Source organism: Bactrocera tryoni, chromosome 4 (assembly GCF_016617805.1).
Source record: "Bactrocera tryoni isolate S06 chromosome 4, CSIRO_BtryS06_freeze2, whole genome shotgun sequence".
Lineage (NCBI taxonomy): Eukaryota > Metazoa > Arthropoda > Insecta > Diptera > Tephritidae > Bactrocera > Bactrocera tryoni.
In genome coordinates this window covers 2,253,933-2,542,290 of record NC_052502.1, presented here as the reverse complement: position 1 = coordinate 2,542,290, position 288,358 = coordinate 2,253,933, and the positions used below count along the sequence as shown (strand labels likewise).

General features: G+C 39.8%; 14 protein-coding genes across 26 annotated transcripts; 9 read left to right on the top strand and 5 right to left on the bottom strand.

The window, feature by feature from the left end:
- Positions 1–126,324: 126,324 nt before the first annotated feature.
- On the top strand, positions 126,325–139,832 carry LOC120774124 (serine/threonine-protein kinase CST20-like). 2 transcript variants are annotated; one of them, XM_040103493.1, is made up of 9 exons: positions 126,325–126,382; positions 127,517–131,737; positions 135,564–135,700; positions 135,769–135,942; positions 138,156–138,310; positions 138,369–138,516; positions 138,587–138,766; positions 138,828–138,968; positions 139,031–139,832. In XM_040103493.1, exons 2-9 carry the CDS (start codon positions 127,822–127,824, stop codon positions 139,178–139,180), a joined length of 5,001 nt encoding a protein of 1,666 aa, XP_039959427.1. In that variant the 5' UTR covers positions 126,325–126,382; positions 127,517–127,821; the 3' UTR covers positions 139,181–139,832. The 2 variants fall into 2 exon arrangements, with proteins under 2 accessions (XP_039959427.1, XP_039959428.1); XM_040103494.1 differs by lacking the exon at positions 126,325–126,382 and having other exon boundaries at positions 127,499–131,737.
- A 1,578-nt stretch (positions 139,833–141,410) lies between these two features.
- LOC120773575 (glycine-rich cell wall structural protein) lies at positions 141,411–142,728 on the top strand. Its single transcript, XM_040102559.1, has 2 exons — positions 141,411–141,416; positions 141,475–142,728. The coding sequence occupies exons 1-2, from the start codon at positions 141,411–141,413 to the stop codon at positions 142,726–142,728; spliced, it is 1,260 nt and encodes a 419-aa protein (XP_039958493.1).
- Positions 142,729–144,366: 1,638 nt separating this feature from the next.
- On the top strand, positions 144,367–145,421 carry LOC120773574. Its single transcript, XM_040102558.1, has 2 exons — positions 144,367–144,437; positions 144,501–145,421. The coding sequence occupies exons 1-2, from the start codon at positions 144,432–144,434 to the stop codon at positions 145,419–145,421; spliced, it is 927 nt and encodes a 308-aa protein (XP_039958492.1). The 5' UTR covers positions 144,367–144,431.
- Positions 145,422–151,505: 6,084 nt separating this feature from the next.
- Positions 151,506–163,995, bottom strand: LOC120773366 (katanin p80 WD40 repeat-containing subunit B1). 2 transcript variants are annotated; one of them, XM_040102191.1, is made up of 11 exons: positions 163,540–163,995; positions 163,314–163,441; positions 163,040–163,257; positions 154,279–154,629; positions 154,083–154,218; positions 152,884–154,020; positions 152,783–152,824; positions 152,530–152,717; positions 152,374–152,463; positions 152,230–152,304; positions 151,506–152,151 (listed from the first exon to the last, which is right to left on the bottom strand). In XM_040102191.1, the coding sequence occupies exons 1-11, from the start codon at positions 163,571–163,573 to the stop codon at positions 151,917–151,919; spliced, it is 2,634 nt and encodes an 877-aa protein (XP_039958125.1). In that variant the 5' UTR covers positions 163,574–163,995; the 3' UTR covers positions 151,506–151,916. The 2 variants fall into 2 exon arrangements, with proteins under 2 accessions (XP_039958125.1, XP_039958126.1); XM_040102192.1 differs by lacking the exon at positions 152,783–152,824.
- Positions 159,296–161,657, top strand: LOC120773367 (peroxisomal multifunctional enzyme type 2). The gene is made up of 3 exons (XM_040102193.1): positions 159,296–159,436; positions 159,634–160,403; positions 160,464–161,657. The coding sequence occupies exons 2-3, from the start codon at positions 159,704–159,706 to the stop codon at positions 161,549–161,551; spliced, it is 1,788 nt and encodes a 595-aa protein (XP_039958127.1). The 5' UTR covers positions 159,296–159,436; positions 159,634–159,703; the 3' UTR covers positions 161,552–161,657.
- A 392-nt stretch (positions 163,996–164,387) lies between the features above and the next one.
- LOC120774021 (proteasome subunit alpha type-7-B) lies at positions 164,388–165,507 on the top strand. Its single transcript, XM_040103309.1, has 3 exons — positions 164,388–164,594; positions 164,677–164,906; positions 164,974–165,507. Exons 1-3 carry the CDS (start codon positions 164,493–164,495, stop codon positions 165,401–165,403), a joined length of 762 nt encoding a protein of 253 aa, XP_039959243.1. The 5' UTR covers positions 164,388–164,492; the 3' UTR covers positions 165,404–165,507.
- On the bottom strand, positions 165,484–168,567 carry LOC120774019. 3 transcript variants are annotated; one of them, XM_040103302.1, is made up of 11 exons: positions 168,460–168,567; positions 168,226–168,371; positions 168,067–168,155; positions 167,536–168,009; positions 166,862–167,478; positions 166,688–166,794; positions 166,499–166,618; positions 166,358–166,435; positions 166,230–166,267; positions 165,985–166,171; positions 165,484–165,931 (listed from the first exon to the last, which is right to left on the bottom strand). In XM_040103302.1, exons 1-11 carry the CDS (start codon positions 168,552–168,554, stop codon positions 165,579–165,581), a joined length of 2,304 nt encoding a protein of 767 aa, XP_039959236.1. In that variant the 5' UTR covers positions 168,555–168,567; the 3' UTR covers positions 165,484–165,578. The 3 variants fall into 3 exon arrangements, with proteins under 3 accessions (XP_039959236.1, XP_039959235.1, XP_039959238.1); XM_040103301.1 differs by having other exon boundaries at positions 166,230–166,435; XM_040103304.1 differs by having other exon boundaries at positions 166,230–166,435; positions 168,226–168,351; positions 168,460–168,546.
- A 65-nt stretch (positions 168,568–168,632) lies between these two features.
- LOC120774020 (myrosinase 1-like) lies at positions 168,633–173,674 on the bottom strand. 5 transcript variants are annotated; one of them, XM_040103307.1, is made up of 8 exons: positions 173,553–173,674; positions 173,189–173,483; positions 172,591–173,127; positions 172,183–172,517; positions 172,007–172,109; positions 169,447–169,550; positions 169,216–169,354; positions 168,633–168,651 (listed from the first exon to the last, which is right to left on the bottom strand). In XM_040103307.1, exons 1-7 carry the CDS (start codon positions 173,579–173,581, stop codon positions 169,243–169,245), a joined length of 1,515 nt encoding a protein of 504 aa, XP_039959241.1. In that variant the 5' UTR covers positions 173,582–173,674; the 3' UTR covers positions 168,633–168,651; positions 169,216–169,242. The 5 variants fall into 5 exon arrangements, 4 of the variants coding, with proteins under 4 accessions (XP_039959241.1, XP_039959240.1, XP_039959242.1 ...); XM_040103306.1 differs by lacking the exon at positions 168,633–168,651 and adding an exon at positions 169,001–169,065; XR_005705213.1 differs by lacking the exon at positions 168,633–168,651 and adding an exon at positions 169,018–169,080 and having other exon boundaries at positions 169,190–169,354.
- A 3,983-nt stretch (positions 173,675–177,657) lies between these two features.
- LOC120773573 (myrosinase 1-like) lies at positions 177,658–180,097 on the bottom strand (the record flags this gene model as incomplete). The annotated part of the gene is made up of 6 exons (XM_040102557.1): positions 177,658–177,897; positions 177,991–178,094; positions 178,668–178,770; positions 178,851–179,185; positions 179,259–179,795; positions 179,855–180,097. Coding segments are annotated over 6 exons (1,452 nt in total), but the record flags the coding sequence as incomplete, so codon positions are not given.
- Positions 180,098–181,790: 1,693 nt separating this feature from the next.
- Positions 181,791–184,293, bottom strand: LOC120775194 (myrosinase 1-like). The gene is made up of 7 exons (XM_040105249.1): positions 184,161–184,293; positions 183,796–184,090; positions 183,205–183,741; positions 182,798–183,132; positions 182,622–182,724; positions 182,220–182,323; positions 181,791–182,105 (listed from the first exon to the last, which is right to left on the bottom strand). The coding sequence occupies exons 1-7, from the start codon at positions 184,187–184,189 to the stop codon at positions 181,994–181,996; spliced, it is 1,515 nt and encodes a 504-aa protein (XP_039961183.1). The 5' UTR covers positions 184,190–184,293; the 3' UTR covers positions 181,791–181,993.
- A 3,080-nt stretch (positions 184,294–187,373) lies between these two features.
- Positions 187,374–191,585, top strand: LOC120773958 (endoplasmic reticulum membrane-associated RNA degradation protein-like). Of its 3 annotated transcripts, XM_040103189.1 has the most exons (4): positions 187,375–187,605; positions 187,677–188,005; positions 188,059–189,230; positions 189,700–191,585. In XM_040103189.1, exons 1-4 carry the CDS (start codon positions 187,434–187,436, stop codon positions 189,839–189,841), a joined length of 1,815 nt encoding a protein of 604 aa, XP_039959123.1. In that variant the 5' UTR covers positions 187,375–187,433; the 3' UTR covers positions 189,842–191,585. The 3 variants fall into 3 exon arrangements, with proteins under 3 accessions (XP_039959124.1, XP_039959125.1, XP_039959123.1); XM_040103190.1 differs by lacking the exon at positions 189,700–191,585 and having other exon boundaries at positions 187,374–187,605; positions 188,144–188,266; XM_040103191.1 differs by lacking the exon at positions 189,700–191,585 and having other exon boundaries at positions 187,374–187,605; positions 187,677–187,995; positions 188,059–188,164.
- On the top strand, positions 189,783–282,179 carry LOC120773959 (protein disconnected). Of its 3 annotated transcripts, none has more exons than XM_040103193.1 (2): positions 189,783–189,860; positions 279,978–282,179. In XM_040103193.1, exon 2 carries the CDS (start codon positions 280,002–280,004, stop codon positions 281,556–281,558), a length of 1,557 nt encoding a protein of 518 aa, XP_039959127.1. In that variant the 5' UTR covers positions 189,783–189,860; positions 279,978–280,001; the 3' UTR covers positions 281,559–282,179. The 3 variants fall into 3 exon arrangements, with proteins under 3 accessions (XP_039959127.1, XP_039959126.1, XP_039959128.1); XM_040103192.1 differs by lacking the exon at positions 189,783–189,860 and adding an exon at positions 274,288–275,084; XM_040103194.1 differs by lacking the exon at positions 189,783–189,860 and adding an exon at positions 275,390–275,449.
- Positions 191,255–193,220, top strand: LOC120773960. Its single transcript, XM_040103195.1, has 3 exons — positions 191,255–191,551; positions 191,617–192,383; positions 192,455–193,220. Exons 2-3 carry the CDS (start codon positions 191,641–191,643, stop codon positions 192,987–192,989), a joined length of 1,278 nt encoding a protein of 425 aa, XP_039959129.1. The 5' UTR covers positions 191,255–191,551; positions 191,617–191,640; the 3' UTR covers positions 192,990–193,220.
- LOC120773961 lies at positions 209,724–210,563 on the top strand. The gene has a single exon (XM_040103196.1). It carries the CDS (start codon positions 209,809–209,811, stop codon positions 210,406–210,408), a length of 600 nt encoding a protein of 199 aa, XP_039959130.1. The 5' UTR covers positions 209,724–209,808; the 3' UTR covers positions 210,409–210,563.
- Positions 282,180–288,358: the final 6,179 nt, after the last annotated feature.

The window sequence follows — 288,358 nt, the reverse complement described above, 5'->3', positions numbered from 1 at the left end:
TTCCATTTAAATTAAACCTCGCCACCCTTCGTGGAATTGAATACGTGCAACGCATGCCGCAGAGGTCGAAGGCAACCGCCGGCCAAACTGAAATCAAGTTGATTGTATTTAGCGCCAAATAACCCGTAATTATTGTTAATAAATTTCCATTCGAATTATTGGGAATTGTTGCGGCGACGACTTCAGAGCGCCAACAAATGCGCAAATATGCTTTGTGACTTTTTCTGCCACACTCGCACCGACGCCGTAATGCAGCGATCTGCCCATCTGCTTTTGACTCCTGGGCGGACGGGCAACCGTTCGATTCGCATGCGGGCCTTTAGCCGGTGCAGCGACTGGCGGCAGGCTGCGGTTGCCGGCTTATGATGGCCATTTGTTTACAAATCAACGCACATGCAAACACACACAGGCCCGCACCAGCAGCCGCAAGCACCTGCCAGCCCGAGCGCATCAATACTTTTCTGAGTGTGTGTTGCTCTGTGCAAAAAGTGAAATATCTATTACTAATTGTTGTTAATTAAAGTGATTTTGCATGGGCGGGCTGGTATTCCGCTCGCCACCCACAACAACAAACAACAGCAGCAGCCACGCCACCGACGTCGTGTTGTAAGTACAAACAAGCTGCCAATTGAGCATCGGCGAACGTGAATGCGAATTTTGATTGCTGATAATTATTTTCGCTATTCGAGTTTTACTTTTTATCGCTTTAGTTTCGACCTGGCTGAGCCGAGCCGAGCCGCCCCGCGCGCCATTGCCGCTCGGCGTCTGTCCCTGCTTGCGTGTGTGTTTGTGTTGCCACGTAAATATTTGTGCACATGAAGCTCTATTTTCCGATTATTGGATGCATGCACACGCATGTTTGCTTGATTGGAAACATTTGATTTGCATTTGTGATTCGAGCAAATTTATAATAAACATTTTGACGTTAATGTTGTGCATAAATTAACTCAACCAATAATGGCGTCACCGTCCAGGCAGATGCGCTGCCTCCAACATATACATCAAACGAACATTCAACCGCTCTTTGGCATCAGCTTTCACCAAACACAGGTACCGGCTCTTGTAAGTGTTGGACCAAGCGAAAAGCGTGGCATGGAAGGGTCAGCTTAACTACTTTCTCACTCTCAACGAGACTCGTTACTGCACTTGCACCCCGTTCCTTATATCCTGAATTCTAATTGGTCTCCCAAGCGCAATAATAGTTTTTCAACCCCTAGACTACGACAGAGGAACAATGAAGGACTTGAATTTACGGAATCAAGTACACATTTTTAAATTGTAATGGCAACCATATAATGAGCTACATATATACATATGTATATGTAAGTACGGATTTTAGAATAATAAATTTATTTAAGAGCTTGAGTAAGGATTCCGCAAGCGGCTAACACGTGGCTCGTTTCCAAAGCGTCTTATCTCGACTCCGGCAGAGACGCCACAGGCAATAGTGCGCTGAATTCTAGCGTAAGCGAATTTAGAATTATGTTGGCGCGCATGAGCAGGCGGCTGGCCGTAGCATGACTGCGCAGCACTGTGCCACTCACATTAATTACCGCGCGGCTGATATCAAAGCATATTTTGCGGCGCGCTCGCTGCTAATAAACCATAAGTGCTATCGGAACATAACTGTACAAACAAAAACAATAAATAGTTGCCGCAGAACATCAATTACATGATATGCGGCAAACATTTCTGACCTCGACTGGGTGGGAAAAAGAATGCCTTGGTTGCCTCATATTATTTATGGATGGAAAGCATTCCGCATAGAACTCTCTATGAATATGGATGGGCCAGCAGTTGTTGTTGGCCAAATCGCTGATGGCCAACATCGCGCGCATTAATAATGCAGCTTTTATTCGATTTGCAAGAATCAGTTCACTGCTCGCCGTAAAAGTTGCGCATACGCCCCGTGGCCTCAATGACGTGGCGGGACTTTTTGCACAGCAATCGCTCAGCAATTCTATATATCTATAATATTTCCATGCCAGCGCCTGCATATGCTAAGTGCTGGCCGCTTTTTAGCTCTACGCGCATTTGCCACTTAAACGCATTGCAACTGGCAAAAAGCTGTGGCCAATTTACTGACACAAAGCTATCGAGAATCAGTCACTCACAGAGATAATACGCACTCACGCTCGACTACGCGCCCGCCAGGCCTCCGCCGCGAGTGCGTGAGTGTGTGCTGCCTTCGCATATTTAAGCACCCACAACCGCAACTACACAAATACGCGCGCGCTGCCTTCGTGTAAACACTGCAGCTGGTTATTACTTCCTGCGGTTTGCACACACACACACATGCGCTCGTCCTGCTAATGTGTATTTATGCTGCTGTGTGCGAGTGTGGGGTCCGCAGCTACGCATGCGATGTGAAAAAACAATAATTATTTCCATTTGTATGGCGCTGGTGCCGCTTGTTGTGCACTCGGTCGCTTTTTCAGCACTTCGGCTGGCTGTAAATCGCGTTTTCAATTATATTTTCGTTTAGTTTTAATTAAAAAATCCTTATGCAAATAAATACGATCGAAGAACAGCTGGGCGGCAGAGCCGGCTAACAAAAGGACAAGCAAATAGACGAGTGTCCAACGGGAAGGGCCAATCATTCAGCGTTGCATGGCGGCTCAAAGCTGCGATGTGCCGGCGCAATATGCCGCCATAAAATATTCCATTCGCACTTGCCACGCACTAAAATCCATATGCGTCTCCACGCTCGCGTCCATCGCCACTGCTTGCTGTTTGCTGCATGTGCTCCCATGTGTGTATGTGGTGTATGTGGGCCGGTGCAGTGTGTGTTTATTTATGACATAATTTCAATTTTTCCTATGAAATAAAAAGTAATTTTAATTAAATCACGAAATCAATTAAACCGTTGGCTTGTTTTTATATTCACACTTGGCGTTGTTGTTTTGCTTCGGATGCAGTTCCACTCTAGATTTACGCCGCTCAGAGTCAAACACTTAAATTGGAAAATTGATCCCTGTTATTAAGGATAAACTAATTTGGTGCGTTTCGCCTAAATTCTATACAAAGCTCATCCAATGAATGAACTGCATTCAGCGTGCGAGCTGAGGGAATAATTGGGGTGTTTGCGAGTTAGCTGGTAAAGGCACCGTTAATTGTACTGACAACGAATTCTAGCTCAGGAAGCAACAATTTTGCATTGAAGTGTTACCACCGAACATTGGGTACGGCCATCTGTATCAATCAGTTCGAAGTGCCCTTCATTCAATCTCTGTGGATGTCAAAAATAGTGAAAATTACGAAATGGACGATTTTCATCGGCTGAGAGAGAAGTCGAACTTTAAGGGAGAAGTTTAAAAATTTTGCGCAAGTACTTAAGGGTCAACCTGGGTCCCTTATTTAACTCCACAAACGATCATTGGAGGTAGAAACGTTGCAATGTCTTCGGAGTGTTAAGTTATGAGTTCAATAGACGAGCGGGCCACAAGAAGTGCTAAACTCGAGACGGCTGACCAACTAGACTGAACTCCAAGAGCGAAAGGAGTGACAATACCGCATGTAATAACAATGATTGTTTGACTTAACAAGTACAAAAACTAAGTTTTCCCACTCCCACGACAGTTGAATTCAAGTAATCGGAACGGACCCACACTTTTATTCGGCCAAGGACTGTCAATCCTTTCTCCATTCCTCGAAATTACTTCTGGAATGTTTTCTGCCGCTACAACAACCAAAAAATATTTTTTCTGTCAACGTTGACTTCCTCCATTTACCCGGTTGAAAGGTAAAAGAGAAAAAAAAACCCAGTAGAGGCATAAATACACTGAATTTCGGTTTCCACAGGAAATCTAAAGGTATTGGGGATTAACTGACAACTAACTTCCAATAAGGTTTCTTCGCAATATAATTCTTTATTTGTATCGGTGATATTTGCACAACTAGGGAATACGGTAACCTAGGTATGACTAGTCCGTCTTATTCACTTCAAGATATGCCGGGAAAGGAGGCTCTGGCATGTAATAAAATACGTTCTAAATGAAACGGAAAAGGGATGGGATTACTGACTACATTACAGGAGAGCGCACATAGCCCTAGAACAATTTTGGCAAAAAGATCTGATATACAACGCTATACACTAATGAATTAAATATTTCCGTGACCTCATTTTCCCGGAGTCGAGGAGCAAACTATAACTACAACTCTTATGTGTAGACTGATGGACTTTAGGCTTCTACAGCTACAACAACAACACAGTATTTGGAAATTTGTTAAATTAGCCTCACATTAAAGGCACAAAATGCAAAAAGAGCAGAAAGACTAGGGATAATTGCCACAATATGCATGTAAGCCCGTGTATGTGAGTGTGTGTGGGTGTGTATATCCGAACTGCCGCTTGCTGCGAACGCGGATAAACAAGTCCAGGTAAACAATAGCAAAAACCACCTATACATGCATCAAGTGTTTGTTAACAAACATTGACAGTCATCGATGTGGCAGCGCAACACACACTCACACTCACCGGCGAGTCGCAAATGTGTAAATTAAACAGAGAGATTGCAAACAAATGAGTCGGACATTTTTCCATTCGACATGTTTGACAGTCCGCCACCTCGACGCCAATAATGCGCGCAACGGCGAGCAGCGGGAGCGGAACGCCGGTGGCTCTTGTCGGGTTATCAGCGCGCGTTGCATGCTGCACATATTGTTACACGGCTAATTTATGTGCAACAGTGCGCAGATATGATTTCGTTGTCTCTCTTTTCGCCACATTTCCCACGCAAACGCTTGTATCCACCGTTTCCATGGGCGACCGCCCCAGCAACCCCATTCCCCCCGACCGCGGCGCCGCCACTTGACTTGCATCGCTCGCCCCGCCGCAGGCGCCAACACTCACGCTCACTGCAGTGTTGCAGTGTTGCACGAGCAGCGGCTCGCTTGATTGCAATTGATATTATTTATGATTTAAAATATTAACACGTGACTGCCTTGTGTGAATTGGTAATTTATTTAATTTTTGTCATTTTATATCATTAAACAAAAACACTGAAACTGAAAAGCACACAACTGCCGCGGCAAATGATACTGCGACTGCGACTGCGACTGCAGCTACAGCTCTTTCAGCTGTTGTAGTTGTGGCAAACATCAGGAAAACAAACACAACAACTGCTCCCGGCAAATGCAAAAGGCATTACGCCATAAATTTCAAACCGAAATCATGAAAAAGCGTAAATTGTCATTTAATTTAAATAATTAATTGTTAATTGCTGCAGAGTGGCGTTACGCTGTGCGGAGGTGTTGTTGTCTATTATGCCACACTTGTCTTTGTTTTTGTTTTTTTCGCTTTTTTTGCTTTTTTTGCTTTTTTGAATAATTTTGAGTGCATTTATCGGAGTTTCGAAGTCACAAACAGCAGACGCCGCGAGTTCATCTAAATTATTTTCGAGTTTCCACGCACTGAGCAAAATCACATTTGCTTTTGTTGCACGCAATTATAAATTCAAACAAACTATTCATAAATAGACATAATAACAGCAACACAATAGGCGACATATTTTAGCAGCAAAACAAATATGCGCAAATGAACAGCGGGGCTTAAATAAAAGAGCAAAGGCTGGATGGTCAACAGTTCAAAACTAAGTGGGTCATTGTGGCGTGCATATCATGGGGAGCCCAGCCGAGCCCCTAATTTCAACGCGTCCACATACAAACCTTTTTATTTCGGAGAAGCCTTCAAGAGTTGAGAGCGACCGCGTCGGGTTCGAAATCCTTCTAGCAGCAGTAAAAGCACTAGGCTGGTCCACAAGGTGGTTGAAAGCTCCCTCAACGAAGGGTGATCGGAATTAGTCCGCCAGAGTCCTTTCTGAAAACGTAAGTAAGGGCTTACCCCTCGTGCAAAATAAAATAAAAATTAAAAAAAATATTATTTTCTAATTTCGGGGAGCTGAAGAAAATAGATTTCGATACTGCGGTCGGTTTCCAGCTCATATCTGTGTAATTCTCAGGCTTTCGAACCGCCAAATCGAGAATTGTAATTGGCACTTCATTGCTCCGATAATTGAGCAAGAACTAATAGCTTATTACTGCAAATGCAAAAGCCCAGTGAAGGCAAGCAAGCAATTCGTGTGAGAGGCAAGCACACATGCTGGCAAGCACTTAAGTGGGTACTTAATTCAGCTACCATTTAAGAGGGCCAAATGAGTGAAATTATTGCCCCTCCCCTCTCGGAAGAAGCGACAACCCACGGGGGCCCATGTCATTTCGCAAAATATGAAATATGAAATGCCAATTCACAAAGAGCCAACGGCAAATAGCAACGGCAACGGCACCATAGTACCAGGGGCTCGGATGAGTGTGGCAAGGGCGCTGTAATCGGCATTCGGAAGGCGGAAGGGCAACAAATGTATCCAATGGATACGCGTCACTGCCGCTACTCGGGCTGCTGAGCACTTGCACAACCAGCAAACACCGTAAACAACACGCAGGTGAATCGTGAATTTATGCGCCGTACCAAGCGGCGGAGAGGGCAGCGAGGACGCCTGGTTGCCATGCAAACTGCTTTGACGCACATAGCCGGGTGTGCCGGTGTCCAATGCACTGCAGCAATGCAAAGCGTTGATAACTGTTTATCGAAATGCACTAAGGAATGTCTAACACACCCACACACACACTCATACATACACGCGTCCTTCAGCAAATGCACGCGCTTGTGTTTGTGGCTCTGTGTCTTGCTAATTTCATTAGGATCCATTCGATTGGAATCGCAGGCAATACTGCGTATGTCACAGAGCGCTCCTTTGTCAGGCCAGCTCGAAGATGGCTCTGCATGTGGCACGCACACACACAAGCGCAATATACACCGAGATACCAAGCGCAAATAGTCTTGTGCATACGTACGAGTGCTCCAGCTATCTTTGAGAGATATCTTCAACTTAAGTAAATTAAAAGGAAATGTGAATTTCATTTTCCACAGAACTACGCACTTGATTACTTACGGCTACTGCTCCGGCATTATTAATGCACACTCTCACACATGTGCATAAGCTACAAGCCGCATATGCGAGTGTGCTCTCACTTCATTGCGATACCAGAGCAAATCTTCAAATGCATCTTAGGAATGTTGCGGTTACTAATAGTTTCTCGGAATGGAAATCCGATTCCGACTGCATGAGCCCGCTCACCTTCTGCCACTTCCCGGCGCCCATGAGCTCCCCGCCGCCCCCCAGAGCACGACCACCTCGAACTATTCAATTGTTACATCTTAATTATAAATGAATTAATATCAACCAATTAGGTGGACAAACAAAGCATCACAGCCAAGCCAGCCAAGCACACACCGAGGTCGCATTTACGCACTTGCTGACTACTCGAGCAGTGAAAGTACTTGCCACAGCGGCAGCCTAAATTGATCTCAGCAAATTTAATTGAAAGCCGATAAGGTCGAACACGAAGACCACACACATACACACACGCACTTAATTTAAAAATGCAAGAGATACTCAAGCGTTGATAAGACGAATGCTGAGAAAGCCATGAATGCCCAGCTCCGGACCATGTTGAATTTCGAATTGCGTTGCGCCAGGCTGATGCCTATCCTGTTGGCCTAAGTAATTGCATGTGTCAAAGGAATTTTCGTAATTTCAAATCACAAATCTCGGCGCCTTCTCTGCATTCTGTGGCGCTTTTAATAATGGAAGTAATCAACAAATATTCTTTGCGAAACCTGTTAAGAATATTAAGGACGTGTTGATACAACTGAGCCAAGTGTATAACATCAAAATTAAATTAAAATCGAATACCAAATGTAAATAAATAATACAAACAGCAACGAGGCAATCATCCACAAGCACTCGATGAGAGTCGATAGTCGAGAGTCAATGATCAGGGAAGCATGAATGAAATCGAGCATTGCATTAATAATTAATTATCAATTTTCTATTTGCAAAAATGCCCGAGATGCTTTCCATTAACTGTACTTGATTGTGTTGCACGGCAAGTTGTGGCGAGCACAAGAACGGCGCGAGCGACCGACAAACGCCAAATGGAAACACATAGAGCCAAAGCAAACTTGACTTGAAATGAGAATGCGAGAGTGCAAGGAAATGTGGCGAAAGCCACTATTTTCTTATTTATAGCGAAATTTGTCAAACCAGCCGTTTCGAGGTTAAGACAACGCAGCACCCGGCTTTTTTAATGCAGTTAAAAGTTCACAGCTTTTGGCGCAACAACTCCAAAAAGGAAACAACAAGGACGAAGGCTGTAAAGTCTGCGGCTTTGGAGCCGCACAGCCAGGGTATGATGTGCCGCGTTTGTGTGGGGATAAAAAATCCATAAACATGGCAACGGCTCGATAACTCAAATTGCTTTTAAGTAAACTTTGGTGCGGCGCAGCTTACAAAAAAAGCAACAAGCAAGAGCACTTGTCGAACTAATACGGCTGAAAGCTGCAGCAAAAACAATGGCGACGGCGAGCACTTTGTCGAAAGCGAAAATATATCGGAAGGAAATCGCCCAACTGGCCAACAAGCAGCCATTCCACCATTCTGCACAGACCCTGTTTGCCTCGTTGTTGTTGCTGGCTACAATAAAGAATGTCGTCCAATTGCCAATGAATGTGCGCGGATGTGTGTGTGTGCGAGTGTGTAAGAGAAGGCCGTTACGGAAGAACTTACTGCGTGCAACATGCCACGCCAAATTGCCACACCACAACTAGCGACAAGGCGGCCGACGCCGGAGCATGGAAGAAACCGCACGAACAGGCGGGCGGCCAGACAACGCGACAGCTGCTTGTGTTTAACACTCAAGTTAAGCTCGGCAAACATTTGCTGCAGCACGTTCCACGACAACACAAACTATCAGACAACATACGAGATCGTTTGCTCGCTTCCTTTTACTCTGTTGGTTTTGCAGTATCGATTCTCCTGCGTTCTTCTGCGACCTCCTGTCTAACGGTCAGGCTTAATGCTCAGATTGTCGTCGGTCCGCTGTTGCGGTGTTTATAGAGCACCACAACAATAGAGGCGGTCGGGTGTGTGTGTGTGCGGGTGTTGGTGTGTGGCAGCAGGGTGCGCAGAACTCCCGTTTGCGCCACATTTCACAATTAAACTTTCATTGCAAGCCCCGATTACCCCGAGAAAGTAATCGACATGCCGCCAATTACTGTAAATAAGCGAAAATTACTTTCGAACTCCGGTATGTTAGGCAGAGTTTTTCAATTCGGTTTCTATTATGACTTATGAGACAAAAAGTATTCCAAGGACCGCACTCGTTTGGGCACCGCTGCCAATAAATTAAATGCACTTAAGCGCAAATTTACTTCCACCATATTTCACCATTACCGGCTGGCTACCCCTTCGGACCCACTGCGGTTTCTTCGCCTCATATAATGCCGCCAAAATACCATTTCGCAAATACGAACATCCTTCGTTCCATAAGTGCGAGTAGAAGCAAATAAAGAAAGCAGCAACGACTTCCTAGAGCTATTGAACCGCCATGCGGCACATAGATGGGACATCGATTGTGGCAAATGTCTTAATTTAAGCGTGAAATGAAAAAGCACTCGACAAATGGGCGACAAATGCACAGCAGGCACATGACGCGAAGAAGCGAAGAAATGGAAAGCACCTTGGGTGGGAGTAGGGACACAGTGTTTAGATATTCCTTCTTATCTATACACACACAACACCCTTGCGGCACTTGCACTAATTTGAATGCGCTACATCCCACACATGTAAATATACTTATTCCGAATTACATGATATCCAACACATACACATACACACATGTGTGTACCTAATGCCCTCATCAAACCACATACACAGGCAAATTGTGTGTGGAAATGTTGAAATTCGCCCTAAGTGCTTTGGTCATTTACGCTTCTTTGCTCGCCACAGCTGTTGCGTCTCCACGCATCACTTACAATCGCAGTTAGCCACATCCCTTTCCATTCCTATCTGACCTCCACCACTACTTATAGACAAGCTTGCGCCTAGGCTTTTGAAAAGTAGAGATCCCGTAAAGTTTTGCTTCAGTAGTCCGATGTCTGGGATCAAAGAGAGATTGTGTTCATGTTCAGAGAAGTTTAAACCTTTTCTTAGCAGTCTATGCAACGCCCAAAAAGCGAAACTTGGTAATGGTAATGTCTTCTCAATCAGCTTTAGATACCTAGGGCATAATGCTTAATGAAGGAAAATTCCAATATATATTTAGAAAAGTTTCCCTAGTCCTCGGTATTTGTTTTTAGTGATGGCTGTGAGTGTAGCTTTCAAAGAATTGACGCCAAAAGCTCAACCATCTTCTCGAACTAAGATTGAGCAATTTCGGTATAGTCCCCATGACCGTGGTGAGTAATTAGCACCCCTCAGCCGACACAACAGAACCGTCAGACCCTTACGATGTTAATACGGGACTAGCAACCCTTTTCAACTCTTTAATGCCTTTCGCTGTTTATTCGATTCGTCTGTTTCTAAATTATCGATGATTATATATTCAAAATCACAGCAATTTTAGTGCTTTCATATAATAAATATATTTAATGTCATTTTAAACAGACTAGTGCTCTGGCTGCCGTCGGAAAACCAGTCGATTATCAACCATTTGGCTCAAGCAAATGTGTTTATATAAAATAGGCAATGTCCATTTTTTCACAGGCTTCATTTCTATTCAAAAGTTTATGGCTCAAATATGAGCTCGACCATTACGAAGTTATGCAGTTGGGATGTGCAAAGTTGCAAGCAGCGGAAAGTATGCTCACAATAAAACTCATAAAGGCCAACTTTGTTTAAAACAGCCGTTAAAGCTCAAGCTCAAATGAAGACAAATACCGATTCCACATATGCTTGGCAGTTCAACTCAACGCCGTCTGCGGTGCGCGGTCCCGAAGACCTTCGCAACTGAATTACGCGAAGAACGCGAAGCCGAACGCGGAATACGAACGATACTGAAGGCACGAGCAGCGACCTCGCAAGCATATTTATGGATTAAATGTGCCGTTAAAAAACCATTTAGGATCAGTTAAATGTGCTCATCACCAGAACGTTGCCAGCATACGAAAACAATGAAGAAGCCCTGTCGTTCCATCGCGCGCACTTCGTTATACATATTCCAGCCTAAGTATTCTAAGTGCGTGTGTGTGTGTTTGTCGTATAAAGCATTCAATGCATTTAAATGCTAGTTTAAGGCCAACGGCAGGGCATTGGCAGGGCTGCGCAGTGAGGTTGGAAGAAATGCCGGAGCTATTTGTAATCACTGCAGCAGGCGTAGAAAAAACTCAGCCCTGGAATGGGCGAAGTTGAAAAACTTTATAGGCTTAGTCGGTAATCGCTGCATTGTCAGGCACGCAGCGAAACAAAAGCAAAATGTCCCAAACAAGCAACAATTCTGCTTTGGAGCTTAAAGAATAAATTCGAAGAAGCAAAGACAATGCGAGTCCTGAACGGCAGCCAGCATCGTCGAGCCCTCAACGAGTGAACGAGAACGAGAAGCCGTTTCGGCCAAATTATAAATTCATAAGAGGAAAAGTATGGATTTGTTATGATAACGAAAACAAGCAACCTCCCAACTATTGCAATGCCACAGCGACAACGAAATTTGAAACGCGAGCTGACTCACGCACACACTCGCACAATCACTTGTGAATATCCTTAGGCAGAGGAAGCCGCTGCTGGTCCAAGTAGAAAATGGCGCGCATTTATTTAAATAAAAAATGTCATTAGACGCGCCTTAAAGTATGCATCAAGGAGATTATCTGCGCCATCACTGTTTACAATGCCGGCGTTATTTCAACGGTTCCCTTGGATACGAGCACCTTGAGTTGACCTATGTAGTCACCAACACGGACCCACCAACTCACCGCCTGTTTGCAATTATGGCAGCCACTTTAAAAGTGACAAATGACAAATTATGCGACAGAGCATTGATAAGAGCAACACAAGGCAAATGCTTTACGTACATCTACCAATAAGATCCGTAACATATAGGCTGCCTGGCTCGGAGTTGAATAAGATATACGGGGCATCTCTCGAAATATAATCGATGTATCTCAGTACGTACTTATTTGATATGGGAACCATCGTATAGTTAATCTAGGCCACACTCGGAAACATTCCGCCTAATCGCCACTTCAACTTCGACCCGCGCCGAGTGTGGTAATGTTTAATTAAAAAAGCCAATACAAATTACTTCTATAGTTTCCATCACAGCCAATAAAATGGCTTTAAATGCTACGAGCAACTCGAAATACCATGAAATTCATTTGACCGTCCATACAGCAAACTCCGCCGATCTCTCATGGCACACGCCAAAACTAGAGACGTTGATGTTACAAGCCTCCCCACCAACGAAAGGAGAAAAAAGAAAATGCGATTTTGCCAATTTTGACCCCCACCAAACTGGTCGGAATATGCGAATCACGCGACGGAGCGCATTTCCATTCAATTTCATTGTCCGCAAACAATGAACCCATCGAATGGGATTGCAGTGCGTCGAGACTAGAGTGGGAAAATACAATTCCACTGCCGCACTAGCCGAGACCTAATGAAGAGCCGGTCCGTTCACAACGAAAACGGACACTCTACTGGGAATGTTAGACGCATAGGCAGCAAACGGTGTATATCTGTGTAATTGTATTGTTGGCATTTGAAGCCTTTCGCCAGCATACCACCTGCAAAGAAGCTGTGCATTGTTCTGAAGCTGCGGCCGCCAAAGCCACAAATGACGAGCGTATGGAGCATTTTTCAGCGCAATTCGGTTTACTAATTCCAAAATTGTTTAATGTTTTTGTGCCTTTTTCAAGTTGAGTGTGAAAGTAGACAAAATCAAAAGTTCTTATGAATAACGGTATCACCAAATCTTCCTCCAAGTGGATACAATATGGATTCAATATGATTTTCGGTGAGCTCAAGTTAACCGCAGACTTTCACTCCGTGAGGAAAAGATTCCAATGGAGAATGTGTTCCTGGGATGCCTTTTGTATTCAAAGTCCAATCTTCAATTGTATTTCTGGCAGAAAATTTTGTATAATACTGAATTGGAGCCGAGTGTAGAAAATAGTCAAAGTCCAAAATACCTAGATGCTCACTTTGTTCTTCCTTAATTTAAGATTTTGTTCATTTGAATAGTGTTTCACTAATAATGACAAGTCCATGGCCTGCATGAAAACCACAATTCCCGATGTGTATCTAACAAGTCTACTCTAACGTCAACCAAAGCACGGATTTGCCCCGCACACGTGCGGAGGAGTTTGCTTTATTTACCTCCAGCTGTGTGTGTGTGTGTGTGAGTGGAGCTATACCTTAATTAAAATTCCAAACTTTATTCTTCTCTAATTATATTAACTCGCCTTTCCGTATTGAGAGAATAATGCCTTCCAGATGTTGTAGCAATTGTTGCCATTGTTCTTCCTCTTCACACACTTAGCTTTGCAGCACACATACATAATATTTACTCTGGTTCATATATACAGACATAAATCAATTAGTTCTTTTGTGTGTGGCTATGCGAATCGATTCGGTGCCTTCTAAGTTTTAGTGCCTATTTTGTTGGTGTGAAAAAGTTAGATTTAGGATTGCGCTGGGCGCTGCCGGCAACATAGGCAGTGTTGCCAATGATTCCAACTCGACTACTTAATGGTGTTGAAATTAAATTAATTGAATGTAAAATGAAATTTATGTACACATGTAAACACACCCACACACACAAACAATCAATCGAAAGCCGAATATTTCTATATACACTTGTGTGTCCTCCATCGCTTTCAACCCGCATTCTTGGGTAATGCTTAACACAGCTCGGCAGCTTAGCAGCTCGGCGGCTCAGCAACATGGGAGCTCGCCTCGTTAATTCCTCGCCAGCCCAGCAGGTGCACGGCACAGCGTCGCAGCGTCCCCCGTTGCCTCTAGCTCATCTTTCCGCACTTCAAGTTCGTAATTGATTTATAAGTGGAGTTTTCGAATGCAATTAATATTGCTGGCGGTGCAGGAGTGGCAGGCGTTTTCCAAAAATTACCTTTCAATCCGCTATGGTTTTTGGCAGCGCGGCCCATAAGAAATGAGCTGTCGGCAGTCATCAACATAATTTTGCTATTCATTAACTTTAGAGCTTCTCGGCGCACTTAAAAAGCAACGAGCGCAATTAGGACTTTTCCTACAACAAGTATGTACGTATGTATATTAGGGTGCGTCTTAAAAATCGACGATTCAATTGGTTTCGACAATTTATCTCAATTTTGTCACTTCAAAATGTGTAAGAAGTGACCAAACTTGCTTACACGGAAATACGGAAGACGAAATCTCTGAGGACTAAATGTTATAATTGTTGAGTTTATAACAAAATCACTTAAAGCTTTGTCATACTGAATGTCGATCGCTCAAAGCCGTCTAATCAAATTCTAAGGCAATATGGATACGTGAGTGCTGTAAATAAACAAAACGATGTTTTAAAAAAGGAGAATATTTAAACTTTTTAAAGCCTTAAAAAAGAGAGAACGTGTAAGTTCTTTGGGTTCCATCCAGATGAGTTTTACTATAGGTAAAGCAAAAATAATGAACAACACATTATACATATGGGTCACACAGGTGACAGCAAATATAAGAACAAACATGCTCCTCCAGATCCGCTTGCAATTGCTTTGTGGTCATAATTGAAGAAATCTTACTCTACTTGCAAGCTGATGTCCTTCAAATACGCTTATAATTGCGTAACAACATACAACAAGCAGGAGAAACTAGATCCAGCTTACAACTTCTCTCGGTGGGCTCAGCTACCACCAATACCAACGGTTTGAAAGGATCGCCCTAACTTATATCTACTTCTGCATTTGTTTGTAGATTATGCAATTTATTTGGGGCCCACATGTGGGTGCTCATCGACACCTGTATTTGGTGGTTTTAATTAGATGTGTTTGTGTGGAAAGCTGAATATATTAATGATTTTAATAAATATGGCAACGTTAAACATTGAAACCAAAAATGTTTCTCCGTGGTTGCCAATTAGGAATTAATAAAGAACTTCAGGGTTCGACAGCATCCCACTCACTTTCAAGATGGGTGTAGCTACTGTAACGGATCACTTTCGCTACAGGCGGTGCCAAGCTCGAATAAGAAAACAAATAAAAGAAACTATTTGAATAATCATATTACTATTTTTTCTTTGAACAGATGTATATAAACAAATTAGAAATCTAATAGACTTTTGCCTGCATAAATTTGCGTCTGCACAGAGAGGGGAGGCCCTTTACCATTCACTTCAGTTGTGGCGTCCATCACGCCGCGACTACTGTTCGATGATGACTGACTGCCTGACGTGCGTATCCCACACTGGCTTTCATGTGATTACCCGGTCCAACAGGAATTGAAGAAGTGGTTTGCATACCCCTCCGCTGACACATCCACCCCCGTTGCGTTGTTCCTAATATCCGAGCGCTGGAAACTACTGCGCTCGGCGATACGCGCCGTTGATTGTGGTTGTGGCAGCCGCAGTGCGGCAAGACAGTCTGCGCGCTGTTGCGTTCGCAGCAAAGTTAAAGAGCTGCCTGAAAGCGCCGAGAATTCCCAATGCATACGTCTGGAGAGCGTCATGTTGATTTAATTCAGATTTCCATTCACATCCAAAAGCGATCCCAAGCCAACAACAACAACGCAAACAGCGCATACGGCCAACGAAAAGCGGGAAGTGGAAGGGAACGGAACGGCTGCAGAATACGAAAATTCTTATTTCACGCCTTGCCGCAAAACGTCAGTGCGAAAAGCTACAAGTTTCCTCATGTGACAGCAAATATACCAAATGACACATGCACACCTACGCCCACTCACCTACTCCCGCACCTACGACCGAAGCGGAAGATACTCGTAGAAGAACACACGCGTCATGAAGTGTGCATTACAAGCTGAGAGTTGCCACACCGGCGGGTAATAAATGACAAAGACGACGTCGATTGCCGGCAACAGTAGAGGTAGCAGAGACAAATAGTTATTGTTGCAGACTGGTTGCTGGCGGTAAGTGGACTGCTGGAGTCGAACTCCCCAGGGGCGTCATTTGAAGGCTTATAACTGCGCAATATTAGATTATGGAAATTTCATTGTCAATGTTCGGCAGAATCGACATCACCGCGTGTTCGACTACACTGCAAAAATTAAGCACCTTTATGCTATAGCTCCAGCACCAAAACAATGTCAAATTTGAAATCCACCGAGTTCGCGGATGCCGTTGAGGTATTCCAGGTGAGCTGGGAACTAGCAACAGCGGAGAAAGAGTGGAGAGCAGCTTCATTCGTTGGTCCGAATAAGAAAAATGTGGCAGTGTCTCATCTTCTCCATACAATAATAATCCTCAGTGTAAACCAGTGAAGCAATCATCGATGCAAAGTTGTTGGCTTTCGCTTGGCTGGCGCTCAGCAATCGCTTTCATCGATCGCGCTGGTCCATTTCTCGGATTTCCCTACCTCGTCATCTTCTTAGCTCTTTTCCAAGCCGAATTCCCGAATTGACAGATGTGCGTATGTGTGTGCGTACGTTCACCTATAAGTCGGTATTTTATTTGAGAGTGGCTAAAAAGTTAGCGTTCTTAATAATTCTAGAATGCAACAACCAGTTTGACGTCAGCCCACCGTTCACTGGTCTCAAGTTTCCGCCACTGGCAACGGCATGAATGTGTGAGTTGTGTTTATGTAGCCATCCAGCGCAATTTCTAGATGTGTGGGTTTGTGTGTGAGGCTGTGGAGCACATCGCACAACGCACTACGCTCGTAGCCGATCACTTACACACGCCTCCGGGGAAGCCAGCCAGCCAGCGCGGAGGCACGCACACATATTGTTTATGACAACACGGGGTGCGGCGCAATAACAGCATAACAGAGTCATAAGAGCGTAAAATATGATATCTTTTCGAAAAATAATGAGATCGTTTTGATTTTCCTAATGCTGTTACTGCTGATACGGGACACTGAGGACACTCGCCACCCACCTACCCTTGCCTCTCGGTGGCAGGAGAGTTCTGAAAGCAAACAGCAAACAACAACAGCAAATGCGAAGCAATAAATGGTAAAGGGAAAATTGCAATTTGATATTATTGAACTAACAGTCAACCGCTCCTCAACCACACACACACACAAGCGCTCAAACGCCAGTGCTTGCGCTTTATCGCTCCGAGTGCCGCAAATGGTTACAGCAAAATATGTGACAAAGGTGCGGCGAGGACATTCTTCGCCCAACACCGCAAAAATACTACACCAAATGCAACAAATACAACAACACCGCACGTTTTCAGCAGAAAAAGTGCGAGTGAGTGTCGAAAGAAACGAGCGAGAATGAAAAACGATGTCTTTACGATTATGCGGCGTGTTGTTTTACATATTTGCCGTTTAGTGAGTTTTAACATAATGAAATGTCAAACGTGGCTGTAAAATGTCCTTGGGGAATCGTAATTGCTGCCACTGCCGTTGGAGGTGGTGCTGGCTTCGCCGTTGCAGGCGCTGCAGTGAGCGTGACCGTTATAACGGGAATAACGAGTCGCTATGCTCTAGTATCATAAAGTTGCCGAATTCATGAGCCATTCAATTCATTAACGCCGAAAAAGCGAAATTCCGCAACTAAGTTTACTTTCCATACATACTTACTTAATATGAGTTCATGTGCAGTCGGCATGAGCTCGTGTGTATTTAGATGGCAGCGCAGTAATGGGCCTCTGAACCGAGCCATCCGAGTGGAAGCATATGCTTGTTATTGCTTAAATGCAAATTTTTAGTGCTTTTAGTGTGAACACGCCGATGCTGGAGCAGTGAGCTCGCGTGTGAATGAAAAAACGACAAATAAAAATAAATAGAAAGAATGAAAAAAAATTTCGACAAATCGCATAAAAATAAATAGACCACAAAACAGAGAACAATACAAGCCAAAATCAGCACATATGCCATAAATGTATGAGCTCATGTCATAAAATTCCAAATCCAAGCACCGCAAGACACTTGAGCAGCAACATTAAAATAGAAATTTCATAAGCAAAATGAAAAGCAAAAATGGAGGGGGAAGCAGATAGTAAAATCGACTACATAAAAATCCATATGTGCCAGCATAATCGGTAATGTCGTTCATTTCGTTACAAAATTATTCCCATTCACCTAGCAAATGCCTCGCGCTTCTGCGCGGAGTCTTTAATCCCGAATCACCATAAAGTAGAAGCATATTGGGATATTTCTATACGGAAGTTTCGTTTTCGAAACAAAAAAGGCTGACTTTTGTAGAACTCTTCCGACTCATCAAACCATGTGTGATGATGATTCCTAATTTAAACCCGTTACCTCATCAAAGACCGTAGAAAATTGAATGAAAGGTTCAGAAACCGTAACTGGAAAGCTTCGTCGAATCATAGCAATAAATGCGATCGCAGTGCAGCACATCGAGGGTCGGAAATTGTTGAACAGGGGCTTTATACACACAATGATTTTTGTTTACCCCACTGCTACAGGTCTCCATAACAGAAAATCGTACCTTTGCTTGGCTACGTTCTAGAAGCCTATGAAAGCATTGAAGACAACACATTTTTGAAGGCATTTTATTTTGAATTGTATTCTAGGTTATATGGTATGTGTTCAGTAATGAAGCTAACGGGAAATAAATACTATAAAAAGAGGAGGAAAACTGACTCTTTTCTTTCTTTACAAAGCCTTATCCTCTGCTTTCTTCTGCTACAAGGTGATAGTATAGGCACAATTCTTTCAGTCTTTCAAGACACTTATCTACTTCAGTCCCCAAAAAATGAAAGGAAATGTCGCTTAGTCACCAAGATAAAAGTGAAGTATTAATAAATGAAGTTTTTCCAAAGAGTCTATCGATTTACTCTAAAGAGTACATGAAAAGTCGATACTGGGTGCGTGTACTTTTCTTTTCTTTACTTGTTGCCTTTAACACATTGGTCTGCTCCCTTTCCGCACAGCCTGTGGGCCCCATCGCTTTAACCGAGCTATGCACACCCCCATTAGTCACTATTCGAATAACGGTCTTTCATTCAAATGGGGAGAGACGTGACAGCGAGTCAGTTGCCGCTGTCGCAGTGGAATTTCAATTAGAATTCCTCAACGCATAGTCGGCGTGGAAGACACAATAAGTATAATAAAATAATTTCCATTGTTTTTAACACTTCCACTGCATTCCCAATATCCGCAGCACGGCGACCCCCGCACTTGTCACCTTACCGCCACACACACACACGTGGCTATGCGTGTACATGTGGAGACGTCGCAAAAGCCGACTTGAGACATTTACATATGCACGAGCGAACTATTCGCCTGCACGTGAGCGTGTGCCTGCGTCTGAGCGTGTATGTGTGGGTAATCGGCATTCACGCATGTGTGCCTCGGCTTGTGTGCGTCGGCTGTTGCGGTTTCGCAATTAGTACTTTTCCGAAAACATCGTTAGTCTAATGTGATTGTCTACAGACTTTCAGTTTCCGACTGCCTTCGCTTATGTTCCTTCAGAAACAAAAACAATAATAACATCAGAGACGAAAGTGTGTCGATGTTAAATAAATGCGGGAACATTTTCAATTTCATTAACACGCTAAGTTTTCACTCTTTAGTGTGCTCATTAAAAATTATCAACATAATGCTGCAGGAGGCACGGAGGCAGTCATGAGGAAGGGTTGCACCTGGATAAACTATGTTTGGGCGCGCAACCACATCCGCGGTTGCTTTGGAGAATTTCATCCGTCGGCTTGTGTGGCCAACCAAAGCGAAAAGCGCTCTTCGTAACAGGAATTTAAATCCTTTTCTGCGGTTTCATCTCTACCCTCCATTTACAGAACGAAAAAAGGGAGGGGAAACTGGAGAAAGAACAAAGAGGCAACAATTGGTTAAAGGAGCCTGTGCTGTAGTCCGGACATTCGAAAGGGGGATTAGCCGGAGAATCGCAACCGCTGTGACATCAAAGAGCTAAAAGCTAAACTCAGTATTTCTTTATTTCTTTCTTGTTATGAAGTAAGTTCTGAGGAAATTATTGCCAAAAAATATATAATAACCGAACGCAAGGTTTATTTTCATTAAAATATCATTCACACGTCTGACTTGAAACCACCGACTTCGAGTTTGTTTGCAACAGCCTAAACTTTTCATTTCGACCGTACCCGTTACTCGACATGCTTAACGAATTTGAACTCTGTGGGGCCTTTCGACTATGCAAGCGATGGATTAAAGTTATCTAAACACCATTCGAGGCTTCAAACCTACATATTCGCTTAGAGGGTTACATGGGTTTACGGGTTTCAAAAAAAATCTATTTTTTTATTGTCTTTTTAAATTCTTCTTCTTCTAGAATATTGTCCTAAATTTTCAAGTTGACCTAGTAATAGTTTCGGAGACAGCCTTGAGAACTTGTGCGCTAGAGGCTAGCTAGGCTAAGCGCGCCGCCTTTAAACGCGCTTTTCTCGAAACTGTGTATTTTTGAAGTCGGTTGGCAAGACTATGCCATAACCGCCCTTCACGGCTTTTTTCATATCTGCAATTCTGTGTAATTTCCTTTTCAATGTCAAAATTTCCAAAATTTGTTTTGGTTTTCCCCACCACTAAACTCTAAACTCTTTAAATAAATGAGAACTTTTGTTTGCCGACTTATGAAGTAAATAAAGTGTAAATCCTTATTTGTGAAACTCGGACTCTGACTCTGTTAAGCACTTTCATGTGAAATAATTAAACATTTTAGTGAAAGTTACACACGCTTATACAGGTTAGGTGAATTTCCAGAGGAGTTTGATTAATGTTTCATACTTCATAATGTATTTCCTGTCTTATGCGGTACAAGAGCAGCAGAGAATGTTTTAGCACACACCCAATATGGCAGAGCTCAGTTACAGTTACACAACCAGTTGCCCGACCAAAACACTCCTGCACCAATCTTATCAGGGAAAATAATTACAATTTTACTGCTAAAATTTGCCGGCTGAAATCGAATCTGTCGAAACAGATCAGATTTATAACAATTGTAGGACGATGTACCGAGATGAGTGAGTTATATAGTATATTATAATAATGGCTTTGATAAGTTTCTTGTTAATTCACCGAGCAATATCAATTATGGATTTATTTTGGCTTCATAAGGTTAAATTGGGCGACCCTGGGGCACCAATACCCACAGTTTCCATAACAAAGTAGAATTTTTCTATTTTAAATTTACTTTAATATTACTTCTAAACAAAATCTGGCATTTGTCATTGGGTGCGACACCAAGGCCTAAAAATACCAGTTCGGCTTCATACTAGTGGGTTTTACTGCAGGGATGCAATAACACACATCCCTTATGGAGATATATGGGTATGTGCTTAGTAGTGTCTGTTCTTGTCACCGCGGGTTATTCACCTGTCAACGCATTTTTGCCAAAAACAAAAAGCTCAACAAATTGAAACGTGTAAATATTCGAAACTTGCCAGAAATTTATGAAAGCGAGCGCAAGGCGCTTTGTCGCATTGTCAAATATTTCACATGGCAAAGCACACAAAGCGCAGAAAAATGCCAGGCGAACGCGCCACAAAACAGATACGAAACGACGCCACAAAGTGTGAGGAGACACAGAAGGCTGGCATTTATCAGCAAGATAATCTTTCCAATTGTTGCTAGTGTATGTCGGAGAGGCGCTTACAGAAGAAGGCACACAACTCTTCCTCCAAAGGGGACAACGAATTTATAAGTATATCTTACTAGAAATGCAAGTTGTATGGCATTATAACTCAACCCCGACTATTGAGTTATTTTTTCGGCCCCTTGACAATCTGACTAAAATCTTGGATCTCCGTGGGTTCAATCTTCTGAGCTACTTCAAGAATATCTATCCATATACACTTGTATGTATATTCAGCAAAAGAAAATATGTCCAAGGCAATGTCAATAAAAATATTTGCCCATGAATTGATCTCAAGGAACATTTTCGCAATATCTCAGAAACTAATAGATTAATTGCCATAAGATGGCGTGGATTGTAAAAAAGGTTTTGCCGACTGAAATTTACTAATGTTTCGAAGACAGTGAACTGTGTTGTGAATGAAGCTTCAAGTGGGTCAGCCTGAGCGACGGATGTTCTTTTCGGCTATTTTATAGTGAACTAAAAAAAACGCAGGGCATCCAAATTTTAACTATAAATTTTTCAAGTTTTTTACAGTGGTTTTTTATTTTCTTAAGTAAAACTATTTTGTTAATTGCAAGAGCAATCGCCGAAACTAGGATCTTTTACAAATGTTGTCAATTTATTGTACTCTTGCAACCTGTTGATATAGAGTATTATAGTTTTGTTCACCTAGCGGTTGTACGTAACACCTAAAACTAATCGAAATGGATATAGAGTTATGGAGTTGAAATCCGGGTGACTGTCTCTCTGTTCGTCCGTGCAAGCTGTAACTTGAGTAAAAATTAAGATATCTTAATGATACTTGGTATGCAGGTTCCTCGATACAAAAAAAAAATCGAGTTCGTGGATGGGCCACTGTCACGCCCACAATCGTCGAAAACCTATAAAGTGCCATAACTAAGCACTAAATTAAGATACAAAACTGTAATTTGGCCCAGGAGATCGTAGTAGGCACCTGTGGATAAAAACTTTTGACAAAGTGTGCGTGGGCTCCTAATTTAATGTGCATATCTCCAAAACCACTTAAGCTACAACAACCAAATTCAATCTAAGCTCGAATATTATAAGAACTCCTACCGACGGCGTGAAAATTTATTAAATCGGACGATAACCCCGCTCACTCCCCATATAACGGTACTGTTCAAAACTACTAAAAGCGCAACAATTCAATCGCAATAAAATATTATGAAACTTGCACGACGGGCGTGGCACCGCCCCCTTTTTGGTGAAATTCCCTATCTCGGGACACCCAACCGATTTCGACTTAATTCGTAGCATTATTATCACATTCTTATATCACAGTATACAAATCAAGAAGTAATTAATGTAACGGAATAAAATTTTGCAGTAATAATTTCCTTAAAGCATACCAGCTTTTGACCAAAAATTGTCCAAATCCAATCAAAAGTGTTCAAGACCCTAGGTATCGAATACGTGGACCCCGGTATCTTTAGGTGGCTTTTGTCAGAAAATATTGGTCAATGTGGGAGATATACAATTGAAATTTAGAGAGAATCCTTTACTGGCAGTAGTAATTCTGTGTATCAAAATTGGCTTGAATCGGTCAATACTTCCTTGAGCTCCCATATGCTAAATATAAAGATTTTCGAACTTCCTGATGACTTTATACTGGATATATCAACCAATATTTGAGTTATCTCAATGAAAATTTCAGCACATACTTTACTCATAACAATATATCATTGTGCCTAAAATGGATACAACTGGGCACAAACTTGACCTAGCCCCATATAACCATTATCAGGATTTTCGAACATCCGGCTGATTTTGTATAATGACTGCGCATAACAACTTTGATTTTTCTAAGAAATTTAATACCGAATACGGTATAGGTCAGTGTATAAGTTATATATAGTGTATATATATATATAAATTTTTTTCTCAAAATCTTAGTTCGGGCAATAGTCACATGTGAGTCTACCATACATGTAGTTTCAAGAAAAACACGTTTGAAAATTCAGGTGTGTCGGCCACGAGCTAAAAAAAAAACCTTAATTTCTTACTCCAGTAATTCGGAAATATCTTTAGCGGCACTTTCTATGAATACTCAAGATCCCGTCATACGGGATGACCCCCTTACATTAATTGGCGTTCCCGCTACCTAAAATTTTTGAGACTTAAGACCAACAAATGCCGCAAGAAAAGCGGTTGGTGGGGTTTTCAAAGTTGTTCTTTGAATAGCAATGTAAAAATTTCAAAGAAGGTTTTAATAAAAAGAAGTAAAAATGCCACTAGCCATAGAAATCACGGACCAAACCCCAGCAAAATTATAAATACATTTCAATTTCATTTAAGCTCAGTCGTTCCACATTTTGTTATCGAAGTGTGAAGCATTGTATGCGCTTGTGTTGTTGTTGTCGCTGTTTTAAGGCTCCATTAAGCAAAGTCGCTCAAACAATTTCGCCAATTTGTAAGGATTTTAGTGCATAATATGCAATTACTGCTGTAACCTTAAGTACTTTTGACTACAACAACACGAGCAATGCATCGCCCTGAGTGTGGACGACCAATGCTCGCAATCGGTAGTCATGAAAATTTCATCTCAACTGCAGCAGCCTCACGAAATCATATGCCTCGTGGCATCGGCAAATATAAAGGCGTCGAAATGCTTCGAAGTTTGAAGCATAAAATTCCGCAAAGGAACATAAAACTGTTGGAGAGTTATTCGCAGGAAAATGTGCTTAGATAATAAAAATACAGCAGCGAATACTTATTTTTCCCTTGCATGGCCCTAAGGGTAAGGAATGTTGCACAATCATCCTTGCGTTCTGAGTGGGTGGAACGCAGATTTCTCTCACTGTTAATATATGTGAGTACATTTTATACATTCGTGGATGTGGTCGAATTCATCGACTCGAATACTCTCTGCAGATGGTAAGGGTGGTTCTCTTACGTAACGAAATGCTCTCCTGGCTTAGTCACACAAACACACTTTGCAAGTGAATTTTGGGGTAGTTCATTTATCAACTGTTATACTAAAACTTCCCATAATTAAGGCTTCCAATTTTCCTATAATGTATAGTGTGTAGTATAACCAATATTATTTGTTCACTTAATTTTGCTAAGACATTTAAGGTGTTGACCAATATATTCAATATAAATTCAGCAGGAAGTTGGAAAGGCGTAGGGGCTAGGGCTGAATCTTGACCCGATTTTATCCATTAAGGGTACAATGCTATTATAAATAGAGGCTCCTTCTTTTTCCTTAAGATATCCCACATGTTGAACCGTATATATGGTATAATGTTAACCGAAAGTTCAAACATTTTTACATTTGTTATATGGGAACTAATGCAAGTGCCTTTTACCTTCCATTAGCCCAAAGGCAGACTATTATCAGAAAAAGATTATCCTTCGATTTCAATAATCCAAAAATCAGGTTTATGCACTGAGGTGACATATTCGGTAAATGGAGACTGACCCGATTTCGACAATTTCCAAAATGTTACTTACAGAATTTGGTGAAAATTGGTAGAGTAGGTTGGGTGATCTCGAGCCATCTCTAGTGTAAAATTAGTGTCTGCGGTTTTTCACAAAAGAATTGTATGGGGAGTGGACGGGGTTATAATCCGAGTTCATTCGTTTGCACATTGTCGACGGCAATAACAAAAACATCTGTTCTGATCGAATTTGAACGCAATTTTATCGATATAGCTTACTTTTTACTCAAGGTATCGATTGCACGGTCGAACAGATGGAAATCTGGTTTGAGATTACAACCAAGCAGAGTTATTCATGAAGTGATTTACAATAAACGACGTGGATTGATCACATATGGAAAATCTCACGATAAACTGAGAGCACACATTTTCTCCACATCGATATTCGTTTATTACAGTTAAGTGCCAACATGGAAATTTTCCGTCTCCGGCGATTTTAATTGGACCAAAATTATATTACGCCACTCAAATTTAAAACTTTTCCTTAAATGCAGCTTTGGAGAGGAGTACATACATAAGTGTGAGTGTCAGCAACGCAATGTGCAACAACTGCATTAGAAATTAATTGCCACCCTCTACCGAAACCTCGACATTGGCAGACAGACAAAAGCTCATTCGCACCATATCCATCCATATTTAGAGGCACACGCGCACACACTCGTTCGACAACTTGCCTATTCAATCGACATCTGCGCTTATCAGCGTCGCGCATAAGTGAGCCGCTCGGACCGCACCACGGCGGTTGAATATTTTAATGAATGATGGATTTGTGTATATTTTTCTGACACGCAACACCGCCGCACAAGCACCCACCCCCCAACACAGCAAACAAAACTATTCAGCAACTCGCCCGTGTCGGAGCACAAAGCATATTTTTATCACAAATTAATGTGTGAAACACCAACTGATGTGTTCCGATGTGTGTGAGTGTGTGCGTGTGTGAGTGCCGCTTTGCGACAAATCGAGAATCGAAGAATGATGCAAAAGGTTGACAATAAAAAATGTCGCTGCCAACAATAACGACCACCGAACACACACCGACACATCAATACACAAGTGTCTAATATCCTCATTGTGTTCACAAATGCGTCGAGTATGTGTACGGTGTGTGTGTGTGTGGCATGTGTTGCATGTGTGCACATGCCAAGGAAATGAGGTTGAAACCTCACACCAGCCAAGTGATAAATTATATGCAACATTCGTGGCAACAACGACAGCAAACGCAGCAGCAAAAGTCGAGTCCAAGGCGCAGACGAAGGCGAAGTGAAGGCGGAGGGGGAGGGGGAGGGGGATATCGGCGAAAGAAAAACAGAAAAATGGCAATACATCATTTATATGTTTGTTCAATGTGCTGCAGGAGAGCGAGGTGGTGGGGGCACGGCATGTATTGTTGCACGCAAAAGATATTTATCCATATCTGTTGACAATTATGATGAGCACAACAAAAGAAACTTGTGAATTGATTTGCATAATCAATCGAGAAATAATTTTGCTGGGTGTCTTTGTAGTCACACACGTGCTCACACACACACATGCAAAAGAATACTGCACAATATTCCATCATTCCAAAAGCGGAGCATTGACGTGTCCCGTGATTTTTCCCTGAATATTCGAATATCGGAGCATAAGGTGCAGATATCGGACACCAAGAAGCCCCAAAGAAGGAGCTTGAACTAGAAAAACTCTTTTATGTCAAAATGTTTTTGCGTTCTGCGAAATAAAACTCGAAATTAGAAAAGGAATTCAATGTGACGGCATCTTGCAATGCAGTTGTATTCGGTGATTTCCGGTAGTGGTCATCTGAACGCCAAGAAAATGGCACATGCCCAGGTTCATCCGTGATTTTTCTTTAATTTGATTGCTGCTATTAATGTGTACGAGGTTATTCGAATGGAAAATTATGTTTTTCCATTTGAAATTCTGTCAGTATTGAGGGTCCACACCGTCGTATCGGCCAAGACGTGGCTTTGCCGGGGAGCTTCGCATGTCATTGCTGATGTTGTGTGACAGCTGTGCATTGCAGCTGCTGATATTGTTGCTGTTCTCATGTTTGTGATGCTGCATCGCTTCATGGCGCCTTGCCCCCACCAATCACCGGAGTTGACGGCCGGTTGACCTGCTGGCCATGGTGGACAAATGCGAGCAGATTGAATGCGACAGAAAAGGGAAATGGACATGTTGCGCAGCCATTGCAGCAATGCCGTTGCATCGCTGTATCGGCTGCTCTCGCATTCCAGAAAATGATGTGTGCGGCATTGGCGCGCGCGACTCTGATTACTCTTAATTCGTTAATTCCATTGAAGTGGCAGCAATGCATTGCACTGGTTGCGGACCCATCACTTCAACACATCCACTTCATATTACTTATCGACCCGCCCCGCACAGCAACCCGCTCCTTGTTGCCGCTTTTGGGACGAGTCCATTTCGATGCATAACTCAATTCCGTGAAAGTCCTCTTGACTTTTATATAATTTTCACAATCGTTCAGTTCTCTGTCGGCTAATGAGATTTGCTGCTTTTTCGCTTCCACGAGCATAAAGATGTTATGCCGTCACTCGGCGGAACATTTTATTTTAAATTAACTGAAATGTCAGAGCAATTAAACGTTTGGCTAATTGCCGGCTCGAATTTAAAAAATGCATGTGAGGACTTATACAGATATATGTATATGTGTATGTGTGTATGTGTGTGGGTACATGGATAAGTTAGTGGTCGCATGTGCGCAGCCGAAATTCAGTTAACATCTTTGCTGGCCGAGTACTCGCGAATTCTCGGCCCGGCTAATTGGAAATGGCAATCGAAGGAATAATTGAAAAGTTTGTATAAATTAAATTAAAGACAGCCATTATGTTGGCGAATTCATGAACTGCGAAATTCGGAAGAGACCTTACATAATCTTACTTTATAAAGACGAATCGTGCGGCGGCCGAAGGCAATCTAATAGAGTTCGAGAGAGAAAAAATGCCACAATTGGTCGTTTAATCGAAAACAACTGATTGAGTTAGTTAAGTGAAAAGATTAAATGATAAGTCGAAGATGCTCTAAAACTGGCTGAGACACAAACGAAAAGTTAAATAAGATAACATTACAAATCATTCCAACAGACTTCATTTGAACCTAAAATTGGCATTAAACAAGATCAAATCATGTATATAGTAAATATGTTTAAATAGAAGCAGATACCTACATATACACAAATGACAATACACAAGGTGTGTTTCAAAGTAAACAAAATTTCGTGAATATGTCTTGTCAAATGCAAAAGTTTTCCATACCAGCACTAGATTCCGATCGTTCAGTTTGTATAGCAGCTATATGCTTTAGTAAGCCTATCTGAACAATTTCTTCGTAAATTACATTTTTATCTTAGAAAATAACATATACCAAATTTCGTGAATATATTTTGTCAAATGTGAAAGTTTTCCATACAAGCATTTGATTCCGATCGTTCAGTTTGTATGGCAGCTATGTATATGTTATAGTGGTCCGATATCGATAAAGCGATATCTGAAAAACTGAGGGATTAATTGGTATATATACAGACAGACGGACGGGCGGATAGACGGACAGGGCTAAATCTACTCAGCTCAGCATACTGATCATTTATATATATACTCTATAGGGTCTCCGACGCTTCCTTCTAAGTGTTACAAACTTAATACAAACTTAAAACAGAACAAAAGGTTTTTTCGGTGAAATGAATTTATTTTATTCAAAATAGTCTCCTTCTGCTTCAATACAGCTTTTTGCACGGTTCAAAAGCATGTCGAACGAGTGTTTTAGCTCGTTGGCCTCTATGACCGCCAGTATGCCGGAGCAAGCCTTTTGAATGGCCTCTACGTCTGCATAACGCTTTCCTTTCATGGCCAAATATATTTTTCCGAAAAGAAATAAGTCGCACGGTGCCATATCAGGTGAAAATTGAGAGTGGTTAATGCTTAGAATGTGATTTTTGGTCAAATAATCGGTCACAAGTGTCGAATCGAATATTGGATTCTAAGCAATTTTTGGTCGTCAGTCAATTTGTGCGGAACAAACCGTGCACACACCTTTCGTAAGCCCAAATGTTCGGTCAAAATGCGATAAATCGATATTTTGGAGATGTTCAATTCCATTTCCATGAATTCACGCACAGTTTCGATGGAATTTCCGGTGATGACTGATTTTGATTGGCCCACAAGTCATCGTCATTTATGTCCTCACGACCACTTTGAAAACGTTAAAACCACTCGTGCTGCGGGATAGACAATCATCGTCAAAACGGTTCTGTAAAAATTTTACCAATTTTAAAACCAAACGTAATGTTGGCTCTTTGTTCGAAGCTCATTTTTAAACCGATAACGCAAACAAACTGACACTTAAAACGCAATAACTTCACTTCCAATCTATGAAATGTCATGAAATTCTCAATGGACAATCGATAAAGATAGCACAAGTCTACATACATATACATAGATATCGTCACCAGGGGTCATTAGATTCAAAAAGTTCTGTTTGCTTTGGAACCCACCTTGTACTTGAAGATTAGTCTTTTTTTTAATATCATTAACTTTTATAACGCCACCTATAAAAGAGAATAAGCAAAAGATTTTTGGGCTTAATGAAGTTTGGGATAAAAGCTCAAATGCAAAGGCTTTAGTAAGTTTATTAGAAAGCGCAAAGCTTTCTTTGGTAGATTTAGAAAGCTTTGCATAGTCTCAATCACAAAGCTATTCACAGTCTCCACATATTACTTTCGAAAACGCTTGATTTTACCGTAAGAGAGCGCCGCGCTCACTGCAGCTTACGAAAAATTGGGAATAGAAAGCTGCAAGAGGTGTCTTCTGTGGCAACAAACAAAAATAGTTCATTACTCATGACGACATGAACAATGCAAAGTACAACGGCACCCACACCGCCGCTCATTCGCTTCGAATCAAGAATCCAAGGCGGAAAATAACTAAAGCCAGTCCGCATTCAAATTGCTTTTATTAAAGAATCCGTGTTCGGGATCATTTTTACTAAATAAAAGTATTAATTTGTTTTTGTTGTTGTTGAAATTTTATTAATTTTCACTTTTTTACTTGATTCGCTGTTGGCTGTGGGCCTCCACTGGTCGGTCACATTCTGTGTAGACTTTAATGGCCACACAAAAACAACAACCAATGGCCAACTGACCAGTCAAATTTGCGAGACATAATTTATTTGCGCAATAAACGCACTGGACCGGATGCAGTCAATTCAAAACGATAACATCCTGCGTCGTTATAGCAAAAACAACTACAACATTAACAAAAAAACAACAAAATGAAAACAGGGGAACAGCAAAAAGGCAGCGATGGTGACAAATAGAGGCTTTAGTAATCAGTTGAAAAGTGGATGGAAAGGGAACCAGGAGCTAATTGGTAAGGAGATGCCACGACAGGATGACATATTTAAAACCGAGCTACAAATTTATTTAAATACCTCGTTGACCCAAATTGAATTTGTCCAAACAGCGACGACAGGGCCAAAAGGGAGTCTACTGGATACAAATAAAATAAAGCAGAACAATTAAAACATTCACAAATATCCCGAGAAATATAACAACAATGGTAAGAGAAGTGCAATAATGACACTTCATTATAATTTGATGGCAGAGGCTCAATTTGCCATTGATGTGTGAATTAATGACGTCATTTATGACAGGTGTTTACATTGGTATCAGTTTTTGCCGATTTGAATAATATTTTGTGTAACTAAATGCCGAGAGTTTCGCAAGTTTAGAACGATTTCCAGCCACAATCACATTCAACGTTGATCAAAAGACCCGAATGGAAGCAAAATAAATGCAGCGCTTAGGAATGCATAAAAGAATAACAGATTTCAGGAATGCAACAACAATCCTAATCGAGTGCGCAATGGCATGAAATACTGACAAGTGCCGAGTGAGACTGTGCAGCCGGGCGAAAATCCATTCCAAAAGCCAAGCCACCTGCCAGAAAATCGCTCTACAGCGGGAAGGACAACGTGAGCCAAGTGCACAACTCAGCAGTCACTGAGGAGCAACAACAAAGCACAAAAAGCAATAACAAGGAAAGAAGAAGTCCAACTGTCCGAATGCGAATGCTTGTGGGGGCGACCAGAACAAAATGATGCAATCGCAAATCGACCGAAGTTGCAAGTAAAAGTTTTGTACCTATATATTTCGAACCACGAGGACAGCCAAAATACGGATATTGATACTTTCATAACTCAGAAGTACTTTTTAAGTAAATATTCAGTGTATTTAAAATTGGCCGATAAAAGGTTTATTGGCGGAGCTTCCACTGCTTATACGAAGCCACTAAATCGCTCTTATTGAAAGTTATTTATTGGGGAAAGTTTTCACATTCTCAGCGGAAGCCCAAAACTTTTCTCTGAAACATATTTTTATTTACATACATATATGTACATATATGGATGATGGCTAGTGTGTAATGTTTACAAATCTATATCCATTTTAATTACACTATACATATATAGTATATTGACGATTCCAAGAGCTCTTAATCTATGTAACTATTATGTTGTGCGTAATATTCACTCCTGAAGGCAAGATGTCTCTCGTATGCCAATTTACTAAGGCCCGGTTTCAAAGTCCATACTGTGCCCAAATAAAATCTTAGCTTAGCATTGTTGCGACTGAGTAGTCGTTTGCGTTTCACAGCCAATGCTTAATTGCAACATAATGTAAATTTTACAAATGTCATCCATAGAAATATGTTTGAAATATTTAAATTATAACAGGCAATACATAAATTTGCGAGGAAAGTTATATCGAAAATGGATGAAAACAACAAAAGAACCCCGAATTTCACCGCTAGCGAGTCGGAGCACCTATTGGAACTGGTCGAAATCCCAATCCAATTTCATATTTTTTCACAAAAAATAATTTCTTGTTTCTTATTATTCTTCTTTGGACAAATAACTGAATATTCAAAACAATTCAAAACAAAAATTAGCTGTTACTTAAGCACAAATGATTTATTTAAAATCTAAAATGTTCATCAGCTTTCTGTGTCGAAACTCAACATATAATTATCATCGGAAGACAACTCTGCCGACATCTCAATCCGAATTCGAAATTTCATAACAGAGCACAACAGTTTGGTAATAATTAAACGATGACACTAGTAAAGTGGTGAAGGCTTCGGAAGTATTTCCGACTACAAACATAATGGTATTGCTGCTCTAAGTACTACTAGATGGCGAGTGAAAATAAGGGAAACATCTAAACATTTCGGCAGGCTAAGGACTGCCGTTATTCATAATGATTCTGCACTCATTATGAATAACGGCAGTCTATTCCAAATAACCTTAAAACTTAGAAACACAAACAGAGTTTGGAAAGTAATAGGACTGATTTTCTTCCGCTGCGACTGTACTTCGGAGCGTGCGCACACCGACTGAAGTCGGTAGAGGGCGTTCCCAGCTAAAGAACGAGTAGCTGGTCAGTTGTCTCCGAGCACTTGGAGAGTCAAGACAAACCTTTCCGCTCGACGTGCTTCTGTGAGTGGTGCAAGACGAACATGCAGCGTTCGTCAAAGCAAAGGTACGCGATTAAGTTCTGTTTGAAACTCGGTAAATCTGCGACAGAGAAGTTTGATATGACCAAGCAGGCTTACCCAGATGTGACTTTAGCAAGAAGTGATGTGTTTCGGTGGCACCAGGTCTTTTTGGAGCGCCGGGAAGAGGTCGCTGATGAAGGCCGTTCAGGGAGATCTGCGACTTCGAGAAACACCGACAATGTGACTCATGTGCGCAATGTTTTAAACTCAGACAGTCGCCTAAGTTTAATTGCCCAGATGTTATACTTATCAAAATCTGTGGTTCATGACATTGTGACGGAGCACTTGAACATGCGCAAGGTGGTCCCAGAAGTGCTCACTGACCAAGAAAATTTGAACGTGTACGCCAATTTTTGAATAACATAATCACAGATGACAAGTCATGGATCTTTGAGTATGAGTATGAAAGGCAAGCATTTTGAAACGACAGTGGGGATCCAAGCAGCATACACCCCGACTCTCAAGGTTATTCCGGAGAATACCTTCCATGACGCCTTGATTGCTTGAAAATCGCGTTGGCAGACCTGCATCGACGCAGAAGGAGCCAGTTTTGAAAGTTATTAAAGAATTGTAACGTTTGGTTCAATAAATTTCTTTAAATCAACTCAGTTCTATTACTTTCCGGACAAACCCTGTATAGCATAAGGTCCAACATAAGAATTCTCAATGTCGAAAAAATTAATGAATTGACTATCTGGAATCGTGGCACCATATAGTTATATCCAGAATCTTTAGATGAAATGACCTTCTTAGAGATTTTACCCGTTGCCCATTATGCTCCATGGTCTACCTGTATATCAGTTTGATTTGCTGATGTGGCATGTCAAACTTAAGGATGGGACATTATCTAATATGTGCCTTTAACTCTTTTAACTTTAACCAAACACATAATCTCAGTTTTAAAACTTTATTTGAGAAATCGCAGGTTATGAATAATCAGAGCAATTGCCACAGTTTCGAAAGAGTCTTTCGTGAAGCTTTGCGTTGCACTGTCCCACAAATGAAATGGCAGTAAAACTACAAAAGCTTCTGTTGAATCGATGTGAACTATTCAGCAGCGAATTTCTATTTCGAACCGCAAACAGCAAACACGCCGCTTGAGAATATCCGAAACACACCGACACCAGCAACAAAAGCGATCGTAATTCACACTTGCGGTTGGAAATGCTTAAACTCACATAAATATATCATTCGGCTGGCAATTTTTATTGTATCGCACACAATTCCTTGTTTCGAGAATTTACATACTCGTAAATCATGGGAAATATTCATAACTTAGCAGGACAATGATAAATGGGTGTTGAAATGAAGACATCTGTAAAAAGTCCACACGCACGCACACATGCACTCCCACACAGACTCGAATGCAAGTCTATCCACACACGCACGCGCACACATACGCGCCATGAAAGCGTGGTTAGAAGCGTTGAGCCAGCGGACGGAGCTGCGAAAATGCTACAATAAAAATCCGAAGAACAAAGAATATAAAATAAAGCGAGAAAATTGTGTTAACGACCCAATTGCAGTCGTGCAACATCACTCGCACACACACACACGGGCCACGGGCCAAAGTGGAAAGTATGGAAAAAGCATAAAAATGTGATGACATCGTTGATGGCGCTGCTGATAACGCCAAAGCCGACAGAGGGGAAAGGGGTCCGGCTGATGAGAAGCCTGTGGGCAGGGCTCGGCGGGCGAGAGAACGATTGAGTACATTTTTGTGCAATATTCAAACAATTTATTACTTTTTATGCGAACCATAAAAATGATGAAGGTAAAGGATCAACGCACACACGCACACGCGCACACACACGCTCGCAATTGCGAAACAAGAGTCCTGTACCCACACCCCCGCACCATTCAGACACAAAGGCAGTGTAGACAATATGAAATTGAGCTTAAACAAGCGTAGGCTGGCAGAGGGGATGCTGCCGGGGCCGGGGTTGGAGCTCGTAAAATGGACAATGATACGAAAATGAGAACGCAAATAAAAAGGGAATGCAAATATCAGCGACTCGATGTGTCAATCTTGAGAGCAATCTTAGGGTTGGAGTGAGTGTGCGTGTGTGTGGTCGTGCCCATATGTGATCCGTATGTGTACGTAGGTGGGAGTGTGCGTTTGAGGATGTCGGTCCATTATGTCTTCAGCGCATTGTTACGCAAATATTTTGGCCTTCATTGGCCATTCTAGCATAAATTTGTACATATTTGTTGTTTTCGGCCAATGTTGATCATGCCCCTGGTTGATCTGATCTGAAGTGGGTGAAATGTTAACAAAAGTTCGAGGGTCAAACAGCAAAAAGATTCGGACGCAGAGCCACACTCAGCCTCAGCTGGGCCCGCACAGTATCACAAGACGGCAACAAGAGTACCAAAAAGGAAAAACTTGTTTCCGTTGGGTTTTTATATTTTTTTCCAATGGTGTTGGATAATTGATAGTTTAAGCTCTGACGGTAGTTAGGCTAGAGAAACAACGACATAAGTTTGGCTATCGTGGCAAGTACAGCAAACACATACGTTCAGTTAACCTCATATGAACCCTTGACATCCCGTGGCCTGCTCGGGCCAAGTGGGAATATATTTGAAAATTTTTTAAACGCAGCTCAAGAGAGTCGTTGCACTGTGCGGTGAATACAACCTGCTTTGGCATGTGCGTTTGTGTGTGTGGGACCAAAAAGTGAAAGTGAGACATTTATTTCACAGATTGCAGAAAGTTGCGAATGGAATTTGAACAACTTTTTGTTGCGACGCGCTGGAGGATTCATACTTTTCTTCTACACATAGCTTCACACACACACACACACACATATTTACCATACGTATACATGTGAATGTGTGCTGAGTGTTTCGAAACGGTAAATTAGATGTGCAAATTATCGCGTCAGCAATCTCATTAACAAATTTAAGACAGAAACGCCACAGACATCACCGAAACAACAACAAGAACACTTCAGCTGCAGCAAAGTGAGCCAAGGCAAAGGGAGCAAGGGTACGTAGGAGTATCACCCGGGACGCAATCAGCAAATTTCGTAAGTCAACATGAAACGGTTTAAAATACGGCACACACACACACATTCAGGAGCCCGACTTCCGCACACACACTTCATTATGTTGACACTGCATTATGCCACAAAGTCTGTGCGGGTGCGGGTGTGTGCACGTGTGGCATGTAAACGAGCGAGTGCGACATTAAAAGGAGCGCTAAGGATGCCGCAGGACCCTCCGGCGATACTGCCTGTCAAGTGTGGAGAGTTATATGCTTGCCTGGTTGCATTTAAGTCCCCTTTTTTTCTGCTTTGTTGCTCCCTATTAAATAGAACATGGCAAGCCGCCACAGCAGGATATTCGATTTTAGACGGGTGAGCTTCAGGGAAAGGGCAACCTAGTTTCGTTTGCCTTGGAAGCTCACAAGTTTCACTCAGAGTCAAAACGCAATAACTAGACCGAGCGGCTCTCAATACTGAGTAATCAGATCAAGCCCAGGACAACGATAAGATAAGCGCAATCAATCATCAATCTCAGTTACCTTGTTCAACTTCCTTATGGATCCGTTGGAGTGATTTTACTCCATTTCTTATTTATTACCGCAAAAGCAATCTCACTTGATCGTTGTTGTTAGTTCAAAGGAAGACTAGATCCGCAGCCCACTATTTTTCTTACATGACACACCCAAAGCGAACACACATTGACGAAGATATTTATTTATATCTACACCCAGTTGCTCGCATATGCATGTAATGGCATTTGTGTGTGTGTGAATGCTAGTGGGAACGCCGCCTCAATGCTGGAATTAGCCAAGTGGAAGATAGTTTAAATGTTCATTAGGGCATTGTTAATACACTCTCACTCGAACGCATGCACCAGGGCGCACGACATGTCTTGCCTGCACACACGCACAGCGGTTACATGCTGTACTGCACTTATTTGTCTTTCACAGTTCCACAGAGGCATGCGAGTGGCACGTGAAGGTGTTATGTGGCAGCTTAGACGTTGCAAGCAGATCAGCTCCAAATTGACGTTCATCGTCTCAGATTGAAGGAGCGAGGGTGAAACGGCTGGCATTTCAGCTTAAATGGTTTAATTAAAAGCTAAAATGGAACGTTAAATCCTTAAAAGTGCCGGGAGCTGCTTAACTCGCACATCACGAACAAAAAGTCGCAGCTTGAGAAAGTAATAGCTCGCAGAAAATGGTCCGCAGCATTTCCTTGAAAAGTTATTAGGAAACTAAGCGAAAGTGGGGACGCAAACAAGCAGAGAGAAGTAATAAATTTAAACTTTAACTTCTTATATTATCCGAGAAACTCTAAGCCGTATTTAATGACAGGATGTTGCGTTAAAGCCTGTTACAAGCCACACCTGGTACGAGTAAACCAGAAGCTTTTTTCGTCCTAGGGATCCACGATAAAATATATAATCGGATGATAGGCGCAATCTATTTGTGAAAGTCGGTTGATCCATAGCTAACAGTTTTTTATCACAAACCAGATAGGAGACTAACCTCGAAATATAATTAACTTAAAGTAAACCGAATCACGAACTTTCCTGTTATATTCTCAAAACCAAGTTTTCAAAACCTGTAGTAGGTAACTGAATCGACGTTTTATTGAACTTCTGAGTCTTATCTATTAATTTACTTAATCCGATCAAAAATGCTTGCTTTTATTTCAATTTTCTTCGAAGAATGCTTTTTAATATCTAAGCATGTTCTACCTCTTGAATGATGCGTCTTTACTTAGCAAACGCTCACTCTACAAGCCCCATTTAAGCGCCACTCACGCATACAATCACTCCGCAGCAGAGAAGAAGAACTTTAGGCAAACAGCAAGCAAGCTTCACTTTCGCAGTTTATTTATAGTCCGCAGAGCAGCGTGGGCATGTCATTACCTGCGTATTTGTATCGTGAATCTCTAGTGTTTATCGGGCATTTGGTAAGCTTATATGAGTATCTTGTTAATTTTTATTAAAATCCATTAGCATAAATTGGTTGGCAACATTCATCGTTTCATCCCTCGCGCTCCAACGACCAGAAAGCAGACAGATTGTCAACAAATCACAAATTCGGACACCAACAACAATGCCCAAGGCACACGCTCTCGCTCTGACGAAGGAGTCGCCACACAGTATAAGAGCGGAAAGCTTCGCACAAATTCTCTCAGGCGCAAAAAACCTCTCTCACAACTAAAGCAGGTATCCAGAGCAAAAAGCACTCGGACACTTGTTCGGCTACGAGGAAAGGGGGACGAGAGCGTGTGTAAACAAAGAGTGCTTCGTTTGTGTGCATGTGAGTGCGTGAGGAACTACAACGGGATTGAATGCACGCACAATGAGTAGCATATTGACTCATATCTGCTGACGTTTACAAGCTCCGGCTTTCCATGCAATTGGAGCGACCGCCTCCTCGCACCTCCCACCAAACCCGGCCTCGACGCCTGCAATCGGCTCAGCATGTTGTACTGGCACACTGAGCCACTTCGCCGTTTGACTAATTTCCAATTTCGATTTCGTTCTGTGGTGATTCGCTTTCACTCATCGCAAAGAACTTTTTTCTTTTCTTTTCTATTTACTCACCTTTCATTCTTTAAATCGCACTGTTGTCTTCCACGTAGCTCCATATTTTTCTTACTCCCAAAATCGTTTCAGTTAGAATGTGACTGAGTCTATTAAAAAAAAATATTTATAAAAATCAAACACCCATAATTCGTTGAATGTAAGATGGAATGAAATTATCAAGTTGCCCGAAAATTGTATGATAAAAAACAATTATCGGGACCAACTCAAACGGAATGCAAGAAGGAGTAACCTCATCCCACTGCTTCTAAGAGTGCCAAATTTATGTGGCATATGAACTGACACTTCCAGAATCTTTAACCGCAAAAGATGGCCTAATAACCTAGACAATAGTTATAATATAGTTATTACAAGAGGAAACGACAGCTTTAATAGTTGTGTTTGCGAAGTTTCAAAGTCGCTTTAAGACACAATCGACAAAAAATCTGTCGTGCAATTCTCTCAAGTATGGCATCGACTGTCTATATTTCAGGCGTAAAGGCCTCTTTAATACTTCTTAAAATATATTGGATAGCCGAAAAAGTATTTTCGTATTTTGTCTATAGATGTCGTTGCAGTCGTAAACATCCAGTGCTACCAATCACATTGTGTCATGCCATATAGTGTTGGAAAGGTGAGATTAAGCTTCATTTAACCGAAAACAAGTTAAATTCAGGGAAGTTGGAAAAAGTTACAGCTGTTCAAAAATGAGTGAAAATAATGAAGAAATTCGCCATATTTTGAAATTTTTGAATAAAAAAGTGAAGAATGCCATAGAAGCCACCCATGAAATTTGTGAAGACGATGCTGTATCAGTTCGTGTAACACAACAATGGTTTGCTCGCTTCCGTTCTGGAAATTTCGATATGAAAGATGCACTTCACTCTGGTTGACCTATCGTTGAAAAAGTCGATTATATTAAGGCAAAGATTGACCAGGGCCGTCGCTAAGGAACTTAATATTCATCATCAAACGGTTTTGAACAATTTAAAAAGGGCTGAAGCTTGATATTTGGGTACCACATGAATTCTCTGTGAAAAATTTGATGGGCCGAATTAACATCTGCGATACTCTGCTGAAACGACATGAAATCGAACCATTTCTGAAGCGAATGGTAACAGGAAATGAAAATACGACAATAATGTGCGAAAAAGATCATGGGCCAAGAGTGGTGAAGCTCAATAAATGGTCGCAAAGCCAGGATTGACGCCTCGAAAGGTTATGCTGAGTGTTTGGTGGGATTGGAAAAGATTCATCCACTATGAGCTACTCCAGCCTGATCGAACGATTGATTCTACATTTTACTGTCAAAAACTGATGAGATTGAAGCAAGCAATCGAAGAAAAACGGCCGGAACTGATCAACAGAAAGGACTTCGTCTTCCACCAGGACAACGTTAGACCATACACATCTTTGATGACACGACAAAAAATGGGAGAGCATGGCTAGGAAGTTTTGATGCTTCCACTTTATAGCTCCGACCGTGCACCATCAGACTACCATTTGTTTCGGTCAATGCAGAACTCCCTTAATGCAGTAAAGTTAGCTCAAGAGAAGCTTGTGAAAATTACTTGTCGCAATTTTTCGCCGAGAAACCAGAAAAGTTTAACACTGATGGAATAATGTCTCAGCGGAAAAATGGCAAAAAATGGTCGACCAAAATAGTACATATTTGGTACATTAAAGTTCATTATAAATATAAAAAAAATTAAATTTTATTAGAAATACGATAAGACTTTTTCTACTACCCAATTATTTAGTTGTTATTCACTATAGCTAAATGTTAGAAATGCACTCCGCATGTTCGGCGGAACAACTGCAGAATCTGATATTTAATTACGCGGACACTGCATTTCGAGAAACCCAACACCTTTGCAAAACCAATTTCCTGTAAAGGAATTTCCATTTAAGAACTCTCAAGCTCGAAACTACCAGCTCTCTGAGGAAAAACTAATTTCCGTCATCGATTAACGTAATTCAATCGCAAAGCCAAAGCGAATGCAAACAAAGAAAGAAAGAAAAACGAACGAAACGAAAATGAAAATGAAAATGAAAGATCCAATGATGAAAGCGTCAAAGCCTCGCAGGACTTAAATGAGAATCGAGAATCGCAAAAAAAGCGACTTGAGACCTGCGACAAGTGAAACGTGCCTACACACGCAGACACATACATGCGCGCACTTGTTCGGCATCGTGTAGCACGTCTCGTTGCATTTATCACACGCTTAAAATTAATATCCGCTCCGCGTTCCACATGGCAAGACCGTTGCCGCCGCGAGTGCGTCGCACAGTCAAGCGACGACGATCAGCCCGCCTCGCTTGCCGTGCATCGCCGCCGGTCCTCGAAGGCAGTCGTATCGCGGCCGACTTCGCAGGCAGGAACTCGACTTCAGCGCAGCGTAATGCCGCACCCCGCTGCCCCACGCCGAGCTAGTCAATCAACAAGCAATTGGAAACTCAGCGAAATTGCCTGCAGCTGAAGCGGATATTTCACTGATTGCTCCCGCTGCGTGCTTGCCACGTGACGACGTCGCGTGCGGTTGCAGGTGCTGCTGCATTAGCTGCCGAGTAGCCGCTGGCGCTGGCGGAAGGAATGTGGAAATGACATCTGCACCGGTCGCAGGCTCAAAGGTGGCAATTGTGACATTTGTCGTCATCGCAGTCGACGCGCGGTGTTCAACGCTACACACCAATATTCACACACACATACACACAGGCGAAGTTGTGCGTATTTCCAATATCAACTCGCAGAGCACTCATCCAAGCCCAACTCATGACGGAGCAAATGACATATTTCAAGAGTTAAAGGCGAACTAAAGCCATGTAACTGCACTCAAATGATAGAAAAGCCCCAAATGTGTGGATTTGCATATTTATTGCTGCCCTTATGCTTAAACTCGTGCAACCTGTGTGAGATTAATGCAAATTAGCTTTGCTTCACGGCTGAATGCAGGATCAACTCGAGCGTAAAATCGCCATGTATCCATAAATATAGCCGGCTTCGGACATTCTACGCAGCAGGTTAATTTAATTCGCAGCCGCCAGGCCTATTTACCTATTTAAAAACCTTCGTCTCAGTAGACACAAGCAGTCTTCGGTCACTCGTATTAGTGCCATAAAATGTTGATCATACGCACGTGCGCACGCTATTTATTATTAATTACAGTCATGACGGGATCCGCATCTTACATGAGCCTACCGCCTTGCAGTCTTCGGCACAAGGATCGAATCTCACGAAGCAAAGGCCCCACGTTCTAAGCTCAATCTATGCCTGCAAATCAGTGTTAGTAAGATAATAGTGAAAAGGACTCCAAACTGCAGTTCTGTGAACGCAAACGGCGCTGCTTCGTAGCAAAAGCTGTTGACCGAAAATAAATATATCCATTGCGAATGGTCAAAAACCAATATTTGCAAATAACCGATAAAGCGCAAATACACGCGGCGCGTGTCTTTTTAAATTTAATTTAGGGGATTATTAAAAACTTCAATTGCTTTTATTTAAACATTCAATCATGGCTAAATTGAATGATTGCCCGAATTTTCATTTACATAATGGCTTTAATCCTGCGAGCGTGCACATACACACACACACACGCACATGCAGCATGCGTGCGGGTGTAGATGTGTGTGCATATTTACAGAGTTGCTGCTGAAAAATTGCGCATCTATTTAATTTTATTATTATTCATATAAATTGTAGTCATATTGCACAACAACAAACAGCAAAAAATCACCGAATACACACACACCCCCACAGACACATACATGGCGAGTGACAAGAAAGGTGATTTAAATGCGATAAAATTCATTTCGAAAATATTCCTGTGAAAAGCTGGTGCAGACCGTTTTTTCCCACGACTAAACTCCCTCCTTCCACTCGCAGGCGCGGTCGAGCAGTCGGGCGGCCAATGGCATCGGATGTGCCATAGATAACAACAATAAATGCAACAATTATAGCGACACCGACAGAGAACATGAATCAACGATAAATTTCATGACACTTTTATACAACGTTAATTTGCAGCCTTTCGTTCGACTTTTTTCGGTCGCCTTGCTTTTGATTCGCGTTTTTATGGTCGCCTCGGCGAGCGTTGTATTCGTATCACCTGCCGCTCGAACGACCAAACGCCGCATCTATTTTTGCGCGATTGCATTTTTGCCCAGATTATTTCTGCAGATGGAGGCCGATAGCAGCACTGCTTGTGTTGTTGGTTTTGTTTGTTTTGTTGGCTGCATCGAGCTAAAAATGCTGAGCTTAGTGCGATTCCAGTCGCGGATTATCGCGGCATTTATTTCTAAATTTGTGAACGCAACCAGCTATGTCCGGCCAGATTCCCACGGAGCTATTTCCAGTGCACACCTACATATGCACCCTGTCCACTTGCGGGTGTGTGAGTTATTTAAACTTGTGTGGCATTAAAGCTGTACAGAAATGTAGGTTATGCTGGTTATTTCATAGTTAATGTGCTTTAAAGGGAAGGTAAGAGTCAGCAAATTGAATAAATCAGAAACATAAAGCAGGAATACGCGAAATACCGTTTCAACACGCACACAGTCCCATTTCATGAGAGTGTTTGCTCGTGTATTTATTTCATTTTTCCACTGGGGAGTGAATTCGTTTTGTAAACAATTAATTACATGTATGTAATTACGTTCAGATGGCGACAAATTTATGACAATTACGGTTTACGCAAGACCGCTTCGTCCACGCCCACGAGCACCGCAGAATGCGCACACACAGTCAACTGCCTGCACACAAACGCATACTTATATGGGTGTATGTATGTGTGTGAGCCATTTTTATGCATCATAAAAAATATGACAACTATCTTGAACGGCTGGCAACGACGGCTGATAGTGGCGGTGATAAGCGGTGTGGCCGGCGGTGGCCACTGTGCAATTAACCGCAAAATGCATTGAAATTAACCTCAATTCCATGGATGCGCAATTAATCCAATTTGTTTACGATCGGCCGCAGCCATGATTCGCACACCCACGGACGGACAATTTCAACCCGGCATTTATATGAAAAAACTAAACCGAGTTCTCCCGTATCCCCACGTCCCGCTTCTAATTGCCAGTACTACGTCTGCATAAGAAGCTGCTTCCCAGCTGGCATTTGCCAAAGACCTCCGCGAGCAGAGCATCGCTCCCATAGCCTCCTATGGACGACAGATCTTGATTTCAATCTGATTTTGAGTAATTCGCAGGTTTCATAAAAAGCCCTGGGTAGCTATTATATGCAAAAAGGAAAGTTTATCTCAAAGTACGGATATTCCAAAGGATGGCTAGAAATATTAATAAAAGCTTCAACGTCCGTGCTATACTGCGGTACATCTAAGTATGTGGCCTTCAAATTTCTCTACATCAATACATCCGCGGTATACCTTCTTACAAAGTCAAAAACCCTGGGGAATATTCGAACCCGATAAAACAGAATAAATGACAATCTTTCAATTTCGTTAGCATTTAGAGTTGAGACTTATGACGTCAGTTCCGCACAAACACTGAAAGCTAAAGCGAAAAAGGACCAAACAAACTCTACCAGATTCCAACACCACTTCGCTTTGTCGTACTTATAGCACAGTCGTTTAGCTTGAACAAAACGCTTTGAGATTAAAATAAACGATTTTCAATGCCACTATTTTGTATTCTCCGAGCTTTGCAATCTTCGTTTATCTGTCCTCAAACTTCTGTAAGCTTTGCTATAATCACTTGTAATGTACGGAGGTTGCTAAGCCTTAAGCTTTTTATGAACGACAACTTCTGAAGCTCAAAAGTTAAACTTTTTCAAGTTCGCTAAATGTTCGGTTCTTTCGCAGTAGAGTGAATGCAATGTATTGGACACATAGGAGATATCCAAGTCAACTTCCTCGCCAACACTCAAATGTAGTAATTTTAAAAGGATTTTCGTAATGAGATGGAACAAACGGGCTTCTTTAACGTCCTACAGCTGGAACCACCTAAAATTAATTTTTCATTTCAAATATAAATTTTACAAAGATTTCAGTCAAAAACCCTAAGACTAATTACAAACGCCCCTTGGTTTATAACAAATAAAGCCAATCATACAGATCTTAATATGCCTTTTGTTAAAGCTGAGATTAAAAGATTCAGTTCAGCATATTTACACAGAAACAGTTATCATGACAATCCTTTGGCAAAAATGTTATTAGATGACAGCAATGAAATTACTAGACTCAAAGGACAACATATTCTAGACCTCCCGTTTAGGAATTAATAACATATATTACTACGATATTAGATATTAGTATTTAGTTTGTTAATATAAGCACTAGAAATAAGAACATTTGATATGAATAACATATTGTATATTATTATTGATATTAAAAAAAAAATGTTTAAATATGAAATATCTACATTGCCTTACATTCGCTTTTCGATGGGTTGATTAATTTATTCAGTCCGAATCTCGTGACTTTTCCCAGACTCGGCTGAAAAACAAGATTTTACCTTTATACAATGTACATAATCCTCACCAAGTAGTGTCTCTTTGACTTTAAGCCGATATAAGGCATATCCATAGCTCTGAAAATAAACGCTCGATTGCTGTCAATCAATTTTCCAACGCTATCGATATGGATCCACCACTGTCATCATCAAAGCCCTTATAAATATTCCCATAAATTAAATAATTGTAAAATCTTGATCAAAACATACAAAATCTGTTAATACGGAGTCACACACGTCATTTGATGATAATATCGAATTTTAACAAGCTTAGTTTGAAGAAATAGGGTGGCATGATGACCACGGTGTTCTTCCAATCAGGAATAAATTCATCGGCGTAAATAATGCTCGTATATTTAACCGGAATATTGTTTTGTGCAAGGCCAAGTTGCTAATGGTTGGTTACAACCTAAGAAAATTTAAAAACGCAATAAATTTCCTGAGAAACAAATTCCGGCTATTGTCACAGTCTACACTGGCCACTCTAAGCTCAAGAGGCACTTGTTGCACCAGAAACTCCACATATTAATAAGCTGCAGACGCAGGATTAAGGCTCTTGGATGCAGTGTCGGAAGAGGGATCACATCGCCTCAATGGCACGCATATATTGGAATTTGTCGATGTACTGGGGCTGTGTGAGTCGCTGTGGCTGAGGGGTGCTAGCATCATTAATTATTCCTATCTATCTGGGAACATGGTTTCTGTGAATAGAGTAGACTTAAAAATTAACCTGAGAACTTAGATGATAAGTCGGTCAGCGTGGAGAACAACAAAGTAGTGACCATGAAAGCTGAAAGCCCTTTCGATATGTTTTTCATAAAATAAACAGATTTAATGACTACAGTCGTAATATGAAATCACGCTTCTAGTGGCCCGCCTGATTGTTGTAAAAGGAATGCTTTGCCAAAGAAGTGGACAGCAAAAGAAAATACACTTTGGCACATGTGTCGTAATTTCTAAAGTAAAATTTTGATCACCTCACAATATCGACTGACTTCACAACCTATATCTCGAAACGAAATATCTTAGTGACTTTTAAAACAGAGTTTCACAATGGAAGCAACTACATAGGCTCATTTTCCTCTGACCGATTTGCCAAATTTGGCTCAGAATAATGTTAAAGCGTAGCATTCGGTGAATTCTATTTCGGTCGGAATAAGCGGGGCAGAGTACTTAGAGTTATTTAAGTGGACACAAAATTAAATATTTACAGTCTTACCCCATGACCAAAAGCCCATCTAAATCGCATTAAATTTTCAGCAAACGAAACAATGATATATTTACCTGACATTAATATAGGTCAGCTTGAAAAGCCCCCAATGGCGCTCAGAACACTGAAACATAGGTGAGTGAACACTTACCGGTTTATAAGTTGATTTTGCCATAAATTCTTCTTGGACGTAAGCGAAGGCAGGAACCGTTATATGGAGAAAATTATAACAGCGTTCACTTTCATCCAAAGGTACGTGTTAGAAAGAGAGTTGTGAAGAGAAAATACATATTTACAATAAATTCGGCCAGTTGTACCAATGAATAGAGCGGGCATGCGCAGATCCCTAATTTCTACAGTTCATTATGGCAAGTGCAACGCCATATGCTCGAGTTACGGATAAGCTAAATTATTTTCTAACAACAAATATTTTTTTATTTTAATTTCTGAATTCCACAACAAAAAAAACTTAAGCTGCTTCTTTCTGAAATTAAATTTCAAATAAAATATTTATGAACATTCTTTGAAGAATCAACCTATCCACAAACCGATTAGTGTTAGTTCCGGGTATATATGATGGCCCCTCCAGCAAAGTTGCTCTATAAGTAAAATGGTTTTCCCTTGAGTGCCTTTCCGGCATACCTGAAATAGAAGAATACAGCACAATTAGAATCTTAAAAAGTGAAAACCAAACAAAACAAGACAAGTCGTAAAATAAAAAGGCTGCAAATAGCGCTGCGCTCGTGGGTAAGCGGCGGGATTAGGCGGCGGGATTAGGCGGCGCCTCGGAGAACAAAGCGCAACACTTGCGCTTCAAATATTTTCGTCTTTTAATTTCGCACTATAGTCCATTTTGCCGGCGCGGATTATGGCCACTTCATATTCACAACTGCCACTAACAAGTCAACTGTAATGTGAAAACGCACCGGCTACAACAACAACAACGGCGATGGCAGAAGTACAAACAGTAATAACTAGGGAAAAAATAACTGTGTTACAAAACAGAAAAAAGGACACAAATGACGCCTTTCATGACAAAAGGTAAAAAGCACAGCAGACGAAAAGAAGTCCCATAAAAGAAAAATTCGAGCAAAAGATTTCCCAATAATGCAAGGGCCTTTAAAACCCTCTTTGAGAAAAACCATACACGGCTTTCTGAAAATGTAAACATATCTCCCGTGCTATTTTTTAGATCCTTCGATCATCCCGAACAGTTTGAGTGGATTTAATGAGCGTCAGACCGATTTCTGATAGCGCTACTTTTTTCCTTGGAAGTTTCGAATCATCATGTCATAGTAGAGAGCTTCCCTGATCGGTTTAAACCTATGCTATATATTTTAAATCTTATGACACCCTGAACCGAGTCGCAAGGGACTGCTTACAGTTTAAGGCACACTTTGTGCCTTGTGGGCAATCACGTTGCCAGTTTGTGCGCTGATCGAATTGGTTACCGCCGCTTCTGAAGTCATCCTCATTGTTAAGCCACGGGCCGACCGACACTTTCCGAGAGAATGGTCCAAATGCTCACAATAATGTAACAACTTAATTTCGCTTGAATGCCTTTTTGTAGCACAACATAAAAATATGTTTTTGTTTTTGCACAGCGGCAAGGCAAGCATTTCCACTTCTGTGGCGCCGCTGGTTTTTTCTTTGAAGCCACATTTTCGGCCCTTTTGTCGCTGTGGCGAACGCCATTTCCCACTCCCCTCACTTCGTGGCGTTTAGCGCTAGCGCTGCCCTTGCGAGCACAAGCCGGCCAAACCGCACTTTCTTCCGCTTTTTGGTCTTTTTTTGCGTTTCTTCTGACTTCGCTTTATTTCTCAAATTTTTTACTCTCTTGCTAATTTAGCCTTTGTTGCCTTTTTATCATATTTCCACCGAAGGCATTGCAGGTTTTTTGGTTAGTGTTTCATCGCAACTTGTATTTCTGTTTACGCCTCTTTGAAGTGCTTCACATTTGCCCTTAAATCGCAGCAAGACATCTCACCCGCTCCTTGCGCCCCACCTCTCTGCCTCTGAATGGAAAAATACAGTCGAAGTGACGCTTGCTGGCGCTTGTTTTGTTTTAATTAAAAAGTTGTTCCCCTTCGACCCCCCCCCAACGCAATCATCCGTCCGTCAGTTCGTTGGTCAGCAGTTGGTCACGAGGTTGCAGAATCATGCCCACCAGTTCAGAGTTCAGGTGGATTTGTATGAGTTTGTATCGGTTAGCTACTAAACTACACACATACACAAGCACACATAGGTAAACGACTGTGTGAGTATTTGCAAATGGCAACTAATAATGAGCTCACGGATGGTGGTGCTGTCGTCGCTGCTGGGTGACCTCTAACCACATTGGAGGGGTCTGAATTGCAGCGCTTTTCCGCCGTTTGCGCTCATTTAAATCGACGAATACAAAACCAAAAAGTTGCATCTTTTTCCGCTATGTTTGCGGTTTCATTTAATTTTGCGGGAACTCAGCTAAGCCAGCAGAGGTTTGTAAATACATGTATAAAGGTTAGAATATGACCAGCCACAGATGCACCGTAGAAGTTCATAGGTCATAGGTCATTGCAAGGCCAAACTTGAACTCTCGTTGGCAAAGAAAACCTAAATTACATAATGAAGCATATGCGGATGAGTTGCAACCACAAGAGTACTCCGCCATAATGACCGACTAGAAAAACGTCTCTTCTTTTGATCAGGTGAACTCACTAGTCAGTAATGAAACCGGAATTCAAGGCACAACGATGATTTTCAAACTTTAAATGGCAATTCTTCAAAATTCGGCACATAAATACAGAGTTGTACCGGTCACCCGAAAAATACGCTTCTTTGAAAGGGCAGTACAGTTTGGAATGAATTTTATGTTCTAATGAAACACAATTTTAGTTTGAAGAATTTGTATTGCTCTCAAGGAAAGGCAATGATACAACGCGCCTATCAATAGGGATGACGTGCTTTTGACAGGTCGAGAGAGGGAGAGGGGGGGTTCATGTTTGCTTACGGACTTGTATCAAATTTTATCAACGTGTTCAGTAATTTTTATCATTTCATTATGTCACGCTTCACTTTAGCATAAAGCCTGGATATTATCCAAGGTTATTACGAATATTCACGTTCTCGAAAAAATAGTTCCTTCAAAAATTTGGCAGGCAGCATCGGGCCTTAATACTTTCGAAATGAGGTAGGAAACGCCGTTACCATCAATAGCGAATACTAAACAGGGTGAGTCCGGAAAGTAATAGGACTGAGCCGATTAAAAAAAAAAAACTTACTGAACCAAGCAATTCAATTCTTTAAAAACTTTCAAAATAGGCTACGTCGATGCAACGTATCCAGCGCGATTTCCAAGCATTGCAAGCAAGCTGCTTGGTTCCCCTCTGTCGTCTCAAAATGCTTGCATTTCATCGGCCTTTTCAGACAAGGAAAGGCTAAAGCAACATCTGGGTAAGCCTGCTTGATTATATCAAACCTCTCTGGCGCAGATTTACCGAGTTTCACACAGAATTTAATCGCATACCTCTGCTCTAACGAACGCTGCATCTTCGGCTTGCACGAAGACAACTGAACTCTCCGCAGGACAGTCGCGGCGGAAGAAAATCGGTCTTATTACTTTCCGGACAAACCCTGCAACACGATGTTGACCGACTCTTTTCACGTTTCGAGTTTGAACATGCACACACTGCAAGCAAAGTTTGGCGACTTTTTAATTTCGAGGAATAGCCCAGTCAAATGACAGCCAAAATCATGCGATTTAATGCCTCGAGATAACTTTCTTTGAGGCCAACCCACCAGCAACGCCCCAGGAGCTTAAAGACACATTCAGCGGACTATAGCTGAAATCTCAGTGGCACCGGATCATCGAAGATTGTCGTAAACGTAAAAAATATTTCGAAATTCTTACTTTCGCTTAAACTGCAAGCTTGAACGACCCAAAAGTACTAAGTAAGCTTACTAAAGTTGCTTGCATTAAATGCCCTGCAATGAATTATTGAATTTCTGAAATAAATTCCACCGCATAATTCTGCGGTGAGGCAAACGATTTCTTTGTCACAAAGCGAAATTAAATCCTTTCTTAAGGATTCACTCACAAAGAAGAAGTTGATAAATCCTTTGCTGAATTCAATTAGAGTTGATGTCTCCTTAAACCCAGACAAATGCGAGGGATAACTTAAAATAAATTAAATTGACCACATTTACTAACTCATAATCATTGCAGATGCCACAGGTAGGCCCCGGCCCGTCCAGCCAGCCCATTGGTGGGCAGCACAAGGCGACTTGGTCTTGTTGGCTAAGCAAATTACACGGTAATACAAAATTAACCAGAGCTTATTACTGGAGGACAATGTGGAAACCGCGACTGAAATTAAATATACAACAAACAAAGCCCTCCGGCAGAAGCCTCGACGTACATTTACATATTCCATTGCGCGCGTGTGTGTATATGAATGTACCTGTATGTGAGCCAGCCAGCATTTGGCCAATACCACAGACCCAAATAAACATGAATACACTTACGTTCGGCGGCAGCAGCGCAATTCACTTTCATGCCAGTGGCACAAGCATTAAACAAAAGCAATAACAAACCCAACGGAGCAACATAAACTCCAAAAGCGCCAACCGCCGCACATACGCACAGAGTCGGAGTGTGTGCAGAGTGGCTGCGGCAGCAAAGGAACCGCAATCGGCAGCACAAAGGAATGGATGACACAATCAAACAGCCAACAACCAAAGCCGAAAAGCCGAATGCGCACCAATACTCACACATACACGCACATACACGCACATACATGCACATAGATGTATGTAGTAGTATGCGCACAAGTAAATCAGGGGCAAGAGCAGGGAAAGCCTACCAGTGACACTTTGCGTTGGTAAACAAGACGACCTTTCCTCCTTTGAGCATTTGGGTCAGAGGGGCGCTGCAAGCGGGCGTGGCGGTGTGACGGCTAGCGAAAACTACGCCAAATGGCGGCAAGCAGAGATAAAAATCCACACCTACTGCCGAAGCGCCAAATTAAATGAATTTTATTTATACGAATTGCGGGAAACATGTGCTCCAACCGCCGCCTCTGACGCCGCCGCCCCCACAACAGCTGCGCCACGCTCTCATGTTTACACGCACGCACACAGGCGCCTGCACACCGACACGGACATGCACGCACACACGCGCGGCTGCTGAGTGCTCGCAATTTAAGTGAAACTTTTATTGCTGCAACATTTTCGTTAGCGACAGCAGAGTGCCTTGCATGGCCCGACGACAAGGCAAAACATGACACAAGTATCCTTGCTTACTCATCATATTAGTAACGATTCCAGTTCGGCTGAAGCACACATTGTGGCTTTTGCGATCCACCACTGCCTCCGCCGCCGCCGCCTCTGCCTCCGACCGGCCGTGTGTCTGTGCGCAGCTTCACTCGTTCACTACATGAATTTCTAGTGTATTTCAGTTTATGAACATGACATGCCGCCGCAATCCGGCCGACAAACAAATGCCACACAGCCGCCCGGCCACCGCTCACCGCCCGCCGGCCTCCATTTGCACTGGTATCTTTTTGTCCTTTCGTGGTCTTCTCGCCTTTGCTGTCTCTTCATAAATTTCTTATGTGGCACGAAGCGCACAAGTAGAAATTACCGAAAGCCAAAAATAACACTAACACAAATACACACATACACACACACAAATATGCATTCGCGCGCCCCCACCTCCGGCAATAAAATGCAGGAAAAATAAAACTAAAGTGGAATAAAATTATGTTGTCATGTAGCGAGAGTGCTCAGCCGGCACTCAACGCCGCTCGACGCGCGCGGCCGCCGGTGGGCCAGTGCCGCGTTGGCCAATGCTTTTGGACAACCACACCCTCCAGAAGCCGGCGCATACTTCTCACTTACAGGACGCAGTGGCAGTGGCAGGCAGCAGTCGCTTGTGTACAATACCGTTACATGGCTAAGCCATTTCATTTTGCTGCTTTGCCGTTGAATTCGCATAACATTTAGCGTGGCTCCATGTGGCCAGAAGCACTGGCTGCTGCTCAGCAGTCGTGCCATGCGAATTTTATGCCGTACAACGCCATTGGGACAGATTTGTTGAAATGCAAGCAGAAATTATATTTGCAGATGAAAGTGCGCTCCCCGCCTCTCCACCGCGCCGAATGGCAGTGGAATTCGAGCTCACTTTTGCCTCGTTGCAGGAGCTTCTGAATTTTTGGCAGTGTTTCCAGCAATATATGCATGTGTAGATATGTCTGGCGAAAGGAATTTACGGCTTAGAGCGCCTACAAACATGATGCGTTCCAGCAGCTTTAAAATTCCGCACACATACAAGGCTTGGCTTAGGCATTCCCTTTGTCGTGCTCGCATGGAAAGACCTCAAGGTTGGATAATAATTACTCGAAGCTAAACTTGAAGGTATTCCTTTTGATGATTTCCTAGGGCAGAGAAAAACTCACTTCATGGATGAAAACTTCACCTGTGGCTCTAGGTAAGCTTTGTGGAAATGTTTGGCTTTTTCAGATATTAAATTATTCGGTGCTTTCGCAGGTGGTAATTTTTCACCGAACTTCATTTTTCATCACTGCAAAGTGTCTAACCCTTTTAAGGCTGCCGACGCACACAAGTGGCTTCACATCCCAACTTGCGAAATTAATTTTCGAATTGTTGAACTCTTCCAGCAATTTACTTTCGTAAAACGCAAAAGCCAGTGCACTCAGCCATGCAAAAACAAAGGAATTGTACACATTAATAAATAATTTATCACAACTTACGCAATCGGGGAAGCTAACGAAGAGTGTTTTCGAAAACAAATTCACGCACACACACATGTGCACGCGCGGCGTTTGCGGAAATTAATGGCAAAGGTAACCGCAAGTATGCCACACAGTTCAATTAGCACTCAGCAGTTGCGCAAGAGCATCGGCAGCAGCGGCAAAAATTTGCCACATGTGGAGTAAATCCGCTATCGAAAGCTGATTATTGAAATATACCGCAATATGCCGTCGAGGGTGGGGCAGCTGCGAGGATGCTTGCAGGTTCCCGACCCTGCCGCAGGAAATACGTAAGTAAACAAATAGGCGCCAGGGTGAGGAGCCATCCAACGTCCTTGCCAGTGCGCCCATTGTCACTCGGCCACAAAATGCGCCATGCCCCGAGCGGAGAGCGGCTCTCAGAGTCCTGACACGTACATATGTGCGATGAGCAAGGCACAGCATTGACATGCAGCAGCTAGCCAGCATTTGGGGAAATGATAAAAAATCGGACGACCACAGCGCCCGCCGCAGCCGCTCCAAAGGGCTTATGACGGAAAAGCCGCAAATGCGTTGCCAAAGCAACGAAACGGACAGGAGCGACACAACAACGGCAGCCATTACATGAACGATACGCGAACATGCTGCAACAATATGTGTCCATTAATGCCCTTCGCTGGGCAAATGCCTGTCTGACGCCGGAAATCGAAAAGTAAGTGGCAGGCAGTTGGGCAGCATGGCTGCAGTCGGTTTAGGCGAGGAGATGCGCTCGTGTGAATAAAGGCGTCTCGCCACATCACTGCGGCAATAGTTTGTGCCACATAGCAGGCACACAATGCAATGACAACAAAATTTCTGTAAACAACAACACTACTGACTGGCAGCGTCAGCCAACCACCACCCGTGGAGAGGAAGGGCTCGCGAAAGCTAATGCTTAGTGGCTCAAATGCCTCCCGTCAGTGGCAGCGGCAGGAAAGCTCAGACAAATAGTCGTTACGTGTCTCTGCGTTGCGCAACTCAAATTCAGATCACAAAAGCCTCAAACAAATCAGCTTTCGATTTGCGAAAACACACATGTCCGAAATCAAACTGTGGCAGAGGTATGACGAGGATATGGAAACCTTAGCTTCAATAGCCTGAGACTTCGGCATATTTTCTGTTGGTTGCCCGTAGTTCAACTGAATAAAGATCCACGGCCCCAGCATTTTCAGTGAACCTTGCATAACTACTATATGTAACAATGATATAGTTCAAGGTCACATAAAAGGTTTAGTTTGAAGACATGTGCTTCGAATCTAATACCAGGTCCTTCTCCACCTGATCCGAGAGTGGAGGTCTTCCTCTTGCTTCCCCCGCCTGGAGTGTTTTCGTCCATTCGGACAACATGACCTAGTCAGCGTAGCCGCTGTCTTTCAATTCGCTGAACTATGTCAATGTCGACTTATATCTCATACAGCTCATAATTCCATCAAATGCGATATTCGCCGTGGCTAATGCGCAAAGAACCATAAAACTTCCTCAGAACCTTTCTCTCGAAAACTCGTAACGTCGACTCATCAGATGTTGTTATCGTCCATCCCTCTACAGCGTAAAGCAGGACGGTAATAATGACTGACTTATACAGTTTTGTTTTTGTTCATCGAGAGAGGACTATACTTCTCAATTGCCTACTCAGCCCGAAGAAGCACTGTTGGCAAAAGTTATTCTGCGTTGGATTTCCAGGCTGACATTTTTGTTGCTGTTAATGCTAGTTCCAAGATAGACGAAATTATCTACGACTTCGAAGTTATGATAATCAACAATGACGTGGGAGCGAACTCGCGTGTGCGACGACGGTTTGTTTGATGACAGTAGATATTTCGTCTTGCCCTCGTTCACTACCAGGAGGATGAAGTCATGTGTAGAATTTCACGCAAGTGAGAAAAGTTCTCTGATTGCCATTCATTTGGGGGTGGCCATAAATTAATTTTTTACATATGGCTCAAGCAGCTCACGACTTCCGCTCTTAGACCAAGTATCCTCTGAATAGCCAAAGAACATCCGTTTGAAGGCGAACCATCTCTCCACGGGGTTGTGCGCGGGGTTTGGGACCCACCACGTAAAAAACGACGCCCCCAACGAAAACTAAAGAACAATCTCAGAGTTTTGCTAGCAGAGAACGAATAAGCTACAAAAACAATAGTTTAGTAAATAAAAATTTTCCAGTATTTCTAAAAATATTATTAAAATTGTTTATTTTTAAATTCTTGCCGAGGTCCACTTCTTCAGGAGATACATATATTCTGAACGGTATCCAATTTGCTAAAAATCCTATATGCACAGGAAGGTAAAAAATAAAAAAAACGATTCGCTTCGACGAGCCAAACAAACATAAATGGAAAGCACTCTGAGTTCCCTGAGTACACCAAGTCCATTGAGCAGTGTAGGCAATTGGTTGCGAGTGATGCGCAAATATAATTCAATCTGCAGCAAATGATTAATCCGCCAACAATAGTAGCAACAAGCAGCTGCAAACAACAGCAAACCGTTAGGACACAACACACTCGGTGTAATGACACTTTTCAATGCTGAAAAGACACTCTTCTGGCAACAAAGGGAAATTTCATTGAGTGTCTCTGAGTGAATGAAGTAGGAAAATGAAGTGCAAATTGTAGAACAGAACGATGGACCAGATAACTGAATAACAGAAAAGCAAGTGAAACAGGAAAAACATTTAAGCAAATGGATTCGGCGAAGAGAAGGGGAGAATAGCACCGAAGTGGTTTCAATGCTGGAAACGAAACCTAAAAAGTGCACAACTACAGCTGTAATAAAAACATCAACAGCAGCAGAAGCAACATGCAATGGCCCGTTTGAGGACCAGCGAAGAAGCGCATAAAACCCAATGAAACGTTAAGCGAGAATAACAAATACAAACTTACATAAATATAATATAGACACAAGCACAATGTTAACCCACTAAACTTTGCGACAATCACGAAGAGAGCACATCACTACGCCTCATTACAGTTACGGCGGTCCAAGCTTCGGTTCCACTGCCACTCAGAGGAATGATCGGCTTCTTTTGGAGTAGTCGAAAGGTGTTGTCTTCGCGTTGAAATGCAGATTTCTGGCCATAGTGAAGATAACGACAAAAATTCCCCAACAACAACACATGCAAGATTCCACGGAAGTGAATTGAGTGAGCTTACACCTGGCAGCTATATTCAGAGGCTCTGTGATGGACATGTTCAAATGAACAAGTAGATTGCGTGTAAGGCAAAATATATACGGTCATTTGAGTGCCTATGAAGGTATGTTTGTATTTGAAGCTCACTCTCACCATAAGTGAGGAGTCATTTGAAAATCCCGTTAGTGCCTTCACCCTTCTAATGGAATTACCGCAGCAAACACATCGATGGACTAAGTGCCAAAAGTACGAAGTGGAGAAGCACAAAAAGAAAACAACACAGTGTAAGGAGACATGCTTCGGTGGTTAGGATGTTGTAATCGCTGGAACTACAACTAAGGCTAACCTAACATAACATAACATAACATAAGCATTGAAAGCCTTGTACTTGTCAATGCAATTATTTTTAACTTTAAATATTTTTTCTTTCTACTTTATTTTAAATACATTTGATTGACAATTTGTTTGCTTCCGCTATGTGAGACTCCATTCAGGTTAGAGTAGATTTTCTTATGTCATTGGAAAATGTTAAGAGCCTAAAAAAAATCCGGGGTTGTAGTTAGCACCAAAGACTGCATTCTAAAGACACAGGCAAGCCGATACAGTTCATATATATCGAGTTCTAGTACATGTATTACCATGAGATCAGTTTCCAAGGTCTTTCGAGGCATTCCATGGACCCCACAAATCCGCATAGTAAGAAACAAAATCCTGCCTAAGTTGCATGGAACCAGATGAGCTGCGTGCAACCCTAAGCAGGCCACAATCTACTCAAAGCCCAATGTACCAACTCACGCTCACACACACACACTTAATTTGGTTATGGCACAGCATCAGGCAAATGAACTGTGCCAGCGGACAAAATGTGGCAGCATAAAACGGAAAGCATAAAGAAACCCGTTACATTAAACATGGCAGCTTCAGCACTTTGCCTGCCCAGCAGCCACCCCGTCCGCCTTCCGCCCGCAGCCCCTGTGGCATCTCTTTGCGAGCGATTGCGTCTTGAGTGCATCTATGCTTAATTGAATTTATAAGCAATATTCATTTAACAGCATCAGCAACACATACGTTAAATTACTTGCACTTGCAACAAGCAAATGTGCAACACCAGCCGACACACTCGCAGTGGCTCGCATTCCCACTAAAAAGCTCCGCCCACATGCTATTTTGCATGAGGCACTTAATGTTTAAAGCCCGCCTCCCGACCGTCCGCCCGCCCGTTGCCCTATTTGCGTTGCCTTTCGCTTTATGGCAATGCGTCCTTTAATGCAATTTCCAATATTGTTGTTATAGTTATATCGGTTGTTGTTTGCGCTCATGTGACTGCTGCATAGCGACTGTACGTGGAGTTTCTTTGGCAAGTGGCAGCTGAGGCGTTGGCGCTGCCACATGTTTAAAAGCCAGCACGCAGTTGCCACCGCCGCCAGCAGCCAGCAGCCACAACGCCACACCTACACAACGCCACTATTAGCACAGCAACACTCATAAAAAATTCAATTAAGCGTTAAAGGCACAAAAGCCAACGAAGCCAGCATCATCAATGTTGACTTTGACGTTGAGCAAAATGTGCAGACCATAAAGCGAACGCCGGCGGGGGGAACGGGACGCGGCAGCTGGTTAATGCAACACCGCCCGCCGCTCATTTAACTCTTGCCGGCTTTATAAATGATCTTTTGATCGTTTTTACAAAGAAATCAAATCAAAGTTTACTTCGCAACGAAAGATAGAGGCAGAGGGAGAGGCACAGAGAAAATTATAAAAACATTCACCATGTAGCCTTCTCTTTAAGAGCGACAAAAATGTGTGTGATTGCTGACACCTAATGTATCGACTTCAACTTTCGACGACCGGCGAGGGGTAATAACACCGGTTCTTTGAAGTTCCGCCCTCAAAATTTGTGGAACAAATAGTACCAATACAATATTAGCATTATTATGGAGAGAAACGACACGACTCTGAAATTTACTAAATTCATAAAACTCTTTATAAAATGACTACCAACGGCAGCAGTGACCATATCATCCGATTTACCAATTCTAGCGAGTTGAGTCGTCCCTTCATTTATCAAACATTGGCCAAATTTTCAGCAAATAATCCACAAATGAATGTCAGAAGCCTAAAACTACTATGGACAGACAAATGATTTCACGAAATAGGTGATAAAAGGACCACTTGATATTTTGTTGATCCAGTGTAAATACTTCTCTTGAAAAAAGTAGAAACTAATTCCTTCCCAAAAATTAAATAACTGTAAAATTATAATGGGTGGTACATTACAATGTTCTAATCATATCGACTTCATTATTATGGACCCAACTAGACTTTATTATACTCTTTTCATTACTTTAACTTTTAAGAATCAGTTTTTCATGAACCACCCTGTGTCAGTTGTAAAAAACTAATTTGACCTATTTCTTAAATTTATTTCCGTAGGCTTACAGCAAAAACAAACACTTTCAAGGTAATGAACTTTACTACCAACATTCCAAGTAGATTTTTGCTGGACTTTCCAATACGAAGCCAGTAAACTAATTTCGCAAGCGTGTTCGTAATTCTCCATATGTGCAAATTGCATCCGCAACTTCGCACATTATGGCGTACAACAACAGCGACTGCAGAAGTGAGTTGCACGAAGGCGACAAGGGGAACTACAAAATATTCGAAGCTAATATGCGAAACTTTTGTCGCTTTTAGAAAAGTTGCCGAAATAACGGATATGAGCGTATTAGCGACGCAAATAGATCTGACTACTGATGACACGGGGCCCGTTTGGAAAGTGTGAGCGAGACGTAATTCACATGGAACAAGCAAGGACTTAGACTCTGTGGAGCATTAAGAGACATCAACTTAGACTCATCCGACATGAATTGACAAGGAAATACAGGAAAAATGGAAATCCAAAAGAAAAATGGGCATTGATTTAATAGATGGGTGGCGGGGATGCGGCTGATGCAGGAGTCGGTGCTGAAAATGAGCTAAAACGATGTAAGTTATGACAAACCAATTACTCGCACCAGTCCCAGCCACTCTACATCCCTCTCCAAGCAGCCACGACCTATACCCACACCCACTCCCGCTATGGCCGCACTCTGTTAACATCCCTTGTGGTTTTACTGCTTGGTGTCTCCATTTCCGTTTTTGCATTAAGAAACCCCCCTTTTTTCTCGGTACACCTACGAACCAGACCTACATGAGGGATGCGTACACACACACACGACACCTTGTGCGGTCGGCGTGTTGCTTACGTCTTTGCTCTTTAAAAACTTTTCCAGATGTCACAAAAAGTGTTTGCCAAGTATGAAAGGGCGAATGAAAAAAGTTCATGTTTGCACACACATCTCAGCTACGGTATTTGTAGGTGGGGAATATGAAATGCCAACCTTGGCGTGTGAGTTCTTATTCTTCTTCTTTATTTGGAAGCTTCAAAAGCGGCTGCAAGTATGAAGGAATCCTTTGGAATTACAAATAAGTTGGTAAGCAGCGCCTGCATAAAACAACAACAACAGCAACTGCTGAAAAACGCAAGCGTTTGTGGTGTAGCTTATGTTTTCCGGCACGCAAAAGATAATAATCACAGCTGCAGCAGCAACATGATGCTCACCTCAAAACCAGCAAACAGCAAGTACGGCCGGGACGGGGAGAGCAAAGCAAATCTTCTATTAAGATATCATAAAAGCAAAACTTTAGGAGAAGAACCTCAAGATTGAAGTATGAAACAACTAAAGTTTGCACAGCAAAAGAATTCAAGTAGCAGCGCGACCAACAACACCGACATGTGCAGCTTCCATTTCGGCTCGCTGCACAGCGGCACCGCTGCTGCGTTTGTTGGCTAAAATGTGGCGTATTACGTGCATAATAAGGACGAATTCTCGGAAAGTTTGCAACGTTTGCATTTGACTGACATTTGATGACATTTAAATCGCGCCGGAACTCAAAAGTCGCATGCCGCACTGCGGGGAAACCGAAATTTCCGGTCCGTAATATGGATAATAAGTAATGCTTGAATGTAATACCGGAATAGGAGGATTCATTTTCTTGGGAAAAGTGTTAAATGCCTAGCAAAGATTGCGAGCACCTCAAAAGTTATCAAAAAAAAGTTGCACAACCCTTAATGTCGATATACAAGGGGCGTTCCAAAGTAAATACGACTCTTTGAATCTAGCTCCCCCTGGTGGCGCCATCTATATGTGGACTGGTGCGTTAGAATCTGCTGTCTTTATCGATTGCCCGGTGAGAAAAAATGATTCATTACATTTCATGGATTGGAAGTGAAGTTATTGCGTTTTAAGTGTCAGTATGTTTGCGTTATCGGTTCAAAAATGAGCTTCAAACAAAGATCCAACATTAAATTTTGTTTTAAAATTGGTAAAACTTCTACCGAAATGCTTATGGCGATCCTATCCTATCTCGTAGCAGAGTGCACGAGTGGTTTCAACGTTTTCAAAGTGATCGTGAGGACATAAATGACGATCAACATGTGGGCCAATCAAAATCCGTGGTCACCGGAAATTCCATCGAAACTGCGCGTGAATTCATCAAAAATCAGCCGCAATCATCATAGAAATTCATGGAAGTGGAATTGAATATCTCCAAAACATCGATTTATCGCATTTTGCTCGAAGATTTAGGCTTACGAAAGGTGTGTGCACGATTTGTTCCGCACAAATTGACTGACGACCAAAAATTGCTCTCATCGGTCGACGCTTGTGACCGATTATTTGACCAAAAATCACATTTTAACCATTGACCACTCCCCTGATTCACCTGATATGGCACCGTGCCTTTTCGGAAAAATGCATTTGGCTATGAAAAGACAGCGTTATGCAGACGTAGAGGCCATTCAAAAGGCTTGCACCGGCATACTGGCGGCCATACCGGCCAACAAGCTAAAGCACTCGTTTGACATGCTTTTGGACCGTGCAAAAAGCTGTATTGAAGCATAAGGAGACTATTTTGAATAAAATAAATTGATTTTGTCGAAAAAACCATTGTTCTGTTTTTTTTTAAGTCCTGTTTACTTTGGAAAGCACTTTGTACTAAACGTTTTCAGAAAATCACGTTGCAAATCATAAAGTCCTACAAGGCCATTAGGGGCAATAGAAGCTGGTAAAGGAAACAGGCAGCTTCAGCCAACCCGAATTCGACTCTGGCAAAAGAGAGGAGACTTTATTTTCATTCCAAAATGCAAAGCTTGTCTGTGACAAACGTTGGCAGCAACACAATTTAATCTGATCAAGCAGTGCATTCAATTCCTGCGGTCTATTAAAGCGAAGATGTCACAAATTAAAAATTGGTTCGTCTAACTCCAGCACAAAAATACATACACACCTATCTATGTTTCTGTGTAGGCTACAGATGTCGCCAGTCTACAAATAACTGTTAAAATAACTGTCTTTATACAACCGTTAGTTCGAAAGAAAAAGGAAAAGGCCTTGGTCTACACAAACGCTCCGCTGCAGAAGCCAAATAACAAAGGTGCCGATGAGAACTCGGACTTCAGTGTTGAGCTTCTGCCGAAGCGGGGTGGTAGAGCTGCAGGATGCTTTAACCACTGCTTCGCATTGCCGCTTTGCCAAGCTTCCACATTCCGACAGCCTCCCACCTACCCTCGAAGTCCATTCCAGCTGCGATCATACGGACGGACATTCATGCTAACACATACATACGTAGAGGCAGCCCTCAGTCCTCAGCCCTCATTTACAATTCGAAGAATGAGTCTCAAAGCAATAGTTTGCGCCGTGAAAGAGCCGCATCGGAGCTGTGAGAGACGAAGGGCTGTCCAAATATGCCATTAAAATGCATTTCGTTGCAAATAACAAATGCTAAAATGCCTCAACGACATACAAACACACATAGATGGGTATGTGTCTGAAAGGCCGTCCTCGTACACGAATATACCGACGAACAAGTACATGTGAAACAACTTTGAATCTTTGCAAATGGACTAACTGCCACCTGAACAATGCGCAAATGTGCAAAAACTATTTCACTTATGGCCTTGCATGTGCAAATCGCCCGCCGGACTCTCTCACCCGCTCGATACTTGTCCAAATTGCATGCGAGTTTAGGCTGCTTTGTCATTTGTCACAGCAGGCCATCAGCCAGGCATCTTTGCAGCAAAGCCGAGAAGTATTTCCTTTCATCTGCCAGTCGAAACTCATTTTCATCTAATTTTTCGCCTAACTTTTAATTACCCTCAAAAATGTCACATCTGCCGTCGTGTTGACATTTTGTTTTTGCAGTTTTTGGTTTGCGTAAATGTCCTTGCTTTGCCGCCCACACATCTGCAGTGGCCCCACCAGTTCCGCAATTTCTTGATGAGGAAAACCTCGGAAACCTTTTTGTTGCAGTTTCAAATTAATTTTGCCATTTGTTGAGGTTATAGCAGCACTTCAAGGGATTTCCTTTACGAATCTCAGGAAAGCTGAGCCAACGACTGCTTTCTAATTAAATAAGCAGGCGTTTGGAATGAGAGTCCTGTTAAAGCTCAGATAAATGCAGTTCATGCGCCTTAAATTGGCCTTAAAGCAGAGAGGCAGCGACGACTAAGCAATCGTGTAATCCTTCAAATTGCAGCACAGACAAAGCCGGTTTAGGGGACAAACATAAGCAGTTTCTATCTTTTGCGTAAACCGCTGTCTCTCTATCGCTGCAATAGTTAGTCAGTTTGGGTCTCGAGCACACCCTTGGGAGGCTCCAACACTTCCATGGAAAGCCAGGTGCAGCTCTTTGTCATCTATGTGATTCCAGGGTATATACGTTTTGAAGCTTCGTGTGAAGTTTTAAAGTTGTAGCTGACGCTTAAGTATTTGACTTTAAGTTGGCCAATTGATTGCATACATTGTTGCTTCTTTAATGAAGCCAAAGAAATTAATTAAAAGCGTTTGTTGTCCTTCCACACCACAGCAACGACACCATCAACAACAGGCAATACCACAGCGTCGACACCTTAGCACAGCGAAGCTTCAAAGGACAAACAGTCGGCCACATATGCGACAAACGAGCATTAAAGCACACACATGCACACACACACGCACGTAACCGCCTTGAACGCGTGGTTGTTTAAAGTAAACGTAGACTGGCGGACTATTAACGCCCATATGCCGCACATGTTGCACTCACACACGAAGCAACGCCCATCGAGCACAAAGCAGCCGTTTTCTGGCGGACAGGGGGCGGTATGTTGATATTGGCTGGTGATGTTAACGACGTTGCCATGGTGTGAGATAGGGAGAGTGGTGTTGGTGTTGATAAAATAATAAAAATGTATTGGCGACAAAGTTTCAACATCGGCAACACGTTTTCGCACACACACACGATTCACAAAAAATCCATGAAAGCAGCAAAGAGCTGAACTAACGGCTCCGATCCACTTATACGTTAGACAGCGATTGCACCATATGTCGAATGACTGGATGTTCGGCGCGGCGCACTGACAACACGGAAAGCAGCGAGGGCGCGTAAATGTTTTTGCGCTCGATTTCATTGAATGTCAGCAAATTAGTTTGTTGACGGCGATGAGTTCCAACACGGCATCGGTCAAGCAACTTTCAACGGTCCACGGCGTGGATGTCAACACATTTGTTCAATGGCATTCCAAGCCCCACAATCGACATATCTGTTGGGGTGTAGAAAGAAGCCCTTTGCTCTGTAAGGCATTTCTTTTTTTCTTCGGGCGTGTCCATAGTTGTTTTTGTAGGCTCTTTCGCAGCTGTTTAATAGCCTTTTGCATCATTACACTCCGCTGTCGGCATTACACCGGGTGCTTGTCGATATTCGCTTAAGTGCCTCGTTCACATCGTCGCACACCCACTTGGCAGTTCGTACTCGTCGGGTTTAATTGCTCTCGTTGTTAAAGCTTGATTGTCAATAAATGAGATTGCAAAGTATGCTTTATTAATTTTGCAAACCAGAAATCAGTTCATAATTTGACAAACCTCAAGCAATAAAGCATATTCGGGTATCTCTTAAACTAACGAAATGAAACATCTCAGTAATGAGTTTGCGAAATCCTTCCTTCCTTTTCAGTTAATTTGTTTCCTTGTCAAGGAGCCAACTATCAACTCTAGTCATAAAGGATCTCACGAAAAAGTCGGAGCAGCATATTATGAAAACAATTTCGAATTATCGAAAACAAATTTCTTCGAAAGATCATTCGAAGCAAATTGAAAACTGCTACACTGCCTTATTAGTGGTAGGTGTATGCACACGGAATGCAGCTGGCGCAGTGGCAATGGTGCCGATGGATTGCACCCATTAAGTTGGCTCATAGACGGGCCAATGCATTGCGACGCCGAATTGAAAAGTGATCCATCATTAAAACTTTAGCCGGCACCTCCTCCTAGAACCCCCACCCGCCTTCTGTTCCTTCTCTCTAACAATACCACAGACGCGGCGACCTCCGCGCAACATATTGTCGCAGTCGCGGAACAGCAGTGCAACAGACGTTTAATGTTGCTCACTGAGTGCGCCTGACTGCTTAATTGGCGGAGTTTATTGACTGGCTAACTGACTGCCTGACTGACTGCCTGACTGACTGCCTGGCGGACGCCAGCCATTTGTGACATCAGAGCAATTGCCGGTGACTCTCCACCACCAACATCGGCACCAACTGTTGCTATCACCAGCTATTACTAATGTCGTTACTGCTGCGACTACGACAGCAGCTTCTGCTCATCGCCAACTCTCATTCATTATTGTTATGTTTGCAGCTGTTGTCGTTATTGCTGCCGCGACGCTGCCACGGTGCTGCATGCGAGAAGTCATTAAAAAATCAATTAACTGTTGGGGATAAAATACTTGTTTGTGTTGGCACTTGTCATCGTCTCTCTTCCCGCTCAGCCCTCCACATCCGACGCCGCGTATACTTTGTCTGATGTGAGTGTATGTAACACAAATTTACAGTTACTTTAAAACACTGGCTTAATGGCGAGAATTCCATGACACATTGCCTCGGCTAGTTCCGACGGCTCGCACTCGTGCATTCGTATGTGTGCCCTGACAGTACGCTTCTAGGAGCATAAGTACGAGCATGAGCCGTTGTAATTTATATGCGCGCTCAATTAACCACTCGAGGCGGCTCACTTCGTCAGCATTTAATGCGTCTAAGAATATGAGATCCATACCATAGCAGATTATACAGTTCTGAAGTAATGGTGTGAGTTTCAAAAAGTATCGTTTCAAATCTTTCCAGTGTTAATTGCAATGGTTTTCCTTGTCGCGTTGGTGTTATTTCTGTTCGGTTGATTGAAATTTCGTTTTCACCACAGCTTGATGAGATAAACTGATTTATATTTTCAGAAGAAGAATTCCTAAGCACTAAGCTCAAAACGAGTTTGAAACGAAATTCCTACCCTTGTGACCACAGAAGCAAGTTGACATTTTAAGAAGCTCCAAATGCATTTTGGAACATCGTGTGCTGAAATGGAAGGAAGGTCGGTGCAAAATATTCCCAGCTAGTATTATGTACGTTTTTTCACTTTAATCTTCTTCTTCTTTAAGAACAGCGCGCCAGTCGTTTCTTATTTTCGCAAGGTGGCGCCGATTAGATATTCCAATCAAAGCCGGATCCTTCTCCACCTGATCTTTCCAACGGAGTGGAGGTCTTCCTCTTCTTCTTCTTCCCCCCGCGGTTACTGCGTCGAATACTTTCAGAGTTGAAGTGTTTTCGTCTATTCGGACGACTTAACTTAATCAGCGTAGCCGCAGTCTTTTAATTCTCTGAACTATGTCAATGTCGTCGTATGTCTCATACAGCTCATCGTTCCATCGAATGCGATATTCGCCGTGGCCAACGCGCAAAGGACCATAAATCTTTCGCAGAACTTTTCTCTCGAAACTCGCAACGTCGACTCATCAGATGTTGTCATTGTCCATGTCATATAGCAGGACGGGAATAAGTGTGTATGAGTGACTTATGCAGTTTTGTTTTTGTTCGTCAAGTGACGACTTTACTTCTCAATTGCCCACTTAGTCCGAAGTAGCACCTGTTGGCAAGAGATATCCTTATTTCGTTTACCATAGTCGTTATCAAAAGGGGGGTCTCTTATCTGAGGCTGTTTTTGACTGTTGATTGGAGCGTTTTTTACGTGGCGGGTCTCAAATCCAGCGCCCAACCCTCTGTAGGGGATGTTCCGCCTTCTCACTTTAGCTCGCCTTCAAACGGATGTTCTTAGGCTTTCCAGAAGATACTTGGCGATAAGAGCACTTTCGTCACTTGCGTGGACTTCTACACTCCATGACTTTAATATTGCCGTTAATATACTAGAATGTAGTGACCTGTCATTTTACTATTCTCACTATCGGAAGTGCACGGGATTTCATTCGGCTAAGGGCTGTCATTTCGCCGATCTAGCCCTAGCCCCTAAGAAGTAAAGAACTGTTATTTCTTTGGTAAATTCTTTCTTCTTACAAGCAATCTGAATATCTGAAGCGGCAAGCCGTTACAAATTTTACGTTCGTTTCAAATTTTACGTTTACACAACTGACTGACGTGCTCTTTCCAAGGAAAATAAATTATTCTTTACTTAAAGGGTAAATCCCTCCAAATATAGCAACAATAATCCATTTAAAAATTTGCATCAAAATAAATTGGAGCTGGAAAAATACGAAACGGAAGATTAAATTATTTGTGCAAATTAGCCTAAACAAATGAGTTCATTAGGGTGCGAAGCGGAAATGACGAATTTCAAATGCAGTGCCACTTCAACAATAACGGCAGTCAACACCCCGCCCGAGTGCCGCAGCAAGCAACCAGACACGTTCAAAGCAACAACACCAACAAACACGGTAAAATATGATACAGAGGCGAAAGAGCTGAGCTTTCACCCCGCAAACGGACGCCAGCCAAAACATGGCAGAGAACTGAGTGAGTGCGACGCGAGCAGGAAAAACATAATAAATCAAATTTCCAGAGTGATACACCCGAAACGCCACTGCCAGCCAGTCAATCGCAAAAGCATTTAATTACCAATATGAGTTGGTTGAGCTGCTGGGATTTGCAACTGCGGTAGAACACGTCCAGCGTAAAAAGACTCCAGCGACTTCACCTCCGAGCTGCCAGACTCCCTTATTTATTTATTTACATTTTGCATACATGAAGAATTTCGCAATTTTTTATATGCCAGCAAGGGTTGGGCATGCTGCGAATGGACGAGACAAAGGAGTGTGGAGCGACAATTGCAAATTACTTCAAACACTTTGCAACAACAAGCATTGGATGGCTAAAAAACGTAGTTGTCTACCGTTCCTGCTGTCGGCGCTTACAACGAGGTATACCGTGCACACACATAGACGAAGCAGACAATATGTATGAACCCTTGGTGAGCTCCACAGTCAGTTGGGATCTGGCAACCAGCGAACAGCAAGTGAGTCTGTTAATTGAATCGGTTGAAGCCGAACTCATCGCAAAGCACAACATTGAAATACTTAAATGGAAATCGAAATAACCAATAAAGCTTAAAGTTCCCTCTAAATTTGACGAAATTGTATAATGTTTCCACTTTAAGATCCTTGTAAACCTCTGAGCTGCACATTTGGATACACTAGTGCCACCCCCAAAATCAGCCGACCATTAATATGCCGTTATTTGCATTGCTGACTCTTCGCTGCAGCAAGCACACATGTCCCCCTCCACATCTTTTATCATCCCCATCAGCACGCACATTTGGCTTGTCCATGCCGAATTTTCACTTTTGTTTGCCACACCACCTCGCACACCTCTAACCCGCCACTGCTTCTTTTCAGCTGTCATATTTGTTTTCGTTTTTGTTACCGTTACCATTGCCGCTGTCGCATCGCTTTGCCAATTTCGTCTGTTTGCAATTGTAATTTTAATTCACCTTCGCTGCCAAATATGCTAATTTCATACGCCAGCAACTCGACCGCATCATCACTATTAACGACAGGACCAACCCACGGATGCCACAACCGCGCCATCGCACTACACACACACATCTGCATGCGTATTGATAATGGCACAATACTGCCACAATATCGGCCTCGTTAATCCACTGGCATTTCGACGAATTGGTGGAGTTGAGTTGTTGGTCTGCAAGTTTAGGACTCGAGCCTTGGACGGGCCGCGGCGCCAAATGATATGCATAGCATGTTTTTTCGGACGCGCTGACCAGCTGCCAGTTTACCCATTTCATTTTATAATATGCATTGACACATGCGCATATTCTGATTGCAGATCGCTTAAATGAAGACGTCGTAAATATGTGCATATTAAAAAGCTTCCGACGAGTGCGACTGGAAATGCCTCAACTGGCACGTAGATGTTGTCAGCGAAGAGTTTCGCGTAATAACTGAAGGCCCTGACTTAAAAGATTTTTAATCGATTATAAGATATTGAAATGGGAAATAAATTACAACATTGTGGCATTTTCAAAGTTTCTATTACAGAGACAATAAATCGCTCAAATGACCGCCTCCAGCTATGTTTCCAATAAAAGTCTATAGGACCAGTAAACCAATGCATTCAGTATTTGAAGGGAAGTGGTACGAAAAAACGGCAAATTCAATGCAAAATCAACAAAAACAAATATCAATGAATTTTGTTAGTGTAAATTTTTCACAATTCGACCTTTTCAGTACTTTAGTATGTATTACACGTTTAACAGCACTTTACCGTTAACTATTCTGCTCAACGTTATTTAAAATCATATTGTCAGTTAGTTGGTGGTTCATTTTTGCTTTGCACACATCTATGATTCCTGATATTGTCTTTTTAAAATTCCGGGTAAAAGTCTAACTTTTGAAGTGGTCCAACTATTCTACAATAACACATTGGAAGAAAGTGTTAGATAATTGTTTTCTGTAACTGGTAAAACAGTGTATAATGTGATAAATTCCACGGAAAATGACGAAAGGTTTAAATCAAAGCGAGGAGGAGGTCCTAAGCCAAAAATTACCGAACGGGCACAGCGTTTAATGACCCGGAAACTTGATCAAAATCCAAAAATTTCAGTTCGGGCTCAATAAAGAGTGCAATATTCCGGTTTCTCATGAAACTGTGCGTCAGTCCATGCTGATCAAGATCTGTTATCAAATAACCACCGCTGTCTGCACAAAATGTTGAGAAAAGTTTTTCGTTTGCTATGAAACTAATTTCGAAACCGGTGAACTATCAGGTTCATATTCTACGTCGAGACAAAGATGGACCTACTACAGTATGGCGAAAGGCATTAACTTCTCTCGAAAGTTGTAACATCATTCCGATTGTTACATTTGGAAAATTTTCATCATGATTTGGGGCTGCATCTTAATCAAAGGAGTAAATTTGGCTTCCAAAGAACCGTTTTCCAGTTTTTGTAAGAACATAATACATGATACATCTTAACGAAACAAGGAATTTTTTACCTGGACCTTGCTTCATTTACTTTCACCGGGTCCATTTACGTGAACATATTTTATTGAGAACTTTAAACCGTATATTTATATAAAACACTGACTAAATATTATTTCTATTCGAAAGGTGAGGGTAATAAGTTCCAAAAATTGCCTTATAACGAATGTTCATGTTGTTCAGTAATAAAAATGTAATAAAAAACACGCCCGTCAACAAACACAGGCAACGACGTTGAGCAGCTACAATCACAATCGACAGTTAAGTATTTTATACTCGACTGGCACTCCTACTCTCTGAGAGCACTCGTCAACAACTCGGTATAAAGGAACTGTGGGACGGCATATCAAACTCCTGACATACAGCGGCACGATAAGCCATTGGTTTTCGGAAAGGTCGAAAGAAAAGCTGTTACGATGAGGACTATCGCGTCGCCGTGGAGAAAAAGCGGGCAGCCTACGACGCAACCACAACACGAGCGGGGTAGGATATACATATACCGCGAAAGTGAAGCGAGACATCTACACATAAAAAAAATTCTAAATTCTACGAAAGTATACGGCGACTAATGGAACGTTTGAAGACCGGAGCATACCCTTCTAAGACCCAAACAGGTGATCTAGTTGCTGATGTTCAGATCATACTGAAGTTATGGAGAGTACACTTCTCCAGCCTGCTAAACGGCAGTGAAAGTATAACATCTGGAGATGGCGAACCCGATTCCCTAACCGATGACGATTGAATATACATTTATTCCATTGCTCGACTTTGTTGAGGTTCGAATAACAATTACTCACTTGAAGAACAACAAAGTGGCAGAAGCCGACGGATTACCGGCCAAGCTATTCAAATACAGCAACGGAGAACTGACAAGGTGCTTGTATCAGTTTCCTTACAAGATATGGTCGGATGAAAGAACGTCCGACGATCGGAATTTAATTGTGTTACCGTGTGACAAGCCTCCTTAATTTCGTATTTAAGGTCGAAGCCTGGTGTGTGAAAGACTGAAGCCCAGGCTTTAGACGTGGAAAACCTACTATCGTCAAGATATTCACAATGCGCCCAATCTAGGAAAAAACCCATGAAAGGAAGACCGACATACGCCACCTTTTTGTCGATATTAAAGCCGCCTTCGACAGCATAAAAGGAACTTCCTCTATGCCGCTATGTCTGAACAAAGCAAAGCTAACACGACTGTGGAAGCTGACGTTGGGCAACACCAAAAGCCATGTCCCTTCGTGCGACTTCTTCAATCTGCTCTTGGAGAAAATAATTCGAGCTGCAGAACTTAATCGAGCAGATGGGTCAAACCACGTCAAGTGGTCCAAGAAAATTTCGCAAAATCACTGATTTTTAAAATTGGCAGTCCATTAGGAAGGGGATCAGACCCATACCTCGTGATATAAATACTTCGGCAGAATTCATTTTTTTTGTTAAACTTATTGAAGGTTGAAATTTAGAGCACGATAAAATTGTAAAATTATTTTCACATACTTCTCAGTTTTTTAGCGTGAAGAGCACATGAAATATTTCAATTGTTTAACAAAAAATAAAATAAAATATTATTATCTTAACAAATGAATCGTGAAAAAATATCCATAGTGTAGCACGAACATTTTTCTTTGACTTCACAAAATTTCATCGATTTGTCTCCAGTAGTTTATGAGAAAATAATTTCACAATTTTATTGTGCTCTAAATTTCAACCTTCATTTACTTTAACAAAAAAAAAAAGAATTTTGACGAAATATTTATATCACATCGGACCATTTGACGTGATTTGACCCAGGTACAATCTTCTATAAGAGTGTACGGCTGCTGGCGTACGCCGTTGATATTGATATTATTGTTCTGCTCTCTCCAGAATGAATAAGGAAGCGAAGCAAATGGGTCTGGTAGAGAACGAAGACAAGATCAGATATCTCCTGTCATCAAACAAACAGTGGTCGCACTCGCGACTAGGCTCCCACTTGACTTTTTACAGTTATAAGTCTTAGATAATTTCGTCTATCTTGGAACCAGTATTAACAGCAGCAACAATGCCAGCCTCGAAATCCAACGCAGAATAACTCTTACCAACAGGTGCTACTTTGGACTGAGTAGGCAATTCAGAGTTAAATTCCTCTCTTTACGAACAAAAACCAAACTCTTCAATGTCTCAAAAACTGAGTGCCTAGTTCGGGAACATACATACAGATAAAAGGAAATGACTTAGTAGATTCAGCTGAAACTAAAAAATTAAGCTAATCAGGCCGTCTACAGTTAGACAGTTTTGTGTCTCTATGAATTGCCTTCTGAAAGACTTCCTGCGTTGGACATAGACAATTCCATGCAAAATTGTAAAACAATCCAATGTTTCTTTAACCTGTTGGACGGTGGTCCAAAAGCTCCTTAAAACACATTTTTTATAATTTTTGATCACTTCCAATGGATCGTAATTTCCTTTTATATAGACAAATCATCCGAACGGATCTGAACCCAAAATTACCAACTTGGCATCTTGTCATATCTACAATGGCTGCCAGCTTGTCCAATAAGGCCCACTGGTATTTTCCTTTCTCAGCATTTGTTACGGCAAAACAAACTATCGCATTTAATTAAAACTACATCACGAACCATTCGCTCTCTTCCACCACCGCGACGATATGGGAGAGTCGGCTCAAATGAAACTGCTTACACTCTTGTTTAAATATTTGCCAGCATGTATTACTGTATGTATTTAAATGTGCTTTAATTCCATTTCTTCTACTTGAAATCTCATTTTGAATTCGAAACCAAATAAAGAGCGGCTTGGCAAATAACGAAATGAATTTTGTCTCCACAATGCAACAATGAGATTTACCAACTCGCATTTACATTCTAAACTCATATTCACAACTAAGGCTAATTAAAGTTTACATATGTATGCACATTCAAGGATATGCAGATAAACGCTGCAACTGAAAGAGGCAGTCAAAGAAACCCACGCCTTTGCACCATCCCCCGCACCGACAATCGTACACTCATACACCCGCCTGTGTACATGAGCGTGCGATTTCGCAGAGTCAACAACGATAAGGTGTTGGCCCGTTCACACAAACTAATCAACAAAATGTGCCAAAAGGCCAAAGTGGTTTAGTGTTGGCACTGCCTGCTGCCTGCTGCCAGCTGCGCAGTGACAATCGGCGACGCCGACAATCGCCACGGCCACGGCGGCTCTGCCGGCGAGCAACAGCTAGCCAACCGGAACACGCGGCAGCGAGGACTGTAGCGAAATTTTGTTAATTTTAGCGCCATTGTGCTCCGGCGATCTGGCCCGATACTGCGCTTCATTAAAATGCCACATTGCCGGGCAGGAGGGCAGAAACATAGAAGACTGCTTGCGCACACAGTGAACGACCCTGCCGGTCGTCCCATCAAGCTTTCATATCGGAATAGAGTGGCTTTCTTCAGCTTGGAGTTACCGAACTAAGCTGAATATGAAGGGGCAGGGCGTTTGAAGAAGTGTTAAAAAGTGTCTAGGTATGAAAGAGGAATTAATTGCAAACACATCACCATATCTAACTACCAGTGGAGGCGGCTATGTCGGGAAGTAGGAGTTAAGCGAGTTGGTTTGTTAGCTCCACCGCCTACCTCCTCTGAAAGCGCCACAGTGCCTAAATGGCTTTGGACTTCGTTAATGACGGGTGGAGCAGTTTCAGGCAGGGTTCGCTTTTCGCTTTATTTTCGCATATTCTACTTGTATTTTTGTTCGTCATGAATATTCATAAGCACGAAGCGATATTATGCCACCGTGTAATTCGCTACACATACACCAGCGAACATCTATAACCACGCATACCGAGCTCGGGTCACTGCATGCAACATCCAGCAGGAAAGTTGCAACATTCAATTCGATTTTTTATATTTTTCAAAGGACAGGGAAAGAAAAACTTCGGTCTCTACGACCGTATACCTTTTTGAACTTTAGTTGGCCAATCTAGATAGGTCTACATTTTTTTTATTGGAAATATTCAAACAAAATTTTCAACTTGAATCTAGGCCCATAGTAGGTTGGTCCTGCACTAACACTAAGAAGTTGTATACAAATCTAAGAAAAAGATCTGGTAAAGAAAACACTAAGAAGTTGTATACAAATGTAAGAAAAAGATCTGGTAAAGAAAATATATACCATTTTATACATATGCCGGTATGCAAAACGTCTGATATTGAGCCCTCTTCAATGTTCCTCGTAATTTCCAACTTTGACACCCACAACTATTTTTATTTTACTGTCGAGATCCGAAAGTGGCCGATTCTGACAAATAAGCGCCTTTTTAGGGAGAAAAGACTTGGACACACTTTCAGCGCGATATTTCAAGAACTGAGAGTTTGCGTGTATCAGGCGGACAGACGGACATGGCTTAACCAACTCAGCTCATCATGCTGATGCCTTATATTATAGCGTCATATTGTATATCAATTTATAGCGTCACCGCAGTTTCCGTCTGGGTATTACAAACTTCATCGCAAATATAATATACCCTTTTCAGAGTATAAAAGCTCATTTTTCTTCAGCCACTTGAGTGACGTTGACATAAAAGATGGCGCACCCTTTGCGTAACGTTGATACAAAGAATTTATCACTTATGTTATATTCTCTAATTTATATTAAGTTTATAATACATTATTGGGTTTACAGATGACACTGCTCCAATGTTTCATTAGGGGTAAAGGTTTTGGGAGGGGACATAGTGGTCAACACTGCCTCGAGGTACAAAAATAATGTGCTTTCTGGAGAAGCCAGGTCAAAACTTAACGCCAGGAATTCATTCCATGACCATGACCTTAATTAAGATCACTTTGCGAAGCATTTGCCAGAATTTCCCTGATTTAAGTCAAGTTTTTCTTACTACCGCGCTTGCTTTAATTCAAATATCCTTAAAAACAAGGTTCATGCATATTTGTCAGACTTCTATCTCAATCTCCTCACTTGCCTTCTGCACTTTAAGAAAACGTGTTAGATGTACGTTATTCATACCCATACATACATATTCACATACACATATGTGTCTCATGAGCCTCGTAAATACAATTCAAAATCGAAATTTCGGTCTATCATATTAACCCAATATCACATCTCTTGCACTTCAATGAACTTTTACCGAAATTTAATTCACGAGCAAAGCGCCGGCACAGAGGTGAGCGAACAGCCAGCCCTTCCATCATCGCTGCACTGCAGGCTGCCGGCACAGCTTCTAAATAACGACCGAAGGATAACAACGTCGCAAGAATGCCAATGTTGCTTTACTAGCCTTGCATTCGAACTCGATCTCAAACCCGCCGCTTTTTATACCACCAATGCCGTTACACTCGCAGCCACAATGTTGCTGTTGTTTGTGGTATTTCTATTTGCCATTTCTGCCTCGCGGCCGTTTACTTCAGAATCATCGAAATTTCCTTGCGAATTTTGGGAAATTCCATCGGTGCACAGCTGCCGCTCCGCCAATCAACAGTTATGGAAAGCTGCCGCCCACAAACGAAAACTTACGAATGTTCGCGTGTTGCATGTGCACCACAAATACTCATAGCACTGGTTATACTCCCTCCCGTCCCATGTAACTCTGAATGCGTATGTTACTTTTTGCACCAGCGGCCGGATGGGTTAAGGGGAAAGTCTCAGTTTCTGCTGCTTTTTGGTTTGTTTTGTTTTTCATTGTTTTTATTGCGGTTGATGTTTCACCCGGTTGCCATATAACCATGTGAAAACATGAGGTTCAATTGCGAAATCAAAACTGCCACTCATCCATTTACGAGTGCGAGCCGCAAGCGCAGGTCGCTCAGCAGAGTTTCGACCTCCACGAATTGCTCCATCTCCTCCATACCCCTACTGAATTTCGTTTTGTTTCCTGGCAATATCCTTCATATGCTTACGCTTAAAGTGGCAATGTCCAGCGATGTGCAATATTATATTGTATTTTGAAGCCGTTTAGTCCAAGGCTCGCTCCATCTTCCCAACCCTGTGGCCGCGACTGGCTGGGCGGTCCATATGTTTGGATTCCGTTTGATTTCACATCGCACGCCACCAAAACCCTTCGACTTCCTCTCCAACAACTTTCATTTCGGTGAATGCCACTGGCCAAAAGCTAAGAAAAACGTTCTCACATACACACATATACACATGTATATTTGTGCAGTGTATGTGTTTTTCATTGGGAGATGCGAGTATGGTTACAACAATAAAAATATGATTATATTTTCACTTGAGTTGTTTTCATTTCGTCGCTTCGTTGAACCCAAAATCGCACCGAAACGCCACTACAGCAACGCTGACAAACAGCTGGACGACGCACGCCTGACTGCACCGGCCGACCAAGTAGACCTTCCCCGCTGTCAAGCCTTCGTGCACCCCGAGCCACCTACGGCTATTGGCGAAGAAGCTTGGCAAGTACAATAATTTCGTATACGCTACATTTCACCGCTTATTGCTACACCAACACCAAAAACAGCAGCAGCACTTACAAAAACAATACGTGCTACATAGGTTACATTTATCAAGATACCAGCGAATGATGTATGGCCCAGCCAACAGGCGAACAAAACGACCGAGCAGCAGAGCCGACCCTAAACCGGCCGAGTACGTTGCTAACCTTTTCTGGTATCTTTTATGTTTTCGGAATGGCCTTTTAATGTTATTAGTTTGTAGTGGCAAAGTTTTGACGCTCATTGATTTTCATATAATACGTTCAGTGAAAACATTTATGAAACCAAAAGGTGCTCGTACAAAATGCCGGCTGGAAGCAGATCAAACACACACAAAAACTAACACAATGGACAGTTAAAGAGGAAGAGTTAGAGGCATGAATATTTCGGCGAGCTGGGTCGAAACACCTGGAATGAACTAAACAAATGATCCATTCTAACCAGTTTCGAGACCACCAACATTTGAGGGTATTTACGGCCACCACAATTGGCGATTTTGTGAGCTGGGGTATCAATATTTGTTTTGCACAATGCTTTCGCATGCGCGTGTGTGAACGCATCTGGAGAATTGGAATTGGCAACACTTTGCAGTCACCACTTACATATTGAGCCTTCGCAAAATCCTTAATGGAACATTATCTTTACGAGAAATTCAAGATGGCGCATGAAAAGGTTTGAAAAACTAAGGATTGGATGCCTCATGTTAAATATTATTTTTTGTTATAAAAATATACGTTCGATCATGACCTAAACATATAACATCTGACCGCCCCCAGAAAAGCATAACTAGCACACAAAATATACTCGAAGACTTTGCGTTTGCTTCGCATTGTGTATTTACAACTCATCCCGTGGTCCAGTAATTAGTTAAAAACTCTCTTTAGGGTATATCGCCGCCTAAATATAGGTCAAGTAAACGCCGAATACTACAATGGCACAGAGAGTTTCGAAAATTAAAAACAAAACGGTAAAAGGGAACGATTAATAGTGTTTGCCTCTTTTTCGATATTGCGCTCCGGAAGATGCTTAAATTTTCTATTTGTTACCGGGAAAATTTTCTCTGCTCCCTATTAGTTCGGAAAGGTTGGATCTACCTGCTTAAAAAGTAAAACATATGATCTTAACCTATTTAAGGTATGGAAACAGTGCATTACCGTGGCCAAGTCTAATTTGTGACTGCGTGACTTTCTTTCAAATAACAATTCAGTTTAAAATTTCAAAATATTTTAAATGACTTTTTATCGTGTTTTTTAGGAGGGATACTCTTTTATCCATCAATGCTCAACCAAAGCCATTGATATTTGCACATTGAAGCGGCTCTGATATCTCAACTTCCGCTTCGCATTCGGAATCAGCAGGAAATCTCCAACCACTCAACTAGAATCTCTTGTGAATAACCCAATTAAAATGGAAAATGAATCTTAAAAGCCTCAGCGGCTTGCAATTTCCATCGATAATTGAATCAGGACCTTTGTCTTTAGCCGTCCACCACATTTTCCATTTTCATTTCAGCTTTGCAAGTGTCCTTGCATAAAATGTATTTTTATTTGTGCCACTGCACTTTGCTGTTGTTTTCGTACTTGCTGTCATAAAGTCAACGACATTACCGGCAATCTTCTCTTCTCGTTGCGACATAACCATAATTCCCAAATACAAGCTGGCGGAAGGCATGAACTAATGTCACCGAAGTACTTGTGTCTTGTGTCTTGTGTCTTCTGCTTCTTCTCCCTTATCTTCGCTGTCCTGCTCTTCTTCTTGGCTGCGTCGTAGTTAGTTTCTTCAGGTGCCGTCCACCTACGCCCGACCGCCACACACCTGATTGATGTGCGGCCAGGACTTCGGCGAGTCTGCAACTGCTCAGCGCAAGAGGTTATCTAAGCACCACAAAGCATATTTCCACCGCAACACAGCACACACGCACACATGCAGATAAGCATAAAACATTTATTTATTAAAAGGACCGAATGGCAACGAAAAATATGAATTTGACTGGTAAACCGAAACAGAAACTTGGCAGAGAATTTTACAAAATGCCAAAGACAAAAACTTTTCAAGGCAACAAAGCAACAACGCCGAAATTTACAACAATGCCAAAATGGGTGGAAAGGAAAACAATTTTCTTGAGTTTGCCAAACAGCCCGAGGGTCGAAGGCGGTGGAGCGTCTGGGCGACTGGGAGGAGCGGCGGTCGGTTGGCAGTCAACTTACATGCAACATGAAATAAACGAGTTAGCTGCAGGCGACTACAGCTCAGTTAATGCTCAGCAATGTCCTCTGAAAAATGTCAAGTCAAGTATCCCTCAGCTCGAGTCGACACAAGTTCGCTCAGCTTGAGTCGGCTTCCTTGGCTAGCTGGCTGCCAAGCGTAGTAAATAACTACAGCGGCTCGTGTGTGTGTGCGAATGCTATTCGTCTTGTCGCACCGGCTGTTGTCGCTGCCCCTGTCGTTCTCCTCGTCGTCGTCATCGTTGTCGTTGCCGCTGCTGATGTTGTTGATATTGTTATTGAAAATAGTTTTACATTTCGTACGCCCAATGCCTTGGCAATTGAATGTCACCCAGGTGTGCAGTGGCAGCGTTACCAACTACTTGAGCGCCACTTTGCATATCAAAGCCGTTGCAGCAGTGCAGCGAATGCAACGGGCGTCGCATGCCTCACGAGTTGAGCATTGTGCGAGTATAACGAAATTTCACAGCCGATGACCAGGTGCACGCCATGCAGCAAATGAGGTGTGTGGCGAAGAGCGGAGAGAGGGAAATGAAAGAAATTGAAATATGCTAAGCTGTCAGTTGCGCTGTCAGTTGTGACAGCGAATTTTCAACAAAGCGACCGCAATGGCGCTCTGCCAGCACGCAGGACGCCAGCCAAGCGATTGTAGGATTTATTTTATGCACAACAACAGCGAACAAATTAAATTAAGACTGCTGGACAATCAAATTCAATTTACGATTACATCATAAATTCCAAGAGCGGCCATTCTTTACTTCTCCGCACAGCGTGCCCGGCCGGCTCCACTTTCGGTGAGGCCCTTCGATTTGCCTCAATGCCTCTGCCTTCTGCGTCTTAGGAAACTTTTTACTTGCAAATCGTCTTTGGAGTTCTGCGTTGCTAACTTCTGCCCTCATTTTATTTACAAAGTTTTTGCGCACAAACACAACTACCTGCACACCATGCGTATGTGTGTGTTGGTAAGTACAAGCCCTATATAGATACACATAGAGATGTGGGTATGGAGGTGCGTGTGTGTGCTCATTTCAGTTATTGGCTTAAAATACATTTTATATACAGAAATAAATATTTCTGCAATAATTATATTTTCCTGCTCAGCCAAGAGATTTGCTCGCTCGTTGCACTTGTTTCTTGGCTGGCTGAGCAAGTGCGGTTTGGCTCGGTTTGGCCCGCTCCGTTCGGTTCTGCTCGTTGGACTGCCTTGCCGCCCACGCAATTCCAATTATGCTGCAAAAATTTTCATAAGGTAAAATAATAATGTTCTTAGCTGATCTGAGCTGTAACTCTTTGTGTTGGAACTGATGTGGGGAAATTTCGAAATTTCAACTTTAATTTGTTTTATTAAATAATCATCAAAAATATTAACATTAGGTTCAGTGGAATCCGAATTTATTATTCATTTGCAAATTGAAGTTTGTTGTTGCTCTCTTCACATTTTCCATGCTTTCTTCTATCAAAATTACTTCAAAAGGTTCAACTTGGTTTCGTGTTGACTCCGTCATTTAATGCCCATATTAACCAAAGAGGAGCAACTCATAAGCCTGGCTTCGGAAGAAAGAATCTTATCTCCAATGTGACTTAATAGTCTTGAAGCACAGATAATACAAATTTACGCCGCGAGATTTATTTTCCTTTAAAAGAATTTTTGTTAGTTGCAAGTAAGAAAGATTTTATGGTGTGAACCAGGTTGCCTAAGTTATTAAAGAGTACTAATTCACAGTACAACACTCTTTATAATCCGAAAAGAGACATCTTACGAGTATTCCAACAATCGATTTATTGACGTTTTTTCATTAAAAGTACTACATGTGAACAAAAACAATTGTTTTGGAAAGTAGGAGGCCGAACATGACAACAACGGTACCGAAACGAGTTTGCTTTGACAAAGGGCGAATGCAAAATGAGTGAGGACTTACAAACAACGTTGGTTGACCTACCATGAAACGAAACCCTATTTCCTTCTGCACCATAAATTACGGGAAAAATATTTGAAATAAGATCATGTGTTTAGTCGTATAACTAATATTAGAATTATTACAACAAAAATTACTGCGATGCGGACAAAAATGCGGACAAGTTCGTAGGTGGCCGTAATCGAGCAACTACCACGCCCTCAAAACTCCGCTAAATTAATGTACAAGACTGTAATTTTGTACAGAAGATCGTAGTAGTGAGAGGCACATGTGGTTTGAAAATTTTGAGGCATTGGGCATGGCCCCGCTCTTTTAATGGTTAAGTGTGCATATCTTACAAACCACTCATGCTAACTCAACCAAACTTTTTGAGAAACCAGAAAATAGGTACGCCCATATAACCCAATAAATGAGCCACAAGCATTAAATTTCACAACCAGGATGGCAAAGAAGGCTTAATGGTGAAAAATTTGGCAATGGGCATTGTCGAAATGGGATTACGACTTGTGCCAAAAATGGATAAAATCGACTCAACACTTTTCATTCTCATATATAACATAACTGTTTTCGAATGAGCATCTACGGATCAAGAAATTTTAATATAATTCAAAAGGAATGGATGAAATCACGGCGATACTTTTAAGTTGAATTTCGAGTTAACCAAAACCTGATGGAGTTTTTAAGCTTTGATTCTTGCCAGTTGCGAGTGTATGAAACATTCGATTACACCCGCACTTAGCCCTTCCTTACTTTTATTTCTGTATTAGAGTGTTTTTGATATACACATGGATTAGATTTGGTTCAAGCACTGTTTTATTCAGAAAGAAAATCAAATTCAAATATCATTAATATTCATTTATAAACACGCAAACCAATTCGAGAAACGAGCAAATTTCGGCTTGTCACAAGCCGTTCAAGTCATACAAATTACATTTCTGAAGCAAACGGAATAAATAATAATGAAACCGTTAAGCCAGACCAGCAACAAAACTGTCAAATAAAATACACACTTGGATTATACGAAAACATTCTTCAAATGGCAAGCAAACAAAACAATTTGCCGAAACGAAAATAAAAGGAAAATCTATAATAAAATACCTACAGTGGACCCAATACCGATACAACCACAACAACGGCACATTCACTTTTCAGTTATGCATGGACATGTGGGCATTGGCGATGTGTGTGTGTACCTTTGGTTTGCTGCGTTTGATACGCTCGAGTAAAAATGATGATGATGATAAGGATATCTGATCTCAACTGACAGCAGTTTTCATTACGAATTCATGTAATATTTTCGTGTGCTTTGGCTACGGATTTCGCCCTGTGGCGTGGCGCCTGTTTGATGGGATGCTTGCAACAACTCATGGATTTTCTCATCAGAGTAATGTGGCAGGCGTCGTTTTTTGGCAGGCAACATACGGAGCCGTCCAGCTCAATGGGCCCATACGCGGGATGTTGTTTGTTAGCAGAGCAGACCACTCGTCTAATTTCAATTACTGCACACTTCGGGCGCGGGTGCTCATGTGCAGTTAATACACGCGTACACACACGCTCCACGGCGGCCAGCCGATTTGTTACGCGTCGCCTGCTGATTGAGTGAGAGCTCAAATCGAATTATGGAAATAATATTTCTTCATTATGTATGGGATTGTCTTCTTGTCTTCTATTCCTATGGCTTTACGAATGCGCCCGTGGGTGCTTAATGGGGTGAGTGGTGGCATTTTCCAAGAATATAATCGCGTTCAAAATTAATTTTTCTCAATTCACATTTGTGAAAAATGTTGATTTAATGCTCAAATCCAAATACCGGAGCTGCCAATTTCATTTCATTTCACTAAATTTTATTGCTCCCGCCCTCTCGGTAACCGGTTCGCTAGCTTCACTCCAGCCGCATACCGCGCCGCGCCGCTTCGAGCCGCAGTTGCGCGCAGTTGTAATACAATAATGTCTATGAAATTACTTGCGAAGAAGCATTTTGCGGCTCTGCCCGGATTGGCAACTGAGTGCTCGCTTAGATCCAATATTCCCGCACTCACAGCCCAAATTAAATTGCACTCTGCCCGCATTCCTCGGCTGATATTTTTGCCGTGAGTGTAATCGTTCTAGCGCAATTCAGTTGTGGTAATGCCTCGGTAAGCGCCAAGGCTCGTTCTCCTTCCGCCCGTCTAAAGTGTCTGCTGCTCTAAGGATTGCTTGTTCTCGCTGCTCCTGCTGCAGACGTCGGCACGGCCAAGGGCGGCGGCAGCAGCAAAATAAATAGTTGCTATGTCAATTCATAAGTAACAACTCACTTACAATTCACCTGCAATCATAATGTTGCTACGGCGGTTACATTTAATAAAATAATTTCCCAAGAGTTTTTCCTACAACAAGAGCAGCAACAACGACAACGCCGTCATGGACGGATTTCCAAGGGATCTTGCAGCTCCACCATCAACTTGCTCAGGTAATGGTACGATGCAAGAATACACCCCCATATACATAACTGTGTATAGATGTGGGCGGGCATAAACGACACGAGCTCAACAAGTCTCCGCAAAAGTAGTTTGACGAATAAACATCAAGGGTGGGGAGATAGAAAAATCCTTCGAATCTTGGATAGTTCGCAGACACCGCGACGGGGTGCTTCACGGATGCGTTATTACTTTAGAAGTTCCATGTGAGTAATAAGCCTGTTTATGCACAGCAGTTTTCATCATGAAAGAATAATTAATTAGTTAAAGAAAATACTTTACAAAGCGAAAGGTCTATTAATTCGGCAACATTCACTCGTTAAAACCTTCTATCGTATAATTTTGGTATCCAGTTCAAATGCGTGTCAGTTTTCAGGATTTTTCATGCCAGAAACTTCCGCATTACTTTCGGATTCAAAGAGCGGCATTCGCTCAATAGGTTGCAGAGCTTTCGCCGGTTGCTCAGCATGAGCGTTACCCGCAATTTAAACTTATTTGCAAATTTTCAGTAGCGGCTGGAGCTAGACAACGGCGGGGCAGCAATGCTTGCAACCAAAAACTAGCCGAACAGGCATAGGATAACAGAGCAAGGAAATAGACGAAGGAGCAACAAACCGCCAAATAAAATCATGATTTAAAAAAAATGCTATTTGAAAGGAGCAGGTGCGATCTGTAATAGTGGCAGTGGCTGTGAGAGTACAGAATGTGTAGAGGGCACCTGTACACCCAGGAAAGTTAAGCGCAGATAAGAGGGGAAATAAATTGCAAGGAGAAGGACGCGCCCACCTCATATAAGTTCCTCTCCGGTCGCTCAGTCCGAACGGAAGGGTATGGCAGCCTCAAAGTTTGTTGATGCAACGGCTATGCGAGGCGCACTTATTTGAGGAGCTAGATGGAAAACTTCATATTAGAAGTAATAACTGCACTGCGAAGGCAAGGCTGACTTAAAAAATATGGCAAAGAAAAACGCAAATGTGCGAGTTTGAAAACTGAGATGAGTTGCGTTTTAGATGGTGCGATGACGTAAAAAGCTCCAAATCAAAGGATTCGCTAGAAAGTTGTAGCGGTGTTTTGCCGACAAAATGGATGTTTCCCTTTAATTGTCTGTTTATTGAAAAACTTATACTGTTTATGATTATGTTCATTTAGGCATTAAGGGGTCAAAGCTTTCTTCTTGAGAGCCGTTAAGAAAACAGGTTGAGATAATTGAGAAGAAGTAAATGTAAATTAAGGATGGATAAGGGGGTTAAAAGAAAATACGCTGATACACTTAAAAATATTCTAAGAAACTACTCCTCTCCTTAAACTAAGCCATCGTAAAATCTCGCCTTGCTTTATCCGCATCCAATGAATCTAGAAGTCAGAAGTTTTCCTTTGCTTGCTATTTCTTACTTTTTATTGACCGCACTTTAAACACCTTCAACCCGCTTGGATCGTCGCAGAAGAATGGGAGTGTCAACTATATTCCGCTTTATGACTGACATTGCCACGTGACAATCACGGGCATGGTAGGGCCGGCTAGCGCACCTACTGCGGCTGTGGTGGGTGCAATGACATTCTTCCACTTTATTCTTAACCAAACTGATTCCTGCATCGACATGCAACGGTACGGAACAGTGTTTGTTTGCTGTGTTTCCACCAATCCACCGCATTCTCACAGCAGAAGGAGGGAATCCTGAATGCGTCGGCCGAGATGACCCCCGGCGAATGTTTGCGCATTGTTTCTTTTGCCATTTTTAATTTCTTTCCTTTGCTAAGTCAAGTCCTCACTTCCCATCCAAAAGGTTCCCATGCTTTCCACATGTCTACATGTGTACATTATATGGGTGTGTTTGTGTGCTCATGTGTGCATTGTAGTTGAAGCATTAAAATAAACTTTGTGGAAATAACATATCACAAAATCATTTAAACGTAAGTGTTGGCCAAGTGAATGAGCTAAAGCCACAATGGCCCCGAGCAGCTTCTCGCCAAACAGTGAAGCAAACAACCAAGCAGCTTGGGCACAATTTGGTCATTCTTAAAGCGCATTTTGCATTAAATCTCTAAGGCTTTAACAAAGCTCGTGAACACACTTTTAGGATCAGGTGGATGCTGAGCCAAACTGCTTTACACAAAGCCTGGGCTCAGACCATTATGGCGCTTAATTTATCATGAGCCGGAATGCACCTGCCAAGAACTAGTAAGAGAAAGCTTTTAAGCCAGATCGGGCCAAATTCGATCACTGTGGCAATTGAAACAGCAAAACGGCTCTCGAAGCTGCATTCAGCTATAAATTGGCTGCTGTTTGAACACCTCCCTTTCGAACACATACACACACCGCTTGAGTGGGTGCCTTTGTATGGACATTCATATGGGTTCCGCAGCAACATTCCACACACGACGGGCATTGAAAGTCCAAGTGAGACTGCTTACTTTCCACTTGTATGGAATTCAATTAACAATTCAGCCGCAATGCTGGCGCACACACACTCAAACAAAGTCGCTCGCACCGCAGGCCAAGACGAGAAACTCCGGCGCTAGAAAAAGCTGTGCGGTGGCTGGCGGACTGCGAAGGACGGACGAATGGGCAGATGGATGTGCTCCAGCAGAGGAAAGCAATGGATATTGTGCCAATCAAGCAACAAAAACTCGCCAACACCTGCACTTGCACGCCACGCCACACCCGCACACACGCGAGCACATTGCGGCTCATGTAACAGCTAGGTGCAAAACCGAAATGAGACTTTAACTGCAGTGCAGATGCCGAGCTGGGACATGTGCAATAGCACTTGCCTTCACAACTTAATGACTCTGCACGCGTATGTGAGTGTGTGTGTATACAGTTGAGTATTAGATCAGAGCTTGCGCCAATCAAAGTGAGCATTAATTTCATAAAGTACAGCAGCAACATCGAAAAAACAGAAGTAATCAACATCAATGCGCTCGGAAAGCAAACGGCGGAAGGGAACTTCAGCAAATTCCGAGCCACTGTGTTTTAATTTAATCTTACAAAGCACAATGCTTATGCACACAAACGCCGGCAATGCGTTGGCCACTCCTGCCACTCAGCACACACACGCTTAGTCGGCAAAACAGCTTAGTTGTATGAACAAAATTGCTGCAGTACTTCTCCGTTTCGCTCATAAATATTTTGTAGTTCTTCGGTTCATCTGAAAAGCGGTCATCAACTATTCAAATCCAACTTTTCTTCACCTTTGAGAACGCACCACAGACCGCTGTAGGTGTGCGCGTGCGTGAGTGTGTTTGCGTGAATGATTGCCGAGAGGCACACATGAGCTCATTTGTTTCTTATTTCAAGCTCCTTAATTATTAGTGAGCCATATGTGTACTCATAAAGTATGCCGCGCACGAGCTGGGAGCTCAACGAGTGTGTTGCAGATATCGGTATAAACAATAATGCAACACCGAGTCTTCGCACCCATAAATACGGTGGTGCAGCAAAGAAACTTTTGACCTCCAGCGAAAAAAGAACGAAATTGGAAGCCTTTAAAGGACAAATATCGCACAGAACACCATGGCATTTCTCGAGAATTCTGCCGGCACTTGAACATATTTGCAACCATAAAAATAAATTAACGTGCGCTTAAAAGCTCTTTCGGTGCGATAAAAGTTCCGGAAAAGCATTCGAAGTTACGCAGTCACGGATAAAAAGAAGCCTTTAGGTCGACATGTCGTATGAGTAACACACCGAAAGCGCTTCTATAAAAAATCATTCACTGAACCGGTGACTAAGTTGGGGCTTTGATTGCGAACAATCACAGCAACAATGTTTTATTTGTTTGGTTTGCTTTTATTTATTTATTTATTTACTTATTTACTCTTTTTGTAATGAGGCAACACAGACTCTGGTCATTATTGGACTGCATTTGGAAGTTGTTTCTGTTTCGTGATTTCTTTTTGCTTCCGCTTGCACACCTGCTACAATGTCGTAAAGTCTGAGTGTTTGTTGTTTTGTTGTTATGCAAACAACTGACTTCAGCATGGACATGTTCTTGTTGGTCCTGTAATTTGGTTATTCACTGTGCCAACAATTGGGTTCATTTCCGCTTTTGGGGCCCAGACGCAAATGTGTTTCCATTACAGATTTATATATCTATGTGCAGTTATTATAACTTTGCTTTGTTATTGTGTTTTTTCTGTTCGTTGCAACTTCCTTTTATTTAGTTATATGTTGTTGCAACTTTTTTAATGTTTCCTGCTGTTTGTTTTATGCAACAGCAATAGCTTATCAAAGCAAGCAATCTTTCCGCAAACGACACTTGGAAAAACGATAAAAGTTTTGGTAAATGTGGATATTAGCAGCCGTTAGCCAAAGGCCCTAATCATTATTAAGTCACTAATCGGGCATGTCGCCTTTTTTAAGCGGCATTATACAGCCCAGAAGGGGGCTCTAGCGAAATCCACAAAGCCCTCAGGCCGTAAAAGCTGGCTGTTAAGGAAGTAACGTAGTCTGCGGATAAAATGTCTCTGAACTCAGGGAGCGTGGTCCGCATAAAATCAACGATAGGTGCTGGTACGAAAGACACCTCGGTAATATGGACTGTTCTGCTTTCAACCTCTCTTTTCTGGGATCTATGTACACATTTTGAAGATTGCATACTTGCAAAAATCTTTGGACTTTGAATACATGCGAGTGTATTATCAACAAATTCGACAAGTGAGTTCAAAAAACTGTATTTTTATATTTTATTTAAATATGCCAAATGAAGTATGTAACTAAAAGTGTTTATATCAAATGTAGGTAGAGTTGAGATTTCTTCAAAAAAATCAAATTTATCTTAGAAGTTTCGCACAAAGCACTAATTTACAGTCTTTTTGCGACTGTGATGTGAGAGGCTGCCGAAAATGATAGTATGAATTTCTTGACACTTAGGAGTTTGTTGTGTTTTGGTCAGGGGTTGTACATAATGGAAATTTTTTGAACTCAAATTCGTAATCAGACACCTTGGCACATCAGTTGCAAAGTTTTCCTTTAGATTTGATGAGTATTATAATCTAGGCTATCGATTAGCTTATTAGAATTAGAATTTTTAAGAAACAATCTTTGATGGCAGTTCTGTTTTCTCTACTAAAGAACGTCTTATTTGTTGTACATTTTCATACTAAAAGAGAGGTAGACTCTTAAATTCGATGTTTTCAGTTTTCATTTTGATCTAGTGACACTATCTTTCTAAATAAATCAATAAACAATTTTTTGGAGATACTCGATTTCAGGGCCCTCTGTTAGAGAATAATTATTGGAAAAGAGCTTTTATTCCTATTTTTAATCTATGTATATTCCGTATTTCAGTCACCTAGAGGCAAAACAATTTTGAATTATATTGTCGGGCCTTAACCATATTGAAATATTTTTAAATATTTGTATTTCTCTAATTAATGTATCGCGAATTTGTTTTTTGTTGGCACCTTACCAATTCGCATGCTTGCTGTGCTGCTGAGACAAACCAATAACACATCAGTCAAATATGGAATATGCTTAGCCAAAGCGATCAGTTAATCGGAATTAAAATTTATATGACACACTGAAACCCTTGATTCCTCTTTATAGGGAATGGAGGAAGCATTTGGCAGTTTTGCAAACGTTTGTACTAGGGAAATCCCGACATATAGTTTAAACGACAGGAACACATGACGCTTTAATCACTCCATGCAATACTCATATTTCGAGCATGCATGTGAGTATCTGTTGGACTGTGACGATTCATTTCCGGTTTTACACTTAAACTGCGCAACATTTGCCTGTTGGATGCAAAAGCCGAATCCAGCCTCAACGTGTAGCTTCTACATTACTCTTAGACTAAAATTGCTGCGCCAACATTCCGTTGCTGCTTTAACTCTTCATTTTTGATTTCGCATGTGATTACTTTGTTGCATGAACCGACATATCCCCATACAATAAAGTACTCTCTAGTCTTTGTAGTAATCAGGGGCACATATGTACTTACAAATCAACTAACAAAAATATTCACATATAAACCGCATTGAAATGGCGAGACCCATGGGAGTTCACAGTGCAATCATGAACACTTTGCAAAGAAATGAGCCTTTCTCAGTTTGATTTCATCATTGTGCTTACACCCACAACCAGTAGTTGCATAGCATGTACCTGCCCTCAAAGAAAATGTTCTAGTACAAAATTAGTTCGGGTCTAGAGCGCTAAGCGCCGTCGCCACTTTGCTTTTAAGCTATTTTCTAAAATAGCAATTCGCAAAATTGTTAGAAACTAGGAGATATTACCTCAGCGCTTGATCCATATGTGTATCCGGCAAGTTCGGATTGTCCTGCATGGTACACGTGGATAGGGCAATGTATGGGAGTCAACTCATAAGAAATTCATAATGATATTCCGCATGTGTAGCCACGGACTACGCCAAAGTTCCCCTGTGCCCGGCTGCGCATATCCACTCACTTCCCAGCTTCTCGCGACTCTCTAGTGGGCTGTGATTTAGGTAATTGAAATGCGAACGAGCGAGCCGGCATCACCGGCATGCAGCGACTTTCATGCCGCTCGTTGGCGCTCTCCTGTTGCTCGTTCCCATTCGCCATTTCGAAATTGACTATGTTGGCATTGATTTGATTTCGTTTATTTTATAAACCTTTTGTTGTTATTTGCTCTTTTTCCCATGTTATGCGATTGTAAACACATGCTCCCGGTTATGTTCACCCAAGGTAAACGTTAAGATTTGTATTTATACGAGTATTCATATATGGCTCATTTGAATGTACATATGTTTGCTTTCTTGTAGGCCAGCGAAACGTGCGGGAGCTCCACGAAACTCCACGGAGTAAAGTGCCAGCGCTGTGCCCTCATAGAAAATTACTAATTCAGTTCAGATCAGTTCAGAAACTGTTCGATTCTTCTTCCTCTGATTAACTTTGCATGTATACTTTACACAACCAATGACAACAACTCCAAGAAGCTCTTAGAATTGCTGCCGTTACCTTCGTCATTAATTAATTGACGAACTGCGCATTCACTCATCTTTTTCATGAACCGAACAAACAGGTTTTGATCCTTGCAACCAACAAGGTTCAATTGGCCTCGGCTTCGGTTAAAAACCCGAGCACTGGCCAGTAGCATCCACTTTTTACTAATTTGTGAGGCATATTTACATTAGACTCAGGAAGTTTTTCGTAATTTAAAACAAATCAATTAAGTAAAACTATGGTTAATGCAGTTGAGGATTGTTCAATACTTTTATCTGATTCGGTATAAAAAACGTTACTCCTTGTTGTTGTCTTGTTTAAAACAGAAAAAATGCGATCGGATCAGAGATCAGTCAGTTTTAAACTAAAAACAAGTCAACTTTTTCGTTGCAACTCCTAAACGAATTTCCCACATTTACAGTCTATGATCGCATTAGGCGAACATCGCATAAATAGTAGCTTCCACTAATCACGTGTGCATTAGTGAGTTATAAGCACTTCAAATTGATTGGCCATTCGCAATCGTTCACAGTTGAACAACAAATCCACTCCACAATACCGCTTTTTGCCAAAGAATTACCTCGGTTTAGCACTACAGTTGGCCACAATAAAAATTAATTAACAATTATGCCGCAGAACACTTCATTGCATTCACGCTGTGACCACCTACGCCTCCCCCCACTCACTTTACACGGCACTCAAGCATCATTTGATGGAGCATTCAACCATGGGATGTTTTCACTCCTCGAACTTAGTCCTTCCGAGTCAGCTTCCGGCTTCGAGTGAGCAACCACCTGCCCAACGCATCCTATTATCTGTCCTTCTTTCTATCTCATGTCACCTATCAACCCGCAGCCAGGTAACCGTGTGTCCAGTGATTGACTCATGTTGCATGCCAATGAGTTTTATTGCCGAACGGCGTCGGCGGCAAAGTCAAACACATCGGCTAGCACTACTGGAGCCTATCACTCAACCGACTGATGGATGGCCAGACCGTTTGAAGCTCCATTGCAGTCTCCATCTGGCAGCAAATCACGTCCGCACAGGCTTATTTTGTAGCCAGATTTTTCCATTTTCCTTTGTGTTGTTCTTCTTGTTGCTTTACCTGCACAGCGTGAATTGCATGCAAAATGCAAAATACCGAATGCTTTCATGCCCCTTCCTGCTGCGGTGCGGCGGTGCAGTGGTGCTACCGATGAGAATAGTGGTGTCCATTGCCGTCGTTCTAACGGCAATTAGAGGCGCTATTGTTCTCCTTGCACGCATTTTGCCAGTCATTAGGGCCAACCATTTCTCCGTTGGAGAGTGAACAATTGCAATGCACAAATAGTGCACTCTGACGTTCCCCCGTCCAATTTAGTTAAATGCCTTCGGCACTCATTTTGCGGTTATATCCTGCATTTTTTTCGCAAAAGCAAAGCGCACCACTCAAATACAGTAACTGCACACCTTCCTAACAACTCAGACAACACACTTCAAAATGCCCCCAATAATCAGTAATTTACCTCAATTCTCACAAAAAGATCGAATAATTATTCTCCAAATGTGCATGAAAATGGTTGCACAGATCCAATTTAAAATGTGAAGACGAATTCTAAATTGGATGCAGATATAAGTAATTACAATTTTAAAATGTGGTTTCACATTCCAGTGAACTCAGCTATAGCTCAGTGAGGATCCCTAAATTGCCCTACGACAAAATTATTGCATTTTTATACTCGTACTAGCTGACCCTGAAGCCGTTGTCCTGCGTGAAATTATGTGTTTTGAAACGAAAAAAAAAAGTTGAATTTATATTGTGTTGAAATTTATTTGCGATTTTTCTACATTTTTTTTAATGTAGCGCAGCTTGAACAAAATTTTTTGGTTTCTTTTCTTGTGCGTAAATGTACAGAGAAGATAGGTTTCCATCTCGCGAACACGCCACGTATATCTGGCCTTGTGGAAAACATTCCCAACCAATCGTAGTTACGATAATTTGGCCAATGTTGGCATAAACATTCGTGATGAGTTCATCTTTCGTTGAAGTGAATTGACAAAAGGCAGATGAAATCGATATCAAACCGCTGGAAGTATCAACCAAAATTTGCCCATTTCCAATGCTTAGCGAATACAATGTAAAATGTCATCGGCAATGTCATTTTTTTCGTATCCCATAAATGACGCGAATTTGAAGGTTGATATGTCGAAATGATCTTCGCGAAAAGTATACGAACTTCAGTGACATCCGAAGTAGCTATCGCATTGTCCATCCCTTGTTTCCAGTGATTATGATGTTCCAGCAATTGCAATTGCTGGCATGCTTCTCAAAAAGTTGCACACACTGCACCATTCACAACAACAGTTGAAAACGTTCATGAATTGCAAAAGTAAATATCTTACAAAGCGCTTTATTGCAGTTCACGTATCGACCCATTTGATAGTTCCTGATCTCATCTCGTTCACGGCCAATAATCGCCATATCGACCGTTTTTCCAAACGTATTTGATCGATTTCACCAAACAGCAATACTCAACATTTACATGAGTTTTGAAAGTGAATTAGACAATAATGGCGAATATGGTACGATCCATGTGTTGTCAACATCGATATTCACGCCTCTAAACTGAATGCTAAGTGTTCTGCCATTGTCGTCTGGTGAGCGACGCCGATAGAGTGGATATCCATCATTTCCAGTTTGCGTTTCCGAAAGAAAAGCACGAGGATAGTGTTTCGTGCATTTATTGTCAGACATACAAACCGAAGTACGATTGTGGTGTCCGCAAGGTCTATGAACCATATTGGTTTTCATCACTTCGTACAATACTGGATCTTTCTCTGCATTAGGAATTTCCTCAGAAATTATTTCACCAATTTGATTTGATGTAACCACCATCCTCCTTTTTGCAATTCAACAGAGAACATCAAACATCGTAGCTGTTGTTTGAAAAGTCGTGCTGTGACATCGTGACAATCGCTTGCTGATTGACCACGATCCATAATTCCATACGCACGTCATCCCATCCTGGGAGTACTTGTTCATGTAACTTGGGCTGCCATACGTTGATGGCAAAATGAACGCCAGCCGATATTAGCGCGACCTCTTTATGGCTTGGTAACAAATTTCAATCTGCAATTGATCACTTTGTGTGAAACACACATAAAGTTTTCACTGAATAATTTTAAATAATTTTTCTTTTGAATAGCCGGAATAAAAAAGCAAGCGATCGAAATTGAACGATTCAAATAATTTACAAATCAAAATATTGCAAAACAAAACAAATACAAATTGAAAAAAAATTTCTATGGAAAAAAGTTACTTTTTGGAAATTTCCAATTTTCCAACTTTTCCTCATGAAAAGTATACATTTTTTTTATTTCCAAACCTTCCCCGATCCATAGCGAACAACCTCGGAAAATTTCATTAAGATTGGTTCAGCCGTTCTCGAGCATTACTAACAAACAAATATTCATTCGTTTGTATGGGAAAAAGGAAAGGGCAACATTTCGTCACCTGAAATGCAAAATAACGTAACAACATTTTCGGAAATTTACAGTGGCATGAATTAAACACGACATAAAATGGAACATGAGTGAAACAAATTTTTAATATTGGTTAAAACTGGTTCATATCTGAGCGCAGAACCTGAAAATGTTGGACATACATATGTAATATTATGTTTGTAATTTGAAGTAGTGAATCATAATCAATAAGACACTCAATTTCGAATTTTTTGATGATACGTTATTTTGAATTTCAGGTGACGATTTATACTCTCGCATGATAAAGTGATAATAATTTACATATTTTTTATTTTGCTGTAAAATTAGTTAGATTAGATCAATTTGTGTATTTTGAGTATTGAATTGCATTTTCATTTCCTAATGTATATATTATACAGAGAAGGCATCAGATGGAATTCAAAATAACGTTAAATTGGAAGAAGGCGTGGTTGTGAACCGATTTCACCCATATTCATCAGGGTGTTAAGAAAATATTATGTACCGAATTTCATTGAAATCGGTTGAGTAGTTCCTGAGATATAGTTTTTGGTCCATAAGTGGGCGGCGCCACGCCCATTTTCAATATTTAAAAAAAGGCTGGGTGCAGCTTCCTTCTGCCACTTCTTCCGTAAAATTTAGTGTTTCTGACGTTTTTTGTTAGTCGTTTAACGCACTTTTAGTGATTTTCAACATACCTTTGTATGGGAGGTGGGTGTAGTTATTATCCGATTTCTTCCATTTTCGAACTGCATATGGAAATACCTGAAGGAAACGACTCTATAGAGTTTGGTTGACATAGCTATAGTAGTTTCCGAGATATGTACAAAAAACTTAGTGGGGGGCGGGGCCACGCCCACTTTTCCAAAGAAATTACGTCCTAATATGCCCCTCCCTAATGCGATCCTTTGTGCCGAATTTCATTTTAATATCTTTATTTATGGCTTAGTTATGACACTTTATAGGGTTTCGCTTTCCGCCATTTTGTGGGCGTGGCAGTGGGCCGATTTTGCCCATCTTCGAACTTAACCTTCTTATGGAGCCAAGAAATACGTGTACCAAGTTTCATCATGATATCTCAATTTTTACTCAAATTACAGCTTGCACGGACGGACGGACAGACGGACGGACGGACAGACAGACATCCGGATTTCAACTCTACTCGTCACCCTGATCACTTTGGTATATATAACCCTATATCTGAATCTTTTAGTTTTAGGACTTACAAACAACCGTTATGTGAACAAAACTATAATACTCTCTTAGCAACTTTGTTGCGAGAGTATAAAAATTCATACAAGTAGGAAATTATTAAGAAAATAATGATTCACATCAAAAAAGTATGGGCACAAAATATAAAAATGGTAATACAAAAGATGAAGAAAAAGAAATTGAAAATGTTTAATATTTTTTTGTACCTCTCTTGGCTTTAATAATCGCTTGCAAACGCCTTTGCATACTTGCGACCAAATAGGAAGTCTCCCGACTGGTAATATTGGCCCATTCTTCCTTCAGAGCATTTTTAAGGGATTCTTACGAAGTTATTTGGTACTTGCGATTTTGTTTTTCAAGGAAATGCCAAATATGCTCAATGGGATTGAAATCAAGGTTGTGGAGGTGTTTTCAGCTGCTTGCAGTTATAAATTAACCACTCTTGCACCAAACGCGAAGTGTGTTTGGGATCATTATCTTGCTGAAACTGCCATTTCTCCCCATTTAAGCCCAATTTAGTTACGCTCGGAAGCAAATTGTTCTTCAAACGGCTTAAATAAACAAGATTATCCATTTTTTCGTCTATAAAAACAAGATTCCCAGCTCCTCTTGCCGCTATACACCCCCACACCATTACGCTTCCGCCGCCATGCTTGATTGTTTTTAAGGTGTTATTTTCTTGGAACTCCATGTTGGGCTTTCTCCATATTTTTTGAGACCCATCCGATCCAAATAAATTGAATTTGGATTCATCGTTAAAAATCACGTTTTTCCAAAAAGTTTCAGGATGGTGTAGGTGAGCTTTAGCGAAATCCAACCTCTTTTTTTGTTAGCTTTTGAAATGTGAGGCTTTCGTCGAGCATGATAACCTGCCTTATGCAGGGTATTTCGGACTGTCTGTGAGCTTAATGTTTTCCCCAGATGTTCCTGCATTTTTTCACTCAATTTTACTGCCGAAATTTTTGGGTCTTTTGCCACTGCGCCAACAATGAATCGTTCCTCCCGACCAGAAAAAGTTTTTGGCCCCCCAGATCAGTAATTGCGTTATATTTTTCCGCTGTTTATGTAATGGTTACATTCCTTACTTTGGAAAATGATCTATTGACAATTTGTCCTATTTCGCGCAATGATTTTTTTCCAGGTCTTTGATTTTCTGAAACTCGTATACTTTTTAAAGGTTTGGACATATTTCGACCTCAGAAAACCGTTGATACGAAGAGGTGCCACGAAAGAACCTAACTGTTTGGAAAAACTTGGCAATCGCCTTTCAAAACAGTCTTTTGCTCACTAACACATTGTCTTACATAAATTCTCACTTAAGTTAATTTGATTTTATTTAATATAATCGGAAGTGCGGCAGTAAATGAAACGTTTTCAGTATATGATTCTGTCAATAAATCTGAACAGTGCCCCACCAATGCCGCTCCGTCAATCACACAGGCCGTTTGCCACACAAGTCACTGCATTAAGTTCACCCCATAAAGTTTAACACGACTAAATTTTTACCACTCATAAACATTTACGCCGTTATCGTTGTTTCGCCGCATGAATATTGGCGAATATGTTGCAAACGAAATCATCAAAGCAACGGCACTTTTTATGGCAATTAAATGTTTTCACAAAAATTACAAACCCCATTACAGGGTTTCACACAAACCTACATGCGCGCACGACCACCGACAGCCCAAACCGAGGTACGCCGAGACGGCTAAGACGAAGGCAGCCGAGCACCAGTAGCGGGGCAAAAGCGCTAGCTTGACTTTTCGCATGTTGATTGTAGGACACAATTTGGGTTCCGTTGCCGCTGTTGATGCACCATCTCAGGCAATTTCCGAACGCATGCGGACGCCTGTTTTATGTGCTGGCAACATCTTCGACATATGATAATGCGTGCAATTTCCGCTTGCCGTGCTCCTTCGTCCTGCAGCCACTTATCGTCTAATGGTTTGAGAGGGCCCGCGCTTCTGCGTGTTGAATCACTGTTGACATTTCGGAATACGTACATATATGGATATGTGTTCGGATGCCCTGTAGTCAAAACGTCAGAAAGTAAAAAAATTTGGCTGAAAATAGGCGGAATTATTAACTAGTTGCAATTAAAAAAAATATATATGTACACTGCGCATCATCAGGTTAGCACACCCCCTATCAGCTTTATATAATTGCTCTTGTAGTTGTTTTTGTTAAGATGCAGCAAAATTATTTTACTCTATTTTTCTGATCTTCGTATACACCATCACTGGCAAAGAGAACATGTGAAAGAATGATCCCGTTATTTGGTTTTTGCTATTTTCTATTATTTTTGATGGAGAAGTGTGTTGTATTTTTGTGTCATCAGGTTAGCACATGCAAATTCTTTTCAGTTTATCTTCAACAGTTGAATGCGTATTGCAACCAATTTTTTTGTACTGCTAAAGTAAACTATTCGCTTTAATATGGGTAAAGGAAAATCGCTATCTGTTGAGGAGAGATCCAAAATTGAAGCTTACAAGGAAGCAGGGATGTCAATAAGTTCAATATCCAAAAAATGGGCAGAAGTCGTAAAGTTATGTCAGCATTCCTCAGCAATAAGTTGAATTATGGCAAAAATAACAAAGGAGGGAATAATAGAGTGATTTCCGCTGCTGATAAGAGAGCAATTTTGAGAGAAGCCTCAAATTCTCACGCCTCGACCGCAAAGATTAGGGCAAATGTTAATGTTAAAGCGAGCTTATCTACAATTCAAAGAGTGATACGTAGTGCTCCACATTTAAAAAACTGAAATTAAAGAAAAAACCCCACTAAACGTTGCTAGAAAGGAAGTGCGCTTGAATTTTGCGAGGAAGCACATGACATGGAATTCTGATTGGCGCTACGTTGTCTTCTCGGAAGAAAAAACATTTAATTTGGAAGGTCCGGACGGATACAACTACTACTTCCATGATCTTCGACATCAGTTGGATCGCCTTCATAGTAGGGTGGGGGGTGTGATGGTGTGGGGCGCCATCTCCTATTACGGTACGTGCGAGTTACAGTTTTTAACTACAAATATGAATGCAAACGCTTACAAAAACGTACTTGAAATAGCTTTTCCCCATTTCCAAAACGTGTTCGGAGATCTGCCGTGGACTTTCCAACACGACAATGCCCCGATCCACACTGCCCGGGTGGTTAAGTCATGGATTGAGGACCAAAATGACCGTCTAATGCAGTGGCCGCCTTATTCACCCGACATCAATATAATAGAAAACGTATGGGGATGGCTGGCTCGTAAAGTTTACAAGTCTGGGAAACAATATTCCAACAAAGAGGAGCTAATTGAAGGCATCAAGGACGCTTGGTCCACCATTTCACTTAATTATATTGGAAAATTATATGAATCGCTTCCTAATCGAATCTATGAGGTAATTCTCAACAAGGGAGGATCGACACATTATTAATTTTTGTATAAAAATGTTAAAATTACTATATGTAACACTTTATAAAAAATTGTATGGTTAAAAAACTTTTCAACAATGAAAAAAAATGATGTGTGCTAACCTGATGACCAAATTTGAATTGTTAATTTTATTTTTTGGAAAAAAAAACAAAAAAATATATTACAAAAATAAAAATCCAGTATTTTTTTTATTTAACTCGGAATTGAATGGGCCATAAACAAAAATAATTTTTATTAATTTTAAAAACATTAGCGCTTTATGTTTCGAACCTAAAGCACTTACACGAGGGTATGTGCTAACCTGATGATGCGCAGAAATTTAAAATTTCGAAGATGGCGCTAACTCAACGGTAGTCACCATAGAAAGGCTTCGGAAAACTTTCTTTTTGGGCATGACCGCACGACCATCGCACACGATTAGCTTTCGTCCTTCATCCTTTGAGCTCTATACACATGCATATGTGCGTAGTCCTATGCATAAAGCGAGCAACACAATAATCGTAATGTTTATAATGTAATAATAATAATACACAGTACTGCAAAAATAATGATTATTATTGTTACGGTAATGAAAATGGTTTGTTGCCGATTAATGTTAACGGCATCTTGCAGGTCATAACCTCATCGTACCCATTAAGTATATTAAAATATTTACGAGCATGTACCATTCCAAGTAAGCACATATGAAAAAGTCAAAAGCCTATCCTTTGGGCGTGGCTTCAAATGCAGCCGAATCTTTAGCCAAACTTTTCTAAAGGCCGTCACGGCTCGACAGGCAGTCAGCTCCAAATGTGGAATCAAAGTATCTGCGAGCTTACTAATTCATAAAACATCCGAAACTGGATTTTTACTGCTTGCTGGGCAAAGTTCACTTTTGAGTCCGATAGACATAGATATGAGTCCACCCATAGAGTGACATGAAAAGCGTGTTCTTTCGCAACACTTATGGGAACACATATTAGGTATCATGCAGTAATTGAATATTCCGTGGTGAAAGCTATTAAATGGTTGATTTGCATTTTAATTAAAAGCCAATCAAAAGTGAAAAATTCAGTCGAAAAATCAGCTGAGCGGCTGGCAGAGTTTAATTTGCTGAATAGAAAAATCTGATCAAGGGCGATTCAAGACCTACGTGTGTATGTGTATGTGTGTATACAAATAAGACAAGAAAGAGGAGAATGACGAAAATTAAAAATAAATTCAAGTTTTGACGTTAATTACCATAAACCGCCGCTAACAAATCTCATTTGCTGTCAATAAAAAATGGTTGCTGCTCCCAGTCCACGCCGAGCCGAGTCAGTGAAAGGATGCGTAAACTTAAAACGTGCGCGAGGACGCGGAAAAAAGAGTATTTCGCCAAGTTAGAGCTTCACGCGCCTGCGAGACTTCAGGCCTGGCGCAGATAGCACTTTCAATAGACTCGGTGCTGTGGTGCGGTAGTCGTCTTTCGCTTGCTATTTTCTCATGATTTTGTTGCTATTGTTATTGTTATTGTGGTTGTGTTGCCGCCGGCATTGCCGCTGCTGGCTGTCTTGACAACAAATTCTTTGGTGACAAATTCAAACAGCCGCGCCGGATAACAACAACTAGACAATAAAGGAGGACAACAACGCAATGGCTGTAGTCGAGCGCTCGACAAAAACGGCAGAAGACACTAAAGAAGAAAAGTTAAAAAAGCAGTGAAAACTCAATTAAACTTTTGTAATTACAGTTAAAACGGAAGAGGATATTTATCCAGGATAATTGCATTGAAAACGCACGACACGCCGCCACCGCCAACAACCAGGACCAGGGACGCTGCGGCGACTGCGGAGCACTTGGCAAATCATGGCGCAGTTGCCACAATGGATAAATAAAAGGCGAAAGGGAAAGAGTGAATTGGGGCAGGACGCTGTTACAACTTGAAAGGAACTGCAGCGCCACCTCAGCTCCTCAGCATGTGTTACTGTATGGGAAAACAACAACATACTAATTTATAACGCCAAAGCTTTTTCACAAGTGGAAATGTGAACGAGTTGAGCAACTGCAACACGTCCGATTCAATTGTTGCACGAAAATGAATTATAAAATAAGAATTAACGATAGCAATTAATAGTGCTTGGACTCTGGAAACTTGTTTGCACTTCCAACAGAGGCCAACTGCATTTCTATCGGAGACCATTACCAAATCTGTTGCTTCGACAACCCACTTAGAGAAAGGCAACCTGATACCTTAGATTTTAACGCCCGCTTAAAAAAAACGAAATATATCAGAGACTTGCTAAACTTTGCGACTCATAATTTGCATGCTGAGAGAGTGCTGATCTCTAATATATATTCAGACGTCGTACGGAAAATCAGCTCGAAGATATTCTCACTAACTGATAACCAATTCTTTGTCGATAGTCATCAGACAAAAATTTTAACTACTACCTTCCTAGAATTTTCTTCTAGATTGTAGATATAAGGAAATTCGTCCTTAAAACCATATCACTGAGTAAGAAGTATTTGCTTCAAATATTTGCCCAATACTGAACTTGTTGAATATTATAAAAGCGATATTGTACGCCGCAGCCAACTCTAACTTGCTTAGTTTTTATCATGTTGTAGCACTTTGCCATAACTAAACTTGGACACGGGTTAGCCATTTTGCGCCAACCTGTCTTTATCGCCGCTGCTTTGTGTCCACTTGTTTCTGTTTCTTTCGCTGCCATTAACTTTCCACATCAGTTTTGTTGGCGTAGGCTATAAAATCGTCACGTGGCGTTAGCTTTTATTGTGCCACACACGAATTTATTCAAAACAATTTTAATTAAATTGCAAAGTTCGCGGACTTCTGTTGTAATACAAAGTACGGATAAAAGGTACTCCGAAAGCAAAAAACATGCATGCAACCTATAGATCACAGTTGCATTACCAGTGAGTCCCAATATTATTCCCATTTATGAAGATACGAATAAGTGGAATATCAATCATACCGCCATAAGTTCAGGGTCCAATATCTCTTTCAGAAGAGAGAAACTTTCAGGAAGAATTGGCTGTTATCACCTGTGAGAGCTACACAGGATTAGTGTATATCTCGGGATGTCTCGCCAAAGTAAACAGGTATGTTCCAAAAAATGGAACAAACTGCATTGGAGTCGACTATTGCCCGACGTTTCAACATCAAACCGATTTTACCATGCAAATTAAGTTTTTACTGATTTTGTTGTGCCACATTAAAAAACGTTTTTTTTCTTTTTCTTATGAATAAAATTTTTTTTTATGAATAAAATTTTGAAGCGGAACAACTCTTTCAACTTAATTAGCGAAACGCCAAGAGCCGAACCGGTGGCTGGCCATTCTAAACTGCTAACATTAAACTGTTTAAAACATTAATTTCATTTGCTGCTTTCCCACACATAAAGTGCCACAACAATCAACATAAATTTGGTGCAGCAGCAGTGCAAACAGTGCAAGGGTGGCGCTCTATATGTGGCGTCTGACGGAAAGGTCAAATGAATGCAAAAGTTCAACAATAAATGTCGCTCATACGTCCCGCCGGACGGGGCACAATGGACGTGAATAATTCATGTAAATCGAAAAATAATGGCAACGCGAACAATCAACAACTTTGCTCGTACATTGGCATTGACTTGAGCGATTTTGTCACATTTTCATGGTAATTTTCCTCATCAAAGGCAGGCGGCACATTTGCCAGTTGAAAAGTGAGGAAAATGCGGAAAATAGCAGCTTTGTGGAACTTGCAACAAACTTGGACTGTAACTACTTTGTGTACTAACGACATTCATCGAACTTCGAAAAAGTCCATTTAGTTTGCATTTTTATGCGAGGAGGCGTTCCGAGCGACGGAAGCAATTCGTTGAGTAAAAGCAAAGTGTCTTGCATAATAACCTCGATTTCCGAAAAAATATTTTTCATTTTAGTTATATTTATGCTTTCTGTTACTTCATCTAATTGTGGGCTATTTACTAAGTCCACAATGATTCTACATATTTTTATTATTGCTACCAAATGACCAAGTCTTCCAGGCTTTACTGCGCTACCCAAGTTGGCGCCATTGGGTATATTAAAGCAGGGGGTACTTAGTTGATTCCATATTGAATATATTCGGAGATTGGGGCTTGGTGTTGTCGCCGTTACAAACAATCCAGTTGCCTACAAGTTGGCATCAACTAACGACTCTAGGTAGACATCCGCCGTTGAGAACGATGATTTGAGAACGAGATCTCGAATCGTCTGAATCTACTTCTGAGTACTTTCAACGAGCAACAATTACTGAAGATTTTCCTCAATTGGACTTATGCAGATATTTATGTCAAGAAAGTGTCGGGAATTTATAAATAAAACGAAAATTTTTCAATCATCATCCAAATTTATTTCATCGCCTTCAAAGTAACATCCATTTAAAGCGATGCACATGTGCCAACGCTTCTTCTAATCGTCAAAACATTTTTTATAGGCACTTTCCGGGATGGCTTTCAGCTGTCGCGTCGAATTTGTTTTGAGGTTTTCAATTAAGTCGAAGCGTGTTCCCCGAAGTGGATATTTCAGTGTGGAGAAAGGTAAAAGTCACAGGGGGCCATATCAGGTGCTTTTTTAATGATATTTGTTGAGTGTTTGGCCAAAATTGAACAGAAATACGTTAAGTTTTAAAATTCGACAAACACTGCTGAGGTCGGCTGACATAAACACACTGGTTGACAGTTCACGCTAATTTTCTCCATCATAATTAAGGACAGTGGCACCAACCTAAGAAAAAAATTACCAGTCTTCCATATAAGCGGGAGATGAGAGGGGAAATGAAGAATTCTCGAAACTTTCTTGACAGGGAAACTTTCTTCACTGTTATACATAATTAACTCCCTTAATTTAAATAGCTGTTATAATAAGTAAAATAAATGTTCGTTGTCTTGAATACTTCTAAACTTTCCTTCCTTTATTCGCGAAGGATTAATCGCAAAATCAGCTAGAACTTATGTCGTCCGTGCATGAAAACTCATCTCTTATTGGCTTACAATGTTTTCGCTGAAATTGTTTTCCTTAGGCAACTACTTTCAGTTTCTCAGAGCCGCAAAGTTACAACCGAAGAGAAAGTTTGCACTTTGCGGAATACATATGTATATTCCACCTCACGTATTCATACATACATATGTACATACCTTCCTCCAAATACAATCAGATATTCAATTTATTCAATAACATTTAATAAAAGTATGTGATTTCCTCAAAGCTTTGAAAATAAATACGAGTAATATTAGCTATTTATTCAATATAATACAAACTTTTCAAGCTGAAATGTGCATGTGTCAATATTAGGGCGAGCTGATTTAGTTAACCAAAAATAATTTCAGATTCTCATTCAGCAACTCTGTATATTTTAAATTATTGACATTTAAAGATGACACACTGGTGATTACTAATCTAAAATTATATTTTATTATAGTCAAGCTCTATAAAATGTTTCATTATTTCTTGAAGCCCAATGTTATTTTATTAACGAAAATAAGACCACATATGGGTTCAGCGTAAGCCAAGAGAAATTGACTCCCCCTAACGCTCTTAACTAAGTATGAGCTCACAGATAGCTGATCCAGTATCCAGAGCAAATGTGTCTAATAGCGGCAGGCCAGCGGAAGTGGCAGGTACACTCCCTCTATCATTTGATCAACTTAAAAATAGCAACACACTCTCGTACAACGACAAAGGTAGCATATATGTACTTTTGCGATTCTAATCAGGTTCGGCATCGACAATGCCTACCCTTATCAATCTTCCCATAAATAATTCAGTTTCAATTTTGCTGAGATTGCGATGTCGGCGTCGGCGGCTTCTGTATCGGCTTTGGTAAAGATTCGCATTCTCGCCGCTTAACCACCGTCGTTGGCTTTCGGAAATATATTTTTGACAGAATATTAATGCGTTATCCTCCAGCATATTGCGCTAGCCGAACAATCGAGGTAAAAACCGGATTTGACCCAGAAATCGCAGTGAGCGCCCTTTTGTAAGTGCGCCGCTGACGTGTGTGTATGTGTGTAGATGCGTAAGTGTAGATGTAGATACGTTACTGTTGATATCATGATTTAAAATTGAGCCGCTGTCTTTTACCTTTTTGGAATTGTATTCAGTGTACATTGCGCAATTCGGATTTCACCGTTATTTTTCTTATTAATGCTCGCTTTGACTTGGTGGCAGTAATGGTGTTTGGTGCTACTTCAGTACTCTTCATATAGAATAAACCAAAGAACTTAGCTTCCCAACGAAACGATTTTTGTTTGACCCATTTTTAAACACGCAATATCTCTATTTATTACCTCAAGGAATCATTTTAGATTTAATTAATACACAGAATGTTTCGAACAAGTTGCCATCTTCCTCAAACCCTGTTTCCTACAGAAAGGTTCTTAAATATTTTTAGCGTTTCTTGATCTTAAACTTTTTTTTTTTAACCATCTGAGTATTACACCAAACAATCCAAAGAAGTTTCGAATCCGTTCAAGCTTCCGTTTCAAGCTTCTTGCCCAACACATTTCGTTGATATCGCATTTTTACGACAACCGTAAAGGTGTTTCACTTCAATATATTTAACCTGAAATTTTCAACTCACAAATTAAATTTTTTTTCGCATTATTGCTTCGAATGATAAAAGCTTAATGCTCGTTCCTTTAAATTCCCATTTTGGTAGTTGCCCATTTTTCACAATAGCATCGTTTACTCTTCGGGAGGGTGGTGAATGATGGAGAGGCGCGATATGCAAGTGACGTCGTGTGGTCAGCCATTTCCGGCATTTTGTATTTCGAAATCAGTCAGATCTAGAAGACAGTGTGTCAATTTGGACCAAACGCGCCCCAATCTCGTACGGAGTTTGACGTGTTGCCACGGTTTTATTGCATTAAAATAATGCTGGCAATCACTTGCCAACTCGCTCTTCTACTCTCATCTGTTTTGGGTAATAATGTCAACCCATGGGCTTTTGAATCTTTTTCCTGTTATCCTTTGTGCATTAATCCATTAAAGAAGTCAAAATTGTCGTCATTTCAGTGTTGAGAGAAAGCAAAAACGAACTCATTCTATGTCACTGTGCAGCTCCCACCGCGGAAGCGTCGCCCTGGTCCGCGTGTTTTGACATGAATTTCTCTCATCCCCCTCATTCGTTCATTGGACATTGCTGAGGACGAAGTCGTTGTGGTGGAGCAGTTGGTGTTCGCAGTTCACACATTCACTTGTGATTGTGATAAATGTGGGGCATGCCGCTGGCACGACTTGCAGTTGTTCGCATCTCCTCGCATTAATGCCGCGTTGCATGTGGAAGCACCTTTCAACATATTTCACCACGAAACATGCAACATCAGCAACAACAGTTGCAGCGCAGTGCTAACACGATAGCAACAACATGCAACAAACTCCACGAATTTTCGCCGCCTTCTGCCACCAACTCGGGTGGTGTGTGGAGTGGTAAGCTTAATACTTGTTAATTTGGTGTGGTTGTGTTGTTCTGGTAATTTTTGGCTGGCATCGCCTACATATTCTCTGTCATTGTTATGTCTTTGCGTTCCCATTGCCATTTGAGAATTGCTATTTTTCGCTTTTCGGGCACTCTTCTTTGTATTTTTCAAAGGAGTGCGAACTCCCGAGCGGAAAATGTATAACTTATTTAAATGATGAGTTAGATTTGTGTGAAATTGAAAAGGAAAACTCGGAGGTGCAGAGAGTCCTGCTCGCTTTGCGAAAATCCCGTAAAATCGCCAAGATAGCGAAGACTGATAAAAGGATGTCATGCGATTATCTCTAATTAAATTCTGACATGTTGGAATTCATTATTTATTGCTGAATGTTTATGGGAAATACGACTACGTAGCCCACAAAATTCTGCTCATTATTGAAGGGTGCACCGTTCTGAGGCATGTATTGTCAAAGAGTAATATATTGGTATGTAAACTCTAGAGAAAGACCGTTATTGATTAGTTTTGTTTCATCTAGTTATCTCGCTTTTTGCTCAAGCTAACACTTGCACCGTCAGACGGGCGGTTAAAGTGTGCTCTTAACAGCTTTTATCATTTGTTTTTTTTATGCTTAAGAAATTATTAATTAATTAATAAATTAATTAAACATAACACAACTTCATTGAATTAGTTTGAAAAAGAGGATTGCCTCAAACCGGTCCAGTTGTCACAAACCAAAACGGCTATAACTTCGGAAATAAGTTGAATTTTACAGAATCCTTTTAGGCAGATATTTTTGAATATCTTCTTCTTACGCGGTTATAGCCGAGAATATCTAAGCTTTCAAATTATGGGGAAAAATTTCAATTTCTTTTTCTCTAGGCTAGAATATCCACTTAATGATGGGTTATGTGTTGTACAAAGCTGTAAATAAATAGGATAAACAGCTAGACAGTTAGGTCAAAATCTCCCAAGGCAACCATAAAATCGGGGGATTCAATTATAGAGTCCTAAAAATAGCTACGCAAGAAGGAGTCAAGTAACCATACCTTCCACGCTGTCTACGAAGGCAAAGACATTTTCTAAGTCCAATCGGATCAAAGGTATTAAGGAGCTAACCGAAATGATTTTGAACAGCCTATTTTTCTCGTTAACGCTCTTAAGTTAGTATACAGAAATATGTAAGCGAGACCACATGTCATAAGCGCTCAGATATTAAATTATATCGCAAAGCTGAGGCGTGGACTCACTTCTTCCGTAAAAAATGAAAATTTTTATAAAATTTTACAAGTTTAATATTCGACGACATATTTGATTACTGGCATTTAGATTAAATTACATTTTGCGTTTATCATATTACAGTTATACTCGTATCAAACATGCATGAGTGTATGTACGTGTGTGTAAAATGTATGTACATTTGTGAGCTTTGTAGCAAAGGACATACGTCCTTATGCAGGCTCTATATCACCAGGAAGCCATTTCATTTGCAGCCACTTAATAAATTTAATCAACAAATTTTGCGTAAAACTGAAGCTCACTGACAATGAGTGTAATACAATTTATTTCCATTCTCGGTATCTTCGCCAGCGCCGCTTTGTGCAGTTTGCGCAGCTCACATTAAATAAAATGAATTAAAGCTATTAAGTAACGTTTTTGTCCACCACCCCATAACTGGGCCGCCACGCCCACTGCCACTCACATTCGCGCTCGCACTCGCACACTGGCGCTGCCATTCAAACGCGCAATAAGTCGCGGCAAAAAATTTAACACTTTACTCCGCTTAATGCCATGCAATTTTCGATTTTTATTTAAATTTTCCACATTTTCCGCTGGTTGCACTTTTTCAGAGGCTCTCGCCCCTTCGCCCCCTCCAACTATGGGCGAGCTTAACTCGCCAGAGCTGGACACTTTGTGCAAGTGGCGTTAGTGGTGTTCGGTGCAGCATCGGTGGCAAAATTCCCATGCAGGAATATCTGCGACAGCAGCGACAAGTGCCAACAATAACAACGGCAACAAATTTGCCGACAGCAGTAAACGCCAACAACACGCAACAACAGCAATAACTGCAATGGCCAACTGCGAGTGTGGTTGTCAGAGACTATAATTGAACGCAACAGTCTAATGGAAGAGGTTTTAATGCAATTAAGTCGACGAACACACACGCACTCGCATGAACATCTCTATGTACATGCATGTAAATCGGCTCTGCTCTCGTTTTAGGTACAGTTCGGAGCGCTCTTCGCCAAGCACTAGGGTGCTCGAAAACTCCGTGAACATTAATATAAAACAAGAAAAAACGTTAACTTCGGTTGCACCGAAGCTAAATACCCTTCACAGGTGCATTTCTGTTAGTAACTATGTGTTCAGTTTGTATGGAAGCTATATGCTATAGTTAACCGATCTGAACATGAAAATAACATATACCAAATTTCGTGAATATATCTTGTCAAATGTGAAAGTTTTCTATACAAGCATTTGATTCCGATCGTTCAGTTTGTATGGCAGCTATATGTTATAGTGGTCCGATATCGGCCGTTCCGACAAATAAGCAGCTTCTTGAAGAGAAAATGACGTTTGCAAAATTTCAAAACGATATCTTAAAAACTGAGGGACTAGTTCGTATATATACAGACAGACAGACGCACAGACGGACAGACAGACGGGCATGTCGGACGCTGTTTTCTGGGTGTTACAAACTTCGTGACAAATTAATATACCCTGTTCAGGGTATAAAAATGAAAATACTTTCCTCATATCTCTTACAAAGAAGAACAGGCGGATATAAGAAATACCTACAAGTATCTACAACAATTGTCTTCACTAAAATCTTAGTCGGAACTTGCGAAATGTGTAGCAGGCTCCCAACTTATAGTGTATAGTATAGTGGCTTCCCCAATTAAACCGGGCGACATGTTTCTTATTTATAAATTCAGCTCCCTTCGTCGACTATCGAAACCGGTACCCATGCATTACCAAACACTTCGAAGCGTTGAGTTCGAAACGCACCGAAGTATGCTTGGCTCCCGTGCGATGGCAGCGGCAATGATTGACCAAAGAAATTTTACCGAAAATGTACGAAGTTGGGGAGAAAAGAGCAAATGGCGGTAAATACACAAAAAGTAACACCAGTTGAGGGCTTGAATGTTTCTCTCCAAACGACTAGTCTGTACTTTTTGACGATTGATGGGATTTTCTACATTTCATATAACCTGAACACCTACAAGTTAAATTCAAACCCACAAACTTTTAGACTTCTATCCTCCTTCTCTTAACCGAGTTATAGTCACTTGTTGCACTGAATGTCAATAATATCAAGAGATACTTTTTTCAGGAGAAAATAACACCGCTTAAATAGTCCGATCAAAGCGCCAAGAATTATCTTGTAGTTTCTTAAGTTGGAAAGAAAGTCGGACTGAATTTGCTGGCCCACGTTTAGTTTTCTTTAAATCGAAATTTCATACTCGCCCTTCCAAGCGATTTTTTTTATTTTTGGAGCATGCCTCATGTGCAACGTATATGTACATATATGTTATATGGACGTATATGTTGAGCGGTAATAGTTTGGGCATCGGGGGTGTGGCCCTTCCGCTGCTGCTGTGTTGCATCGGATGTGCGAAATGTTTCACAACTGCAGTTCAAATGGTGTAGTGCCGTGCTTGTTTGTTGCTGTTACTTTTCTGTTTGCACCAGCGCCAATCTTGCCTCGGGGAGCACTTGAGCACACCAAACGCTTCGAAGCGTTGAGTTCGAAACGCACTGAAGTATGCAAGCCGAACAAACTTAGCTCCCGCGCGATGACAGCGGCCCCTGGCGCGAGAGGGCGGTTGCAGCACCACATTGCATCTGCAACAGCAAATAATTGACTTACCGGCTCGCTGTGTTGCAACAATTGAAACTGTTAGGCTTGAAATGGCACATGGAAAAATTCGCAATATCAAATTTTATCTTCCACGGCACATTAATTAATCCGTTATGCGAGTATATCTCTCTCCTGAATAGTTCAATTATAACTGCTTAATGAATACATTCGAAGAGCACACTTTCCACCTCCCCATTAAAGCCTTACCTTTATTACGGTACCGAAGGCAATTACACGTGTTGGTGGTCGCCATAAAAGATTCATCGAAATTAGCGAAAAGTAAATTTGAAATGCCCACACGTTCTTTGCCGAATAGCTACATCAATTCTAATTACCTTTGATTAGCGTACAATCTCCATAAAAATTCTCTCGCCTTCTGCGCTTCGCACTCGTGAATAATGATGCACACATGCACATTCTCGCCATCGCCGCGAACATTTTCAAAATGCGACGGGTTAGTCGCCGAAAGAGGACAAAGACTCTGGGCGTTCTTGTGGCAATTGAGAGGACATACATATATGAAAATGGGAGTACTATGTATACCTTACATAGACAGGGTCACCACACTCACAATCTGTTGTCAAACTAAAATGAGCGAAATTGCCTTAATTAGAACAAATAGCGCAATAAAAATTATTTTATTACATTCACGACTCCACGGCCATCTTTCTATTTTTTCTTGAACTACCGAAGCAAGAGTCAATGCAGAGTGCCGGAAATCAAGCTTATCCTTAATACCAACTAAAAGCGAATAAAATTTTATGAAAAAGGTTAGATGCATAACCTTTAATTAGGCATCATTTGATTTATGGCCTATCAAAGCAAAGTCAAATATTATTGTAAAAGGCGATATATCAGACGGGAAATACATTTGAAGGTCCTTTAAGAAACAGAAGGTTCTCTTAATCTTCTCCTGATAATTCAAAATTAATGAAGTAATTATGTCCTCATAATATGGAAAGGCACCTCTGGCAACCTGTAGCCTAGTTCAACATTTCAGCGTTTCAGTTTCCTTATTAAGTATCCGTTACGTGACCTCACACCACTGATCTCTTGGAGCTGACAACCTCTAAGCTAATTACGAAAATAATTTCCTTACTAAATAATTAATAAGATGGCACTGTGCGAATTGTCGAAACTGCGTGTATTGAATGCTTCATTTCATAGCTAAAAAATGGCGGTTTTCAAAGGCCATTTGCTATTGCATCTGTGGGAATTTTCATTATTGATTCATCCTACCATTTGGTTCCTTGGCGTTCCTTATTTGAGATCCATTGGCATCAGCGACGTCGTCTTGACCATACAGCAACACAAGAGGTTACTAATTCGAACGGAGCTCATTTTGCAGCAAAGCAGGGCAGTGCATTAGTCCACTATTTCCCAAACAGTTCTACATTTAAGGATTTACTTTAATTTCCTGCATTATATATATAGGCTTGTAAGTAAATCCTTGATTTTTTCTATTTATTGTCCGAATTCGCTAAAGCACCACTTTGTTCGTTTTGCCAAAGCTGAGGAAGCGCTTACTTTGCCTGCGAAAAGGGTTTTCACATTTGTCCACCTGTGGTGCGGTATCCATTAAGAATGGTACCCATGTTGCGTATTTTTCTTTCACATTGATGGGTCAGTTCATATCCGGCTTGTCATTCGTTATTATTATCGTTTTTATTATACGTACTGTTGTTGCAACCTACTCCCACTTCCCGTAGGGATGTTTCTTTGCACCACGAAACATGTAGCACAAAGCGTATTAAAGCATTGTTTATTCAAGGTCTCATTGTAACGGTATTTAGGAATTCATTTACATAGGCAAATAAAAAAGAGAAAACAAGGACCTCATTTGTAAAGGTTGTCAGAATGAGACGAGTTTCGATTTCCTCTTAAATGCGACTTATTAGTCTCACAGTTATTATCGGTCTTAGAAACTTATCAGTGGTAGGTTCATATCTTAGTAAATATAAGAAAACCTCTCATAGAGCATGTACTATTTAACACAACTGTGAATTGGCCTGTGTGTGGCATGGTTCAATTCCAGTCGAACAAAAATCATCCCTACTTGGTTTTTATTGTCTTTTTCACACTGTGTTTTGTTTATCTGTTGATCTACTTTAGCTTAATTTCAAGTCGGACAGGGTGACAACCACAATCCAAGCAATCGATAACCAACCGTAGGGGACGGTCGTGCCGGAGCGCTGGGCTACACGTACGAAATGTAGCCATTGCAGCGCTTTTACGTAGCATATTTTCTGATAATTGCATGAACTTCACAAACATCCTTTCCAAAGGAAGTGAACACAACTAAATGGATTATATTGTCTTTAGATCCACTCAGGAGGGGACAAACCCATTCGTGACAACATACCCATGCATTACACATAACGGCGTACACGAGTGTGTGTATTTAGCTCAGAGAGCGTGAGGTTTTGTTATTGTTTTCATTTAGTGAAGTCTCCTTCGAAACGCACAGTTACTCTGATTTTATTGCCATCAGTGACACTTCTTTCCATATTCCCTATAGTATATACGAGTATGGTTCATAGGAAACATACCCATGCACAAATGTGTGGCTGCACAGACGTGGGTTGAAGCTTCCGGATGGCCGAGAAATTAATAGTTTCTTTTGGGTAATGTGAGGTCTTGGTGTGAGGGCTTTTCTCTTAAAGAATGCATTCAAATAACTGTACGGCCTGCTAATGCGAAGCAGAGTATATCAAACCGGCTATGTTTTGGAAACTTTCTGTTTATGCGCAAATGGCAGTCATTAAGAAGTCTGACCAATACACGTATGCTGATGTTACCTGACACAATTCTTCCATATTGGCAATGTCGCTTGGTTCTCAGATGCCAACAAGTCTCTGTATACTGACCTTTTGCTGTTGTTGTTTTCAAGAGCTTAATGTGAGATATCTTGTGCTTGTGTTAATTTGTTTCCATAATTTCCATAACTTCTTCATTAACTTTTCTTTTACAGTTATGAAGGCAAATGGTTAATTTCAGTGCGGTCCTAAGGCAAATGCAACAATTTCAATAAATTAACATTAAACTTCCACTACAATAAATTTAACAGCTTTTGTCGAAGCTCTCCGCCCACCCATTTTCGATTCCAATTTTCCACAATAATTCACCGGCAGATTCAAAGGTCTTAAACTCATTCATGCAGCGCACAAAAAGTCCGCAGCAGCGCCGAGACACTGCCAGTCAAAGCAAGTATCCTACAGGCGCTCTTTGATAGTCTCAATTTCATTTCGAATGCATACAACAACAACAATAACAAGCAATTTGGCGTTATTGCTAACACAAAAAGATAAAATATGCTCAAATAAATATAAACAAATTAAGGCACAATTTAGATATGCCAGCGCCTCAAAGAAACAGCCAACACACACATCCACCTACACACCTACATGCCAAGTACGAAGTTCAATACATGCAATCCTTAACTGCTATCTTCCACGCACATACACAGACACACACATTCTTTAACGAATGGATTCCAATGAGCCCACGAAGCAAGTGCTCGAGAAGAGACACCCGTTTGCAGGCTTCAAAAAGCATGCGATTCCAGCAGCCGCCCTCTCTCGTAGCCCGCCTTCGACGCCCCCGCCCTCCCCACAAAACTAATCAACTTTCGTTCAAACGGAAATACTTGAGCGGCAAGTGCGAGCAGCAAAAAAGGCAAAACATATTTGCTGCAATCATTATGCACAATCCGAGCAGACAAAACAGACGCACACCAACAACAACACACGATGAAATTCACACCTTGATCATTTCGCAATCGTTCCCGAGGGATACAGAACTACAGCCATGCGCCCCCTTACCCCCCTCGCCGTTCACTTCGTGCATGGCTATGCTGTGCTTTTTAAGCAGTCGTTTGTGCCCGTAATCCCTGGCAGCGCCGTGTAAGCCGATATGCAAATTTAATGAACAATAACAATTGCAACAACAATGACTCCGCTTCACCGAGCTTTCGAATATAAATACTTATGGATGCGCACTTACACAGCCACCATAGAAACACATATGTGCTTGGGTGCACACACACATGCGCACATTGGCATAAGCCCAGCAGAGCCGAAGACGAAGCGGCGTGTGTGTGAGTGCAAACGCTTTGGCCAAAATAACATTGGCAATTGCCAAAGGAATATCGAAATACGAATTTAAATTTAAATAAATTTCGCAGCCCTCCCCTCATCGCTCCTGCAACGTCAGCTACTTGTCGCCATAAAGGAGGCTTTTACTAATTGTTGTGCTAATAAATGCAGTGTTATGTAATTTTATGGTTTCCTCGCACGTGTCTGTGTGCCAGGCTATGCCCTCCTCCTTCATCTTCGCTTACCTACACAACCGCTTGCACCTCGTGTGCATGTGTTCGTACGTACGTAGGTATGTATGCATGTGGAATAATTATTTTTCATTTGACTACACAATGGGAATTTTAAATTATTTTTATTTATTCATAAACTGAGCTGTCGTAGCCACAAAGTATGCTTTTATTTTGCACAATTCGCCTAAAAGCAGCATGTGTTGCTTATTGCCTGCTGCATCAGGGGCGAGTAGGGGTATGGTGGAGTAGAAGAGTGAGCGTAAGCTGTAATCGAGTCCATGACTAAGCCTTCATTAGTGGCAACAGGATTTTCCTTATCACTGTGCCACTGAAATTTATTCATTGTAAATTGTGTGCCAACTTGCACAAAGCGCCACTCTCTTTCTCCATGCATCTCCAGTCGGTTCGCAACGTTTGCCAGCTTCCAGCTGCCGGCTGCCAGCTGCCAGCTGCTTCTTGCACCCAAACACAAGCAATGCACGCATACATACATACAGAATTATGCATATTGGCGGAGTGAAAAGTCAAAGTTCGGAGCAATTTGCTCAAACAAAATGCACAGAATCAACAGCTGCCAAATGAAACAGGGTGGCACCGAACTTAACTGTTATTATTATTACTTATATTGTGACCGAATAAGCTGAACAAAAACAGCGTTCTTTCTATATTTACCTACTTTAAAAATTTTCTTGAAACCGAATTTCATGCTTAGCCCTTATCTTCCGATCGTACTCTCATACTCGCCTCATGGATCGTCTGTAGTATGGTGAAACTCCCCATCCTCTGGCTTCAAGGTCAATATTTTATAATTTTATCGATATATTTGCGAGATCCAAGGCAATAGGCCATTTTTTCCAAAAGCAACTATTTGTTTGTCAAAGATTTTTTTCTCAAGAACCTGTTTGGTTTCCATAGCACCCTCTATCGTCGTCAGTTTGTTGGCCTGTCGTTTTCTCATTTCCATATTAATTACATATCGACCAAATGTGGGTTCGGCCGCTCGCTGCCCTCACATTTGGCCCAAGCGTTCAGTTCAATAGATTTACATGAAAATTACACCGCACACATACGAGTTCACAAACATATTCGCGTCGTAAATGTTCGTGTAATTATGCGCATATATGTATGTATGTAAGGATGTGTGTGTGCATTTGAACTCATATAAATGTGGCGCTGTCCAACGGCAGAAGTGCGACGGCTGGAGGCAGCTGGTTGTAATTATGCAAATTTTCAAACTGCCAACGCTCAAAAATGCCAAAATGCCAGTGAAAATTGGCGCTATTTGCATAAGCACAGCAGAAGACGCCAGTTCATTGGAAAACCGTGTATCCAACTCGAGATTTGCCCACCCACCCTCGCCTTGGCACGACGGACTTAATGTAACGCCAATTGTTGTAAAGGAAACCTGCAATGATTACAAAATAAAGGCGTCCCAAATCATTTGGGCGGCTTTAATTGGGGCTATTCCGGTGATCGGATGCCTCGGTGTCTCGAACTAAGTACACAACGGAACCAAATGCATCACATTGATGCCATAGAAGGGACAGAGATCTTTCTGCTGCCAATAAGCGAGACAGTCCAGACTGTATCCTTACGCGGTAGCTTCAGCCATCAATCGCCAAAACCAAGCGAAAGACGTCGGCTTGGAGTGCGACTTTGTAAAAGAAAAACATTAGTGCCACATAATTACTAAGCAATTAAAAATTCCCTCTCGCTGTCAAATTTCGCTCATATTTTCATCTGTCTACCGCGCTGTCATCCCATTATGGCCATAGAGTAGAGTGCGCCAGTGTGAAAAACACTTCGCGTAATTGCTTAAATGCCGCAGTGGTTGCAGACGTTCGCAAGCTCAAAACTCAATCTAAATCCTCAACATTTGATGGTAGAAAGACGTTTTTCATATTTTAGGTTGGCCAAGATGTGGTAAAAACCGATACCAAACCCAAAGGGGTGAGTTGAGCAGCAGCTACGAGACAACTGGGAAAACTAGCGTTGAGGACGCAATGTACAGTTGCACTCAAACACTAATGCTTCAAGTGCTTCAAGAGCTTCTTCGCTGAAATGAAGAGTAGATTGCTTTTAGCAGCGAATAACAAACAGTAAATGATTCACTTCCGTCAAAGAAAGCCCACACATAATTACGCATTTGCAAACTGCTTCGATGAAAAGTTTAAATTCGAAATATTTTGGATAGCTCATCCATCTTTAAGAAAAAAACTGAGCCAATTCAGATATCAGATCAGGTAGATAATTTATCTTTGGTAGAAACATAAGAATACAACAAACAAATAAAGGATTGATTGAAGGTGTCTTTAGAGCATGACTGAAATGTTAACGGTAGTCTTCGATTAAACAGAGAATAAGCTCGTTTTGAGGAACTGGACATTGGAGAGGACTTTCTGGGCCAATTTTGGAGAAAGTAAGCTGTTTCAAAATTAAGGCTTTTTCGTATAAAGAACTTCAAAGTTTCTTGTTTACGTTTTCAATTCGACACCTTAACACGAAAATAGAAACAAGTTTTACTGCTGCAATCAAATTAGCACAAAGGAATATGAGTAGAAGGAGAGTGGTATTAAATTAAAAATATGATTCAACCAAGATTTTAAACTAAAATATCTTGTATGCAAAACTGTTTCCAAATATTTAAGCATATTTTTAGGAGTCTTATAATGAGATTACTTTATATTACAGCTTTCAAAAGTATGTTATCTACTCTCAGAATAACAAGAAGCTTTGAAGCTATCTGCTAATAGAGCTAACCCCTTTAATTTCCGCAATACAAAAGTACACCACACTTACAAGACTATCTGGTTTCCATACATGTCTGTATCTCAAATTGTTAGTTTGCAAAAGAGAGACAGCAACACTTGCTGTGAAAACGTCTATTTCTGGTTTTTCCTGCAGGGGTCGCGTGTGTCTACATTTGTACATATTTATATGTATTTATGTCCGAACACAAATATTATATACACTCTGATGTATACGATGCCATTGACGCTCGATTTTTAATACGAATACTAAATTAACAAAGAAATTAAAATTCTTAGTGACTCATCACCACAAAGTTGGCGCAAAAATAAAATATGCGAGGTTGGCTTGGCTCGTTTGCAGTCAACATGCATTCACTTACTTCATAGTAATATATAATTGTATATACATACATATATACCGTATTATACATAAAATATTCATAAACAATCTGGCACGCACTACACGCTCATCTCAAGAGCACTCGGATGGTGCTGAAGTTTCGCAAAATCACAATCTTAACCAACTCGCTGAACCTTTTCCAACTAACGAACGTAGCGTTCCCCTTGCTTCTAGACGGGCGTATAAGAGTGTGTACGAAAAGTGAAAGCGTATCTTTGATCTTCGCGCGGATAAAAGTGCGTGAGCGCATAAGGGGCGGAAAAGGTGGCTGGGTTAAGGCGGGGGCCATGTTTGGAATGCCGCAACCAATGGTAATGGTGGCGAGGCAAAGCAATAAATAAGAGCAATGAAAAATGCGCGTAAACAGCACAGTCAATGAATCTTATAAAACACCAAAATTAAGAAATTAATTTTTCATTAAGCCGACCGAAACATCGAAATCACCGGTGCTCTGGTACGCACTCATTAAATATTTTATCACTTGTTGTTGTGCCGTTTGTTCTTCGCTTGTTCGTGGAGCGTGTTGTGGTTGTTGCTGCTGTCAGCAGCTCATCAACACGTAGGCCCAGCAACAATGGAAAAGGCAGTCCGCCACTGACGAGCATGCATCCATCGCCTGACGGAAGTGAGGGGTCTGCTTCACTAATTTACTAGTCTTGCTGGCGTCGGAGAGTGCTAAGTTGGCGTCTTCTTCCATAGCGTCTATTACATTACTTTTATTTACCTGAACGACAAAACAAGAGAAATATCTGCCAATAAATGGCGAATCAGTAGTGAACAATATTTTCCTGATTAAGCGCACCTAGTGATAAAAGAGAATCAAATCATGGGGAAATAACTCGACCGTTAGAGGATTGTTTCTGGATTGGTCTCTTAATCCAATAGTCGAGAGCGAGATGGTAGCACCTTATTTACGTTTGGCCGACCTTTGAAATCTTTGCATGGAGGCCACTAAGAGGGAAAGTTGAAGACTTTGATATTATTTATGATTAAAAAACGCACCATTTTCAATTATAGAAAATTTCGAAACTTCTCCCTTAGACTGTATGTATGTACATTCGAACTCTTTCGCTGCTCATTATCGGCAGAATTCTCTTTTAGTGTCGCTCATTGCCATCCCTTGCCCTTGTTTATTTGGAAAAGCGCAGTTGCAAGAATTTCAAAATTAAAAGATTTACCAAATTTTGTAGCAGCAGAATATTACGAACAAGCAGAAAATAGGTTTGGACAACAAGAGAGTCCGCGCGTGAGTCGCAGCTTTTCAATAAGGTCTGGATCGCGCAAGTAGAAAAAGAAATCTTTAATTGTCATCATTTAAAAGTATCTGTGGTCGCGGCATTATTTCCATCCGACTAGTCGTGAAAAATTTATGAAAGCTCCTTTTCTATATGCATATGTATCTGCTTTTCAAGTTTAATTTGCAGTAAAACATGAGAGAGAGAGACTAATAACCTTCTTATTCTCCGTTAAACTCATTGCCGCATTGATATCAGCCTTTTGACTTTTCGTGAAAGATCGCCCAGAATAGAGAGCCACTCTACGAGTATAAAGCAAGTGTGCATCAACGCACTGCGAGCCCAAAAATTCGAGCGGTCCGATTCAGATACCATCTTCGTGTGCTCTTGTTTAAACGTGTGGGAAAGCGGAAAATCGTGAAAAAGATATGTTTGGGCAGCGATTTTAGACTGAAAAGCGCGCGTTATTGCTCTTATTGCTACAGTGGAAATTGGCCAGGCAGAAAAAAGCCAAAGCAAACACAGAAAAGAATTTATAGTGAAAGGAAAAGAAACTCGCCGCGTCATGGCCAACAGCGGCCGATGGAAACGTGTGCGTCGCGTCTCGTAAGGCCTATCGGGTATTGAAAAGTAAAGTGATTTCTTTTTAAACGATTTCAAGATAATTTACTGAGGACATTTGTACGACGAATCTATGAAAATAGTGAAGCTCACAAGGGTACATACACCTATATAATTCATGATTCCACTTACCTATATGTGTGCATATAAAAAATAGAAAAAAATATGTGCCTAAACAATTAAAACCAAACAAAATGCTCGTGTTCATTTACCTTATGTACATATGGACATGATCGGAGGCGAGGTGACGTCACGCCGACGCATACCAGCAAGGGCCCCCACATGCAGCCACATATGGCCAATGTACATACATATTTACTTCGCATAGCCACCGACACACGAGTGCAATATCATCTGGAAATTAATATTCAGGAATTTCGCTTATATTGTGCTGAAAACCTACGAACAACAACAATACCACTTTTACCGAAATAATCGCGGAGAAAGAGAACGAAAAGCGTCAGTTGAACGAAATTGAAATTAGTTCTGCTCCCACATATCGAAATTCGTTCAGAAACAAATTGTTAGATTTCGTGAATTTGTTAAAAAATACATAACTTGCAATTAATTTGTAAAAACAACAACAAAGTTGAAAAATTTTATGTGAACTGTGAAGATTGTTACTGGACCGCAATCAAATCGAAGCCTACAGCAGCGAATAGTAATGAATTTGAATATGTACTTACATGTATATATGTATGTGTATGTATATGTAAATATGTGCGTGTGTTCACAAAATAAATCGTGCAAATCAAAATATTTATCCAACTGCGTACAAATTATATATATAAATATGTACCTATACATACCCACATATGTAGTATTAAGTAGTAAAAGTAGGCAGGAAACTTAGTGTCCCTAAGAGAGGGAATATTATTAAGGTGTAAAGTCATGAAAGCCCGAGTGTTTTGCCTAATTAGCCACAGTGTGTCTTATGTTCTCGCTTACACTCTCGCCTCCAAAGTCGGCGTGCTTTCTGTGGAGCGTGTAGCTGGTGGTTGCCCGTGTGCGGTTGGATCTCTCGTCGCAGCCAAGAGCCTTTATCACTGATATTCGCTAAATAATCGAACAGTGGCAACTATTGCTCTGTCTGCTGCCGCAAAATGTATCACAAGTAAACTAAAAAGCTGTTTAACTAACCGAAAACAAATCCAGTTCTTTGCCTTTGCCTCAACCCACCAAGCGGCACCACACCTGCTCAACCAGCAATCGCAACACCTCAATATGGACTCTTATACCAAATTGTGGAGAAAACTATTATCCTAATTGTCTGTTCATTCCAAATCGATCACTTCATCACAAATTTATAGTTGAGGCATTGAGGGCAAAACTACTTGTGTAGACTATTTTCTTCAATTGATGGTGATTCCTTAAACAACAAGCCTCTTCGGAGAGTAATATTGTCATAATATTCATCAGACGATCTGAATCATTAAAATTATACCAATACGAACTATATATGTATGTATATGTATATATTCATAAGTATATAGCGAATATGTATAAATCAATTTTTAAATTTGCTAAAAATGCTTGCTAATTGCAGGCTTATATAAAATCTAGGCGTGTATATGTTACAATTTGAAAACTGTTTTCGAATTGAACCGTTCAGTGAGGAGAAATTCCAATAAACATTTCCGCGCACTCATTAATTTTCCACATTCGAGAGAAATTTTGTACGGACAATTGAAAGCTTTCTGCTTTGATTTAGAATTCGCGCAAAAATCACACCAAAACAAACACGATGCATTAACAAATAAATAGTATAACAACAAAAACACTTTGAGATAGCAGCGGAAATCAGACGCCTAAGGTAAACACGCTGCACTAATTATGAAAACGGGCATTAATCGGAACTAATTGTAATCACGATTGAGAAGCAGCACCCTTTGCGATAATTGTTGACCAACCAAGTTTCCGCCTGCTCGACAGCCCGATTCCACAGACAGTTTAAATGTCCATCGTCTAGCACTTAGAGAAACTTATATTTTTAATGGTTTTTAGCTAACGGTTGTTTCCAACATCTAAAACTAATCGAGTTAGATATACATATATGTACATATATGGCATATATGTATACATCAACAGGATGACGAGACTAGTTGAATTTCGGGCTTATATGCCTGCCGGTTCGTGCAAGCGATAAATTGAGTAAAAATTGAGATATCGCGATGAAATTTTATACACATGTTCATTGGCACCCTAGAGAGGTTATTGTTGCAGATGGATGGAATCGGACCACCACCACCATCTAAATGCCGTCAAAGCAAAAATTAAAAGTTCCACATTTACATTTACAAACCTGTGATATGGTATAAGGATTCGCATTGGCGAGGGGCAATCTGTGGTTTTAAAATTATTAAATAACTTTAAAGGACATATACATACAAATATTGCAAACCTCCTTAGCTTTGTTCCAAAAAGATAGATTGTCTTCTATTCAACCGTGAATTGACAATGATAGAATGACATCTCAGTAAGAGTATTTTTTTTACTTATTTTAGTTGACAAGGCTAAACAAATTAAAATAAGTAAGACAGGACAAAGTTCGGCTGCAACTGTCATTTTATACACTTACAACTAGCCAGGGAAATATAATAATCCAAGCAATTTTATACTTGTATATACATATACTATATATAACTCATAAAAAAACGAAAATCATATTATGCAATGTATGAGAGTACGGGGTAGTATTGACCCGATTTTATCTATTTTACACATACTATTAATAAGCCCCATACCAAAAAAATTTTTCCTGGATTTCATAAAGTACCTCACATACAAACCTCAAAAATATGAAGTAAAGTTAGCCGGATGTTCCATTGGTTTTTGCCCAATTTTGTCTATTTTAGGCATACACTGTTATGAGTAAAACACGCCCTCTCATTTTCATTGAGATACTCACATATTGGCCGATGTATGCGGTATAGTTACCTAGAAGTCCGAAAGTCTTTATATGAGGTATATGTGGGCTAAGGGAAGTATTGATCCGATTAAACCCATTTTTGAAACACAGAGATACTATTATGACGAAAAGTTTTTCCCAGAATTTGTATGGTATATCTCATTCATTGACCGATATTTACGGTAAAAAGTCAACTAAAGATACTGGGGTCCACATACTCGTATTCGGTGGCATACTCTGAAGGCATCATTCGCGCTAAGTTTCATTCCATTATATTAATTACTTCTTGCTTTGTACTGTATACCGGAAAGTGAAAGAGAAATTTAAAATTTAGTTCCCATATAAGCGTGGTTGTAATCCGATTTCTCCAAATTGGGCTTTCAGCAAAAAGTGGGCGGTGCCACTCCTATCGTTTAATTTTCACACCGGTTCCCATAAAGACTTCTCATACCGTCTCTTGGTGTAAAAGTTTATATCTCTGACGTATTTATTTACTAATTTATTGCGCTTTCAGTAGTTTTTAACAGTACCGTTATGTGGGAAATGGGCGGGGTTAACTTCGTATTTCATCCATTTTCACAATGTCGGTAAGAGTACGTATAATATTTGAGCTGGGCAAATTTGGTTGTTGTATCTGTAGTGGTTTAGAAGAAAGGTATATTAAAATTATTAGAGGGCGGGGCCACGCCCACTCTTTCAAAATTTTATGGTCACTGGTGATTCTTGCTAATGAGTGTGATCGAACTCGTAATTTTTTTTCACTGAGTTTCATCAAGACATCTCAAGTTACAGCTTTTACGAATGGACGGACAGATAGACAGTCACCCGGATATCAACATGTCTCTTTATATTTATATACTATAATTATAATGAAAATACAAGGTCTATCGCAAAAGAAACAGGACTGTTAAAAAATCAAGAAAAAATTTATATTTTTCAAAAGTTATATTTTTTTATTCAAAATAGTTTCCTTGTGCTTCGGTACAGCGTTTAGCCCGCTCAATTAGCATTTCAAATGAGTGTTTAAGGTCGTTTTTCGGAATGCTCTTGAGAATATCGGTCGTCGCATTTGGATAGCTGAAATGTCCTGAAACCAGTGTCCTTTCATGGGCAAATGAAGTTTTTCAAATAGGTAAAGATCACAGGGTGCCAGATCAGGTGAGTAGGGTGAGTGATTAATGGTTAATATGGAGTTTTTTGTCAAAAAATCAGTGACAAGCGTCGACCGATGACACGCCGCTTTATCGTGCAACAGGCGCCAGGACCCTGCCTCACGGTATTGTGGTCGAGCACGACGAATGCGTGACAAAAGACGCTTCATAACACCAAGGTAAAACACAGAATTAATCGTTTGGCCAAGTGGGACGAACTCTCGGTGTACAATACCCTCGGAATCGTAAAAGCAAATCAGCATTGTCTTTATTTTTGACTTCTGAAGACGACCGACTTCTGATCGTCACAGAGGTCCTCACGACTTTCTTGGAATCGCTTAAACCACTCATGCACATTACTACGGGATAGGCACTGATCACCATAACGTTTTTTCATCATTTGAATTCAATTTTGAATTTGTTTCAGTAAACGTTTTCCCAAGTTTAAAACAAAATTTAATATTTGCTCTTTGCATTTTACGACCGATGACCAAAAGCTGCTGTCACTTTTGATCGATATGGCGATCGATGATGGCGCCACCAGAAACAGTTATATTTAAAAAGTTCTGTTTCTTTTGACAGACTGTATATCTGGTCATTCGATAATGGAATGTTTACCTACGATTTCCCTCTTTAACAATTGACTATAATATATATACATTTACATATGTACTATTTGCATGTTGTTCTCCAGGTCGCTGACGAATGTGGCCGAACAAATTGATCATTGGAAACATAACCAAGAATACATATCATTGCATTTAAAAAAGTAAATAATCCTGTCGTTTATTGAAGGTTGGGGTTTTCCTCACAAACTGATCCTCCAATAAAGGCAACAACAACGGCACAGAGATGATGTTCACACGGGCGCAAGTGCGCAAACCTAAGGCCAGTGGCCACAACAGCAATCAGAAGGTGCAATCGCGCTCCTCACATAAGCACCACAATCTACAACAACAACAACATGAATGGGATGTAAAGTATTTGTCGAAGCCCCAAAACCTGTAATTGAAATTTTTAAAAGATTCACTCTCTTCAAGCAGACACACTACAAACAGTCGCCGCCAAGAGGAAATGGACGTGTTCACGATTGGGAGAGGAATAGGGGTTGGGATAAAGACCGAGACAGAGACAGAGATCGGGAATACTACAGTGATCGCAGTAATTTTAGTACTCACAAGTCGCATTCCTATGAACTGCCCCGTCAACACTCCAAAGAAAAAGCCTATACTCCGTTTTACGAGCACGAAATGGACCACAGCACTATCGGTGATTGTACAGACAGGCGAACGCGGCCACGTAGCATCACAAATCGGCGCGGCGCCATCAAACAACTCAAGTAAGTTCGCATTGCTTCCTTGATGAACTAAATTCGTCTACCAATTCATAAACCAACTTTCATGTCTTAAATTTTATTTCATTTGCTCCTAGAACGCACGATTACAATGGCCATCGGTTTGTGGCGAAATTCTTTAGACAGCCGACGTTCTGTGCATTTTGTAACCTCTTCGTATGGGGTTTTGGCAAGAAGGGTTATCAGTGTATAAGTAAGCAAATCAAATTTCAAATCCATGAACTCTTCTAATATAATTCGTAACGTCTGCAGCTTGTCAAACGGCTGTGCACAAGAAGTGTCACGAGAAGCTTCTAAGCAAATGCTCCGGCTCTGTCTTTAATTCGGCCAGCACAATAGTAAGTGAAACTCTCTTCTGATACTCACACATCTTCGTACTCACCTGACAAAATTTGTCTCTTCCTTTAATGCAGTTGCTGCGCGAACGCTTCAAGATCGACATGCCGCACCGTTTCAAGCCGTACACTTTCATGTCGCCTACATTTTGTGATCACTGCGGTTCCTTGATGGCCGGTTTCTTCATACAGGGCCTGAAATGCGAAGGTAAGTAGCGCTGCACATTTCCCTTCTCAAAACAAAGTTCAGTTATTTTCCGGAAGCGAAACTTTTGCAACACACATTGAATAAATGTCAATAGATAAATAATTTCTAGTCGTCAGTTTGTGATATACGCGCCGTCTAGCGGCAACTAGTGCAGATAACCTCGATAAGCAGAGAAACCAGAGAACGTATGTATCTGAGTCGTGAACCTTGTCGATTATTTACGTTCTCTGCATAAACCAATTTAATATCGTAATTGCAAAACCAAATCTCTTCCTAACCCTCAAAATAATACATGTGTACCATGGAATAAAGTAGACGGAAGACACGTCTTCAGTTTTAGATGTGCGTACGCCTCGAGGTCCTAGCATTGACTCGGACCAATATCTTGTTGCATGATACGCCTTTGTGCAGCAAAAACGCACGGAAGATTCGACGTCGAGTAGCTGCAATCCCAACAGAGAGATGAACTATTTTCTACTCGACTTGCACTCCTGCTCTCTGACAAGTCGGTAGAAGGGAACTGTGGGACGACATTTCAAGCTCCTTGCCAGAGAACTTATATGAGTATTCGGTGGGTACTGCGTCAAATAGTTTCAGAGCTGCAGTGTTTTCGTCTATTCGGACAACATGAACTAGCCAGCGCAGCCGCGGTCTCTTAATTCGCTGAGCTATGTTAATGTCGTCGTAAAGGCCCATAAATCTTCCGCAGAACCTTTCTCTAGAAAGCTCGAAACGTCGACTTATCAGATGTTGTTATCGTCCATTCCTCTGCTCCATATAGCAGGACTGGAATAATGAGTGATGTATAGAGTTTGATCTTTGTTCGTCGGGAGAAAACTTTACTTTTCAATTGCCTACTCAGTCCGAAGTTGCACCTGTTGGCAAAAGTTATCCGAGGCTGACATTGTTGTTGATGTTGATACTGGTTCCAAAATAGACGAAATTATTTACGACTTCAAAGTTATGACTGTCAACAGTGACGTGAAAACCAAGCCACGAATGTAACGACTGTTTGTTTGATGACAGGAGTTATTTCGTCTTGCCCTCGTTCACTACCAGGCCAGTCTGGAGAAAGCAGAACTAAAGGCGCGGGTTTGAGGCCAATCATATAAATATCATCGGCATTCGCCAGATTGCACCTGCTCGATTCAACGGTTAGAACTAACCAGTACCTTTAACCGTTGTTCCAACCCTGCAAATCTACAAACGACATTCTTTCGAAAGAGACAAAGGCATTAATTCACTAATGCTATACATATCGGTCACGTTAAAACTTCTAGAGGAACAGCCGATTTGTAGATTAGAATTGCTGCTATAACATGATCCTCGTAACTTAATTTCTAAAAGGCCCATATTGCCCATTCTAATCAGCATCAGCAATCAAATACTAAGAAATTAATCAGTTGCTTGTTTTTTATAAAACCAATACTCATAGCAATACACACCTTCTAAAAAGAAATTCGCTTATACTGACGATGATCTGCAAATAAACAACAAGGATTAGCACAGAAATAAACTAATCGCGCAAGTTCTGTTGCTTCATATTCTGTTAATTTATGAGGCGATGTCGTGATCGCCATGACAATGTATGTACATATGTATATACATACCTACAATAAAAGTCCGCCACATCTCCGACCCACTCATCGGCAGCGAAGAAAGTTGGACGTCACTGCGAGCGAGCATAAGTTCAACATTCGTACGGGTTTATGTGTGCACGCATGTGTGTATAGGTGTGTTCAGATTGGCATGAGTGCTGTCAAGTCAATGGACGAGGTGAACGCCGAGGCGCGGCCGGTGATCTAGAATCGAATGCAGCACACGATTGGATATTCTTAGACGTCACAGTGACGTTGACGTTCTCATTACACGGCTGCGATAGTTTGTGAAGAAGCCGGCCAACTGCAAATTTATTAACGAATTCTCAGCATATTTTCGGATTTGCGACGCGAGCATTACAATCCTTATAACGAGCTTACTGCGGTACCAAACAATATTTGAGGTTGCTGGCGATGGCAGATGAGATATTAGTAAGGCCGCTAAAGCACTGGCTCTAGATTCTAGCGAAGCTGAGAGCGGCACATTTTTTAAACATGTACAGATTGCAAATTCATCTTCGAGGCACGACAAGTCACGAGTTAGCAAAGAGGAACATGAATGCTTATTAGTAAACAATATTTTCCGTTTTTTCTCTCGCTTTACCACAACCCCTACGCGTTCGAACCGCCGTCCCACCTCCACGCCATCGACCACACCGGTGATTCCCGCTAGCGCGCCGCACACGTAACGTCAGAGCACCGTGAGTGTATGCCATTTATAAAGCGCTTAGGCTAATTTTCCCAGCCACCAATGTGTGCTTGTGCATATGTATTGTGGATAAGTGTGTGTTCAAAAAACATACAGCCACACACACGCTCCGATAGACAAAATGAAATGCTCGAAGAAACATTCATTTGCGTATTTTCGCATCTTGGAACGTTCATTTGACGCCGCGGCGTGTGTGCCAGCTGGGTTGCTGAGTGCGTCTGGCGGCCGCGTTGTCGGTGTGTCGAAGGCGATCTCTCGAGCACGAACGGCCCAGCACCAGGAAAGCCTCGACGGCCAGCGCAGTTATTGTGGCAGCTTCCTGCCAAGCGGTTCGCGGTTCGCTCTAGCATTGGAAAATTCTAATAATCGCGTAATACTAAATACTTAGCCCATATTCATACCCGTGTGTGTTTGTGCGTGTGTGTATGTGTTGTAATTATTCATTCCTCTAGCGTTGTGCTTAAAACTAATTAATTTGGTACGCGTATCTCAAAACTTCGTTCTACATTTGGCTGCATAATTCAGAAGAGTTGAAGCTTCTAAAATTATTTTCAGTTGAAGTGCTTGAAGAAATCACTCGAAAATTGAAGAAAACCTCTTACGTCATTCACCATAATATCGGCTAGTGTCCTAAGCTCTTGCGCCATTTTTTAGTTAGCACTTAGATAGAAAACGGAAAACATATAAAAATATGTATAAATATTGGTTTAATTTTCGCAACTTTTGTGTTTCATTTTTTAAATAAACAAATGCGTTCTGAATAATTTCAAATATTAATTTCTTCACCGGTGTTCTCGGAAAAGAACACATTTGTATTCAAAAGAAATCTCATAAAAGCGCAAATGGGAATCAATAATTTATCAAAAATACCGAAAAAAATCCCGTTATTGCGAATTTTCGCAAATATACACTGAGTTCATGGAGGTTCGAGGTAATTTTTTTTTAATTATTTAATATTGAAACTTTTTAATTTCTTAACAAATTACGCATTCATAATCATTTTTCGAAAAATAAATGGATAGGGAAATGACTAAAAATATAATAAAAAATTTAGTTCCGTGATCCGTGATTCTTAGTGCAGCAGGTCACAAGAGATTCAAATGAGATTGTAGTTTGGCCTCACCTGTCGAAAATTCACTATTTTTTCTAGTTATATTGTATTGTACCAAAATATCTGCAACTAAAACGGCACATTGCACAACTATAAAAGCGAAAGTGAGTCACAACGCCAGAGGAACAGTAAAAGCACACATTTGGCACACGTGAATGCCGTAAAATAATGGATATAATAAATGTTCATATCTTCCGGCAAGAATAATTTAAAGCCTTCGAAAAAAGAACAAAGAACTTTATTAATCGCACAACGTGTGCTTGTGTGTGTGATTGTGACAGCGTAAAGAGTCCATGATCGAGAGAAATGTTATTTATTGTTAAATGAGAAAAACAATAAATAACGGAATAAAACAAAAAAGTCAAGTAATATACTTGTATTTGAAATATTTAGTAAAGTTTTTGAGCAAAATACATACATACACCTTCGGAAAATGACGAAAGTCACCGTCGCAGTCGAACGTGAGAGCTCTGTCGCGCGTTTCTCGAGGTGATGCTAAAAATAAACCCATTTGTACTAGAACAAACAATCCAGAATAAGATAAATTTAAAAGTGTGCAAATACCCCAATAAAAGTGTCAAACAGAAGCAATAAGTATATAATTTACAAACGAGATTCATAGTATAACATACGGTAAAAGCATAACGGTTTGTTTAGTGAAATAATTCGAAGAAAGTCAGTTCATTCGACACTACACCATGCCGCTCTACACGGATCAGGGCTATTATTATAGCGGCGGTAGCAGTCAACTCTATGCCCCTTACTACACGCCGGGCCTGTATGGCACTAGCTCTTCGAGCAGTTCTTACGCTCCGTACTCCTCCACCTACAATCGCACGTTTGGTGGTAGCTATACACTGCCTTTGACGCCGCCGCGGTCTCCGACATACACTTCAACACACAGCCTGGCATCCCGGTATCAGCCGAAGTTGTCAACCATCACCGAGACTTCTCCCGTCATTAGTTCCAGACACGGAGGCATTTTACCGTTAACACGAATACAATCCCCGAAAATTTCGCCCTACACAGCCACCTCGGCAACCACTACAAAATATGTACCACCACGCCCGATACCCATCAATACGGCAGATATTGATGTATCTTCAAAGCGATATCCGCACCACAGAGATGTTCTTGAGAAAGAGAAACATGATAAGCAGGATAATGAAATTAAGCGTAAAAGTAAAGAGAATAATAAGAAAGAGAGTAACGAGGAAACAAAGGAGAAGGAGGGCAAAAGTCAAGAGCATAAGGGAAGGTCATCCACTATTAAAAGAGACCGTCCTGTAGTTCGTTTGTCCACAATTCGCTCACGTAGTAAAGACCGCAATCGTAATACAAAGTCCACGTCTTCGGGTACTGACGAATCCCCTGAACCGAAATCCAAAATGTTCAAAGATCTTCCCACAATAGAGCCGTTGCACCCAACTGAAACACATGTTACTTGGCGTCAGAAGTTGGCTGAAGAATTGGCCACAGTGCCTACAAACAATTCAAAAAAGTCGCCAGGTGATTTGATTCGCGAGCGTTATCTTATACAGGAAGCCTCGTCCGATAATCTCGATAAATTTCAGGGCCAGCCTTCTTCATTAAAGGATGAAAATGAAACAAAAGACAAGCTTGCTAGTGAAGTAATAATTGAAGTGGACATGGATTTTACTAATAACAGCATCCGTCGCTTAAGTATACCACAATGTCCCTCGTTTCATGATATATGTGAGGATATTTCGTCTGACAAAATTGACGATGACCTCAACGCAGGTGAACTAAGGCGTCGGGCTTCACTTATTCAAGAGCAAGAACAAGAAATTCTCAATCAATTGCAGAAGTCTGCGTCTGGCACTTTCCAGCTTATTCATCTTGAAAGACGTGATAGTCACGACAGCACGGCCGAGGAAGGACATCGTCAATCAACAAAGAAACGTACTTCGAAAAAGGGGAAAAAGATTAGACACAAAATTACAGCTGTTGTTGAGGTGGAAAATTCACCTCTTCTTCCGGTACTTCAAGAGAAAGATGAATTGCCTACTACGACACCGGGGAAGGACTCATCCCCTAAACCTAAGTTCACCTTCAATGTTGAATCGGTTGAAGAGCATCACGAAATTCATAAAGTCTTTAAGTTACCTAAGAGAAAAAGTGTTAAAAAGGTGATGAAAACAAAAACAGTCGCTTTGCCTGAAGGATTTATGCAGGCAAGTCCAAAAGCAAAAATTCAGTCCAATGCAAAGTCTCCGACGAAAAAAGGCACGTTCACCAGCACGGCAGAGATTTTCACATTTGAACCCTCGAGTGTAGACTCGTATTGGGCAAATAAAGAACGTGATAACGTAGGGGCAATTGTAAGTCCGAAGTTTCAAAATGACGCTAAAGACGAATCGAATTCCACCACCCAGTCTTTTGAATCACCTAAATTAACCATTTCAGAAACAACGGCTTCATTGCATTCCTCATCAGAAAATCAAAGCACTCATATAAAAGAACTTGTCCTTCCCAACGAAATAAAGATCGAAACTACAAAACCTTCAAAAATTGGATTACCAAAGGTTTTACCAAAAATAGTAAATGAAGCCAAGAAAAACCCCATTGAAAAGTCAGACAGCGGAATTGATTTTTGGTCTGAAATTGGGAATCGTGAATCAGTATACATGACAAACCGAAAGAAGGGGCAACTTGAGAGCCAATGGAAAAAATGCGAAGAACTTTTGGAATCCCAAGCTGTGGAAGATGTAAGCAATATAAAAGAAATAAAATCTGCCGTAACAGCACAGAAAAACGAAGCTCTAAAGAAAGCGGATCAAGATATGGCAAAAGCAAACGACAAAGGCGTGGTAGGAAGATCTCAATCTACAGAATCTACAATGTCTGATAAGGTTAACAAAGGCCAAAAGAACTTGAATTTGTTAGGAAAAACGGAACAACAAGCGATTACTAAAAACTCAGCGGCAACTGCACAAAAATCTTTAATCGAACAAAAACTTAAAACCGAAAATTTAGCAACAACATCAACAACGAGCTCTCTGACAGCCGCGACGACTGCAACAAGCACCGCGACCAAAATAAATTCTGGGCAAGTCGCCAAGTCACCTGCACAACAACCGAACAAATTTACGACACTATTGAAGAACGACAACGAAAGCAACATCAAATTAGATAAAGCGAAATTATTCATTAGCCAAACCGACACAAAAACTACGAAAGCACAAACACAAATACCAACTACACCGAAATCAATCACAACATCGGCTAATAACATTTTGAAAGAGGGCAAACTATGGCCAGAAGTTAATGAACCACAAGCAATCGGCGCAGTAACTGAAACCAGAACAACGTCATCAGTTGCCGAAAGCTGTAGGCCGGAAATAAAAGTGGTGGGACAAAATGAAGCATTGTCGGCTATCTCGACTTCAGTACCACCTGTATCGACTGAGTCCACCTCCTCTACCTCCTCCACCGCTAGTGGTACGAAGCCAAAAACTGCCCCTAAAGCAATAGCAACAAAAGAAAAAACTATGCCAACAACTGTTGCCAAATCAAAAGCGTCCCCACGAAGTGAGCCGGTGACACCCATCAATGCCGATCAATTCATTTCGATTGCACCCCCAAAAACTACGACGTCACCAACAAAAACCAAAACGACGTCACCACAAAACATAAAAGCAAAGGCAAAGGCAACAATAGCGATAAACAAAAATGTCAACGAGAAAGTGGCCAAAACAAAAATATCGCCAAAAACAACAACCGTAAGAGCCACAGTAGGAACATCGCCCACAACAATAGCATCCACACACGAAGTAGCGACAACAGCTGCCGTCGCTATTACTGCAACTACATCGTCGACGACAAAGCTACCAGTCAGCTCGTCTACGCAGTCGTCCACATCCCCAGAGAACCCAACAGCTGCAACCGTCTCGCCAATAGTGGTCGCTACAGAATCGTTGGCGCACCGCAAAAGTCACGAAGATGCTGACGACGACGAGAAGAATCCCCAACAAAAGGCACACGCGCCAAATAATTTATCAAAATTCGCAACAGTACAGAATTTGGCGCAGTGTTTACAAGACGTCGACGCCGATCTAGAAGACTACATACCGTCATCTGCGGAAAATAGCGATGACGAGGACAGTTCATACAATTACTCCAGTGCGGACGGTTGTGATTATCAAAATTTGAGTGCAAGCATGAAGAAAAAACTGCGACAACGGCGCAAAAAAGAGAAACTGGCCGAACAGGCTCGTTTCGATCCCCAAAAGAAAATTAAAATCGATCCCTCCAACAAGTGTTATGTGAAAGAAGAGGCGCCGCGTTACCCGCTTGTCGCGACACCGCGTCCACTATGGAAACGTGAAAAACCAGTGTATCCTGACGGAGATTCCGATGACGAGAGTGGTGACAGTGATGAGACCGGTTCGGGAAGTGAAGAAACCGAAGACAGTGAAGAGTGCACTACGTCCGAGGAATACGAGGACGACTTGAGCACCAATACCAGTGGAGCGCTCACAGGCAGCAGCAATGTGTCTAAGGAGAATTCCGCTATTATACGATTAAGTACCTGCAGCAATGATTCGGGTTTTGAAGGCGGCACTGCGCCATCTAGTCCCAAAAAAATGCTTGGTAAGTCCACGAGCACACTTTCACATACTTGTTCGTACGTCAAACTCAACTGAAGAACGTTTCCAAATGCATTCCATGGTGGTTACTATCGATTGGCAAAGCCTTCTACCAGTATAAAACAAATATACATATGTAGATACATTTAAGGAAATCTATACATATTTACTCGTACGTACATATGTTTATCTATAAGAAATGCTGAAGAAATCGACTTCGAAAGCACCTTTTATTTTAGCTCAGCCGAAATATTCGAATACGTCAATGGGAGACATTTAGTTAATCTGTTGCCAGTATTGCCCGCAACACACACATTTTTCCTTCCCGTTATTGCTGTATACTTCAATGCTAGTGCATGTGAATATTTAAATTCTCGCAGCGTTTGAATTTTGATTTCGAGTATGTTGTTCTCACGATAAAAAAGAAATTACGTTCCCATATGCTAAATTCTTAGTTTTGAAAATTTTATATTTAAAAAAGATTGAAATTCTCATGCGTCGGCGTGACCTGCGTGTCATTCGGAATTACATTCTTAGAACCATTGGTGTCCATTGAGAGAACGCTATAAACGGGTGATTATATTTTTCAAGGCTTATTTTTTTCTTATTTTAACTCTGTGCCTTCATCTGTGTGCCGTTAAGCTTTAGCAGTAATACCTAAAATGTATGATACTTCACATGATCCGTTGGTTCTTAGTTTTATTTTATTATTCCGCATTCGGTGTTCAGCAAAATTGAGGACCTATTATCAATCAACTCATTGGTGTGAAATTCGAGAAATGCTGACCACCAATTCGAGATTAAGTCTATGAAATACATATACATATGTACATTCATACAAACTCACATAGTTCTGAACTCTTCGAGACATGCTAAGTGGCGATTAAATTTTTATGGATTTGGTGCCTTCATGATTTTGGGTTTTTAATTGACTTCTTTGATTTTGTTACGAATCATTTCCTTTAAGGATATTATATCAGTAGAGTAGACGTTAGGATATTGGCTTAGAAAACCATCTCTTACTTACATACATTTAATAAACTTGGACTCAGGACTCAGTATGAATTAAAACTTTATATGTGCTCTAAAAGTTTCGCTTCGGTATTAATGTAATTAACAATTATATACATACATACATATTATGAAACTGATTGAACTTTTTAACCTTATGGACATGGATATCGCTGATCCACATATTGCAGAATGTGATGTTAACTGCCACAAGAAATGCGAGCACTTAATGGCCAACTTATGCGGCGTCAACCAGAAACTCATCGTCGAGGCTTTGGCATGCGTGAAGCGAGGTAATCGCTCCCCGAAACGTATTTCGTGCAAAGAATATTTTATATGATTTACATACATATATCCATTAATGCTAAAAACACCTAGAGAACAAGAGAACCATCATTTAGGAACCCTTGGCCAAAATGTTATGGTCATTATATCAATGAATCCTTAGGCTACTACTAAGAACAAGAGTCTAAGGCCACAATTTTTGAGAACTTAAACTTAATGTTTTACAATTTTCTTAAACTTGAATGGGGATATGCCACTTCTCAATGCGTCGGTTTTCAGTTAAAGTCGACCGTACATCTAAAGACCTAATACTAGCTAGTAATATAGTATGCGTATGTACATACATATATTCATATGTGTCGAGGCTGAAGAGCCGCACATAGTAATCTTATTACCGAGAGCTCGAATTTCTAGAAATCATCTCAAATATTTGTTACTGCTATTTCCTTCATATTTTGAGATTTTTTTTGTGCATGTTTCTTCGAGTTGCTTAGACTCAGCAAAATAATCATACAAACACACACACATATGTAAACATAAATGTATTGGAAATGCATTTATATACACAAATATTTAGCTAACGGTTCGATACATTATTGGCTTGAGGCCATGCAGGTCAGGTGATTGCGCCGTCCATATATTGTTAGCCGCCCAAAATAATTTGTGTGGGAAGATTTTCTACGTGCAGTGTCCCAAATACTTAAAAAATATTGTTGTTATTTATCGCCGTTTTATGGCACCAGTGGCAGTGTTGCACATATACAAACGCGGGTACACCGAGACGGTATTCTCCCGGGCGTTCAGATTCTTGGCACACTTGTACATTCTTGTAACGCACTTCTATGATCTTACACATGTATTTACACACAATATCATATACGTTTGAATTTTACGCAAATTACATACAGACATGTGTACTATTTTGCATTGCTTATTACGAGCACCGTTACAATGATGAAATGCTTTGCAAATATTTATGACTTTACTTCAATTACTTTCTACAGTTTGTATTTTGTTATAATTCCTTACAACAGCTCTGTAATGGGTACGTTTCCTAATAAAATACAACTTAAGCCATTTCATAGGTTTTTGATTTCCGCATGTCAAGTCAACTCGCACCCTTAATACTTGTAAGCGAGCGAAGCAAACCCCGAGAGATTCCATCCCTCATCTCTAGAAAAGCAAAGAAACACTTCAGTTACGCATCGAGTTTGACTATCAATTTTTAGTTTTATTTTTGCAAAAAGTAACCTCAGCGGTTCGGCGACTGGCTGACTAACATACCAGTGATTGACAGCCTGACAGGTGGTCAAGATCGACAATTTATCATATTATTTATGACGACTACCCACAATTGAGAGGTCGGGCAGTGAATTTCTATCGCATTTATTTCCAAGGTTCAGAATCGATAGCATTCACTTGCTTGTAGTATATTTAAGTACGCACTATTCTCTCCACAGACAAGGCATACAGCAGGGTTCTTGCCTATGTACTACATACATACATATAGTATATCGAATGAGGTGTGCTGAGGTTATTGTTTTCATTTTGTGTTTAGCATTTTTGGCAAACATTTGTCTTTATATACATATACATATACATATGTACGTAAGTGTATACATTTCCCATTCATCTAATGTGTAGGCGCACGGGAAGTCCGAGAATCGTCGACTACTCCACCGAGTTCAAATCCAGCATATACGATCGAGACCAACGAGGAACAAGATGGTATGCTATGTGTCCGTGTAAGCCCTGTACTAACCTCACTTATACACTTACTAACACATTAAAGACTAGCGCAAAAGAAATCTGCAATTACTAGGCTATGTTAATTTGGATATACAAAATGTAATATCACTTTGTTGTATGTTAATATAAAATCGTTTTGACGATTTTGTCGAACAGAAAACAGCGAGAAGATCGGCGTAAGAATCGATTTGAACATTTAATTATTTTAGTAGAAATTATGCAAAAAATAACGTTACTTTTCATTAACTTTCTACAAATAACTCACATATATAATTTGCCGTTGAGGACGACAAACGCGCACCATTCCTATTGCGTTAGCATGAATCTTAAATTTTGTTAATATGTGTACGCATCTATGTACCTGTACTAAAGTGCGTATTAATATATTTAAATCCGAGGACTGCACACTAAAATAATACAATCGACACTTAGAGAATGTGTTGTTGTTTACTGTCTATGTGAGAAGTGTCTTATTAGTGGCATCTTGAGTTAAAGCAGGTTTATTCATATTCACACCCGTTTTAATATAATAATGCTAATATAATAAGCAATGTATGTGTGTAACTACATACTTGTACATATGTAAGTGCATAGGTATCAGATAAGGCTACTTTTATGTTACTAACACTTTGCCATCGAAGTAACCACTAAAGCACAGACTCTGGAGTTGTCATGTGCTCCTCCTTAATTTATTCAACAAACGTCACTATTGATGCTCTCTAATGAGGCATCTCGGAAGATCCAGATATTTCTTGATTCTATTGACCGCTGGAGTTTATTTGCAGAAACGTCGTACACCTATTCCCAATTTCAAAAGTCGGGGCGTTTCACGGCGCCAGCTACCGTTATACCACGTTTCAAAAACTATTCGGTAGATGATTTCCACTTCCTAGCTGTGTTGGGCAAAGGCAGTTTCGGCAAGGTAATAAACTAAATAATGTCCCCACAAAACTCAAATAACACTCGTTTCGTTCGCATTGTGAATTTCAGGTGCTGCTGGCTGAGCTGCGCGACACCACTTACTACTACGCCGTCAAGTGTTTGAAGAAAGATGTCGTTCTCGAGGATGACGATGTCGATTCAACCTTAATCGAACGCAAAGTGCTGGCATTGGGCACCAAACATCCGTATCTGTGTCACCTGTTTTGCACATTTCAAACGGAGGTAAATAGGAAGCAATCTTGTAGACGAAAAGAATTGAACATCATGAAGGTTTTCGATTTTTATTATTTTTATTATTTTAATTGAAATTCACGATATTCATTGGCGGTTTTGACACATATGTACCTACCATCTTACAGATATCCTAAAATCTATTTTTATTTGTTTTTCAATTGCACATGTTTTAGAGTGTTCCTGAATCAATTTAATTTTCACCATTCACACACAAATGCATTTTTTTACATTTTGATTTACATACTTATATACATACATACATTTTACTTTGGCATCGAGCATTTATCTATTCTTAGAATGTTAGATTGTTGGTGTATTCCGTTGAGTGCAGCAGCATATTGAGGCTTTAGGCGGGCATGAGAGGGGCTAACGGCAAATGCCTCTATGTTAATGTCTTACCCTGTGTAACAAGCGCTTTTCCAAAAATCAGTTTTTATCTGCAGGTGCTTACACACGCTTACAAATGTTCGTAGATTCATATGCTGTTGCGCTTGTTGTCATTTTCGTATTTCTCAGCAACCCTGATGCAGTCGAAATTTCAATTGCAGCTGCGGCGCGACGTGGACAAGATATTAGGTGTACATCGTACACCTGCCGGCATGCCGCATGCCTCACCACTCCTCCCCTGCTGCATGGCGAAGTGAGCCACCACAAATAAATCAATTAAACGATTGAGGAAAGGTGAAATGATAAATTTAGCCCATTGTTTGACCATCACTAGGTGAATTCGAATGAACGCGTAGTCGCAGACAGCGCGACCGATGGTCAATTTTCAAATGTGGATCAGGGCATTTGATTAAAGTGAATGTCGGCATTAATTGCGTGCATCGCGGAGGAGAAATTGCCACACACGATTGATCGAGCATCGTAAGGTGTCGTAATGGTTTTGTAGCCATCAAGTTGCCGCTACTTGATATCGGGTGATTTTTTAAGAGCTTGATAACTTTTTTTAAAAAAAAAAAACGCATAAAATTTGCAAAATCTCATCGGTTCTTTATTTGAAACGTTAGATTGGTTCATGACATTTACTTTTTGAAGATAATTTCATTTAAATGTTGACCGCGGCTGCGTCTTAGGTGGTCCATTCGGAAAGTCCAATTTTGGGCAACTTTTTCGAGCATTTCGGCCGGAATAACCCGAATTTCTTCGGAAATGTTGTCTTCCAAAGCTGGAATAGTTGCTGGCTTATTTCTGTAGACTTTAGACTTGACGTAGCCTAAAGGCGTTAAATCGCATGATCTTGGTGGCCAACTGCCTATGCATCCCGAAAAATGCACTGTTTGGTGTGGTTTGTACGCTGGTGGAATCATTGGACCGTATTTTGTCAAAGATGCTGTTGGACGCAACGTTACGGTGAATGGCGATCGCTATCGTTCGATGCTAACAAACTTTTTGTTGCCAAAAATGGAAGAACTGAACTTGGTTGACATGTGGTTTCAACAAGATGGCGCTACATGCCACACAGCTCGCGATTCTATGGCCATTTTGAGGAAAACTTCGGAGAACAATTCATCTCAAGAAATGGACCCGTAAGTTGGCCACCAAGATCATGCGATTTAACGCCTTTAGACTATTTTTTGTGGGGCTACGTCAAGTCTAAAGTCTACAGAAATAAGCCAGCAACTATTCCAGCTTTGGAAGACAACATTTCCGAAGAAATTCGGGCTATTCCGGCCTAAATGCTCGAAAAAGTTGCCCAAAATTGGACTTTCCGAATGGACCACCTAAGACGCAGCCGCGGTCAACATTTAAATGAAATTATCTTCAAAAAGTAAATGTCATGAACCAATCTAACGTTTCAAATAAAGAACCGATGAGATTTTGCAAATTTTATGCGTTTTTTTTTAAAAAAAAGTTATCAAGCTCTTAAAAAATCACCCGATAAAACTGCATCAATTAGGAAGATTCAGTTTTATAAAATAAATACATACTTTTGTCATATTTGAAATCAGTTCCAAGTTCCATCCATGGCCATACTTAATACGTTTCATATAATTCTCCCAGCATTTGAAATTTAAAAATTTTCCACTTTAGTTCGTGCCAAAAATGTAGACCGGTGGTAAATATTATGGAAATGTTGATTTCCGACCAATTTTAAATGCAATTAACTGACTGCCACTACTTGATTAGGAGATCAAACATTTATGTAGCTCCAAATCAAGTGTGAGTTCCTGTTCTATATGATTCTGGAATTTTTCCAGAGCCACTTGTTCTTTGTAATGGAGTACCTTAATGGTGGGGATCTAATGTTTCACATACAGGAGAGTGGTCGGTTTCCCGAAGAACGTGCACGTTTTTACGGAGCCGAAATCATATCTGGTTTGAAGTTCCTTCACAAAAAAGGAATAATTTATAGGTACGGCTGAAGTATTTTGCAGCGAATAGCATAAAAATAACTTTTCTATGTGATGTAGAGATCTGAAGTTGGACAACGTGCTATTGGACTTTGAAGGTCACGTTCGCATTGCCGACTTCGGCATGTGCAAATTGCAAATCTACCTCGACAAGACCGCCGACAGCTTCTGCGGTACACCCGATTATATGGCGCCCGAAATCATTAAGGTACAAAAACAAATATTTTCAATATTACAAAGATTTATATATGTATGTGTACATTTTTCTAAACGAAAAGGGCGAAAAGTATAATCAAAACGTGGATTGGTGGTCCTTTGGTGTCTTGCTCTACGAAATGTTGATTGGGCAATCGCCGTTCAGTGGTTGCGATGAGGATGAATTATTCTGGTCGATTTGCAATGAGATTCCCTGGTTTCCTGTTTACATATCTGCAGAAGCTACGGGTATTTTGAAAGGGGTGAGTCTCAACCTAGTAAAGTCACCCAGCAAGCTATTAAAGAAAAAATCTTTTATTGCAGCTACTTGAAAAGGATTACACAAAACGCATTGGATCTCAATACAGTCCCGCTGGCGACATAAGCGAGCACATATTCTTCAGACCCATCGATTGGGACCTGCTAGAGAAACGACAATTACCGCCACCTTTCAAACCCCTTGTGGTGAGAATTCGATTGTGTATATCACGTCGTTTCATATATTAACGGAAATTTAATCGTTTTAGAAACATCCATTGGATACTCAATACTTTGATCGAGTTTTCACAAAAGAGCGTGTGCGCTTGACTCCCATCGAAAAGGATATTCTGCATTCAATGGACCAGAAGCCGTTCTTGGGTTTCACATATACCAATCCACACATAACTCTAGATTAAGTTAAACGCGCACACGCATATAGTCAAGCAGGAATATAATTTATTTACAAAGTTAATATAAGGACACACAAGAAACCCAACAATAGAACTTCGGGAATCATATAGTTACATATGTATATATGGGATTGCGAAAATATTAGATTATAACCCAAAGTTAGTTTCTCACCAGTATTTAAAAGTAAACAATTTAGACTAAGCGGGCTTATTAAATATAATATATTTTAGTATAAGAAATTGAAATAAAATTAAATAAGTACAGATGTTCAAAGTGTACTACTCACCGTGCCCATCCAACTATTGTGAAGTCTCTCGATCAACAATTGAAACCATTGTTTTTGTGATGCGGACCGCAATATATTTTTAAAAGATAAGCAGTTACGATACACACTTATTTCTAGACCTTATTGTTATTCTGATTAGATTTAGTACTGAATGATCGCACAAGTGGTGTTTCGGTTAACGTCCCAGAACGTAAGTGATGCAACGAGCTAGAGCTTAGCTAATCAAACTAGGGTTATCATAATCAATCGTTTCTACGTATTCTTGTGGACACACATGTCTTTGTAGATTTATTGTATTTACACACAGATATAAACTTAATTTGTAAGTAGTGAACCAGAGAAAAATAATAAAAATTATAAAACTGAAACCATTCAAGCTTCTTTTTTCTATCTATCTACATTGCTGCTTGGAAGCTAGGTTTTGACTTCACTTTTTGCCACTTCATCTGAACCCTGGTATCTAATGCAGAAGTAGCCTTTCTTATTACTGAAGGAAAAAATAGAATTAAGAATAAAAGGTGTCCATATTTCCAACAACATCTAAACATAATAGAAAATTGCTATATTTGATTGGATTGCGAATAGATGGAGGTAAAACGATGGGTTTCAAATAACAATCTTCTTCATGCAATGACGTTCAGTTCGATTACAATAGAGGGGCCCATTTCATAATAAGCTTGTTTGGGGATCGATAATCGTTGCAATACGTTTTCGACATTCATGAATACTTAATGAAGAAGTACATATATATGTACTTGTTAATTAATGCACGAAAGCTTTTTGGCTCAATTCATTAAAATCATAATTACAGCAAAGCATATGCAAAACTCATATACTGTTAACGAATGCCTAAAGAAGACGTATGATAAAGACAGCTGAGCAAGACGGCTGAGCCGTGAACTTGAAATTGATGTGCTTCCACGTCTTAACAAGCTTTTCGAACTTTTGTACATACTTTAATTTGTCTCACTTCACGTTTTCATCACGATTCGAATTTATAAAACGAGATGCCTACATGCATAGTTACATACAATTACTCAACATAAATTCAAAATACATATGTATGTGGGCTGAAGCTTACCAATAAACTAGTGGCTCTATTTAGGATAATAATCGCAGGTGTTACTATGTCATTGAGCTGATTTCAAGCGTCATAACTTCTAGGTATTAGTATAATACTAAATATTAGTAAAATACAAAGGCAACTCGCCTCATGGCATCAAAAAGAGCATTTAGTACCCCACGTACATACATACGAGTACATACGTACATATATTACTAGTATATATTTATAATGAGCTAACTGTTACAAAATGTGCAAGGGCTTAGGTCGACAACCGGTCGAGACCCTGAGCATTTCTTTGCCGGGGAATCAGCTTCAAACAGTGTTGCAATGCTCACAGGTGGCCAAGTTAGCTTTAATTATGAGTGTGTAGCTACGCCAACTACTAACCCGAATATGAAGATACGCATCTGCACACGAACCTGTGGACGCAACAAACGAAAACCAAATGATCAACTGACAAAATTGAATAGAAACGAAGAAAACATTTTCGATACATTCCGGACCTATTAAAACTGCCAGTATTACATTAACCTTTGTTGGGCAACTGCATTGATTATAGTTCGGCATATAGTGTATTTGTTGTTTTCCACTGATTCCAGCGCTTTTATGATTAGTCGCACGGTAAACTGCAAATGCATTCGGTCTGCGCATCCATAACGTGCGACTTGTATGTGTGGTTGTGGCATCGCGTATCAAGAAAGCTACAATAACGGCAAACACATGATGACATTGCTGCCAAAAGCTGAAGTTTGCGTCGCGTGTCTTTTGTTTTCGTATAAATGACTGGCTCTCGCCTCTGTCAGCATCAGTTCATCTTTTAGTTTGCATTAAAGACTCATCATAACAGTATTTTCAGTGAAACCACATTCGAAGAAAATACAAAATGAGGGTAAATTTGTTATCCTTATGTAAATATTTAGAAAAGCCATTAATCTCTTTACCCTCAGATATCTGTTTGTATGCTCGCCATTTTAATTGGATCAAGCTCTGCTGGTTTTCTCGGTGGTAGCTCCGGTGGTGGAGGTGCTTATGGTGGTGGTCCCGGTGGACACGGCGGTCATGGAGGTCATGGTGGATATGGTGGTTCCGGAGGTAGCGGAGAGATAAAAACTATTCAAATCATTCACGAAGAAGCCGCTGGACACGGCGGAAGCTACGGGAGTCACGGCGGTCAAGGGGGCCATGGGCATCACGGTGGTTTTGCTGGCCACGGGATAGGTGGAGGGGAGGTCAAAACCATAAAAGTCATTCATGAACAGGGAGGAGCAGTCGGCGGACATCATGGTGGTAATGGTGGTCATGGACATGGTGGGGGCCATGGTGGCAGCATTGGAACCATCAAAGTTATACACCAACAAGCTGGTGGCAATAGATTCTCAAATGGTTATGCTGGCAATGGAGGCTACAGCTATGGCAATGGCGGACATAGTGGCCATGCTGGTGGTCATGCTGGTGGACTTGATGGGGGTGCACCACGTGGTGGTGTGGTAAAAACAATTAAAGTTATTCATGAGCAGGGGCATGCAGGTGGCAATGGAGTGGGCGCCTCAATTGGTGGAGGAGCTATTGGCGGTGGTCACGATGAAGTCAAGACCATTAAAGTCATTCATGAGCAAAGTGGTGCAGTGGGCGGTGGTTCCGGTGGAGGTTATAATTATGGAAGTGCAGCTGGAGGTGCTATTGGTGGCGGCGAGGTCAAAACCATCAAAGTCATTCATGAGCAAGCCGGAGTTGTAGGTGGTGGTGCTTTTGGTGGAAGCGCAATCGGTGGTGGTGAAGTGAAAACCATTAAGGTAATTCATGAGCAAGCCGATATCGCAGGTCATTCCAGTGGTGCACACGTAGGCGGAGGAAGCTATGGAGGTGATCATGGTGGACATAATGTCGATTCATTTGAAACCATAAAGTCGCTCAAATTAATTGGTGAATTAGATGGTGGTTATGGCGGTTCAGGGGGAAATGCGAACGGTGGCGGCCATTTCAGTGGTGAAGCATCCGCAAGTGGAAATATCGGCGGTGCCTCCGGCGCTGGTTACCTGCCCCCAGTTAATGAATACGTGCCTCCATCAAGTGAGTACGGCCCTCCATCAGATCAATATGGACCTCCACCAAGCCAGTATGGGCTTCCATCTAACCAGTATGGGCCCCCTTCCAACGAGTACGTACCTCCCTCAAATCAGTACCTGCCACCAAAATTGTAAAGTTGGCTTTTATTTATTGCACAACGAGGGGTTCTATTAATATCTTATGTTTAACTATTTTCTAATTAAGTTATCTAGTTTATAAGCATTGTACTAAGCGTTGTATAGTACTATATATTTCAATTGTTTGTATATATTTATTTTCCTATCAGAAAGTAAATTAAAGAATTAAAATGTATAAACACAAATTCCGCAATGGTTTCTTTTTTCTAAAATAAAACAAAAGTAATCTTGTCATAGAGAATATCAACCTTGAAACACTTTTCCCAGTCTAACTAGTTTTTACGAAGCTGCTTAGAAGAAAATGCGGTAGAAACTAGCCAGCACTTCCTTCTAGACTGCCCTGCTTTTGGGAGATCAAGACTTAGACACTTGGGGATACATACCTTCAGACATCCCTCCGATCTGTCGGGCGTAGAAATTAAGGGCCTTTGCAAATTTGTATTGGCTACTAAGCGGTTTGCCGATCTTCAAGTCCGAACACGGGAGTTCTATTTTCAATGGCTTCACAAAGGACTACATTAGTCCTCGTGCGATCTCTGATCAACCATCTATCCTAACCTAACCTGTCATTATCAGGGTTAAGCATTCAATTTACTTGGTTATCTACCCTGAAGCATGTAATTGAACCGCATAAAGGCGGTTAAAGACGGATTTAATGCCAACGTCCATTATACGCATATGTCTACACCAGCAACTATGCGTAACATTTTTGTATGGAAACGAAAGTAAACGCTCATAATTCAGACAAAAATCTGGGATGCCGTAGTTATTTGTCCTTTATGTACATATTTGTTTTTGTATTATATATTTCTAATGAAGTAGACAAGCTAGAAAAATACTACACCCCGTATTCTCCATCCGATCCAATTTGGAGCACAATAAGTTCATTGATGATTTGAGTGCAGACGCTAAAGGAATTTCTAAGTCTAATAAATTTAAATTACCAGAGGAGATTACGATGGATGAAATAGTCGCAAATTGGCATTGGTGTTTGAATTTTCACATGTTAGGATATATCAAATACGACTTGACCCCAAGCCCCTGTATATAAGGAGCAATCTGTAGTTAAATAGTTGGTACTTGGCGTCAAAAACCTTACAACGGTTGGAATGAGCGAAGCTACGCAAGTTATATATGTAGTATTTCTCACGGACAGGTGTTTGGGCGACTTGTACCGAACGCCTTGAGAGACACACATTTATGGAGCATTTCCAAATTGTATACAAATGCATCTATAGTATATTGTGTAAAAAATAAATATAAATGCGCATCAATGCAGACGAATCTATTGTCATACAACTAAGATAATATTTAGCTATTGTTACAGATAATGTGGGCTAACCGATATGCGGTTCCCCAATAACACCATTCGCTGCATATTTGCATACTCGCGCCAGTTTATTGTTGTTTAACTTTTGTGTCTCGATAAATAGGATGACTTTTCACAAAGGGTATTCAAAACGATTTCGAAACACTAATGTATGAATAGCTTTGATTTCTATGCAGAAAATGCCCGTATGTATGTACCAACATATGTGCGGCGAGAATGTCATCAATAAATTCCGTGGCCTTCCGAGCTTCGTTCCATTTTAGTTATATAAATGGAAAGGTGTATAAAACCTTTTGCAGTTCTGCGCACAGTCTCACTTCTTCAACTTCAACACTTCACCTAATTATAATCCGATTAAGGGCCTGTCGATATGAAGGTTTGTTACATAAAATAACTCGTCGTTCAGGACCATTTGATCTTGCATAGTGTTAAATTTCAGGTCTTTGCCTATGTCCTGTGTATGTTTGTGGCCTCAGTCAACAGTGGATACACCCTCCCCGGAAGTGCTCTCAATGAAGAAATCGACTTTAAAGGCGATTTCAGTGGAAACAATTGGCATGAAGTGAACCAAGAAGATGGAGAAAGGTCATTGACCACAGACTATAAGAGCACCGACGTAAATGGTGATTACGGTGGAGCCTTTGGAAATGGCAAACCAATTACCGAAGTGATGCAGGAAGAAAGGCAATCTGATGAACACATTGGTTTGGATAGTCAAGACGATTACAGCAAATATACAAGATTTATTGAAGATGCCGGTGTATTGGCAAGTAAAGGAGCCTCTAGCACTGGTTGGTATGGTATTCCCGGTGATAGTAGTGACTTCAGTGGGCATAGCCGTGAGCACCATACGGAGAAAGTTATTCACGAAGCAGCTAGAACTGGAGGACTTGGGTCTTTTAGAACACTCCAACCCCATGTTGGTCCCAATGATCATGTTCATCATGAGACTATAGAAGTATTCAGTGAGCCACTAGAATTCAAAGCAACAAAAGCTATACATGGAGAAGAGGGAGACGATGAATTCGGAGCGCACGGAGGTTTCAGTGGGATCAGTGCCGGTCAAAGCAATTACGATGCTGGCGAACAACATTCAACTCATTTTGGAGAAAACCATTCAGACCATCACGAAGACAATCAAGGAGAATTTAATATTTTTAACACTCATATTGATCATGGAGATAACACCGATCACAACCAATTTGGTGCATACGGAGAATATATTGGACACCAAGGCGAGGATTATAGTCACGGTTATCACGAATACGGTGGCTTTAACTTTGCTAAAACCGAGTTTGACGGTTATGAAAACAAATTCGGCGGTTACAAGTCTGATGGTAGTCTTTCAGATGTTGCATAACACAAAGTGGTTAAGGGTGTCACTAATGGTGTTATTTTTAAATTAGAATTCGACATCAAATTAAATGAGTTTTTAATTTATAATTGCATAACTATTTAAGTCCAATATACATAATACATTTTATAAATAATTACAACACTTTTTTATATTAAATTTGAAGTAATACGTCTATCGTCAGTGAGACTGTTCTCGAAAAACTGAAGAGATCTTATGTGGCGCACCATCATATGTATAACCAGTAGTGATGAATTCGTTTGAAGCTTTCGCTTGATTGCTTGGGATACAGGACAGTCTTTCGCCTATTCGTCGAGCGTTTAGGTTCAGCAGAAGGACGATGTTGAGTCTTGTCTACTTTCAAATCCAACATGTGCTCACCTTCATCATCGTACAAGTGAAATAACTGGATATTCTGCTGGGAAAGCGGCAAAATCGACTGCTTTCGTAAAGTTGACAATCTACTTTTTGGATTGATGTAATTATAGCGAGGGAAGTTAATGGACGTCCTCCGCGTTTGACCAAACATTGGATCTTGATACGGCATTGGAGGAAACATAAAGAGCTTTTCTGCTGCAATACCTTTGACACTCTTCAAGGAGTTTCGACGATGGCTGTGTGCTTTTTGTTCCAACTGCAATTGTTGAATCACGCCAAAGGGAAGATCTGGTGCCGCGCCGGAAAACATTCCCATGCTTAATTTTGCCGCAGTTTTAGGAAATTTGTAAACAACGGAAACAACAAAAACTGCTAACCATATTCTGAGTATTCTTGTTTTAGAAACCATAACGGTAGTCGAAAATTATAAATGAGGTAAATGCTGCCGTTAACTCGAAGAGTGTCTGCGCTTCTTAATCACTAAACGTTTATCAAATCTCGGACTCGAATATTGACATATCGTGCCGCGTTCACGTTGCTCTTCGTACTGCGGAGTTTGCTCACACAGCCAAGCGGCGGAAGACGGCTAAGACTGATGACAATTGAAGCAGCCTCCCATGTCTGCGGTTGTTAAGGTGATATTATGGCTCATTAAAAGAGCTGCTTCTGCTCATATTTTGAAGTGTAAATAAAAAGGTTAATTGGCGCATATTTCACTTTCCAAAGAGCTCAGAGCACCCGTGTACAAGTGCTTGTGCACTTCCAGGTCATCACAGCTCTTTTCACCTTCATTTAAATTACAATGCACACACGAATATACTATTTACATATGTATACCAATATATTCGTAGGTTCACACTTTTCTCTGTGACCATTTCGGATCGTTAACGGTAATTAAATAGCTTTGCCTACGTACTTTTTCAGTGTTTTATATTATTATTGCGCTTTTTTATATCCACTCCGCATTGTTGTTGTATATATTATTCTGAATTCTCCCACCAAAAGATCCATGATCCATGAAGCGCCTATGGGGCAATACTTTCTTAGTTACGTAATACGTAGTTGAGGGTAATTACTCTCAAGCCATTGCGCCATTGAGTATTTCCCGATAATTTTTTATTCTTTGACTACAAGACATTTACATTATTATTTGCATGTACAGGTATGTACATATTTATGTATGTACATATGTTACGGCCGGTCGATTTTTTCTATAAAAATAAGTATACAAGGTGTATTCCAAAGTACACAGGACTTAAAAAAAACAGAACAAATGGTCAATTTATTTTATTCAAAATAGTCTCCTTCTGCTTCAGTACAGCTTTTTGCACGGTCCAAAAGCATGTCAAACGAGTGTTTTAGCTCGTTGGCCGGTGTGGCCGCCAGTATGCCGGTGCAAGCCTTTTGAATGGCCTCTACGTCTGCATAACGCTGTCTTTTCATAGCCAAATGCATTTTTCCGAAAAGGCACGGTGCCATATCAGGTGAAAACGGGGAGTGGTTAATGCTTAAAATGTGATTTTTGGTCAAATAATGGTCACAAGCGTCGATCGAATGATGGATTCTGAGCAATTTTTGGTCGTCAGTCAATTTGTGCGGAACAAAATGTTCGGTCAAAATGCAATAAATCAATGTTTTGGAGATGTTCAATTCCATTTCCATGAATTTCGATGATGATTTCGGCTGATTTTTGATGAATTCACGCACAGTTTCGATGGAATTTCCGGTGATGGCGGATTTTGATTGGCCCACGTGTTGATCGTCATTTATGTCCTCACGACCACTTTGAAAACGTTGAAACCACTCGTGCAATCTGCTACGAGATAGGATAGGATCGCCATAAACGTTTCGGTAAAAGTTTTACAAATTTTAAAACAAAATTTAATGTTGGCTCTTTGTTCGAAGCTCATTTTCGCACCGATAACGCAAACATACAGACACTTAAACCGAATAACTTCACTTCCAAACAATAAAATGTCATGAAGTTCTCACTGGACAATTGATAAATGTAGCAGATATTCTAACGCACCAGTCGACATATAGATGGCGCCACCAGGGGGCGCTAGATTCAAAAAGTCCTATTTACTTTGGAACGCACCTTGTATATTAGAGGACAATTCCGCAAAATTATGTGCTCTTAAGTATTTATACGCTTGTAACAGGTTGATACAAAGTATAATAGTTTTTTCACCTAACGGTTTTAGTAATATCTAAAAGTAATCGAGATAGATATAGGATAATGTGTATATAAATGTTCAGGATGACAAGACTGTCCGTCCGTCCATGAAAACTGTAACTTGAGTAAAAACTTGAGATATCTGATGAAAATTGGCATGTGCGTTCCTTAGAAAAATAGTACATAGATGCGCTGGGCCCCGCCCTGTAATAAGTTTAATGTATATATTTCTTAAACCATAACAACCAAATTCGCCTAGCTCAAATATTATAAGAACTCCTACCGACAGTTGGGAAATGATAAAATCGGTTGATAACCCCGCTTATTCCCCATATAACAGAACAATTAAGATCTACTAAAAACCAGATAAAATAATAACTAAATTTTACCCCTAGGATGATATAAGAGACCTTCAAAGGAGCCATAGCCAAATTGGAAGATGGGCGTGGTACCACCCACTTAAGTGAAATCACAAATTTCGAGACCCGCCCGACCGATTTCAACCAAATTTACTACGTGATTTTTTCTTATGTTGCAGTTTGAAAAAAATCAAAATCGGCTGTATGCCTTCTTCCCATATAAAACAGTTTTAAATTTCATTTGAATCTTCCACTTTCCAGTATACAAATCGAGACTGAATTACTATATCAGGTTAAGACTTTGCACGAATAATGCATTTGGGGTGTGCCACCTTATGACTAAAAATTGCCGGAATCGAACCAAAACTGCTCAAGCCCCTAGGCTCTCACTATGTGAACTCAGTGCCTATAGTTGACTGTTTATCGAAAATATCGGAAAATGTGTGAGATACATAACTGAAATTCGGAAAGAATCCTTTCCTGATAGTGGAATTTAGGTGTGTCAAAAATGGATTGAATCAGGTCAATACTTCCCTTAGCCCTTATATATGTATGTACCTACTATGAAGATTTTCGAACTTCCGGGTGACTTTATACCGCATATCGTGAGTTATCTTAATAAAATTGAGACTGTATGTCTTTCTTATAAAGGTGCATATTTGTACTTAGAATAAAGCAGAAAATCGAGAGAATACTTCTCCTAGACCCCATACAATCAATAACTTTAATCTTGCAAGTTGCAAGAGTATGAAATGTTTGGTCTCTTCATTACTTGTTAAATAAGTGCTGGATAATCCGATCCGAATGATTCCGACAAATAATTAGCAAAATTCCATTCCTTTATCCCAAATATGTGTGAACAAATTTTTACAACCCCTTAAAGCTAAATTACACTTTGAAAATGACTGGCTCGAAATAGGGTTTAAACCCATAGTTTCTTAGGCAAAGTGGCACCTATAAATCAACCCACTCAAATATACATATGTGTATTGAAAATAAGAAAAAAAAAATTATTTAGTTTTTTAATAAATTCTTCAAAATTATCAAATCCATCTTTCTAAACATCATTCCATCACGCATTTAGTGGGGGTAGAGCCAGGTATAAATATAGAAATGGATTGGTTCAACACTGCTCTTTAAAGGGTTTTGGTCCTTCTACTTTGGAGAATTTGTAAGTGATTTATTGTAACAAACATTATTCAGAGCAATTTTATTCGAGTTGGCCCTCTTCAATATATTTAATTTCAAGTGTTCCCTAACCAGAGTGTAAATTCAAACAGTTCAAGATATACAAAACATTTGTTTTATTTTTATTTTCTTGCAATGGATAAGTTTCAATTAATAAAAATTAAAATATTTTTAAACATAAATTAACTGAGGAAATATTTTAAAATTAGTATATTATTCAGTTGTGAATCTTAAAACAAGGCTACGTTTATGTGGACTTTTTAAAATATAGCTAATCACATACATTTAGTATAAATAGTTTACTTATAGTGAATATACTAGGTTATTAAACGACGACATTGGTGACGTAATCAAATCGTGCGCTTTTTATTTTGCCTATATTCTAAAACTGTTGGTCGAATTTGTCGGTTGAGCTTATCGCTAAGCTTAAAAATTGGTAGTAAAAATGCATATACATACATTCGTTTGCGTATAAGCCTGGTGAATTGAAAATGCAAATCGTCTTATTATGTAATAAATAATCGGATTGGATAAGTTTGAACTTTGTTAAAAAATAGTTAATATTCAAAACATGCCTTCATTTGCTTGCATATTGCTCGTCATAAATTGTATAAAATAGTTTCCTGTAGCGGTGAAATAACCTTATATATTCTAGGTGAATGCGTACTATTTTCTACATGCGTTCAAAGTGATCGTGAGTGGAGAGCGGAAATCTCTTACTTAAGCTTAGATGACCAGTTAGATGATAATAGCATTCAGCGAGTGGTGAGCGATATATGTATGTTTGTGTATTTCCATAAGAAGGGAGTAGTACTGATTGCAGCAATGGTGTTAGAAATAGTGATATGTGATCATGAACGTGCGCAAAGCCTCACGATTTTTTACTTTATTAATTATATACACATATACATATATGTAGTATATATATGTATATATATATCCCATCTACTATTCGTACAAAAATAATTTCAAAGTTCGATGCTTATTTTGTAAATATATGCGTACTATGTGTATGTACTTAGAGTGAGTGCAGCTACAGATGCGCTCCAGTTACAACTAGAGTACAAAACATTTGTTCATTGTCATAATTTACGTTTCAATCCGCCTAGCCGAATTATTAATGGAAGGAAGTTGAATTACTCTTACGATATAAATATAATTATTTATTCTTGTCTTGCTTTTTATGTAGTTATTTACACCCTAAACACTTTTTATAAGAAACAAAAGCGAATTTCAAATCAAGATGCTCTTATCGCACTTTCTCCTTTTTTTCAGCTGTCCCTCGGCTCGCTTGTAACTCACAATCTGTACTTATTATCGTAATATCGTAAAAAAATTGCCGTCTTAGCTTCTATTATTATCATGATTTTTACATTAAAATTGCGGACCTATTTTCAGTTCTGCCACTTTCTTGTATAAAAATATGAAGTTCATAAAAATTCTCAGTTATATGTATGTACATCTTTTCTTTTGGACTGAGTTTTATATTTACTTTTGCCTTAAAAGCACTACTGTTTATACTTTTAAAAAGTATGTCTCTACTGTCATCCTACCGACGGGGTTTCAGTGCGCTTCCTCCTCCTCCTCCTAAAAGGCACTTTCCAATAACGAAATGGATTTAAATTAACGAAAATATGTGCATTGAAGCTTGTAATGGCTCACACAATTGCTATGTTACTTTCTTCATTCTCTAATTACTGGGGGAATGTTTTTAATTATCTTGTTTTTTTCGTTTTGGGAAAAAATTTGGTTTCTCAATTTTAACTCATAGGGTTTTTGTTTAGAAAAACTAGCTCGAATGAATGTCTATAATATATTTATGTTATTTTAAAAATGTAAGTACGTTTACGATCACGCATAATAATTACTGAGCCCTTGTCTCACAATCATGCTTAAATCAAATTGCGTCCGCTAATTAATTATGTATATATACATATGTATGTGTGTATGTGTTCGAACTTTTTACAAAGTATGTGGATACGCGTTTTCTTATTATTGTAATTTGCAGTGTTTTGCAAGAACATTTTATTATAAAAACAAATCAATAGCGATAGGTGAATTTTCTAACAGTTTTTCTTGTTATATGTTGTTACTTTATATTTGTATCAGAAAACGGTCAACAAAATGTTGAGAATACAAACACACATGCAACTTAAAATACTGTTAGTACTAGTTTGAAACATAAATGTTACATGAAATATGCAGTGATTTAAATCTTTACGAACCTAACAATAAATTATTAACAATTTCGACACCATAACTAATGAATATAAAGGTGGACATTAAATGTATATATGTAGTGAACGGAGCCAAAGTGGCTACTGGTAAACTGAAATATAAACAACACAAAACATATGTGTGGAAACGTGTAAGGTGGAATCGGTAGACCAAAATGTTCCATTAAATATTAACGATCATGTTTTGCAATTGGGACAAAGTGCTGCCGAAATGGTTACTTTCTGGCAAATTGCGTATCTGTAGCAACCAGTGCTGACACTCGATGCATTTGCGGTGACGCTCTTCTCGCGAAACATCGACTCCCAAACTATTCGACCAGGGATCTATATTGTCTTGTATAATCGGCAAGAAATTCGAAAGAATCACTCGAAGCGTGTCACAGCCGCGCGTGTAATGACTAAAATTAACCAACAAACGATATTTCGAATGAACATAGCAGAAAGTCATTTGTTAATTTGAACACGAGGTTACTTACAACTTGTGTGGGCTTTGCAACAGTTCATAGATTTCCGGTAGTAACAGAAGACACAAATCTAAGTTCCACGACGAGCTACGTGCACACAAATAGTATCAATTTAATTCATATTTACTTTATTGTCCAATGTTTGGTTACACTTACGTTTTTTCCATTATAGCGCCTAAAAGATCGACGAACACAGTTCGTCCTGTCTTGATAGCTTGCTTCAAAGCACCAATGACGTCATGAGACCTTCATAATACCAAATATACCGGAATCATAACTAAAGAACATTCAATATAATAATTAATATATTACCTTGTAGAATTCCGTATCAGCTGCAGAGTTGCATTTCTGTTGCTTAGCTCTTGAAAGATTTGTTCATGCGACGCCAGCAGTATTTGTATCTCTAAACTATCATCTATATTTTGATGGTTGCCAAAACTCTTTTGGTTCAAGTTCCCTTGTGTTAGTAACACTGGATCCGGCCGAGCGTTGACAGGTATCTACAAAAATTATGCATTAACGGTATTTATTTACATATTGAACAAATGCCTTTACACAATCTTACATTAGGGATTGTGCTGCCATCTGCAACGTAACTTGAAAATCTCTACAACAGATAATTGTTGTTGTTAATCGGATATAAATGATCGTTTGAACTGAACTTACGTTAGATTGTCTTTGAGCAGCCACCGCTGCAGAAACAGCTTGACGTTGTGGCGAGCGCAGCTCCAGGGTAGTGCGTGAGCGCGTTGGCGGCTTTGCGTAGATTTGCACACTTATATTCTTATTTCTTGCGTTCTCTTTGTTGAGATTTGATTGCGTTTCGTTTCCGCGCTTCGTCTTGTTTATGTAATGCGACGAAGATGACTTCTTCAATGGCATATTGTCATCTAATTTATGCAGCTCTGTAGAACTCACCGACGACACTTGCGACAACTTGCTACGATGCTGGTGGGAGGAGTTCATGTGTGATTTGCCACTAGTTGATATTGCTATTTGCGTGCTACGTTTTTGTGCGCTGGTTGTTGCTTTCGATTTGGGACCCTTAAACGCCGGAATCGCTTGGGCAGGCCCCATTGACGCGGTGGTTGAACTCACTGAATTTGGTCCATTTGGCTGTTGATGAATGTTTTGATTCACCGGAAAGTCTTCGACCAGCTCTGTGTGGTCATAGTTTGATATTACGGGCGGATTACTTTCATTTAAATTATATTCAATGTCATTTGCAAATGAGTTCCCCAATGGCATGTGGAGATAAATATCACGTTCTCCGGGCATTTTTAACGAACTAGGTCCATCGAAATTCAACGAGCAGTGACCGTTGCCACTGAATGAACTGTACCCAGTGCTGGATGCCATCGACGGAAAATTATATGGAGGAGAAGTGTTGGACTTATGCGTCATAGATGTCATTCCTCTATATGAAGAGTCAAAATGCAAGGAGTTACTATTGACAATATTAGTATTCACGCCATTTAATGACGTTATAGCTGGCGCTGGTGGTGGAGGAGGACATGTGGTATCCAGCAAGGATTCGTCAACCAACTCAAGACTTAAATTTGGGGATGAATGGCCATCAATACTGGGACTTCTGTTATCTTCATTCTCTTCTACTAGTCGCGATGTTTTTGGGCCAGTGATTGACAATCTTAACTTCTGGCTACCACGCGAGAAGCTCTTGCGTGTAGTAGAGTTATGACTGAAAGCGGTGGGCGTTGAATTGGTTGGATTGTAAAATGGAAATACGCGATCAATGCTAAGTGCATTGATGGAAACAAGGCTTTGTTCATATGAACCACATATCTAAGAAATAACCATAATATTTACAGAAGATAATATTCAACAAATTGAGGAAGTCGACATACCAACTTTCGATTAACCACCTTCATATCGCCTAACGCTGTCCAGGTTGATATTATGTGATCGAATTCGCGATCTGGTTCCCAACCGATCACAGAAATACCTGCTGCTGTGCCCACGAAGAGACATTCTCCATTCTCACTAAAACAGAAAGGGTATATACTATTAGGTCTATAAAATCTTATAACACAACTCTCTAACCTGAAAGTTATGCACTTTATTGGATGACCATAAAATTGACTTTCTGTTTCTGTTTGTGATATACGCGATTGACTTTCCAAATCATATATGCTAATGGTGCCGTCGACGCGCCCAACTGCTAATAGGAACTCAAACGGATGGAATTGGATGCAAGTAATGGCAGCTGCTGGAGGGTGCTCACTAAACTCCATAATTTGTTTACTTTTTCGTATATCCCAGATGATTATGGATCCTTCTGTGCCAGCAGATGCAATCCACAACCCATCTGGCGAAAACTTTACCGAGTTAACCTGAGCGATATGGCCCCGATAAATTTTAATGCATCTATTTTGATTTTTAACATCCCACAACCTGCAAAGAATAATATTTTTTTACATTATAGATAATTATATTATATTTGGGCTAGGAGTAGTTAATCGAAATTATTTTGAGTACCAAAACCCGTCTTTAGTCATAAAAGAGACATTTTATTAAGACACACATTGTATTTAGATATTTGTAGCTCATCATTTATGCTTGATTTCTCTATTGTAATTAAATAATTAATGAGGAGGATGGGGTCATGTGTAGAAGTTCACGCAAGTGAGGAAAGTTCTCTGATCGCCATTCACTTGGGAGTGGCCAGAAACGATTCTTTTCCATATGACTGAAGCAGCTCACGACTTCCGGTCTTTGACCAAGTATCCTCTGGGTAGCCTAAGAACATCCGTTCGAAGGTGAGCTAAAGTGAGAAGGCGAAACACCCCTGCAAAGGGTTGTGCGCTGGGTTTGGGACCCGCCACGTAAAAAGCTCACCCCAATGAAAAACCAACAGCAGCCTCGGATGAGAGACCCCCCTTTTGATGACGACCATGGAAAACGAAAGAAGGACTACGAATTAAGGACATGCACCTGGAATGTCCGGTCCCTTAATTGGGAAGGTGCCGCTGCCCAGCTGGTTGATGTCCTCGTAAAAACAAAGGCTGACATCACCGCCGTCCAAGAAATGCGATGGACGGGACAAGGACAGAGATGAGTAGGTCCTTGTGACATTTACTACAGTGGCCATATAAAGGAGCGCAAGTTTGGTGTGGGATTCGTGGTGGGAGAGAGACTCCGTCGTTGAGTACTATCATTCACTCCGGTGAATGAACGTCTAGCCACAATCCGCATCAAAGCGAGGTTCTTCAACATATCGCTGATCTGCGCCCACGCTCCGACGGATGAGAAGGACGATGTGACCAAAGATGCCTTTATGAGTGCTTGGAACGCACTTATGAGAGATGCCCCCGCCACGATGTCAAAATCGTGCTTGGCGACTTCAACGCCAGGGTGGGCAAAGAAGGTATCTTTGGCACTACGGTCGGTAAATTCAGCCTCCACGAGGAAACATCCCCAAATGTGTTGAGGCTGATCGACTTCGCCGGGTCCCGAAATATGGTTATCTGTAGTACTAGATTCCAGCAAAAAAAAATTCATCAAGCAACTTGGCTGTCTCCGGATCGAAAAACTACCAACCAGATCGATCATGTTGTGATAGACGGAAGACACGTCTCCAGTGTTTTAGATGTGCGTGCGCTCCGAGGTCCTAACATCGACTCGGACCACTATCTTGTTGCAGCCAAGATTCGCACCCGCCTCTGTGCAGCAAAAAACGCACGCCAACAAACACAAGGAAGGTTCGACGTCGAAAAGCTGCAATCAGAACAGACTGCCGAACGATTTTCTACTCGGCTTGCACTCCTGCTCTCTGAGAGCACTCATCAACAACTCGGTATAAGGGAACTGTGGGACGGCATTTCAAACTCCTTACGTACAGCTGCATCCGAAACCCTTGGTTTTCGGAAAGTGCAAAAGAACAACTGGTACGACGAGGAGTGCCGCGCCGCAGCGGAGAGAAAACAGGCTGCCTACCTCGCAACGTTACGATCGACCACAACACGTGCGGGATGGGATAGATACCGAGAATTGAAGAAGGAAGCGAGACGCATCTGCAGACAGAAAAAGAAAGAGGCCGAAATGCGTGAGTATGAAGAGCTTGATAAGCTGGCCGACAGAAAAAAAATGCGGCGGCTTACAGAAGGTTTCAAGACCGGAGCATACTCTTGTAGAACCCCCAAAGGTGATCTAGGCACTGATGCCCAGAGTATACTTAAATTATGGAGGGAACACTTCTCCAGCCTGCTGAATGGCAGTGAACGCACAACACCAGGAGAAGGAGAACCCGATTCCCCAATCGATGACGATGGAGCAGACGTACCATTACCCGACCATGAAGAAGTTCGAATAGCAATTGCCCGCCTGAAGAACAACAAAGCGGCAGGGGCCGACGGATTGCCGGCCGAGCTATTCAAACACGGCGGCGAAGAACTGATAAGGAGCATGCATCAGCTTCTTTGTAAAATATGGTCGGACGAAAGCATGCCCAACGATTGGAATTTAAGCGTGCTATGCCCAATCCATAAAAAAGGAGACCCACAATCTGCGCCAACTACCGTGGGATTAGCCTCCTCAACATCGCATATAAGGTTCTATCGAGCGTATTGTGTGAAAGATTAAAGCCCACCGTCAACAAACTGATTGGACCTTATCAGTGTGGCTTCAGACCTGGAAAATCAACAACCGACCAGATATTCACCATGCGCCAAATCTTGAAAAGACCCGTGAAAGGGAGAATCGACACACACCACCTCTTCGTCGATTTCAAAGCTGCTTTCGACAGCACGAAAAGGAGCTGCCTTTATGCCGCAATGTCTGAATTTGGTATCCCCGCAAAACTAATACGGCTGTGTAAACTGACGTTGAGCAACACCAAAAGCTCCGTCAGGATCGGGAAGGACCTCTCCGAGCCGTTCGATACCAAACGAGGTTTCAGACAAGGCGACTCCTATCGTGCGACTTCTTCAACCTGCTTCTGGAGAAAATAGTACGAGCTGCAGAACTAAACAGAGAAGGTACCATCTTCTATAAGAGTGTACAGCTGCTGGCGTATGCCGACGATATTGATATCATCGGCCTCAACATCCGCGCCGTTAGTTCTGCTTTCTCCAGGCTGGACAAGGAAGCACAGAAAATGGGTCTGGCAGTGAACGAGGGCAAGACGAAATATCTCCTGTCATCAAACAAACAGTCGTCGCACTCGCGACTTCTGGCTCTCACGTCACTGTTGACAGTCATAACTTTGAAGTCGTAGATAATTTCGTCTATCTTGGAACCAGCGTAAACACCACCAACAATGTCAGCCTAGAAATCCAACGCAGGATAACTCTTGCCAACAGGTGCTACTTCGGACTGAGTAGGCAATTGAAAAGTAAAGTCCTCTCTCGACGAACAAAAGCCAAACTCTATAAGTCGCTCATAATTCCCGTCCTGCTATATGGTGCAGAGGCTTGGACGTTGTCAACAACTGATGAGTCGACGTTGCGAGTTTTCGAGAGAAAAGTTCTGCGAAAGATTTATGGTCCTTTGCGCGTTGGCCACGGCGAATATCGCATTCGATGGAACGATGAGCTGTACGAGATATACGACGACATTGACATAGTTCAGCGAATTAAAAGACAGCGGCTACGCTGGCTAGGTCATGTTGTCCGAATGGACGAAAACACTCCAGCTCTGAAAGTATTCGACGCTGTACCCGCCGGGGAAGCAGAGGAAGAGGAAGACCTCCACTCCGTTGGAAGGACCAAGTGGAGAAGGACCTGGCTACGCTTGGAATATCCAATTGGCGCCACGTAGCGAAAAGGAGAAACGACTGGCGCGCTGTTGTTAGCTCGGCTATAATCGCGTAAGCGGTGTCTACGCCAATTAAGAAGAAGAAGAAGAATTAAAAATATTGCCATAAGCCCCATTTTCAACCTGTAACATATGTATACTTGTCATGTGAATATTATGTAACTAATTTGGTTCAATCAAGTGGCCGTGATCATGTTCAGGTGTCATCTGGTACACACTCCCTGTATCATGAAACTGTTGTTTGTACCAACTAAAACTAATCGAGATAGATGGAGAGTTATACATACATATGTATATTGTAAATGATAATGATTTATCTCTACTCGAATTTATGGTGACTGTTAACTAAATTCGAGAGATAACATTATCTTTAAATTATTTTCTTACGATGTGAAATAGATAGTATGCCATCTCAAGTCTAAAAATTGTCAAACTCGAGCCACAACTTTTGAAGCCACCAAATACCGAAAATTTGGACCCCAGTATATGTGGCTAACTTTTTACAGAAAATATCGATCAATGTGTGAGACATAATATGTCTAATATTATTATTGTAATTCGGAGATATTATATTTCTGATAAGACTAAGTATCTCCATCTAATGTTCTTATGCCTAAAAAGGGTCAAATCGGGTCTATACTACTTTGAACCCATTTACCCAATATAAAAATTTAAAACTTCCGGTTGCCTTATGCAGTATAGTATATCCGTTAATTTGTAAGATATGTTTGCAAAACTAAGTGAACGCATAATTGAATTCTTTCGCAATTTTGTCAAAACCTGACAATACCAAACCATTGGATGAATATATTCAGGGAATATACTATAATAAAATGTAATTATATTGTATATTCTATAATTACATTCATTATTATTACTATTATTTTATGTTCTCAGATAAAACTAATAAGGCTTATTCACGTACAATTTTCCACGCTTGACGTGTTAGAAAATACTAAACAACGAAGGGAAATGCCACAATTTACGCTTTTTTCCCCGCGTTTCTCTATAATAAAAATGGCGATTGTTGCTTGACAAAACATAAAAAGATGAGTGTTGTCCAATATTTTGCTGGGCTTCGCGACAAAAACATGTTATGTGAACACAAAAACACGTCCTACAAGAGCGTACATTGAACTTTTCTGTCTAAACATATGGCTATGTGAATTGGCCTTTACATTGTGCGCAGTATGTTGCGAGAATTTAAGCAAACACACAAACCATAAGCAATAAAACAAAAACGAAACTGATAAATGTCATTAAACGGAATTGAGAATGCATAATATGAACAAAGGTTATTGGATAAATACATGTTCAGCAAATTTTTTACTCGCCGTGATTTCAAAATTCGATGACGTTTACTAAAACAATTAAGTAAATATCAAAAAACACGGTGCATCGTTAACGTATACATATACAAACTAAAATATTTCAGAATTTTACTTAGGTGAGTTAAAAGTCATTCGAACTTTGTTCCACACAGTAGAAAGCCTCCAACATACGAATGTGTCTTATGTATATGTAATAAAAAAGGTAGTTTTATTTATCGGATGTTCCTTATCATTATGCACACATTCAAGAGAGGTGGACTTTGTTTTGCAAAGTGAAACTAATCAGATGTGCATTGTTAATTTAATTCCACAGTTGTGGAAATCAGCTTCAGTTTACCAGTGGCAAGTGCGAATTACAGTACCTAAAAGCGATCGTGAGTAAAATGGCCGAGAAATTACGTTTTGATGGTCGAGTTGCCGTTGTTACGGGTGCCGGTTCTGGGCTTGGTCGTGAATATGCACTGCTCTTTGGATCTCGAGGGGCGAAGGTTGTGGTAAATGATTTAGGTGGTAGTTTCCACGGCGATGGAGCATCCAAACGAGCCGCAGATATTGTAGTCGATGAGATTCGTGCACAAGGAGGCACTGCGGTTGCTGATTACAATTCAGTTGTTGACGGTTCAAAGGTCATAGAAACAGCTATCAACAATTTCGGTCGTGTCGATATACTAGTGAATAATGCGGGAATTCTTCGCGATCGCAGCATTGCCAAGACTTCCGATCTAGATTGGGATTTGATAAATGCAGTCCACTTAAAAGGCAGTTTCAAGTGTACACAAGCCGCTTGGCCGTATATGCGAAAACAAAATTACGGACGGATCATTATGACTTCATCAAATTCAGGAATTTATGGTAATTTTGGTCAAGCCAACTATTCAGCTGCGAAAATGGGGCTGGTTGGCTTGGCCAACACAGTTGCCATTGAGGGCCAGAAAAACAATATACATTGCAATGTTATCATTCCAACTGCGGCTAGTCGCATGACCGAAGACATCCTTCCAGACATACTTTTCAATGAGCTGAAACCACACCTGATTGCACCTGTTGTGGTATACTTGTGTCACGAATCTTGCAAAGATAACGGTAAGTGACTTGGAACATAATAAATATAAAGTGCAAAATTTTGAATTTTCATTATTTTAGGATCCTATATTGAGAGTGCTGCGGGTTGGGCTACAAAACTAAATATTGTACGTGGCAAGGGTTGTGTATTGCGCACATCTATTGATCAAACTACCACAACGCCAGAATACGTGCAAAGCGTATGGGCAAAGATCACTGACATGACAGACGCCAAGCATTTGGACACAATCGGGCAGGCTTCTGGCTCTTTATTAGAAGTTCTGGAAAAGTTGAAAGACGGCAAATTTGGAGGATACGAAGATACTTTTAAATATAGCAACAAAGATTTGATTCTTTACGCATTGGGTATCGGTGCCAGTGTCAAAAATGAAAACGATCTCAAATTTCTATATGAAAATCACCCCGAATTCTCGGCTATCCCTTCATATTTTGTGTTGCCAGGTCTCATGTTATGTATGACCACTGATATTGTAGGCAATGCATTACCTTCAGGAAAGGCTCATCTATCAAATATTCTACATGGAGAACAATATTTGGAAATATGTGACGACATTCCTACAAGCGGAACCCTTACCACTATCGGAAAAGTATTTGATGTTATGGACAAGGGGTCTGGCGCACTTGTTGTAACGAATACTGACACATATGATGAAAGTGGCCGACTTTTAGTTAAAAACCAAAGTTCCACTTTCATAGTTGGAGCTGGAAATTTTGGAGGAAAAAAGACACCGATAAAAGGAGTTATACCAATTGTGAATCCACCAAATCGGAGCCCAGACGCCACATGTCAATACAAAACAACAGCGGACCAAGCCGCTTTGTACAGACTCTCTGGTGATTTAAATCCCCTACATATTGATCCTGATTTCGCAGCTTTAGGCGGATTTAAGACACCAATTTTACATGGTCTATGTTCATTGGGTTTCTCAGTACGCGCGATTTTGGCACAGTACGCCAACAATAATGTATCACTTTTTAAAGCTGTAAAGTTAAGATTTTCGGCCCCTGTTATACCAGGTCAAACACTTAAGATTGACATGTGGAAGGAAGGCAAACGAGTTCTCTTTACTACCACCGTCGTGGAAACTGGAACGAAGGCAATTATTGGGGGATATGTAGATCTAAAGGATATTGCGGCCAAATTGTGAAGATTCGAAAAACATATATTCACTTGATTCAAAACACAATAATATTTTATGGTTTTTAAAGGGGTATTTTCTTATTACTTAAATAAAATTATTTTGTTAACTATTAGAGGATTGCAGTTTTATTCTAGTTAGGAATTAGTTTAATTGAAAAAAGTTACTTCCAAAATGATCAGAATATATGTGGATAGTTTTACTTAAAAAAAAGCAAGTCCACGAAAACAAAACGAACGAAATCTTATTTCAACCAAAACAACGAAGAGCTTTTGTACTGTTATTGCAAAAATATTAACAATTCTTGGATGGGTGTATACTTTAAAGAAGACGTGAACATTTCTTTTTCGACAAATTCAAGAACATCAACCAATTTCGATTTACAAATTTGCAACAGGCTTTATCGCCTTTTTTAAATGTCATATGCATATGTACATACTTTCGTCAGTATATAATTTTCCATACGAACAAAAATTCATATTCCCCTTACAAGTTAAAGAGAAAACTTTCTTCCATCTTCATCGTCTGTAAACCAGTTACACTCAATTTTCTAATTGTTATAATATCGTACATATGTACATATTAAGCTATTAAATTATAACTTAAGCAATAAAATACCAGTGAAACCACGAATACGATGCTTGTAAAAAATACCGGAATAAAAACTATTACATACACATAAGTACATATGTATATATGTATGTACATATATGTATGTATGTAAGTTCGCAAATATGCATGCCTATTATTCGTTGAGCATCAATAAATAAATTTGCTTCAATTTTTTTATTTACAAAAATCTGAATAACATGTATGAATGTAGATGTGTTTATGTGTAGGTAAGCATTGACAGCAGCCAAGCTACATGTACGCTTTTATAAGATATAGAAGTAGCCTTAACGTGTGGGTTTCTAGTTATTTCAAATATGAATACAATTCGGCAAACTAACTTATGATTATTAGGGTTTTCATATAGTCTCATAAAGTTATAACTTTTTTAAAGAAGTGTACAAATTTATGATTTTATGCTTTTACGATGCGTTATGACAAGTTGTGAGTCCGTAATTAATTATTATACAACCTAACAAATAGATATAAAAGTCATATTATATATTAACTTATTTTTAATGCAGTTTCATCGAACGAAGGTAAATAGTGTCACTATGTACCATTGATAAAACCAAAGCTGACAAAAAAGAAAAACTCCTACGCAAATCACGACCTATTGAAATGCTTTGGTTTGAGCTCAAAAGTTCATTGAAATGCGATTCGAGTTTAAAATATAAAATCTAACAAAACAAAGTCGAAAAGGGTAAAATTCCTCTTTGTTTTTTGAACATATGTTTGTATGTATCTGAATTAAGTTTCTACTTAGATACATATATACACATGTTGATAAAAAATCCATATGTAAAACAATAAACATGCAGATGTGTAAGTTATTTTAAATATTACTCATCTAAAATAAATTTAACATTGTTAGAAGCTTAGGCTTACCTGACGGTGGTATCATTGCTGCCCGATACCACATATTCACCAGAAGGATTAAAATCTAGAGTTCGTACACTTTTCATATGACCATTCAAAGTCGAACAAATGGTTTGTGCGTTTAAGTCCCATCGCCTAATAATACCAATATCGTCCGCCGAATACACGAAATCGTCATTATATGCAAAACGTACACAATCAATGGGCCTGTTATGTCCTGTTAAGGACTGGAATGACAACATGTGTATTAGTGACAGAAGTCCACATATACCGTATAACTTACCATGAAAAGCTCTTCCCGACCGATTGCCCACAAATTCACATTTCGGTCCTGCCCTCCAGTTACTAAAACACTCCCAGTTTCTCCAAGGTCTAGACTGGTAACATTTCCGTCATGAGCTTTTATCTCATCTACAGAGAAATTTTGAGACAGAGTTCCATTGAGAAGATTTAAAAAAATGTTCCTTCGCACAAAAAATAAAGTTTGCATAAGGAAGGTTGAAACTTACATATTTTAGCGGTCAATTTTCTAGCCAATGCCATAACTTTTAGCCACCTCTATATATTCAATGTACTCCGTTGTTCTGTCAAATTTATAAATCAAATATATTTACTTTATTCTAAGAATAAAGAATTTCTGAATTTTAATACAGAAGTTTTTCTTCTATTGTTATGCTTGGTTTTCTTGATATCTTTCATTCGTCGACTAAGTTGTCGTTGCCGTCATCATTGTTACCGTTTACGAATTCTACAAATCTCAATTTTTAGCTCAAGAATTTTTCATGCACCCGACGTCGTTGTCACCGTCACAGCCGTTACTTTTACGCAATTTTCTATTTTCGTTTCAAATCACGCAACATTCGTCCATGGATGCTTTCCAATTATAAAAATACAACACACAAATTTTATTTGATTCTTTTGCATAAAATAAAAGGAAAACAAAACTTTTTTCGTCGTCGTTGACGTTGTTCACAAAATACTGTCAAAACCATCTGAGAAATCGGACAATGACGACATAAATAGAAAGGAAACTGATAAATGACATCTCAAAAGAAGTACCAAAAAACGGACTGCCAACCCTCTAGTAGACTCAAAAATACATACACAGAGATCAAAAAATCTTGATTTTTAGCTCTTGGAATAATAGAAGTCATGTAACGTACTCAACCCACTCAGCGAACTAATCAGAAGATTGTAAATTTTTAAAAGTGATCTCAACTTCCTACTCACATTATAAATCATATTCCTTCATAATTAATTTTACTTTGAGTGCCATCTCTGTGTGAAATTTGTTATATTCCTAAGAGAATCTTAGTCTGGCAACTTTAACTGAACTCAGACTAAGTCTGGCAGTGCTCTTTCGCGAAGCTGACAAACACTTTTTCATTTATTGTAATTATTGCCGCAATTCATTGTAGTTTAGTTTTTATCAGAGCTTGTGAAATATAAATATTACAGCAAAATGTCTGCACGTTATGATCGCGCTGTAACTATCTTCTCCCCAGATGGTCATTTGTTACAAGTGGAATATGCACAGGAAGCAGTGCGTCGAGGATCTTCTGCTGTAAGTGACCTTAACCTCCCTTGTCCATACTTATCCTTTTCAATCTCGACCAAATACTACAGCTTATTAACAAAATTTTCAGGTTGGAGTTCGAGGAAAAGATGTGGTTGTGTTGGGTGTAGAAAAAAAATCAATGCCTACTTTGCAATTAGATCGGACAGTTCAGAAAATTTGTACATTGGATGAACATGTAATCATTGCATTTGCCGGTTTAACTGCTGATGCTCGTATTCTTATTAATCGAGCTAGAGTCGAATGTCAAAGTCACAAATTGAATGTTGAGGATCCCGTCACCTTGGAATATATAACACGGTAAGGTTGAATTAAATATATAAATATCGGACAAAATTTACATCGAACTTAAATTATAACTTATTAGGTACATTGCTCAATTAAAACAAAAATACACACAGAGCAATGGTAGACGACCCTTTGGAATATCGTGTTTGATCGCTGGATTCGACAGTAATGGTGAACCACATCTTTACCAGACTGAACCTTCTGGAAATTATTATGAATGGAAAGCCAATGCCGTTGGTCGTGCTGCAAAAACCGTTCGCGAGTACTTAGAAAAGCACTACAAAGAGGAAAGCGTTGCAGAAGAAGACTCGGCAGTGAGGCTCACAATAAAAGCGCTTCGTGAGGTAGCACAGTCCAGTGGGAATTTAGAAATTGTTGTAATGAAAAAAGCAGAAAAACCTGGTGATGCACCAAAATTGGTTACACTTTCTGCGGAAGAAGTAAAAAAACACGTTGAAGCTATTAAGCAAGAAAAAGAAGAAAACGAGAAGAAAAGCCAGAAAAAGTAAATATTTTTTGGATCCTTATCACATACCTTTGCTTTTTCTTAAACTAAAAGTTTATGTAATCGGAAATAAAATATATTAAATAAAGATTTATACAATCAACGTCATTATATTCTTTCGTATATACAAAAATATCACATTGGCTTACTTTATATAAACATACATTTTATATCTTATTTTAAATGAGATCACTAGGAGATAGCTGTGATTCACCTTCTGCTAAATAAATTTGCATTGCTTTATATAATAAAGATATTCCAAACATTTTTTTCTCCTTCATGGTCCAAGTCTGCGCTGGGCCGTAGTAGTCTCCACGCTTGTGATTTGTTAAATGCTGTATCCCAAAGGCATCAATTATAGCCGCCTCGCGAGTATAAGCTTCTGAAGGCAATATATTGTGAAAAACGTGAAGGCACACCACACCCTTTCCGCATCTCCAAATATCCAGAATCCGTTCCAACTTCTTGTTATCCAAAGGCTTTTGAACATTTGCTTTAAAAATATCTAGACAAAGCGTCTGTTTCCTTATAGCTATAAAAAATATATTTAACTATACAATTCATATCCAATTGATTATGATTTACATGAAGCTTTCCCCCGCTGGGACTGTACTAAATCTGTTCTGGAATTAGTAATCTTCTGGTGACTATGAACTCGGGAATGTAACTTCATAGCTTCATATAAATGGGAGTACGGACGAGAAGTTTTCCCTTTTCCAACATAGAACACTGATTCAAGGAAGCGCACCCACGCTTTATGCCTCTCTATATACTGTGTATGAGAAAAATATTTAATTATTTATAAAAATGCCTTTGATTAGAAAACGTACCAGGCTTTCTCCGGGTAAATTGCAAGAAATTCGCGGATCTATTAGCATATATATAAAACTTTGCTTAAGATGACCTTCTCTCATTTTATGTTTATTTTGTAAATTAGCAAAGTATTCAGTCGACTTACATTCATACTTGTGGTACTCTGGTATTAGGGCAAAATGTTCCGGAGAACGTATAGTCCGTTGCAATTCCACAGATAATTCTAATTCAATCGAAACCAATTAACAACAGATATAGATAATATAATATGTTCAAAATTATATACTTGCACACTCTGTGGCGTTTTGTTTTCCATTTGTATTTATCTGTTGGAGATCCGGAGCATTTCTTTTATATTTTATAAGTCTTTTTATGTAAAGCCGTTTTGTACTCTTTGTTATTGGACCTTTAAAAATATTTATTAGTTTAATAATTAAGCATTACGCGTATACATAAATACTACATAATTAGTTACCAGGAGGATCGCCAAACTGAGCCAGTTCAGCACGCAGTTCATCAGTTTCATAATCCAAAATGTGTGTCTCATTAGTCGATACAGTACTGTCCAAATTTTGTTGTTCACTTAAAAATCAATTTAAATATTATATAAACATTTAAAACATGTATTTGTAAAATTTTATTTTAGTACCAATTAGTAGCACTCTTCTGACTACTGAGAAGTTTAGTTTCGTAAAAGACTAGCCCATTCTCATCATCGGTATGAACGTAAGCTTCCGCCATTTGTAGTATATAATCCCCTGATGGATTTTGGTCAGATTTTTTTTTTAAATATTTCTTTGGTGAGTTTTTCAAAGGTTGTTTCTTAATACTTCCACTGAGTTCGTTCTCAATTATTGGGGGCACTGTATGATAACTACTATCTAGGTCTGGTTCTTGATCCAATACATGGGCCTGGGCAGCTTTTTGTATTATGGCACCCAAAGAGAGATTTGAGATCATAATCGGATTGGTTTCAGATTCGTTGTCTTCAGATACTGTTTTCGCATTTTCTTGTAAAATAGTGTTAGTGAAATTCAGGTGATCACTTTTCATTACTTCGTCTACCATTTCATCTACATCTGAGTAACACCTCAAAATAGACCTTTTAGCACGTGATAACTCAACTTTCTTTCGCCATGCTTCGATCATTGAAATACAGGAACGATCTAAATTAGATGTCTTAGAAAGTTCCTTCAAATTTTTCTCAGTGAGGTGAAATACATTAACAGAAGATTGCCTGTCAGTAGATTCCTTTTCTTGATCTTCCTGTACATAAAATGATTGTCAAATTAACTTTATGATATATAGGTATATAAGGAATACCTTAGTATTTGAATCTGGCACTTCTAACTTCTCACATTCGAAGTCACGTGATTTATTTTTAGAGTTTGGTGGAGATCCAATAGATGGAAATATCGGTTGTGGTCGGTGTCGACGATGAGTTATATTTATATAATACGGAGATGTCACATCATAATTGTAGTGTACACGGTTCGGTGTGTACTTATTGTTTGGTGCATCAGGGTTTCCTGAGTCATTATTACGAACATTAGAAAGCATTCTGTTAACAGGTGTCACATTGGAATCTTCTTCTTTTTGTTTATTTGATTCTCCTCTGGTTGAATAATTGTCTTTATCAGAAACATATTCTGTGGATCTTTTACGCACGAGTTCATATTTATGTTGAAAAATATGGTCTCTGATTACCTCCAATACATCAAAATGGCATTCTTCGATAGCGTAATGTATTGGTGTTTTTCGTTCATCGTCCAGTAAATCATGTCGAGCACCATATTTCTAAATTTTATTCACGTTAACTTCGCTTATAATAATTTTATTAGAGTTATTACGTACCAAAAGTAAAACGACTATATCTACACGGCCAAATATCGCAGCAACATGCAATGGTGTCATATTTTCGTTTGACCGAACATTGGCGTCAGCTTAAGTTCACAAAATAAAAAAAATTACAGACATGAATTTAAAGCATAGTGAACGCTATATTTAACTTACCACCGCCTTCAAGGAATATTTTTATAATGTCCACAGCAACTGCCGCGTTATCCATTCCACATGCATAATGAAGGGGTGATATACCGCGTTCGATAGGAACATAACTCGCATCTACCTTATTTTTAGCTATTATGGCATATATATCACTAACAATTTGAATTCATACATATGTACATAAATGTTATATATAAAAAATTAATGTAATGTGTAATAATATTTAATCTCAGTTGTTACCTTTCGTTTCCATCCTCCAGTGCATCCAGTAAAATCAAAGAAATAAAATTTGACCGCTGGTCCACTTGGAACTTTGTCATATCTGGGTCACTCATAACTGCTTTATATAAGTTGTTTTGAACTGGTAGTGTTGCTTATTTTAAGTGGTTCGACTAACTTTACTTTAATTTCAGTATTTATCGCGGCATTTATCTAATATTTTTGTTTAAATAAGTGTTGTATTCATTAACCTTCCACGCTCGACATTTAATACGTTTCGTACTGTACCACAGCTCTGTTCCCGTAAGCCATGGCTGTACTTATAAAACATCTTCTTACTGACAAACGTCAACGCAAAATTAGACTTTTATAGTACGATTATTTGAAGTCATACCGATTAAATGTTGTGCAACTTAATTCATCATAGGGAAGTATTTTTAAACATTACTATAGCTATATCCCTATTACCGTGTGAGCCACTTATCGGCTAAGCCACCAGTTAATTACTCAGAGATTTCTGTTAAAGTTTCTTAAGACCACATTGACAATTCTAACCGAAACTCTTGTGATCACGTTTTTACGCAAAGACGTTGTAGTTTCACATACACATACATTTCAAGATACCCTCTATATTAATTTCAACTTTAAGCAATTTATTTATTTAATGCACGAATATACATACATATTTATAATCAAATCAAAAAAGCCATTTTGACAACATTGATATGTGTGTATACTTATTTGTAAGTACCTTTGTAAGTTTATTGCTCAACTTACATCAGCTTTTCACACGAAATTGTCACTTCATGGTAGTTTTCGACTTTCAATAACACTCCTGTAATAAGAGGCTGAATTTTTAGCAACACGCTCTTTATTTTTGCTTGTCACGTTCAGGTAATAGAGACCAAACCTTTCGCTGCAACGAAATGAAGGTTTATTTTTGATTAAAGGTGTCGCTAGCACGCAATCGCAAAACATCAGGGGGACTCAAAAAATCCACTAACTTACGTATAGCCCCTATTCCACTCAAAGTTATCGATTAAACTCCAGTAGGAGTAGTACGTAACTTTACACCCGTCGTTTATGGCGTTCAGCACAGCTTGCAAATGAGACTGAAAATTATAAGAGCACATGGATGTAGATTTATAAACTTATATTACTATATCTATGGATAATAATTTCGTAAAATTTATTAGGGTACTCACAACTTGTCATAACGCATCGTAAAATTATAATTTTCTATACTAGTCTAAAAAATTGTTGTTGGAGTCCATACAAAAATGCGTTTACGCAATTACAATTCTCAACGCTGTTTTCGGTTCGTCATAACTTAATGAGAACCCTAAATGCATGTACATATGTATGTACAGAGAACGTCTATCTAGAGAAGGTTCACGGCGCGTAGATCGTAAAAATATTTTTGGCTAACTCGGTCGAGATGGTCCAGTTTCACCACTGCCAGCTCTGCAGCAGAAATTTTAACATTTTGCTTCAACAGAGCAGCGCGTGGAATAAAAATTATACTCAAAACTATATATTGCTCTAACAGACGTATGTACATATGTATGTTCGCTCTTTTGCTTATATTTTTATACGTTTATATGCAAACATGTGTATTCGTATGAATTCTTTTTGTGTACATATGTATATTTATGAATACATGTACAATTGAATACATTTAAATTAAATTACTTTTTCAGAGCAATATTCGTAGTTAATGTAAAAATAAAGCCTTTTTTAAATTATTTTTTGTCTTAGATATATTCATACTTACATATTTATATAACAAATTATCATAATATTATTTAAAAATTGAAATATATTACAATAGTGATAAATGAACATTAATCGTACATATATTTTATCATTCAAAACTTACATACATACATATATTCACATGTATCATGACCATATGTGTTTATGTTCGCTTTCGCGAATTCAAATCATATTATCACTTATCAATAATAACATGTGCGACCTGCTCATCTGTGCATACATATGCAAATATGTGCGTATGACATTGGTACACAAGTAACGCATACACAAACCTACATACATACTTGTATACATATGCGTACACTTGCAAATACATATGTCACCCCGAAAAACTACAAACATTGCTTTACAAAAACAATCGTTTGAAGTGGTGAACACATAGAGCGCGACAGACTGCAGCGCACGACAGTGAACTGAAAACGTCGTTGTTCATCTACTACATGTACATTTTGAGAAGCAACAACAACACAATGGCCGGCATGTACACAAAACAACGCAGTTGTCCATTTTGTATGTACACAATTTCGTTGTGGCCATACCAATTTCTTTCACTTCAATGAAATTTTAATATTTTGTTCAAAATGAAATTTTTTATGCGAAAAATAAGTAAATAGGTAAATATTTTTGCTTTAAATTATCAACTTTTATTACAAATGATATAATAGAGCTATAATATAGCTATTTTATGCTTTTATTTGTAAAATAACTTCAAGTTTGTTAGAGCTGTAGATTTATAATATTTGTCTAAAATATTTTTCCGTGACTCGCAAAAATCTGCGTCGATATGTATGCACGCTCATACATCTTCATACATATATTTTATTCATAATATTTTTAGACAAATATTATAAATCTACAACAGCTATGTTGTCGCTTTTCTCACTTCTTTATGTAAAGAAGCATCAGAAAGTTGTTCAATTTATGATTTTTAGCGTTTGCCATCGTCGCGAAAAGGCACTTGTTGGTAAACGCATGCTCGGGGAGATGTGAAGATGGTCGATTTAATGAATGAAGCGAGTTTGCTTGTTGAAAGTGCGCTTGCGTTCATGAATGAAATTGTTCTTGCTGTAAGATTTACTACATTTGGCTGCCATATTGACTTGTGACACCGCTGATGCTACTTCAGATATTTGTTGTTTTTGTAGAACAATATTTGTAATTTTTGCGGATGACATATCTACATGTGAACGCATATAAGTATGTATGTTGTGTATGCATTATTTGTGTGGGAATGTCATACGCACATATTTACATGTGTACGCAGATACATAAGTATGTCTGATGCCATTTCAAACGATTGTTTTTGTAAAGCAATGTTTGTAGTTTTTCGGGGTGACATATGTATTTGCATGTGTACGCATATGTATACAAGTATGTATGTAGGTTTGTGTATGCGTTACTTGTGTACTAATGTCATACGCACATATTTACATATGTATGTACAGATGAGCAGGTCGCACATGTTATTATTGATAAGTGATAATATGATTTGAATTCGCGAAAGCGAACATAAACACATATGGTCATGATACATGTGAATATATGCAAGTATGTAAGTTTTGAATGATAAAATATACGATTAATGTTCATTTATCACTATTGTAATATATGTATTTCAATTTTTAAATAATATTATGATAATTTGTTATATAAATATGTAAGTATGAATATATCTAAGACAAAAAATAATTTAAAAAAGGCTTTATTTTTACATAAACTACGAATATTGCTCTGAAAAAGTAATTTAATTTAAATAAAAGTGTGAATGTGTGCTTAGATCGTAAAAATTTACCTTGAGGTATTCAATGCGATTTGTGTCGTCTAATTTGCCTTCATCAGACCAACCGTTTTCCGTAATGTATACTTCAATATTATTGTAGTTATCACGGATCCACCTAAATATAAAAATATCCGGACCAATATATCTAAAGGACATTTTTGGTTTTGTTTTTCAAATCTCCTACTTACTTCAAGATATCTTCCAATCCCTGGGGTACACAATAGAGCCAGTCAGACTTAGCACGCTTCCATCTCTTGTCCACCGAAAATTTGAGGCGTGAATCATGTTCCCAGGAGGGAATTTCACCCTCTGGAGGTTCAACCGTATGGGCAAAATGGGAGCTGTAATAATTAAGTCCTAGAAAGTCTCCTGAACCTTTTACAATTTTTGACCAGTATAAGCTGAGGGGTCGTAAACGAGACCATGCAAGTCCTTCTTTCATGCTGTTGCTTGTAATGTCTTCGATAACGGTATAAGGATAATTACCTGACTCTCCAAATATGGGGTGCGCAAACCAACCAAACTATATTATAATAATATACAAGATACAGGGGTGTGATTTAAACAATATGTTATAATTATGTGAAATTTTTCACCGAGTATTGCATTGCACGATCCACAACATCTTCTGAGCCAAAATCTGTTGTATTAGTGTAATAGAAACGGCTGCTGATGGCCATGCCCACTTTACCTTTTTGATAATTTGAATACTTGGCTTTATAAAGGCGATAGGCGGATGCATGCGCCTTTAAAGTGTTATCCATACATAAGTAGTCAGCAACGCCAGGAGCGTGGATCATAGGTGGGAACACCGCATTTCCGTAGGCAGGTATACAATAAACGAATGGTTCATTGAATGTGATCCATTTTTTTACACGATCACCAAAGGTTTTGAACAGAAAATCTGCATAATAGCGGAAGTACTTAATAACGATGTCATTGGTGAAGCCGCCGAACTTTGTCAGCTCATCTGGCATATCATGGTGAAACATTGTTACCATTGGCTCAATATTGTTTTCTAGTAACTTATCGATCATCATATTATAGTAATCAATCGCCTTTTGATTTTGCACTCGTGTATCTGCACGAGGAAGTATTCTAGGCCAAGATATAGAAAACCGATAAAAGTTAACCTGGAAGAGTTGCTTAGATCACATATGTATGTATTGTATAAATGTATACATTTTAACGCACCTTGAGTTCTTTTAATGCGACCAAATCTTGAGCAAAACGATGATAAGACTCTGCAGCTTCATCTCCGTTTGAATGGTCATCGATACGTTCCGGATGCAAGTGAGTATGCGTGTCCCAATTGGATGGCCCCTTACCATCTTCATTCCATGCACCTTCGACCTGGTAAGCTGCCGTTGATACGCCAAAGGAAAAGTCTTCCGGAAATTTCGAATAATTTCCCTTATGCTCTAACTTACATTCGTCCCCTTCGTGAAAGTATCTCGATTTAGTAATTGACGCATAGGAGACGAAAATGCTATTTTTTATATAAAGAATACAAATAATAACGCAAAATTAATACCAATATTATTTCCACAGAAATTACCACAAAAGAAGTACGTGTTGTTCCCTCATCTCAGCTTACTTTATCACTACAACAGATCATAAAGTCAGCTTTTTCTTATCTTTCTCTAGATTCGAAGCATGGTATAACAATGGAAATACTTATGTAGAATATTCCATTAACAACTTTTTAAATAAAAAAATTCCAATATATTTATTTAGTTCTAGATTTAGTTTTTACATATAGTCTGTATACTTCTTAATTAAATCATTTGTAGAACTTGCAAAATCGTCATAACATAAAATACGTTAAATATTTTTCTTTCCTAGAAAGTAGTTTAAAATTATCTTACGCAACCCTGTTAAGCTCTGTTCAATAGCAATCATCGTAAAGGATGAACAATAATATTGAGTATATATAAAACTTTAATATATTTTCAAAAGAAATATTTTTAATTTAATATATATTTATATATAAGAGGACATTATGAGCAAATACATGAGTAATTAAGTTTTTTATTAATGCTTCTTTTTAACTGTGGTTAGAGCGCTATTACACGAGACAACTTTTGTTGCGGCAACTCTTGGTTTATAGGCGAGGGGGCGACGAGGAGAGGGGAATCGCGCCGAGTTTCCAGTGTTCAGCAACTCTCTTTGTGTTCTTATTCGTAACAGTTCGCTGCGACGTTTTTCGGCATTCGTGTTCTTTCTTTCGTAGTACATAGTTGCATTTGCGTATCTTTTTTTGAAATTAATATTTTTAATATATTTAAAAAATTTAATTTCATCTTTTGGTAAGTAATTTGCAAATATGTATACAAATATACATAATATAGTATAAATATTTTAGAAATTGGAGTATGACGAAAAAATGTAATTAATTAAAGATATTGTGAAATGTATGGAGGAAGCCGTACAATTTGATTCAGACGATAGTAAAAAGGGTGATATACTTATGTTTGTTTTATTAATAAATAAAATGTATTTCTTAATTGACAGAGCTGATTAATATATGTGATAGAGTTGCCCAAATACCTATAAGGAAAAAGAAACGACAATGGGTTAAAGTAAAGTGAAAGAGAATGAGAAAAAAACTCGAACAGCAAAAGAGAATCGCCCGAGAATTAGCAACAAAAGTTGCTTAATGTAATCGCAGACTTAAGGGGATACACTTAAAATACCGAAGCACAAGATGCCGATCCATCAAAATCCCGACAATATTCAAATATCTTGCCAGTATTGCTATTGAGCATGACGAAATAGTCTTGCGTAAGCTAATTTAAACTACATTTTATGGTAAAAATATTTATAATATATTTATACTATAAAGATATGGCAAAATCAAAAAATAGTTTCCTTAGGAAGCCTATTAATGTTAAAACTTAGTTTAGAACTAAAAAGTAAAGTGTGGAACACAATGCTCGCGGCAGACCGCAGCAGCACGACAGTGAACTGAAAATGGCGTTGTGCATCCTACTACATGAACATTTGTAAGAAGGCAGCGACATAACAATGGCCGGCGTGTACACAAAACAACGCAGTTGTCCATTTTGTATGTACACAATTTCGTTGCGGCCCTACTAATACCTTGCACTTCAATGAAATTTTGTTCAAAGTGAAAATTTGTATGCAAAAAATAATTAAATAGGTAAATATATTTGTTTTAGATTATCAATTGTTATTACAAATGATATAATAGAGCTATTTTATGCTTTTATTTGTAAAATAACGTTAAGTTTGTTAGAGCTGTGAATAATTTTACATTTTACATATTAATGGCATCACCACTCTATCTCCTCTTTCTATCTTCCATTCTACTGTCAACTCTACTGTCGTTGGCAAATATTGGAGGATGTTGAAGTTAGCCAGAACGTGTAGTCGTGCAGCTGTCAAAATAACAGTGTCCATAAGAACGTGTGTATTTTAATGATTGACAGATGTCGTTTGCGGTCTGTCGCGAGCATTGTGTTCAGCGCTTAATATGGTAATTTTTCAGGTAAAGAGTTGTTCATAAAATATGCATATCGTCACCTAAAATGCAAAATAACGGAACAACATTTTCGAAAATTTACAGTGGCGTGAATGAAACACGAAATAAAAGGGAACTGGTTCATATATGAGCGAAGGACCTGAAAATATTTGACATATGTACGTAATATTATTTATACAATTTGAAGTAGTGAATCGTAATCAATAAGACACTAAATTTCGAATTTTTTGATGATAAGTTATTTTGCATTTTAGATGACGATATATTTTCATTACTAAAGGCTGACTAAATCGCTCAGAGCAAACAAAATCATACTCACATTCCTACACAACACTCCTGATCGCCGGCGTATAGCTAAATTCTGACATATAAAACGTGTATGTAGTTTGTGATTACAAAAATTTATACTTAAAATATAGGAAACATTGCTATTATAATTATCTCTTGATTTATCTTACAATAAAAAATTGTGTTTTTTTGTTCAAACGAATTATTATGATATGTAATACCAAATTTTTGCACAATATTTAACTCTTTTGGTCCACTCATTATCAAATATAATTTCCAATTTGTCTATGAATAAGTAAACTAAAACGCTTAAAAATATATAGCATATTTGTCTATATCATGAAAATATGATTAATTTTTTTGATAACACTATAAACTTTACTCTATAACAAAAATTGAGAATAGTATTTATGATTGTTTGTATATAGTACTATAATATATAATTAAATATTATAGCATTTTCATTTTAAGAAACCCGTTTTGACCTCCTGCCATCCTTATGCACCAGAGGTGGCCATGATGTTTTTATTGTAAACGTATACTTCGGGGGTAGGTTAAGGATTATGAATGGGCACTTTCCCTACTACCTTGTACCATGATAGCAATACTGACAACATATTTAAATATTTTTAAATTAGAATTCAATTTCGCAAATTATAAAATTTTTATTCAATTTCGTGGAATTTGCATTTTATGAAGCCCGTTTCTTACATGGCTCCTTATATCTAATTAACATATTTCAGTGGTGAATATTTATTAATTTACCACGGTTAAAAAGGCATATACTATGTATATAAAATTTAATTATTCTTATGTTGGCTAATAATAACCGCTAATTTAAGAACATATAATAAAATAAACTGATTTTATTTTGAAAAATATCAATGTTTTAAATAGAACCAATACTTTTGGGACAACTTTTCCATAAATTTTAGGAAAAATACAGAATGCAATCACTTTCCGGTCAAATAGCGATTATATTGGATGTAAATAGAAACTCAACTCCCGACTCACATTAACGTTTCTCCTTGGGCAAAAATTAGCTGTGCCTTGGTTTACATTGTCTCAGCTGAGTTTCCTCAACCTTGTTTAACGATATTGTTAAAACATTGTTAAAAATGGCCAATTTTAATCTATTTCGAATGAAAAAAAGCAACACTGACAGCTGTTTTTCAAATTTTCAATTATAAAACAATTGGGTATTCTCTTGCTCTTGCAAAACCCTTGCACAACAACAAACACTCAGAAAATTATCTGCAATGCCTGTAAAATATTTCAGACCAAAACCCATTTTTATTTTCGTGCAATGACACGTAAAAAAATACTTGCAACGCTGTGCTAGCTGTCATTTTACTTAAATACATATTTTGACATTAAAATGTTGAGGAAGGTAAATTTTAAATTGATTTTATAATTTCCATTTAAATTTGTTACAGTTTTTTGTTAAGAATGAATGCAGGAGACGCGCCAATTCACAATAGCCATACACAATAGTAATTTACAATAATATCCCTAGATATACATACATATATATTGCAAGAGCAAGAGAATTCCCCTATTATAAAAATTACTATCAACTGTTTATGAGAGTTTCAAACTCTTAAAGCTGCCGTCTGTCACCTACAATTTTGGATCTGATTAAATGTGCAGTTAATCCGGATTAACGTTGCCATCTGTCAATGTTATAAGCCACCAGTTAATTATCCAGAGATTTCTAGTAAAGTTTCGTACCCCATTGACAATTCCTGCCGAAACTCTTGTGATCGTTCACGTTCTTACTCAAAGACGTTGTAGTTTCACGTACACATACATTTCAAGACACCCACTATATTAATTTCAACTTTAAGCAATTTATTTATTTAATGCACGAATATACATATTTATAATCAAATCAGAAAAACCTCTTTCACAACATTGATATGTGTGTATACTTATTTGTAAGTACCTTTGTAAGTTTATTGCTTAACTTACACCAGCTCTTCACACGAAATTGTCACTTTGTGATAGTTTCCGACTTTCAATGACACTCCTGTAATAAGGGACTGAAGTTTTGGCAACATGTTCTTTGTTTTTGCTAGTCACATTCAGGTAATAGAGACCAAACTTTTCGCTGCAACGAAATGAAGATTTATTTTTGATTAAAGGTGTCGCTAGCACGTAATATCAAAACATCAAAGGGGACTCAAAAAATCCACTAACTTACGTATAGCCCCTATTCCACTCAAAGTTATCAATTAAACTCCAGTGGGAGTAGTGTGTTACTTTACACCCGTCGTTTATGGCATTCAGCACAGCTTGTAAATGAGACTGAAAATTATAAGAACACCTGAAATGCAAAATAACTTATCATCAAATAATTCGAAATTTAGTGTCTCATTGATTACGATTCACTACTTCAAATTGTATAAATAATATTACATACATATGTCAAATATTCAGGTTCTGCGCTCAGATATAAACTTGTTTTAACCAATATTAAAAGTTTTTTTCACTCATGTTCCATTTTATTTCGTGTTTCATTCATGCCACTGTAAATTTCCGAAAATGTTGTTACGTTATTTTGCATTTCAGGTGACGATATATTACTACTTATGGATAATAATTTCGTAAAATTAATAAGGGTATTCACAACTTGTCATAACGCATCGTAAAATTATAAAATACAAATTTTTACACTTATTTAAAAAATTGTGGTTCGATTATAATTACCATTCTCAACGCTTGATTTCTGTTCGTTATAACTTATAACTTAATGAGACTCTATGAAACTCCTATAGGTATGTACACATATACTACATTCACAGATGTACATACATATGTGCATACATGCATATGTGTGTTATTTCAGTATGAATGTGTGGTCAGGTCTACAAAATTTACCTTGAGATATTCAATGCGATTTGTGTCGTCTAATTCGCTTTCATCAGACCAACCGTTTTCCGTAATATATACTTCGATATTGTTGTAGTTATCACGGATCCACCTAAGTATATAAAAAAAAAATTGCCGGACCAATATATCTAAAGGACATTTTTGGTTTTATTTTTGAAATCTCCTACTCACTTCAAGATATCTTCCAATCCCTGGGGTACACAATAGAGCCAGTCAGACTTAGCACGCTTCCATCTCTTGTCCACCGAATATTTAAGGCGTGAATCATGTTCCAGGGATGGAATTTCACCCCCTGGAGGTTCCGCCGTATGAGCTAAAAGAGAGCTGTAATAATTAAGTCCTAGAAAGTCTCCTGAACCTTTTACAATTTTTGACCAGTATAAGTTGAGAGGGCTCAAACGAGACCATGCAAGTCCTTCTTTCATGCTGTTGCTTGTAATGTCTTCGATAACGGTGTAAGGATAATTACCTGACTCTCCAAATATAGGTTGCGCCATCCAACCAAACTATATTATAATAATATACAAGATACAGGGGTGTGATTTAAATAATATAGTATAATGATGTGACAATTTTCACCGAGAATTGCAATGCACGATCCACAATATCTTCTGAGCCAAAATCTGTGGTGTTAGTGTAATAGAAACGGTTGCTGATAGTGATGCCCACTTTACCTTTTTGATAATTTGAATACTTGGCTTTATAAAGGCGATAGGCGGAGGCATGCGCCTTTAAAGTGTTATCCATACATAGGTAGTCAGCAACGCCAGAAGCGTGTATCATAGGTGGGAAGTCCCCATCGCCGTAGGCATGTACACAGTAAACGAATGGTGCATTGAATGTGATCCATTTTTTTACACGATCACCAAAAGTTTTGAACAGAAAATCTGCATAATAGCGGAAGTATTTAATAACGATGTCATTGGTGAAGCTGCCGAATTTTGTCAGCTCTTCTGGCATATCATAGTGAAACATTGTTACCATGGGCTCAATATTGTTTTCTAGTAACTTATCGATCATCATATTATAGTAATCAATGGCCTTTTGATTTTGCACTCGTGTATCTGCACGAGGAAGTACTCTGGGCCACGAAATTGAAAACCGATAAAAGTTAACCTGGAAGAATTGCTTAGATCGTACGTAATGTATACATGTACATATACATTTTAACGCACCTTGAGTTCTTTTAATGCGACCAAATCTTGAGCGAAACGATGATAAGACTCCGCAGCCTCATCGCCGTTTGAATGATCATCGATACGTTCCGGATGTAAGTGGGTATACGTGTCCCAAATGGAGGGCCCCTTACCATCTTCATTCCATGCACCTTCGACCTGGTAAGCTGCCGTTGATACGCCAAAGGAAAAGTCTTCCGGAAATTTCGAATAATTTCCCTTATGCTCTAACTTACATTCGTAAGTACGTGTTGTTTCCTCATCTCAGCTTACTTTATCACTACAACAGATCATAGTCAGCTTTTTCTTATCTTTCTCTAGCTTCGAAGCATGGTATGATGATATTTTATTAACAACTCTTTACATAAAAAAATTACCATATTTTTATATAGTTCTAGATTTAGTTTTTACATATAGTCTGAATACTTAAATAAATTCTTTACAGAATTTGCAAAATCGTGATAACATAAAATACGTTATATATATTTTTCCCCCAAAAAGTAGTTGAAAATTATCTTACGCAACCCTGTTAAGCTCTGTTCAATAGCAATACTGACAGCATACTTAAATATTTTTAAATTAGAATTTGGAGGATATTCAATGCAGATGATGATGGTGATTATTGTGTGATCGAGATTTTCTATTATCAAAATTACCCAATGTCATTCATTTATTATGAAGTTCACTTTCATCTATTTATTAATTAACCATAGTTATAAAATGCATATATGTATGTATATAAAACTTAAGTTTTTTTATATTTACCCACGACTCCCCTTAACGTTTCTCTATGGGCACCAATCAGCTGTGTCTTTGTTTACGTTGTACCAGCTGATAGTTTCCTACTTCCCTTTACGATGCTTATCACTCATAACTGTTTAACGAAATGGTTTTTATAAGTTCTTTTTAACTGATAGTGTTTAATTTGCTGCCAAAATTTGCACACAAAAGTATTAGTCACTTTAACAATTCTTTAATAAAAAAGGTCACTTTAAAATGTACAATCATTTAATATAATGTTTATTACATTCTTATAAAAAAATGATAATATAAAATGTATATTAACGTACATATATTAATTAAAGGGCGACGAAGGTATGTAGATGTACGGAGCGGGGTGGATATATAGATCTTGCATCCCGGACCGCTGAGTTAACGAAGAAGGTATTTACGTATAAAGCAAAATTGACGTGTCGAATTGCTTAGAACGAATGTTGATAGCGAATGTAAGCACGGATGCGTGTAACGATGTATAATATATGAATCAGCCATCCCGTTGTCCATCCTTTTTGTTGAGTGTACAGGTGTGGTGAGTTGAGTTGGTGTTGCGTTATTGTGTCATCGGCTGTGGTGTATTGTACTGTCTTGCTAGGGTGCGCCAGTTTTTCCCAGGCAGAGTAGGAGGAGGCTTAACTCATTTAAACAGATAGTGTTTCTTATTTTATGTAGTTCGACTAACTTTGCTTTCAATTCAGTATTAATTAACAAATCTTTATAATTTTAAAATCTATTTAAAACTTACCGAACGGCGATATATGTCTTTATGTAAAATGGCAGATGGCACAGGGTTGCAATAAAATACCGTGGAGACGATCAAATAATTGCGTCAAAAAAGTACATATGGGTTAGAGCGCAATCAGCGATTTCCGCAAAATTGTGGCCCGAGTCAGCTGATACGACGTGTCTTATGGGAGCGCAATGTAAATGATTAGCCAACACCGCTTCTACCGCCCGCTTTACCGTAGGAGACCGTAGATTTCCACGGTATTTGAATTTTTCTCGTAAAAACGTGTCAGCTGATTGCTCTCTCACAACACAGGGTTACCACTCTCGATATACTGTAGTAATTATAAAAATTGTCTTCAATATGTTTGAAAATTTCTTATACAAACGTTCTCTGGTGATCGCTCACGTTCTTACGTAAAGACGTTGTAGTTTCACATACACATACATTTCAAGACACCCACTATAATCATTTCAACTTTAAGCAATTTATTTATTTAATGCGCGAATATACATATTTAAAATCAAATCAGAAAAGCCACTTTCACAACATTGATATGTGTGTATACGTATATGTGAGTACCTTTGGAAGTTTATTGCTCAACATACACCAGCTTTTCAAACGAAATTGTCACTTTATGGTAGTTTTCGACTTTCAATGACACTCCTGTAATAAGAGGCTGAATTTTTAGCAACACGCTCTTTGTTTTCGCTTGTCACGTTCAGGTAATAGAGACCAAACTTTTCGCTGCAATGAAATTAAGGTATATTTTTGCTTAAAGGTGTCGCTGGCACGCAATCACGAAACATCAAGGAGGTCTCAAAAAACATCAAAGGGGACTCAAAAAATCCACTAACTTACGTATAGCCTCTATTCCACTCAAAGTTATCGATTAAACTCCAGTGGGTGTAGTGTGTTACTTGACACCCGTCGTTTATGGCATTCAGAACTGCTTGCAAATGAGACTGAAAATTATAAGAACACATGGATGTACATTTATAAACTTATATTACTATATCTATGGATAATAATTTCGTAAAATTTATTATCACTTTAGAAAAATTGTTCTTGGATGACATAAAAAAATGAGTTTACGCAATTACAATTCTCAACACTATGTTTCCGGTTCATTAAAACTGAATGAGACTCTATGATACCCCTATATGTACATACGTATGTATGTATATTCCACATTCACAGATATACATACATACATATGTATGTTATTTCAGTATGAATGTGGGTCATTTCGACAAAATTTACCTTGAGGTAATCAATGCGATCTGTGTCGTCTAATTCGCCTTCATCGGACCAACCGTTTTCCGTAATGTATACTTCAATATTATTGTAGTTATCATGGATCCACCTAAATAAAAAAATATCCGGACCAATATATCTAAAGGACATTTTTGGTTTTCTTTTTAAAATCCCCTACTCACTTCAAGATATCTTCTAATCCCTGGGGAACACAATAGAGCCAGTCAGATTTAGCACGCTTCCATCTCTTGTTCACCGAATATTTGAGGCGTGAATCATGTTCCCAAGAGGGAATTTCACCCCCTGGAGGTTCAGCCATATGGACAAAACGAGAGCTGTAATAATTAAGTCCTAGAAAGTCTCCTGAACCTTTTACAATTTTTGACCAGTATAAGTTGAGAGGTCGTAAACGAGACCATGCAAGTCCTTCTTTCATGCTGTTGCTTGTAATGTCTTCGATAACGGTATAAGGATAATTACCTGACTCTCCAAATATGGAGTGCGCCAACCAACCAAGCTATATTTAATAATATACGAGATACATAGACGTGATTTAAATAATATAGTATAATGATGTGAAATTTTTCACCGAGTATTGCATTGCACGATCCACAACATCTTCTGAGCCAAAATCTGTGGTGTTAGTGTAATAGAAACGGCTGCTGATAGTAATGCCCACTTTACCTTTTTGATAATTTGAATACTTGGCTTTATAAAGGCGATAGGCGGAGGCATGCGCCTTTAAAGTGTTATCCATACATAGATAGTCGGCAACGCCATTAGCGTGTATCATAGGTGGGAAGTCAGCATTGCCGTAGCCAGGTACACAATAATCGAATGGTTCATTGAATGTGATCCATTTTTTTACACGATCACCAAAGGTTTTGAACAGAAAATCTGCATAATAGCGGAAGTACTTAATAACGATGTCATTGGTGAAGCCGCCGAATTTTGTCAGCTCTTCTGGCATATCATAGTGAAACATTGTTACCATGGGCTCAATATTGTTTTCTAGTAACTTATCGATCATCATATTATAGTAATCAATGGCCTTTTGATTTTGCACTCGTGTATCTGCACGAGGAAGTACTCTGGGCCACGAAATTGAAAACCGATAAAAGTTAACCTGGAAGAATTGCTTAGATCGTACGTAATGTATACATGTTTTTTTTTAACGCACCTTGAGTTCTTTTAATGCGGCCAAATCTTGAGCGAAACGATGATAAGACTCCGCAGCTTCATCACCGTTTGAATGATCAGCGATACGTTCCGGATGTAAGTGGGTATACGTGTCCCAAATGGAGGGCCCCTTACCATCTTCATTCCATGCACCTTCGACCTGGTAAGCTGCCGTTGATACGCCAAAGGAAAAGTCTTCCGGAAATTTCGAATAATTTCCCTTATGCTCTAACTTGCATTCGTCCCCTTCGTGCAAGAATCTTGATTTAGTAATTGACGCAAAGGAAACGAAAAGGCTTTTTTTCATATAAAGAATACAAATTAGAGCGCAAAAAATAATACTAATATTATTTCCATAGAAATTACCACAAAAGATGTACGTGTTGTTCTCTCATCTCAGCTTACATTATCACTGCAACTAGAAACCGGAGAAAATTGTGCAATTGCTTTGAACCACTGAACACATCATAAACTCAGCTTTTTCTTATCTTTCTCTAGCTTCGAAGGCTACTAATCGGGCGATAAGTTGCATGCTTGCATTTATAACAACACTTGGAAAGTGCACACGAAGTATTTCTTGGTACGATGGCAAAGCAGAGAGTCGATTCCTCTCTCTGTGTTTTAATATTCAAAGCGATCGTAGCTTTATGGCTTCGATCATATTGAACAATCAGTTCGCGTTCAGAGGCTGTATGGGCTTATAGAATGCTTGACAAAAATTATTAAAAAGATGACTGCAGTAGAGTGGTTTCAAGCAAAAAAAACATTTTCTAAGCTTAAAGTGGGGGACGGCTTTTGTGAATATGTTCTAATAAGCTATCTCAAATTTTCTTTCTTTAAAGAGATGGCAGACTCTGAGATGTACAGAGCTTGTGCGGAAAGTAATAGGACTGAGTCGATTTAAAAAAATTTATTGAACCAATCGTTACAATTCTTTGAAAACTTTCAAAATAGGCTCGCTTCTTCTGCGTCGATGCAGCGTTTTCCAAAGCATTGAAGGCGCCACGGAAGACATTCTCCGGAATAGTCTTGAGAGCCGAGGTGCATGGTGCTTAGATCTCCTCTGTCGTCTCAGAGGGGACTGCATTCTCATTGCAGAATGTTTGCCTTTCATCAGCCTTTTCAGGCAAGCAAACAAAAAAATTCGAGGGGGCGCATCTGGGCTCTAGAGCGGCTGCGGATGCGTAGCTGTGGTGTGAGCCAGGGCGTTGTCGGAATGTAACTTTCAATCGGCTGCGATGTCTTGTCGGACCCGATTGACCCTTCGTTTGAGTCTCTTGAGGACTTCCATGTAAAACTTTGCGTTGACGGTTTGTCCATGAGGAGAAAATTCATGATGACGATGCTCTGAAGCAACTGTCCAGCCGCTCGTTCGTTATCTAGGAGCGCCCTCTACCGAATTCAGTCGGTGTGCGCAGCTATGAAGTACAGTCGCGGCGGAGAAAAATCAGTCTAAATTTCCGGACAAACTCTGTACTATACACAATGTACTGTGGGACAATATAATCGTATCGTGTCACTCGTTATATTAGGGTGTTCAATAAGTAATTTCGTTTGATGATAACATCTAATCTTATTGAATTTTTTTCGCAGCCAACTTCAAACTTAACCGCCTTACCGTTAACAAAGACTTGTTGGTATAACTTTCTGACTTAACTTTCTACTAGTTGCATATGTTAAATATGTTATGTAATTTTTATGGTGGTGTTATCAATTTTATTGTTCACCGTTTTATGTTTTCTTACTCATTTGCTTCTTGTAAATGTTCTGTTGGCATTGCCGTGCTCATAAAAGACGCTAATTGAAACAACTTTAAATTATATAATAATTCTCTAATCAGCTGCAAAACATAAAGTTGGTACAGAAGATCGCAGTAAAGCAGAGGTAGGTGTATCTGTCACTTAGAAATTTTTATAAAGTGGGTCAGCCCCCCAAATAGGTTTATTCTACATTTCTCACAAACTACTACAGCTATATCAGCTAAGCATGATATACTTGTAGTATAAAATAAGTTAAACGCCATAGTAACTCCTCCACCTAAGAAGATTATTTGCAAAACTAAAAAAGTCGGTTGTAATGGTTCAGCAAGTTTGCACGGGAATCAGTACAAAAACTGGCTGAAGATTCTGGAATAAAAGCTAAAATATTTTTACATATACTTCTGAAAAGATTGTGCCTGCTGCTAAAAATTTAAAAAGTCGGCTTAGCACTTCTCTAGCTCCATACACACATGTACATACCTAGAAAAATAAGTGTCGACCTTCCGGATGAATTTGTGAAGAACGCAACGATAAAAATGTGATTTACATACTTCAATGGCATTTTTAAACATAATGTAATTAATTCCAGGAATCGATGAAATCGTTTCACAATTCCCCATATTTTTCCCTCTTATGCCCAATAAAACTTTTACAGTGTTTATTTTTGGTCGCAAAAAATTCCGAATTTCGAATGATCACTTCGTATGCAGCATTTTCATGGAAGTATTTTCATGCCGTTGATTTTAGGAATTTGTGGCGGTACTGGGCCCTCCTTAAGTGTGTGGAGCTTGGAACCTAGTTAGTAGTAGCGAGCGTGTATTTAAGAATGTTGTGTGATTATCATATTTGTGTAAATATATGTACATAAATAGGGGAACATTTAATAAAAATATGAGTATATTTTCCTGAAAAATTTTAATTACTTCAATAAGCAAAATGTTCTACCAAAGTAACTAAATTGAGATATGCTAAGATATCAATTAATAAAACAAAAAAATTAAATAAAATTTAAGACTCATGATTTTCAGGATTCGAACGTAAATGCACGTTTTCACGCGTGAGCTTAACTCCTACACGCTTACGACCCGAGCTACTTCAAAAATGTTAATGTTATCACTTTAGTTACTGTTTTATTGTTGTCCTTTGATAATTGAGAATTGTTCACGAAACGTAAATAAATATTTTGAAGAATTTATATATTGTATTAAATTCTTATTTTTTTCCACGGTTTCTACCAATAACCCTCCTTTGTAATTTAATAGATTCTTGCTAAATACAAATTATGAAATTTTTTTACATCTTAAAAATTGAAAATATAAATCTGAATAGTTATGGGCATTGATAATTCATTTAGGAACATTTTTTGTGACTATCTATATCCTTTCCTCTTCTCCCTCATTGCTTGCTGTATTTCTCTTATCAAAATTATATTAATTCGATGTTCACTTATGTGAAAACTAAATTATTAGTACTCTAAAAGATTTGAATGAACATTGGGCTAGTCGGACGTTTAAAGTATATCAGGATAAAAATGCCCACGCAAGAATATTGCCAATGATAATAGGTTAACCTAGAAATAAATCACAAAAGCTGGTTGGCAATAAACATCGCCTGAGAAGATGTGGCGTTATGTTGTCGATTTGCAAAAAATTCTTGTGAAATAGTAAGTAGAAATCTTCATATATAATATATGTATTAAACTATTAGTTATATTAAATGTTTATAATTAATATAGATTAAAGATTTCAGTTCCAAAATATTAACGGAACTGTTGGAATTTTTTTTAAGGTGGCAATGTTTAAATGTCATCGCCAATCAGCTGTAAACCAAAACAATACAGATTGCAATCTACGTTCTCTGAACCATTGTACAAACAAAAATGAGTAATTTGAATAATCACAAATTAATAAATAAACGTATTTTAGAATTTTATGTAAGCCATAACAAGTTTGAACTTGAAGAAATTCGAAAGTACGTACACGATAATTGGTCGTTGAATTTTGAAGCATTCTATGGATTGTATAAAGATATTTTAATTCCAGTTCTGGCAGGTACTTTTATAATTGAATAATTTAAATCCTGTAAATTTCTGAAATATTTAATATAGGAAAAATTATTACAGATTATAATTACCAGAAGTCCTTGGACTCTTTTCGAAAATTATTGCCTATATTTGAAGGCATAAATTTCTTGTACTGCAACGCTCAAAAGGATTTAAAAAAGTTTAATTTTGAATGGCTTGGAGTCAATTCCAAATATTTGCTGAAAACTTTAGAGTCAGCTGAATTTGCAGAAACGTTTACCGTAGAAAAAACTCTACTATTAACTTCAGTTCTGGAAAATGCGTTGGCAAATTTGTTCTTTGTAACTAGTGATAATTGTACACCACCGCATTTGTTGCGTGACTTATTACGCACAAAGGAGCTCCACAATATATTCGGGTTAGAAACAGTGAGTTTATTAATTTCATAAATATTTACCACATAATAACCTACACATTTCAGATGTCCTTATTGAAAATAATAATGGGTACACCCAATGCAATCAATTTACGGAACATTGTTTGGCATGGCTTTCCAAAACCTGAAGAAATACCAAATTATTATGTCACAATACTAATCATTATTATACATAGCTTGGGATCGGAGCTTAAAAGTAAACAAATTGTTCAGTTGATGGAGCGTCCAAAAGCTTCAGACTTTAAAATATTATGTGAGAAAGTTTTAAACCAACTTTTATTACCTTCAGAATTCGTAAATGAGAGTAAATGCTTTGAACAAATTAAAAATCATGTGTGGCTACACAAAGCTTTTAAGCAGTACTGGTATCGGCTATTCCAATATTATGAAAGAAAACAGTTTTGGAATTTCGTAATACTGATCATACCGCAAATCGAATTATTACTCCGATTCATATATGCACAAGCAAATAATTTTGATGTTTCTGCTAAGTTGGATGAGTACTATATTACAATGGATTCAATATTTGAGTGTAACGTTACCACTGAGGAGGCAAATAGTAAAAACAAGCTAATAAATGGGAATGTTCTAAGTGAGGACCTGCTTAGCCTTACATATGATTTATTTATTGCACCAAATGGACCACGCGTGAGAGATAAAATTTGTCATGGTGAAATTGATATTGCTCTATTAGATTATCCGGAATTATGTGATATCTTGTTCTATCTTTCTATGGGCTTATTAAATTTTGAGCAGCCGTTTCAAAAATATGAAAGTGTTTTCCATTTAAATTGCGTTACAAAAAACACATTGAGTCGAGCTGCAAAAGATTTTGAAAAGCTGACAGAAAAATACTTAAAAGAAGAAAATATAGACTCCTTAAAATTACTTGTCGAGCATGCAGTGGCCTGTGATATAAAAATATTTAATCGTCCAAAAAAGGAATCTGAAATAATTTATTTAGTGTTAAGAAATGCGAAATTTGTCCAAACCTCTTGTGCAAACTATTCATTTTCTATTGATACTAAATTTAAGCTGCTGGAACAGCGCGAATTACATTCTAAAAGGCGTCGTACTTTGGAGCGCATGCTGGAAGCTCTGCCGAATATTTGTAATGCTTTACGTGATATTTTGACTTGCCTCTTGTGCATATTTGTAAAGCTGCAAACTGACGATTCCATTTTTCAAAATGAAGAAGTTTCTAAAACTCTACTAAGGTAATGCCACATAGTTAACAAATAGATAGATAGAAACATATTTAATGTTCTCCGTAGCATCATTCTTTATTTAGTTTAAATTTTAATTAATATAAGTAAACCAATTGCCCTTAATTTTGTTAAATTTTTATTTATGAGGATTTTTTAAGCAAATTCTTTATTGCAAAAACTTCGTGAAATGCATATTAAAATATGCCACGAATAATTCATATTTAGAGCCTTCCTCGCTTATTACATATTTCAAAACTTTAACCAGGATACTTTTTTTGAGAGCATTTGAGGGATAATGAGAATATCAAAAATTATTAAATTTTTCCAGAAGCGAACTTTTCCATTTTAGCCAATATATAAAGATATTAAACCATCTGAAGCCCACGAATATACATAAGTAGTTTCAAGGGACAGACAGATATGTCTATATTTATCTAATCTGTACATCTGTATTTCTGAAATATTGATTTAATTTCAGGTTTTTAAAGCACACATTAAAATTGACCGAAAATTTCACTAAATATTCCAATCAGAGCAGCAATGAATGGATTAAAGCTGTTCAATTGTGTAAAAAGTTTACTGATGTAAAACTACTATATTATCAGACAGAATACTTCTAATAATGGATCTTCTTCAGGCGTAAGTATGTCGTTTGGTTAAATGAATTTGTAGCAAATATCTGTGTGGTTCAATATTTATTTATTTTTTAATGCTGAATAATGTGTATATGTCTACATCATTATGTGAGTGCTTTTAAATAGATATAAGTCCTAGAAATTAGCATACCATCACCTAAAATGCAAAATAACGTAACCTCACTTTTCATTTAAGTTTAGGTGATGGAAAAAACAATATACGATATAAAATATAAAATAATAATTTTGAAACAAAATTTTAATTTTGGTTGTAACTTGGTTATATTTGATTGCAGAAGCTTAAACCTTTGTATACATACATACATACATGCATATGTATGTATGTAAAATGATGTAGTGAATCGCAACCAATAAAAAATTCAATTTAATACCTTGTTTTGCATTTTATGTGACAATATATTTAATACATATATGTATGCAGATATGTACATCTTTATGTGAGTTAGTGTGTGTTAATTCACTTGATTTTATTGAAGACTTGCCTTGGCCATAACTTATGACTAATGAATGAAATGTTAGTACTGATGGCATAAGTTTCCCACCATTAAATAGATGTCACGCATGCCGGTGCAAAATATGGGCAAAACATTCGTACCTCTGGTCATGTGCATGCCGACATACTTATACTTACAATGTATGTATGGAAATAGGTATGTTGTATTCATGTTAAACAAATCAGTGACAATATGGTAGGCACATTAGGAACAGTGAATAAAATGTATACAAATGTTTGTATTACGAGAATACATTGATGCACCTCCAACCCTATGGCGCGTTAAACTAGCCATTCTACCACAAGAATTACCAATTCGAAGTTATCTGATATATTCGAAAGGTTCGGAGCAATTAAATAAGGCTCCAAATTTTATTTTTACTGAAAAGTACCAAAATTCCATTAAATGAAATGTGTTTTCTTTTGTTTTGCTTTGTATTTGAATAAACGCAAAACAATCTTGCTACTTCCCACTTTCGTCATAATCTCAACCAATTTTCTGACACAATACTCGTGCTTCCACATTTGCTATTGGGTACACATATTCCAAAGCATGTATAAACCTAGACCGAGCTTGTGGCTTTTTATTGATGCGTATACACTTAGGAGCTCATACGTGTATGTATGTATGTATGTACATATGAAGTTTTTACCGCGCTTCAGTGATTTCGAATAGAAAGAGCGGATCTGTTTTACTGAAATGTCGCATGCTTGTTAAATTGTTGTTGTTGTGGTTCCGGGAGTGCAACCTACATTTGTGGCGTAGCTAGCGGGTTCGTTGCCTGGTTAGATCGTTGCTGTTTTTAGCATTATTATATGTATTTTTGTAATTTTTATTTTAACTGTTGTTTTTGTTACTGTTGGTAATGTGTGACGGTGTGTGTGGATTTGGATGCGGGAGTTCAGTTTTTCTGATCGTTCAACGATAAGCGACACATTTATTTTTTTCTTATTGCCAGAATGCATAATTGCCATTACAAATATACATATGTACGTTGGTGCCACAAACGTTTTTTGGGGATGCCTTCTATTGAAACTCAGTTGAACAGTGCAGTTGCTTTTCAGAACCTGAATCGAGTGGTATATCACGCTGTTCAAAGTGATCTTACAGTTAGGACTTGCCAATCATTTTTATAACTTAAAGAGTGCCAGTATTTAAAATCTAAGCGAACGTAATAAAGGTCAAGGTGCACCGGCATAAATATTTTCAACTTCCTCGAACGCATTTTTTTTGTTCAAATTACAGGAAGATAAAATAATATAGTTCGAAATGCGCTGTCCTCGAAATGAGCTATGGGTGCTTGTTTACCCTTTATTTGCGAGTTGCTGTATTCTTCTGGTATGTGCTATGCAAATACCTCAAGATGTTGAAATACTTGAAGGGTTCGAGTTCGACGATACCCCGGAATATTACTCTACTGATTCAAACTACTACGAGGCCAGAAGTTTGCTATCAGGTTTTCACAAATCTATCCGCAATAAACGCTCAACATTAGAATATGATAATGCTAAGGGATTACCTCAAGCAAGTGTATCGCCCCCGAATGGTCTATCAGAATTTACCCAAAACATCGGTACCCAGCAAATAAAAGTGCATGGAAAAGAGGAGAGGGGTGGGGAGGATAAATTGGAGTCTGACATGCCACGGGCAGAGAAACAAATAATGGATCCCGACTATGACTACTACTCCCAACGGCACATATCCACCTGGAATAACGCATATGGATCGTCAGCGCTCAGTAGTGCATCGCGACCACCAACCGACAGAGAAGATGTCACGGCCGATGCCAGTAACAGTTATGCAACCCGAGGACGTCAAGCTCGTGTAAATTTTATTACACAACCCAAAAAGGATCTTAATGATGGTGCTAAAGAGCTGACAGACCCAATTGTGCCCAAACTTCCAGTTGCAAAGCCTCATTACGATATGAAGTATCCAATTACTTCTCCGACCTATAATTATGAAATGTATCCATCACGTTCATATGCGCCATATTTACGTCGCTACGATCGGTAAGATACCATCTACGATTTGTTTATGTAATAAAATCAATTATTTTAATATTTGTCTGATATTTCTCAAGCTTCGACGAACAGTATTCTCGTTACGATCCTTACAACTATGAAGACCATTATTTACACCGTCGGCATTACGATCCCTATGATAGCTATAGCCCCAGGATACCACAATACCCTGAACTATACTATAATTATCCGGATCGGCGTTATGACATTCCTGAGCCTAGAGAATATGTTCCTGTGTACAATAATGAAATCTACGATAAGACTCTCTATCCCGCAGCCAACTATCCCTCCAGTAATAGCTACGCATCCACAAAGTATCCGGAGTATCCGCGAAACCAACGGCGCATAGTATATTACGCGCATTTGCCAGAAATTGTGCGCACACCTTACGACTATTCTAACCGATACGACCGCTACGATGATCTCATGAAGGCGAACAAAGCTATCACAGGAGCATACAAATACGAAAAACCGTTGTCCGGGAACACAGGTGCTGCTACTCCAAATGCGGATTCCTACGATTACATGAAGCGCGATAAGAAGGATCGACCAACATCAAAACCCGTCAAATCGAACACCAGCGGTCGACAGTAGGTGAAGAAGTCGCTTAAAACTTCAGAAGCGAGAGCCCTTTGGACCTTTTCCAAAGCAATATCAAATGTACTCAAATCTTCGTTAGCACTTAATTTTGACTTTAAATGTAGCCCATAAAACGATTCTTGATTACCTAAATATGTACATTCGACCTTAAATTTTTTTACCTGAACACATATACTTGGCTTGCCCGACGAATGTACGTATTAAATATAAATATTTGGAAATCAGCGTTTAGTGTTTAAAAATCATTTTCGATTAGCGTTTATTATACTTTAGTAACTAAAAGAAAACAAAAATTATTATTTTGGAAGTCAATTTCAGGTTGTTTGACTGCCCTAAGGATACGCGACAGTGACTGGACAATTTAATTACACTCCTCGCTAGATTGTAAGAGTGTTGGAGGGTCTGGGAGTGGCCGAGATACTGCGTGTCACTCTCCAGTGATTCGCAGTGCTGGGGCTTGGCAGCTGAATGTGGGGAACACAAAGCAAAGAATCACATTAACAAATATTCCGGTCAATTTGAACGCAGCCTGCCACCGCCTTTCAGCAACACCGGCGACAACAGAAACGGTCCAATGCTTCAGCTTCTTCTTCATGCTGCTGGTGGATGGCACAATACCCGACCACATATTTGCATTCCCTTTTCAGCTAGCGCTACTACAAAAGCAACGATTGTCAGCGTCACTTCCTACTGCCCACCGGAAATATGTTTAATCTTGCGTTAATAAAACGATGACGCTTTGACCAGAATTCGTTTTTATTGTTAACTCATTAATGTGCGTGTGTGCATGTGTGCGTGTTTATTTTTATGCGGCAGCATACACGTGCATGGCTACTGCCTATGGAATTTCGAAATAAAAATACTCATTTTAAGTTGCGGCTTGCAGCCCCACTGGGTGGGTCTAGGGGCACGGCGAGAGTTGTCGAAAACCATATTAAATTCATTTAACACGAATCACTTACACATACACTGAAGAGCACGTAAATATGTATATGGCATATGTATGTAGGTATGTATAGATAGACGAAAGCGCTCTTGCTAATGTTGCCGCTGGGCTGTGCAAACGCGCCAACAAACCATTCTAACTGTCGAGCATGCAGCTATAAACATATTTACGTGGCGCAGAAGTTAGCTTTGTTTTGTTTGTCAAGTTGTGCGCGGGGTTGACGCTGGCTTTAGCCAATACCGGCTGTGGTTAGAAGTTTATTCGGACTGCAGCAGTGCGAGCGCTGACAGTTGACTTTGTTGGCTCGCCTTTGGTGAGTTGGCATTGAAAGAATTTGTGGAATTCTTAATTAAATTTGCATGCACGCAACAGTTTCCAGCATCTGCAGGACTCAAACAGCTAATCAACACACTGCTATATAAATATACATACATATGTACATATGTATATAACTTTGGCTAATTTCTGATTTCGCTAAACTTAAAACTTTTGTTTGCGACTTTCTTGGCGCGTACTTTTGCAAGTGAAAGAACTTTGGTTGTTTAAGAAGTTTCACTTTGTAATTCACGAAACAGATGATGGAAGCACTTTCGTGCGTCTTCATTTTTTGTGTCGTAGACAAGTGGGCGAACGCTTTTCAGTTAAAACTTAAGCGAAAGTCTTTAATGTACTCTTTCAAAGAGAGAATAGATCGGACATATCTGGGATCTGGGGCGGGAGAAGTAACCATTTACAAGAGGGCGCAGGCAGTCAAACGTTCAACAAAGCTTCGGATGAGAACATCAAAAGTGAAGTTGATCGAGATATCAGACACGGTAAAGATATCAAAAAAACTTCGCAGACATATCGTTCATGGTAGGCAAAAAACTAACCACCCGAAAGCGGGAATGACGGAAGAGTCAACTGACAAATAATCGGTGGCTAGGACTAGGTGCATCTAATTTAAAACTCTGAAAATATCGGACTCTGTTCAAACTGAAAACCCTTTTTAAAATGTAAACAAAAACTATATGTAGTGCCTAGATGGAACCCTCAAAATTAAAACTTGCGTGTTAATCATTAGATACCTTCCGAGAAATCTATTACAGACTATTTATTACTGATTGAGATTCATTGCAACAAGGTCTTTTGTATGCAGTGAAATGAAATTTTTCCCCAATTGAATGCTATTCCCGTATGCTCACATGTACCCTAGTTCTGTTCACTTGCAGCCGATTGATAATCCATAATTCATAAAGTGCAAAGACAATGCAGTAGGTAAAGAAATTATTACGCGCAACGTTTTGTCGCTAAGAAACTCAGCAGTCTTACCTCGAAGGCAAACGGAAGCGCCATAAAGTTAGACTCCACTGAAGCAAAGCCCCGAAAGCGTACACCAGCACAGGATTAGCGAGTCAGTCGACTGGAAGATAAATGGCAACATAAATGCCAAAACATGGACATAGCGTCGTTTTGCCGTGGGATCAAGGAAGTGCTGAGGCTTTCGTTCGCCATCATACATGCATACATAAATTCACCAATGCAAATGACGTGAAGCGTGCCTAAATGAAAACGTTATGATATGCCTTGTGGCACACACAAGCCCAAGCGAAAATTCATGTGTTCAACGAGCAGTAATTGCTCTTTTCGGCAGGCGGCAGGCGGCAGGCGGCTGTCGCACCAGCCTAGAGCTGAAGCATCGTCGGGTTGATGCTTTTTGGCAACGCATTTATTTCCTTGGCGCGACATTCCTCGCACATTAGCTGCAAATTGATACATAAACGCAGCAGGTGGCGCGGGCGGGGCAGTGGGTAAAGCCAAGAATGAACGCGCTCGCGGCAAATGCGGAAACTCAAATAAATAAAACAAATGCAATTTCCGCGATGACAGGAAGCGGCTCAGGGCATCAAATCCACTCCGTTGACAGTTCAAAGCTCCAGAATCCCATAACAGTATTTGGAGGGTTTTAAATTCAAATTGTAAACAAGTATAACTATTACAACGGCACCCAGCATATCAAGCCTTTGTTCTTGTTCATTCACCAGCTGCCCTAATAGGAAATAGCAATAAAGCAAACACGGCAAATCGCACACCTTTGAACTTTTTGATTATTAAAAGTAATAACATAGCTATGCTCCATATCAGTAAGTTCGAAATTAAGAAGACTTAAATCAAGCAATTACATTCGAAGGAAAATCCGGGAGAAATATGAGATACCCATGGACAGTAACAGCAAGCGGCAGATAGATATGGTTTTCCTAAGGCCATGCATGTTGCTAGGGTTATATTCATCATAATTATTGGACTAGACCAATTTGCGGTTTTTCGTCGGCCTGATACTATGAGTAGAAATTGAGATTTCTTGATAAACCTTAGTACATGTGGCACTTTGAAGACGAAGCTATTTTGAATGAGCAAAATTGGATCATTTCATTAATCTACATATAGTTATGTATGTATATACATCTATATATCTGAGATCAAATCAGACCCCTCGCTGCCAATTCAAAGCCGATTATCCTTTTAGCGTGTGCAGCGAGAGGCTCGAGATCTGATGTTCAGGCAAGTGTTGGTATGGCTTGGCATGTAGTCTTTGCATTGACGATTCCGCAGTGATTCCTAACATACAACAGGTGGCTTGCTCTCGAATTGCGATATTAACTTCGTTTTATGTTGAGGACTTCTTAACAAGTTGTGAAGGCGTTACTGATACAGTGGAGCTGGCTAAAAACGTGGACGACATCTTAACTGCCGGAAATTCCATCCTAAGAAAATGGAACTCGAAGGACAGTTAGTTGATGATGCGTTTATCTTCGTCAAAGAGAAGAGATTCCCACGAAGCATCGTGTACTCAGCGAGGCGCGAATCTTTGATCCTATTGGATTGTTATCGCCTGTTATAGTAACTGGGAAATATTCATTCAGCGACTGTGGTCTGTCGGTCTATCTTGGGACTCACCACAAACTCCCCCACAACCAATACTATTATTTCCTTCCTTCTGGTAGAGGTAGGTTCGATTAATTCGTTCTATTTCCCGTTACATATCCTATATATTGAGTTTGGTCCAATTAATTGAGTTTATATCGCATATACCGATATAAGCGCAAGATATCTTAAAATATAGAATATATTAATATTCTTTAATGAAACACAATCTTCAGTGTCACATTAAGAACTAGTTTTCTTTATTTTCTTATATTATCACTAAGCATAAATAACATAGAGCTTATTCTAATTTCTCTTATTACTAAATATTATGCTGTCACGATAAGTTCTCTTAATACTCTTATATTTAATGTTGTTGTAGCATCATACATAATTTGTATGTATGTATGTATGTATGTATACATTACTATATAGTCGAGAATATTTCGATTAGCATTATCTCACGCGGCATTTACCTTCGCCAATGCTATGGTACAGATACAAACAATGAAGTAGTAGTATTAATGATATTATTTGAAAATTCTTATTAAAACTCGACCAATAATGGCTGCTATACAGATCCGGGAAAGAAGGTTGCAAAATCATACTTAGTGTGCTTACATCCTTTGTAAAGCTTGTTTATTTAAAAAATCACGTAGTGCGACGCTTTATATAGTATGCTCAGAAACATCCGACCTGTCCAAAAGAAAAATGTGGGAACACTTTTTGCACGGAAGATTCGAAAATTTTTTTTTTGGCCGGAAGGAGTTTTTATGTTTGAAAATTGTTAATTATTGAAAAAGATTAAGAGTGTTGACACTCACTAATATTTTGTTGCTCGCAACTGAATGTTAACTATTCCGTCTAACAACGCATGTTAAGCTCATATGCAACATCTCTCTTAAGCATTGGAGACAGTAAATATTTCCCACCTTTGCTCCGTGCATATTGCGAGTATATAATGTGGCCTGCATTCGAAGTTAGCTCTTCCATACTTGTTCTTGTATGTTTCGTTGATTTCAGTGTTTAGAGGCTGAAACCTGAGGGGAGTTAAAAGGGGTCTACATACTTTAATCCTGAACAAAAATCTATTTATTTGCATCGTACTTAAATTTCTACCGTTTAGGCTTCCTGAAATAGTATTTCCAAGGCTGGTGGTATGTACTATATAATTAATTTTAGGTCCGACCGTTAAGCCATAGCGACAGAAAATTAACGAGTTTCTTCGCCTTTAATTTGAGCGCTTCAACCACAAAAGAGACTGTCCGGCTACACTTCTGGTTTGGCTTGCCCATCGTCTAGCTGTCAACGTTTCACCACAATCAACTTAATCAATTTCTAATTTGTTCGTAAACATTTTCGCATTTTGCGTGTCAAATTCAAATTGTCCTTTTGTTAATTATTCTCGCTTCTTTCCCAGCATCCACCACAAATGCATGTTTGAATATATTTATTTGTCGACTCCAAGATAAAAAGCATGTTTACATGCGGACACGTAAGGGGGAGGGCAGCAGCTGATGCCCAGTTACACTTTCACACGTGGCAACATTTGCCTGCGTAATGAGTGGGTCATCAAACAGCACATTAATCTCGTTGGCCTTGATGACCACGCAGCCCCGGCTTTAACGTGCGGAGGACTCATCTACTGATTGCAGACTCGACGAGTGAATTCCCAAATTGTCTGTTTATACGGGAAATGGAGAATACTTGCTACATTGTACTCGCCTGCATATGCGTGCGTATAATCAGACAAGTGTCCACATCATTCTTACGTTTAGTACTGTGCAAGAAAATCGATAATCCGAATTTTTGTGTCCAAATATGTCTGCCTTCGGAGAAGGGAGGCTGTGACGTTGCATACATTCGCTCTGTTGCAACAGTGTTTTTGGCGGACTTATTTGGAGGTGTCTGCAAAACTTCACTACCATTTTCAGTGTAAATTAAACATACAACCGTTAGGTGAACTAAGTACATATTATATTCTGAGTTACATATTACGGGAGTATAAAAATGTTGAAGCCAATATGTGAAGATGTTTGTGTTATATAATAAATAACCGAGTAAATGCTTCTTACTATTGATATAACTTTTTATTCGCTCATAAAAAATATACGGTTCTTTGTATATGGCCGACCAGCCAACTAAAGATGAAAGCGAATATAAGAGCTCTCCAGCGTTCCAGGAAAAATATTAAAAAAGTCCAGCAGAGCAGTGAAAATACTGCTGCCACGTTTGCTTTAGAACAGTCTTCGATTTTATTGGTTGGAATTTATTTGGGACGACAATGACCCCGGTTTGCCGCTTGTAAAGGACACAATTGGTTTGTCACATAAACTGCAGCGGCGGCAGAGTCGGCGTCCGTTACTGCAATATCGACAACAACAACTCCATTGGTTTGTTGTTGGCGCTTGCAAGTAGGAGTGTCACCATCATTTTACTGAGAGCAACTTTTCCTCCACTTTGGGATTGTCGTTGCTATTCTGACGTGAGCCGAAAAGAAAAATGTGTGTACACACGGACCCAACAGTATTTATATTTGCAAATGTTGAGAAAAGCTTTTAACTTCCGAGAAAAGGCAAACGAAGAGCACAATTGCCTTTCGTACTCTCTTTGTTCGAATGCTCGCTTGTTGATAATTCCCGAGTATGTGCACTAACGCTTTTTAAGAGAAAATCTGATTAAAATTGTAAGTTAAAGAATTTTATTTAATTGAATTTTATGTTAGGACTATGATAAGATATAAAATAGGCAGTATGGATGTAGCCTCGAAGAGTCTTGACCATTATAAGTAGCCAGGCCAGTGTTTTTTAACCTTGGAATCTATCTCGTAATATTTTCAGGATTTAACCCTGGTCGAGACCAACGGTCTGATACACTTAGTCGAGACCAATGGTGCTTGGCTAGGCCAATTGGTGTTCACATACACATACATATGTACAATATACTTATGTAGATACATTTTTGAAATTTCTTACCTCTCGATTTGGTTGAAATCAAATTGACTGCCTTGTTCACGCTTGGCGTGGCAATAGCGTTCACAAAAAATGTAACATTTTGAGAAATTTTACATTTTTCTTAACCTTTAAAACGCTCTAGCGGCTAAAGTATTTGACATAGATAAACATACAAACCAATTTGGACATGTAACGAACATGAAAACAGATAAATCAACCGTGCGAAGTGATAGAAACATACCAAAGTTCATATATTTTCATACAAAATATATGGGGTCTAGCCAAGAACCATTGGTGCACTAAGGTGTAATATTATAATATCCTTTTTTCGTCCTTTTCGATACGATATCCTTGCATTTTTTTGTGAATGCTATAGACAATAAAATTCTAGGAAGCTACCTGGAAGCGCAAGTCGTTTGCTACACTCTAAATATATTTAAATAACATTTAAAAACAAAATATGCCTGGCCAGACCCGAGGGTCTCGATGAGGGTTAAGAAAATATTTGCTCACTTTTAACAAGAGGGTTAAAACTCATTTTGTTCTCCTTTCAAAATACTTGACCATCTGTATAGCAGTGACAACATACTAAAGTCGGTATGTATTCGTCCATATCTTCTCTCAAAAATTGTCAGACCTTTTTGATATCGCAAAAAGTCATTATATACCTATCGATTCGGTGTTTTGCCGGTGAAAAAGTCATTAGCGATGGACTAAGCGTTTCCATTTGCTCATTCATGCACTTTGAGCAAACAATCACACTCGCTTGTGGGTTGCTTCAATGGCGTTGTTGCTAAATAATCATTAATAGCGATAATTAGTGGGTACTTGCATTGATCTACTTGTGCACCTATCTATTTTTGGACTTGGTGAATCTTGAAATATTCAAAGAAGTTTTGTTATATTTCTCTTAGTATCCGAAGATGCTTTTATTTCACTGTTTGTGACTTGTAAATCGTTTACAGGTATGCGTAATTACATCTGGAGTATTATGTATTCATATACATATATTTATACAGGTGTGAAATTTTTAATTAAAATGAAATTAAAATGAACTAATATTTGATCGGCCTGATTGAAATCCACATTTGCAAAACTTTAATTCTCTTGTGGTCTCGGAAACAAGTGCCAATATGTTCCAGTTATTTAGTTGTCATAGACAACAAAATCTGTGCTAAATAATGTTGAACCCAAACAAATAAACCCAACTTCTTCTAGACCTCTAGTAAAGATATTTTTTTCGAATGAAAACGCTTTTCATGTCATAATCTCAAAACACGGCCAATTACACCTACAGTCATAATAGCTTCTCTTTCAATGTTGTTAAAAGAAATTGCCACACTTAATCATCCTTTCGACTTATGCTGAAATGAAAAAACGATTCCAGGGAGGTGATTAGTGAAGTCACTGCCAACTGGCGGCCGCGAGTGGCAAGCAACAAGACACAAAGCAGCATTTAATCCGTTTTGTCCGTTTAATATACGGCCTCTCTGCTTCCCAGCTCGGCCAATGCGCCTCAAGCGACAGCCATTAATCATCCGCCAAGTGCAATGCGCGCGTCTTGGAGCAGATTTCAATTACTAATTACGGTTGACATGTGGTGCCAAAGCCACAAATTCGCGTTTAAATTTTTGCCGCAAGGGGAGCTAATCAAAGAACATGCTTGTTTTTATCAAAAAAATCTAATCTTTTTACAAGCTCGCTTTGGGGTGTTTTGATGAGGAAAATTGGAGTACTAAATGGCTAAACTTACACCCTACCATTTTGGGGGTGCGTTAGCGCGTGAGAGGATAACGGCTAGTCGTTTGGCCGTGTCGGTGTGAAATTCGTGAAACATGACACCGCACTTAATTTACAATTCATTTGGTGCCATTGTGTTTGTTATTGCAGTTATTGTTGTTACAACAGGTTTTACCTTACGGGATGTGCCACACGCCATTATAGTCGGCTTAATTGCACGATGAGTCGGCGTTTTCTTCGCGGTTTCTAATTTTTTCTTCTGTGTTTTTGTGTTGCTTCTGGTGATGGTTTATTTTTTATAAAAAATTAGGTATATTAGTGGCCATTATAACGGTATTTAGTGTCAAAATATGGTAATAACGATTTGACATTTTGAAATAGCGGATTTATATATGTACATAAATATTTACGGCTATACGAGTAGCTGCCACTCGCACTTTGCCGTTATTTCCTTCCAGAGTCTAGTGACATTGGCTAGTGCAGGGAGCACATCTGTTGGCTATATAAAAATTTACTGCAATTACTTGAATATTTCTTTAAGAGAATTTTGTAGCAGATCAAGATTAACTATCCCAGCAAATCGCAATTACTCTTCTTCACCCTTTGAACTCCAGCGTTCTATTCCATCTTCTGGCGCTTGCTAAGAGCTTGCCGCACAAGGGCTCGGTATGTTTGCTTAGTTATTTACTCGTACACTGACCGAAACCGAAACATTGCAAAATATCCTTAAGCCATGCAGTTAGTCTAATGAGCTGCCATGCATATTACATGTAACCCATTGTAGGGCATTAATATTCTCTACCCCACGAACCCTTGAACCCAAGCCAATAACTTAATAGTTGTAGCCTCTTGTGAGCGAATAGTTGTACACTTTAAGGCGCTTGCTTGTAGTTTCGTCTTCACAATGAACAATGGCACTTATATATTATATATACATAGGTATACATATATACAATGATGTAGTTATATACAGGTGTGTATGTACTCTGAGGTCTTTGTTTGTTCGAGAAGTTTTCTTAAAACTCCAATTATGTAGATACAAATATACTTGACAGCGTACTCAGAAGTGAGAATTTTGCGCGTCCCCACAATCAATACAATTACAGAAAAACGTCGCGGTCCTAATTACGGCAGCTGGTGGCGTACTTATAAAGGTGAGGAGCCCAATTATGATTAAAAATAACTGAAGGCGATTTTCATTATAATTTGTTCTGCATGCATAAAGAAAAAGCTTGTAATAACTCCTTCAAAAATCAAATTAGATGAACAGCATATAATATTATTAACGAGTAAGGTAGGGCTAAGTTTAGGCGTTGGTTAACAGTTGATGTTTTAACAATTGTCGAGGTATCTCAAAAATTTTTAAGTAAATTTTTTATTTCATAATTGTTGAAATTCTAAATTTCTGCTTTATTTTGGACCACAACACATAAGCAATTTTTATTATCTATCTATTAAGATAAGGTATGGATCGGATCAGGTATCAACAAAGATATTCGAATACTATAAAAAGCAGGAAGAAAGATAAAATATTTCAATCGCCCTTAATTCTTTGATTATTGCGAGAGTGGCTTAAGAGCTCAGCCCTTATTCTAGCTTTTGCTTATAAATATGTCGTTCAATCGATCAAATGTCTCCTAAATACATAAAATTGTCAAATATGGCTAGGAGAAAACAAAGTTTGCTTAGTCAAAAATCAATTTTAAAGGAGTTCTTGCATCTCTTTAAGGTACGCATTGCGTTGAACGTGAGTATGTGCCCTTAAACGCCTAAGTATATAAATTATTTAAATGATTATTTTATTATCCCGAAATGTGTGAATCACATTTTATGAAAATTGCAAAATTATACAAATGCCTCCCATTTATGGCTGTAACTTGTGCCCTTAAATATTGCTACGTGCAAAGTGGTGTGTAGGCACAGCAGAAAAAAATCACAAAAACCGAAACAATGAATTTGGCGCATATTCACCTGTGTTAAGACGGGGCGGCAACCCCACAAGCAGATGACGGCGCCTCGACTGCGGCTCGGGCGGTGTCTGAACACGAATTTAACGACAATCGAATGCCGGGACATCTGGTAGACAGCGAACAGTGTGAATATGTTTATTTGTCACATTAACATTTATGAGTGTCACGAGCGTCGGTTTTATTACTTTTACGAGCTTGTAAAATTCGCAAACAGCGGTGGGAGAGTGTCAAAATAAGCGCAGAAATATGAAATTGCGAATATTAAAGTGTATTAAAAATTCAGTTGCTCAAGCTGTTCGCCAACTCCCTTCGTGTGTACATATTTATAATGTCGTTCCAATGAGAGGCGTTTACGGAGCGCGCTGCACTGAGAATGTCGGGATTGGGTGCTTTGAATAATTGCAAATTACTTGACTTTTCCGTTTGCAATTCTGTATTTTATTGCCTTTTCCAGCAGCAGACTGGTGGCACGCTGCTGAGCTCTGTGTTTGTGGGTCTGTGTGCAAGCGCTTTGATAATTCAGCCCTCACAATGGCAAGCAGATGCCAATTCTATAGCGGCTTAAGATGGGGAAATCAATTTACAAATGTAAACTTCTACCGAGAGTCCTTATTGCGTCGCGTTGCACTACTTCAACATTTCAAGTATAAACCGACCTGCCCCGACTTTTGCTTTGTGTATATGCATATATAGGTAACTGCGAGTGACTGAGAGGTAGGAAGGTAAGGCTTACAACAGAGATGCTTTCAAATATAGAGAATTTAATTCATTTTTATGAAAAAGAGACAAGGATGTCGGAGTGGTAGGTGCAGTTCGTACTCTGCATTTCGTGCGCTGCATTTAATCTGCGATTGCCTTTCAGTGCTCGTCAAGCGCTTCACCCTTCAGCATATGAATGCATGAAATCTTTTGATGCACGCACCATCCCAGCGCATTTCTCCTAATACTATTTACTTAGTTCTCTTTCAAAGCAAATAATCGTAAATATCTATCTGTGGCCCCGAGTGGTGGCTACCCGTTCGGTATTTGAGGAACAAGTTCCCGATTGTGCAGTAGTAGGAACACATGGTAATTGAGGGTATCTTATTAATTGCAATTTTTACATCGACCAAGAGAACAATAAGGAGTTTGTTTTTACTATTTAAGGACCTGCGTTCATAAGGAATTGGTAATATTTATCTAAGTTGGATTAGATCTATACTTTTGCCTTAGGAGGCTAGATGAAGACACCGGATGGTCGGAACGGAGTAAGCATAATAAATTGTAGCTTGTTAATCCGTTAGTATACTCTGCATCACCTGTTGTGCACAATGTAGTGAAGAGTGGAGTGTTCGTTTTCCTTTGTGTTTATTGTTTCTGACTATCTTTTGTCAATAATGAACTCAAAAACTCTACAAAGTAGCATTATAAGGAAAGTTCTATGCCGCATATAGAAGCTTCGAATGAGATAGTGATATGGGAAGTTTTCATTTAGTGTGGTTGAGATAACTTAGTAAGATACCATAAGATTTTATGGTATTACTATATAAGGAAGTCAGGATCATCAAAACTGCAATCATTTCTCTGAGGTGTGATAGACCTATGACTGATCCAAAAGGAAGTGAATAATTAAACTCTAATTAAGTCGATTTGGATGTGGTTCCAGAATAAAAATAACAGAAAAAAATGTAATTTTCTTCCCAGTTAGAAAGAGTGAATGTTTAAGTACCTCGGCTAGTGCTCTGTATTTTCACTTGCATGGATCTGTGTTGATTAAGCGGAATGATAAATCAATAGTGTTAATAAGCAATTTCAATATAAGCTCCAATCTTCGGTAAATTTCGGTTTTAGTATTTTTAACGAATGCCTCGCAAACTAACGGTAAATCTCGTAGTAGTTTCTTTGTTTTGGAAAACAAATTATGAAAGAATCTTCACTTTGTTATTTTCCCTAATTTTTCACGATTTCTTTGCACTATGAACTTGCAAAGGATTGGGTGTGACGCGAATTCGTGATGGGTTCGTGACGCAGCAAATTTTTAGTTTAGTCATTGCTTGGCTACGAAAACTGGACAGTGATTTATAAGCCATACAACGCTCGTCTTTTTGCGACTGACATTTAATTAACTCCGTTAGGGAAGGAGTCAGACAAGTTTGCAGTAGACGGTACGATGACAAACGCTTTTAGTGGCATAGTAATGACAAAATGCCAGAAAGCTGGTGGCCAAGAACTGAATCGCTATCTCAGGCTAAGAAATAATGAAGCTCGAAGGCCTCTTATAGGTGGCCGCCATAGCGAGAAAGTTGAATTCATCACTAACACTCGGTGAGTGGTGGGTGTGAGTTCAGATAACAGCAAAAACCACCGGTATAGCGGTGGGTTCTGCTTTATATGCCTGGCGACACTTAACATTGATTGCTCCTGGAAAAGCGAGTTTCCGAAATATATATTCTCTGAATATTGAATATAGTATAAATCCGACGCTAATAAACAGAGGATATGCCAACATATGCTTGTGTGTGACTGCGGAAGGGAAGGGGTGCAGGTGGCTGAACGTTTTCCAATCCGAACTACGTGTTTGTTTTGTTAAAGTGAGCGGAAAAATTCTTTTCACCTTCCACGCAACCTGATATTTACAGACGAGCACAAAAGGCATTACTACATACAGATATCCATTGGTACAAGTGTATTAGGGTCTCCTTTGACATAACCTTACAGGATTAAATTCACTTAAAAATATTATTTCCTCATACCCTTGGCCATAAAGAAAACATTAAAGAATCTCAATCGCAACCGCATTTTCTTGCGCCAACAACTCTTAACAAAAAATCAGCGTACATGAATGCGGCTTTTCATGCGTGCTTCAGCCAATTTGATCCAGGTCCTCCGGCACCCCTTGACGGCGAAGGCACAAGCACGTGAAGCTTCGAACACACGTACTTATGTACATATGAAGTGAGCGTTCGTGTGCGTGAGTGTTTGCTCGAAAGGTTTACCCAAAGACTCAGAAGGTCCCCCGCCCTCCCCCAAACCGCGGACGCATCTGAAGCGCGCTGCCTTACATGATTTTCAACCTGCCCGTAGTGAACTTACGAATGTGAATGTGTCTCAGCCGCAAGCTTTGTGTGACCGGCCGCACAGTTTGAAGTTCCGAAACAAGTGAGCATTGCTGGTTCGCCACATTCAGGGAGTGTGTGAGTGAAGTTCTAGTGGAAGATTTAATGGCCTCTAGGCGTTTGTCGTTCAAATGTTAGTTTGCCATTGGTTCGGTGTGCATTTGCGGTTCCAATAATAGTCGAGATCTGTGGTAAGTGAGTGACTTTAAACTTTTATGAGATAAAGACATTCAGCGCCGCTGGGAAATTGCTAAACGTTTTCCAGTTGTAAGGAGGTGGGTCTTATGTTTTGTGTGCTCAGTAATCATAATGTTGGCAATTACCTTAATGTTTGGTGATATTGTCAGGTTTGTGAACTATTTATGGTTAATTTTGACTAATTAAATTCATTTTGGGAAGAATGTGCCCGAAAGCCAAATATTAAGATGCCGTTAAGTGTCTGCATGAGCCTTAATAAAATGGCATTTCATTTCCGTGGTATATAAAATTAAGTAAAGTCAGCCAGGTTCCTGCCAAGGAAGTTTTATCGGTGTGTAGATTTCATTTTAAGACAAGATGTCTATTAAATAAAATGGAAATTAAATAAAGGACTCATACATTCTTGAGATATTTCAACCATTTATTAGGATAATCATGAATTTAGATTGGTTTGACTTCAAATGAAAACCCTTAAGATTGATGCAGAAGCCTTGTTTAGGAGCCCGTTTTCTACTTTTTTTCATTCGTTCACAATTTTATATCAAATTTCGTTTTAACTTAACTTAATTGTTATTATCCGAGGCTGTTTGTGCTTCTTCATTGGTAGTGTTTTTTACTTAGCGGGTCCCAAACTCAGCGCACAACCCTGTGGAGGGGATGTTTCGTCTTCTCACTTTAGATCGCCTTCGATCGGATGTTTCCTGGCTACCCAGAGGATACTTGGTCACAGACCGCAAGTCGTGAGCTGCTTGAAGAATTGTTGTTATAGCATCGGTATAGTTAATCCTCAATTGTTGCATATGTATTTGTAATCGTTCATCTTTATTCTCTCGCGTGAGTCATGAAGATGAGCAAAATAACGTGGGCGTAACGTTATTCAGGCAGTTAGATAAATACTGATGACCGTGGGATTAGTAGCATAACGATTGAGTTCAGCATCTTCCTTCTCTAGATCCACTCTCGCCTAAACATAACCTTAATCTTATGAATTTGCTGGCCTTGTCTGCACCTGTCGTAATTAATGATTGGTGAATAATTCCTTTATCCATTGGTCGTTAGTCACACTCCAGAATGTGCAACATTTTCAAGTCGCGCTTATCGCTCACGCATTCCCAAAGAGCTCTTTAAATTGGTCCAGTTGTTTATTTATGAAAAGTAGACACGTCGCACATGTGTTGAGAGCACAAACAAAAACAAACAGAAAAGCAACAAGAGTGTAATCTATGTATGTACTTATGTAGAAAAATGCAAATTTTAATTATTTCAACAATTTTTTCACAGAAACGCGAACAAAGCGTCGAACAGACCAGAAACAGAAACGACAAAAATAATTATCAAAACATTTCAGGTGCGCATTGCGAGGTACAATGCAGGAGAAAGAGCCTGCATATTTAAAAAGGGTCTTCCTTGCAAACAACTCACTTTCTCACTCACTTTCCTTTTCATCTGGATATGTTTTCTTAGCTGCTTTTCGTGTTTACTTTTCAAAAGATTTCCCTTGGGGCGAAAGTTCAAAAATGTTGCCAAATTAATATGTCAAGCGAAAGAGTTGTAGCTGCTGCCTAATTATGCAGCACATTCAATTTTTGTTGTTCGCTGTTGTTGTTGTTGTTGTCGACTTTTAAGCTCCTTCAACGTTAGCGGCGTTGAAAGTTTCATACGCACTCCCGCAAGAGTTCAATGGGGACATTTTTTACCCCAAAGGCTAATATTAAATTAATGCAAATTACATAATTTCACTCGCCACCGCTGGCAAGAGGTAAACAAGAGCCAAGCAAAATAATGGATGTGTATTTAAAAATTATGAAAATGTTGCTTTTTAAATATTAAATACGTGAAGGGTGGAGTTTTATGAAAGTTAATGAAATAGTAAAAGGCATTTGTTCAAAAAATTCGGGCATGGAAGGTGACCCCAGTGCTTCATATATTTATTAGACCTGTCTCCATTCAGCGCTTTTATTACTGAAAACACTGCTTCCCAAAGACGCATAGATTTAACCATTTTCCATAATTAATTTTACACGGTTGACGAATCGAACGCGTACGCAAAAATGGCAACATATCACATATAGAATAAATTATATAATATAATACATATGTACATATGTATGTATATACATATGTACAAAGTCTGCTGTAATGAGTAAATCTTCCGAAACACATATTGGCAATACAATTAAAGGTCCACGCTGTCTACGAGGACTGCCAATGTGTTAAGAGTACGAAAGGGAGCAATTAAAATCGGCATACCCTGGAAAAGGTATGCATTTTGCTACCGTTTTTCTCCAATTATTTCGCTACCTAATAAAACAACAGAATTAATAGCGCCGACGAATCCGAAATAAAAAATTAGTCGTCGTAACACTTACAAACGCAAGTAAAAGACCATAAGTGTGCAAGTGTGTGTAACTGAGTAGTGAAATAAATGTAGCTGCGGCACCTTATGAGATCCTCGGCTCTCGATGAGGACACGACACGAATAATTGCTTTTGTTTTATGGCGAGTTCCGAGATTAATGGCGTAAAAGCTTTTTACTTGTAAATCTTACTAGGGGTGGTCTCTGCAAGTACACTTCCAAGCTGCAGGAATTAAGTGTTCGTGTGTTGTAAGTACTCCGTTAGGACATCGACCTTGACGATAGATAATGCTTCGCTGTATAGTTTCAGCTTCCATTCGGTTGTGTTGTGTTGAGGCTGCAGTAGAAGGAGGCGTCGGGCAGCTAATCATTGTCAAACTGAGTAAACTTTGTCCCATTACTGACTATTGTTTAAGCTCAGCTCCACTCCACCAAATCCACTTGAGACGAGAGTTGCCAAGTAATTTCCACCTTGAGTCTTGGGTACTAGTGAAAAAGTGAATAATCAAATAGCATGAAATTTGTTGTCACCAGTTTATATGAAAATTACAAAAAAAAAGTTTAAAGAAAAAATTCTTGTAATACACATATATACATAAGTTATCGTGGAAAATTAAAAAAAAAAATCAACGTACATATCTAAATTAAATATGCCGAAGGCTATAGAGGGAAAAGAAGTTTTGGAGGCGCTTGCCGAGTTTAAGGAGCCTGTGACCTTGGACGAAATCGTGCGCTACGTAGCAAAAGTTAGTTCGCAGTCGGAAGATAAAGTGAAGAAACTCGTCGAGGAGGTATTGAATGGTGGAGTACGGTACGGGTTTGTGCAGAAGCACAATGAGTTTTATTATCGAGTTTGCGACGCTGTTGATGCTATGGACGAGAGCTCCGAAATGGATGAGGATGACGAAGTCGATAGTGCGGAAAGCTTAGAGAGTATGGACAGTGGAGATGTACCCCCTGAACCGAAATCAAAAAAGGGAACAGAGTCAAGGCCAGCTAATGCACGCATGCCATCGCGAAAGGTGTCGAAATCCAAAAAAAATAATAAATACGAAAAGGATCGTAAAGATAAAAACACTAGGGATATTCTCAGCGATGAAGAAGAGGGAGAAGAAAACGTCTGCGACGAAAACCGACATAGACGGTCCCATAAGTGTAACAGCGACTGCAGCAGTTTCCACCGAAGACAGTCGGTTGACGACCATGGATATTTACGGGCCCGGAGTCGCTCGACTTCACGCCGTCGATAGAGCAGCGTTGTCCAGCAAGCGTTTGAGCGAAATCGCGCTAGGTCTTTTGTTGTCGTATGAGTTAAGTTAGTTTACCATACTAAAAATTGTCTGTGAAATGTAAAATTTATAGCGGAAAATAAAAAGGAAATGTGCCATTTGAATGATTAAACGAAGATATTTCTTGGTATATTTGACTTACAAAGTGAAACATCTGGCAACCCTAATGGAAAAACAATAACTCAGTTACGGGCGCCATTTCTCAGGTCTTTCTTTGCGCCGAAAGTTCTAATTACTGTTGGTGTGGATTTTTTCTTTTCACATTTGACAAATTTCCGGAGCATAAGAGTCTTCTGGGACATTTTCCATACTCCCGTTCATTTAACGCAAACACGAGGGGTCGACTGTAATGAGTGTAGGAGGTGGTCCTTCGCATAAAACACGCAAGTCTGAAATTTGGTTGGCGTGGCTTGCTTGTTAATGAGAATCAATGGACCCAGCGAGATTGTGACACACGACAAACAGAGCGGTTAGAGTGCACACTTCGAAACTTCCATGATAACAATGTGCTGAGGTGTTGTCGTAAATAGCGAAACAATGCACAAATAACGAGGCGGCTCAACGAACCTTTCAAGATTTATTTCTTTTTGTGCAAATTGAAGTTTGGTGCTCATCGGACGCGAATGCTACGTGTTTGTAGAGTGGTTGCCTGTGTGCACGAAACGCAACTCATACGTTGTCCATTACTGAAGACACAATAAAACAACCCGGCACAAAGGTGGGTGTTACTACAACGGCATTAAATAACATCGCTTGACATTTATGACCTTTTCCACCGTTATTTCTGATAGAACGAAACAACTATTCTTCGCAATGAGTGAAGACGCTTCGCATTTGGCTTAGTATGTGCGTGTAATTAAACTCCATAATTGTTCGGTAATGACTCGTCGCGTATGGAGAAGAGACACCAAATGCCTCAACAGCTGTTGTAACTCATGAGTATAAGCCAACTCAACCGATAACGTCATCTTAAATCGAAACTTTAATATCACTATGCCTGAGGTTATGTTTAAGCTATTTTGACCATTCATTCGAAACTCGATTTCGTCGTTTATATCTTAATGGACTTAACTAAAATTAGTACGTTGCTAAACACGGCATATATGGTGAAATGGCTTGTTTTTAGAGGCACAGAAATTCTAATAGCAAAAGCTCTTCAGTCATATGTAAGTAGTATATCTCTCCTAATGGTGCAGAGTCTTGGACGATGTCAACAACGGATGAGTCGACGTTGCGAGTTTTCGAGAGAAAAGTTCTGCGAAAGATTTATGTGGCGAATACCGCATTCGATGGAACGATGAGCTGTACGAGATATACGACGACATCGACATAGTTCAGCGAATTAAAAGACAGCGGCTACGCTGGCTAGGTCATGTTGTCCGGATGGACGAAAACACTCCAGCTCTGAAAATATTCGACGCAGTACCCGCCGTTGGAAGCAGAGGAAGAGGAAGACCTCCACTCCGTTGGAAGGACCAAGTGGAGAAGGACCTGGCTTCGCTTGGAATATCCAATTGGCGCCACGTAGCGAAAAGAAGAAACGACTGGCGCGCTGTTGTTAACTCGGCTATAATCGCTTAAGCGGTTTTTACGCCAATTAAGAAGAAGAAGATATCTCTCCTAAGGTATGATATTTTAACAAGGTAACCTAAGGTTTTATGCATTCGTAAATTTGAAGGATCAAAACTGAGGAAATACTTTCAGGCTTTGTCAAATCAATTTTCGTATTTTAATTAAAGGGTAGACTCACTTAGATTCTTTAATTTTGCTCCGCGTCCCAGATATTTATAATAACACCTCAAATGAGATATGCTTGTATGTGATAATACCGAAAAGGCTTAATTAAATTTATGCGGTATACTCGTATAAGGAAAATGCCGACCAAATAATCAGAAGTCATTATATTAGGGATGTGAGCTTTCATATTCACATTACATTATTTTAAAGAATAATTAATTTCAATAAAATGTCAAACAAAGAAATTCTGACGAAATTTAGCTTTTGGTAGTACTTAAGTATACTTTAATACTTATTTCAACGGGTAGTCGAAAAAGTCTTTTCGTATTTTGTCGTTGCAGTCGCACATCTCCAGTGCTACCAATCACATTGTGCCAAAGTATATAGTGTTGGAAAAGTGAGATTTTACGCTTCATTTAACCAAAAAAATTAAATTCGGGGAAGTTGTAAAAAATTTACAGCTGCTCAAAAATGTGTGGGAATGTGTTCGCTATATTTTGAAATTTGTGTATAAAAAAGTGGTGGCCACCTAAGCCACCAATGAAATTTGTGAAGTTTACGGAGACGATGCTGTATCAGTTCGTGTAGCACAACAATGGTTCGCTCACTTCCGTTCTGGAAATTTGGATGTGAAAGATACACTTCGCTCTGGTCGACCTATCTTTGAAAATTCGATGAAATTATTCTACATTTTACTGTCAACAACTGATGAGATTGAAGCAAGCAATCGGAAAAAACGGCCAGAACTGATCAACAGAAAGGGCTTCGTTTTTCATCAGAACAACGTTAGACCTCACACATCTTTGATGGCTCGACAAAAACTATGAGAGCTTGACTGGGAAGTTTTGATGCATCCACCATATAGCCCTGACCTTGCACAATCGGACTACCATTTCTTTCGGTCAATACAGAACTCCCTTAATGGAGTAAAGTTGGCTTCAAGAGAAGCCTGTGAAAATTACTTGTTGCAGTTTTTTGCCGAGAAACCAGAAAAGATTTACACTGATGGAATAATGTCTAGCGGAAAAATGGTTAAAAGTGGTCGAGCATAATGGTACATATTTGGTTCATAATATATAGAACCCCTATGTGCAATTTTATCTACAATACCAATCGCGCTTTCGGAACACGTATAGCAAGTTTTCACGCTATCTCAATTTTTACTCAACCATCAGTTGCAGAGATGTCATTCTGATCACTTATACATATATGTATATGTACATATGTATAGCATATTTACGTATATCTAGTGGCTTTAGGTGTTCCAAACAATAATAAAATGCTGCGAGAGTATTAAAACCACGACAGAAAGAGACCAAGATACTATTTGAACCTCAAACGACTCTCTTTTGCTTTTGTTGCGAACTCCGTCACAGAAGTGGTCCGTCCCTCGTAATTGTCACAAAACGAAATCGAAGATAAGCAAAGTTCTGCTTGCGGTCATATATCACCAAACTTCACTAAGAACATAACAAGCTTACGAGACGAATTATGTGTTTGATACAAAATTAAGTCTCAGTGCAAAAATGAGAACATAAATAATTAACAAACTTGCCCCGGAATGAATGATAAATTTCACAGCAACCAAATATAGTCAGCCAAACGCAGAAGTCAATAACAAAAGCAAAAGGTAGTTGGGAGATAAGTTCGTTTAATATTTATGTTCGCACCGTGTTTGGATCTATATACATATTCATATAGTGTATAAGTATGTATATGTACTATGCATCCCCCACACATTCAAATGCACACTCTTGTAGGAATGTATGTGTGAGAAATATGTGGCCAGTAGAGATTTCATGTAGTTCACCACCATCATACAATATATAGCTGAAGAAATTTTAAAGATGAAAACGGTTAAACCGAATGAGATTTAAGACAAAGACTGTCAGTTTTTCCTTCGATACAAATATTTGTGGAAAGCCAGTATTAAATCATCTTTAATCTAACGAAAGTTCTATTTACCAAATGCAATATCTTGACACAAGTAATGGTACTGTACACCCACGAACTAATACGAAGTTTTATAACGCTTTTGTCGAGTGTGTCTTGTGAGAAAGCCATAAAGAAATTTCGAATTCAATGTCGTCGATTTCCAAATGGAATATGTGGGAATGTCATAACATAATTAGAAAGAGATAGAGACTTATATAACCTGGTCAAAATATAGATGTCTTTTTGTTGATATTCTAGTTCTTTGTTAATAAGCTTCCGCATATCGCACACTTCCGACAGGGTTTCAATAACAGTAGACTTGCAAAGTCCTACTCTGTTTGTTTAGTTTGGCAATTCCGTATGTAGATGTAATTCATCAGTGATTTATGAAAAGCAAAACAATCTGGACATGGTAGAAAAATGCAAAAAGTCGACAAGAGTAATTTCTCATTTCACTTCGCATGGCAAACTGATAAGAGGCGTCGAGAGGAAACTAGCAGATGCATTAGACATTCGAGCACACGACTACATACGAATGTGTGTATGTACAAAAATATAGTTTCGTGTGGTTTACATGGAGGACATCGGTGTTTAATTCTTTGTGCTAAGGCTCATGCAGACACTTCCAATTATGCGATACACATATACACATACTTATGTATACACGCATGTGGAAGTGTAGTGAAGTATGACTAGACTACCGGGCATTATGACACATGACATTATTTAATTCCAGCGAACCCCACACGTCCACCGATATCTCTCGCCCTCTTAACGGTACATCATACATGCTGGTAGCCAAAAATCCAAATCAATAGTGACAAGTTCAATAGAGATTTATGACATCCACAACTAACGCAGAGGACCACGGCATACGCCAGGGAGTTGGCCGTGGCTACCAACTAAGTAACTAACCAGCAATTCCCCCAAAAACACAGTTCGCCATCGTAACTAGCTTTGGCGTTATCTTTATTATTTGCTTTCATAAATTCAAACACACACACATATGTATGTCCAGAGTATGTATGTATGTATGTCCATAAGTACATGCATTATGTATGATAGAAGTAACAAACTTCTTATTTACGTGCACCCGAGTTGTCCTCGGCAGGCCGGGGCGACATGTGTCGCTCGTTATATTTATGGCCACCACTTGACTTTATGATTGCCCCTCCACCGCAAGGAAAATCTGTGTGCATCATACACACAAATATACAAACTTACACATGTATGTGATGTACTGTCACCTAAATTCGTGGAAATGTACCCATTATTTAGACTATTCCAACAAATAGTCAACCCTGTGGTAAAAGTGAGCACTTTTTAGGCTAAAAATCATAAAAATGCTTACAAGTCTATTTATTTAATTTGTCGTTGAGTGATAAACAAAGTGGAAATATAGTACATATATGCATATTGTTTGTGAGCCCGCACCTGCGTATAACTACAAGTATAACAACTTGTATAGTATGTGGATGCGTTCGGACGGAAGGGAATCACTCAGTTCACTTCTCTGGTACACATCTGCTCTGCCAACTTGGAGTTTGTCGAAATGAATTATAGTGTCTAATGATATACCTACATATGTACAGGGTAGTCGAAAAAGTCGTTCCAGTGCTAGTCACTTTGCATTCATATTGTGTCATACCATATAGTGTTGGAAAGGTGAGATTTTAAGCTTCATTTAACCAAAAAAATGAAATTCGGGGAAGTTGAAAAAAAGTTACAGCTGTTTAAAAATGAGGGAAAATAATAAAGAAATTCGCTTTATTTTGAAATTTTTGCATACAAAAGGGAAGAATGCTACGCAAGCCACCGATGAAATTTGTGAAGTATAGCACAATGGTTGGTTCGCTTCCGTTCCTGAAAGGATTGACCAGGACCGTCACGTAAGCAGTCAAGACATCACTAAGGAACTTAACATTCATCTTCAAACGGTTTTAAACCATTTAAAAAAGGCTGGCTACAAAAAGAAGTTCGTTGTTTGGGTACCACATGAATTGTCTGCGAAAAATCGAAAAAAACGACCAAAACTGATCAATAGAAAGGGCTTCGTCTTCCATCAGGACAACGTTAGACCACACACATCTTTGATGACTCGGTAAAAACTGGGAGAGCTTGGGTGGGAAGTCTTGATGCATTCACCATATAGCCCTGACCTTGCACCATTGGACTACCAATTGTTTCGGTCAATGCAGAACTTCCTTAATGGAGTAAAGTTAGCTTCAAGAGAAGCCTGTGTAAATTACTTGTCGCATTTCTTCGTCGAGAAAACAGAAAAGCTTTACAATGATAGATTAATGTCTCTAGCGGGAAATTGGCAAAAAATGGTCGACCAAAATGGTACATATTTGGTTCATTAAAGTTCATTATAAATATAAAAAAAAATAAGTTAAAGTTTGATTAGAAATACGAAAAGACTTTTTCGACTATATATTGATCTCCTTTCTGATTGATAAGCTTCATGCTCGATTCGATCATACACTGCTTTGGCACTAAGTCAAGTGGTCATTGGGTATTATTATTGCCCACAGTGATGTCTCTCAGTAGGTATAGGTGGTAATTCTTACTATTGTGGACCCTAATCCTGGGAAAAACTCGTCTAACTTCGTATTCGTTATGAGTTTCATTATTCGGGTCCTTAAAATGTCTTTTGCAATAAGCGGGATTTCTTCTTCAATGGGAATAGGAAGCTAATATAATATAATACTTATTTAGATCCCGTTTTTACGCCGCACTATTAAGAACGTCAGCACCAAATAGTTAAGAGCTGTGAGTCAGAAATCATTCGTGTGATTTTACTGAAAATTTGCTTTATTCGGATTTATGAACGCAGAAATTTGCAAATGCATTGCGCGGACCTGTTACTCTTGAACCCAGCAAAAATCAATACATAGGTAGTATAATTTCTATCAACCCCTTGGAAACTTTTACCAGCATACGTGGTTACCGAACAAATATTGTCTTTCACCTGCCAATAAAATAAAAACATTTCATTAAGTCCACCCTATAAACGTTCACATTTTGCACAATTAGACGGTGAATAACGGTAAAAGCGCGCCAATGGAATGAACATCACATTGAAGGAACGGAGTTCGTTTCGAGAATCTACTTCCGTGCGCATTATCTACACAGTGGGCTCAGTACTGTTATCGAAGTATCGTTAAGAAATCGGAGCATTTGAGTTAGTTTTTTGCCGTAATTAATCCGAAATTAGCAGGGCTACCATGAATGTCTCCGAACTCATGAAAGCTTTTGGTTCAAGAATATTCAACCTAATACAACAACTTTATGTACTTCCTCGGAAGTTCAATGTTCTCTCCAAAAGCGCGATATTTATTCTGTGCAAAAATGATTATGAAGTTCCGAAACACTGTAAACTTTGTCCACATACCCCAGTATGTAAGTATGTATGTATGTATTGAAATTGAAATTGAAGATATGGTTGTTGGTGGTTTTATTTTGGTTTGGACAACTAATTAATGCCCATTTGAAATGGGCCAATAATTCACACCCAAGATGTCCATGTTCCCAGACTCTGTGCTTGGAGAACGCAAAAACCGATAGCGACAGCCTCTTCAAGCGGCATTAAGACAGGCGACACGCACTCGTTGCCCGACTCCCACTCACGCCACCCACGCCTCATTTATTGCATTCACTCAGGGCACATGTGTGCGTGAGATGACTCATTTAGTTGACGTACTCGTACGACACGCATCGTCCAGCTTCCGGTCAGCTCCACTATGAAAATGCCATTAGACATGCGATGAGGCTACGATGCAAAGTGGCCAACACCTCATTGAAAGGACATTCAGTGCCACCTAATCGACACAAACACATCATTAACGGTGAATTGTATGGGCGCGCTGTTGTCAAATGCGCAAACTACGTAAGCGGCGATGAGATGGTTTGCGAAGTGATGTGGGGAGGACCGCTTCGCTTGAATAAGCTGAATGGAGGAGGTGTTTGGCAGCTGATAAGAATTTCATGTCACATGATGCTGTTTGCACTTAAGCCGCTTTCATCTGCTTAATTGCTTTTCGATATATTCTTTCACTCCACCGACAGTTTCTTCAATTTGTGTCATTAGTTGTTGGCCAAGTATGTAGAAGTCCTTGTGATGCTTAACCGCAGTGTACCTTGAACGTTTGTCGTTGCGCTTTAGTTGATCCCACTCCAACTTGAATTTTTTATAAAAACTTTTCCTCGAATATCCTGTTGCAGGCCTACGCGTACACATTTCACTAAATCGTGCTTTGGTTGAGCGACGTCTTCTTTATTGGTGCTTAATGAGCCATTGTTCATTAGAGCTTTGTTTTCCAATAATGCGCCTTGACAGTCAATGAAGTGCGAATGCGCTCCATGTATACTAATGCACCGTTATGGCCTGCGTATTGGGTAACCAGAGAAAAATTGTTAGTTCCCACTTGCAAAAATCTAGTAATCAGTTTTAAACGTTCTAAAATCCCGACTTAAGATTCAATGATAATAATTTTATTTCAGAAACAAGCCCTGGCTGCTACTGCTTCTTCAGTATTCAAGTTTTTCATAGAGTAGAAAAGAAAACAAGAAAAAACGTTAACTTCGGCTGCGCCGAAGCTAATATATCCTTCACAGATTACATTGGTGCTTCAGATAATAATTTATACCAAATTTGGTGAAAATGAGCAGCTTCTTGAAGGGAAAATGACGTTTACGATGAACGATATCTTAAAAACTGAAGCACTAGTTCGTATATATACAGACAGACGGACGGATAGACAGACAGACGGACATGGCTAAATCGACTCAGCTCAACATACTGATCATTTATATATATACTGTATAGGGTCTCCGACGCTTCCTTCTGGGTGTTACAAACTTCGTGACAAACTTAATATACCCTGTTCATTGTATAAATATGAATCAACAAAAATTTGGTATGAAGTAATGAATATCGATGGTATTGCAGCGTGTAGATAGGTGCTCTTATACAACAACTCTTTTGTGAAAATACATGTTGATCAAAATAACATATCCCTAATTAAAGGCAAATGAGTGGTCAATTTACTTACATTTTTTTTTATACCCTGAACAGGGTACATTAAGTTTGCAGCGAAGTTTGTCTAGGTGTTACAGGAGCGTGGGAGATTTACAGGGTCTCCCACGCTCCTCTAAGTCTGTATAATGGCGAACTATTTCCTCAGCTTTGGTCGGAACTGCCGATATCGGACCACTATAGCATATATAGTTGCCATACAAACTGAGCGATACTTCATTCGCTTGGGGTACTAGGACATTGTTTATTTTAACTGTCCGACACGTTTCTGGTCTTAGCGAGAATGTAACATGCTTGCATTTTTGCTCATAATACCCTTGATGCTCTGATGGGGCCGCGAGAGTAGATGGTAATACGTTAATAGTTGTTGGAATGTCTGCTGTATATATTATGTACAGAATTGGGCCTAGCACGCTACCCTGTTCTTCTGTTCTGAAATTTGCTATTTAACTGTAAATTTCCTGTCTCTTAAATATTACTCCAAAGTTTTATGCAATTCGTAAGATAGAACGTTTTTGATTTTCCATAAAAGGCCTTCATGCCAGACCTTATCACCCCTTGAGCCACATCTAGACAAATAGTTGAACAGTACTCTCTGTGCTCGAACGCTTCGTTGGTAATTCTGTTTTCTTGCTCTACAGTGCCAGTTAGCACGAAAACCGAATTGGTGCGTTGGTATTAAGTATATTATTTTCGTGGAGGAAAGGAGTCATCTTTGATAGCAACACTTTTCCAAAAGTTTTAGAAATTCAGGGTAAGAAGCTTAGTAGAATAGAAACTCGTTAGCGGTATTGGGCAAAGTGGGCAACTTAAAGTTGTTCTTTGGGAAATTAGGTTGAAATACCTTTTCTCAATCGACAGCTGAAAGTTTAGCTTCGGTCCAACCGAAGTTAACGGCTTTTCTTGTTTCTATATTTTTCAAAGTGACCTAATTCCAAAGATGTGGCCAAAAGGTAGACAATTTTCATCCCTACTCGAATAAGAAATAACAGGACAAGCTTAAATAGAAATCATAGCAACTGAAATCCACTTGGCACAGAGAAGTCGGAAGATGAGCAACTGTTTATTGCGATATTGTTCACACTTAAATTTCATACTCTTCACATTTGTTACCTCATTTTGGCTTTTCCTTGGTCCTGAGACAGACGCCCTCGGTGCTTGCTATCATCAATTTCATGGTGCATATTTGGGTAATTTTTCATTTCCTTCCAAAAAATTAGTGACTACAACAATTTCTGTTGTTGTACATGACATGTCCAGTTACCAGTTACCAGTCGGCTTAGCTGTATCAAGGTCATCGAATAAATGACGGACAACATGACATTATCTCCGCATTAGCGCCAACCAAACGTTTACTCGATGTCAAATTAAGCGTCTCAAAGTTTTTTGACACATGTTTTCGGGGATGGCGATTGGAACTTTTTTATTAAATTACTGCAGTCAGCGGGAAAAAGGTCCACGGGCACACTCTTTACAAGCAAAATTGACATGTGCTTCTGTTAATCTTGGCGAAACTTTTCGGCACTTATGTACCCTTCATATGAGACTCAATTCACACTATCTTCGCGTGGACCCCAATGAGCAGTATGTACGGTATTTAGATGTGTACATGTGTATGTATGTATGTTTGAAAAGTAAGTCTAAACTTTTAATAAGAAATACTTTGATTTAAGCACGCACACACCCAGCGACAAGTATGTGGTATAAATATGAGCCGTATATCTTCGATATACATATGTATGTATGTGTAAATAAATATGTTGGTGTGTGGGTGTCCGAGTGGTATCATAAAGAAAAACACTTTGTTATCCTGCAACTTGAAATGAATTGGCGGACTAAAAGTCAATTGCGGTTATATTTATCAACAAAGCGAGTGCTCTCCGCGCTGTGTTGTTGTTATACTATGTAGCTTTCGAGTGCTTCCGTTGCCGTTCTTCAAATTGAAAAAGGCGGCTTGGCCTGGGGAAATCGTTAAGTGTATCGAAAATGGATATGGGTTCGAATACTCGACTTCGATACGAGCGAACATTGTTGGTTCCTAGTTGTTGTTTGTTGTTGTTTTCATTTTTATTTTCGCATTTTTTGTGGCCGCAAAGTGTGCAAAACGTTCGGCAATAAAAGTACACATTACAAGTGCCATAGCTGGTGTGTGTATGTGTGTTCGTGTGTGTGAAGGTGTTCGACTTAACTGATACAAATGCCTCCATGCCTATGCGTTCGCAATAAAATACATATGGTTTCCTGCATCGCAACGGGCATTCTCATGCATACTTATCACCCGCATGCCCACACATCTCCACACACACACACACACACAGCTTGCGGCACACGAAGTGCGTGCGTGCGGGTGCGAGTTTATTTGCTAATCCTTGCGAATCCCCCTCGCGCGGCCGACCTTTCCTTGCGCTCATCGGTAAGTAACTTAACTACTCATTTCGCGTACTCAAGCGCTGCATACATACCTACACACACAGAAGTACATGTGTGGCATCAACTTTGAGGACTCGAACCCCCAAATTGTTTGCTCGATTATTGAACTTACTCAGGTCGACTAGATTTGGCAGATACTCCGCGTTGAGTGTTCTTTTGTTGTTGCCACAGCATTTGCTGACAGAGATAAGCGTGATTGTGTAAGTGCCTCGACATGTGTGCCGTGCATGTGTGTGTGGCTACATTACATTTGACCCCATTATGATATTTGTGAAATTGCCTCCGTTTGTGCTGCTGCCAACTTCGTCCACACGCCCGTTTCAGGTGAATTATTCGCCCCATTTCGAGCTAATCTACTGTCTGAAGACGAGACCTGCGTTCGATGGCCGTTACCCCGTGTGTCTATAAACAAAGCGATTATCATTTCTTTAAGTGATTTCGGCAACACCTTGATGAGTTCCGTTTGTGCAGCTTAGAATTCGGAGAAGTGGTTAAGTGTTTTTCTTTCGGATTATTGATTTGAGTAATTTTGAAGATATAGAGGTTGGTTGTGAAAGTCAAAGGAGTCTAAGTTTTATTTTGTATATATTCTGATCTCTGTATCTTAGTGAACTATTTTATCTGTGACTCCAAATTAGTAAAAATAATCCCAACGAAAGTTATGCAGCGAAAGTATTGTATTGAATTTTGATATCAAAGGCATCGTGCACCATGAATTTGATCCTCCTGGACAAACCGCCAACGCCAAGTTTTTCGAGGAAGTCCTCAAGAGACTCAAACGAAGGGCCAATCGGGTCCGACAAGACATCGCAGCCGATTGAATTTGGATTGGTTACACCATGACAACGCCCCGGCACACACTGCCTTTCTTATGAACAGCTACCATACCGCCCTACAGCACAGATGTGGCCCCCGGACTTTTTTTGTTTCCTTGCCTGAAAAGACCGCTGAAAGGCAAGCATTTTGAGACGACAGAGGGGATCTAAGCAGTATGCTCCTCGGCTCTGAAGGCTATTCCGGAGAATTCTTTCCGTGACGCCTTAAATGCTTGGAAATTGCGCTGGCAGCGCTGCATCGAAGCAGAAGGAGCCTATTTTGAAAGTTTTTAAGGAATTGTAACGATTGGTTGAATAAATTTTTTTTAATTGACTCAGTTCTATTATTTTCCGGACAAACCCTGTATATCCATCAAGCTTTTTTCAAACTTCGAATCATACTTATAGTTCAATCTTATTGAATTTTTTTCTCTTGTGAAAATTATTATATTTTTAACTTCACACTCTCCTCTTCTCTAATATTAAAAAGTTTATCATAAAAAAAACAATTTTAATTCCTAAATTTGATGGGGAAAGCGCAAACATATATTATGGCTTTAAGTTTCTCAGTGATCCCCAAAGAAAAAGGAATACATACCGTCTATTCCCAGCTAACTTCTCAACTGAGGCTCTGATTTCCAAATCATTGCCTAAATGTTCACGTCGTCGGTTGCTGTCATATCTAATTCTTGGCGGTATGCGTCGACTCGTGAACTCGAAATACTTTTTATTCTATCTTCGTATATATTACACGAACAGGGAGTTAAGTAGTTGCTGCTGTTCCGTTGTTTTTCAATGTCTGCTTGTCAGTGACAGCTTCTGTCGTGTGAAATCGTTTTACTTTATATATATTAAGAGCGGGTTTATTATTCTCCTATACCTCCGGTGCATCATTCAGAACCCTTCATACGCAGGGCTGGATGGCTTAACTTCAGAGAATCTGTCAATCAAGCTGTGCTGGAATTTTGTATTTAGTTTAACAACAGGTATTCATCATCATAGGAACTCTTCAAAAATTATAGTTTTATAAATAGATACATAGTTGATCAGTAACGTTCTATATTGAACGCGCTCAATTATCGGGATAGAAATTGTTGATCTCTTCAAAAATCAAAATTAACCTCATAATGGTTTCACGATACAAATGTTAAGTAAACTTTAGAACCTTCTTGTATGTAAAAGCCTATTCCTTCAATATTTTTTAAAAGACCCCGTGACGTTATTACCAGCGAACTAGCGGGTACCTTCCAACGTTTGCTACCCTTCATAATGCACACAGAACTTACAGACAAATTTCATTATTCGCATTAAAATATCAAAAGTACAAAAATTATGAGACAATTGCTTCGCTTGCCACTGTTGCTTTTTGCCGATTCAACGAACACGAAGATACCCCCTGGGAATAGTCTCATGCAGGCCAGCTCCAACCCCTCAAAATTAATGAAACAGCCATGAGAGTGAAAGAGGGGGAGTTTTGTTGCTTTTGGCTGCTGTTTGGGTTTTTTAATAAATTCGCACGGCAAATTTACCACAGACACCGAGAACACTAAGGAGACGTTGATTGCTAAGAAGCAGCAGGAAGTGGCGTCGCAGAGCTCAAGGCGACATAAATTATGACAGAAAATGACAGAAGGCGTGTGGTGGGCGTGGGACAAATTTGTAAAAAATGTGAGGAGGACAAAGGTATCAAAAGGAGGCAGTTAACTATTCAAAGCTTATAATAAACAAATTATGGCTGGCTTGGTGTTGTACACATAAGTAGTAAGTGTCCGAATTACTTGGCACTTTTGAGGGTTGCGGTGGACTTTAGCGTACTATGTGTGGAGTAAAAGTCATGAGTACCCTGGAAAATTTATAGAGCATTGTAAAATGGGAAATATTCAATAAATTGGCCTTATTACGGCAATGAAGCGATGAAAATGGAATTTTTTAGCTGTGGACGGCCAACTAGCAAGCAGAGTAAGGCGTGATGACGTGAAGGGGGCTACATGTGACTGAAAAGGCTTATGCCTTTGTGTTGCGCGCAGAAACCACGGTGAAAGGTTAAAAAACTTTACATTCTCTGAAAAAATGCAATTGAAAATAGAGTGTAAAACGAGGAGATTCGACTATCACACACACATACATACACACAATGGCAAAAAGTGGCATTTGCAACCATAACTCTGATGCTGCCTGACCACGAAAGAAGGATTAAGGAGTGTAGAATGGTTTCATACGTGGAGCAGGCAAATCAAAAGGTCAGACACGTACACCATGAAAAACGCAAACTCGCATTGTGGAACATGTGCTCTTCTTATCCACCATCAAAGGTGTTTATGTATGAAATTGTTCCTATGTATGTACCCTCGGTAGATATGTATTTGCAACATGCAGCTAACATAAGAGAGTGGTATTGTTTGGGAATGGGACGGAAACCGCAGCAGCAGCTTTTATTTATATTTTCCATGGATTTCATGGGCGATGAGCGGATACAATAAACATTCGGTCATCTTGTACAGTTATTTTATTTTAAACTTGGGAACCGTAAGATTAATAAAAGTGATGAGCCATGAACGATTTTCCGATTGCTATAAAATATATAGCGGAATTTATTTAGAATGAATTTAAAATATTGGCGTATTGAAGGGCCGCCACCGGTGCGTCCAGGGGCAATGGGACGGTAGATTTCGATTCTTTTTTACATTCGGGCGTTTCGTTTGTGCTGGTTGTCATGATATGGCAAATGCGCTGTGCATACTAAGTGCCACCTCACGACGGACGAGCGTTGTATGCGATAGTTGGCGCTCTTTCCCTTGCCGGACAGTCCTGAGTTCAGCCAGCCGTTTGCGATGCCCCGGCCACTTTGGTCACTCGAAAATTGGGCATTTTCACATCGATATTCGTTAGTTGCACATTTGTAATGGTCGCCAGTGAGGCGGCGGGCGGTAGGTGGGGTGCCAGAAAGGTACTAAAGCTTAGGCAGTGGCCACTCACTACATCCCCTGGGTGTCATAACATTTGAAATATGAATGTGAAATTGTTTTTCGCTATTCGCCTGTTGTTTGCTGTGGTCTGCGGTTATTTCAGTTGTAAATTTTGGACTTCTGCAGCAGAAGCCGTTGTAGAATTTATTGTAGCTACCGTTAGATCGAATAAAAGATAAATAATGCTGAAATTTCCTCTTCTTCTCAGAAAAGTATTTCATTTAAAATTCATACATATATATATATATGTATGTATATGTATTTACGTATGCATGTGCGAGAGAATGATTTAAAGTTTTACACTATTGAGAGGTAATCTCTGAATGTTTATATCGTATCTTTTTCGGTTCTTCCCAGCCTTAGAATCTACCGTTGATTGCTGGGCTTGGCGAGCTTCTCCATGTACATTTACCAAAAGTGGATCTGGGAGAAACTATCCCCGCTGTTATGGAGTCTTGTCGTGGACGACCTTTTAGCATTGCTAACTGTCAATGGGATCTGCTATCAAGTTTACGCTGACGACATTGTTATTATAGCCAGAGGTAAATTCGAGGACAATCTCTGTGACCTATTACAAAGAGGTTTAAACCTGGCAAAAGGGAGGTATAGTGGGGTTGAGTTGAACATCAACATTTCTTAAACGACCCTCCGCCTGTTCACGAGACGTAGCTCCCTGCCCGGCCTCAGGAACCTTACACTTGATGGGCAGAGAGATAGAGATGATCAACATGGTTAAATATTTTCGTCTCACGCTGGATTCCACTTTGCGGTGGAAGCAGCATGTTGACCTGTGTGTAATCGGCTCGCTGTACACCATGATCGTGGGACCGATAATCACGTATTTTCGGTAGGGCTCCAACTACCACCAAAACTCTCCTTACTTATGGGAAGTTTTCGAGCATTTTTCAGATAGAAGTCTTAGCCATAAGTTTGTGCATAGAGATAAACATCCAACGCAACTGTCGCAAGGAGCGTATAACCGTACTTAGCGATAGTCAAGCGGCACTAAAAGCAGTCTCCTCCGACGAGATCAAATCGCTACTGGTGCAGGAGTGTAGAGAACGGCTAAATAGCCTAGCGGAACGTAACCATGAGCACCTCATCTGGGTGCCCGGTCAAAGGTATACCCGGCAACGAAATGGCTGAAGAGCTCGCCCGCTCTACAGCTTCCACTAACATCGTATGACATGAACCCTTCACTGAAGTGGGTCTACATACCATAAAGCTCCGCAAGGAAGAAGGAGTAGGCAGGGAGTAGCATTGGCAACAACTACATGCTAAGTTGCTAATGGGGGTACAGTCTCAGCAGATTTAAATAAGCAATCAACATCCCTAGATATAAACTCAGACTACTTGTCGCATTTTACACAGGCCACTGCAAGCTAAAGAGGCATTTACACAACATGCGCCTAGTTCCTTGTGTAAATTGCCGGTTCTGCGACAGGGAGCCTGAAGCACGAGAACACCTGCTAGTCAATCGCTTCCTTAGCACCCAGCAGAATATTGGACGTTATGCTATGTGGGTCTTTGTAATTTAGGAGAGTCCACAATAGACCTAAGCCCACGGTGCATTCCTCGTGTAATAAGGAATCAATCAAATAGGAACACTATAAAAAATATATGAATTTACACTTGCAATGATTACCTTTCTTGATTTCATTTGCTTGTATACTGTGTAGACCTCAACTGGTTTGTACTTTACTAATCAAGTAATTTACCACTGGTGATGGAATCTTTTCAAGCCAATTAAGTACATTTGATCTTTAGATTAAACATAAAATTAAAACGAAAAAAATCTCGTTAAACCGTTAAAATTACCGTGACTGCTTACCGACCTTGTCGCGTTGAAACCAACTACGAGGTTGGAGGAGTTTATTGAATGAACTTAATGCGAACAAAGCGACTCCGTAGACATGAAAGCGGTTTTGCAATTACGAAATGTCCTGCTCGAAATAACGATTTGACTGTTGGCTCTTGCTATATTTTAGATTTCAATAAAACGTTTTGATGACAAAGAAAACTCACCGCCCAACCACTGCCGTGGCGGCGTGATATCCTTCCAGAGCGTCGTCGGAAGCTTATCGTAGATCTAATGACAACAAATTTGCTTTACTCTGTCAAGAGGGCGGGGACGACGACATTCCAGAGGGAGGGCGCATAAACATGCCACAAAGCGTACAAAAGTAATTTTTCAGCATTTGCTGCCCCTTTTTCTGATTTTTTTTTGCCCATCACGGATTCCGCCGAAAGTTCAGAGAAAGTTATGGAATGCGTTGAACCATTTTATATCTCAATATGACAAGTTAATAATGCGCCGCAGAGCAGTGGAACCTTTGACGTCGGCAGGAGCACGCGACAACATTGTTTATGACCGATGCTTTATTGGTTTTTCGCTCGTATCTCACATTTGCTGTTGTTTGTCATATTTTAGTTACGCAAATTTCATTGCTTCAACCCTGGCCACGTGCTGGACTTGCGTGATGGTAAGCTGTGCGGTAATCTTAAAAAAGCAGGGCTCAATTCAAAAGCGCATATATTTTCATTATTTCAAGCAAATACTTTTTATGCGAATGTGTGCACCACACCACATAGTTGCGCTCCACGTTTTCATCAAAGCATTTTTAATAAAGAAATTCGAAAAAGTTGTTCCATTTCGCTGCCCACAGAAGAAAGGTGTTTTCCTAATAAAATCGCCTAAAACAGCCCAAAAGTTGTCAATTCTGCCTACATTATTGCCTTTACATAGTTTTGCTTTTTTTTTGTGAACACTGTGTATATGTGTGTATGCAGGTTGGCGCTAGAAAGTATGAGCATCATACAAGCTCAAATATATTAGCATCATTGGCAGCTGATGGCAAAATTATGCCCATTTACATGCCATAAATATATGATGGCTTGCATAATCTGGGTTTGGCCTCGAACAATTGTTGTTGGTTGGGTTTCAAGTGTCCGCCCCCTTCCAGTTCACCACGGTCGCCATAAAAATCCAGAAAATGTGTGGTTCTGTGCGCGCATACTTAACATACTCGAGCCATTCGACAATCAAAATGTCCTTAAAGTGGCTATAAATGGCGTGGCAAATGATAAAGTGTAATCGTTCGCACCAGATGAGGGCCGAAGGGGCCCAGGAGTGCTGAAGCGGAGTCGTTGATTTCATTTGCTTGCTCTCATTTTATTTATGATAACTGCTGTTCACCACTTGTGGGTGTCTCCACGGACAAGTTCTTGTAAAAAAAGGGTTACTACCGTTGAAGCTCAGTTTTATGTGAGAGTTATCGCCGCAGGTGAAATACCGTGTATATGCATGGGGGTAGCCAGAGCTACATAGGTTGCTTTTCAATTTAGGCTTTGGCAGTTGTGCATTAGTTTGATCGATTTACAGTTATTTGTGAGAAGTGGCTTCATTTAAGTGATTGTTGTTTGAAATACTTTGGAGTCACTTTTCGATCACTCTCGTCAGCTCGTCAATGGGCGCGATTAGTCAACTGATGATCCGGATATTATATGCAAATTGGGCGAATAGGAGATGAAATTACCATTTGACGGTGAATTCTTAAGAAAGGGAGATAAAAACAAAATTTGTCAAAATAAGTTGGAGAGTGTTGATGGCATTTTTTTTCTAGGTATACCTACAGAGAATATTTCATACCTGCAGTCAGGCAGCTATAATTGACACAGAGCAATCGCGTCAAACAAGCAATCAAGAAATATCAAATATCCGTCACAAAGTAAGTATCGACTGAATCACATCGCTAACCCTTTAACGCGTTCGCCTACGCATCGTCTGATAAGCACACAGAGTGAATTGCTTTTGTGGTCTTGTAATTGATACTTGTCCAAGTGCTGCGTTCGTGAAACTTTGTCCACCTCGGCCAACCCAACAACTCAAAGTTATTTGGGCAGCCCACTCCCCAGCTGAGTTTGTACGTGAGAGTTACTTACCACAGCGAGGAATGGAGGGGTGATGCGTCGCACTTAAGTTTTTGTAATTTTGTACTTTTAATTAATGACATCAATTTGTCTGCAGTCCAATTTAGGTTAGCCGAAAACACCATCAGCAAAAATAACACAGTCCACAAAAATATGAACGGAACCAGAGGCAGAAAACAAAGTTCTTCCGTCCAAACATTGCATATAACGGAGTAACGAGCATTCCTTGGGTCGTTATTGCAACAAAATCAGTCCAGCATAAATGCCAACACGTTTCGCGCTCACTAGTGAGGAGGGCTCAGTGGTGAGGAGGGCCTGTGCGAAGTGATGAATGGCGTGTTAACAAGATTTTATTTATATTTCTAACCCATTGTTGTTGTTGTTGACTGGTGTATTTCTAGCGTAAAGAATCGCTTTTGACATTGACACTTTACGCCATTTACCAGCGCCAACCCTGGGCGGGTGGCATAAGGGCTCCATACGAGAATCTCGAAAAAATGCATAATTTCGACTTCGTAGTTGGCAAATAGGGGTGCCAGCAATTCCGAATTGATTAATTGGTTTGTGTGCGTCTAATTAAACACAATCGCGCGTCATCGTGCCGCAGCCGTCGAGGCAAGTTAAACGCTGCTCCTGACGGCGCTTTTCCAGCCGAAGGCACTTAACGCAAATGACTTCTTTTCATGTTCCCCGTTTTGTATTTCCTGTTCAAACTGTTCCCACCCCGCTTGTCGTCAATTACGCGGTAAACTCAAATGGTGCCTAAAAGTATGCTACACAATTAAAAGTGCTTAAATTCAAATTTAATTTCAATTTGTACGCAACGTGGCGTACGTTTCTGCGAGGCACAGCGGGCCAATTAACAACACATCTCTAAACAGAGGACGTAAAGCAAGTAAGTTCTCTGTTCTAACTCCATCTAAATGAAGGGTTAATTAATATTGAAAGACCGATTCTTAAGATTTTTCTTCTGTGCAAAATTGGATACCTTAAGATGCCAATTCGTAAGTGAGATTCGGTTTTACCACACACTGTTGCCTGGTCCGAGTGGAAATGAACTGTCGTCTCCAGCATTTAAATTCAATTTCCTTCCCCCTATTTTCTACCCACTTAACTTACTTTCCTACTTTCGATGTCGACGACGTGTGTAAACATTAATCAAATTAAAATTTAACTTGTAGAGAAAGAGAGAAGAGATCGGCCGCAAGTCAAGTGATGAAACGGAATATGGAATGCGGGATTTGAAAGTCTGTCGCTTACGTTTTGCAATTAAATAAGTATGATTTACGCCAAAATGTGCTTAAATAATTTAACAACAACTTGTAAATCAAATAAACAAAACCGCAGAACATAATTTGTGTTTTAAACAGATTTATAAGAGATTGCCACCCCACGAGCGACAAAACATAAGGCCATTAGCCGACGGACATGAATTATATAAACCGAAAAAATCCAACGAACTAAAGTTAAATCTACAATCATAATCTATTACTTACTGCCTGGCATTCCCCTGACCCAGCAAGCTCCGCTGTCAGCAAAAAGCCACTGAAGGGCGACTGTGTCGCTGTCGCTTTTGTCCATGGCCATTGTGGTCGGCATCAAAAGCGCAACAAGAAAGGTCAAACGCCCAGAAGCGCCTGGAAAATACCATATAAAAAAGAACGTTTTCTTTGAGGATGAAAGAAAAGCAACAAAATAAAAGCAGCGAAAACAACACCCCCGAGCATAAATTTTTCAATCAATTAGGTTTCTTTAAAGTTTTGTCTCCTCCCTCGCAGCAGCAACAGCAGCCACAAGGTACAGCATAACGTCTTTAGCGTAGGCAAATCTTATTTGAGTTTCAGCGAAGAGGGAGACGTCTCACTCACCCTTATCGATTCTCAACGCGCTCGGTCGTGGAATGTTAATGCTGTAAGTGCTCGTTTGCGCGCATTTTGCTCACTCCACACGGCGCCTCGTTGATTTATGCGACTTTTAATGTGACCAAAGCAAGCGACATTTAATTATAAATAAATTAATAGAATATTCGCACAAACAGGAATTGAAGACGCGTTAAATGCCAGCAAAGGCGAAGGGGCTATAACTTTCTTCTGACTTTGGAAAGTTACTTGCTTTAAATAGTGATTTATTAGTTATCGATATTGACTGGGAGATACATATGTTCTAAGCCATGCCCTGCGAGTCTAATTGGCATAAAAAGTATAAAAGATGTAAAGACATAATTTTAGGTTATTTTGCAACATATGCTGGAAAAAGATTATGGGTCCGAAGCCCACAGTCATCACTATTTAAAACAAAGCGCAAAACATAATAATAAAATAGAATTCTCTTCCTTTTTTTAAGATATTTTCACGACTTCATTTTTCACGAAAGGTGCAAGGAAAAGCCAAGAGCTAAGTACACTTTTTTTAAACTGCCCAAGTCGTAATGAACCCTTTTAGACAACATCGCGGTCCCAATGCAGTCGTAAAGCGTTCTTATTTTTAATGAGTTCCGAAAGCGTGCAATTTTTTCATACAAACACAACCCATCAATTGCATTAAGACTCAGTGTCTCTGAGTGTCTAATGGTTAATTGCAGAACTTTTGGCCATATGGCAAACGCCTTGCCTTTGAACCCTTAACCTGTATCTCGTCTGCTCAGTGCTAAGCTTTATTTTGTATTGTGTAGTCATTGCGGAGTAGATATTCTAATAACAAATATTTTGTCGCCTTGTTGTTTTTCGCTAGGTGAAATCGAAAATACGCCGAATGTGGGCGGTTCGTGGGCGAAAGGGATGAGCTTTCACTTCATCGTGTGCACGCAGCAGAAAGGCGTTCACAAGCACATTTATGGCTTATAAAATTTGATGTTCGTCATAAACTTGTCTCTTGCTGGAAGACCGGTGGTAATATTGTTACTTTTTCATGCAACCAACTTTATGTCGTAGTACTACTGAGATAGCAGTCCTTGGTCGGTTAAAAGTTCTGTTCTTTGGGAGCGAACCAAATCATTTTCAGGCTGCGCTCTACAAACAGAGTTTGTCCAGAAAGTAATAGGACTGATTTTCTTCTGCCGCGACTGTACTTCGGAGCGTGCGTGCACCGACTGGCTTCGGTAGAGGGCATTCCTAGCTGACGAACGAGCGGCTGGTCACTTGTCTCTGAGCACTTGGAGAGCCAGGACAAACATTTTCGCGCGACGTGTTTCTGTGAATGGTGAAAGCCGATAATGCAGCGTTCGTTTAAGCAGAGGTTGCGGCGAGTGGAAGTGTGCCAGGAAAATTTGAACATATGTGAAATTTTTGAATAACGTCATCACCGGTGACGAGTCATGAATCTTTGAGTATGATCCCGAGACAAGAGGTAATCTTCTGTAGACTGGCACAAGTCGGCGTCTCTTCGCCCAAAAAAGCGAATCCAAAGGATTTTGACATCATGCACCTCGACTCTCAAGGCTGTTCCGGAGAATGCTTTCCGTGGCGCCTTCAATGCTTGGAAATCGCGCTGGCAGCTCTACATCGGCGCAGAAGTAGCCTACGAGGTTTGACAATTAAGTAATGAGACTGATTTTATTGCCGCGCTTGTGGTAAACCTGTGACCTTGAAATTCCCTTTCTCTTTTTCCAGCATCCCTCCCCTCTCCATTGATATACATATGCACCATCGCTCTAGCTTGTTTAGTTCGCCTGCTGCTTCAATTTGAGTAGACGTGTGTTTGTAGTGCTCGTCACGAAAATGGAAAATCGAAATCAAGAGCAACGCGTCGCGATAAAATTTTGCGCCAGATTGGGCGAAACAGCTTCGGAAACGTACGCTAAAATTGCAAGAGTGTATGGTGATAGTGCTCTTAGCCGTGCCCAGTCGTGCCCAAGCTCACAATGGTTGTCTCCGCGCGCCCCACGCCCAAAAAAAGTCCGCATGAGCAAGATGAAGATGAAAACGACACCGCCCTCAGCGTGTCCCAGTATTTGGCCTCTAAAAGGATCGCCGTGTTGCAACAGCCGCCTTATTCGCCCAACATGTCACCCTGTGACTTTTTTTGTTTCCTAAAACAAAATCGGTGGTCAAAGGAACCCATTTTGAGTCGATTACGGACATCCAGGCGGCCGTGACGAGGGTACTCGCGAACATCCCAGTCGAATCGTCCCAGAAATGTTACGAAGCATGGAAAACGCGCTAGAATCGCTGTATAGCTGCCCAAGGGGACTACTTTAAAGGGGATGGCAGAGTTGTAAAATAATTTTCAAATATACGGTTTTTATGGAATCAGTCCCATTACTTAATTGTCATACCTCGTATTTTGAAAGTTTTTAAAAAGTTGTAACGATTATTTCAATACATTTTTTTAATTCGACTCAGTCCTATTACTTTCCGGACAAACCCTGTATTGATATATCGGGTCGCTGACCGTTATGTTGTGAGAGTCTGTTTTTTGTGGCTTAAACAGCGACTTTCTGTGCAATAATCTCTATTTCGATTTCCAATGAGCTTAATTAGAAAGCTTGTTACTCAGCGACGTTTTGGACCACACAAAAGTGGGCTCTTGAAATGGCAGGAAGCAATAAATGATTTATTCCCAATAAAATGTAAACGAAACTGAACTTTATTATTTTCAAGAGGATGCTGCTGTTCGGTTGTTTTTCAGATGAGGACCATCCTCCTATTTTGGTCAATATGGTGTAAAAATTTGAAGGGCCCAACAAACTAAAAGTTTTCATAGCAAAATTTCCAAGTTTATAAATAAAAAACGATGACCCGCCAAGCAAATGTGCGCGCTAGGGGAATGGGGTGTATTAAGAAATTCTGTGCATCCATAATGCGCGAGGCGGCGCATAAACACAAAGTTCTACAGGTGAATTATGATTTTTATAGCTCCATTTAAGAATATATTAAATTTCGACTCTGGCAGCGGAAAATTTGTGTGTACGCTTATGCTACGAGAGAAAAACTTCTAAATTACTCACACAGTTGCGTTGCAACCCTGTGGGACCATCAACTGGTCACGAACCACTCCACCATCAGAAAAATACCACTAGGTGAATGAATAGCCCAAAACAGAAGTCTTAATCGGAATATGGAGCAAAGCACTGATCGCAAAAACAAGTCATCAGAAAGTCGTTGTATAATTGGTACAAGTCTGTGCTTATTCTCTATAGTTGGATTTTAGCTGGAAGTTCCAGTCTTAACTGCGTACAAATATATTTATGGTAATCATTTAATGCGAGTATCTTAGCGAAATAGAGAAGCTGCACTTATGCCAACTATTGGGTGCAACAACGTGGCCGCTGCTACCGCCAGAGCATAAGCAACTGGGCCGATGCTGAAACATAAGTTTCGTTGGTAGCTGCGAGCCTCATTTGCATAATTACCCGTACGATTGTGGCCTCGTAGGGCTAATGCTGTTATTATTGCTACGGATTACTTTGGTCGATGGTTGGTCGGTGCGATTATTGTTTGGTGGCGCGTCAAGTGACGGCTGCAATAAGCTGACAACCTGCATACTTGCCTATTAGAAAAGACCGACGCTTGACGGACCAGCTACAAAGTCCAGTTACTCGACGGTCGGCGGTTTTGCGCCATAAACCACTTGCCCCGTTGAGCGTACCTCGACTCAGCCCACCGTCTTGTTTTTATGAATACGCTGAAGAATACAGCAATTGTCTCCTCAGTTCTTAAAAAAGATACACATAGATTTAAATGCATACACTCATACACATGTAAATAACAAGCGGGTGTATCTCCCGGCACATACATATGTATGGACGTCGATGTTCTTTTGATTCCGATTAAACTCATTCGAAAGTTTGTAGGCATGTGCATTTTGCTGATTTTTTGTGGTGTTCACCTCCCCCTTCATCAGTAGTCTTTCAGTGGGGAGCCTATTTCGGGATGTGACCGAGCGCTGACGACTGATCAATGCTTATGTAAGTATGTCTGTTTATGCATATAGGTATAACATATAGATACATAGGTATGTGCACATGTGTTGGTATGTTTAGGTATGTGTTTGTGTGTGTTATGTCCATGAGTGTTTGGCTATTACGGCAAGAGGCGCCAATTGACATAGAGCAGGTGGCGCATTGTGGGCACTTTTTGGCGGTGTTTTGTTTATTTTTTGTTTGCTCTGTGCCTGGCAGCAGCAAAGAATGTCGTAAAAGTAAAATACGAGATCTTAAAATGTTGCAATGCCTAACGCCGTGGTCTGCGTATTAGTCTCGCCAATAAGTTCACATGTTAGAGAGCATAAAATGAAAAAGTAAACTGCTCCAAAAGTTGTACATTCTTATGTAAACAACAATTCGTAGAAAAAGTACCATATACACGTAAATTCGTTTCGGCAACAGAAATGAGTCATATTTAATTCAGATTTTGATACATCTGCAAAATATTTGTGGGGTGTTGACAAAACAACTTATTCGACTCAAGCATTCTGCCATTCAATTATACTATAGCTTATTTGATCTCTCATAAATATTTGAAATCAGTTTTTGGTTTTTATTGGCACATTTCCCGTGACCCGTTTACAGCTTGAGGGAATAAAACTACAAAGTCGAGTTAAGTCGTTTCGTCAAATGTCATTAGGTGTGTGCAAGTGTAGCCTAATTCGGTGATTCACGAGCATCCATGTATGTTTTATGGAAACAAGTTGAGCATTCACACAAACAACTGTCAAGAATTCTGAAGTCGAAGCCGCCAAATGACAAAACTCCATAAACATTTACAAATCCATGACAAACAAAATACCACAATGGCTGATTTTGAAAGACAGAGTGTCAAATTGTCATAATTGTCAAATGTTTTAAGTAAAATCACTTAAAAAAGCAAAGAAAAATGCGGCAAATGTTAATTTATTTAATTAAATGCGCCGAAGCAGCCTTGTGCCTTGTTGACAAAAAGCAAACAGCATCGTCATCGTCATTCTCCGTATGTGTGAGCACACTTGCGCGTACATGGCTCCTTCGGTAGCAGGCGTGAAGGTACTTATCCCGGTGCCCATGGGTGAGGGCGGCGCTGGTGTGCGCAGTATTTTTAAAAGCGAATAATGTCAAAATTGTATTTTGACGACACAATTAGTCTCGAGCGATGAGGTGAATACAGAACTCGGACTATACGGGGTCCGCAGCGTTGGGGCTGCACAATAGCAACAAAATCACTTGTCATTGCCTGTCAATCACATGTGATGTCGCCGCAGACGTCGTCGCCAACGCCGATTTGGGCTTCACTAGACACAGTCATCGCTGTCGCCGTTTTACGCCGTCATCCACTAATGGATATCGTTGTCGCATGCTCGAAAATTCGGGGCATGCAGTCACATTATTATGTATGCACATATGTATGTATGTGTGCGTGTTCAATCTCACGCGTCTGTGTGTGTGTGTTTGGATGAACTGGATACATATGTATGTACTTGTGAACATTCGAACTTAAGTTCCCCATTTCAAGCCACTCAAACTTCTTTGATTCGAAAAATGCCTTAAAGCGAAGTATACTTGCTTCCAAAATGGATGAGAAACTATAAAAAAATATTTTTTATTTTTTACAAAATTTACATTTGAAAATTCATTGTTAATCGTCCCCATACAGACATACATATGTACATTCATAGTTAGTGGACCATCCGACCGAACATGTCTCCAGCATCCGGCGCTGAATTTTTTATAAATATTGAAACCGTTATTCATTTTTGCAGATTTTGATTTGTGCTTTATATACATACATATAGTATGTATTTGAATGTATGTACGAATGTTCATATGAAACATACATATGTATGTAGGTATGTATTATGTGAATATTTTCATAAATTCTCTGACCTAAGGATTTGAGCTTGCTAATTCACACACACATACCCACACATGTCTGTATGTAAGCATATGTTTGTGCATTGACAGAACTGCAAATATTGACCCGCATTGCAGTCACTTAGGAACTTGGGAAGGGGTGGCGGCGCGTCACGCATTCCCCTCAGCCGAGCAGGGATACATTTTTAATCAAGGAAATGGTTTTCAGTATTGATTGGTGATTAACATGCCAGAAATAGGTTTGGCGTCAGCTAAACATCGGATGCGGCTCTTCCAGTGGGTTAGAAAGCTTCCACAATGGAATTGACGAAGCGGTGAAACGACAAAAGCGCAACCGATGCAAAGGGAGCACATGACAAACAGATTGTGAATGGCGGCAACAACAGGAAAAGGAAATGTGCATGGAATGTGGCTAAACGAAAAACAATGAAAGTGCAAGTTCAACAATTAAATATATGTACATGCATATGTATATTTGGGAGCGAATGATATATTGTACAATATTTCGAGCGTTCATCCTTAGGCGTGTATACGAACAATAGCCCTTGTGGTGTTTCTCACTAACACAAGTAATAAAGTTTTCTCATCTCGTAGAGAGACGTTTGCGATTAAAGACAAAGCATTTACATTGCAAGAAATCTATTTTACTTAAATTTTATGCTTAAACTAAATACCTAATTAAGTTCGGATCTAAAAGGGAAACGGGATTTTCGGCTTGGCTTCGACTTGGCTTCGGCTCGCGGATGTAAACTTCTATGTGCTTGCAAAATTATATGGATCTTGGAGGACTAGAATGAAAACCTTACTTTTTAATAAAGCAATTCCAACTGTTAAGGCAGTGCTAAATCCGGTTGCAATTGATATTTGATTTCAAATATTTCTCTCTTACTACCGTACCATAACGACTATTGGATTAGAATTAATGCTAGCCAGTTTTGTGCTAATTACTATATATGTATGTATATATAAAGCTCTACTGGGGACGCCATCCTGGGTAGTTATTCTGCACTTAGCAACATTTGGTTTGGTGAAAAAAGTAAATGGGCACACACAACTTACAATATGTATTTCTCAAAGTATCACATTATATATGTTCTGAGATTGTACGATTCCAAGCGAAGCCAGTTCCTTCTCCACCTGGTGTTTCCCACGGAGTGGAGGTCTTCCTCTGCTTCCCTCGGCGGCTACTGCGTTGAAAACTTTCAGAGCTGGAGTGTTTTCGTTCATTCGGAAGGCATGACCTAGTCAGCGTAGCCACTGTCTTTTAAATCGAGGAACTATGTCCTACAGTTCATCGTTCCATCGAATGCGGTATTCGCCATGGCCAATGCGCAAAAAACCGTAAATCTTCCGCAGAACTTTTCTCTCGTAAACTCGTAACTCATTTGACTTCGCTCGGAATCTCCATCTGGCCCCATATATCAAAATGGTGAAACGACTGGCGCGCTGTTGTTAACTCGGCTATAACCGCCTAAACGGTGTCTACGCCGCCAGTAAAGAAGAAAAAGTACTATCTTCTGAGTTTATGGATGAGTAAACTTATACCCGAACACATAATATCTATGTTAATTTGATGAGATTAATTACGGCTTTTTTAGAACGGATCGTATGGGACGGTTAAAGAAGGAACACCAATAATTTTCATCCTTATTTATTATTATTTACCGTTTCGTTTTCATGATTTAGAATTAAAAGAATAGGATTCCAAAATGTGCCATGCCGAAGAACATGGATCTCTGAAAGTGACCGATGTATCCCGATTATAGTTAAGCAAACAATGCAGTTCCAATAAACTATAACGTATCCGTCGTTACTCTTAGCATGATCAATTTTTGGTTGAGCTTTTGTTATTTTGCTCTACGTGTCTTAGCGTCGGGGTGCAACGCCGACAAGTGGCGAGTTTTGGAAGCTTTAAGCCGGCGCGAAATTTTCACTGTGTCTTTTGCTGTGACTTTAGCGGTGATATAGACTAACGATTCTGCAAGTGGTAGTCACACTCTTCCCTACAACGTATACAGGCCACAACAGACAAGACCTCGCATATTATTTATGTATTTGAGTTGCGCATATTTGCTTTTGCAATTGCATGTTTTACTGACATCTACGTTTTCCACCCAAACTCGAGTGACCCGAGTCAGTTCTAAATAACACAACCCTTTTCCACGTGCATTTCCACAATGGCTTTTCAAAGAGTTTGTTTTTGTTTTTGTGCTGTGTCCACTTGTCCAACAATAACCGGTTGCTGTAATTGTTAATTCAATTCCAATGAATGCTTTTGCAGCTTCGGACGACTTCGTTTTGTTGCTCTCTGTCGGTTGTCGCTCCTTTGTTTTTGGCGTTTTGTGTTTGCTGTAAATTAAAATAGATTTTCACATCGTAAATGGAAGAGAGAAGAAACGGGCTGGATTATGAACATACACAGAGTTATGAATTTGGAGAAAAATTGGAAATGCACAGTTCGTACATACATATGTATGTATATATAATGTTGTGCTTATACCCTCGCAACATGTTGTAAAGAGGTTAAAGTTGCGTATTCCACCTTAGAATGATACGTATACCATATACATACATCATACATACTTAGATATATAGCAGTAAGGTTATGTTCGTATATCAAGATAGAATGATCGAATGAATTGATACGCGGATGTCTGTCATATAACTTGATAAAAACTTAAATTATTGGAATTTGACGTTGGCCTTAACAATAAAAAAAACGCGAAACAGAACAACGGTTCGTTTTGAAAAATATAGTAATTTTTTGATATTTTCGACACTATTAAGTTTAACTAATTCCTCAGTGTTGAAATGTCGATTTAAAATTTTGCACTCGTATTTTTCTCTTCCAAAGTGCCGCGCATTTTTGGATTATTTTATTAAAATAATAAAAATAAAAAAATTATAATAATAATAAAATAAAAAACTAAAATTGTCATAAATAAAGCCTCCAGATCCCGGAAATGTGGACTCCGGAGCCGATGGCTGACTTTCTACCGAAAATGTCGGTCAAAGTGTGAGATATGTATATTATAGAAATTATGAAAATAATCGGATTAAAACTTGCCCCCATATAACTAATATCAGCGTTCTTGAACATCCGGTGGATTATACTAATAAACTATTATATAAGAAACTCGATAACTCTTTGAGATTCTCAACGATTGAACGATTTACAACTCTATATTTATCTGATATTTGAATATCTAAATACATACAATATATGTAGATATATGCATGTAGTACACAAGTTTCTGAGAATATACATATTGACGTGATTATGAAGATTTTCGAGATCACATTCGAAGGAATGCTGTTGGCCACTGGCCAAGGCAGATTATTTTATAATTTCTTCAATGAATTTGTTTGTATCCTTATCCGCTGTTATCACTGAGTAAGCCACGATTAGGGAGACTTGGCGATTCACTGGAAAAATCATTTAGTTGATATTTCGTTTGGTAAATGTCCTTTTCTTTGTCACTGTTTGACATACGACTACAATTTCGGATGTGAGCACGCAATGGCGACAAGGTTAGTCAAACATTGTAATCGCTCTGATTTCGTATTTGCATACAAATTTTAGTACATATACGTTAGTACACGCGTAGGTACATACATATGTATGTACATAGAAATCCACTCATATGTGCGTATGTGTGTTGATCGCTTGTTTTCGAGGATGTGTGTGTATTTTGTAGACGCGTATTGAGTAAACAAATCTCAGTTTTGGCGTTGAACAATCTCGATCAAAGGGCAGGCCGTCTTTGTGATAAGGATATGGAGATTTCGGCGACTTCCTTCGGCAAGTTGCAAGGAGGACACATATTGGCAAGCGAGACATGTGATTTTTCGCTGCTGCCGTTACGTCATCACTGTCGACGCCGTCATTTTGCTCTGGCTATTCACAACCTTAATTGTAACGTTGTGCCAATTGCCACACGAGACCAGTTCGTCTCCGTTTACTGATCGTTTACCGCTGATTGTTTGCTCAGGATCAATAACAGTTGTTGAATTTCGGGGCTCATGAAGGAAAAACGGTCATCGCATGGATCGCACTCGCATTTGACAAGTCGCTGATTTCTTCGCAGAACGGAAGAATTCTCGGAAGGCTTGTACACAATCACTATGGCACAATTGACACTACGGTGTTGAGTCGTCGCTCTCATTATCCTGTCGCAGGCATCGGTGCATCACTAGTGCTATGCAATGGCGCAATGTCTTGTCTATGTATTTGCATTTGGGAAACAGTTGTTTTGCATTTGTTATTTTTGTAATATCTGCTTAGTAATTCCTCTATCACGCTTTTAGTATAGGTCTAACATAAAATAAATGTACATGTGGCAATGAATGTATATGTACATATGTACATAATATATATGTATGTACATATATGATACATATTCGATTGTGTCTATTTCTCGCTTCGTTTTCCGTTGTTGTACTTTCGATATGCTTTCATTTTGCTACTCTGCTTCTTCTTCGGTGGTGCTCGCCCATTTCCGAGAGCAGTTACGCCGCTGATTTCAAGGGCATTCGAGCTCGGCCGGTGATCAGGGGCACGATCATCTCACGTCTGCGCTGGAACGAATTCATCAAAGATGAAATACAATTAATTGCGCCAGTTCGGTGTCCCATAATCAAACATGCGGTAAGCAGGACCTGCGCAACAACTGTGGCAATTGTCTGCGCGTCTATCTGTGTCGAAACAAAAAGCAATACACACGCACACCCATGTGCTCACCGCCAACAATCCTCGGTATTTACATTGGATCACAAACACGATTACACACGCCTCGCACATGGAACATTTTTCATTTTTATGGTGGATCATCCCTACGGTACTGGCTCTCAAGTATTTGTTTACACACACTCAGCCTTACGTTTGGGAGAACTCACACACACACAGTGCACACGAACACATCTTCAAATGAGCGTAATGCGGGCTTGTGGTCCAAACAAAGCGTATCCCGCGCAGTGACTAATGAGCAGGGGGCAGGGGGGAGGTGCCGGCAACCGCTTTGAAGTAATTACGTCACTAACCCACACACATGCACATATGTATATGTATTTAATTGAAAAGTACTTGGAGGGCTACATATGTATGTACATACACCTTTTTCGCTTTTCATACAAGCTAGGTATGAGTATTTACCTATAAATATATCGACCTCGTTTATCAAAATTTTTATTTTGAATTATATAACAATAACAACATGTAAATATGTAAGAAATATAAATTGGAACATTCAAGTGACAAGTGGTCGCAGTGCCTCGGTCAAACTAACTGCTTCCCCATCCTCTCCGTGACGTGCGTGAATGTCACCCGACTCGTTGTCAACTGGCGGACTCTCACAGAACGAGCTCGGCATACGTGTCTGTTTGTGTACAAACGGCATTAAAGTGATCGCATGCGATCCTTATCTCTACGGTACCCGAAGTGGCGTGCATTGCGTTCCGGGGGCTATGCATCGGCACTCACCACCAGCGTTGACTAGTGGTTCCACTTGAGAGAAGTTAAAATATTTAAATTAGCATAAGACAAAGTGATTGGCATCGTTGACGCGCACATTTAATGCCAACCTGCAGCGGTCAGCGGATTGTCGCCGTCGGATAATTACGAAAATTAACGAAATTAATGTTACTGAAATATGAAACACTGGTATAACTCATTTAAAATGCGGTGGGAACTGTCCGTCCTAGGCTGGGGTGGATTTTAATTGAATAGCACCTTGTGGGACAAAAATTATGGAAATTACTTAGCTTTGTTGTCTTTCTGAGATGAGTTCATAATTTGTGAGGCTTATGCAAGTGCGTGTCTCGTTAGAAAATTAATAATAATAGTGGACAGAGTTTTCTATGTACAGTTACATGTATCTAATATTAAATAAAATAACTCTATGTTTTCATATATGTACATATGTATGGAATATCGGGCGTTAAAATGTTTGAGTATTCTAAGACTCACAATTAACTCTAAAGACTAAATAAAACCTGATTACAGTACAAAAAGAAGAAAATCCATTTGATAATAGAATGTGACTAAATGAGGCTCTGGATGGTTGAAAATTGCAACTAGTTACAATGGGAGCATATTTCTATTGATGTGTAAATACAGTTAGTCACATAAGTAAGTATACACCAGCTCTGTCTTTACAAATTGTTGGAATTAACGCATTTCTCCAAAATATAATCGAAAAAAAATTTTCAAAAAATTTGAGTATTGGTATGCGGTTATATAAGCACACAAATTTAACTGTTAATTTTAGGCACACATGGCTTTGTTGGTGATGAGAATGAAATTTATATCACAAAAGTTAGTATACAGAGTGGGTTGCTTGGTGAATCTATGTATCTTATTTTTCGTTTTGATTTACAAAAGTTCAAGCAATTTAAATAAACAATAGAAAGTGAGTTTAAACAATAGAAGAAATATATATTTTTAATTTATGACATAATTTTCAGCGATGGCACCGAGAGGAAAAGAGATTTCTGACGATTTGAAAACTTTGATAATAAAATATCACAAAGAAAATAAATCTTTACGTGAAATCGGTCAATTAGTAGATAAAAGTTTTGCTACAATACAAAAGATCGTTACTAAGTATAAAACTGTGGGAAACACAGCAAATAAGTCGCGCTCCGGTCGCCCACGGGTCTTCAGTCATAGGGAAAATAGCTTAATTGTACGCAAAGTAAGAACAAATCCCAAAATTAGTGCCCCTAAATTAAAATCTGAAATGGAAAATGAGATTGGAAAACATTGTAGTACCCAAACTATTCGACGTATATTGTATAATGCTGGCTATCATGGACGTAGTATTAGGAAAAAGCCGTTCGTGAGTACCGTCAACCGACATAAACGGATCGCATTTACAAAAGATTACGAAAAGCATGACCAAATATTCTGGAACCAAGTCATATTTTCAGACGAATGCAAATTTAGTATATGTGGATCCGATGGTCGTGAAAAAGTATGGAGAAAAGTTAACGCATAGTTATATCCTAAGAATATGACTGGCACTGTTAAGCATGGTGGGGGTTCGGTCATGGTTTGGGGGTGTATGGCATCAAAAGGGGTGGGTAATTTGGTTTTTATTGAGAACACTATGGATCGATACGGTTATTTAAACATTTTAAAAAATAATTTAAAACAAAGTGCTATTAGATTGAACATGGAGGGGTCATTCATCTTCCAGCAAGACAATGACCCCAAGCATACATCGAATATTGTGCGAGAATGGCTTTTATATAACGTGCCAAAACAATTGAAAACACCGCCACAATCACCGGATACAAACCCTATCGAGCATTTATGGGAACACTTAAAGCGTTAAGTACGTAAACATTCGATAAAAAATAAGGATCAGCTAAAAAATATCCTTGACGAGGAGTGGAATAAAATACCGCCAGCAGTAACACAAAACTTGGTGAAATCAATGTCATCACGACTTAAAGCTATTATTAAGTCTAAAGGTTATCCAACCAAGTATTAGAATATAACTTTAATACAGCCTTTTTCTTACTTTTTCTACCACTTAATCTATCGTATACTTACTTTTGTGATATAAATTTATATCAGATTTTGTATAAAGTTCAAAAAAAAACTTATTTTAGTCATTCTGTAAATATTTCTGTACTGGAGATGATCCCTACGTTTCTTTCGAGTAAATAAAGCATTATTTTATTTTATTTTGTGTTATTTAACAAAACTGTTAGGTGAATAATCCCGTCATACCTAGTGTATACTTACTTATGTGACTAACTGTATGTACATATATAGAATTTTCAGTCCAAACCTGACACTCCAAATAGGCACTTCAAAATATTTTTCTACTAAGACTTAGAGAATCCTCTGTGGCGTTCCTAATAAAAATTATAACCATACAAAGTACCTGAAAATGATTCGATCTCGAATTTGCTAAACAACGCCAAGTCGCTTACAACAAAACATGCAGAAAAGCCGGGCCATATTTTTAGCACTGCTTAAGCGTGCTAAATACCAGTTATGCCGAAGAACAGTGGGTTTCACTCCTAACGAATCGACAGTGGACTGAATCCCTTGAACACTGAAACTTGAAAGACTTCAAATGTTTAATATCAGTCAAAATATAATGTTCTTCGTTTTGTATTTAAGAAATTCAAGAAAAATGGAGCTTCCCTTTTCAGTTGGAAATTTTTAGATGCTTGTAAAGATAATCAGGAATATAGAACAGTTTGGGACTCCTTCAAAATATTTTTTTTTCTTTTTGTCTTTATTGACGAGGCATGTCTTCGAGTTCAGAAAGAATGTTTATGAGAATTTCACATACGAGGAAGAAAAAGGCACAATTTCACGGATAGTTCTCGGCCCATATTAAAAAGCATAAATATATATTGAAGCACAATACTGTCCTTGTGACATCTTTCCTCAATAATATCGCAATAAGGCTTAGATATGTACAACATATATATCTAGAGTTATGAATGAAAAAAATCGAGTAGTTCAAAATATCAAATCTGAAATCCTCCGCTAAAGTTCAACCAATTTTCGTGTCTTGAAATAGAGCATCATTTATGTAAAATAAGAAAATAAACGAAGTGATGGAAATTACCATACATTCACAGATTCCAGAACCATTTTTAATCAGGGACCAAATAACAGTTATTTCATAATTTTTGACTAAAATATTAATATAAAGGAAGGGTCTGATATACTATTTGTGATGTACATACGAGTACCAATAGAAAATATTATTGGACTGCACAAATATGTCGAAATCTTCCAAATTTTTATTTTTTCCTCACGTGATAACGTTACATTTTTAATTTTATTTTTTAGCTTTCAAAATAAGAGTAATTTATAACTTTATTTATTACTCACTGAATAATAGTTATGCGGTGAGTTTTTCATAACTCGTATGCAATAAGCCTTTGCGATTTGAGAGTAATAAATACTAGCTGACTCTTCAACTCGTATTGTGTTTTAATATTAAAAATTATTGGATTATTGGCACATCCAGAAATAGCATTTTGTAGAAAAAACCTTTGGAGAAACGCGTAGAAATTTGAAACACATACATATGTATTTGAGAAGAGTTCTCGGAACATATCTCAATTAAGTCTAATTTAACAAATAACATTAAGAGCAAAAAATATTCAGAGCATTTATTGTCTTATTTGTCGAAAGGCAGCGCTTTGGCAGAATGTTAATTGTTTTGTAAACAATGATGCATAAAAATATTTAAAAGTTAACACCTCATCATTCGTAGCAGCAAGATAATAAAATTCATTGTGCGGTACTTAACATCATACATGCATCCATCCATCTATATTCTTGAGCAAGTAGTGCGAAGGCCCAGTGCCAGTTGTATACCCACAACAAAGGAACCACAAAAGAAATCAAAACAAATTCATAAGCGAAAAATAAATATTCTAAACAACCGTTTATGAGCATTTACGAGACCACAAAAGTACGCACATAAAGCAAATATTGCGATAAGAAAAGGAACCCCACCAAGAGTGCGAAAGTGGCAGGAACGCAATGAGCAGCGGCTCTGGAAAGGGTCGTCACAGCAAGTATTGGACGAGAGCACCCAAATAACATGAAGACAATTAGAATACCTGTCGCTGGTTCACTCGAGAATGTCAGAAACACACACACACCCATACACTTGCGCCCCGAATGACAGATATGAACAGGACACTTGTTGTCACACAAGGCAGGCACCGCCTCGAGCCTCAAAGCGACAACTTAAGAGCACAGAAAGCAGCGAAACCAATTAAGGGACAATAGCGTCCAAAATCGGGTTGGCGGACGGACATGGCAGCAAAACAGATGAAATTGACAGAATGTGACAAGCGTGCAACACTTGACGAAATTGACAAAACAATAAAAGGTCGAAATTGAAATGACAATCAGCCGATTCAAGTGGATTGCGGCAGAGAGTGTGCACAACAACATTGCTCTGGCGCAGGCGAAGGATCAAGAAGTCAGCACCAAACTCTAGAACAACTTCACAAGCAAAACAGAAATGACAATGTACAAAATTGTCGTCAGGAATGTACCTGCCGCCAACTCTTAAAGAATAACGAAGAGGACAACAGGAAAACAAAAGGTTGTCAAATCCTGTGCAATGCATTAATCTCTGCTTTCGAGCGCATTTCGTGCTGCTGTTGCCGATTGTGTAGGCGGCAAATCTGAAAGGACTGCACAACGAAGCGTTTTTGAATGATCTCCTCTCCCCGAAAATTATTTGTCGATCAGTTATTATTTTTGCTTTAACAGGTTGGGGCAGAGCGTTAACGTGCGACGCTCGACGTACTCAGTTGGAGAGCGCTATCGGCCTTACTCGTGAAGAAACGAGCAACTAACGAAAATGCAAAGGTGTGCGCAGAAACGACGACGCGCTCAAGAGCGACTTTACGGCGTACTTTATAGTTGCATTCAAGCGGCATGTGGTGCGCTGAGGGACCGGAGATAGACAATTACCAATGTGTGATTTCGTTGCTGACTGTTTGTCAATCTAAGGATAGAGGCCAGGCAAGGGCACAGCAAATGGGCGATTCGTTTGCTCCGCTTATTTTGTGTTTTGTGTTCTGGACTTTCTTCGCCCAGCACTGCCAGATCCGTCACATGCTGTAATTTTCTGCTAAGCTATTCGTCAAATTTCTATTTCAATATAGTATGTATGTTTGTATGTATGTAGATATGTATGAATGTGTGTGTGCGTGTCTGGAAGAATTTGATTTTTACTGATGGATTTCGTATATGCTTGACGTTTGTATTTTTTAAACACTTACAAGGAGAAATTTTGAGTAGTTGCATGATACATACATACATACATACATACATTGTATGTACACATGCACCTTTAGAGACCATTGAAATTTCTAATGACTGTCATTATTTCCTGACAATAGTTTTGTCGTAATGAGGAACAATGCTGTAGACAAAGAGGTTAGGACCGCTGACGCCAATGTTATTCTGTCATTTTCTGCTCTGCGAGATGACATTAATCAAAACGATTATTAAATAGAAGTGTACCTGCATAAATATCTACTTATGTGTTGGTATGTGTGTCGGATGAGTTTCGAAATATCCTTTAAATTGGAGTTCATCAAAAACTGACTTTGAATTGTGAGAAATGCAGAGTATTTTCTCGCTGATCGTAGAGGGATATGGCTTCGCATCGTTACTCGTCGAACCGACAAAAATCTAAAATTAGTGGAAAAGTATTTAAACCTGCACTTCGGCGAGCATTTAATAGTGTAGAAAATCTTAAAGTAATCTGTAAGACTCTAGATTTCACAAAGGCGAACCCTCGCTAAATATTAGGCAAATTGTATTTTCATATATTTTAGTTAATAATTTTTAAAAGAGAAGAAAAATTTGATTTTTTTGGTGAATTCAAAAATATGAAGGGGAAAATATTACGAAGAGACTTAAAATGACACTATTTTGTAGAGCTCTTGTGTACTTTTCTAGGCTAGAAGGATATCGCAGCCTCACAGGAGCTCGTTGGCAACCAACGCTTGCCAAGCGCAGGCAAAGTACCCCGTTGCGAGCAGTTTACGGATGCCCCCTCTTACTAGCTCGTCGGCTTTGCAGTTCTTAGCCAATCCATTATGACCAGGCAGCTAAACGAGTCTGAATTATCTTGATGCTATTTCCAGTGAGGACTGACACTACTTGACTAATTTTCAGCGCACAGTTTGCGAGCTTACCGCTTGTAAAACAAAACAGTAGTTCCATAACCGTAAGCCAAATCTTAAGAGAGAGCTCCTTAAGGAAGACTTTTCCTCGAGCTTTTACTCCTAACTTCGTCCCATCGGTGATACAGTTCACTGCGTTTCTTATCCCTCGTCCACATCCCTCGTTGGCATGTGAGCAGAGAAGCAGACTCTTGGGACGCAGGGGTCCAAGTTTTCGCAGATGCAATTGAAGGAGGAGAGAATTTTTGCGCTACCCTGTTTGGATCGTTTCATATACCCAGCATCTGTAAGGCTTATAGTGGCTTTCGCAGCAATGCATCTGCCGGCAATAGCCATTGGTGCGATATAGAGAATGGCATTAAGTGCAATTGTTGGTGTAGTCTGCATTGCACCACAGATGCCGAAGAGGGCCGCTCTTTGGACACGTTCACGCTTCTTAGCTAGTGTAGTCTTTTCGGCGCCCTTCACTATAAAACATTATTCGTTTGACTACGGTTTCATAGAGCTTGTCTCTTCTCTACAGTTTGTGTACAGCAACACTAATAAACTGATGCCTTCCTTGCTCTCTTCTCAATATTTGGCTCCCATTAGTAGTTTCTATTAAGGAAAGGCCCCAGGTATTTCATCTTGTCAACATGCTGAAAGCGCGAGCCATCCTTCTCGTAAATAAAACCATTTCAGTTTTATTTGGGTTAGCTTCCAGCCCGATTGAAGGGATATAGGGATGTGCAACTCTTTATCTTTATCTCTACCCTACTCTATACGCCCTTATGAATAATATCAATATCAATAATAATAATCCTAAATTATAGAATTTTGTTCACGAGAGCAAGCAAACACAAACATTTACGAGTATTTCTAAGATAAAGCTATTTATAGAAGCTTGAAATCATCCGGTTGTGGACTCAAGGTCTTCCTTACTAAGTATCACAAAAACTTCTATAACAAAATACAGAGTCATACAGTTGTTTTGCGGTGACTGGAATTATATAGAAGCCAATTAAATCCGCACACGATTGGTCACTACCAGCGAGGCTTGATATAAATTTAAGTTCTTGCTCACAAATTCAAATGCAAGTATGTTGAAACTTCACTAGGACTAGGGTTAGATCTGGTTCATGTGGATTTGGAAATATACTTTGTGACAAAAAAGCACCCGGAAATTGTAATTAAATTCCCCGGTTAAATGATATTTCAAAAAATTGAATTTTGCAAACTCGGTATCACTGTCCTTAATTACTATGCCAAATATGCGATTTTTTTTACAGCAGCTGCTTAAGTCGGTACACCTCAGTAATTACAATGGATAAAAATATCGAACATATAATTTCTCTCCTAGAGAGATGGCAAGAGAGCTTCACTCTCTTGCGAGTCCGTTCGAATGATTTTGGTGGATATTTTGGGTATGAAATGTGCTTGCTCGACTAGTTCCGATAAAGCTGAAGTTTTTCTTTCAAAAAGAGTACCGTAGACAGGTCTCATTGGACATGCTTGATAGTGCGAATTCGATCCCACATTCATAGAGAGCATTATTACTGCCGTGAGACATGGGCTTATGAGTTTGGTTTACACGATGATAATGCACCATCGCATCAAGCCACCATTGTTACCGAATTTAAAGCCAAAAAACGCAATGAATTACATCGATCAACCACTGTATTCACCGGATTTGGCTCTGTGTGATTTTTTCTTGTTCCTCGAACTGAAATTGCCACTCCGTGGAACTCGAAGATCGAAGAGATAAAACAAAACTCGTTGAAGGAGCTGAAGACCATCCCAAAAAGTGCTTATGAAAAGTGTTTCAAAGACCGGAAAAATCCTTGATTACATCTGGTGGGGATATCTCTGAAGGTGACAAAAGAAATATTGATGCACAATTAAATATTTTGCGTTTTATTTACAATTTCAACCTTTTTCATATTTATCGTATGCGAAGACCAAGGCAGATAAATATTTGCAGACTATTATGTAACTTCTTCCAACTTCTTCTTCGAACTACAACTTCACACGATGTAATCTATTTTGTTGACGATCTTGGTATGTTGATTAGAAAACGATTTTAAGTTTTTATATTAACTTTTTAAATGAAATCCTCAACTTTTTGTGCGTCGTGGTCTTTGCGTCTGGTTCCTTGTTTTGGCGCAATTCATAACTCTTTCCTTCATGTAAACTCAAACTTGCACATATATGTGTATGTACATATGTACATATATGTACTTGAAATATGTATAATATATATGTAGATCAATGGAGGATAATTAGCAAGGCAAAGAGGAAGCGAGCACAAAAAGCCCTGAGTTAATGACATACTTCTGCCCATTTCAATATTCGTTAAGGGCACTAAACAAAAACAATCCGGGCGAGTTAAATTATGAACACAGTGACGTGTATCCACTCACTTGCAGTGGCTTCATCGCAAGAAAGGGGTTGATTGCACGACTGGACTATACCTCCGAACCCTCGTGTGTGCGACAAATAAAATTATGAATATGAACATGATGCGGGGCAGCGATGGGAAGGGGGATGCGAGTGGTTATAAATCTGGTCTTGGTGAGACCTCTGAATTGTCGTACTCTTTATTGTGACTTGGCGGCAATGTTTACGTCATTGTTGTTTTATTTGTTGTTGTTGCCTGCACGCTTATCGTTGTGTGATGCGCTAGTATTATTAATTCTGATGTTAAGTACGCGTTGAGCGGCGTTTTTCATTTTCATTTTCATAACTCATAACTTGTAATCCTTTGCCATTTCGCATATATTCGTATTGTTTTTGTTGTCGCTGCGCGCATTGTTATTTGCCAGCCTGAACGAGCCTTGAAATATGAAGCCGACAAGGACTTAACAAGTCCTCCACATGTACGGGAGTGTGTGTGACAAGGATCGAGCAGCGGAAATCACCCTTTCGCCTTCGGTTGGAGAGCACCCACAGCTCCGGCAGGGTTGATGATGCCCGTACCGCGTTTGTGCTGTCGAAGGTTGTTATGAATATGCCTCCGCTGATGATCCGTGGTGATGAACGAGTGTGTGTCCTGTCGACGGCGTATCGCTCGGTGGTGGTTCGACGTCGTTTGCAATGACAACATTCAACATTCATTATGTGAAAATCATAATGAGCCGCTCATAAGCTCAAACTGTGTGTGTGCACACGTGTGTTCATTTGCATACGAGTGCTCGTGTACAAATGTATATACTATACATTAACAGCAACAACAATAGCGCAGAGGAGCTGGACCAATATTGCTTGGCAAGGAGAAAATGGCACTGAGGACAAAATTAATAAAAAGCCATGCCCAAAATCAAAAGTAACAGTCAGGAACAGCCACGGTCACGGCCTCAGCCCTCAGGGAAATGCATTGTATTTTCAAATTTTTAGTTTTTGTGCAAATAATTTTTTCATTAAGTGTGCCTGAAAGCTCTGAAGGGCCAGCACCCTCTAATTTATTCAGTTGCAATTGTGTAAATCTGGTCTAACGGTTATCCTGGATATCTGGACTGACTGGTACTCATGAGTACAATCAGGGGCATCATTTCAAAGTTTGATTGACACTCTGGAGAGGTGCTTCACTCACGGCAGGTCAAACATGTTTTTAAGAAGGCTTGTCTCTTTTGAAAATTTCTCAATTTTCTGTCATCTGTGACTAGAAGGAATTTGTGTGACCCAAGAAGAAGTTTTTTACGCTCTTGGACTGTCCCAAGCTCAATATTTTATATATGTACATACATACATAAGTGCATATGCAAATCTTTCTTGACAAAAATGGAATTTTGCCATGCTTTAACTCCCACCGCCGCAGTCACACGACAAGAGAGTTTGAACCACCAACAACGCCTTTGATTTCGATTCTAATGTATTGTGCCGAAAATAATGGAATGTCGCGCCATATTAAATTATACTTTAAGGGTTGACGAATAATTGCTTAATACCCACACATATGTATATGTTTTCTCTAGCAGCAATTTAAAATCATAAAAGTGGTGGAAACATGCAAAGCAGTCAGCGTACCCTTTAAGTACTTGTCCAGCAAGCAGAGCGTTGATTTCCAGAAATCAGTTGGAATTTGAATATGTCAGCCATTTTAGGAATGCGAGTTTCTCATATTACTTTTATATATATTCTTTTATAAATAACAGTATACTATGTAAAATTGAAGATGAGTAAGTACTCTAACAGCATCTATGTATTTTCTATAATAATTCTTTATCGAATGAAATTTTCCGAATTGGTCGATTTCAGCAGCAATGCAGCGCCAAAAAGCTGATCGGTTCGCCGTCCAAAATATGATCACTCACTCCCAAGGCATGTCTGTGGAAAATCGATTTCGTACAAAAGTCACAATTTGAAGAATTCTTGCAGTGACAGGCCAACAAAGGCAATGTGAAGAGCCTCCTGCTATTACTCGGCCCTTAAAAAATAACAATTGCATTACGAGTTAATTATGCCGCAATGAAAGTACAATTTTACGCGGATCATTGCAACAACACAACCATGAGAGCAAAATGCCAAAAATGTTGTAAACCATAATGAATGATTGTTATTAATTATGATTTGAAACGTGCATACATGCACATAGTAGAGCCTAAAGGGCCGCTTGCTTTGTCATCGTTGCCCAATCAAATGGAACTGATTGGTTATCGGCATATGTATGTTTGTATGTGTATATGTGTACATGTTGAGAACAACTTTAATTTTGTGATATTCATAAGTGAACCGGGAGAGCAGCGCCATCGCCACCGCCACCGCCATCCGCCACCATCACACGTCACTCTCTTTCCCCCAAGCATGAGCGCCACAGGTGGGCGCCGAATGCAGACCAATCAGCGTGACTAGGAAAAGGAGTTCCAAGAAAGCCGCTTTTCATCTGTGACCGCCAAGCCGGAAAATGGGCGGCTATTCGTGCATTGTCGTTCTGCGATTGTTTTGTGGCAATCTATACTGGCACAGCAGCTCCGCACAGGATGTGATCGCTAAGGAATACGGCACAGGTGAATCAAATGGCGCTCCACGAACCAGCCCAAGGGATCGGAGCGGCGCTAAGGCAGCTTCTAAAGGAAATATATGTACTATGTATTGTACCTGTTCTTTTGCGAAAGTCCAACTGTTTGATTAATGAAATGGCGCTGCCGTTTAAAAGTCCTTCGAAGGATTGCCGAAGCATTAAGGGCAACAACTATTGAAGTAGTTACTGTTTCTGCTGTGATAATTGATGTACAGGCTGTTTGCTCGTTTGACAACTGCAACTGCCATTGCCGACTCTGAAGCTGTGTCCATCGCTTGGGACTGGAAGCAGGGATCTGGAAGCAGTCAACTGACAAGTGTCGATCAAGTGCCTCTGTGCGGAGTGTCACACTTCGACAGCCGTTCTGGCGATTAATCGTGCTCCGTATAAGCCCTCGGGATAATAGATTGCCCTTTTTACTTATGCCGTGTCCTTTGTCCTGCTAAGCTGACGTTTAATTTGCGAACAAAACAGCTGCTTTGTTTCACAACCGTAATTATTAGCCTTTTGCCTACCTCTTTTGTGTGCCCGCCTTAGGTAAGTAGGTATGTGTAGGTGGATAGCGCATGGCGCTAAGCGCAACAAAGGCTGATCCGCACCTCATGTGTCCTGTTCAACTTGTTCGATGCACGAGACTCTCTGGCCTTCCAATTGTCTTTGATAATTATTCATTTGAGGAAATCGCCGCTCAGCAAACAGATTTCTGCAGGTTGCGAATTGTGCCTTAGAGATTCTGCAAGTGGTTCAATGCTTCCACGGGCAGCGGTCCTAAGTCATACTAGTCCGTGTAGAAACAAAGAAAAGGATAGAGAAAATTAAAGTCAACTAAGCGTAAAATTTATATTAGATCAGTCTCAGTTGGGTATGGAATATGGGTTTGGAAGCGTTTGCGGCACTTTTGCTCTAGGCGACCACTACGAATAGTGTTCTTTTGAATTTGGCGACAACACTGCATGACCGTCGCTTAGTGTGGCCCGGCAATGGTTCGCGGATCGCTTTCGTCCTGCCTGCTCCTCAGAAATGGCTTAACAAGGTTTTCCCATTACCTCGTCGCGGTCGTGGTACTACAAAGCAACTTGCAACACAATTGCGCACAACGCATTGATGGCAACAGCGTTATTGGTGTGCGGTTAGTGTTAGTGTTGGTTATCGAAATGATCGGTGGTATTGCTGCAGCACACGCGCTGATCGCGTTGGCATGTTGAATGTTCCGCAGTGACTGAGTCTGCTGTTGTCGAGATTTCAGCATTGATAAGAAGCTGTGGTCAACGCAGCACCGCCAGCGAAAAATGCAAATACCGCCACTGCCCCATTACTGGCGACGTCGACTAGTTAGCCGGCGAGCGTTGCGCCTGGGTTACACTCTACATATTGAATGTGTGTACCACTCGTTGCCTTGGAGGTCTACCCATATGTTGCGCAACGGCTCGGCAAATCTGGCAAAACTGCCACCGAAGCTAGAGCGGTGGCGCTTTGGGCCACCACAAGACCTCAACATGAAGCTGATAGTGAAACGTTTTTTGTTTTGTTTTTGTATGTTCCTTTGATCGCAAATAAAAGTAGAAGTGTTTCAGAACCCCATGATAGCGCAGCAAAAGCAACTGCGCCGTGTTTAGTGACATGCAACACTGTTTTTTTACTCGAATTATCACCTTTTTCTCCCGATTACACAATCCTTATCAATCTTAATGTGGCAAGAACTAAAGCTACTTTGACTTCGCACCGACGACGTTACGTCATCCCGAGTGTGAGAACGAATTTGACATGTGTCAGAAATATTTAGACGAACACCGCCTCTCTGACACCTAACAAAACGTTTGCTAATAAACCAAGTGAAGGCATGCGAGCGCTTATGTGTTTACATACATACATACAGGCATATGTCTATGTGGATTGCCAGTTGAGCATGTCAACTGTAGTTGATTGAATGTGGCAACAGTTGTTGGATGCAGGTTGTGAAGGTTGAATTTCGAAGACTCCAAAACGGTTTGACATTTGACTGCCGCGACCAACAGGCGGCTGTGACGGTGACAATGACGGATTTTGATGGATACCTATTCAGACCATTGAAGCACATATTTACACGCTCACCATGCCAGCGGGATAGCATTGCAAGGACCAGAAAAACCCAAATGCCGTTCCCCTCCGAAAAAATAAGTTAAATGAACGAGTTATTACTCTCAAACCAAATTCGGCATAGAGCAATTCTTGTTGGACTTGTCAACGTTGCAGCATCTGGTGCACTTAATTTGGAAAAATGTCCGTGCAGTTTCAGATGAGTTTGTGATGTTTAGTAAATAAAAATATTTTCGCAATTTATATATTGTAGAACTCCGTTATATCATATATGGCCGTTAGTTGTTTTTATATCACGAGAAGAACAAGTGGCTCACAGAGTTGTCGCCGCACTTGGTTAAACCGATATTGCCGAGGGTAAAACTTGGATTTTTGGTGAAACATTTTGAAACAATTTCCATTACGCATTCTCTCAGAGACTCGAACTTGAAGTGTAAAGAGACTAAGGGACTAGTGGACCTGTATTGTTCATAAACTATGGTATTTGCAGCAAAGAGGCTTTCTTCAATGTCCTCTGAACTGAGTAATGGCAAGCAAGCCATTTAGTTGCAAGCCACTTTTACAAAACAAAAACAAAAACGAAAAAAAAACAGAAAATATTTGCGGGAACAAGCAAATTTAGTTATAATGTTCACAAACGGCCATCATCTATTCTGATTTTGTCGCTTCTGCTGCTTCTTGGCGTCTTGTGATTGCGCCTGCGCCTGCGCCATGGGCCACACATTAGCAACACAAATAAACGCGTGGAAATACGAAAATGACCAGTTTGCGTGCAACGGTCACAATTTCGGACGCATTTACCAGATCGTGCCATTAGAACGCGACACGCACATCGAGCGACAGTCCTCAGACGCCACTCGGCAGTAATCAAGACTCTTGCCTTGCTTGCGAGATGATGATGAAATTAGAAAGAATAGCCGACTCTGCATGGGCAATGGCCTGTTGCAGAGGCATATTAAGAATGGAAGATGCGACGACAGTAGTTAAATTCTAGTTTGGTTGCCGCAACGAAATAATAACTGCAAATTGCTGAGGCCTGCTTGCATCTGTTTGGTTCCACTATTTGAACAAGACAACGGCGGCGCATGCAAACGAACCTCAGCGAATGCTAGCAGACGACAGCGATGCTGGAAGAGTTGTGGTGCAGTGCGGTTGGGCAGAGACAGTTAGCAGTCGGCAATCGCAGCTGCAGTGACAGCGCGCGGTGCCACATCGGACCGCCGGGCTGGATCCGACAAGATGGATGTGTCTTTGAATGAATGGTAACAATTCAATTGCTGCAACTAGTAAAACAGTTTCTAAAATGTGCACTTACGGCGGCGGCTACTGTGGCTGCGATGTTGCATGAAATCTGTGCAACAATAACGCGACTAGTTAGACCAGTTGGGGCATATACATATGTATATATTTACATGTGGTGGATTTGTGTTTATTGCCAGCACATCGGGATTTAATGTAGGTTTCGGTGGGGTAAGGTTGACAAACCGAACGGTTTCCGTGAACAATATTGCCTAGTCTTATTTATGAAGACACGAACACACTTCTTTTCAAGTAGAATAGATATACGAAATAAGGTGCAACATAGCAATATCCTTCGGGTGATTTAATCTGAGGATTGTACATATATACATACATACATATGAGTTTTTTTTCAGTAATAAGCAACCTGATGTCGTTTAAACAAAATCCCGCTTGAGTAAGAAATGTATTTTCATAAGGAGGCACCGAATTGTTGCATGATCACGCCAGCTGCGGCACTGTGCCAGAGCGAGTCGTTGTGTCAACAAACCGAAACAAAAGCGACAAGTCACCAGAGTCCAACAACTACTGCCGGTGCTGCAGCTGCAATTTCCTTAGCTGTCGGCGCTCAGTATTTGGTGATCATCTTGTAGATGGAAATCTACTTGGCTAACGGCTCATGACAATTAAAATGGATCAACTGGTTTTTGATTGCATGATCTTTCTGCCCATGAGTAAAGTGCAGCGAACGCGGACGTCATTACTGTACTAAACCTGAACTTTGTGCACTTCTGCTGGACCGTCGGTCCGTCCAAATGGTTAGTTCAATAGAAAGCTGAACCGTTTCTAATCGCAAACCTACTCGCGAATGGGAAGCAAAAGCGTTACAGTTCCGTCACGATCTGACACGAACAGTCATTATCAAAGTGAAGGCGGGAAGGTCCAAAGAAATTCGATCAGTCGCTGCCACACGCCAATGTCACTGCCGTTAACAATGCGGCGCCAAAGCCGAAGCAGAAGGTGATGCGCTGTCGCTTTCGTCATTAGTCAGTCAGTCGGTCAGCGTTCGATGTCGGTCGGTTACACGAGCATAAGGTAATTGTGGCCAAAACGTCAAGCGTCAAAAGTCCGACTGGATTGACGCGCGCAGTTCGTCGCATGCCATTTGCCCACAACTGCCCACTACCTGAGCTCAGCAGTGCAGCCGAACAATTATAGCTCAATGAAGGCTTTTTCTTTCGGAAGACGTCGTCAAATTACCAATGACATCAAACTCCAGCCACTAGCCACTAGCGCTAGAGCGTTTGTTAAGCGTGCGTGCGGGTGCTTTCGTTTGGCGGAGAACTTTTACGACATAATGGCATTTAATTAAACCAACTTCGCTTGTGGCAACGTTTTGGGTTCAAACTTGAAAAGAGACAACCGGAAATCTGCGTACGTGTGTGTCAGTGGCGCGTCAATTGAATTTTGATTGTCGTTTTTATCGAGGCAAATATGTGCGCAGTTGGAGCTGAGGCTGCGGCTGCGGCGGGGGTCGATGCTGACCTCGATGGCAGTTTTTATTGTCATGGTGATGGGTTCATAATGGGCTTGCTTACCTGTATCGCTCTCGTGCATGTTCGCCATTTGCTCTTTAACTATTCGCTTAGCTTTGTGCTTACACTCATACACACACATGTATAGAAATAGATTCATACACACATATTTACAAATACATATATTCTGTATATACATATTTATATACAGACATTGTTATGGTATGTGGTTAATTGAAATTTCAACTGTGTTCGTTTTGATTTGGACCATTGTCTAATATACATTGGCCAATTATGGATTTTGCATGCTTTTGGCTGGCAGCAGAAGAAAAATTTGGATGTGGTCCAACTCAAGGCTCGCGGCGGCCGTGGACATTGCATGTTGTGAGTCTCGCACACACATTTCAGTGTGTTATATACACAAGTATATACATATATATGCATATATATATATATATATAATGGACCACCACTCGCCTGTATCAAAATTCTGTAAATTTTATATTTTAAGTATTCGCAACCTCAGTATGAATGTGTGTGAGTCTGGGTGCATTGTTGAAAATCGAATTTCGTGCAATATGTGGTCTTTCTTCTTCGTCTGAGCGCAATAAATGCGGTATCTCTTCGGCACTGTGTTGTTGTTGCAACGCATTTGCCACAAATAATTGGATTACGCAAGGTCTAGCAAACTAGCTGACGTTAGAGGAGGAAAAGTAAATAGTTTGTGATTTTTCCAAAGTAGAAATTCAATATTGAGCCAAGATATTGATTGCGGCAAGGCCGAAAGTTTGCTGTGAACTATTGAGCTGTGAACTATGTATCATATTCTTGTTTATTGTGTGGCATTGCGAAATAGTCTTGCCGAAACCAAGGGATTTGTGAGCGAAAGATAAATATCAGCGCTGAACAACAAAAGGAGCAAATTAAGTCATTAACGAGAGGCAGGCGGAGGGCCACAATGGATGAGCTCGATCCTTTCTGTAAGTAAACAAAAATTGGACGCTGAAGGGAAATTAAAACATAATGATAATGAAAAACATGAAGGCATTTACAAACAAATTTAATCCATAATTGACACAACACTGGTTCGGAACAAAAGCAACCACGCTTGGAATCGAAGACTCTGTGACGCTTAGCGTCTGCAACTATGGCGTGCAGGATTACACAATGGCTGAGTGCTACAGGGTTTCCGGCAGTCATACAATGCAGTGCAAACAAGCAAACACTCGAGCCGACATTACATCGCATTTGTATGTACATAAGTATGTACATACATACATATATGTATGCTTATGTGCTGTATACATAAAATGTTTATAGATAATGAAAACGAAAATTTCTTCATAACTGTTATAAATTTCATCTGCTGGTAAAAAATAGAAAAAGTGGATGCAGATGCGTACGACTTTGTAGAAAGTGCGAAGAATATAAAATGGCATCATGCGATCTTAGTCATTATCCTTTGTCAGGAGCAAGAGGCCCTTTACTCAGCGGCTGTCTTCGCCCTTGAAGTTGCAGCATATTGCGTATTCATTACAATGTTAATCCACATTGCTGGCATCTCCGCCTTGCAGAGTGCTCACGTCTGGATGGCTTTCTAATAGTCGAAGGCCTGTCACCACATATTCCACTGATATCTGACACATCCTTCCATGAATGATTAGCAAAACGTGAGTCGACATTTTTCTTTCACTTCAAACGTATTTTCAAACACACGCACATAGTACATACAGCCATGTGCATGTTGGCGGTTATTGCGCAGTTCGATAACTGTATTTATGAGTAACAACTGCTGCTCTGCAACTAATTCCACATGTCACACCAATGCAACGCTCCCAGTAAAGCTCCATTTCAGAATCCTAGCGACTTAATTTCACTCAATTATTAGGTGGTACACACATACAACGCCATTTTGAATCCCGTTAGCTTGTTTTACTCCAGGATATAGCACATACATATGTATGTATGTACATATGCGGAGCATTAAAATAAAGTCTCGGAACAAAATCTAGCAGAAATAGTGAACCTGTGATAACTTAAAAAATTATCAAATGGTGCGGTATGTAGTATATTGATGAAATTATTGTGGATATATATCCTGCATTTTCCGACACCAGAAATGAACCCACCTAGTCGACATCTGCCCGAAATAATAAAGAGATGTCATAGCTCTCTCCAGCGTTAAGTAATATTTGGTAGTCGAAAAAGTCTTTTCGTATTTCTAATCAAACTTCAACTTATTTTTTTTATTATGAACTTTAAGGAACCCAAATATGTACCATTTCGGTAGACCACTTTTTGTAATTTTTTCTCTAGAGACATTATTCCATCAGTGTAAAACTTTTCTGGTTTGTCGGTGAAAAACTGTGACCAGTAATTTTCACAGGCTTCTCTTGAAGCCAACTTTACTCCATTAAGGGAATTCTGCATTGACCAAAACAAATGGTAATCCGATTCGGTCAGGACTATATGGTGGATGCACCAAAATTTCCCAGCCGTCCTGTCTGAGTGACTTAAAGAGTTTGGTTTTTGTTCGTCGAGAGAGGACTTTACTTCTCAATTGCTTACTCATTCCAAAGTAGCTGCTTAATTCGTTTGCCATGGTCGTCATCAAAAGGGGGGATTCTCTTCCGAGGCTTTTTGTTCCTTTTCATAGGGGGCGTTTTTTACGTGGTGGGTCCCAAGCCCAGCGTACAAATCTGAGTAGAGATGGTTCGCCTTATCACTTTGGTCCGCCTTCAAACGGATGTTCTTTGGCTTCCCAGAGCATACTTGAGTCATATGTAAAAGAATCGTTTCTGGCGACTCCCAAGTGAATGGCGATCAGAGAACTTTCCTCACTTGCGTGTACTTCTACACACGACTCCATCCTCCTTAATGCAAATACGACATATATTTATAATATTTTCGCATTTCGTGAGAGTGTAATATTCTACCTGACTTATTGCGACAACAGTTGGAGCAAGAAGCGCTCTCTTTCATAAATACACACCGCCTAATAAATATGGAAGTCAGGATAGAACTAATACTTATTCCTATGTACATATGTATATATAATTGAAACCAGCAGGTTTCCGGAATAATACGTATATGTTTGTTGGGCAATACTATAATAATAAAAAACAAGTAAGGAAGGGCTAAGTTCGGGTGTCACCGAACATTTTATACTCTCGCATTTGTAAAGTTTTATTCCGCTATCATCATTGGTTCCTAATGTATACATACATATATTATACAGAGAAGGCATCAGATGGAATTCGAAATAGCGTTATATTGGAAGAAGGCGTGGTTGTGAACCGATTTCACCCATATTTCGTACATGTCATCAGGGTGTTAAGAAAATATTATATACCGAATTTCATTGAAATCGGTTGAGTAGTTCCTGAGATATGGTTTTTGGTCCATAAGTGAGCGAGGCCACGCCCATTTTCAATTTTTAAAAAAAGCCTGGGTGCAGCTTCCTTCTGCCATTTCTTTCGTAAAATTTAGTGTTTCACTTTAATATCTTTATTTATGGCTTAGTTATGACACTTTATAGGTTTTCGGTTTCCGCCATTTTTTGGGCGTGGCAGTTGGCCGATTTTGCCCATCTTCGAACTTAACCTTCTTATGGAGCCAAGGAATACGTGTACCAAGTTCCCTTGGCTCCATAAGAAGGTTAAGTTCGCAGATGGGCAAAATCGGCCAACTGCCACGCCCAAAAAATGGCGGAAACCGAAAACCTATAAAGTGTCATAACTAAGCCTAACATGATATCTCAATTTTTACTCAAGTTACAGCTTGCACGGACGGACGGACAGACGGACGGACGGACAAACAGACATCCGGATTTCGACTCTACTCGTCACCCTGATCACTTTGGTATATATAACCCTATATCTGACTCTTTTAGTTTTAGGACTTACAAACAACCGTTATGTGAACAAAACTATAATACTCTCCTTAGCAACATTGTTGCGAGAGTATAAACAGTCTAACGACGGCATTACGAAATATTTGCCCATAATTAGTGATATTATCTCTTAATAAGCAGGAGAGGTCCGAAAATAAAAAGCTAAGAAAGAGCATTTTCGAATTAGAGTTTCCTCAAATTTCACAAAAAACAAACAGCGAAAAATAATAAAAATGTTTACACATCAAATTAAGAGTCAAATAAACAAGTTGAAAAGAACAATCGAACGCACTCAAGACAATAAAAGAAATCCCCCAAAAGAAAGCCCCCAGCTATGTAAATGAAGTCGGAAAACGGCGAATTTTCGAAATTAGCAAGCACTCAAGTGGCAGCCAAGTTTGGCTAAAGATATGTATACATACATATGTATGTATGTATATGAACAAAGCTATTTGCTAAGGAAAACTCGAGAGGTTGGTGGGGACGAAGCAGTGAAAGTAGAAGCAAATAAAGCCACTTCAAGTGGAACGAACCTCACAAATGCAAATAGTTAACGACAAAGCGGCTCGCAGTGGGGCGATTCGGGTGCTGCGGTGCCGGAGCAAATACACAACGCTCACAAAGGACACAATGCGCGAAAAAAACGGTATATGCTGAGAGGGAGTCGGAGTGGCGAAGTGCAGCCAACAGCCAAAAGCGAACGGCCAACTGCCGACAATTGTAATTGAAATCCGCGATTGTAATCCGCAATTTTTACGGCTTTTATAACAACAGCAACGACAACAATGCCAGCTCCACAGCTGCGGCTGGATGGCGGGAAGCAAAATGATAACAATTGCTGCGCGTTGTCCTTGCTGCGGCGTGTTCGCAGGCGGCGGCCGATGGGGCGGCAAGCGAGGGCGAGCAACAGTTGCCTGCTGGGAGGCTGATAAAGTGACACCAAGGGCCGTGCGGCTGTTTTGCACTGTGCCCAGGGTGTCGCGCGCTCGTGGGGCGAACACAGCTACAATGACAGCTTTCGCACGCTGCCAGACCCCACTTGATTTGACTTAACATTTTTTCTTCTTTATTCTCGCCAATTGTTTTGGCATTGTTGCTGTGCTTTCGTGTTTTGTTCTCCACTTTCCGATTATTCTAAAGCCACACTATTCTTTTTCTCTTCTCGGGCGTTTTTTTATCCTCTGACCGAGCGCATAATTCTGGTGTATTAATATTGCTGTTGGTATCCCTCTCTCTCACCCGTGTTGTTGGAGCTAAATTTACCACACGCAATCAATGCCGCGCCGTGTTGCTGCACCCCGCATTTCACCTTACGTGCTTTGTTGCTGCTCGCGTCCCGTGCCCGCAGCGATTGCCGCAACCGTGCTGACAACTTTATTGCAAATTGACGAGCTGATGAGTGGCTGAGCTCGTTTTATTAAAGCAACGAATGCGTTGCCGCCCTGCCCTCCGCTCCGCAATTGTGCTCGGCGCGTGAACGGAGTGGGAGGCACTTGCTCTGCTGTGAAATGCAAAAATATTTTATTATCTGCTGGTATCTGTTTTGCATTCCCGTGGCTCGGCTTTTTACGATTTCAATTTTGCAAAAAACCTACCCCGCCTCCCGCGCTCGACGCAACGGTACTTGGCGCCAGGGCTGTTGTAATCTGCATGTGATACACCAGATATTACACCAAACACGCCTCGCCCATGTACATGCAACAACATAATCACTTTGTTGTCATTTCGCCATTTTTTATGATTTTTGTTTGATATTTTTTCTCTTCATTTACAATTGTTCCACCTTCGCTGTTGTGTTTGTTAATTTGCTGGGCGGCGGGGATCTCCAGGGAGAGTGGCGCTGGCGTGCGTGCAAGGATGCAGGATACGCGTGTTCTTTGCTTGTGTACAACTTGACTGACATTTTATTTATTTACGGATATTCATTTCATATCCTGTGCGGACATACCAATTTAGTGTCCCCTGCAACGTGTGTTCTCGTGTTAAAAGCCCATTTTCTCCAATGCAGGGAAGGCAGCGGAGGACTTTAATATGGATCATTGCTTTCGTTCGCTCGCGGAGCGGTTTGGATGGTGGTTGGGGCTGTCGCATGAATTATGTCCTTGCGTGTTCGGGCAACACACGTATGCACATTTATTGTCCGTGTATTAAGTTTGCTTAAAATGCTGAAAGCCACTCAAACATGAGCTGAAGGCGTGGAAATGCATTCGCAGATACGAAAGCTCGAATGGGTAATTATGCATAATTTTGATTGAAAAATATAATTTAAGCGCATCTTTTTATTTGTTGCTGCATCTTTTTTCAATTGAAAGCAAACATATTTTGATGGAAAGTTCGCGCTTATCGAAACAATTGCGATGGTAGGCGTGAAATAAACAGATGTGTTACATCCAATTTTTGGAGCGCTGTTTTGGAGCTCACAATATCCAGACACATCAATTGGATGATCAATATCAGCATAATTCGGCTTTCTCCAAGTCAATTCCAATGTTCCGCCGACGTCCACTCATATCATAGCACATATCCGAAATCATAGCACTAGCTTACAATGCTAGTCACCACTTTGTTGCTTCAGAGCAAATCCCAAAATCTTTCATTGCGGTGACCTTCTCGTAATGCAAATTACTTGCTTCCGTCTTTCTCTGGCTAATGAGCTCAAACCTTAGCCTCATTTTAATGGACCACAATTTCCACGGCAAATAGGCAAATTCGCACTAATTTCGAACTTCTCCCCCCAATTCCAAAAGAGGTGGATCGCTGTGCCTATTTATAGATCTGTACTCCAATTAAAGCGAACTCAGCCGCCGGGGCAGACAAAGCCAGCCTTAAGTAATTGCATCCTTCCATTTTTGGCAACAACTTCGTCAGGAAGGAAGACGACAATGGCGAAAGGCTGGTATATAAGTATATAAATATTTACATATACATACATATGTAGCTAAGTATGACTTGAGAAGAGCCAGCAATATGGCAGCAAGTTTCATAATGAGGGAAATATGTTTTTATTGATTTTCATCATAATTTCACAGCATAACGGGCATTCGAGTGAGCGCTGCAACCCTTTCACTTTTCCTTTCGCACATACACATTTGTGCTCGTCGCAGCAGCAATAGGGGCGTCCATAATTTGAACTTTCAAATTGAAAATATGAATGCACGTGTGCTTTGGTATACACGTGTGTATGGCTGTGTATCTAGCATAACCTGGTTGCAGCTTGTCTATCAAAACTGATCACGATTAAAATTATTGGAGACCATTAGGAAGGGATTGGTTCAAAATGTGACTTTGCTGAGGATGTACAAAACCCAGGTCTTCTCTTTATCGCAGGCTTTTGTATATGAATACTTTTATACTATATACTTTGTTGCAAGATTTGGTCTGTTTTATATTAAAAATAAATTTTATTACAGTTCAAGCAAATTCAAATCACTAAGAACCTCCTTAAGTAATGCGAATTGAATTGAGACGACGGAAGTTGAAGTTATGAAAATATTTGCACTAGAAATTTACAGGCAAAGCAGGAGCAAATATGAAGAAGATGAGCGGACGAAAGGGTTAAGAGACAATAAGTATGTGTGTGCAGGAAGAACGCCTGAGGGCCACGACAACAAAATTTACGCTTATATTAGCTTAAATTATTAGGTAGCAAAAGGGCGACCCGAAATTCACCGAACAACCAAAACAAACTGCCTTTTGGCGGACGGTGTATCCTGAAGTCGGACAGCATCATCGCCATCGCCATCGCCATCTCATAGGAAGATTGTCGTATTTAAACGTGAAATGAATTAAATGTGTCCTTCCGCAGCGGCGTCTGCCTCCCCGTACAATCCGGTTTGAGAGTGTGTGTGTGGTCCACGGCCGAACTTCATTGGCATTGATTCTCTGTTGGGAATTAATTAGTATCAGCCAGTCATTGGCTGGCCGAAGTAGACGCTGACAAGCTGTGTCTTACGGCAAACACTCTTGCTAACCCGTTAACTGCTTTTCGGGGGATCAGTTTCGGTGAAGGGGCGAATGCTGGGCGAGCCCGACATCGCAGTTGTTTGAAAACTTCGTAGCTACAGCAACCGCACACTGTGGTGGCTCCTTCACTTCACTTCACTGTTTGTGTTTTTGTTTTTGGTTTCATTGTGCAAAGTTCGTGAGGTCGTTGTTCCTGTCGCTGTGTTTGATGCCAGCCAGCTTTATGTTTATGTTTGTCTGCGACCTATTACCGTGGGGCGTCATTTGCGCGTATTTTTAGCCATGAAACCAAACCCAGTCAGTGCAGGCTAGACCCGCTCAGAATAGCAATCAGGAAGCCAGCGTGCAAACAACAATCGCTACTGTACACACACATACATACATCCATGCAGGCACTTACACGTTTATAATGAGGCCTGCCGCATGCTCCTTTAATGATGTTCATCTTTGCTTTTCGCCTTTTCCAGCAATTTAATTGTTCAGCAAAGTAAACTACGCTCTGCCACACACAACCGCGAACGCTCTCCACAGCTGTGGGTGGTGAATGCGAGGCTGGGAATGGCTTACAATTATTATTCGGCAGCATCTCCGTCAATTGTCGCCAAGAGTTCTCCACAATTGCTGCCAAGCTTCTTTTGGATAGAAAAGGAGCTTGTGATGCGCTGCGTTGCGAAGCGACAATCTTCTCATTACAAATTGAAAAATATGAACAATTTTAATTGAGTTTAGGTGAAAAATTAATAATAATTTTTAATTAAAAATTATAATTTATAAGGATTCCATAATTCCGTGAAATAAGAAACCGCGACGTACATTGACTACTCCGCGAAATTCCAAACCTAAGTGGGCTAATTTTTAAAGTCTTCTTCGCTCCCCTGTAGACAAATACATATGTATATATATACACATATGTACATATGTATGTACAGTTGTTATTACGCATTCAAATATTCGTTGGCAGTAAAAAGAAAAAGTGGACTTGTGACTTCAGATACATACACATATAAAATATGTCTGTTGTGAGTATATGTATGTATGTATGTATGCGTATATGTATGTATATATGGAAGTGCTTATGAAAATAGAGGTATTACTCTTTCCGAAGCTCCCTTAAATTATTTGTTGTCACTACTTCTTGGGGTAGGTTATACTTTTAACTATTGAAATAATAACCTCGGGAACGCACATACATACATATGTACATATTTGGATATACGCGTGTACATAGTCATGCTCGCAAACGCCGCAAGGATATTAATGAGCCCTTATGTGCGGTTAACAACCCCTTCAGCTTTGATTTTAATGGCGCAAGGCCCTGGGGTGTGTTAAATACCAGCAAACTAGAAAACCCGTTATCAAATTTTACACATTTTCAATAATATTACATTTGTGGCTATATATTAAAGTTACACATACATATGTATGTATATTGTTCTAAAGTACGAAACTAGTTTCGTTGTACGCAGAATGTGAATACAGGAATATTAACTCCAAAGTCACCTCGTAAACGGAGAACCAGCTTAGCAATCAGTAGATCGTAAAAGGCAAATCGGGAGTGGAGACTCAATATTTAAATATGGATGATTTGCTTGGTTTTATATGTTTTGACGCAGTTCCGTAAATAATTGTATGTAAGAATGTGTGCAACTCTATAAAATGACCAGATATATCTATTATGTATAGAATGTGGGCTATCCGAAATCGGTGTGACGATTGCTTCTAATTGCCCACGAAAATAGCCGAGGAAAGATAGCGCCTGCAGTATATTTCGTGCAATTTTACAACAAAAACCGCAGGACAATGCAATCACAATGGACATCGGGACATCCCAAAGAATAAATCTCGATTTATTGTCATTTTTCTGGGGAATCGAAGTACGATGACAAGTAAGCGGCACTCGGTGGGCGGATGCGGCACTAAAGGACACGATCGACGAGCGCTCCCACCATATTAATTCTATCACATAATTAGATTCCAACGGAGTACTATTTTGGTTGTGTGAAGAGGAATGCTGAGGTGCACATGTGACGTTCGGTGTAATTGTTTTTGTAATTTCTGGTTTCTTATGCCACATTTGCAGGGCACGCAAGTGGTGACACACCTCTCATCTTCGAAATATTATTGTTGTGTCTTTGTTGTGAGTATTCGCGCTTCCCATTGTTGCACGCTTGATGTGAGCTGTGTTTTCAGATAAGTATGAACATCGCTATGCCTTTGTGTTGCTGCCGCCTAGAGTTTGCTGACGGCTGGTACCTGTCTGAGCTCTCTTTTGCCGAAGCCGTTTGTGTGGTCTGCCAAATCAGTGCGGCAGGTCCCAGTTTGTTGTTGTTGCAGAAAGTAGTGCACACATTATCACCGTTGCTTTTCTTAGACACAGTGGCTGCCTATTAGTAAAACATATTTTAATGTTCGAAATTGCCCAGCGCCGAATACAAAAGGCCGTCGTGAAGTGAAAGGGTTAAATACCAGATCGAAAATTGAAATTGTCGCCCGAACAGCGTAACCCTTTCACTGTGTCTTTAAAAACAAAAGGCCATAATTTGAGCGTGCTTCCATTGCTGTGTTTTGCTTATGTGTCTGAGTCTGGACCTGTTGGCTTGAAAAATAGCGCCTTATTTGGCCTGGAAACTCGGTGAAAGGGTTAAATTTAGTTGTAAGTTCGTTTGTGACATTATTTTTTTCTTTGACCCGCGACTGGCAGATGATTTGCTGTCATTAAGAAAATGTCTATTTAACCCTTTCGCTTAATTGCTATGGCTAAGCGACGACACTCTCTCGTTTCACCGGCGTAATGGTTTCCCATAAAATAAAATAAAGGCGAAAATGCTAAATGCCCCTAATATGGAGCAATAATGCTTTTAGCACAGGACGCGTCATTATTTGAGGTTGCTGTTTGCGGCGTTTGTTAGAGTTAGGAACCCATCTTACACTGAGGAAAATAATCGTAAATACAAAAATTAAAACATAAATATTTATATTTTGGCTTAAGTATGTGAATATTCTTTGATGTGTTAAAATTTTAAGGATTTATTTATAAATAAATAGTGACCAAAAAGGTACAAAAATAAATTTAGAGTTTTTCGCTCTTATATTTGACCCAAGATTTTTTAAAAAGTTAACATTTTACATTTTGAAACAAATTTTCGAACTTTCCTAAAAAAATGTGCGGATGTTTTGTCCGTCAAAGTTACATTTTTCACCCAATCGAAAAGATAGAGTGTCATTGCACATACAAATATACATACATATAGACACTAAGCAGAAACAAATCAAAGTTATCGTATGATTTCTCTTCGAGTTACAATCAAAGCCATTTTAATAAATCAAGTTTTGAGAAGATCGCCTTTTAAGTTAAACTGAATTAACCGAAAAACATTATTTTTAAATTTTAGTATGTTATTTCCAAACCATCAACCATCAAAAAAAGCAAAAATTAAAAATGTTTTTTTCGACACTTCACACTGCAGTTGCCCCTTAAAAGAACCAGTGCTAAGTCATAAGCCGGCGTGTATGTACATATGTATATGTGTTCGTTAGTTTAGTACCAAAATAAAAAATTGTACTTTAGATAGGAAAATGTAGTGGTTTTTATTAAATATTTCCATAATATTCAGCTAGTTGAACTGTTTGTCTTCATTTATCACTCCTAAGCTTTACTCACACCACAAAAACCAATTCGTTTGGTAATGCTCAACACCTTTCCCCACAAAAAGTTCGTTTCGAAGAAAGTATAAGTGTTGATATGGGCCATTTACCATTTACCATTTACCATTTTAGTTTACAGTTACCTTTATGGGTTTGAACTAGCTTGGATGTTGTATGCACGGGGCTAGTCGGTGTAAAACTTCATACATTTATATTTAATCGACGCATTATCTCTGCAGTTGGTAATTGACGCATATCTGTCTAGGTGTTTCGAATTGCGTGAATGCATTCAGCAGCAGCAGCAGCGCACAAAAGGCGCTGATATACCTTTTATCTATTATCTTCCTTGACTTTTATTTCTTATTAATGAACTTTTAATATCAACTCTCTGGGCAGTTACAAAGCTGGCTTGGTTTGGCTTGAGAAAAAGGAATCAAAGTGAAACAATTTATTGACACCAAATCGAATATGTAAGAAAGCGGCAATCCGCAGGCCATTTTTTGGCATTTGAACCTAAAGAAATGATTAATAGTTTATCCAATGAAATGGGGAAACATCTAAAATTTAAAAATGCCTCAAAAATGAGCATGAAGTGAAGTGCGTACGGGAGAAAAATCACACGCCAAAAATGCACAATTTAAAGCAAAGTCGGTTAGTACGTGAGTTGAAATGTAAGAGCGCGCGGCGAAGGGGTTGCGAAAGTGGGTGAGTTGTTGCAGGTAAAGATAATATTTGATTAATGATAAAAAGTGGAACAAAGCGAAGGAGAATACCTTCAAATAAAATTGAAAATATTGAGCAGCGAATGGACATTGATGGACATCGCACAAACACACATTCATATAGACACATATAAGCAGGTTTGTAAACGTATTTACAAGGTATATGTATGTAGAGCGATTCTTTACGAATTTTCAAAACCTACAAGTTGGACTATAATTCGTCACAGTGGGCACTTGATGTGGAAGCGAATATGCATGCATTGATTTAACTGAAGTTTAGGACGAATTTACGTACATATGTATGTACATACATAAGTATTCGTGTATATGTGTGAACTTTGATTTCGATTTTTTTCTTTTTATGAACTGTTCGATATTGCCAAGCTCTTCAATTAAACATAGGTATGATGCCATAAGCAGAGAGGAACGATTCTGACAAAACACTATATCATACACCGCTGCCCCTTTTTCAATTTTGGGCCAAGAGGATGAAGAGGTTTGAATGTGAAATTGCTCCAATGGTGTTAAGCTGGAAACACCGTCGGTTTGAAATTAAACTGAATTGGTCTGTAGAATTTAAATTCGTCAAGAATTGAGCAATCACAGAATATTCACTCCTTATATACATACAAATCACATGCCTCATTTAATATAATGTTGTCAAGTTGGCCACAATTAGTGTGAAATGCTAAGGGCTATGCACTTTTTAAATCTTTAAGGGAGAAAATATTGCTTTTACATAAGTACTGTATGTAAATATGTAGTCGTTGAGACCCAATGGATGCATAAATCTCAGTTGAGGGCGGATAAATTTTTTAAAAATTTACTCAGCGTCATTTTGAAGACATGTGTGTTATTCATGATTAAGAAGAAGGTTCTAAACATTTAGGTAACTTAAATTCAAACCTTTAAAGCCGTTTGTGTATCTCTCTGCCTTATAGATTACGGCATATTTACACGGTAAAACATCTTCGTAACTGTATTTGCCGAAAGTTTGCTCCTTTCCATCCTATTTAAAGCTTACTATTTGACTTAAATGCATATGTATGGTATATGCTTTATATACCAGCATACATACATACATATGTACATATGTATACGTACAAAGATTTAAACTGAAATAAAAAACTGAATATATAACCAGTGCCATTGTAAACGGACGAAGAACCTCCCTCCTGCTTTAGGTTCTGAATAACTTCCTTGCAGTCACATTCAACATTGCCTGATCTCTCTACCCAGCATCGCACGGTCACGAATAGCAATAATGCCTTTGTCACCAGATCTGCGATGTCATTGGTGCATTGGTACTCGCCCCCATATTAAAATGTCGTCTGAAATCAAAGCTAAACCCAAGACTCACTTGTGACAGAGGGAGAAGCAGCGCATGGACGCCATTAGAAAATGCCTTCGAGTGAAAGAGATATTCAAACCAAGGAGACACAACAAATGACAAAATTTAAACGAGAGGAAAAAATCACCACCAACAATAACAAAAACCTTATATATTTACGAAGCTCAAGTAAAGAGCAATAACAACAATATCAACGCCATCGACCAGCGCAAAGACTGAGGCAGAGGCGAAGCCAAAGCAAAGGTAGCGCTACCATATAGCAGCAGTGTGCTAACCAGCACTAACACTCTCGGAGGAAGACAAAAAACGAGGTGAGCCAAACAAAACCAAACAGTAAACGACAATATGGTCGCTGCTGCAGCGACGCTTACAACGGCGTCGACAGCGACAGTGAACAGAACAGCGGAACCTCATGCAGCAGCTGACGACGACGCTGCGAAAAGTGAATGTGGATCGGTGTTTCACTCGTACGAATGTAAAACTGCAAAAGTCAACTCGTTTCACCTCTGTCTCACACAGAGGCGCAAAGGGGCGAAACTCTCTACTAAATAAAACGTAGCAGTGTTTGTGCGCTCTCCCTTGATATCAATAGCCACAGTGCTTCGTTCGTGTTGAGTTGAGAGAAGCAAGAAGCGTGTATTGCCTCTTTGCCTGAATAGCTGGGAGTAAACGGTTATGGTAAAAAGCAACAACACCAGCGATATAATGCGACGGTCACCAGCGTCGCATGTCAACTGAATATGGTCCAGCGCGGAAACATGCGACACTGTGCGAATGAAATGGCCTGCTTTAAGTGCCTGCCTTGAAAACGTATGTGAGAGGTTGAAAAAGATAGCGATTGCGTATATGGACAATGTGGGTGCTGTCGGTGGGCAGGTTGGTAAATGCCTGCTTTGATTAGACGGATAAGCGGGTGCGTTGCTGCAAATTGTGTCGTCCCACAAAGTTATATGCCGAACATAGGACAATAATACAATGCACACACGCATTCGTCTACATTTTTGTGTATTTACTTATGCCAGTACATAAGGCCAGTAAGAAAAAGGCATGCGTCGAACAGTGAGCGGGCACATTCCAGTGGACATATTTTCTTAATGTATTACCGTTTGCCCAAATGTCCGCATATGTGTGTTCCGCGGTCATGCAACAAACGATGCATAGACGTTTGTATATACAAACATATTTGTATATACAAACATATGTATGTACATATGTACATAGTCCCGACTTCTTAATTTGCTTAAGTTGGGAGAGGAAAGCTGGAATGCACCGCAGCTGCCGAATATATTTAAGAGACAATTCAAGCTAATCGTTGACTATCTTACTTTGAAACAACATAAATTATTAAATGGCCTCTAACGGTAATACTTAGCGTAAGAGTAAGTTAATCCATATCGAAACTACTTTATCGACTCGCCATATACGAGAGGTGTGTTTGTGTGTGAAAAGGCACACAAGTGTATGTGTTTGTGTACTCAAATATAGGCACATAAGTACACATCTCCCTACATACTTAGATAAAAGTCAAAATAATACAACACGAAGCCGCTCTTATTTCAGGCGCTCAGTGCTTCTGGCTGGAGGAGTGAGTGAATGCGCTATGAACTTGGTTCTGGTTGAAGTGAAATAGTGGCATTGCATTATGTGCTCTTTAAAACAGTCCGTTCGTGGTCTTCCACTCCACCAGGCGGCTTCGCCTTCATTATGGTTTCAACAATGGAATGGAAAAAGGCAATACGCAACGCATATGCAACAACAACAAAAGCCAATGTGTCCGCCTGAGTGTCACTGAGCACGCAACCAACCACACTCACACTCATTCACACAGACGCGGCCGTGTGAATGCGATGTGTTTGCACAAAAACAATTCTACAGATGTATGCAAGTAAATACGTTTTTGTCTCTTGTGTCATTCGGCTGATAGCCAAGTTGCTCACAATAGAATGCCGTGTATGCTCTTTGCCGTTGCCTCTGCCATTACCTCTGCTAGGTGGTACGCCAGGTCGCTTTGGATGACTGTCACAGCAGAAACAAACTCACTCTCAGTAGGTCTCGAATTGTCGTGTGTTGCGTGTATGTGCAGCTGCAGCGAATCGAGTGACGCAGCTGTCCTTATCGTCATTGCCCACGAACACATTCGGTTGAGAGCGTCGCAGCACAGTGTCCCCAAGCAGAGTCGCCATAGCAGAGCACGTCGACAGAGCAAACAAAAGTCAACCAAGAACATTATAGTGTCTATCCAGAAGGTATAGGGGCTGAGTGTGAGCGCATTGCTGTGGTAGTTGCCTGCAGCAGCGCGTTGTGCGAATGGTGTTTGCGCTGGTGTTCGTGTCACTGTGACCGACGACAGCGGCGGTGGTGTGTGAGCGGGTACGAGGTCGCGTTGAGAAGCGGCGACAGCACAAGTAGCACAAGTTGGTTGAATTCTCACAGCGACATAATGTGCCACAGTCTGTCAGTGTCACCCACGACTTTGTAGGAAGTGGACATATGTGCAGGAGTGAAGTAAACGAAGAAGCACGACGGGTACTAGTTGTCTAAGAACTAAATATCATGCACACATATTTGACGAACTGAAAATAAGAAACAGAAGGAATAAATGGTGTGTGTTTAACTGATAAAGTACTGTCGGTGCTATTAATAAAAAAGTGATGCCTGCTAGTGCAAGTAAATAAGTATGATTTGTGACGAAACAAGTGCAGGGCAGTAATTTAACTGTTTTTAAAACCTATAAAGTGAAAAACCGTTTTTAACACAAAATTGTTCCCAAACCAAAACTTTTTCGAAGGTTTCGCGAATAATATTGGAGCACAGCTGACATATTTCAAAAATTTTATATAAAACTGGAGGAATAATTACGAAAGGAAGAACGAGATTTTGGAATTTTTCTAAAGGTAAGCAATGTTCTGAAGCCTTAATTTAATATCCAAACATATTTTGTGCAGAAATTGTTAAGATTACTTGCCCATATGCATATGCTGTGCCGTCGGAATTTTTGATATTTACCGTTAAGTGTAATTTAAAGCAATCGTCAGGTTTGAAAGGTTGACTGGCTAAGGTTTCACCTAAAAAGTGAATAAATGCGCAATTTACATCTTGATAAATCTCTAAAATTACTATTTGTTATGGAAAGTTAGAAAAAAAGTAGCCTATAAAGAATTTCGAAGACTATCTCTCAACAGCTATGGGTGAATTGAGTTAAACTGATTTGGGAAGGCTATTTATGGATGCATTTAATAACAAGTTGATGAGTCAGAATGTAAGTGAATTCAATGTCATAACTTTAAGCAGCTACGAAGATTCCACAGCAAAAAAGGCCAGAAAATTATTCAAAGCTCTAACTGGTCCCTGATCCCATTCATTACTAAAAAGCGCAGTTTTCATTGCTAAGCTTCGTTTTTATTTATAATTTTTAGTAAGTAATTATATGACGAAGTGTGCAGACGGACATTTTATCATGTAGTTTATCGTTTTTATTATTAATTCAACTTAACTGTGAGAAAACCTGCCATCAAATGGCTTTATTAAAATCGCCAAAGAGCGAGGTCAAAAGAGTAGTGGAAAGAAAACAAAAACGCGTACCAAAAATATGTGTAACAACAGCAATAAATCTGAAATATGTTGGAAATTAAGCAAGCATAACGAGAGTAACACATACACACAAAACAATAACAGTAAAAGACACTGGAGTTGTTGACGGCCAATTGGCCAAGCAACCAAGCGCCCAAAGAGTAGATGCGATCCCTCGCTCAGATGACAGACGACATCTTGTGGCAAGCTGACTGTTTTAATTGAAAAGGCCGTCGAGCAGCCAATCGAGTGGCCCTAGAAACGCGAGGTCGCCGCAAGTCAATTGGCAGAACTGAGGGCAATGAAGGCAATCTCTGTCGATGCCAATTAACTGTCCTAATAGCATTCATAGATGCATGCATACATGTAAATTCAGATATCAATTAAGAAAAATGCGAGAAAAGTCATTCAAAGAGGAGCATTTCATTAAGGTGTGTCAGCAGCAGCCGATTTTCCTAAACATAAATTTTCTGTCTGTGTCCGTACAAAATGTTGACAATAAAAAGTAATTAAAAATTGGTCGCGAAGCGAGGGACAGCTCCACAAATCAACAGCAACACTGCGGCCGCGGTCACCGGTTGCAACTTTGAATTAAAACTAACAAACTCACCAGAGCATCTCCCGACCCCTCGCATGTATCAGATTTGCGGCTGCCATTAAAAATGTTTTGTGATTTTTGTCCACTAAAGTGTTCGATCACATTTGCCGCACACCACCTCCCCGTGGTGCCCTCAGCACTATAACAGCGTTTTACAACTACTGGTCTTCCATTTTTACGACATCAAAAGGCGGGCAACACAGCAGTCGTGTCCGCTGAATACAACAATGTTCGCTTGTACATACATACATATGTACGTGCAAAACATTGCGAATAGCTCAAACCCAAGAAGATCTCACTTCGTCCTCCCTGTTACTCGATTTGTCGTGGCACCAAGTTGCTGATCGAAAATCAAATCGCCAAAGTCTTTCGCGTTCGTCTCTCCTGCTCCATGCTGTTGATGTTGGCTTCATCATTGCTATTTCTCCAAACTCCCTTGTAAATATTCACACCGAAATAGTTGTGCTAGTAATAATTGCTTGTGCTGTCCTCTTGTTGGAACTGTTGTGATCTTATCAAGCGCGACGCTTTCTTCCTAACTCTTATGAGTACATGCGTCTCTGAATTTATCTTTCTAATGGGGTCGTAAAATCTGCAAACACTTGCAGACTCGTTTTGGCTTCATGTAAATCGGCATTGAACCTGTCATTGAAAGCGCTAACAAGAGTTATCCAGCTTGGGTCCGCGACAATCCAGTATAAAAGCTGGTCCTCAGCTTCATGTCAGTAGATTCTTTTTTGAACCGTTGAAGGTAAAAAAGAACTATACTTTCTACATTATACATTAAATTAACTAATTTGCTTCAGTTCTTGTGATTTGTTGTAATTTTGAAGAGCCTTACGCCTTGCCTTATCCACGTTGTATAGATACATTTACAGAAATGTATTAGCGCGCACAATGGGTAGACTTAAATTATACTCGCATAGACACCACTAAGGCATTATGACTTTATAATTACCAACGTGTGATCCGATCGGTGTTGCTCTAAATGGCTTGATGTATTTTGTTAATGTCTTTTATGCGTTTATTTTTTCATGTCAACCATTTGGCATCTGAAGATTTTGTCAAAGAGTCTTAAAACGCTTAGCGGTGCGGCAGCGTAGCGGTAAGAAAGCTCATTAGGATTTTATAGCGACCACAAGCTGGCTACCTAGAAAGCAGCATAAAGCCAGGCGGCACAATAAACAAGCTCAGCGGCTGAAAACAGGCTAAGACGAGATAAAGCACAACACAGATGTTTGAACACACAAGCTAACATTGAGAAAAATCCAATCTAAATGTTAATGATCATCGCATACAATCACTGTCGATAATAAATCAACATCAAGCCGGCCTCACAGCCGAAACCCTGCCAGTCGCGGCTAAGTCGAAGTGAGAAGCCAAAGAAAAAAATCGGGCCGCCATTCAGCTACCAGTGATAAAAGTGTCATCTTCGTTTGGCGAAGACTTTTCTGGCGTTGTGCTTATTGTGAGACGGTGCGACGCGTTTCGGGCCGTAGTGACACGGTCTGCGGTTGCCACTTTTCTCGGACATTTACACCTCTGTCGCATTTTTATTATTGTCTTTCGTTATTCGGCGACAAACATTTTGTCTTTGTATGCAAGGCTTAACATAAAAAGAGAGACTTTGGAATTTTATGCCTCGACTTGTTTGTTGTAATTGCATAAATCACCAAACTACAGTAGTATTTATGTCATGTTCAGTCATTGTAACTCATGCGTGGTATATACATACATACATACATATATGTATATACTTGTACATGTGAGCTGGCAACGCATGCCGCTGACATGAGCTGAGCTTGTAGCAGAGTGTGACAGGTACAGACAGGTCAAGATATGGTAAAAAGACAAATTTAAACACGAAGGTGACAAAGTGACGCAAACCGAAAATATGGATTACACTGTCGGCCCTTCTTCTGATTTGACCTCGCTGGCTTTCAACATCTCGACACTCGCCACCACAGAAAAACCCGTAATTCCATTTTTATATTGAACGCTGCTGATTGTCGTAAATGGAATTTGCTGCACCCGCGTACGTCGTAATTATTTACGATCAATTAAAAGCCTCCATTTCTCGCACAATTTTCACACATACCTTCCTTGATCGCATGGACATTTCAGCTCGTAACACAGGCTTCATGTGTGTATCCGCGCTTGTGTTTGTCGGTTGGCATCTTTCGTCATTGCTCATGGTCGTTTGGTGATCGGCGGGCACATCGGGCACGGCGAATAACTCAAAATGCGACGAATAATGGCAGCCACTGTTGTGTGGTGTCGTAAAAGCATATTTTATGCGCCTGCTGACAGGTAAGAAAGAGTTCCTGCGAGAGTGGGGAAAGAGGGAACTCCGATTCGCGACCGATTCCCGACGCTGCTGGGAAACTCACACACTGGATTCAAGTCAATCGCCACCGTTGGCGCAGCGCGTCCGTTCCCAACGCCAACAACGCTCTCATCATACACTCTGTGCAAGGCTCTTTCAAATTGTGGACTTGATTGTCTTTCTGTCGCACCACTGATATTTAGACGAGGCTCGCGTTTGGCACTTTTTATTTTTCGCATCCGCTGTTATCCAGTTGTGGAGTTTGGCATTGAACATCACTTGAATTTATGATTTGAGTTATTGTTCAGCACCGTTGCCTTGGATTAAACGTAGTGCGTCAAGTGCGAATGTGTGTGTGCAACTTGGTTGTCCAGGCGTTTGGTCGCTCACACTCTCTTCTCCGCTCTTCCGCTCAATCTCACTCTCACACAGAAGGAATGTATTTCTTTGCGTTTTATGATTTCACGATAATCCTTATGCATTCGCCATCCGTTCCGCTTGCTGTGAATTGCTGTTGGGGACATTTATGGTGCAACTTCTACGTTCTTGATTGACCGATGTCTCTGGGCTACGATCGTCACTTGTGTTGTTCGTGTGATTCGTTTTTTAAAATGAAAAGGGATCGAGAGTATTTATCCAGCTAAAATCAAAAATATATTCACAATAGCTTGGCTGTGGAATTGACATCGGTGCTCATCTTGAAAGTATTAAAGTCTCAAATCTGGCGAACCAGCAGACTCAAGTGCGACGTCACTTATCCATTTGACATCGAGGAAATGATGTAATCTCCTTTTAGAGCTGCTCCACTTCAGTTCAATGTATGTGTGACACTGTGCGTGGATTAGTGTGTGCATGCGCTTTGTTGGGCTTGGTTTCTATTGAAATTATCGCGGAGCATTTTTAACTGCGCTGGAGATGTCATCTTTCTAATTATGCGCAGATCATCGCAAACAAATGCAGCCATTCATTTTATTAAATATGCGTGTGTGGTTGTTGTTATTGTTGTGAAATTCTAAGTATGTGCACACACACCATGCCAGTCATATGCAGCCACTTCGGACTGTCAATCAAGATTATTCTTGGCGGCAGTGAGACACAACCGAATCGTGAAGAAGCAGATCACTCATGAAGCGGAAATTCGATTCTCACTCCAATTTGTTGTGATTTTCAATTACGTTCTCAAAATTAATTATTTGTATGTACATACATATTTTTTTTTTAAACTATATCCATTTTAGCACAATAAATTAAGAGAATCTTTCTAATTTAGAACTTTATTTTATCTAATTTTAGGTGTAAATACAACGAACCTCAGCAATGGAACACCTCATATCCACCTTCATGCCTCCCGCTTATCTGCTGGGCCACTCGACCACAGCAGCGCCAGGACCAATTCCCGTTGGGAACATGGCTGCCTCACCCGCCACCTCGCCAATCGGCGGTTCAATGGGCAAGCCGAAGCGGTGGGGCTCTCCGCCCGTCAACCTCGCAGCCCAGTTTATCAATCCTGTGACGGGCAAGAAGCGTGTGCAATGCTCCCTTTGTCTAAAGACCTTCTGCGACAAGGGTGCCTTGAAAATACACTTCTCCGCTGTGCACTTGCGTGAGATGCACAAGTGCACTGTAGAGGGTTGCAACATGGTGTTCAGCTCACGTCGTTCTCGTAATCGCCACAGCGCCAATCCCAACCCGAAGCTGCATTCGCCCCACATCCGCCGCAAGATCTCACCACACGATGGCCGGACAGCGCAACAATTTCCCGTATTTTCGTTGTCACCTGCCGGTCTGTTACCTTCGGCCGCATTTCCGGGTCTCATGCCACATTCAGCTGCTGCGGCTGCTGGTTATGGCGCACATCAGCCCGTTATGTTTGGTGATTTTCCATCGTCCGCCAATGCTGCTGGCTTTCACCATATGTTAGCCAACCAGGAGCAATTAGAAATGAGGGCAGGGTTCCGACTCAGTTCTACTGGCACAGGTTCAGCTTCAGCGTCTGATGCGGATGGTGAGGATGATAGCTATATACTAGATGTGCACACCACTGCCTCCAACATTAGTCACGGCGACAGTAATAGCGATGTGGACGACTACTGCAGGGAAATTGATGCCGACGACGATGATGAAAACGCTGATGTCGATGCGGAAGAAGCACGCGACGTCGACGAAGAACTGATATCAGTATCTATCGATGAGGACGCGGCGATTAATTTCGATCCAACGGAAGACTCCAATGAACCGCTAGACTTCAGTCTTCACAAACGACGCGGCGTGTCGGTAGAAGAGCGTTTATCCAGTCCTGTTACCATTACAATGTCTGCCAACTACAGCGATTGCGGTAGTCCTCAACATACAGCAGTATCAAAGTCCAACGGTTTCTCGGTAGATTCTTTGTTGGGCAAACGCAAACGCAATCACACAGAGGTGACCGAGGAGCGTCTGTCTCCAGTCGTTGTAAAAATGGAAGCGGAAGAAGAAACTACCAGAGATTATACATACGGGATTGATCTCACTCCTCAACAGGCGCAACAACCGGCAGCCAATAGGGATTCAACAGAAAATTGTCTGACGACCTCCCACCATCCCTCCTCAATCTTGTCGGCCGAGGCGCAGCAATTGCGTCTCTTGCAGTCGCAAATGTTCGCCGCTGCCGCCGCCGCCGCCGCAGCTCAGTCTTCCGAAGCGCCCTACGCACCAACTGCGCTGCCCGCCCTCGAAGTAGGCCCGGACTCAGCCTCTCCAGCAGCACCCGCGCCACCCGTATGGAACCTTCTCTCCGAAGTATATCGGTCCATGTTCATAAACGGCGGCATTAAGCAGCAAACAACGACTCAGCCTCAATACACTGAAATTCCAACGAGCGCGATTTCGGTGTAAAGCCAAGTCACCTCAGTTGTTAGCATTCAACCGTCCTTCCTAGTAGTCATCAGAAACACCGTGACCTTGTTATGTACTATTGTATTTAATTTTAGTTGTGTAAGTTCGTCCTGTTGCTGTTGGAGTCTATCGTTACCCAGTTGTGGGTCGCAAAGATGCTCGGATTCATTGTAAATATTTATTCTGTAGCTGTTAGTTGTGTAATTTGTAAATTTATTTCATTATACCTGCAAAAGTATTCATATTTTTAATTCTAATTTAAAGCTCCTCATTTAAAAACACTTGGAAAAGTCGTAATCAAATGTCGAGGGGCCCCTCATTTGTCGTAGCTTTTTAGTAAATTTGTGCTTTGCTTAACCTCACTTTTATTGCGTTAAGTTAATTTTTAATATGTTCTAAATTAACACGTTTGTCTTAAAACATTTAAGGGGAAACCCAAGCTAACTGTAATTGATGTACAACGAGTTGTAGAGGAGTAAGTCTTAGATTTTAAACTGTAATTTAAGAGTTTTCAACATATCATGACGTTGGTAATGTTTAGCCAAAGTCAGTAAGTAAATTTAGCGAATTGAGTATGAAAGTATTAAATAAAAGGAAAATTTTTATGAAAACGATCAAAACAAAAAACAATGTTTCAATTAATATTCAGGTGAATATGATGACTTGCGAGGTTCTTGAACTTAACAAAACACGCTTTTTTACTTCGTAAAGATCACCCCTCAGCAGACGGTGTGAAAATAATACTAATTCTGCTAAGAAAATCATTTGAATATCAAAGCCAATATTAATTTTTCTATATTCCTTTCATCAAGGGATTATTTTTGCGTATTTGGATTATATCGTAAAAAAGTTTTCCATGTACATATATCGGAGCCCGTTGAGTGTCTTTTCTTTCTGTCCCTTGAGAGCTTCGAATTATTGTGTTACATAATAGTACTGATTTTTCACTATTGTCTTTATACGCTTTGATGGGACTTTCGCAGGAAGAACCTCTAATACAAATATTTTGATCCCATAATGTCCGAAAGTTTCCAATACGCCCCTGTATACCTAATATATAGAATTCGCTCTTTATTTCCTTTCATAATTTTCTGGGTGATAAAAGCGAATACAAAGAAAGCTAAAAGGGTGTACTTGATGATCACGACATTTTGACTTTCATTTTATATACATATGTACATAGGTTCTTCAAACGGTCCTGTCACTCTTATACAATGCTTGGCAACGGTTTAATTTTAGTTTATGTTTTTATGCTAGCGAAAAGTTAAAATTGAGAACAATAAATCTATGCTTTACGTCTTACGTCCCGGATTTGAGAGATCGCCATTAGGCACTTATGTGCTCACAACTCATCCACATCAGTCGCGACTTACGTGTTTGAATATCCCATCAATCGGTGATGGCCGATTTTATTACAACTTAATATTTCCCGATGTGTCAGGCATCAAAGCCAAACGATTTCACTCACAAAATTCATTGGCACAAATATGGCGAGGGAAGCGAAGCGATCAATCTGTCGTAAATAATGCAAACATTTCATGGATTTCACAACCAAACACTCATAAATAATTAATTTATTATTTCTAATAATATTCTACCAAATGTATGTATGTAAACAAAAGCGGTGGCCCTCCACTTCCAGGCGGCACAGCTTCAATCCCCACTACACGGTTCAGATGTATGTACATATTAACATACATAAATGCATTTGTATTCGTGGATCAAAGTCGACTAATAAAATCAGCGCATGAACAACAACACAAATGAAATGAAATCGTTGCCATCACATTTCGATGTCAAGTGAAATTATGAAACGAGTTCCATATGGCCAGAAATACATTGTACATACATAGGTGCGTCAATACACACATGTGTATCTGCTCCGTGTCTGGGCCTCGTGATGTGTTTTGTTGCAAGGCCTCCTGCGACCACTGAACAACTGGCCGCTCGTTCGGTGGGAGCGCTTAGGCCCAGTGACAAAAGGGGGGTAAAGGGAAAAAGTACACATCCAAAATTGAAGTACGCCCTCACACCATTTCAATCGATGTCGCCGATGTGCTCCCGCTATTGTTATAGAATATTTTAGAATCATTGCTGATGCAATAGAATGTTGGAGATGGAAATGATGTTTAACGAACTGCCATGTGATGCCTTCCGGATGGATTTGCTGGTCAAAAGTTTAGAGCCAAATTGTAAATAAACGACAATACTTTATAGGTACAAAATTAGGTCTCATATTGAAAATTCTTTCAAGACATACAACTGAAACTGGAACTGAAATTATTGGATACATGCTATAGGACCCAAATGTGAAAGTCTGCCTAAGCCATTTTATCCTACATCTGTTTGGAGCAGACATTCCCGATTTTTTATGATATCGTTTGCTTATGCAAATTTTCATAAAATATGTATTATTCTGTACCGTCATACCACCAGAGAGATAATAAAACTCGTGATAGCTGAGATATCACGAAAGTTTTGCAAAATTTTCGTTCAGACTGGCAGATAGATATCGCGGAACCAATTTATCTCCTCCTTTTGAGTAATTAAAATTCACGAGTGGCACATTCTGGAACTCATACTTCGAATTTCGATTTAATTTTTGTAAATAGTATAAAAATTTACATGACAATGGACAAAATTCAGAACTTTAACGGGTTGCCCTGTACATGCATACATATGTACATATGTACGATAATAGATATCTATAGACATTTCGACTAAAGGGATATCATATTTAAATGTCGTCATTCATCTATGAAATATGACACATCCTTGCAGCAACAAAAGATACTGACAACAGACGCAACGAGCAGAATATTCAAAATTTATCCAACAATGGCGTAGCGAGTCGTTCAAAGCGCGTTGGCTTGACAGTACCACTGACAACGCAACAAACGTGCAAAACTGTCAAATTTTGCGCAATTTCTAGAGAAACGAGCGTGAACGACATGCAGTGGCATTTGAAGCGAGGACAATGGGTACGATGACGGCGGCGGGGACGGGGACGCTCGACCCAGAAGCGAATAAATGGGAAGCGCCGCAGCCACAAAAGATGTGGCAAATAGAATTTTATAATCCAATTTTTCATGGCTGTTTCATAAAACCGCACACATACATAGCCATCAATAGCACACACAAGTACAGGCGCATACTCACAGCTTTTTTACGATACCCTACAGGAAACTCGCATCAGTGTCCGAGAAAATGACGTGCAGACTTTGAAGCGAATGCCTCTTATTGGGAGATAATTGGAGATTTCTATTTAAATTAACATAAACATTTTCCTTTTTATGAATGTGTGAAAAAGCTTTAACTCTTCAGCAGCGCGGTCTAAATTTTGTACCATTTTGTTTTGATAACTTTCACTTATTCCAAAATACTCACAGGTTTAAAATGTGTACCAATGTGTTCTACCCGTTTACTTTGGAGAATACTGCTAAGGTAAGTTTTTATTCATTTTAAAAATTATGTGGAAGTGCTTCGCTTATGAGTAGCAATTTTAAACCACTGCGAGTTTTGTACTGAAAAATATTTTATTTATTTTGTGAAGAGATAATATAGACAAGCGACGAAAAAACCTGAATGATGAGAAAATCAGGGAATTCTTTGACGAATTTAATGAATTTATTGTGCTAAAATCTCCTTCGACTTAGAATCAATTGAGGGCGCTATTGAAGATTCTGTACATTCCATTTTCGATGCATTTGATTTCGACGAATACATACCAATGTCCAATTTATTCCTTAAGCAGCTTTAGAAGACAGTAATTTTGATGTTGAAGATATGGAGCAATTCGTTTGGAGTAAAGTAATGAAACCGTCTCCATCATGTGAGTTTTCCGGCGACAAAGGTTTAACAGAGCATGTTCGGCGGTTTTCAGAGGAAACACTCTACAACATATTCAGCTTGTTGATCACAGAAGACATAATGAATGATTTAACATTTCAAAGTAACCTCCGCGGGCAACAAAATAGCACCCCAAATGAGGGTAAATACATTGAAGTTGAATCAGGGGAAATCAGCTTACTTATGGGTATAAAAGAATATACTGGTTAAAAAGACTATTGGTCAAGTAACTTACTATTACAAAAATCAAGTAAGATCGGATTAGATGTACGGAACATGCAATATCACACTATGTCTATTGAAGATTGAAACATGCTTACGAGATTATCATAGAGTTGGCAGCAGCAATTTTCTAAATTAACTACTACTAAATTAATTATTGCTGAATTCCCAGAAACTGTTTGTTTTTTGCAACAAAAAAAATCGTTCTTATCTGTCTTTCTTATCTGTCAAGGGGGTAGATTATATCTGAAATCCTTGTTGCTCACTGAGTTAAATCTCATTTAAAGAATTTGGGTAAAAATGTGCAAACGGGAAAAATACGCTAGATCTCAAGGGTGTACAATAAGATCACTCATCAATATAGCCCGCTCGGGTTCAAAGAGAACAATTCGGTGCTTTCCTACTGGGTGCATGCCACCATATGAATTTGGCCAAATGCTGGCAAATGTATGTGTGTATGTGCGATGTTTATTTGCATTTGTGGTGGAGTAAAACCGCAAACTGCAAGACGGCGCAAGGCAACGGTAACGACAGCATGAAAATGTCAAGTGATGTGACGCGTTGCTTTGTTGCAGGTCGCTTGCGGGAAGGGGCAACATGCTAAATGAGCATTAAGGATACATGTGTACACAAGTACATATACTCAACCAAACAGAGAGATCACTACCCACAAATGTATAATATTCTCTGTGGCATATCATATCGTGTCATGCATTATGAAATTATCCTTTATGCCACTTTGTGTCATGCGAGACAATCGACTCCCGTGGGATCTATTTGGTTTTGTAATTTCTATTATGGGATCAAACGGCGTTTTGCGCCAGACTGTCAGGCATTTTGCGCGCAGCCACTGCCGCTTTCCTCGCCACTTTCACCTGCAACACAAGCGCTGCAACCAAATCGTGAGGAAGCGGATGGGGGGAAGGGTCCACGAACTTGTGATATGCGAAAATTTCAATTGAAAATCTTCCTATTTTTAAATTCTAAAGTGTTGCGGCTAATATTGAAGTGAAGCTTTCTGTGTTGTAAAAATGTGTGTGCTATGTACATACATATGTGTGTTAGTGTTGATGTGGTTGATGTTGGATTGGTTGCAAATGTATTTGACTTGAAAGAATTACAACTGATACGCACTTGAGAACATTTGGCAGTCACATACTTTACAGACGGACAAGTGAAGTGACGCATGAAACGGCCCCATGAAGGCTTATGCCGCTCTGCGTTCGTACAGAACGTAACAGGCTTAGTTTGACAATTCTTTATAAATGTGGAACTATGTATGTATGTATGTATGTATGTTGATTGATTCGATTGCCTGCATTTGTTGGAGTAAATGTCTAAAAATTTAAATATCTTTTGTTGCAACAACAACAGCGAATCGTTGCTGCGAAAGCCTGTTCGTCCGTCTATTTTTATGCAAAACCAAATAATTTTATCAATTTCATCCATCGCTCTAGAATAAACTTTAATACACATTTATACTTACAAGGTGCGTTCCAAAGTAATTAGGAACTTTTTGAATATAGCGCCCCCTGGTGGCGCCATCTATAAATCGACTGGAGCGTTAGAATCTGCTATCTTTACCGATTGTTCAGTGAGAATTTCATGACATTTCATTGATTGAAAGTGAAGTTATTGCGTTTTAAGTGTCAGTATGTTTGTGTTATCGGTTCAAAAATGAGCTTCAAACAAAGAGACAACATTAAATTTTGTTTTGAAATTGGTAAAACTTTTACCGAAACGTTTATGGCGATGATTGCCTATCCCGTAGCAGAGTGCACGAGTGGTTTCAACGTTTTCAAAGCGGTCGTGAGGATATAAATGACGATCAACATGTGGGCAGATCAATATCCGTGATCACTGGAAGTTCCATCGAAGCTGTGCGTGAATTCATCAAAAATCAGCCGAAATAATCTTTTAAATTCATGGAAATGGAATTGAACATCATTCGCCCATGAAAGGAAAGCGTTATGCAGACGTAGAGGCCATTCAAAGGCTTGCACCAGCATACTGGCGGCTATACCAGCCAACGACCTAAAACACTCGTTCGACATACTTTTTACCGGGCAAAAAGCTGTATTGAAGCAGAAGGAGACTATTTTGAATAAAATAAATTGATTTTGCCGAAAAAACTTTTTGTTCTGTTTTTGTCCTGTTTACTTTGGAACGCACGTTGTACATAGGTGCTAAGGACTCACTCATCGAAATCGTCAGTTATGCAACTCACTTTGAGCCAAATCGGTGGTCTATATAAGCCGTTAGGAAGCACCTAGGTGTAATTGAGTAAAATAATGGGGGTTTCGATTGAATTACAAAATGCCGATGAAACGAAAATAAATATTTTAAAGGAAATGTGCCTACAACGAAAAATCCTCCAACCGCATGTGTATGTGCGAAAGAACAATGTGTGATCACGTCCAGATGTACCAATGTATTTCTCGACAGTTTCATCGCACCACTGTCTCTTTCGTAAGCGTTTCAAACGTTTCGGCGGATATCGGGAGCGACGCCAATAATATGAATTTATCAAATGTGTTCACACTTCGTAGCAGATCACACCTTTAATTTCTTAAGCTGTTTTTATTGTTTTTCGATGAAATCGAAATCGTTTTATTTTCGAGAAACGAACACAAAAACATTAATAGCGGATAAACAAAAAACATCAAATAAGACAAATACGCACAGACACATCCTCACAGCCACCAATCACAATCACACACATACAGTCG

Bases quoted from the DNA above. Each gene is read 5' to 3' on its own strand.
- LOC120774124 (XM_040103493.1), top strand. From the start codon at position 127,822: ATGCCGCTCTACACGGATCAGGGCTATTATTATAGCGGCGGTAGCAGT. The intron at 138,517-138,586 runs GTACAAAAACAA...CTAAACGAAAAG, and splicing joins TGGCGCCCGAAATCATTAAG to GGCGAAAAGTATAATCAAAA. The intron at 138,969-139,030 runs GTGAGAATTCGA...TAATCGTTTTAG, and splicing joins CACCTTTCAAACCCCTTGTG to AAACATCCATTGGATACTCA.
- LOC120773367 (XM_040102193.1), top strand. From the start codon at position 159,704: ATGGCCGAGAAATTACGTTTTGATGGTCGAGTTGCCGTTGTTACGGGT. The intron at 160,404-160,463 runs GTAAGTGACTTG...TCATTATTTTAG, and splicing joins CGAATCTTGCAAAGATAACG to GATCCTATATTGAGAGTGCT.
- LOC120773366 (XM_040102191.1), bottom strand. From the start codon at position 163,573: ATGGCATTGGCTAGAAAATTGACCGCTAAAATAT. The intron at 154,219-154,278 runs GTTAGAGAGTTG...TTTCTGTTTTAG, and splicing joins ATAAAGTGCATAACTTTCAG to TGAGAATGGAGAATGTCTCT. The intron at 152,152-152,229 runs GTAAGTAACCTC...GGTTAATTTTAG, and splicing joins TTGCAAAGCCCACACAAGTT to TCATTACACGCGCGGCTGTG.
- LOC120774021 (XM_040103309.1), top strand. From the start codon at position 164,493: ATGTCTGCACGTTATGATCGCGCTGTAACTATCTTCTCCCCAGATGGT. The intron at 164,595-164,676 runs GTAAGTGACCTT...CAAAATTTTCAG, and splicing joins TGCGTCGAGGATCTTCTGCT to GTTGGAGTTCGAGGAAAAGA. The intron at 164,907-164,973 runs GTAAGGTTGAAT...ATAACTTATTAG, and splicing joins ACCTTGGAATATATAACACG to GTACATTGCTCAATTAAAAC.
- LOC120774019 (XM_040103301.1), bottom strand. From the start codon at position 168,554: ATGAGTGACCCAGATATGACAAAGTTCCAAGTGGACCAGCGGTCAAAT. The intron at 168,372-168,459 runs GTAACAACTGAG...TCAAATTGTTAG, and splicing joins CTGGAGGATGGAAACGAAAG to TGATATATATGCCATAATAG. The intron at 166,795-166,861 runs GTACTAAAATAA...TTGATTTTTAAG, and splicing joins CAGAAGAGTGCTACTAATTG to TGAACAACAAAATTTGGACA.
- LOC120774020 (XM_040103307.1), bottom strand. From the start codon at position 173,581: ATGAGGGAACAACACGTACTTCTTTTGTG. The intron at 173,128-173,188 runs GTGCGTTAAAAT...CAACTCTTCCAG, and splicing joins TCGCATTAAAAGAACTCAAG to GTTAACTTTTATCGGTTTTC. The intron at 172,110-172,182 runs GTAAGTAGGAGA...TTTTATATTTAG, and splicing joins GGATTGGAAGATATCTTGAA to GTGGATCCGTGATAACTACA.
- LOC120775194 (XM_040105249.1), bottom strand. From the start codon at position 184,189: ATGAGAGAACAACACGTACATCTTTTGTG. The intron at 183,742-183,795 runs GTGCGTTAAAAA...CAATTCTTCCAG, and splicing joins CCGCATTAAAAGAACTCAAG to GTTAACTTTTATCGGTTTTC. The intron at 183,133-183,204 runs GTGAAAAATTTC...TATTAAATATAG, and splicing joins ATCGTGCAATGCAATACTCG to CTTGGTTGGTTGGCGCACTC.
- LOC120773958 (XM_040103189.1), top strand. From the start codon at position 187,434: ATGAGTAATTTGAATAATCACAAATTAATAAATAAACGTATTTTAGAA. The intron at 187,606-187,676 runs GTACTTTTATAA...AAATTATTACAG, and splicing joins TTTAATTCCAGTTCTGGCAG to ATTATAATTACCAGAAGTCC. The intron at 189,231-189,699 runs GTAATGCCACAT...ATTTAATTTCAG, and splicing joins GTTTCTAAAACTCTACTAAG to GTTTTTAAAGCACACATTAA.
- LOC120773960 (XM_040103195.1), top strand. From the start codon at position 191,641: ATGCGCTGTCCTCGAAATGAGCTATGGGTGCTTGTTTACCCTTTATTT. The intron at 192,384-192,454 runs GTAAGATACCAT...ATATTTCTCAAG, and splicing joins TATTTACGTCGCTACGATCG to CTTCGACGAACAGTATTCTC.
- LOC120773961 (XM_040103196.1), top strand. From the start codon at position 209,809: ATGCCGAAGGCTATAGAGGGAAAAGAAGTTTTGGAGGCGCTTGCCGAG.
- LOC120773959 (XM_040103193.1), top strand. From the start codon at position 280,002: ATGGAACACCTCATATCCACCTTCATGCCTCCCGCTTATCTGCTGGGC.